General features: G+C 42.0%; 2 protein-coding genes across 14 annotated transcripts; one reads left to right on the plus strand and one right to left on the minus strand.

Annotated features, from left to right (window-relative positions):
• Positions 1-884: 884 nt before the first annotated feature.
• Gsdme (gasdermin E) lies at positions 885-57,968 on the plus strand. The gene is made up of 10 exons (XM_034518808.2): positions 885-1,302; positions 10,131-10,360; positions 15,529-15,721; positions 32,635-32,806; positions 34,682-34,802; positions 39,519-39,683; positions 41,298-41,425; positions 42,991-43,192; positions 45,852-45,925; positions 54,113-57,968. Exons 2-10 carry the CDS (start codon positions 10,150-10,152, stop codon positions 54,386-54,388), a joined length of 1,542 nt encoding a protein of 513 aa, XP_034374699.1. The 5' UTR covers positions 885-1,302; positions 10,131-10,149; the 3' UTR covers positions 54,389-57,968.
• Positions 57,969-63,641: 5,673 nt separating this feature from the next.
• On the minus strand, positions 63,642-144,308 carry Pals2 (protein associated with LIN7 2, MAGUK p55 family member). Of its 13 annotated transcripts, none has more exons than XM_076913348.1 (14): positions 144,090-144,308; positions 115,826-115,961; positions 114,665-114,783; positions 101,028-101,180; positions 97,156-97,308; positions 96,238-96,465; positions 84,197-84,238; positions 82,587-82,718; positions 80,834-80,933; positions 80,451-80,519; positions 77,573-77,734; positions 67,328-67,530; positions 65,424-65,552; positions 63,642-63,862 (listed from the first exon to the last, which is right to left on the minus strand). In XM_076913348.1, the coding sequence occupies exons 3-14, from the start codon at positions 114,779-114,781 to the stop codon at positions 63,686-63,688; spliced, it is 1,665 nt and encodes a 554-aa protein (XP_076769463.1). In that variant the 5' UTR covers positions 114,782-114,783; positions 115,826-115,961; positions 144,090-144,308; the 3' UTR covers positions 63,642-63,685. The 13 variants fall into 13 exon arrangements, with proteins under 13 accessions (XP_076769463.1, XP_034375034.1, XP_076769461.1 ...); XM_034519143.2 differs by having other exon boundaries at positions 144,080-144,308; XM_076913346.1 differs by lacking the exon at positions 144,090-144,308 and adding an exon at positions 143,643-143,839.
• Between the last annotated feature and the right edge of the window lie 144,050 nt (positions 144,309-288,358).

Raw genomic sequence — 288,358 nt, forward strand, 5'->3', positions numbered from 1 at the left:
CACCAAAAAGTCTTCATCCCCTTCCATGGCTTAACTGGCTAGAAAAGAAATCTTGAAACGGGATAACTTATGAAGACTACCTTACAATCCCCATCTGCCCCTTTCGAGGACCAAAAAAAAAGATGGTTCATTTTTCTAAAAGAAAAAAATTTGTTATATACATGTGTGGGCACATATATACTGGTAGGGGTTTAGGTGATAACCTGTATGAGTCAGTTCTTCCATTGTGTGGGTTCTGGGATCCAACTCAGGTGGTCAGACTTGGAGGCAGGCACCTTTATGCACTGGTCATCTCATTTAATGCAAGCATGATTCACTGAGTATCTGCTATGCCGTACGTTTCAAGTTTGGAGCTGGACACAGACAACAAAGCAGACAAAAGTTCCTGTCCTCTGTGAGATGAAGATTTAGGGAAGTACGCGTTATACACAAAGCATGGTGTTGGCTGTTGGAGCAAAGTCGAATCATAAAGTATGAAAGGAACTAGAAGGTCCCTGTGGGCCCTAGCACTGTGGGTAGTTAGGAGAGGTTTGAGGTGAGGTGACCAAAAGCTCTTCCCTACTGGGGCAGCCACAGATTGCTCTATTCTCTGTGAGTGTAAATGGGAGGGTGAGGGCAGAAGGTGGATTTTCTTTTTCTGGTTATTGTACGAGAAAGAACATTCTATAAAAATTGATTCAGAGTGAACATCGGCTTCAATCCTCTGCCTCAGTTTATGAAGAACCCACAGGTGATAGGCTTGGTTCTGCCTTCAGAGAGCTTACCTTTCTGATATAGTTACTCAACACCAAGAGCCAAGCCCCAAGCAAGTCCAAGGCCAAGGCGGAAGTTTCCTGGATGAACTGTAAAGCCACCCTGACAGCTCACACCTTAGGCTGGAGAACCAGGGGTGTGGAGAAGGGGAGGTGGGTGGGATGAGGGATCTATGGCCAATAGGCCACAAAAATCATCTCCACCTTCCTTCTCTAGAGCAGATGGAGAACCAGAGCCTGACTCCGGCGATTAGCAACCTCCCCGGTGTCCCCGGAAGGAAGACAGGCAGTGTTTGGTCAGAAGTAGCCTCTGGTGCTGCCTGGATCTCCTAGACTAGCTCCCTGGACTCGGCTGCCAGGCTCCCGGGCTCCCGGGTTCAGCCCCGCCTCCAGCGCCATCTCTCAGCTTCTGGACGAGCTGAGGCTTCCAGGGGCAGGACGGAGCAAAGGTCCAGGCCCTGCCTCCTCTTCTCCTTGGGTGTCCCGGGAACGCGCTCGCGGGAGAGAGAGAGAAGAAACAGAGCGTGCAGGACGGAGCGGCAGCGCGCGGGTAAGTGGCGGCGGGCGTGAGCTGCAGGCTCTGCTTGTGCTCCTCTCCTCTCCGCTCGCTTGGTGTCCCGGCATGGGGCAAATTGTTGGCTCCCGTTTATCTGGGGGAGATCCCCTCGCATCTTCCGGAGGCCGGCGATTAGGATAGTAACCTCCTTTTCTCTCCCCACCCTCCAGTAGGGGCAGCGGCTCCGCCTTACCCATAGTCCCATTCTCGCCCGGTCTCCATTCCATCCTTGTCCCCTCCCAGCATGTTCACGGCCACTCCTGTGGTCCTGGGATGTGGCAAGTGCAGCTGGTGCTCTCTGGCACCCCTATCTCGCCATGCCTCCACCATATCCCATGCATCCATCCTTTGTCTATTAATCCCTCCCTTGTGTCTGGAAGGATGCAGGCGTGTGCATGTGCAGAAAGAAAGGTCATAGACAGAGACTGGTGTGGGTCCAGCCTGACCTGGGGTAACTGACTGAACCTCCTCACTGTGAGGCCTTTTGCCTCAATCTGGAGTGGCCGTTTGGAGGGGCTCTTCCCACCTGCACCCCTCAGGGAAAGACAATAGGCAGCTCCCAGGTTTTGCTGAAGCCAGAACAAAATGGTCAGTCAGTCACCCACTCACTGGAAGTCTGAATGGGACTTGGAGAGAAGAGTCAGGAAGGATGCTTCAGGACAGCTGGGCCCAGGTGACAGTCAACCCCCAGGCAGAGTTGGGAGTGGAAAGGAAAAGATGAGAGCGGTTGGAGGAACGGAATCTAAACATACAATAAAAATGAATCCTCTTCAACATGCATCACCTAGGTAGGAGTGCTTCTTACAAAGAAAGGCCCGACCCTTGATTAGACTGAGAGAGAAAAGTAACCCAGACTGCCTGCCCACATCCCTGGACTCCAGAATAGTCTGATTCCCGAGGAAGCTGTACATTGACCACAGGGTGTTCTTGCTGTTTTGGAACTCTGGGGGACATTGGAGAGGTCTCATCTTTATGTGTATGAATCTTTTTATTTATTTTTGAGATCGAGTCCTGGGAGCCTGGCCTGCCCTTGAACACTGTGATCCTGGGGCTTCTCCCACAGCTAAGAGGTGGGATTATGGGAATCCCGTAACTGTGTTTATCTTTGAAAATTAATTAAAACATTTTTAATAGATATTATTTTCCTGTGAGGGCCATCCTGGTCTTAGATTTGTAATTCTCCTGCCTCAGCCTTTCTAGCCCTGAATATCCAGATTACAAGCTGTGCCACCATACCTGTCTCCCTCTGATCCTCAAAGCAACAACAGGCTGGCCACTGATATGTCTGTTTCTCAAGATCTTGGGAAAGTTACTTAATGTTTTTGAACTTCAGTTTCCACATCTGCAATATGTTGAAAATGTTTGCTTCAGAGAGTTGTTATGGAGAGTAAATGAGGAAACACATAAACGTATCCCCCTCATGGACTGGCAGACAGAAGGAATCCAACATGTGTTGGTACTGCTCATTATTTGATGTGTTTGGTGTTTGGTGGACTTCCCCCTAGAATCCAGGCTGTGGCAAGGCCCGAGCTCTGAAGAAGAAGAAGTCTATCCTATCTTTGGGAAGCAGAGACAGGAGGTTATGGAGTTCGGGGCTGGCCTCAAACTGACAATAAAAAAAGAAAAAATGAAGAGGAGGAGGAGGGGGAGGAGAAGTATGAGAAAGAGAAGGAGGAGGAAGAGAAGGAGGAGGAAGAAGAAGAGGAAGAAGAGAAGAAGGAGGACAAAGAATCTTAAGTAGGAAGGGAGAAAGAATAGGGTGCCTCAAAACCCAGAGTCAAATGTGTCAGTGAGTGGACCAGACCCACCCACGTGCGAGTGATGGTGGTCTCTCACGCAGCCATCATTGTAGCCATCCCCTTTAAGATTCCCTGTTCTCAGAAGCCAGCAGTCCCAGGTATTCTCTGCTCACTCTGGATGCTGCCTTGCTTTCTTCTTTTCCACGGAGTCAGCCTCTACCCTTAACCACATCCACACAGATTGCTTTTGCTCTAATCTGCTTTGTCTGGGAAACCAGCCAACCAGACAGGTGAATAAAAGCTTACCTGTATACCTCTTAAGCTCCGGGCGAGCATGCAGGCGCTGTCCCATCTATGAAGCTCAGTGACTTTTTACGTGCATAGCCCTGAGTCTACTGCCGTGTGCTTCCAAGCATTATGGGAATTTGAATTTAAAATCTGACTTCTGGTTAGTTGAGACTTACCTGTGTTTCTGTGCATCGGGCAATGTGGGCTCTAGATCCTGGTATCAGGTTCTAGAGCAGCGATTCTCCACCTTCCTAATGCTGTGACCCTTTAATACAGCTCCTCATGTTGCGGTGAACTCCAACTATAAAATTATTTAATTGCGACTTCACAACTGTAATTTTTCTACTGTTAGGAATTGCACTGTAAATATCTGATATGCAGGCTATCTGCCATATAACCCTCAAAGGGGTCAAGACCCACAGGTTGAGAACCCCTGTTCTAGCGTCTTTGCTCAGGTACGACTGGCATGCTAGGTCTTTGTTAACTAGTGGGTTACCTGGGGTGATTGAGATGATGGTGGCAATGTGGTGCCTCCTTGTGTGGCACAAGGTAAACTTGATTGTCGTAGATTTCTAGCCTGTGCTTTGGCTGATCCCTCTGTTTATAGCAAAAGTTTCCAGGCTAGGCATGACAACACACCTCTGTAATTTCAACATTTGGGAGACCAAGACAGAAGGATGGTGAATTTGAGGCCATTCAGAATTGGAACTCATGGAAATCCTGTCTCAAAACCATTAAGAATAAAAAACAAAGCTTCCATGGCTAGGTGTGGTGGCTTATGCTGGTAATGTCAACCCTGGAGAGGTGGAGACAAGAGTATTACTGAGAGCTTGAGGCATGTTCCAAGCTGCCTCAGCTTCAGTGTGAGACCCTGATTGACAAAACAGCAGGCTGAAGAGATGGCTCAGTAGTTAACAGTGCCCAGTGCTCTTCCTGAACGGGTTTGCTTCCCGGGCCCACATCAGGTGACTCACAGTTGCCTGAGGCTCCAGCTCCAGGGGAGTTGAATACCTATGTAGCCTCTATGTAGCCTCCTAGGACTCCTGTACTTGCATCTCACACACACACACACACACACACACACACACACACACACACACCATTAAAAATATTTAAAAAACAAACAAAAAAATCAAACAAAAAATTCCAGACATATACAAAACCCCAGGGGTGGAAAGATAACTTAGCTGATAAGAGGACTGGCTGTTTTCTTCTGAAGGCCTTGGGTTCAATTCCCAGTACCCACATAGCTGCTCACAGCCTTCTGTAACTACAGTTCTAGGGACCCAGTGCCCTCTCCTGGCCTTCCTGGGTACGCATGGTTCACAGTCAGACATGTAGGCAAGACTCCCATAAGGATAAACTAACAAGGACCACTACCATGAAACAATAGAAAAGCCAAGAGCTTTTTAAAGAGAGAGAATTTTTTTCTCAAAGGTTTGTAACAAAGTAACAGATATTTGCTTTTATTTGTATTGAGATGATACACGATGATTCAATTTCTCACCTATGAGACTGGCAGAGATTGTAACGTTTGAGGCCTATCATTGCTAATACAGATACTGTTCATTTTAAGAGATACCTGTAAAAACAGATACATTGTTACTTGGACTGAAGAAGGCAAGAGGCTCTGGTGTAACAAATGTACCTATCTATTGACCAGGCATCTCTTTTCTAGGGCTCTAGCTTCTAAATTCAGTTGCCCATCTATGAAAGAATATTTCATATATTTCATATATTTCATGAAAGAGTATATTTCATGAAAGAGTATTGTTTTTTGTTTGCTTAAATCAGTTTCTCTATAGTCTAGACTGGCCTGAAACTCACTGTTAGCCCAGGCTAGCCTCAAACTCATGACAATCCTCCCATTTTAGCCTTAATAATTCTGGGATTACAAGATTTAGCCACCACATCTGGATGGAAGTATTTTTTAAAATAGCAGGAGTTGAAAGAATAAATCAAGTGATGAACCATATACAACATGGTCATTAGGCAGTTATACCTCCAGGAAAGGAATAGTATGCAACTGTAAATAAGAAAGTACTCGTGTGGCGTAATCTATTGGTTGTATTACTATATAAGAAAAACAAGTGTGGAGGGGTGTACAGACTTTTAATTTATGTTTATATGAGAAAACACAAAGGTAATTATAATAGTAGAAGAGGCACTAAGGGCAAATAGATTGAGAACATGGGCAGGGATGGGTTTCTTTTTTTTTCTTTTTTCTTTTTTTTTTTTTTTTGGAGTATAGATTTTGGTGCCATGTGAATTACACCCACACATAAAACAGAAAAGAAAGTACTGGCCTTAATTTCTCCAGGAGACCATCTTCTTAAAGTCCTGTGATGGGCTAAGCCTAGGTCTAGCAGGATCCTCAGAGCAGTAGGTATCCAGTAACTCCCTAAAGCAACTTACTCTGTCAAAAGGCAGTGGGCCAGGTTTGATGTTAGATGAAACAAAAACAGGGTCCCATTAAAAGTTAATTTGAAGCACCCCTTCTTAAGCCCCTGATCTCCCTGGGAAAGTTGGTGCTGCTCCCAGGGCTGGGCCCTTACAGCAGCTGCTGGGTTCCTTTGGTTTTTATCAGCAAGCCTGACAGTCACCTTCGTAGAAACCCTTTGGATGTGAAGATGAGTTGGTTCAGCTTGTTTCAGGAAAGAGTCTAGAAATGATAAAATAGTGACCAAGGGCAAACTGAAGCAGACCATTCTACCATCCACGTGACTTCACATGCTGAAGGGGAAACCCAGTTTTGTTCAAATTTCTTTGGTTTTGACCCAACAAATCCTGCACCTTGTCCCTCAGATAGCTGTGGCAGTTGCCACCCCAGTCTCCTGAGCCCATCTCTTGGTCACTGGCCAAGCTCTTTTGTTATCTGCCACCTGCCTGAGCTGTCTGGAGAACATCCTAGTGGGGGCTTCCTTCCACACTAGCCACCTAACCAGTCTTCTAGTGACTGCACAAAGCATGCATCTTCCCCCATGAGGATACTGACACTGTTTAGAGCCTCATAGCTTCCCATCTAGTTTTGGTCTGTTTCTCTCCTACCCACTCCCTACTTACATTTATGTATTTGTTTGTGTGTGTGTGTGTGTGTGTGTGTGTGTGTGTGTGTGTGTGTGTGTGTTGTGGTAAATCTTTTGCCCATAGGGAGTCCAGAGAATAACGACACAAGTCAATAAGTATCAAATGAATGCTGCATGCCTAGATTGGGCAGATTTACCATTAAACTACACTATTCCCCGGCTATGAGAGCCGGGGAATATGTTCAAGTCAATCCCAAAGCTTGCTAAGCCTTCTAAGTCTGTCAATGAGGTGGCCACAGAGCACCAACATAGACACCAGAAGCCTTGCTGTCCTGGTCTTTCTTACACCCTGGCCCCTGCTTCTGTAAATGTTCCTCTGCCACAAAAGCCCTAGCTGATTCTTCTTGCCATTGGCTACAAAGTGCAGCCTGGATGCCATGGACTTCATTCCCACCCGGGGGCCCTTGGCTTCTCTCCAGTGGGATGGATGACACTTATTGCTATTTGTTATCTATCATGATCTGCCAATAGCTGCCATAAAGCTCCCCCCTCTCTCTGTGTGTGTAAGAGAGAGAGAGAGAGAGAGAGAGAGAGAGAGAGAGAGAGAGCCTTACTCTCTAGCTTACAACTCACAACTCTCTTGGATTGAGTGTTCGGATTACAAGCATGAGCCACCAGCCACCAAATCCAGCATAAACCTAGTGGGTTTTTTTTTTAAGTGCTTCAACCCAGAGCCTAGCATGCATGCAAGAATTCTTAATGAATGACTCAACTGACAGTTTGACCAGTGAGCCAGTGAGTGTTTCACTGAAGGGAAGATCCTTAGTCACAGTGTTGGCAGCCAGTCACTTCTGAGAGGAACTTTTGCTTCTCCTCAAGTGTCTACTTTTACTCTGAATATACAAGAGCAGGCTGAAGCAGCTGCTGCTTCATAGTGACTGGGGAAAAGGGACTTCGGAGAAATGTGGAAGGCAGATGTTTCTGAAACCCCAGAGAAGATAAAGACTGGGAACCAAACAGAGTAAAGTTCAAGACTCCTCCCAGCTCCTAAACTCTGGGAGTGCTGTGTGACCACATGATTGGCCAGATTCCAGGGCAAGAATGCAGACACTAGCTCTTGTCCATTCAATATTTTTTACTTAATCATAGATAGTCTTAGAATGCCATTTCAGCTAGGCATGGTGGCACAAAAATTAAAACCTCAATACTGCGGAGGCTGAGGTCAGAGGATTATGAGTTTGAGGCTAGCCTAGACTGCTATGTGTGCAGCTTAAAAATAAAGTCTAAACAAAAGCGAAGAAACAAACATAAATAAATAAATAAAATTCCCAAGCAAATAAAAGTGTTATTTCAATGTGCCTTTAGTGTAATATTAAGTATGTGACTTGAAATCTGCATATACATGCATATATTTGACTATGTTTAATTAATGTGTTGTAACTTATAAGGTTTTTTCTTTATATTCAAGTATTTGATTTGTAAAAGTTTGGTTTTAGTGCCTTTTTAAATTTTATAGAAGGGTGTTTTGTTATGTCTGTGCACCAGATACATGCAGTGCTTACGGAGGCCAGAGGAGGGCGCCCAAGCCCCTCAAACCGCAGTTTTGGACAGGTGTAAGCCTCCATGTGGGTGCTAGAAACAAAACAAGTGCTTTTGACTACTGGGCTGTCTCTTCTGCCTCTAAGAGTTGTTTCTACATAATTCTCTTGTCATAAACATTGCAAGTACTTACTCAGGTTGCCATTTATCTGTCTGAATAAAGGTCCTTTTATCCTGTGATTGCAAAAATATTTCTCTGTGCATTCCCTACCATTTTTATGGTTTTATTTTCTTCAAAGAAATTCTGATTTATTGCTAGTTTTCTTTTGTGCTGGTGTGAGGAAGGAATAAGACTGTCCCCTGGGAACGTTAGCCCACTCACGAGCCTATACTTCTTCCGGTAAACATTTCTGTTTTCTTTTTATGTCTTCCTGGGCTTCCTTTTTCCTTCCAGCTGAAGTGTGACTACACTTTTATTTCTGGGTTAAAAATTCATAGCTAGCTAGTATTCATTTCTGAGTAGTAAAGACCATACAATGTAGAGAAAGTCTGTCTTTGACCTTTCACAGAGCTGCAATCCTCCCTAGCTACTACTGAAGAGAGTGTGGGACGGGGAGGGAGCCCGGAGTGAGTGGATGGGGTCCTGAGTGAATTTGTATTGTTGACTTGGCACAACCATGTTAAGGACCCTGATGCCTCATACTTAGTGGAGGAGGAGCTGAGGCTTGGAGGGAGACAGCAAGTGCAAATGCTGACAGTGAGTGCAAACACTATCAACCACAGCCGCCTCCTCCCAGATGACAACAGCCAGAGGTGGCTTCCCCCCAGGACCCTCCTGTCACAATTGTCTAAACCCGTTTTCTTGTTCAGCTATGTACTACAAGCCTGTCTCCTTACTCAGCTGCGCACAATGAAGCAGCCTCCATGATGCAGATTCCACATGTATAAAATAAACACTTGGAGCTTCCAAGTTGCTGTTGCAGTAGGCGCTGTACCACCGGGATGAGCATAGCCCACCTGGCTCCAGATTTCCTGTACACATGTCTGTGTGTCTGTCCTTCATGCCCTCGTTGATCAAGGCAGGTTTTCAGGACCAAGCAGTGCTGGTCTTGACAACATGGACCACCTACCTTAGGCAACCCTCCTCCTACACAATAGTGTAACGTTTTCATACATCCTACACACAGCATCTGGTACACTTAAATCACTTGTACACTATTTATGTTCATACAATCTGCTTATTACAGCATTGTTTTAAGGGGAGTCTGCACATGTTCGATCCAGATGCAATTATTTTTTAATACCTCCAATCTGCTGTTGATTGGATGTTTAGAAGGCATTATGTCAACAAATATCCCAAGGTCTCTGCCTTCCAGGTTCTTAGGAGGATTGTATTATTGACTCTCAGGGTTGGTTAAATCGAGGTTTTGACAAGTCCTGAGTAAATATGCCATCAGTACCTCTTATGCCAGGATGCTTAATCGCTAACGTAAGGCCTTCTAGAATTTTCTTTTATGTTGTATAATGATTGATAATGTTCAAGATGGTGGCTTCCCCTTTGATCCTTTGAATGGCCACAATAAATAAAGCTCTCAGCCGGGTGCTAGTTGACTTACTTCTGTAACCCAAGTGTTTGGGAGGCTGAGGCAGGAAGATTGTTTCGAGTTTGAGGCCAGCCTGCGACATAAAAACAATGAGTTCCTGGCCAGCATGGGCTAAGGATTCTGTCTAAGAAAAAGAAAAAAAGAAAACTTCCAAAAAGAAAAATTAAAAACCAGACCGTTCCTGTTCCATCTGTATTGGCATGCAGTGTAAGCAGCAACTAATGCTCTTTTGAGACAAGATCTAGTTGGCCTGGAATCTACTATATAGACCAGGATGGCCTTGGTTAAATCTCTCGCCTTTGCATCATGGGGTTACAGTCATGCACATTAAGCCCAGCTAGACAAATACGCTTTTATTGCTGTGAGCCACTGGGATCTCAGGGCTACTTGTTTCTGAAGTACAACCCAGCCCACTCCGCCTGAAACCTATCCTCTTTCAAGGTCTCAGTTTGATCTTTCCCTTTCTTCGATCTGATTTCACTGTCATCAAGTGGCCTCACCTTCCTTGGTTGCTTGGAGACAACATGGTCTTTCACACCGACCACAGAAAAACATAATTTTAGAAAAAAAAAAAAAAGATGCAAAGTGACTCCATATTTGACTCCATGGTAACCTTATTCTTTCAGGTAATCTCAGCCAGACAAAATGTTTGCCAAAGCAACTCGGAATTTTCTTAAAGAAGTTGATGCTGGAGGAGACCTGATTTCAGTCTCACACTTGAATGACTCCGACAAGCTGCAACTTCTAAGTCTGGTGACCAAAAAGAAGAGATACTGGTGTTGGCAGAGACCCAAGTACCAGATTTTATCTGCGACCCTGGAAGATGTTCTCACAGAAGGGCACTGTCTCAGTCCAGGTACGTTTTCTTGTGAAGTTCAGCGACTAGTCCCAAGACCAAAAATGACTCTTTTAGGCATCTGGAACGGAAGTGTGCCTTATACAAATTTTTCTTTTTCTTTGGCTGTCTGGTATAAAGGGATGTCCTTCCTAATGAGCACAGTTATACACGCCTGAATGGTGAATGACTGGAATGACATACCTTAGTGTTTTAGAGGTGATAGTCAGTATGGGTCTCAAAGTTCATTGTGCTGACCTTAAATGTTAGAGCCACTCAGCAGAAGTGGGATGGGTGGATCCCCTATACAAAATTTGGTTTTGTATTGAGACTAAAAATACTGCACACTGATCATAAGGTCACGCAGAGTGTCCTTTCTTACCTAATGGTGATTTCTAAGGGGAGCAGAGCAGTCTCCCAAGTTGGTCCAAAAGTAGCTGTAGAGGACTTGCTAAAAAGATTGGTTTGGCATTTATGGTAGCAATTTGTAGTAAGAGTTCTGGAATTTTGGTTTCTTTAAAAAAAACCCACAGAGATATTATAAGAATATGTTTCCATTTTAATCCCTGGTATGGGGATATGGGGCTGTTTTGCAGCAGCTGACTGTGATTTGCCTCATGCTCTAGCAGAGGCAAGGTTTTGACAGCTGGAGATTATTTCTGTGATTGTGTGGCCTTTGGAATTCTGGGAACTTTACAGGGGATATATAAATAAATGCTAGGGCCTCCATGAAGCAAGGTTGGTGGTTGAAGGTCATTCAGGAGGGTTGGTTGCAATTTGTTAGTTGTGCTCAAAGAAAAAACAAGAAAAAAATAAATTAGATTCAAGGATCTCTTTCTCTCTCTCTCTCTCTCTCTCTCTCTCTCTCTCTCTCTCTCTCTCTCCCATCCTCTGTCCTTCTTTCTCTTCTATCTAGTGATAGGGAGTGAAATGTGGGAGGAAGTTAAACAGTAAGAAAAAGAACCCACCTGGGGGGCTGCTCCTATTTTACTGTCTGTCTGTCTCTCTCTCTCTCTCTGTGTGTGTGTGTGTGTGTGTGTGTGTGTGTGAGAGAGAGAGAGAGAGAGAGAGAGAGAGAGAGAGAGAGAGAGAGAGAGAGAGAGAGAGAGCGCACATGCACCAGAGTCATAGCGGGACCAGAGGACAATCTCGGGTGTCAGTCTTCACTACCTTGTCTGAGACTGGGTCTCCAGCTGTTCTCCCACTGAGTGTGCCAGTCTGATGTGGTGTATGGACCAAGAACTTCCGGGGATTCATTCTCCTGTTCCGACTCACTGCAGGCACACTATGTCTAGCTCTACAGGTTCTGCAGATTTGATCTCAGGTCCTTGTGTTTGTGTGGTGAGTGCTTTTACCCACTGAGCCATTTCTTCAGCCACCCAGGCTTCTAATCGGTTTGTACAGATATGCAATAGAGAGAGAAGAGGGGTTGATGATGGGCTGGATGGCCGTCGTTTGTCATTAGAGAGCATGTGGATTGTCCACAGGATCCTCATCTAGTCTGTACCACATAACTTTTGGTCAATGACAGGCTTCATTATTTTGGGGATTCTGTAAGATTGCATTGGCTAGTGATGTCTGAGCCATCTTGGTTTGGATAAGAGCACTCTATAATGTCCCAGCAATGATGAAGTCACCTGAGAATTCATTTTTGACAACTTGGCCCTGTTGCTAAGTAGCACACGGCTATGTTTTACAAACATACAAAGAGACGAAAGAAAAAAGCCATCATAATCAATGGAAATATACCATTATATGTCAATATCCATTAATGTATACATGTGGTAATTTTTATCTGCATCTAATAAAAACATTGTGTGTGTGTGTGAGCGTGCGACATGTACATGTGACAGCTAGTCAGCATTAGGTGTCTTTTATCATTCTCCACTGTATTGTTTTGAGACAGGGCCTCAGTGAACCTGGGTTATACCACGGTCTTTTCTGTGTGTGTGTACTGGGGATCCAAACCCAAGTCCCCATTCCTCTGCAGCAAGCACTTAACCCATCTTCCCAGCCCCACAGCTACATTGTTTTTAAAAACAGGAGTAGAAACATTCTATATACAATTTTAATATACTCTGCATTTATTGTTTATTTAATATTATGTACCTTTTCCCTCCATAGCTTTAGATATTTTTAATTTTATTTCAACAACCCGTACTATCCCTTTGTGCATAATTTGATCAACCATTTTGAGTAACCCTAATTTGATTATTCCAATTTTGTACTTAATAAGTAAGGCTGCGATGAACATTTCTGTCTGTGATTTTTAACTTTACTTTTTAAAAACACTTGCATTAGCATGCTTTCCCAGGCTTGCTGGGCTAGAAGTATGAAACTTTCTGGAACCTCATACTCCTTGCTATCTTTCTGGAACACGGTGATGTGTCACAGTATTGGCAGCTCATAATTATCGGATGAAACAATGTCTAATTTCTCCTTCCGTAGTAGATGTTCAGGTTTTTGTGATTGTTTATCTACTAAAGAAAAGGGAGCTAGAGTCACTCACCTGGATCTGTAGTCTCCGCACTTGCTTTTGGACGAAACTCCGCCCCGCCCCCTCTCAACACTGCCCTCAGCCAATCACGGGAGCTGCCACAGAACAGGAGGATGGATTGATCTGAATTTCACAATGTCTCTGTGCATTAGCTGCTTTTCTCATTCCTGTGACAAACTACCCGACAGGAAGCAACTTAAGGAAGAAATGATCTAGTGTAGCTCACAGTTGTATGGAACACCAGGCGAGGAAGCCACCACGGCTTCTGGAGCTTGGGACACTACTAGCCACACTGCATCCACAACCAGGAAACCGGGAGCCACGGATTGGATTCCAGTGCTTGTCTGGCTTTCTCCTTTTCATTCAGTTCAGACCCTGTCCCATAGAATGCGCCGCCACATTTAGAATGGGCCTTCCCACCTCCAGTTGAGCTAACTTAGACCACACCTCTCGGGCTTGCTTGAAGGCCTGTCTTCTAGGTGATTCTAGAGCCTGTCAAGTTGACAATATCCACCATCACACTCCCTCTCTCTGAAGCCTTATGTACTTGATGACAAAACCCCCTTTTGAGTAGTAAGATAACTAAGTGTAACTTGGAACAAGAGGGACAACATAAACTACACCAAGGGTTGTCTAGTAACAGGAATTTCTCTCTGTGGTGTTACAGTGATAACTTGGTGGTACCCAGAAAAATCCACACAAGTTGGACTGGTGACGTCACTTGCTACCACTAGGATTCCTAAAAAAGACCATCATTTGAGGTCAGAGCTCAGGCTGGATCCTGAGTCCTCCTGAAGTCATGGCTGGGAGGAGCAGATCCAAAAGGCTTCATCCTAGTTCTTTTTTCCTCCCTTGCCGCAACCCCAGTGTGAGTGTTGCCAAGGATAAAGAGGGAGAAGTGGAGATTGGATTGTTGGTGGGTCACTGATAGCCCAATGCTCTCCTCAGCAGGTGACGACTTGATAAAGAACCATGTATTTAGCAGGTGTGGGGGTGACATTTCATGTATATAATCTTGATTTCTCCCTATCTTCTGTGTGGCCAGTTATGGGGACTGTTATGTTTGAATCCAAACATGTTACCCCATAGTCTAATGTTTTGTAGAATTGGTCCCAAGCTTATGGTGTTATTCTGAAGGCAGTGAACCCATGGGAGAAGGGACTGGCTGACAGACATAGTCACTAGGCAGGGGCCTCTGAAGGTTGCACCTGGCCTCTGGTTCCTGTCACACATTCCCTGCTTCTGGTAGTGAGTGAGCAGAAGGAAGTCTGTCAGGCTCAGTGGTTTAGAGTCCCTTCTGAAGATTAGTCAGGAGCCTCAGGGAGAGACTTGGGTGAAGGACATGAGAAAGCAGAGCATGATGTGTGATACCCGCACAGGCTCTTAATGTATCCTTATCAAATGATATTTTTATAGTTGTATCTTGACAGATTAAAATGGGGACAGTGGACTGTGGTATTTGTAGTAGAGTATTTGACTATATATTTGACTATATATGAAACCCTGGATTCAATAGTGAGTACCAAAGAGAGAAAAGAGAAGGTGAGGACGAGAGAGAGAGAGAGAGAGACAGAGAGAGCGCGAGCGAGAGACAGCCAAAGAGAGAGAGAGATATGAACTACCCAGGCTGGTAATTCACGTGTGAGTTCATCAGGTATTATTATTAAGAGTCCACAGCAGAGGGTGAATTCAGAAGCACCCTGGTAGTCCTCACCTGCATGTGGTCAGCTGGAGAGCAAGGGGATAGCTTGGTAGTAGAACATTTGACTGTTGGTGAGGAACCAGGCAATTCCCAGACAACTTGATTGACACTGGAATACCATGTGGTACGGCTGCGTTCCTTAGAGTCTGGAAAATCAGGTGGGAAGTGAGAGAGTCTGGGGGTTTGTGTGCTCTGAGAGGGGGATGGGCATATCTGCTGATGCCTGGCTAGGGGTCAGACATAATATAAGCATTATATTTGCTTTGTGACGTTAAAGAGGACCAGAGAATCGATCCTCATGACTGATGGTGGGAAGGGTGTTCAAGGACTGTCCAGGAGGATCTGCCATGTTAAGTTTCTCCCCCCCTGGGTTTTGTAGCAGCAGTGTGGGCACAGGTGTCACCATCATCTCCATGAGTCCCCTTCTAGCCTTCACCTCAGATGGTGGTCCTCTTGGTTACTTTTGATCCTTGCAGCAGTAAAATACCTGATCCAAACAACTTAAGTGGGGGTTAATTTGGCTCACACTTTGAGGACACAATTTAGGGAAGAAAAGGCCTGAAAGAAGGAGCTGGTCATATCGTGGCCCAGTCAGCTCACCATGTACTGTTCCGGGGCAGCAGCCCACAGAATGGTGACTCTTATATTTAGTGGGGCTTTCCTATCCCACTTAATCTGATCTAGAAACTCCCTCCTAGGCATGCCCAGAGGTCTGTCTCCTGAGTGATTCTAGATGCTTTCAGGGTGACAGTCACTATTAACCATAACAGTGGCTAAAGAGGGGCTAAGCACCCCTAGACTCTGGCCAGTCCAGGACTGGGCTCTGTCAGCATATAGGTGTACAGACTGCATTTTACTAACCCTAGCTGTCCACTTTCTAATTGGATGCTGGTATGGGTTTCCCAAGAGGCTTCTGGGAAGCTGGGCTGCCCATGACACTGAGGTAGCCAATCTGTCTGCCTCTAGATTCATCTATTATTTTCTTTCCAGTGGTTGTGGAGTCAGACTTTGTGAAATACGAAAGCAAGAGTGAGAACCATAAGAGTGGAACTATCGGTACGGTCGTGGGGAAGGTCAGGCTGAATGTTGGTGGCAAAGGCCTGGTGGAGAGTCACTCTTCATTTGGAACCCTGAGGAAGCAGGAGGTGGACGTGCAGCAGCTCATCCAGGATGCCTTTGGGAGGTAAGGGAAATTCTGTTCTGCATGCTGGGCCTTTACACTTCTTACGGCTAAAGGTCACTTGATTGGACCTCTGCCAAAAAGACGGTAGATACACACTTTACCAAACAAACAAACAAAAACCCATGTATTAAATGCCATTAGTCCCAGATGTCCCACCTCTATTTTCTGCCTAAGTCATAGGCCATAGGCTTTTAAATCGACTGGGGATATAATCATACAATACATAAAATATTCTTCCTACAGTGGGCAGATTTAGTCCAGGCTGGACATTAGACTTGGAAGCTAGGCCCCTGTAACTGCCCTGCTTAATGGCCATGAACAAAGCACGGCTGTGTATTTGACACTCCCTGGGTCTTCCTGGGACCCCCCCAGGCCCTTGCTATTGTGTGTCTCATTGGCGGTACTGGGTGGGAGGCACAGACACTCAGTGGTTGATCTTAGTTTCCTTCTGTTGCTCTTTGCACCGTCTTCTCCCTGCAATGGACACTGGGAAGTATGTGTTTATCAGCAATCAAAATGTAAGTGGGCAATCCTTATTTTCTTTGCTAAATCTGGTGGTGTCATGGAGGATGGAGGACAGGAAGGCTGTGAAGGCCCTGGGCCTCTTACTTTTTACCGTCTGAAATCCTCTTTACCCTTTACCGTCCCTTCTTAGCTTCAGTGTCCGGTGTTGTCATTTCAATTTCAGGAACTAAGAGTTAGGCAACGCTCTGCAATCACGTATCCTGTGAGAGGATTTTAAAGGAAGTCTTCATGATTCAGGTGTAAAACCTACTGTGAACAGGAAGCATGGTGTGGATGGGGGAGGGGAGGGCTACCTGTGAGAAAAACCTGTACGTGAGAACAGAGAGAAGAGGAGGACTATCTGGCACCTACTATGTGTCAGGCAATGGGTATTTATCGCCTCATTCTCTCTGCACAGTTGACTGCTCTAGTGATGATGGAATCTCGGCCCAGGAAAGTGGAATCATTTGTTCCCAGAGAGCACTGCAGCTGGCATTCATCTTATTTTCTTGGTCCCAAGCCTCCTTTTGTTTCCTCTAAATCTTGCTTGGATTGGTAGAAATAGAAGCGGTTTGATCTTTGTGATGTGGAGTGCCCCTGAGGGTGTTGCTGGGTGAAGCATGGGATTGGGCCCTGTCTTCAGCAGGGGTTTAGGAGGAGTCAGGGCCTCCTGCCTTGGGTATGCCTGGACAGGCTGAGATCACCATCACGGGGGAAGACAGTTCACTCACCAACTGCAGTTGTGATGGAGAAGGGATGGTCCTGGGAGGAGTAGCTGAGACATGAGGAGCATGCTAAGAAATGCATGTCAGGGTACAGCCAGGGTAGAATGCATCATCAGCACGTGTGGGCCTTCCTTTCTACCCCCAATACTGCAAAACAGAAAAAAAAAAAAAAAAAGATCCGGCACCTAGAACCCCAGGAGGTGCCTTATCACGGGGTCCTCCTACTTGCTGCTCTTTGCAGAGAACTACGTGTGTGCTACATGGGAAGGAAGGAGAGGTACATTCCCACTCTCAAGACAGATGTCACTCGAGCTCCCATTCCCGTGACTTCATACTAGGGTAATAAATCCTTATCGTGTGGTTTGCCTGGCTGTCTTTGGACTCCTGGGACATCATCAGGATTGATAAGGTGCTGTGGATGCAGCTGTGTCCTTGGAAGCATGAAGGAGTGATGCCTCAGTACTGCATGTTCTCACGCAGCCACCCATTTTTATTTCAGTTGTATAGATAAGCTATCATCTGTATACAAGTCTTCTAGGCTCTAAAATCCCGAAGTACTCGAGCTGGTATGTAGTTTGCGATGTCCCTCACTTGCTGAGCTTGCTTGAGGTCCCAGGGTTGATCTAGGGATCACCAGAAGAAAGAAAGAAAAAAAAAAAAAACCCTCCAGGTATTAATTGTGTTGCCTGCTAAATGCTTCCCGTTCTCAAACTCCAGTCTCTCGTTCAAACTATACCCATGTATTTAAAAGATTCATTTGGAATTTGGGGAATCATGCTTATAGGTACTGGGAGCTGATTGCTTTTAAAGAGCCCTGGGTTTAGCTTTAAAATTCCCGATGGATACTATCCTAACCTATCTGACCTAACCTTCAATTTCTTTAAATGGAGACTAACAAATGTATCGAGAATTTTCATAACAATTCAGATTTGTGTTTTAGCCTTCGTATCTAGTGTTATTCCATAACAATTCTCTATAAAGGTTTTGAAATGTCTTCTGTCATCCACCTGCCACTTGTCGCTGTCTCAGCATAACAGCTTTACCTCACACCACCTCCTCCAGCAAGCTCAATACTGTCTCAAACCTCCCAGAATCTGGAGAAGCCCATTCTTGGTAAATAACTTGGGCGGACTTAATAAGTCATGCCAGCCTCTGGCCTTAGTTTTCCCAGGCTCAACAGTCTTTGGGAGCTCCCTCTGAAATGTCTAGACGTGAGTGGACACACTCCGGATCTTTTCCTTCGAGGTTGAGGCTTGCTTCTAGCTGTGGCAGCATAGAGGATTTTGTTTTATTTGTTTGTTTTGTTTTACCTTCCATTTATTTGGCCACACGAGGTTTGAGTTGATAGTGACCCTACGGGCATATCCAACTTTTATTATTTATCTTGTTTCTAAGCAAATTTTGGTAAAGCTGATTACAGTTGTCTAGATATACATGAAAATCTGTTCTTGATGAAGAACTCTCCATTAATTATATAAATTGATACATCATGGATGAGACAATAATAAATCTTCACAATTATGTAGAGTATTTTAGAATAGTCAGCCTAAGTACAAATTTTGTACACATTAAAAAACAACGGAACCCGGATCTAGTGTTTGACCTTCCTCGAGGAGATAAGGGCCTCTCAGGAGCACTGGTTCAGTGCCGACACTTACTTGGCTTAGGTGTTTTCTCAAAGTGGTCATGTCTTGCTTTACAAAAGAAATGTGTGCACAAAATTGGAAGTCAGTTTCTACTGGGTTCATTACCTTGTGGCTCGCAGAGCATGTGCTAGCTGTGAATTTGTTCTGTGCATTCCTCAGCTCGTTCACACTCTTCCTTCATTCTCCCTTTTCTCTGCTTCTCCTTCAGGGAGTGATGGGCTAGGGAAGACTCGGAGGGCTAGAGTGGGTGTGGCCAGCAGAGACACCTTATGCCCTTTTAGTGTTAGCAGCTATTTTTTTTAGACCCATGGTTGGAAGATAAACTAGGTTCAGTGTGTGTGTGTGTGTGTGTGTGTGTGAGAGAGAGAGAGAGAGAGAGAGAGAGAGAGAGAGAGACAGACAGACAGACAGACAGGCAGAGAGACAGAGAGACAGAGAGACAGATAGACACAGAGAGAAGGAGAGGGAGAGAGGGAGAGAGAGGGAGAGGGGGAGGGAAGGGGGAGGAGAGGGAGGACGAGCATTAAGATTTTACTATGTAGTCCAGCTCCCTGCCTCCTAAGTGCTCAGGTTAGAGATGCACACCTTCACATCTAGAAGGTTTATTTTTTTAAGTGAAATAAAATTGTGGAAATTATGGAATAATGGAAATTAAGGAATAATGTAATAAATATATGCCACTTATGGATGGGTCTTATGGAACCGAGTACAATCTCAGGAGTCAGTATTGAGTAAGATCTTCTAGAGCCATTGGCCAGATATTTTGATCGTCACCTAGACTGTTGGTTACCCTCTACAGCTCAGTTGTAAGGCCCATTGCTAAATGCTTGCCTTATTCCACTTAACATTGTGACATGACCTAGATTGTAAGTAATAGCTTCCTCTCTCCTTACTAATTCCATTGTGGTAGAAGACACTCAACAAAACATCTTTTCCTTCCCATCCTCCTTCCCTCCTTTCCCCTTTCCTCCTCTCCCTTCCCCTTCCCTTTTCTACCCTAGACAAGGTTTCTCTGTGTAGTCTTAAGTGTTCTGGAACTTGCTTTGTAGACCAGGGTGGGTTCAAACCCAGGGTGGGTTTGTATTAAAAGCGTGTACCACCATGCCCTGCCTAAAGCATTTTTATTCAGAACCGATACCTAAGAGCCATCTTCCTCTGCCTTCATTGCCTTGAACTTCATTAGCAGAATTGTCTTTGAGCTTTTGTGAAAATTAGATGAGAACACAAACAGAACCTGTGCAGCTGCTTGCTCCTGGCACGTAGCAAGCTCCCTTAATCCCTTCACCATGGTGGTGAGTGGGGTCACTTCTGACACAGTAGAGCCTGGTTACCAAGCCTGGGGAGAGCTGAGAAACTGCGATGGGGAAGGAGCTGTGGTGCTTAGAAGTCAGGAGAGGTGCTGGCCTCAGAGATGCTGATGTGACATTTCTGATCCACCCTCTTGTATCTCTTGTTTCTCTGGGGAAAGTGACAGGTGACGAGCTGGTGTCCATGGCAGAGATGTCTGGGTGGAGTCATGAGCTGGGGTTCAGGTGGCACGTGTGTGCTCACCCCAGCCCCTGCCTGTGCTCTCCAGCATCTGGTATGGTGACAGTACTTGACTTTGTATTTCCTGTATTCTTCTCCAATCCCTCCACAGAGCTTCCTGGTGCAGTGTTCAGATGCTTCCACCAAAAGTTGGGATGGGGTATGGTTCTCTCCTCACCTCCTCTTTCACACCATCTCTTAACTGGTTTTGTGTGTTCTCATCATCCAATCTTCCTGACCCTTTCTTTCGAGCTGTTGTCTACCCACCTCTGGTCCTTTCCATCTCTGCCTCCTCCTCCTCTTGTCACTAGCCTTGCCAGCTTATATTTCAGTGTGTGTTCCCCTCCCCAGGAAGCAGTCTACACTTCCTCTTGGCCACACAGCGGCCACATTTTCTCTGTAGCACCATTGTTCTTCATGTTCCCCTCAACCCTTGGGCCTGTCACCTGACTTCAGTTCCTCAGGGTCAAACACTGGGTGGTCTTCCATTTGGGTCCTATCTAGAGGCTCCTTCACTCTTCCACCCACCCGGCCTTCTCTTCCTGTCACTCCCAGCCAGTTCCTAACTATTCTTCATGTCCTAGCCTAGATCCAATGTCCCCCCCCCCTTTAAAAGCTACATCCTCACCCTCCTGTTGGGGTGCTGGATGTGCTGAGAGCTCATCTGCCCTGAGTTCCTCAGTCTCCACGTGTTCATCCTGCCGTGCACTTCTTGTTCATGAGGGCTCTGGCAGCACGGTGAGCATTGCTCAGATGAGAGAAGGATTGGTTTATCTCCATTTTACATATGAGGACTTGAATTCAGAAATTAATTAGGTCTCTTGGACTCAGGATTTAAGGTCGGACCCACACACCGTATGATTGTTCCAGTCTAGCTGCTATGTGCAGAGCTTGAAAAGGAAGAAAATTTCCCAAGGGGGCGATTCAGGTGTTCACCTCTTCACTCAGCTTCATCCAGCTTCTCATCTTCTTGGCTTGCTGCTCTGCATCACCTGGTGGCAGTTAATTAATTACACAGCCTAAAAGGTTGAGCATCTGTGATTGCTTAGTCATTTTGCCCTTTCAGTCTCTCTGGGTCGTTCTGTGTGACGAGGATAAGATGCTGTAGATGGACGCGTTTGGAGCAGTCGTGGGATGTGTATGGGGGGGAGGGGCAGTCCGGTCACTTGGAGAATCGTGCTGTTAGCTTCATACCTCAGCTTTAAGTCTTGTGACTTACAAACACGGAGCCACCGTCATCTTCACAACTAAGAGAGAGCGAGACAGAAGAGACAGAGAGGAACAGAGACAGGGAGAGACAGAGAGAGACAGAGAGAGGTTTTTCACTACAGCCATCCTTTTTTATCTTCAGAGGACATGGTCTAAGGTTTCCGATGTACGATAAAACAGAATAGTGTCAACCCCCTGTTGACTATCTTTCTGTCATGCACACATGTGTGTACACATGCTCACACATACAGTAAAGCTTGATCTATAAACCAGGCTTAGTAAAAGACAAACGACTAATAGAACGATGAACTGTAACCATGTAACAGTCTGTTAGTAAGCACTGTAATTAAATGTGACTCACTGTAAAGTTATGTGAAAGGCTCTCTTACGGGCTGCACCCATCCTTTGTAGGGTGATGTCCTTGATAGCCGCCTGTGTCATCAGAGGAAGTGAGATGAATAGCTGAGGACTTATCCTTGCCATGACCACAACTTTGTAGTTTGATACTGACAAGGTTACCATTGTTTCTCCTTTACCATTTCCAGGTGAATTTGCCTTACTGTTGGTCTTAGCACATGCTCTTTGTTTTCCTTACTGAGAACTTCCACTTCCCCATCAAAGGAAGCATGTTAAAGCATCTTTTTGGTAGATCCAAATTGTCATCATCAGTCATTGTTAATTAAAATGGAAATTACTTGAGCACAACTGCTGGGGCATCAAAAGTCGATTTGGTAACTGAGGCTGTGTCTGGGTGACTCTTGAGTGAGTAGCTGATACATGATGGATACATTGTATAAAGGATGACTCATAGCCCAGATGTGTCTGTAGGATGGTCCTCATCCTCAGAACAGTGGCAATTTAGTCGTTTTGGATTATGGTTGACTTCAGGTAACTGAAACCATGGAAAGCAGTGATGAGATGACTAAGCATGTTAGAAATGAGCCTTCCAAGTTACAGTAGTTGAAGTTTCTAGAATTTTCTGTCCATTGCTCCAGGTTGTTGTAGTTTGTGTCTAAGTTCACGAGTTAGAGGTAGGCTCCCAGACTGTGATGCTACAAGGGATGATGGGAGTTAGGTTATTGGAAGCACGTCCTCAGGGGCACTTTTTGGGACCTCTGTTCCTCCCGTTCTCACCTAACTTTCTGGCTCCCAGGAGAGGACAGGATTCATCCTCCACATACTAGTTACACTACACCAGTTACACTACACCAGTGATGAGGACAAGCACCCATGGAGTGAAATGGTGGACGTTCTGAGCCAAAACACTACCCTCTAGTCAGAATGTCCCTTCCTTCCCCACTGCATGGAAGCTAATCTATTGCAGGTATCTGTCACAGCAGAGGAAGGCTAACTGATGCAAGGGCCTTTCTTTGGTTTCGGGGACCATCAGTGTGTCCTCAGTGCCCAGTGGATGGCTGCTTCAGGAGGAGCCACTGCCAGTATTCTGGGAGCTCTCACAGGGAGCCAAGCAGAAAGATAAGTTGTTAAGGAGCAAATATGCATTAAGCTGTACATAGTCCAGCTCAGGAGGGAGAGGGAAGATGAGGGCAGAGTTTCAGATTGGGCAATGCTGAGTTGTGCTGAAATCTTATTCTGTCCCAATGACCTGTGGCCCTTGGGTCCTTGACCTGTGAGTTCTCTGCTTTGTACCTCTCTGTGAAATAAGGATGGCAATAACTTCATTAACAGTTAGGGTGTCTTTCTTACCCCACACAAGAAACCATCCTGAGGAAGGAGTTCTGGTTAACAGAGTGGTTAGCTCAGCATTGTATGGACCCCAGTGACATCCCCACCTGATGTTGTCTCAACAGCCCGAGTTTTCTCAGTTGTAAATGTTAGTTTATGTTATAGACAAGAAGGTCCAGGCATAGACAGATGAACTGTTACTTGTGACTCTTTTTAAGAGGGAGAAAAATCTCCCAAATATAGTGTTTCTTGGGTTTTAATGGCCAGAATTGTTCCCCAGGCCTTAAGAAAAATGTAATGACTAAAATTAGCTGAGAGACGAGTCAAAGCTCATGGCAGGAGCAGACCTAGATCACCTCTCTGCACCCTACAGCTCTTCAGCACCTATGCAAAACTGGGGTGTCCTAAGGGTGTGGAAGGTCCTAGTTTGCCATGTGCAGAACACAACACGGTGCCTTGGGAATAGAGGCCTAGGACCCCCTCCCTCCTCTGGCTATCCTGGAACTCACAGACCTTAGGGGATAGAAAGCAGTGTCCTCAGGGAGGGGTAGCAGGCAAATGAGAGGCAGCAGCAGGGCATTCTGGGACTGTAGGAGGCAGTGTCTGAAATAAAAGCTTGGTCATGCTTGGTACTGTGAGCCTAGAAGAGGTTGGCCATCAAAAGATCAGCAGGTTTCCCACTTGTGAAGTGTCAGGAGGCAGCCCCAGGGAGCGTAGAAATGGTGTGAATGGAGTTAACTTTCCTACCTGGCGTGTACCCACACATTTGTCTCTCTTGAACTATAGCTGTAGCTAATAAATCAAAGCCCTCGGGAGGCATGCCCCGACTACCATAGCTTTAATCATCAATATGAATCTATAGTTCTGCGAGCCTGCGACTCTTGCAGTAACCGTGTCTTAGTTTTTGTTGAATAACATTTTTCCTTCCTCATTTGTGTTTTTTTTATTTAAATTAATTTTGAGAATTTGCTACATGTACACTATATTCACATAGGTTCTACTCCCTCCCCCCCAGCTCCTCCTAAGACCTCTGTAATTACTGTTGTTACATACATACATGCGTGTATACATAAACCCAACCCATTGAATCCATTCAGTGTTGCTCATGTGTATATATGTTCAAAGCTGTCCACTTAGTAGGCTCATTTTAATGTCCCCACCTTATTTCTGGGACAATGTCAAACATTAATTCAGTCACTTAGCATTTCTGCACAATAAATTTGTCCTGTTGTTTCTTCCTGGTTTTTTTTTTTTTTTAAATTCTGTCAAGTCAGTGGCCTTTAAAACAGTGTCAGAAGATGGGTGCCCTGATGGTATTGCTGCTATTGCTGTCCCAGACAATCAGGGTTCTGTAACCTACCAGGGTACACACGCTGTCTTTGAACAGATATCACATTGCACCTGGCTGCTCATGACTGTACCCATTCATGCCTATGCAGACATTACCAATTGATCTCTACTGTCTTGCTCCTCACTGTTCCCGCCTACAGTCAGTTTTAGAATCTTTACTCCTGTGCCTAGGCAGTAGTAGATGTTAGATTAAGTAGGGTGTGTTCTCAACCTTACCCAGGGTTTCCTGTGTATATGTGCTCAAACATGTTTGCATGTGTGTGTGTGTGTGTGTGTGTGTGTGTGTGTGTGTGTGTGTTTATGCACATGGAGTCTAGATGTCAATGTCAGAAGTCTTTTCAATCACTTCCATTGATACTGTTGTTGTTTTCCTTGTAGTCTTTAGGTGTAGCTCACCAGTTCAGCTAGGCTGACTGGTCAAAGAGCCCAGAAATATACCTGTGTTCCCCTCCCACCCTGCTGTTACTTCCCCCATTTCTCTGCTCCCCAGGGCAAGGATGACAGACTCAGGTCCTCATGCTTGTACAACTTGACATTAGCTTTGAAAAGCTTTGCAGTTTAGTGGGTTCTGTTCAGGAAACATGGCAGTGTGATGAAGTGGTGATTTCCAAAGGGCCTGGTCGCTTCAGAATCTTGCCGGGTCCTTCAGCCCTTCCTCTCTCCCAGTTATGGGTGGTGGTTCACTTAACTATTCTGATGTGTATGGCCAAGTAAGCATGAGCCCACACCTTAACCCTCCCAGACTAAACCCATCTCCAGTGACCTGATGGGAGGTGACAGCTGGATGAGAATGTTAGGGACAGCTGGCTTCAATGTGTATTCTGACAGGTGGGCATGCTGGTTCTTAACTTTAAACTCTGTCAACTGGGACAAAGCACAGTGGCCTAGGAAGACCCCCGTGTATACACCACCCTATTAAAAACAGGAGTTAAAGATTGAGACATAGTATTTGTGCATCTTTATGAAGTATATTGAAGATATTTAGTACATGTAGCCTAATGGTATGATATGCAAATCAGGGTGACACATACAACTGTTTCTTCAAGCATGAAGCATTGTACACGCTTCTGGTCATTTCTAAGTATGTCAATAGATTGTAGTGTTTTAATAGTCAATCATGTGCTGAAGAAAGTCAGAAGTAATTCCTCTTAGTGTGTGTGTGTGCATGTGTGCCACATGTATGTACACTATGGTGGGTGTCCCTGGATGCCAGGAGAGGTTGTCAGAACTCCTAAAGCTTGAATTGTTGGAAGCTGTGAAGGCCCAACATGGATGCTGGAAACAAAACTCAAATCCTAAGTAAGGGCAGTACGCTGAGCCAGCTCTCCAGCCCTTGGGTTTCTGTCTATCCTCAACCCCCTTCCCAGCTCCCAGTGACTATGACTCTATTCTGTTCTGATGGGGATGACTTAGATTCACCACAAATGAGTGAGAACGTGTAGCATTTGTCTTTCCGGGTCAGGCTAATTTTACTTACTATATTGTCCTCTAGTTAACATATGCTGGTGCAAATGACATGGTTTCATTTTTATAACCAAATACTATTCCAGGTCTTCCATTCGTGGACAGATCTCAGATGCTTTCAATCCTCACCTGTTACAAATGATCTATGCTGGTTTTGCTTCAGTTGACATAAATACTACTGTAATAATCGTGGCAGTACAAGCATCTTCCCCTTCCTTGGATAATGGCGTCATCTGTCTTGGATACCGGCAGAGCTGCTGGATACTAGTTTTATTTGTAGTTTCCCATAATGTCTGTAATAAGTTATATCCCCTCAGCTGTGCATGGGCCTCTTCTTCATCTCAATAGTATTGGCTATGTTTTACCTGACAACGGCCATTTCACTAGGGGTAATGATATCCCATGGAGGTGTCACTTGTGTTTCTCCAGATGAGGGAGGCTGAGCATTTGTTCATAGGTTTGTTGACTTTCTCTCTGCTTGTCTCTACAGTCCATTTTAAAATTAAGTTGTTTCTGCAGTATTCAGCTTTCTGAGCTCCTGTGTATTCTGGATGTGGTTCCCATTGAAAGAATAGCGACAGACGCTCCTCACTCCAGACTGCTTGTCTCCTTGGCTTTATAGATACGTCCTAGTCTGACAGCAGGTTTGACTAACAAAGACACTGTCTTCTTTCTATTGTATATTCTTGGCACCTTTGATGAAAATCAGGCGGCTGTTTGAACATAGATTAATTTCTGTACTCTCTGGTTCATTCCATGGGTCTTTGTGTTGGGTTTTCAGCAAACACCATATACTGTTAGAATACTTTACAGTTAGTGAGTTAGACAGTTAGTTCCTGCATCTGTCTATCCTGGGTCTCATAGGCCAGGCTAGATGTATTATGTAGCTTAGGTAGGCCTCGAACTCACAGTCCTCCTGCCTCAGTTTCCCAAGTGATGGCTTTGCAGGTGTGCACAAACCCCAGTTTTGTAGTGTGTTTGGATGAAAGTGTTTTTTATTTAAGATTTGATTATTTGATAATGTTTGACTCACACAAACATTAGGGTTCCCCCCTCCCCCATTTCTATGAAGAAGGGTCTCTAAGCTGGCTTAGAACTCACTGTGTAGCTCAGGCTGACCTTGAATTTGTGGCACTTTTTCTGTCCTGGCTTCCCATGAGTTGAACTTACAGGTGTGAGCCATCGCCCTTGGCTGGATGGGACTGCTTTCTTGATTTCTGTGTCAGAATGTTCATTATTGTGGTGTAAAAATGGTGCTAGCTTTTGTGTATTGGCTTTTTTTGTCTTGTCATTTTACTAGATTTGTTTGTAAGTTCTAACAGTTTTTTTTTTTTTTTTTGGAATTGATATTTTAGTTCAACATAAAAGTGATGGCCTTCATCTGGCAGCTGCTTGGAAGTCCAGTTTATCTCCACATAAAATCATACCAGCTGCACAAGTGCCTAATTTAACTTGTCTTCTCTTCCTCTTGCTCGGTTGTTCCTGCCAAGACTTCAGTACCGCACTGGATAGGAGGGTGCCATGGGCATCTATGCCTTGCTCCTAATCTCAGAGAAAACTCAGGGAGCTTCTCCCTAGCCAGTGTGACATGACTGTGGGCTTGTCACCTATTTTACTCTCTTGAGGTGTGCTCCATCTATACCCAGTCTGTGGAGAGTTTCTCTTTGCATAAGGGCCGTTGAAGAAGCTTTTGGAGGGACAGTTTTACTTTTTTAAGGCATGGGTAACAAGTTTCATTGGATTGATGCTTTTACATTGGCTGGAGTGCCTTTGTGATTTGGCTAGTTTTGACTGATGTCAGCATGCTTGTTGGGGTTTTAGTAGCAGACTTTATGGGCTCATGGAGGTTCTTCCTATGGAGAACATGAGGTTTCATAAGAACATAAGGACACAAGGTCTGTATCTTCAGGCTCCACAGAGCCAAGCCCTGATGGCACTGGGGATTGTGACGGCTGTTGCCATCTTGGAGGTATGAAATTTGGTTCTCTCAAGATCCCCTAGAGTAAGTGCAGGTGGTTGACACCAATGGCAGTGATGCCTGTAGCCATGACCCCTGTAGGTGACATGGGATTCTCAGGACAGACATGGAATATGCCTCAGTCTGGGGATCTAGCAGTCACATGGTAGTGTGGGGACATCTTCAGCTCTACAGGGTGGGCACCGGTGCTGCTGTATACATTGTATATATTGTATACATTGGTGAGTTTGCTATACTGGAAACTGTGGTTTGAGGTTTTGGAACACAAAGGGGCCTTCCCACGGTCCACTGGGGTGACTGCAGTTGGTGCTCGTGCTTGTGGCACTGGTAGCCATGCTCATGGAGTTTAGGGGCTCGATGCATTGTTCCAGACCCCAGCAGTGGCAATGGCCTTGGCAATGGCACTGTCCCAGTTCCTTTTTCTGAGAAGGCCAGGGATTACAGTGAGATGTTCTTAGCTCTGTTGGTCCATGCACAGGTTACATGTGTGGAAAGACCTTCCCTGGACTCCTTGGATTGAGCAGGCATGGTCCTGGAGCTCATGATTTTGGTATTTGGAACTCACTGGTATTTGAAGGCTGTTTAGCATGTCTGCAGGTCACACAGGGCAAGCTTTGGTGGACATACAGCTTACCACACTGGTAGAGGCAGTGGGAGACAAGGAATGCTGATGGGCTGTCCCAAGGCTTCTCGAGACAAAGCTGGTTTATACCAGAGCTTTTTGCACCAGCAGGTGCTGCCCTCTGGTGAGTACCTTCCCCAGTCCCCACCAGGCAAGTGCAGGCGTGGTCAGGTAGTGACAGGGTCTATGGTCATTGGGACTCAAGTTTCTAGAACCACGGGAAACATCTGGGACCTTTTTCAGCTCCCAGTGCACAGGAGGATGCAGTCCCAAAGTTGTACCATATGGTGGGGGTACCAGGTATAGTTCCTTTGTAGAAACTGGAAGCGGATGTCAGCTTGTTGCTATGGCAGCCACTGCTCCCAAGTGCCTGGACTTCTAAGAGGCTGGACTCCAAGCTGTCTAAGCACCTAGTGTGACAGTTGCAACTTGGATTCTGGAGGCTGTAGGAACACACAGTAGGTACTTTTACTCTTAGATACTCAGCTCCTCACATTGGATACAAAGCTCCTGAAGTGGTGAGAGGGGCCACCAAGTGGGAGGCCGCTGTACTCACTCTCGCCCAGCACTGTTGCTCCTCTCCCTCTCGTCTCCCAATCCTCCCCTGTCTCCTTCCTTTTCTCTTTAGCTTTCTTCTGTTTGTCCTTCTCTATAGCTGAGGCTGGCCTAGAACTCACTAGGAGCCCAAGTTGACCTTAACCCTATAGTAATCCTTCCACCTCAGCTTCCTGGGTGCTGGGAGTACAGGCCTCTGCCCCCATACTGGCACATTCACTCAGCCTTGTTTAGGTCCCCATTGCTTCTTCATTGCCTCTAGAGCCATGCCTCGTGGTTTTTCTCTCAGAGTGCATTGCCCCCTTTAAGTTTGAAAATAATTTCTTTTGACCTCTGTGTGTATGCGTGTGAGCTGGTGTGAGTTCGTGTGCACCATGTGTGTGGGTACTTGCAGGGGCCAGTGGTGGGCATTGCATTCTCCAGACCTGGAGTTGTGAGCTGGCATGTAGGTGCTGCTGGGGACTGAGCCCAGGTCCTCTGTAGGAGCAGCCAGTGCTCCTTGGTACTGAGCCAGCTCTGTAGGTCATTCTTTCCCAGTTTAATGGGTTACATGAGTTAACTTCATTTCTACATCTTCTCAGATGTTTGTACCCTTTGCCTTCTATACTTTGCAGAATTTGGCTTTCTGTTTAAGCATCTTTTCACGGACTTTGTCCAGTTCTGGTCCAGGGATAGTGAATGCCCACAGAGACAGCTATACCGTTGGCTCTCCCCATGCCCTTGGTCAGTGTAGGTGATGTACTTCTTCCTTTAAGTCTGTACTGCTGTGCCAATTTGCTGGCCTTGATAGGATGCTAAAGCACCCCAAACTTCATCATCTTCCAGGTGGGCATGGCTGGAACAAGAACTCTCAGCTCTTAGGAAAGTAGGCATAGTTTTCCCAAAAATGTGGGAAGGGACTGGAAAATGCATTTACCAGCCCTTGCTTCAGTCAGAAGTCATGACTTCATGTTGACCACCCAGTATCTATAAAAGAGGAGAGTCAATAGTCCACTATCATCCTTCCTCTCTCTCTCCATTTTCAACATGGTTTCTTTCCTCTCTCTCCCTCTTTGTCCTCCCTCTCTCTATCCATCTTTTTCTGACACGCCCACCCACCCACACACTTGAGCACTCATACATTAAAGCAAATAGACAAGGAAGAAACAGAATTTACATATTTATTTATGTAAATGAGAGTTCCCTGAGTCTGTTATGGGTGCTCAGTGCCGATCTAGCCCTGAAGTCAGCAGAACATGGTAGGCAGGATCCCCAACTCTCTGGAGCTTCTACTCGAGGCTGACGGTGCTGGTAATGAACGAAGGAAAGAAAGAGCAAGAGAAACAGTGGTGTGGAAGTGAGGTCTCCATCTCAGCTGCAGCACCGCTATCAGAGCATACGGAGCTCAGCTCCCTGAAGTGACAAACATGTCTAAGATAAAGCAGGTGGGGATGAAGTGCCAGGGCTTTGACTGGGCCTTTCATGGCTTCTTGAAGGCATAGAGGAAAGGCTTGAAGGTGAGGTTAGTAGAACAGGAGGTAAGGACATGGTCATGGGGTTGTAGAACCTGGGTGAGCAGTTGAGGCAGGGCCCTTGCAGGCTTTTAAGCAAGTGAGTGAAATAGGAATCTACCCCTGGCCCAGTTAAATGGCCCACAGTTCCCAGGAACTGCACATATAGAGGTTTTGTTCTGTAGACCTCACTGGGAAGTTGGCCAGAATGTTTTATGGAACACCCTTGGTGTGGCTTAAGCTGACAGCTCACTGCCCCTTCAAACAACCCATGTCCAGGGCTTGTTACCAACAGCTATTCATGAAAAAGCCACCATGTGAATTCAAGTGACCTAATTCCCTCCAGGTTGGCCAGGGGGAGGGCAGAACCCAGCTCCCTGTCCATTTCTTCCTGGGATTAGTCTAATGGTTAATTCATCAGTCAATCAATCTATCTACTTTTGTAACTGTAATGCATCCATGTTTGTGTATGCATGTGTGTGGGTGTGCGCACGCATGTGCATGTGCATGTACAGATACACAGACAATGTGGGTGTGTGTGTTGATGGAGACCGGAGGTTGACATCAGGTGTCTTCCATGATCACTTCATGCTGTTTTTGGAAGCAGTATTTTAGTAAACTTGGAGCTCACTGATTTTGCTGAACTGGCTAGCCAGCTAGCTCCAAGGGTCCTCTTGTTCCTGCTTCTCCAGATCTGAGATTACAGACCTGCATCACCATGGGCATTTTACATTGGTGCTGGGCTCCAACTCAGTCATGGTTTCCCAGTACAGCCATCCCCTAGTGCCCTGGCCAGCAGATTCGTTAGTGGTCCATTTTGTCCGACGTGGATATTACAATACTTTTGTGTTGCCCTGCCTAGTGGAAGACTGACCAGTGTTCTGAATGTCTTTCTTTTTACTGTGGGAAAACATAAAATTTGCAAGTCTGCCACTTAAGTTCATGATTTGTTGGCATTAAATACATTCTTTCTGTTGTGTAACCATCAACTCTATCTGTCTCTGGAATTTTCTACCTCCTTTAAATAGAACTGTGTAGCCATTGAGAAATTAATTTTTCCTGATTCTCCCACCTCCCAGCCCCAGCACTCCAGTCTTCAGCATCATTGAGGATTTGTCTATTCCAGACCATCCCTAAATACGAAGTCTTACAGTGTCTTTTGGCGGCTGATTTTGCTTCGTGTGAGGGTTAAGGATTTTTCCATGTTGTAGCATGTGCTAGAGTTGACTCCTTCCACAGTAACCAGTCCCATGTTATGGCTAAGCCACTATGTAACTCTATGTATATGTGTATCATGGGCTGGTTAGTGCCCTGGCCAGTTAGTTTGTTCACTTCAGGGTTGCGTCCAAAAACCTGGGGACCCTAAGTGTACCTAGGATGGACCACCTGCCTCTCTGTGGCCAGGGAGGGGTGCTGAGCCTGCAGGTGACTTAACCTCAGATGTCTGGGAAGCACGGGATGAACCTTTTCTTCCCATGTTGAGTACAGCTGGGATCTGGTGCCTTTCCTGCCCTCCCATAGCCACAGGAGGGTTATGTGATGTTAGCTGAGGTCTTCAGGGATGGGGAACCATGGTCTCAGCTGAGTGGCCTGGGGCAGCCAATAGCAAATGGCTTCCGTCTCTGATAGAAACCCCACTGAGAGGCTATACAGTCTTCCTGTATTATAGTCCCATGAGTTCTAGTCTGATCTCCTGCCACAGCCTGCACTTTAACCTGCACCCCTCCCCTGTAAGAAGCCACTGTGCCTCTCATCAGAATGACCCTGTGCTTCAGAAGAGAGCAAACATCCGCCATGACATCCAACCACCCATCTTCTCAACCCAGTCTCACCCAGAAGACTGGGTGGCAGCTGTCCTGTAGCATGGCTTTCCATTGTTCCTACAGAAACCAGTGTGAACGTTGGGGACTTTGTGATTAAGAATATAATCCCTTGGCACTTCTTCCAGCATCCAGCCTGTCCCTCAGCTGGTCTGATTGTCTGATTGGCCTCAAGAGAGCATGGCAGAAGCCATTTTAGGGAACCTGCCTCTGCTCTCATCACCAGGAAATTAATGAGATCTACTGTTCCCTCTTCTAGCTGCAAGAGGATATTCTGGTCCCTGCCTCAGTCTCCTTGGAGGCACAGGGTTCCTCATGACCAATTTTCTTTTTTCAGAACAGTTAATATGGACAACCTGGTGCTCCAGCAGGTGCTAGAGAGCAGGAACGAGGTCCTGTGTGTGCTGACACAGAAGATCGTGACCACGCAGAAGTGTGTGATTTCTGAGCATGTGCAGTCGGAGGAGACGTGCGGAGGCATGGTGGGGATACAGACCAAGACTATACAGGTGCCTCACCTCAGCATGGAGAACTTTTCCCACAGGTTCCTTTTTAAGTGTCTTCCTCAGTCAAAACTCTTCCTGAAGAGGGTTAGGAACGGGACAGACTCAAGCTGGCTCTAGTAAACAAGACATCCCTGGATCACGTACCTAAGCTCTTTGAGGCATCTGGCCTCAGTCACTGTGGGGCTTGAAGATATTGTGAGCCACCCTCCTTCCCAGAGAGTCAAGGTTTCTTCCTCTTGGGGCTGGTGACTCTAGGCTTTCTTCAGGCTTATTACAACACAGGGAAAGAGTGCTCCTGGTCTGGATCTCACAAGATCATGCCAGTTGTGTCTATCTCTCAATCTGTGGCAATAGAATTCTAGTGGCTACCTGGGTCTGGGCCTGGCACTGTCCTTTATGGAAGTAGAGTGCTTCCTTTAAGGAAGTTTAGTCAGACACTAGCCAGGCCAGGATCAAGAGAGTCTGTCTGTCTGTCTGTCTATTATCTAAGCTTCTTCCAGATTCTAAGCTGATTCGGGAGTGCTCTAAAATGAGAGAAGTAGGCAGCCAATGGCTTACACTGCTTCCCCTCAGCTGGCCACGGGACTTATAATCTTCTTGGTAGTTCCCTTCCTGGTAGCACTGGCTTTTTCTAGAAGACTCAAGAGGGCTGTATTTGGCAGTGTGCTGGGTGAGGTATGGCTGTAAATCTATAGCTGGGGCTGCTGGGTCGGCTGGTGAGCCGGCTGGGCAGCAGAGGGGAAAGGGGGGCCTGATGGAGGTGACTTCAGCTGGCCCTGCTCACACTTCTGCCCATGGCCACCACCTGCTGAAGGTCTGGTCCTGGGAGCTGGGACTCAGCTGCTGCTGCTTCTTCATTCAAATCAAATGCTTGGATCAGGGGCAGATGGCTAAGCTGTGTTGTCTGTCTCCAGTGTTTGGCCAACAAATAGACCTCTAACTTCCTGTCCCTGAGGTACTGCAGGAAAGGCTCTTTCCTGCTTGACACCCCAGCTCTGCCCATCCATTTTCCTCCTGTCTGTTTCCCAGAGCCTTTCCTATGGTCTTGTTATTCCGGCACAGAGCGCCATCCATGAGTGTGTAAACAGCGAGACGAAGGCTTACCAGACCAGCTTTGATCCTGCTGGGATTTTCACTCAGATTTCAAAGTTGTTACTTGAACCAGGAGAAGGAATTGAAAATGGATCTTATTTATCTTATCTGCAGTCGTACATCACTTAGCTGTGCACAGTGTTACACAGCACGTGGTGATATCGCTGGTGGTGATATCACACTGGAGAATAACTTACACAGCCCTTGATGTCTATAGAAATTCATGGTGTACCTGAGGGATGCAGTGAACCTGAGAGGCATGAGGCTACTGCCAGCCTAACTCAACACCGTTTCCTTCCTTCCTTCTTATAAAAATATAATCTAAAATACTGTAAAATGTAATGTTAAAGATCTAGTCTAGTGTACATGAGCCCATGGCATAGTCATTTATAATAATCTGGTATTCCATGCTGACAGTGACTGTAGCTGCACAGGGGCCCTGTTAACAGTGTCACCACAGATATGAGTGATGCCTTCTGCAGTGATGGTAGACTGCACATGATGGCACTAGGAGTTAGGGATATTTTGGTTCCATTAATCACAGTATTGTGGGACCACGGTGGTGTAATATGGTATGCTGTTACCAAAGCATAGTTCTGGTATATAGCTTCCTACCCCGTGCTCTGGCATCTTACCCATGCCACCTGATACCAGTGCCAGCTGTCTCCTCCTTCCTCCTTAGCTCTGTGGCTATTTCTCAGCATTCTTAAGAGGCTGGACATGGAAGTGACAGGAAGAAGCCAGGAGTGCCTGAGTATACAAGCGGGAATATGCTCTTGCCCACAGGTGTCAGCAATGGAGGATGGGACTGTCAGCACGGACACCAATGTAGTGCTGGAGATCCCTGCTGCCACCACCATTGCCTATGGCATCATGGAGCTGTACGTGAAGCAGGACGGCCAGTTTGGTGAGTCCTCATGAGGTATGCCCTGATAGAAAGAGAGAGGATGGCTAGAAGAGGGTGTTAGAGTGTCTAGGATCTGCTCCAGCGGCAAGAGGAGCCACTGGGGCATTGGGTGAGGGGAGCCAGAGGCTTCATGCAGGAGTGACCTCTTTCTCCTCAGGTGTCACTGAACCATGGGAGGAACATGGGAGGAACATGGGCTCGGCAACCACCCAGACCCCGTGTAAAGCTGTTGAGTCTTCCCCAGGTTAAGCCCCACTCCCCGGAGTTACTTTTTTCTTGCCATGATAAAGTACCATGACTAGGCAACTAATAGAGGAAAGAATTTGCTTGGGCTTACATGCCTAGAGGGCTAGAAGGCCGTCACGCTGGGGAAGCAGCAGACAGGACGGCAGGAACAAGATGCTGAGAGCTCGAATCCTTGACTGGAAGCATGAAGTAGAGGGAGCTGATGGTGAAGTAAGCCTTTAAACTCTCAGAGACATCCCACCAACAAGGCCACCTCCTTAAAATCTCCTCACACAACACCACTCACTAAGGAACAAATGTTGAAGACTATGGAGGGCATTTTTCATATAAAGCACCACAGGACACCACAGCTTACAAGGTGAATGAGAGTCCCTCATGGGTCCTGTGTGGAGTTAAGCTAGCTGAGACTAGGAACTGCCCAGGACAGTGGTAACTCATCTACTTCTCTGACCTATCACCACCCCTCCCAACAGGAAACCCATACTGCAACTGGACCTTGCTCTGGGGATCACAGGTGTCGTTGCTATTGGTGGAAGAAAACAAGGGCCGTCCTTTCTTACTTTCTGCTTCCTCTAGATCAATGGTTCTCAACCTGTGGGTTGAGATCCCCTTAAAGGTTGAATGACCCTTTCACAGGGGCTGCCTAAAACCATCAGAAAACACAGATATGTACATAGGATTCATAACAATAGCAAAATTATAGTTATGAAGTAGCAGTGAAAATAATTTTACAGTTGGGGTCACCACAACACGAGGAACTGTATTAAAGGTCACAGCACTAGGGAGTTTAAGAACCACTGCTACAAATGCTCCAGGCCCCTCCCTCTCCTTCCCGACGGGAGTGCTACCTGACTGCTTTGTGGGAGCAAGAATGGGTAAAGGTAACATCACAAGCTCTTGTTAATCTTTCTGGGTTGGATAATGGCTTTGTCCATTAAAAGAGATATATGTTGGACGTTTCTTCTGAAATGTCACAGATGAATAATCTGTTTGTCGTTTGCTTCCAAAATGGCATAAGGGAGTGTATGTGGTGTGGGTGGAGGTAGAGGAGGAAGGCCTGGGTGTGACAGTTGCTGAGACCGGCAGATGAGCAGGTCATTGAAACTGTGCACTCTTGCTAAGAGTGATCTTTGCCCTAGAGAATAGACTATATGTGTATCTGTTTGTCACTCTCCCATTTGTCTTCTTTTTTTTTTTTAAGATTTATTTATTTTATGTATATGAGTACGTTGTTGTTATCTTCAGACACACCAGAAGAGGGCATCAGATCCCATCACAGATGGTTCTGAGCCACCATGTGGTTGCTGGGAATTGAGCTCCTCTAGAAGAGGAGCCAGTACTCTTAACTGCTGAGCCATCTCTCTAGACCCTTCCAAATTATCTTGATGAAGGAGGTAAGGTGAGCTGGTTTCCTGTGAGACCATGCTGGCTCTCGTGAAAGCCCAGGCAACACGCCACAGCGCTGTGTTGCGAAGGTGGGAAGAGGGTCACTAATGCCGCATCCAACTAAGGCACACTTGAGGGTCTGAACAAGCATGGAACAGAACCCTGAGCCTCCCTCACTGGTTTGTCCATCCAGACAAAGAGAAACCTGCACTTTGGGGAGCAGACATGATTTGCTTAAGGAGACAGTAAGAGAATGTGTCAGTTTTAAGAAACTGATCAAGAATGCTAAGTATGGGAAATCTGGGCTGCTCAGAACACAGGGGTGGCTACTGTATCCCTGGCGAATCTAGTTTGCAGGGCGGGGGGGGGGAGCAGAAAGAGTATGTGTCAGAGTCTTATGTGGCCTAGGATGGCATTGGACTGGCCATGTTGATGAGGATGGCCTTGAACTAACTCCTTAGCCCCCTGCCTCTACCTCCAAATACTGGAATCACAGGCTTACGCAACCACCCCAGACACTCTCTGTTACTTTTTGCTCTGACTCCTCCTTTTTCTCTCTCCTTCCCTCCTTCCCTCCTTCCTCTTCCTTTTCCTCTTTCTCTTCTGTTCTCCTCCAAACACACCTGAAGGTGATTGGATTGTTTCTATTGTCAGTGTATGACAAGCAGTGTCAGTGTCACTTGTATGGCTCAGTCCAGGGCAGATGCTTCAGGGGCCTCTCAGGTAGAGTTGACTGAAGGGTCACTGTTACTTTCCCCTGCTTTCTTGAGGCTCAGTTGGTGAACAGTGTAAATATCCAAGAGCACGATACTGTGATGGAATATTGACTGTGATTAATCACCAGCAAACTAACGTACTCATCCACATTTGGGTGGAGGTGAGAGGACAACCTGTAGGAGTCAGGTTTCTCCTTCTACTGTGTGGGTCCTGGGTATCCAACTCATACTGTTAGCCTTGGTGGCAGTCACCTTACCCACTGAGTCAGTCTACTGTCCACACTTGTCGAGCGTTCAGGAACTTCACAGGCTGAAGTCTACCCCTCCGACCCAGCCAAGACTGTGTGCCCTGTCTGCCCTGCCCCGTCCCCACCCCACCCCTTTCTCAGTCACAGAGAACAAAATGGCTGCTCTGCATTCCTTCTGGGAGAGCAGCACCCTTTAGAGTTGGCGTAAGCAAGGGAGCATGGTGTTTGTCTTTCTGTGTCTGACTTATGTTCCCCACACAACATCTCCTGGGTTCGTCCATGTTGTCCTACACAATAAGATTTTATTATTCAGTGGCTAAGTCATATTCCTTTATGTGAATGGGCCATGTTTTCTTGATCTGTTCATCTGTTGTTAAGCATATAGGTTGATTCTAGGTCAGTTATCAACAAAGTATTGCCGCCACTTCGGTTCTCTCTTGGCTTATTTTGTTGTTATTGGTTTTAGATTATTTTATTCTCTGTGTATGTTTGGCCTGTGTGGATGTATATGCAGCACCCGTGTGCCTGGTATCTGAGGCGAGACCATCAGATCCCCTGCCACTAGAGTCAGGGATGGTTGAGAGCAATCCATGTGGGTACTGGGGAACCAAACCCAGGTTCTATAGAAGACGAGCCACTGTTCCTAACCGCTAAGCCAGCTCTCCAGTCTTGAAGGAGTGAATTCAGTCAAGAGACAGAGCACTTGAGCAGATGCTTGTAAGGGTGATATTTAGAAACTGGAGTCTGGTCTGGCTTGTTCCAGGGCATCCGCCATGCTCCTGCTGCTCTTCGGCTCTGACCAGGGCTCTGGCTAGCTAGATGCACAGGCCCTGGCACCCACAAGACACCAGCATGGTACTGGCTCTGCCAGTCTACCACGCTGTCCACAATGCTCAGCTGAGCCCAGACCATGCCCGTGGTACCCAGTAGAATAAAGACTCTTCACGCTTAAAGATTATCCAATATATTTGGAAATGCTCAATTAACAAGATGTCCTCACAATTACAATTGTTGCCCAATTGTCTAACCTAGATATTATAACTACCTCAGATTGCTAGAGACACGTGTATGTCCGCAGCCATCTTCTCTCCTCCTCTGTGACCTTCCCCTCCTCCCCTTCCTCACTCCGCCTACCTTTCATACTACCCTATGAGGGAGCTTTATTGCAAATGTAGCGGGAAAATATCCCACTACAGATGCTCACTTAACAAAACAACAAAAAAGCAGAGCAAAGCAAACCCTGCAGGGGTAGGAGTATGTGTCCCTGGGTGGGGACCCTGTCCAGGGGTGCTGTGGGTGGGCTTTACACACGTTTTTATGAATATTTATTGAGTGGAGTATTTATGAGGTCCCAAATCACAGTGAGCCAGGTCGTCCTCTCAAGTTATTGCTTCCCATAATTCCTACACAGTGTATGTGTGGGGTAGTGCTGTCAAAACTCCTCCAGGGAGAGGCGTCTTCCTTTTGCTCCACAAAAGGTGCCCCTCATCTCAGAAGACAAAGATACAGAGGGGACCCACAGGTTCTCCTAAGCTTGCTGTAGTGTAAGACAATTCTGTCAGCCACTCTATGCCTGATCAGACCTTGTGTAAAAGCCCTCAAGTGAGCAGACATGGTGCCACATGTCTGTAATCCCAGCACTTGTGAGGCCGAGGCAGGAGAATCTGGGGTTAGAGATCAGTAAGACTCCATTAGTTATTTTTCTGTCGCTGTGAGAAAGCACTGTGACCAAAGGCGACTCAAGGAAGAGTTTGATTTGGCTTTCGGTTCCAGGGAGAAAAAAGTCCACCCTGGAGGGGCAGAGGCATGTGAGCAGGAGCAGGAAGCTGAGATCACATAGGATGACAGTAGCTCAAAGGCTGTCACTCAGAGCCCTCCTCCAGTGACTTGCTTCCTTTAGCAGGATGCCACCAAACTGGTAACCAGATACTCAAATGCTGAGTCTGTGGGAGATACTTTTCATTCAGACCACCAGACTTGGTCTCAAATGCATATGCAAAGAAGCAAAAGCCTTTTTTTGTGTGTCTTCTACCACAGTCTGAGGTAGGTAAAGATATTAGTCTGAGGGACAAATGAGCTGTGCTGACCGTGCCTGGCTTGGGCTTTTCTCTCCACTACAGAATTCTGCCTCCTTCAAGGGAAACATGGCGGCTTCGAGCAGGAGAGGAAAGTTGACTCTGTCTACTTGGACCCCCTGGCCTACAGAGAGTTTGCCTTTCTGGACATGCTGGATGGGGGGCAAGAGATCTCTTCACAGGATGGGCCACTACATGGTTTAAAACAAGGTATTGCCTGTGGTTATGGTCAGATGGCGAAGTAGACTTTCTCTCCCAAGTAGTGATGTGGCCTTCAAGATTCCCTTGAATTTTTGGGTGGGCCCAGTCTTGGGTGCTGGGTTTTAGAGAATGGAGACCCTAGGGGTCAAGGTGGAAGGCCAAAAAGTACAGTGGTCAGGGGCCTGACAGTTTTCTTTCCCTGTTTGGAACCTGACTACTGAGAAGGCCAGTGATGAACAGAGTTAGAGACCCCAGGATCTGTTCTCAGCTTTGTTATTTTCCAGGCTTCACTGCACGGCAGGCTGTTCCTCGTCAGCCTGGTAAAAGCCACTGAAGCCCCTACCCACAAGGCAGAGGGCTGCACCTCGGGACTGTCAATGGCATTTTGCTTTGCTCCTCATAGCTTGTTACTTTAGGGTTGGTTTGCTTTGCTAGGTGCAGGAGAGCAGTGTGCAGTAGGGGGACCTGGGCTAGAAAACGGGAGAAGCTTAGGAGAAATCAGGGCCGGCTCAAAATAGGCTGTGCCATGTAAAGCAATTCCTCTCTCGGATTCAGGGAAGCTCTAACCAGAGGATGCTGCTCCTGGCACAGCGTTAGGGGACAGGGAGATGAAGACCCAGGGTTAGGGTAGATCTTTCCTGAAATAAGGGTTAACTAAATTTGGGGCCTCTACTTGAAGCTGGAGTTGTGCTGCAGAAACGGAGGCCGCAGGTCCTTTTCTCAATGTACCACGCTGAGTCAGCCATCCTCATTGGCTAGAGTTCTCTGGGCAGCTGAGGATGGTGGCCAGATGTAGCAGGAGGAGTGGGCTGGTCTTTGAGCCCTCGGGCTAACCAGGACAGCTTCTCTCTTCAGGCAAGGACTGCTGAAGACTGAGTTGTATCCCACAGGAGGTTTTGAAGATGCAGCTCAGAAGTTCTGTGTCCAGCCTGTAGGGTGTTCAACAATTATTTCCTAGACCTCCATCAGCAAGGCTGGGCATTTAGTGTCAGTGCACATCCATCAGTAGGAAAGCACCACCTCAGGCCATCTTTTTTGGTTTAATTTACTAGGAACTTTTGAGTGTCCTCAGGAAAGAGAAGAGGATTACAGGGGATAGGGTGGCAGGGCCCCTGCAGAACACAAGTGGTGCAGCAAAGTACACTCTGAGCTCATCTTGAACAGGAGAGGAAGGTGCAGGGAAGGAAGTAGAAGCCATGTTTGCCAGGAATGCAGAGTGCTGGCCCTTTGAACATGCACTGAAAAAAAAAAAAGCATGCCAAATTGCAGTGCATGTCTGGACAGCACTGGGGAAGATATATTTGGAGACTAGTATGGTTTGTGCTTAGTGATTTAGCCTTGAGAATGCACTTTCATGGACAGTTTGCCAAAGAAGAACCCAAGTAGTTTCCAGGTCAAGCCTAGCACTCCACAGGTAGAAAGAAGGGTGAGGTCTGGGATGTCAAAGTGGACTTCCCTGTCCCCGTTTCCTTTCCTGTAGTTTCCCTGTGTGTTGACTATCACTCAGGGTGCTGTGTATCCCCAAGACCCATAGCGAGTTCTGAACATGGAGTCCTTTGGAAGGATGGTGACCGAGGAGCAGGCTGTGTGCATGGCCTGACTGCATCTGCTCTGTTTTCACAGCAAGCCTGCACTTGGAGAGGAGCTTCCAGCCCTTTGCTGTGTTATCTGCCCAGCAGCAGATGGCGCTGTTCTGTGTCCTGCAGAAAATCCTGTTTGATGAAGAACTCCTTAGGGCCCTGGAGCAAGTGGTAGGTGGGTAGGGCGGTTATGGATTTGGGTTTGTTCCTGGTTGCTCTGAAAATATGCACAGGCTAGACCCATCAGGAAAGGCTTTGGGATAGCTTTTGAAATTAAGTTTCACCACTTCCCTTTAACCCTGAAACTTGAAGCTGCTATCAGGCGGGAATGGATGGGTGATTTTCTTAGAGCTATAAAGATGACCGCAGGCTTGGTGTTTAAGAATATCAGAGGTTAATCTCTTACAGACCTGGAGGGCAGAATCCAGAGTTGACAGTGGCAGCTGGGATATACCCTTCTGAAAGCTCTGGAGGAGAATCCTTGTTGCCTGCAATTTCTGGTGGCTCCTGGCATTCTGTGGCTGGTGGCTTATCTCTGTCATGCCTTCCCTTGTGTGTTGGGGTCTTCTCTAGACACAGAACTCACTCTGGATCACCTTAATGGATATAGAGTTCTTTTACTTGAGACTCTCGCCTTAATTACACCTGCAAAGGCTCATTGCAAATGAGGCTTCATTCTGAGGCTACAGGTGGGCATGTGTTCAGCTCACAGGGAAGGGACTGTGTGGCAGAGCCTGTCAACCTGTCCCCTTTAGAACACAGACAAGGAGATGTTTATTGCTTTGTTTTGCAACAGCCAGACTTTGAGGGACACGCCAGCTGCTCACCCTTCATCAGCTCAGATTTTTTTTTGTACTTAATGAGGCTGAGACTTTGACAATTTTCTTTTCATTGTGATTTTGTTTTTAGTTTTCCTTCTTTCTATACTGCTCAAATGCTTTAGGTGTCATCTTCCCACTTGAAATGAAATTGTGCTGGAGAGCCTAGCAACCAGGGACAGAATTGCAGTTGTCCAAAGGGTCCAGTTTGCCTTCTGGAGGATGCAGGGCTTAATCCTAGGAAAAATATGTTTCAGAATCGCTTGACTTTTATTTCCTAAAATAGCTCCTTCCTAGAGGGAAATGTCAGGTTAGTCCCCTATGGAGAGAGTAACAGCTGCCCTGTCAGATGCTGGCAAAGCATCTGCCTGCTGGTGAGTGTCAGAGAGGACACAGGGTATCTAGGATATGGAACTAGTCCAGGGGCTCAGAACTGGCTCATGGACAGTGCCATCCCACCCATGGGCAACCTTGTTGTGATGGATAGAGCTGCCTGTGGAAGGCTGGGGACATAATAGGTTAAGCATGCTGCTTTTATAGTGTGAGAACCAGGGAGGGATGTTGCTTTTATAATTCCTTTGGCAGTTTGATACATAGCCAGTTGTCTGGTGTCTGGTAAAACTCAATATCCTGGCATAGTCTGGAAGGTTCTGTCTGCCCAACACTTCTTGTATGACTCCTTCCCTTCCTCTGTGGAAGGACAGCACTTGGGCATGGCTCATCTGTGTCCTCAGGAAGAAATCAGGCTCATATATAGCATCAAAGTTTAGAAAAGGGCTCAGTGCTTACTTTACCTGGAGAGGGTAAAGTGCATGGAGAGTGTTGGGAAGGTACGGGTGGGGCAGAGGTTCAGGTGGGTTGCACTTCAATGAGTTCTAGCTTCATCATAGTTTTTCTTCTTCTCTTTCTACATTGTAGTGTGATGATGTGGCTGGTGGCCTCTGGTCCTCACAGGCTATATTGGCAATGGAGGAGCTGACTGACAGTCAGCAGCAGGACCTCACAGCCTTCTTGAAACTGGTGGGATACAGGGTACAGGGAGAGCATCCTGGCCCGCAGGATGAGGTCAGCAACCAGAAGCTCTTTGCAACAGCCTACTTCCTGGTCAGTGCACTAGCAGGTATGAAAACCAAAAAAGAGCAGAGCAATGTTTGTTGGGGCTGGGAAATGGTGTTGCTTTCTGTCTGCTTCTGGACAGAGCAACAGTGAAGGATGAGGAAGGTTTGGGACAGTTCTTTCCTTTTCGGTCCAGTTGGTAAGATGTGGAAGGCCAAGAAAGAATCCTGTCACGCTCAGCCTCCACTGGGAGGACTACCTTCTGGTCCTTTCACTGGAAGTCACTTTCAAAATACAGCAAGTGACCCACAGCAGGGTCCAGATGGTGCTGTGTGGTGGACACTTTCCTTTGGCATCTGTTTGTCCTGATCCTCTCCTTCTTCCTTGTACACTTGTGGCCCACTTCATGGTACTCTCAGGCTTCATGTGCTGTGTGATGCACATGTCCAGGAGGCAGGCTATGGCTGGGCTTCTGCATGGCTCTTGAAATGGCTTCCATGGGGGAGTGGTTTTCGGTTACTGTCAGGAGGAGCCTGCCATGCAGGAAGGCCTGGTGGTACCCCATATGAAGCAGCTGTAGCTACATCTCATCTCTGTAGACCTAGCTTCCCTCCAACACAAGCTACTAAGCACCTGGTTCCTGGTAAAGTGGCTTTCTCTCAACTACAGAGGAAACTTCAGTGTTTAAGAAAAAGAATGAGAAAATATTTCAGTTTGATAGTCTGATGGATATACCTTGTGTGTTGCTCTAAATCACAGATAAAGGCTTTGAATAGTTGAATGGAACCAGATGCAACACATAGGCTCTATGAAATTCTACCTAGAGACTGGGACCAGCATTAACATAAGCATGCTTGAGTATAGACTTTCTGTCAGGCTGCAGGCCAGACTCTGATAGCTTGTGAGAAGCCTTCTCATATATTCTATACTACTTAAAGATTTCTATGTAGAATAGTCCATGGCTGACACGGACTACACCACAGCCCCATTCTTCCTGACCTAGACACAGCTCTGCAGCTGAGCAGAGGTGGCCCCACAAGGGGCTCTAACACAAAACTTATTCCTGTTTGGAAGCTGGATGCAGGAACAGCTTTATGTGTAGTGTCTACATCAGCCCGCCCTTTCCTTCTAAGCTGGTCTCATTACAGCAGCTGCTGCAGAGGATGGCCCATTTAAAGCTCTTTGGGTAGTATCCTGGTGAATCCTAGGGAAAGTGCTGCAGTAGAGAGTGGTCCTTTTGGGCAATGACAGTGGCTTTATCCTGTTTAGCTGCGTCCAGCCCTGCAGTCTCTGGTCTCCTGGAAAGCTTCCTCTGCCCATGTGATGGCAAGCAAATTCCAACTTTCACCATAGAACCTCATTTGTAATTGAACAGCCTTTCCCATACTCACTGGGCAGACTTACACTATCTTTCAGGCAGTTAGTGGAGGGTACAGAATGTCTGGCCCATGACAAGCATCAGGGTGAGAGCTGTCTTTGTGCCATGCTCACAATTCTGGGTAAGCATCTCTCTAGGGATGAGGGATGCAGGAGTAATTGCATGAGGCAAAAGGTACTCTGGAAGGTGAAGGGGTGGAAATGTGGGTGAGATAGTGCTTGGCTGACATGATGTGCCCTTCTCAGCCCTGCTTTCTATTCTCATCTTTTTGAAGTAGGCTGAGGGCCTCCTTCAGAACACAGGAAACTGAGCTTTGTTAGAGGCAGGTGTATGATCACATTGGAAGGCTGTGTTGAGGTTCTCTGCTGGGATTACCTACAAGGCTGCCTCTCCCCTCATGTCCCTTTGTCCTCTCTGGGTCACAGGCTCAATGACATGTCATCTGTAAGATGCTAATAGATGCAGGTGGTCATGAGTTCATGAGTGGTCACTATGCTATGTGACCTAGCAGCTCTAAGAGGAGTGCTGTTTTACACTAGGATATTTAATAGAGGCTTGCATGGCACTGATTCCCATTGCCTCTGGCAGGGCGGGGAACTGGCAGGGCCTCTGGTGTAGCTCCAGCCTCTCACAATGCTGCAGCAGCTTTGTCATGTCACTGACTACTCCTCTTGGAGCTTTCTTTTCCAAAGGGACTGGTGGCATGATGGAGCCCTTCATGTTTGTGCAGTGGCCTGACATGTGCTCCTACATACTCTGTAGTGGTCCAAATGAACAGAACAAACAGGATATAGAGGTACACCCAGAGTATTTTGCGTGTTATCATGCATGCCTATAAATCCCAGTACTGGGGAGAAGCAGAATAATTGCATATTCAAGGCTATTCTGGGTTTCGTAGCAAGAATATGTCCCAGAAAATCAAACACAGCCTGGTTACCTAGAAGGGCTCCAACCACTCCATCATAGATTTTATTTTACTCAAGTATCCTTTCCCAGAATTCATGCCCTTCTTTCTGACTAGCGAATTCAATGTCAACGAATATCCTCTAGTGACTGGATTCCCCGAGATCCCACTGAGAACCAGCACTGCCTTCAAATGTGACTACACTCTTTCTTTTTTACATTTACTTTCCCTAACTGGCAGTAGCAAGCTACTGAAATACACACTAGGCATCAGGGTGTGGCTTCAATGCTTTCCTTGTAACACAAGGGCTCACTGAATAGCTCAGGCTGGTCCTTCTGCCTGACCTCTCAAATGATGAGACTACAAGCATGCACCACTGGGCGTGGCTTCCACAAACTTGTTTTTGACAGTGAAAATGACCAGAATGCATGTCTTCTACAGAAATGCCAGATAATGCCACAGTTTTCCTGGGGACTTGCTGCAAGCTCCACGTTATTCCTTCGCTGTGCCATTTGGTAAGGAACCTTTGAATGGGGCAGTGGGGTGGAAAGGAAAGGGGATGAGGAATAGGCGCTATCCAGCTGGTAAAGCTCTTGTTTCTCAGCTTGAGACAGCGTAAGCAGAGGCTATCACTAACACATGGGTGCTGTGGGAGCTCTGAGGTCCAAGGCAGTGTTTGGTCCAAGGAACTGGCTAGCAAAGAGACTTTGGGCATCAGCTTGGTACAATCAGGCCCAGCAACCTGTTGTTGATCACTGTAGTTCTGTGGAATGATTTGAAGCTGCTTTGTGTCACATTTGCCAGAAAGAACTCAGGGCTGCTTTGACTGGAGGAGACATAGCTTCTTCCATTCTCTCGGAATTTTCTACCAGTATAGCTTGGTGCTCTCTGGAAATGTCACTGCAAGAGCAAGTGATTAGTAATGAGTCTAGCCCCAGAGTGGAATTAAGTTCTCAAGTTAGAGAGAGGGCACTCAGTAGAGGAACCAGCAACAGGCTAGCCTATCACCCAGCTACTCTTGCACAACCTGTGTTTGGGAAAAGGCATATCTGGGTCACTTATTTTAAGGTCTGGTATAGGGCCAGGGCCCACTGCTATCCTATAGAACTAAGCTGGCCATGCCTAGACAGGACCTACTTATGTTCTGCATGTTCTCTGGGAACAGCAACCAAATAGGTCGTCTTGGATGTTGTTCTATATGGAGGAGGTATCAGAAGCTAAGTCCACTAGGTACTGATCACACAGCTGGCCAGATGCCATCCGAACTGACCACAGACTCTGTGTCCTAAGGGACACTCAACTATTTAGAGGCATGCTAGCCTATTTGAGAGCAGCTGAGGGTGGTGGCTGCTAGTTTGATTACAGAAATGATGTAACTGTCCTAACTGTATGCAGGGATGAGCAAAAGCGCTCTGTTCTCTCTAGTGGCAGTGGGTGCTCTGCTCAGTACTTCCAGGCTGTTTCTTGAGTATTTAGGGAACAATGGAAGTTATTCAGGAAGTATATAAAGAAGAAACTTGTGCTAAGGAGCCAGGCCCTAATGAACTCACACTACAGTCAGCTCTGGTACTGACCTTGGCTGCTGTTCCATGACCAGGCAGAAATCAGACTTGGAGTTCCAAAGTGGATGGACAGAGTTCTGCCTTTTTACTAGCAGCCTGCAAATGCATTAGCCTGTCTTTGAAGGCTGCTCAACAAAGACAAATCATGTTTCTTAAAAAGATCTTCCTAGGTGCCCTTAGGCAATCTAGGTAACATGTGTAGACTGCCTGGGGTTCTCCAAAAGAGCTAGGCTCCTGCAGGCACGGAGTATTATATACTTCGAGTGACTGACTTAAAAGAGGATACCCAATCTATCTGCACTTCTGTTTGAAAGCCCAGGTAACTCTGCTTCCTGATGGGTTTTAGGTGAGTCAGATATGCTAACCATTTACTGCGAACTGGTAGAAAAATCAGTAGAAAAATCTAGAAAATATTCCAAGTCAGGAATTGCAAAGGCAAAGGTTCTTGGAGCTGGAAACACAATTAACAAATGACAGTATCTACACTGGAGTTCCTTCAAATATTCAAGAAACTCTAATATTGCTGTTTACATTAATAAGTGAAACAACCCAAGGATGGCCAAATGGTGGTGGTAGTGTGTGTGTGCCTGCCACAGAGCAAAGAAAAAACCTTATGCAGAACTCTTAAAATTAGAAAAAAAAAGTGACTAGAACTCTAAACAATGAGGGAGCCTGTTGTATATACCCTTCACCAAGCCTGACATTACCCTGGGAAAAAGAATAGGAAATGGCAGTAGGCCTCCTCATCTTGTTAAGCCTGTAACTGTAACTGCAGAAGCCAGCGTACTCATAGCTTTATGTCTATTCTAAATAACTAGCTTATGTAAACAGGACTCTAAAGAGAGTGGACACCTGAGTTGGGCCTCCCACAATCAGCAGGACTCTGACCTTGTCAGAAGCTTGGGTCCCGTGCCCACATGAGGTGGCACCTTCAGGCTCAGAAGTACCATAGCCACATGCACGGAGAGGAGCCCCTCCTCACCAGACAGCTCACCTGGAGGCTGTGGGTTGCAGCTGCACTCTAATGCCAGCCTCGCTGGCACCTTTCTATCAGGAGCTGACCAAGTTCCCAGCCGTGTCTTATAATTCCAGGAATCCAGTGATCAGGGATCCCACTGCCAGTGGCATCTGTACCCACCCACAGTGGGAACTTGGAATTTTTCCTGTCTACAGCCTTAGCCCCACTCAGCCTTGTAGTTCAGATCACATCTATAATCTTCAGCTCCATGGCAAATGATGCCACACGTCTTGGCCTCCCCATAGATTACTCTTTGCGTGACCTAGGTGTATTTCCACCTTGTTTGTTTTGTAGCCTCAGACTGCAGACATCAGAGGGCAAACCTATACTATGCATATTAACCTAGTAACACAAAGATAAATTCTCCCCTGTGCCCTGCCCCTCCAAGCATGGAAACCAGAACTACTGAGATAACCCAAGGAACTTGTCTTCCATAGTCCACTGACTGGGTTAGGGCTGTTGGTACAGAGTAAACTTGTGCTTATCTCTTGGACCCTCGGGAAGGTACTGTCCGGATCTCAGACCCCCATAAAAGTAGGTAAACCTCAGCAACCTTAATTATCCCCATGGACTAGGGAAGAGCTCTTTCATGTTTCAATTCCTATGGTTACCAGAAGTGTTTATCTGGCAAGACCCAGGGAATGGGTCTGGTTCTGTCCTGTGGCTCAAGAATTGTGGGTATTGGTGCTATAGACCCAAGCATCTCCCACAACTCTTAGTATGATCTAGGCTTTACTGCACAGACCTAGGGTTAACTCTGCACCTCATACCAACAACTTCATAGCCGCTGGATACGCGCTTGGGAGCCTATGCTTACTGCAAAGCCCTACCTCAAGAAACTACTGTAGACAGGATGAGTGATGTTCTCGTAGACTCTCATGACAGGAGCCAAATAAGGTGCCCCATAGGGCTACTCCTTTGAGCTCATGTGCAGCTGAAACCCAAGAATCTAGTCAACTGACATTTAAACAACAACAAAAAAAAATTCCTACAGAAAATGCCTCAAAATATTGGATATTCCACAGATGTACAGGATACACAAAACAAGCCAGCTCCAAAGAGAATCACTGTTTTCTAAAAATAATCTCTGAGAAGTTTGAAGAGTTCATAGTAATGATCCCAGGGAAACGCAATGTGATTCAAGAGAATAGAAACAAAATAATGCAAAGAAGCAAGAAAGAGCAATTCAGGATATAAATGAGAAATTCCGAGTTAGAAATCTTAGTTAAAAAAACAAAAACTCAAATTCTGGAGCTCACATATCCAGTCAAGGCAATAACATACACAAGGCTGTGACATATGGCTACAAGCAGCCCAAGGACAGCAGAACTTAAGGATAATGTGTCCAGTTACCAGTCAAGGAAGACAAAAGGGCTGGCTAGTTTCATGAAATAATAGCTGAAAATTTCTCAAATCTTTAAAGACCCACAGATATCTACACACAAGAAACTTAAACCCCCAACTAAACTAATTAGTGGAGTGTGTCCTCACCAGACATATTATAGTCAGCACATTAAGATTACAAAGAATCAGAGAAAAGGAAAAGCAAAACAAGTCCCCCAGGAATCCATGGACATGAGGAGACAGCACGATACACTCTAAACACTGAAAGAAGTAATTGTCAACCAGGACATCTCAGCCTTTAAAAAATGAAGAGGATTTGTTCTCCTCACTTTCAGGATGATCTCACACAAGCAGAAACCCAGGGAATTCACGACCACTGGACCAGCCCTTTAAGAAATACTAATGGGAGCAGACACCACCCTAGAAAGATTAGCTGCCATTACCAAAGTATGTGAATATATAAAACCCACTAGCAATAAACATACATTCACACCTCAGCATGACAGGGCATTACCAAACCATGAAAGGAAGTGCTAGGTAAATAAAAACTGTACAAAACAAGAAAAAAGTAATGACTTAAAATGTAAATGAGTTAAATTCATCAACCAATAGACAGACTAGCTGAATGGATTTAAAAAAAAAAAAAAAAACAGTGAAAGAGCTGGGCATGGTGAATACTTGTAATCCTAAGAACTGGGAAGCTACCCAGAAAGCTTCAAGGGCAAGCTGGGCTGCATGAGACTCCACCTTAAAACACAACCGATCAACACACCTACTACACTCAACTATACGCTGCACACACCCAAGATATCCACTTACTAATGTATGTGTACTAAAAGGAGAAAAAAAAAGCACTCAAATGCTCAAATGGAAATCAAAAGTAAGCTGAAAAGTGGACTTTAAATAAAAACAAACTCCAGAGAGAATACAGCCACTATAGATTCACAAATAGATAAGTCCAGGAGCAGATGCAGAAGGGAGGTTATATGGAGATCCAACACTGCCATTTCAACAACCAAAACAACCAGAGACATGAAAGCTGAGGGGGAAGACAGTTAGTTAGGGACCTCCCTTTGTCTACTATGAGCAGCACCATCTAGACACAAAATTGAAGAAATACCCGAGTCTGACTATCTGCATGTGTCAGTTCCAGGCAGCGTCACTGCCAGCAGCAGCGAACTCATTCTCACTAGAGCATGTGCCACTCACCTAGAGCATGTTAGGTCACACATAATCTCAGTGCTTTTCCTTTTCTTTTCTTAAATCTGATGATTAAAAGAGTTGACTTAATATACAAAGAAGTCAAGAAAGAGCAGTTACCCACATTCCATCCATTCCAGCCAAGACACATTAAAACCTACTACATCAAGAATAAGAGAGGACACAAGACAGACTACATAGAGGCTGTGAATTAAAGTCAGTGAAAGGTGCTCCACAGGGCTGCCAGATACTGAGGTATAACTAAACAAACAATTTTGAGGGACAAATAAGATGTTCTTATTTTGTGGGTGAGCTTTTAGGAACAACTGTCTTGAAGAGAAGGAAGTTTGAGGAAGTCTTTCTATCAAGGCCCCACTAGGTCTTCAGAACCTGCCCCACCCTCCGCTAAGGTAAAAGTAGTGTGCTCACAGGCGGCACACTCTTTACAGGTGGTGTGCAGGAGCCTGTCTGTGCACTAACCACGTGCTGCATCACCCATCTGTTCAGTCTCAATTCCAGTAGCCCTCCATTATTGTTCTAAAGTCTGCATCGGTGACCTCCGCACCCCCACCCGATTCATGGGTGAACTTTTCTGCTAGTTTTTCTTTACTTTTTTTTTTTTTTTTAAAATGTGATGAGTGTGTTATCTGTCTGTCTGTCTAGCATATACCTGACTCCCTTGGCAGTCAGATCCTTTGGATCAAAAGCCACCATGTGTGTGCTAGGAACCAAATCTGGTCCTCTTCAAGAACAAAGTGTACTTAACTGCAGAGCCATCTTTCCAGCTCCCCGGGCTAATTTCTCAATAAAGGTCTTAAAGTCAATGACTACAAATGAATCGGTATATACAAGACACTAATAACTGGATCTTTTTGAGCACCTATGTACTGAATAAAGCTTCTGCACATCCACATTTAGCTCTACATTAAATCAAAGGCTCAAAATACTTAATGTCTAACTGAAAACAGAAATCGATGTTCCTGCACTGAAAATCTTTTCTTTACAGCAGTTTAGCCTGGAAGAGATTTCTTTTTTTCTGTCATAAAAACTTGAAAATGATGGAGGTGCTAGCCATTGCCACAATAACTCATAGCTATTACTTTATTGCTTCTATTGAAGAGTTCATTCATACATATTTTGTTCCTTTAAGAAATATTCATTGGAAATCATTACTATTCTTGAAGACAGACACTCTAGTACCCTCTCTTCTTGTAAAAAATAAAGCAACGATCACACTGCTCCTTCCTTCTTGGCTAACCCACCTATGCACACACACTCACCCAATCGTTTCACCAGCTAACCCATGACCTCACAGATTTCCAGACGCTACCACAAAGTCCACTTTTACACAGAAAGAATGAATACTATGTATCTTTTTAGATCATAAGAGAGTAAAACTTTAAAAAGAACCCAGAAATTATAAAAATTCATGTTCCTAGTGACTAACAGGTAACTGGAGAAACCCTAAAAACAAAGGAAAGAAACACATTGAAGCATAATATACCAAAAAGGAGCAGTGGGCGGCAGTTCAGAGCAGTGAACACACACACCAGACAACAGAGGCTGAGCCAACTGACTGCTGCAACTCAAGGATGTAGAAAAAGCAGGGATCACAGCAGAAAAACACACACCTTTAACTGCAGCACTTGGGAAGCAGAGGTAGCCAGATCTCTGTGCTCTTCAGGCTAGCCTAGTCTGTATACTGAGTTCCAGGACAGCCAGGGCTACATAATGAGAGACTCTCAGCAAAACAAACAAACAAACAAACAACCCCACAAAAGATCAACAAAACAACTGGTGTTTTAAAAGGCAAACAAAATTGTCAAAACAAATTATCCTCAGGGTAGGCTGTGTGTATGTCTGTGTATGTGTGTGTCTCTGTGTGTGTGTATGTGGGGGGGTGTGTGGTCGTGGTGGCGGCTGTGGTAGAGGTGCCATTGGTGGTTGGGTAAAGACTTAGACCCAGAGATGAAAGGCGACATTACCTACACCACAGAAACAGGATCACAAGGAATGACTGCAACACCACAATGCTACAAAACTGGTAAACCTACAATAGAACAGATACATTTAGCTAAGCTGACTGAATCAAGAGAAATATGAAATACAAACAGGCCAATAATGAGACAGGAACAATAACTGAAATTCCCATCTAAAGACAGTCCAGGGCTATGGCAGCTTTACAAGAAAAACAATGAATAAAGAACAATTCCAACGCTGCTTCCATTGTTTAGAAATTAAAATGGAAGGACCACCACAAATTCATTATCTGGATACCCAGAGGAAAAACACAAGACAACAGTGGACTCACATACAAAATTCCCAATAAAATAGTACCAACTGAACTCAATAACACATCAAAATATAATACACCACAAAAGTATTTCCAAATAACTTTCAGACAAGGGATTCATCTGGAAAATACTATAAACTCAAAAGGCTATAGACCATAAAAACAATTTAAAATGAGCTAAAAATCTAAATGGATACTTCTTAAAAGACACACAAATGGCAAGCAAGTACATGAAAAAAATGCTCCCTCCCTCTTTCTGATCAACATGGAAACACAAATCAAAATTGCAGTGAAGGAGCATGTCACTCTCATTAAAATAACTATCATCAAGATGATGTAAGAAATGCTAGAGAGGGTGTCGAAAGAGAAAGTCTCACACATTGTTGGAGAGCATGTAATGACTACAGCCATTATAGAAAGCAGAATGGAGGGGCCTCCAGGCATTAAAAATTGGTGAAATTGCTGAAAGTTACTAGGAGAAGAAATTATTACATCAAGAATAGATGTACACTCCAGTGTTTGTTGAGACTATTCACAAAGCTAAAATGTGACAATTACCCAGGTGTTCCTTAGTGGATGAGAGGCAAGGAGCATGCAGATAAATGCACAGTATATACGTGTGAGAAACGAAAGCCTGTTGTTTACTGGCAGAGACATGGCTGGAGCTAGAGTTCATTATTAAATGTAACAGGTCAGAAACAGGACAAATGCTCTTCTGCAGCTCTGGAGATACTAAGTCAATGTCTTGGAAAAGCAGAGTAGAATGATGACCCACCAAACTCCACAAGCAGTGGAGAGGGGAGACGACGCTAAGCAATGGGCTTCAAAACAGGCAGGAGGGAGGACACTGCTGGACCTTCCTTAGCATGGTGGTGACAGTTCAACTACCGCTATTTCAAAATAACTGAGTCCAGAAAGCTCAACACAAAATGGTATGTGCAGACAAAAATTCTTGTTGCCATAATTTATTATAGATTCTATACATGTACTGAATTTCCATAATGTATCCCATAAAAATGTACACGTTTTCAGTGGAGGCAGATAAACCCTTACATGTGGGAGAGGAAAGGCACATGCTGGTCTTACTGGGCTAATAGATCTAGGTGTGTGTGGATTCAGGAACACAGGCAAGGAAGAGAAAACCAGGCCTAAAGTCTGACATGATGGAACATGTATCTTTATGTTCCATCTAATGGTTTTCCTGTTCTATTTGGGAATTTCTTTGAAAGGTATTTAACTTGAGATTTTCTGAGACATTTTGAAGGGAATTTGTTTGTCATTTCAGCTCCATGCTCTGTCTGATGGCAGCGTATGTGATTTTCAAGACCCCACCCTGGCTCCTCTGAGAGACACAGAGAGGTTTGGTATCGTGCGGCGTTTGTTTGCCTCTGCTGACATTGCCCTGGAGAGGATACAGTTTTCTGCGAAAGCCACCATCCTGAAGGACTCTTGCATCCTCCCGCTTATTCTTTACATCACTCTAAGTGGGCTCTGCACTCTAAGCAAAGAGCACGAGGAACATCTCTGTCAGTCAGAAGTACATGCTACTGGCCAAGACTAGCTACTTTTCAGGATTAAGAAAAAACTCTGGGATTTTGGGCCCAAGCAGGTTAAGTCTGTCAGTGAATTCCGATGTACATCAGGGGTGGTGTCTTCTCCACACTGTGAATGGCTGCAAGCACTGTAAATAGGTTTTTCCATCAGAGGCCTACTGTGCTGACAACACCTAAGTTACTGAGGGAAGAACCACCTGCCACTTTATTTCCACTCATGTCTGATATTCAAAACCAGAAGAGTCTCAGATTTTACTTCAAAGTTCATCTGAAGCTGTGACTGCTACAGGGAAGCAATTTCCTTCCTATCCTTCAGTTATGCTGTACACTACTGGGTAACTGGGAAACTAGAAATGCTACCTGAGTATATAAAACAATTATAGTGAGAACATCTAATCTGACCCACCTCAACATGAGAATTTAAGTATATTCCTCTTATTTGACTTTGTTATGCTTTAATGAACATACTATGTCTGGGGGAATTCCAATGCATTCTGGGAATTTGTCACATGTTGCAATTTCTATCAAAAGCAATTCTGAACTGTGCAGTTGGCTGTTCATTAGGTTTTGATGTCCTTCTGCTTCAGCAGGCTTGGACAGTCTCCTCAAGCCTCCTGATTCCACTGAGAGCATCTGTTACTACTGATCAAACCTAATGCCCCTGGGCGGCAGCAGCAGTGAGATGCATGTTAGCATATAGTTTTCACCTCCACTTCATTCATGTGGCACCTTCAGATTATAAGGAAGAGTAACAAAGATAAAGTGAATTATTTCTATTAAAAATGAGATTCAGCTTTATGCAGCTGCCTATTACACAAGTTATAAAGTTAAAAACCAGCAACACTGCTTATGAACTAACCATAAATTAGGAAGGAAAATGCAACATGTGTACTTGTGCTGTTGGTGGTGCCTTATCTTTTGTCTATTAGGCATCAGGCATGAAGAGCAAGCTATGAACAGAACATATAATATGAATCTAGAGGTGGAAAAACATGGGAATGCATGTCAAGATTCAGGAGAAACCCAGCAGTGGCTCAGCATAATTCAGACACTTGGAGATTGGTACAACAGACAAAACATGTCTCCAGTTTTGCATTCTAAATAGAATTTTTTTTACTATCCTTTTAATTGGGGAAAAAAGAACCCTGAAGATGGATCATGTAATATAGAAAATGAATATAAAGGGCCAGGGAGACTGTTGAGTGGGTATGTGCTTGTACAAGCATGAAAACCTGCATTGGGTCTCCAGCACCCATGAAGAACCAAGCAGCATGATCACATCTGCACTGCCAGCACAGGAAGGCAGACACAGGCCAATGTATGGGTTTGCTGGCTTACCAGAAGCCAACCAGAGCTTCAGTTTCAGTCATGCAACTGAAGTCAATACAGTTGCAGTATGGAAACCAAACCAAACCCTGGAAAGCATAAAGGAAGATACCTCTAGCCTCTATGTGTGTGTGTGTGCGCACACAAATAATAAAAATAAACCATTCTCCTGGAAACATCAGAAAGACTCAAGTCTTTCTTTAGTAGCATGTTCCTGAATGTGAGTTATGGAATCCTAAAAACCAGCATGAGAGAATTACAAAGGGCTTCTGCCAAGGCTTCCTGTACACAGAGCCACTTTTTAATGAGTCCCTGCCTTCTCCCTGCAGGCCTAGTATAAAATACAATCAACAGGTCTGCTTGATGGGTCACATGAGAAGTGGCTATAGTGGCTCATGCTGTCTAAACAGTCTCTGTCTCTGGATTTTGTATTTTAATCTTCCCAATTCTGAGAACCTTTACTACAAAAGGCACCAACAAACCTTGGCTGGGATAGAAACAGAAGCATAGGGAAGCCCTATTTAGGTGGAAAAAATTACATCAGGGAATTAAAAAAAATCATTTAAAGCAGTTAATGTGGTATCATGCAGTTTTCTGTCTTAGGTCTACCTATAAACAAAACACTTCAAATTTCTCAACAGCAAATAGTTCTTTTTACATACAAAAGTATTTTACCAGGAATGTGCAGTTTCACAAACTGAACATTGCAATAATTTTAAGCTATATTTGGAAATATGTTCTAAGGTTTATAATGAGTTTCTGAAAAAACAACCCATATTATATTATAGGAAATTAATAGACACAAGGACAGCAGTGCTGATTCTCTTTGCAGAAAGTAGTAATACTGATACTTTGAAGGCAGGCATGCTTAACTTTTATTTTTAAACCTTCTCATCAGAAAGTTACTAGAGCAGCTTGGCCAATTCTGACTTTTATAAGCACGTTGTCTTCTACTGAAAACTCCTCACAGTCACTTCAGAGGGTGTGTGTGTTCCTGTTAGGTCCTAACCATTAGGAAAAAAGAGGTACAACAATGAACTGGGTGGTGGGTATTAAAACTTCCCACAGCAGGTCAGTCACATCAGCTACTACTTGTAGGCAATTCAAAGTAACTTGCAGAAATTTTCACTTGTTGCTGAACACTGTGCTGACTAATTTTATGTCAACTTGGCACAGACATCTGAGGAGGGAACCCCAATGAAGGAAATGCCTCTGGAAGCCTGGGTAGTAGGCAAGCCTGTATAGTATTATCTTAATTACTGACTGATGGAGGAGAACCCAGCCCTTTATGGGAAGTTATTCCCAGGATGCTGGTCCTGGTTTCTAAAAGAAAGTAGGTTGAGCAAGCCATGTAAGACAGTAAGCAGCACTCCCCCACGGCCTCTGCATCAGCGTTGCCTCCAGGTTCTTGCCCTGTTTGAGTTCTTATCCTAGCCAATGATGAACTGTGACGTAGAAATGTAAGTCAAATAAACTCTTTCATTACCAAGTTGCTTTGGTCATGGTGTTTCATCACAGCAATAGCAACTTTAACTATTGCTTATTCTTTTGTAAGAAATCAACGTTAGGGAAGAAAAAGGAACCAGCATCAGTCCTTTTAAGATGACATACAGTGAAATTTGCATTTCATGTTCTGATGTGTATGAGCTGATGTAAGAGAACCATGAAACAACAACCTTAATGTTATAAAGGATTTACTAATAAACTTGCTTAGTAGGTATTAAGTTACACAAAGTCGGACTTAGCTAAGGGAGCAATGCCTCCACAGAACTCGAAAATAAGCAGTGTGCTAACCACGCTTGTTAGAAACAACAGGGAAAAGTTTGTTCCTCAAACACAACTGAGTTTCAGTGTTGAGCCTGTTTACCAAGACTGAGTAGCAGTTAAGCCTATGCCAATATCAGAATACCGTCTCTACGGTGGCTCAAGGGAGTGGTACAGGGTGATAGCTATCCTATAATCCTGATCTGCCAAGAAGTTTCTGTCCTCTTATCAGGGAAAGCATAATTCTGCAAAGTGGACAAGATGACCCTGGGAAACAACCAGCCAACAGATCAACACTGTCGTGTCTTTGCTGTATGAATCTCCCAGCTGCCTCCGTGGCTCTGCAGTCAAGACCTGAAGGACAGTAAAGGATGGCAGCACACGTGGAATGTATAGGCCTAAGGCCTGTATACACTGGTAAAACTTTCTGAGGCTGCTTCCTCTTTGTGATTAATGAGAACCAGACACATGCTATTATTAAAGTTTTTCCTCTATTAATTTTGATGCATTCAGAGTGATTTCTCACTGGAAAGTCACGTTTCTTCTTTAACAGGACAGGATCAAACTGGTTCTGCCTGAAAGACTAAGGTACTTCTCTCTTGGACTATGCTTACTAGCAGTGTTACCACTAACCAGTTCTCTTATATAAGATACAACCATGTCTTAATTGGTAATGGCTTCTGGCTTAATATAGCTGAGACAGGATTTTGTTTCTGAGATGTCGGCATGTGCCTAGGCCTTGTGTACAGCAGGTTTCAGTGCTCCATCTCTAGGTCCCGGCCTCTTCAGCTGAACAATTTCCAATGCTCTTTCCTAGATTTAAGTTTCCCCCAAGTCCTTGGTCCACTTTGACTAGTACAGGAAAGCCAGATTTGAGGTATATCCTATCACATTTATATATTGCCTATTTGTGGTTTGCCTTTGGCTCAATTACAATAGAGACAACTATTTCTGACTTTTGAAATGAAAGCTGGGACCGCTGCTCAGTAATGGGCATGCTTGGCATACGCAAAGCCCGGGCTTAAGCCCAAGGACATCTCTGCTCCATGGTAGTGAGAATATTTATGTCAGGAGATTTAAAAAGCAATAGTTTTATATATAAGAAACATTCAGCTTCCAAGTTATAAGTGGCATTTACCTTAAGTACAGATGTGTTAATTCAGTTTGAATGGAAAGAATGACCATTCTGACCTGTGTCCTGAGGCCGCCTGTTATCCCAACACAGCTTACTAGCCACAAGCCAGTGAGCAATCAGAAAGAGGTATTTTCTAGATTTTGGGGTACACTAATGAAGATAAAGGTGCTTACAAAGCTCCCCACTATGGGTAAAATCAAGGTTTGTGTCAGTTTTAGGTACAAGGATAAAAAAGGAAGCGTCAGAGTGCTAAGATCAGTCCATTCTAATGTAGGTACGCCAGAGGGTTTGAACTGCCTTTGTTTAGTGAGTGGCCTGACTAGCAAGGGACTTGGAACAGGATTCCATTAGGGTTCCTGGATTAGGACCACTGAAGGGCAGACCAGATTGTCTTCCAGACTGCAGCTACATACATCATGGAGCTCTCTTAATGCTGGGGATGGATTCCTGAACAGTTCACCATCTGCTATTTAACCTCAGAATGAGGCGACTTTACAGGGAGGGATTGAAGGAGAGACAACCTCGGGGAGAGAACACATTTAATAAGTAGTCTCAAAGCCTCATTACCACAGCACAATCAGTTACCCCTCAGAGTTAAGATGAAGACAGTATTACCTTACTTAACATGTAGAAGGTAAAGGGAGAGGAAATGTCAGCAGGAGGATCTTAGTCATCAGAAGCAGTACAACTATTTTTACTCTTATCATAAAAGACGAGTTTTTAAGACATTCTTGTCATGTTTCCCCAAGTGGTCCAAACCAACTGTGCTTACCTTAGCAAAGAGAGCATCATGCCCTCACTTTTTTTCCCTTCAAAGACAGGGTTTCTCTGTATAACAGCTCTGGCTACCCCAGAACTTGATCTGTAGACCAAGTTGGCTTTGAACTCAGAGATTCACCTCCTCTGCCTTCCAAGTGCTGGGATTAAAGGTGTGTAACACTAGCACCCGGCCATTCTCTCGTTTTTCAGTCCACTAAAGATGTGTGATTCTTTGAGTTTTTCAAAAGTCCCTCCAGGATTCAAAGTAACGAGATGGAAATATGATAAATATTTTTTAAAAGAATATAACTTTAAAAGCTAAAACAAGAATACAATTTAAAAATAACCTTACCTTAAAAAACTAGAGAATTATCATCTTCTTCAGGTATACCACATATACTTACAAAAAGACCAATATGATGCTGAATTTTTCATTAAATGTATTCGTGAAAAAAATCTGTATATATTCAGTTATATACAATAATCTCATTATTTAAAATACTAAATTTCTTTCAAGAACTCCAAATACATTACAGATGTTATAAGAATTCTCACAGCAAGTCCCTTGGAACAAGAGGAGGGCGGGCACTGTAATCTTTAAGTCTAAATCACAGCACAATTTCACTGGAAAATTTAAGGAAGTATTTCCCAAGAGTCCTCCATGCAAAAATCTGTTTTTTTTTTTTTTTTAAGAAAATTAAATTCTAATAATAAGTGACAATTTTCTGAGCTTAGTTTCTCTAGTTAATAGAATATTCAGAGAGGGGATTAGAGTCAGCTCCAAGGTGGAGCCAAAGCCTTTTAAGAGAACCTTATATAGGGCCAGAATATTTACGAATCTAAAAGTAATTAAAGATCTTAGAACACTAGCTGTAACATGTGGGCAAATATATCTAGCTTTATTACTCATGAATTTTGTAAGAATGTTATATATTATACACATAGCTTTGTGTGTGTGTGTATGGATATATATAGATAGATAGATACACACACGTTTTTACAAAATGAACTATTTATGTACACAAACTTGAGAACTGCCTTTTCCATATTTAATATAAAGATTAGTTACTATGGAGGTAGAACCCTCAACCCTGTAATTCTGTATAATGGAGGACTGTTTCAAACTTTTTACATTTTCAATTTACCCATTTAAAATAATTATAACTAATTCTGTGGCCTTGACAATTAACTTCAATCACTGGATCATGATACTTGATATATAAAATGAGTGTTGTTTTGGAGTTAGGGTCATTTCTCGGGTTGCTGGTATCTCAAATGTGTTAGGTACATACTCTGCCAATTATAGCCCTGGGCCCGTTTTTGTTTTGTTTTTGAGCCGGGGCTTGCTATGTTACCCAGGCTGGATTCCAGCTTGCACTCCTCCTACTTTAGCCTCCTAGGTGCATGCATTACTAGGTCTGGCATAATCATCATTTTGGCTAGATTAGTACTTGGCCATAATCAATGTCCTGCTACTGGATTTTACTGCTATCTTGAGCTATTTTCTAAATAATAACCAAATCACCACTTTAAAGGCAGTGTTTTACAACTTACCATACACTAGCAGACTCTAGGATCTAGGGTTCAGTCCTATGTGGTTTATGATGATTTCTATTTCAGAAAGCTACGGTCAGCAACTGGATCAAGTCAGACAAAACAAACACTTTTGCTGTATTTGACATCAGATATTAACTAAAAAACAGAAATGGAGACTGTACAGTAAAAGCACTGTAATACCGAAGGTGAAAATTCTACTATAGGGTATTAAATATACTCCATTGGCTAAGGGTAAAGGACTTGTTCAGAGACATCATTTCTACAGGCATTTGCACATTTGAATATAAAATAATACATATAACCATTAGTTGTAAAGAAATAACCACGCCCTGAATGCTGAATGTAGACACTCATCTTTTAGTACACTTATGGATACATGTATGTCTTCCCAAAGCACATGCATGTGTGTGTATATATTTTTTTTAACTATTACCAATTATTGAACACCACCTCTGCCCTTTCATCTTCAGTAAAGCTATTATAAATAAGTCTGTATGTTAGGCCCTTCCCATGAGAGAAGTCTACATTTCCTTCATCACAATACCGAGGAACAATCTTTGTGTGAGGCTGATGATTTCTATAGACTCTGATGGGAACTTGAGTTTCAAATTTGGTGATTTTTCACTGAGAAAGAGTTGTTTTTTCTTAATATTCGCATCTATATTATAATGAGCAAAACTATCATTTCATCAGGAGAAATCTACTGGGGCTATGTTGATGAATCACGAGTACCATTTATAACAGAAACAATGTTAAGTACAGATGATACTCCAGACATTATGCATTTTTATATTTAACAAGAGAAAGATATGTAACTATTGTTTCTATTGGACCCAGATGGTAGAAATATTGTATGGACAGAACTGCTTTGCTGATATAATTTTCCCAAAGCAGCTTAGAAAGGCTTTATGAGACAGCATGAAGGTACACTGGGGAATACGGCACATTTTCTGTGAGCAAAGCACTGAACTTTCTCTCCAAACTTATATTACAGTGTGTTGAAACACTAGGTTACAAGGAGCCATGCAAATACAGTGCTGACTCATGTTGCTATGAGAATCCATGAATTTTAGCAAACACATTTAGTTTACAAAGTTATTAAGTGTATGATCCATTTTGTTAACAATTTCCTGCCCCCCCCCCCAAAAAAAAAAGGAAAAAGAATTTTGGCTATGAAATTCTAGAATTAAAATGTAAAAGCCTGCAGATTACTATTATTAACAATACAGTAACTTAGGTGTTTTATTATGAAAGTAATTTAAAACAATGTATAATATTGCTTCTTACCATATATAAGTACCTTTGTGTGCATGTCTGTGTATAGCTACATCAATCTTCATATAGATGGATATATAACTCTGATAAGGGGAAAGCCAAAATCAGAAGTCAGGTGTCTAGAGCCTGTCACCAAAGACACTCATCAATATTTAGGCACCAAACCCTTTAAAGTGTGACTCTTCTGACTGTGAAAAGCTGGCAGCAATATAAACTAAGGTGAACTAAGTCCAGTGATGAGTTGCATCACTAAGTGTCAGTGTTTATGGAAGAACATGTACCATTCAGGAATCCTAGGGGAGGTTATCAACCAAGGTGAACGTGGAAATCAGTACGCTGTGTCAATGCAGCTAAAGGACTTCATTTCTAATCTTTAAAACAGTGTACTTCTTAACAGAAATCTAAAGAGTATAGAACATTATTTAGTATATATTACATAATGAATGCTAGGTGTGTATACATATGAATAGCTGGCAATTATTTCCAAATCTTGTAAACTGTTCAATGGATTTGGTTTTTGACAAAACAGAGAACAAATACCCTAACTTCCTGTTTCAGAAATCACATTTGATGATTAACAAACAGCTTGCAGCTTAGAGACATCTTTAAATACCACAAACATTTGCACAGGCATATTTTTGCTGACTATTCTTAAAAAAAACCAAACTGAAATAATAGGTTTGAAATTTTATATTTGAAAATAAGTAAACTTTCTCTAAGTTAAGTTTTGCAGGATAAGGCACTCTCTGTGCATGACCATGCTTCCACCCGAGCTTCCATAGCTAATATGCAACATTAATCGGCATCAGCACATCATTGCCACAATGAAAAGAATAATCCCATAGAGAGTGCAAGCTATTGCTCTTCACTGTATTCACTAGAGAGAGATGGGGGTGGGGAGCTGAGTTATCTGTACAAATAAGAATGAACAGCCATACTCTGGAATAAGAGGTGGCACTGGACAGATTAAGATAGTAGTGGACTAGCTGTAGCACTGATATTTAAATTCTGCTTCTGTAAGGAGTTTGATGAAGGTCAGTAACTACTATTTTCTTCTAATAAGAGAATAACTGACCCTTCACTAACCACTTATGAGAATGACAGCATTACAAAACTATTTCAAGTATTCATTATCACAGTGAAAATGTGAGATCAATGTTGGAGAGAATGATTTGAAAATTCCTTTGATGAAAAAGATAAGGGTACTAAATCAAAACTTACAAAATGCTTGAACGCATTTCTTTATATGGTATGAATAGAAAGGTTTTATCCATAAAAAGTTAGAAAAATTAAGAGAAATTATATATTAGTACACCTTCCCAACCACAAATATATAAAAATTCCTCCTAGTGCACTGTTATTTCAATCTACACAGTAAAAATGCCTAGATACGGCAGCCACCGTCCACCTCTGCCTGTGCTCTCCCAGCAGAAGGTTTACTTGAGTCACTGTTTTAAAGTTTTATTTAACTGTTAATCTTATTGAATCATCAGTACACCCAGCTAATTGGGACCCACTGTGGCTCCATCCTCAGTTTCTCAATGGCAGTTTGTAGTTTCTCAAAGGCTTTGTCAAGATTGTCATTTACGATGATCAAATCAAAGTAGTGGTTGTATGCTCTCTGAATTCGGGCACTTTCATCCACTGTTTTCTTCAAGTCGGAGTCCTATGAAGGTTGTTAAAAAAAGTTTGCATGTTAATAAACACCGATTTGTTCAGATCTAAAGTGAGTTAAAAAAATAAGGGAATTGGGTATTTGTTGGAATTCAGATGCTAGTTCTTAAAACTATCCTATACAGTACTGAAGGCAGTATTACCAGATATCTGCTCCTGTTGCAATCTTTCCATCTACTTCCATGGCTTATGAGTATTCTGTACATTCTGTTTTGCTGGCAGTAGAGTGAAATTCCTAACACTATTAAGGTGAGTCTAAGACAAGACAGGTAGTTGATTCCCAGCTAAGTTCTATATAATCCTTTCCAAAAGAGTGTTACCTTACATGGCCTGTATAAATCCTGGATCTCAACTTGTACTGGCTGTTCAACTCAAAGCCAATTTACCCCCTGTCACTTCTAAAGACAGATAATCTTAATAGTATGATTTGAAGACTTAGTCTAAGCTGTGCAAATACATCCCCATAGACGATAGCTATGGAATTGCTGTTTGCATCCCGTCAAGTCCCGGTAAGTGGTGTGGAACGGCACAGGGAGCAGAGGACCTAAGGGATGGGTTGTGCGTGAGCACGTAAAGCTTTCCACTCATTCCCACTGCACCTTCACATGTGACTCTCTAAGGATGAACTGGGATGGCATTCGTGTTTGCAATGTTTCAGAATCAGTAGATAACAATATAACAGAAAGGGCTCCTGCTTTTTGGTAGAAAAGATAGATGAAGAACAAATAGCAAATCTGCAATTTGTAGGTACTTTAGAAGAGAACATACCTAGGTACAAAAACTTTTAAAAAGATCTACTTCAGACAGAGTGATTAGAAGATTCTGAGCAAATGACAGTTACATTAAGAAAGAAGGAAGGAAGAAAATCCCAGAAACGCACAGGGTGTAGATGGAAAGACCACAGTGTACACATTCCATCACTGACTCTTTTCATTTCATAAAAGAAAATAGAATTTGTTTTAAATTAACGGACAAAAGGATTACAAAAAACAATACTGTTTAAAATCGTAGACTTCCATCTAGTGTTGGGAGCCGACTTTAGTAGAAAGCGGCTAGATCAACTTTGCAGCCATCTGGAACCATATACCCTGATGAAAGACTTGGTTTTCAAAAGCCTATAACAGCTGAAGCACACTCTGATAAATATATTGTTTATCCCACATAGCTTGTTTTGCTGTTTAGTGACCTCAGCTGTATGGTGCACGTGGTAAAGTGTTTTCACCTGTGTTCTCCTGCTTGTGTATATAAATACCTCAGAATTCCCTTCAATAGGGGAGACTTGAGAAAATAGAAGAGACTGAATCACACCCTGTCTTGTCTCCATTCTTCGCGTCTCTTGCCCCAAGAGCCACACTCTCTCTTGACCAGAGCACTTAGCCCCAAAAGTGTTGAGGCAAAGTGTTGAGGCAGAATGTGGGCCCCAACAATCTAGTAAGCCCATTTTCATTCTGTAGTGCTGTGACATAGAACAGAGGCTTTCTAAGTCTGGTTAGCTTAGGTGGGATTAAGCAAAAGAGGAAATAAAAGGTGTTAACATGGAAAGAGCCTCCTACCGTCAGAAGCTTGGTGGTGATTCCTGCATCCACCACAGCCTTGTGCATGGCACGCAAAGTCTCTAGCTCTGGAGCAGCAATAAATACCACATAAGGCATGAATTCAGAAGTCCTCAACACTTTCAGTGCCTGTGCAAAGAGTAATTATAAACCAGTTTATACAATGTTAGAATGTGAAGTGTGCTAGTCATTAGTGTAAACGGAGGTCTGTCTGTCTTTTCCTAAGGTTATGGAGATAATTTATAGCCTATGCTCCTTGTCCTCACTCCACACAGTTCTTCTCTAAAACGCCAACCCATTTATTTTGTTGTAAAATCAAGTGGTATTGCTTTTTCCTCTTAAAGGAAGGTATAATTGATCCAGATAAATAATCTCTGTTAATTGTAGAATTCTTAGTATTGAATATTCATTCATACTACAAAATTTATGCTGTGCAACACCAACAAATGAAAAAAAAATAACTCCACAGAGAAAGATGGAAAGATTTTAAGAAACATTAAAAGATAAATCAACACAGTATCAAATTGCCTTTTGAATACATATGTTTATAGCAATAGATAAACGCTATTCTTGGCTTTAATCAGAGAAGTGTCTTTTCTGGTGAACAGTGGTGAATACAGATGGAGTCATGGCCATACCAGGTGCTGAGAGTAATAAGTGACAGATGAATGGATGAATGCTTAGCCTTAAGACAGGAGATTTATATACCATCCCCTTCAAGACTCTGGGGATCACTGCAGAAGAAAGGAACAGAATTTAAGAGGCAGAAGACAGTGGGGAGGGCTTTTAAATGCCATCTTCTGAGCAAGACATAGTGATTGCAATCACAGAAAACAACAGCTGTGGATGGCCTGACTGGGTCTGCACAAAATGAGCTCACCTACAGTCAGGGTGGTGGGAGGGCTCAGGACTTCATGCCTCACTACTAAATGATTTGCTACTGATAGATTCAAGGACTAGGGGAATCACTGCCTCTAATTGTGACACCACAATTAGAGCCCTCGTGAATAGTTGTAATCCAATGTTCACACAGATGGCCCTGGTTAAACTAAAGGAGTTGTAAAACTAAGCCAAAAGTCAGAAATCTGGGAATGCTACTACTGGTAGGAATAGGGGGTGGGAAAGATGACGGGGATGGGAGGGAGATAAGAGAGGGCATAGGAGAGAGAGGCAGTCAGAATACTTTATTCACATGTAAGAAACTGTTAAGGGGCAAAATTAATCAATAAAAGTTCAAGAATTGCACTTGGGAGGCAGAGGCAGGTGGGATTTCTGAGTTCAAGGCCAGCCTGGTCTACAGAATGAGTTCCAGGACAGCCAAGACTACAAAGAGAAACTCGGTCTCGAGAAAAAAAAAAAAAAAGAAAAAAAGAAAAAGTTCAAGAATCTATATAAAACTGTTCCATCTATATAAAAAACAACAAAAATAGAACCTTGTGGTATACAAACTTTACTTAAGGCATACTGAAATGACTAAAGAGATATGTACCTATCTCTGAGTAGGAGCGTGCAGTTGGGCTGAGTGTACAGGATGGAAACCTGAGCAAGACAGCCACGAGCAAGAGTGAAACAGATGCTCTGTCCTGTGTCTGGAAAGTGAAAGGGGAATGACTTAACTGTTCCTATCTTATACCCTGAGTTAAGTTTAACATTTCCCAACATAACACTTTGATGCACTTGATCAAGTAAATACTGTACTTCTACAGGTTCAATCACATGGTTTACCCAAGCATTGGTTGTCTGATTGACATTTATTTATGTATCTAGCTATGTACTCGTAATAAAGTTGAGAAAGAGCCACATTTCTACCTTGATAAAGCACACTTCCCACAGCCCACATACAAAGACAAAAACTCCCCAGAGAACTAAAAACTAACACCAACTTTAAGATCCAATCAACTCACTTGTGGATTGACATCCAAAATGCAAGTCCGTCCGGTTTGGACAACTTCGAGAATAGAGTCAATCTTAGTTCCATACAGGTTTCCTTCATATTCCCCATGCTCCAAATACTTTCCAGCTTTAATATCTGCTTCCATTTCTGATCGGGACACAAATTTATATGCTTGTCCATCTTTTTCGTCTTCTCTTGGTTTCCGTGAAGTAACTAGAATGAAATAAGGTTGAAAACTTGCACAAGGCAATTGTTGTAAAGTGTAGACTGAATACACAGGGGTAGCTTGGCGTGGTTCACTTAGTGTATGGTCTGTCTCCTGGTTTTGGAAATGAAGTTTTGGGCCACAGCCATGTCTGTTTGTTTATCCATTGTTGCAGCTTTCTTTTCTGTTAAGATTGTAGTTACGTCACAAACCATATAGCCCTTGAACAGGAATGCTTGTTGATTTCTAATTTAGAAGAATGTTTAAGGGATGGTTCCTAACATAAGCTTTATAACAAAAACGTGATTTTTACTTCACCTTGAAACTTTAAGCATACTCATCTAGAAGTCTTCGTGCTGCCTTTTTCATATGAATGGCAGTCTCCTTTTTCTTGAAGATTCTATTATAGCCCTCCTTTTTGGTTAAACAGCTTTCTTTTCTTTTCTGGCACTTTGAGACAGGGTTTCTCTGTGTAGCCGTGGCTCTCCTGGAACTCACTCTGTAGATCAAGCTGGCCTCAAACTCAGAGATCCACCTGCCTTTGTCTCCTGAGTGCTTGTATTAACGGTGTGTGCCATCACTCTCTGGCCAGCCAAGCATTTCTTCATGATTACCCAGAGGTGAGCAAAGTTCACCCATTCTTAGTTAGATAAAAACGGTTTTCTGCAGTGCGATTCTACCCACAAGTGAGTCCTTAGTTCTCCTCAAGCCCTCTGCTTCCTTTTGATTTCCTGCTTTCTGATGATCTTTAATGTGAAATATTCGATTTTGTAGGCATCATTACGGTAATTAGCCTCTCCACTCTGACCTATGGCTTCTAAATCAGAGTGAATACTCAAACTCCAAATCCAGTGGTAGGTAATCCTTTTATGTGGTAGTTAAATCTATGAATGCTTTCAGGCATGTCATGCTGACAACTTGGTCCACGCTAGGAATGAATTATTCCTACCTTTTACATCTTTGTAAAGATGTAGTCTGCCAAATTTAACAGTAGCTTTGAGGAAGAAAAATAACTTTTGTAGTATTTTAGGGTTAGTGTGAACCTAAGTCGACTGAATTCTACTTTTGTTTAAGTAAATAGAAAATGTGAGCAAATCATTAAGCATGTGAAATTAAAATAAGTGATATAAAGAAAAAATCAACAGACTTTTAAATTATGGGTAGCAAGCATAAGACACCAAGACAACTTTTAGAATAAAACAAAAAGAACTTTAAACTCAAGGCAAAAGTAAAGGTCTAATTTGTAATGAGACCATTATGTACAACAAGGTGTCCTCTGCTAATCTACTCAAGAATCTTCAAGACAGTTTGATGGTTTCTACACTCAACAACAACAAAAAGTCCTGAAACTTGCCTGTTGGTAGAATTTCAAAGGTCATAGGACAAAACGTCCAAGAGAGTTTTAAATCTTCCAAGTAAGTACACACAAGGACTTGGTTCTCTATCTGTAACTTAATTTAAAAGTCACATCTTCTGGTGAAGCTCTGCTTTGAAACTGTCAACTTGATGCTTGAGCTGAACATGTAAATGCGCATGTGTGCACATCACTTCCCAGGACATTCACAGTCCCAGTTTACAGCAAGATGTATACAAGTCATTGTTAACTATAACTCCACTCTCTAATAGACACACCAAAAAGAAGGAAGGGAGAGAAGGAGAGGGAGGGAGGGAGGGAGGCAGAGAGAGGGAGGAAGGAAGGGAGGGAGGGAGGGAGGGAGGGAGAGAGAGAGAGAGAGAGAGAGAGAGAGAGAGAGAGAGAGAGAGAGAGAACTGAAAGCCCCTGCCACACAGCTTCTTTTCATTTTCAGAAGAGAGCAGAATGGCAGCACTTACTCCTTAGACTTATCACAGATTTCATTTCCTACAAGCGAAATTTAAGACTGGCAAGATTCTAAATTTCAGTAGTAAAGACTCAACAAAGAAATACTTCATGTGTTAACCAAGCCCAAGGTCTGGACACTAAGAGCAAAACAAAACAGGGTTTATAGCTTATTTTCCCCAGACAACACTTTTCTTTTTTTCTATAATATACTTAAAAATGATAACAAGTTACCACAATGCATCAACCTCTCCTGACTGTGTATTATAATCTTACAGAAACAATTATGCAATCCCACTCTGTGGCCAAGAGGAACTGTAACCTCCAAGCTCACTGCAGTTTATCTGAAGTACCCAAGGGAGGGACATAAGTGTGCATCAGCAATGAACAACAGATTTTTAAAAATATGGTACTTTAATATATTCATATTCTTATGTAAATAGAAGCTATTGATCACATTAAAAATTTCATCATGGTAAAATATCTACAAAAGTTACTGTTTAGACATTTTGAAGTATACCTACCACTGAATAGGATAAAGTTTATCCAGACTGTTGTGCAACCAGTAAATTAGCACATAATCTATTTCCAGAGTTCATCATTTTAAACTGGATCCCTTAAATAACTCTTCCACCCCATTATGGTAATCCCCCTCCGGATGCCATCTGAAGGATTATGAAGTAGTACACTGTTTCCTCAGTGGTTAATGATGTTGAGCATGTTTTAATGTACTTATTTGTAATTTTCAGTGTCTACTGAAGCCCTTTGCCTGTTTTTGAATTGGGCTTATACAGAGACGTAATGACTTGGTGGGAAAGGCTCATGTTGGTGATTCATTTATCATCAAATACTTACAGGCATCCTGTTACTACAGAACCCTGTTTTAGGTAGTAGGTCAAAGAAGAACAAAATACACACAGATCTGTAACATATACTCTAATATACATAATAAACACAGTAACATATACTCTAATAAGCAGACAGTAGGAACGGAAGCATCTTACTCCAAATGAGAAGTAGAATTCAGGTGCTGTCCCACAAACTCTAGGTAACTGAAGGCGCTACGTTAAGTTCAGTGGTTAGGTAGGGTTTTTGAGAAGGTTCTCCTTGAATAGAGTACACTTCAAGCGTGTGAAAATACAAGAGGTGAGTATTTCAGCAGCCAGACAAGCTAAGCACTGAAGGCATGCGTAACAACCTCGAGGAAAGACTAGAATATCAAGTGGGGAGTAGTATGCAGAGTTGATCTTAACACGGCAACTGTGATTCTTTAAGCACAAAATCAGCATTAGAAACTTTTGAATGTTTTCCTTAAGTGTGTAAACAGAACACTTAATGAAATTTTAACTTTATTCTCAGACTTCACTTGAATCCTAAGCAGATGCTAGAATATTAAGGATGTAGTCTATCTTTTGCAGTTTACCCGACCACAGTCCTCCTGGTCCTGGTCATCTACTAAACACTACTATATTATGTATATCTAAAAAGGAGCCAAATGAGTTGTGAAACATAGGTTAGGGAGGAATGAATTGTTTTTCCTTTCCCACATAGTAAATTTATTTTCCCAGAAAAATGCTTAAGTGAAGTGGCAACTTCTAGTTCTCTGGAAAGTCAGTTATGTCAAGTGACGGTTTGCTAGTGCACACAGGTGAAAGGATGTCTTGCTAAAGCAGAACATGAAAGACCATTTTCCTGAGGCAGTCACAGGTGAAAGGATGTTTTGGATATAGCAAATATGTTAAGGGACTCTTGATGAAGGAATATTAATATGAACCCCACAGACAGTGGGAGACAAGCACTGAGCCTTGGTTTGCTCTGTCTTGCTATACTTCGCTATATGACACACATGTATTGGTTCACCTTACATAGCATTGTTGAGTTTAACTTGTGATAACTCTGACATTGAGAGAAACTCGTCCAAGAACTGCTCATGAGGTTCCTGTGGCAGCTTGCCGTTTCTGTGGCCTCGCCTCAGGCTGGTTGAACTGCACCTGCCTGATGTCTGCTTGCTGAAAGGACTGGACTGCAGCTGCTGATTCTTGCCTGGTGTCTGTCTGCCTAGAGGACTGGTCTGCAGCTGCTGAATCATATTTGATGTTTGCTACAGGACTGAACTGCTTCCCAGGAAGATTGAGCTTACCTCCAAAGAACTATTGCCGAACAGATCCATTTCCCCCATAACCTAATAACTTTTCTCTTCCACTACCTCTGCTGGGTGACAGAAGATAGGAGAGACTGAACCCTTATTAAAAGTAGGTTGCAAAAAATGTATGCCCACACTTAAGGCCTATGGTAGCCAGTCATAGCAGTGGTTTGTATTTCTACTGCTGGCAAAACAAGTAATACTTTTCCTCTAGGCTATTGCATGTTCAAAAGCCAGCCTGCCTCCCAGGACTGTCATGAAAGCGCTTTGCACAGAAAGACAGTAAGAGGAAACACATTATCTGTATCTCTTATCAGCTAACCATGGATGGGAAAATTCAGGAAAAATAAAACCTATCTGTACTGACTATGAACAGATTTTTATCCCTTCTCATTGATCCTTAAGCAATATAGCCTAACAACTATTTATAAACCACTAACATTATATATAGGCATTATTTATGATAATTCATATGACTTAAACATCCACAGAAGGTTTTGCATGGGTTATATGCAAAATTCTGTGGAACTTTTCAGGGGGAAAAAACCTACCAAATGCCACAGTCAATGATCAACATTAGTATCAATTATAGGGCACAAAGACAAGATGCAACTCTCCTGATGCATATTTGAAGGATAAGAAAGTAATTTATATATTTACAATAATGCAGAGCTGAACTTAAAGAGGAAACAGCCAGGCAAATTCAAAGGAAGAGAATGGCACAACAGATTGAAAAACTGATTGAACTATATGCTGTTTATGAAAGAACTCTTACACTTATACATCAGTATATTGGAAGTAAAGGATGGGAAAAACATACATGTAAGCAGTGACCCAGACACAGCTGCATACTCACATCATATCAGACAAACAGGGAGACAAAAGTTACTGCTAAAAACAATGAACAATATTTACAATGACAAAAGGGCCAATTCATCCAGAAATAAGATGCTTACAAATATATAAGTACCTAACAGTAGAATCTCCAAAGACATGAAACAAAACAGAGATGAAGCAAAAGAGAGATAGACAAATCAGCAAAAGAGCAGGAGACCTCAAGGCTTCCAGGGATGGAGAGAACAGAAGGTTACAGAGGAAATGAGGACCTGAGTACTGACACAGAACATATCAATCAATGCAGCAGTCCAGTCAACAAGAGAATACATTTTCCCCAAGTGTCCAAGAACAAGGAACATGTTATATCCGAGGCTATAAAACATTCCTAAGGAGTTAATGTGGCATATGTTCTCTGGACACAGTGAATGGAATTATCATCATTAACAGGAAAATCTGGAAACTAAAATGTGTGAAATTAGATAATACACTCCAAAATGGGTCACGTAAAAAAAAGAAAAAGACTTCGAGAGTGACCATTACTGATGGAGCTGCCAAGAGTCTTCCTGGGTGCTGGGCAGCATAGTCTTGGTCTCTCCTTTGATAGAGTACAGTTCAGCCATCATACTTGTAAAGGATTCTGAAGCCTTAGAAAAGTGTCTTAGCAGAAAAAAATTATTATCACTGTGGAAAGCTTCAAGAAGAAACATTAGATGTCTAACTGAAGCCTACTGAGAGCTTACATGGAAAGACTCAACAAAAATGCACAGGAATATGCAGCAGAGAGAAGGCATCAAAACCAGAGGACTGCTAGTTTTCCTTTCACTTTGACTTTTGACCCAAAATAATCAGTTTCTAGCTCATCCTAGTGACTATTTTCATATATGGTTAGGAAGGAAGAAAGCTGCACGCAGGCAGCGCATAAGATGCCAGTTTTAGCTCCAGCTAAGTGACTCGTGTTGCACAACTGTCCTATTCTCAGATTACATTTTAAGCCTCTGTGGCATCAGTGTGAAGAGAAAGTGCTTCATTACATTTATCTATTTATAGAATTAAAAATGTCTCTGAGATGAATGCAAACAAAAAGTCATAAACCACAACAAAATTACAAGATATAAAAAAAGCAATAGCTCCTGAGAAATTTCTAACATTAATGAGTCTGCTAATGAACAATCTAACTTTCTACTTAGGATAACTGAGAAAAGATCATCCTATTCCCAAGGGGCAAACAAAAAAAGAAATAAGATTAAATTTAAATTAATAAAATATATGATAGAAAAAGCAGAAAATTAATAAAATTACAAAAAATTCTGAAAAGAGCAAAATTGACAAATATTTAGGAAGACTAAGATAAGAAAAAAAAATTACCAAATTCAGGAATGACAGAGGGGGCTATTACTAAGGCCCCTAGAGCAATCCTGTAACAATAGAAATACTTGCACAACTATGTGAACATACTAAAAACAATTCAAAGTAACCAAATTGGGTGAAGAGATTTCATCTGAACGCAGATGGTAAAGTAAAAAGTTTAGAAGCAATAATTAAGTAAAATAAAAAGAGATAGAGATATAGAGCAGACAGGTGAAGGAATGGTGACTACCTCTGGATAGTTGTGCAAATGGAAGCATATTAATGCCATCCTGTTTTCTGAGAATATATCTATTACTGTTACTGTTGAACCAGCTTTTTAATATGACACATATTAACTTTGAAAAGATTAAATAGTTCAGAGGAGAAAAAAATCCATTAAAATCAAAATGAACAAAAAAACTGAAGGTGCTAGGTGGTGGGAAGACTGCTCCTGGACAGGCGGAGCAGCCTGTAAAAATGGTTACAAACCTGAAGGAATACACAGAGTGAGTGTAACCCCATAAAAATTCCAAAAACTAGAAACACAATTCATAGAACTAGAAACACAATTCAGAGAGACAGAAAAGACTCTAGGTGGCCAAAACAATTCTAAGCAGAAAGAACCCAGCTGGAAGAAACATGGATTACTCAACTTTAAACTATAGTAGAGAGCCAATGTTTGAAGACATTATGGTACTGGCATAGCAGCAAAAGAATATACAGCACTGTCCCAGAAATAAACTCCCAGAGCTAGGAACAGTGTGTTAAAACACACACTGGAAAAAAGACAGTAGATGGTGCTTGTAAAAAACTATCTAGCTGTAGAAGAATGAAAAATAATTCGAAGTGGACCAAAGACCTTAACTTAAAACATGAAATGGTGAAATTGCTAAGGAAAACATAATGAACACACTTTGAGATATAGGCATATTCTAGAATGTTCAGAAGGAAAAATCCTATAGTATAATAAGTAGAACCAAAAATTTAAGTGGTTAAAAATATCTTTCTTTTAAAAAACTGTATAACAAAGGAAATTGTCAGGAAAAATAATGGGATAAAGTCATTGCCAGACATACTTCAGATTATACGTAAAAAGAACTGTGAAAATTAAATACCAAAAAAAAAAAAAAAAAAAAAACCCCAATCCAAACTGCCAACCAATAAATGTAATAATGAGGTAGACAATTCTCAAAAGAAGAAATACAAGTGACCAATAAATATTTTAACAAGTGTTCAATATCAGAATAATTCAAAATAGAACTATTTTGAGATTCTATCTTACCCAAGTCTGAATGGCTACCATCAAGAGCAATGACAGCAAATGCTAGTGAGAATTTGAAGGAGGAGGAAACCTTATTCACTGTTGCGAGGTGTGCAAACTGGTGTGATCATATGGACATCAGTGCAAGAAATATTAAGTGGGATGCTGTCAGCTGACAAGGTGCTTGTCAGACGAGTTCGGTTTTTGAACACCCACAAAAGCTGGGCACAAGGCATGGAGAGATGGCTCTGTGATTAAGGGCACTAGCCTCTCTTACAGAGGACCTGGGTTCAATTCCCAGTACCATTATCATGGCTGGAAACCATCTATGTGTGACTCTAGTTCTAGGGAATCTGATACCATCCTCTCTTCTAGCTTCTGTGGACTTCAGGCAAGCATGTGGTACACAGTCACAGATGAAGGCAAATGCCCATGAACAAACAAACAAACACACAGGTGGGGCTTGTCTGAGAGATGTGGTGGGAACAGTATGTTAACCAGCTGGATCCTTAGAGCTCCCTGACCTTCAGCCTATTCAAAACAATGAGCTCCAGGTGCGGTGGGTGACAAAACAAAAAACAAGGGAAGGAGGCAATGGAAGAAGATATGCACCATGAACCTCTGGCCTCTGCATGTCCATCCCCCTCACAAGGAATAAACCCACCCACATAGCACCACTGTAAAAACAGAACCAGCATTTAGAGGTGTGTACCCAAAGGACTCTCTATCAGCAATGCTTATTGTTGTTCTATTCAAATTTACAAGGGAATGAAATCAAACTAGATGGCTAGCAACTGATGAACGGTAATGAAAACGTACACACACTAGAATTTTATTTGGTTCTAAAGAAAAATGAAGTTGGGAAATTTCCAAGAAAATGAGCAGAGTTGGAAAAGATAATAAATGGGGTAGCTCAAGCTAAGAAAGATAAATACCGAATGTTCCTCATTTGCAGACCCTAGTTGTGGTGTGTGTGTTTGAGTGTGTACGTGTGTGTGGGAATGTGTGAGGACAGACATCATGAAACTAGAAAAGGGACATAGTTAAAAAAAACAAAACAAAACAAAACAATTACCCCCCCGCTCCCCCCCCGCCCCCTGCAAAACCCCGAGTAAAGAAGGAAGTGTCGAGCATAGACACACTACTAGGGCAGAGGGTATGAGCACCAAACAGGGACAGGAAGATGGGAAAGTAGCAACCTAAACCAGATAGACATGAAAACACTGAAAGGAAGCCTACTACTGAGGAAAAAAAAAAAAAAAAAAAAAGAAACCATGTTTAAGACTGGAGAAGGCTCAGCAGTTGATCACCAGCTGATCTTGCACAGGATCAGGGGTCAGTGCACAGCATTCACACCAGGCAGCGCACAACTGTCTATAAAGTTCAAATGTGGGTGCTAGGGGGTGTCCTATGCCTCTGGTCTCTGTGGCACCTACACTCACATGTACATACACAATACATACACAGTTATACCTAATTAAAAATAATTTTAAAAAGTATTTAAAAAAAAAGAGTCAAAATAAAGCCAATATAAGCAAAACCAAATCCTAAGACATTCGAAGTCACAGCACATTAAAACCAGCTTTGGGGAGTGTGATTCTGTAGGACTGAAGCGGCCACAAGCTAAGTCGTGCGGTCTGAACATGAACTGACCCAACTGGCAGTGCTAGACTGAAGGCTTGGGGAGTCTTAGGGACCAGCCCTTAAGAGAAAGCTGGTTACTGGGGAATGCCTAGGAAGGTAATTCCTTATCCTGGATCCCTTACTCTCTGCTTCCTGTCTACCATGAAGTGAGGAGCCTCCTGTTGTACACACTCCTGCTACATACTGTCTCATCCTACCATGAGGCCAAATATAAATAAATGAACAATAGCTACAAAAAAAAAAAAACAAAACAAAAACAAAAAACAAAAACCAACAAAAGAGCCGAGAAAAATACATGGATGAAAACAAATCCTCTTCTCTGAAGAGAGAGGCCTGTGAGGCCATTTCCTATGGCTCCTCCAAGAGGTCAAATGTACAGCAGGTATCATAGCATCAGCAATGACCTGAATGCTCTACCTACTCCATTTCTGACATCACTAAGTGTTCTATGTGCACATGCAAAAGCTAGGGGAAACAAAGATTACAAAGTGAAAGTCTGAGCTAGAACCTACACAGGTCTCCTTCTCACATAGTCTCAGGTAGTCTGATAACTGCTGTCTCCTGAAGAACCTGCTTTCAGAGTAGCAGGCTTAGGATCCTGCAGGGCTGAGGCCTGTAATTTAAACCAGACCACCAAATTCACAAAGCTACTGTTGGATTGAGTGTTTGAACATCTAGTAGGCTTTTTTCTTTATACCACACTGGCTGAAAAATACAAATAAATGTTTAATAGTTACATAGAAAACGAACAAATGTAATTTGCCCCGACTCTGAGATGTATGTATTTACCTCTAGCACTTCTGCAGTGCAGAGTTTACAGAGGCAGCCACAGCTGAGCACCAAGCAGGCCACATTCCCTAAGGCAGTGACAACGTGTAGTATCTCAGAACTGCTCATTAGCAAACCAAATCTTATCTGAAATTAGTGTTAATGAATAATAATCCTTTTCTCCATATACCCATCCTCTTTCTGAGCAGCAAATGGAAACTGAAGACTTACATGGCACCGTTGTTCCAAACCTAGCAGGATTCAGTACTATGAACCTGTTCTTCAAGCTCCTTCTGCCCACACCTTGAGCTCCAATCAACACTAATGTTTTCCGTTGGAAGGGTGGCATTTTTGCTACTTCCTCATAGATCTGAATTTCATGACGATCAAACTCTAAATGTGAAAGTAACAGGACATCATATTCAGTTATACTTTGTATATACAAAAACATTCCCTGGTATTCTGTATGCTAATGGTCTTCTTGCCTTGATAGTAACTACCACTGGATTCATGCACATCTGACATAGGCTTGCTTTTACAAATTTTGTAGGGTGCAGAAATTATCATTTTTAAAAATTTTTATTTAACTTTTTTATTGGATATTTTATTTATTTACAATATAGATGTCATCCCCTTTGCCCATTTCCCCTCCCTAGAACCCCCTATCCCATCCCCCCTCCTCCTTTATGCTTTTATACCATTTTGATTACATGTATGTCTTAAGGTCAGTCCTAGGTTGAGGGTCTAGCAATACAATAGATGCAAATAGTCAAGGAACAAGCAATACAATAAACACAAATAGTCAAAGAACAAGCAAGGCAATAAAGCCAATTATGTGAACACTCCCATGATCATTGTTTCTAAGGGCTTATCAGGATGACCAAAGTATCTGAGCCTACTTCCCTGTCCTAGAAATTATCTTATATCTTGATTTAAATGCTTGCCCCGACTTGTTTACCTTAAGATACTCATGTACTGTGCTACAAAATCCCAGAGTTTTATACACATTTATTAACACTCTATACATTAACACAGTGGTACTCGACCTTCTCAATGTTGTGAAGAACCCTTTAATACAGTTCTTCATGTTGTAGTGACCCTCATAAAGGTATTTTCACTGCTATTTCATAACTGTATTTTTGGTACTGATATGAATCGTAATGTAAATATCTGTGTTTTCCAATATTCCTAGTTAACCTCTTTGTATTCGTTGGCTTTGTGTGTCAACTTGACACAAGCTGAAGATATCACAGAGAAAGGAGCCTCCCTTGAAATGCTTCCATGAGATCCAACTGTAAGGCATTTTCTCAATTAGTGATCAAAAGTGGGAGGGCCCATTGTGGGCGGTGCCATCCCTGGGCTGGTGGTCCTGAGTTCTACAAGAAAGCAAGCTGAGCAAGCCAGGGGAAGCAAGCCAGTAAGTAACATCCCTCCATGGCCTCTGCATCAGCTCCTGCTTCCTGACCTGCTTGAGTTCCAGTCCTGACTTCCTTTGGTGATGAACAGCAATGTGGAATAAACTGAATAAACTCTTTCCTCCCCAACTTGCTTCTTGGTCATGGTATTTGTGCAGGAATAGAAATCCTGGGTAAGACACTCTTGTTAAAAGAGTCAGTCAACCCACAAGAGGTCACAACCCCAAAAGGTTGAGAACCACTGCATTAAAGGCTTATTAGCAACTTATCAGTAGAAATAATGACTTTACAGTTTCCATCAACCAAGTTACAGTTTATGTGATTTAAGGTGTATGTGAAGTACAGGGCACAGAGCACCTGCATGGCTGCTGGGCTTGCAGAGGCAGAGTACGTCACTTCTAGCAACAGCACACTCATGTCTAAGTACCAAGATTCTGAAATGTATCCATAAAATAAAATGCTGGATAAAAAAAGTATTTTCAGTAGGTCATAGCCTCAAATTACAAGCCAAGTCAATGAAAAAGTTACAAAACTTGCTAAAAATTTTAAGGATATACATTTAATGAATGATAAAACCAGTGATTCTGAAACACACCACCTATCCTCAGTGCCTGACTCTATCTGCAGTAAGAACACTTCATCCTTACTTTATTATTGCAACAATTCCTTCGGTGTACAATTTCTTCATACCAGATTAAACCAATATTGGAGAGTAAAAACACCACTTCTCCGTCCTGTATGCTTCTTCTTTATACTGTGTTATTACTAGCATAGAGGTAGCTTGAAGTCAAGGAAACAAACCTGGTAGTTTCCACATTTAGCCTCCTTTTTAACAGTTTTTATTACGCCAGGACACATAAGGCCGCTTTCCTGCAGACAAACAATGCATTGTACACAGTTTCCTGTGCCTGGCTACCCTTCTCCTTCACCCCTTGTCTTTCTCTTCCTTCTTTCCTACATGATTTCCCTTCTCCTTTAATGTCAACTGCGCATATATGATTTTGTTTATCTCTATAAAATCTAGGGTCCACAAGTGGGCAAAAACATGTTTGTGTTTCTATGATTGGTTTAGTTTGTTAAACATGATTATCTCTTTTTCTGCAAAAATAAATAAATAAATAAATAAATAAATTAACTTCTTTCTGTGGTGCATATATACCATATTTTATTTCTTCGGTTGACAGTCACTTAGATTAATTACAGAACTTCACTCTCTCTCCTCTCTTTCTCTCTCCGCCTTCCTCCCTCTTTTACCCCCCTCCAAAAAGTCAAACCCTACAAGAGTTGAGAAAGACTTAGAAGATGTCCACTGATTAAATGAGTTAGCTGGCCCAGGGCCATTCCCTCAAAATGAACCTGACATTAGGGCAGCACACAGCTCCCCTTCACGCTAATGCTAACATCTGCACAAAGGCACTCTGCTCCTAAGAAACATGCGGCCATGTCAGAATCCTCTAAATAAGTACTGTCCATTCATCCCTCCTGCACTTAGTACAAGCACAATGCCTAACAACTTCTTCCTGCTGCAAATTATACTCACAAACTGTGACATATCTTATCGTGTGTTCACATGAGATCCAGTAATTGGCACTAATATAAATTAAACTCATTTTAAATTTCATATTCAGAGATTAAAATGTTAACTAATAATAAAGCCATTTATTTAGATCTACCAAAGGGATTTTTAAACGTACCTGCATTCCTGGTTGTGAGGTACATCATCTTTTTCTTTTTTTTGTTGCTTATAGTTCCACAAAAGGGTCCTGGAAGATGACAAGAATTAACTTAGATGATACATTTAGACGTGATCTTAAATTGCCCAGTTATTTTATAAGGAGGTAAGGGAATTACCCTTCCTAGGAAGGGATGAATTTATCACTGATATTTGATACACTACCAGTAGGTGGCAGAAAAGAATAAAAAATTACTTTAGAGAGGAAAAAAGCAGATGAGCAGGAAAAATTAATTCTCCATGTATTTCAAATAAATTCATTTGTGATTTCAGAAAAAAAAAAAAAAAAGAGGCAAAAGGTGAGCCCAGCCCCTCCCTGCCTGTGACCTGTGAGAAGCTCTTCACCTGAATTGTCCCAGTCTCTGCGAACAAATGCCTTTCTCTTCTCTTCCAGGAACTGGCTTGGAATCAGACCAGCACTTCCTCCCTCTTTCACATGGCTAGCCTAGAATCAAATTAATATATCAGTAACCAAAGTTTTAGACAATGTTTTAGTATGTACAAATGATGGTCAGTTAAAGTTAGTTTCCTATGAAAAACACTCTTTTCAATCCATAGAACTGTGTTAAAGCATTTAAACAAAGAAAGCAATTTGTAACTAACACTCATGTATGTCAACTGGTAATGACATGTTGAAACTCCCATTAACAACAATGTACAGGCTCCTCAAATACTACAATGTTTTATGAGGTGGGGAGGGCAAAAAATGTGTATGTGATAAAGTCAAAGAAAGGAAAGAATTCTACTTTATGTAAAGAAGTGTTAAGGAACTACTTATCCATTATCCTTTATGAACCATTTCTACTGACCTCAATCCTAGAATATTATTTCCTGAGTCCAAATCAAAAAGAATTTCCAATACTGAGAATACAAAGCATAAAATTTAACTCATGCTAACAAGAATCTGAATATCCCAAGGTAGTAAGTTTAAAATAGGTAAAACTTTATCTAGTACAAAAAATAGAAACCTTAAAATCAAAGTAAGTAGTTAAAAAATATTTTACTCAAGTGACTTTGGGTCATGTGTGTGTGCATATGAGTGACAGTGCCCAGAGGAGGAGTTGGAGTCCAGAGACTGTGAGCAGTCCAACGTGAGTGCTGGCTGTGTAGGTCCTCCATAAGAGCAGCGAGGGCTCTTAAGCTGAGCCATCTCTGTGCCCCAGAACAAGTGATATTTTTAAATGATAATGATTCACATCACAATGTTATTTTCTTTCTTCTTATAACTGGAATAAAAAAAACCCTGTTTATCAATTTTTAATAATCCTGAAAACTGGAATTAAATAAGATTATCAAAATAAAAAAAAAAAAGGACTTGAATGATAGTGAGAGGATTAGAAAACTAAGAGAGAGCATTTACAGAAAGTAAGACAGAGAAAACCTGGAAGGTCTGTGATCAGCGATAGGAAGTGCTCAGACATTTCTAAAGCCTCCAGTGTTTCCGTGAAGACCTCTTGCAATGATGAACTGTTTGCTGGACTCATTTCCTAGTCGTCTCATCCTGCTGTACTTAGTGCTAAAAGTGTCCTCATTTACAGCAGGCACACGGTGCTCAGGCTGTTCTTCTCCTCTACACCATCTCTCTGTAGAAGTCATTTAATTCACACTGTTAACACCAGTTACCACTAACAGCTAAGTCTGTGTTTGGTACTGGGTCCTGGAGCTTTCTTCTTTTGCCCTGTTCTCTAATGTGGCTAGAGTCATCTCTGAGAGCAGAAAAGATTCTAGGTTTCTTGTCAATTTCTTCAACTTTGAATACTGTGTCAGCTCAAGTAAACACCAAGAAACACTGACAAGCAATGATTACAAAGTTCTTGTCCTACAACATATTTGAAGGCAACTACCCACAGGAAAGAACTGTTTCACTTAATCCTTAAACCAGGGGAGGTACCACAGGCAGGTTATGCCTGCTTCTATTTACACTCATAAATTCTCTCTCAACTTGGTCTTCTGTCCACAAAGCTGGCAGACATAAAGCAGGAGCTGTTCATGCAAGAAAAATCACAGGAACAAATACTTTCTGCACTTTTAGATACTGGGCAGATCAAAGATTGAAAACAGAAAAGCATTTTAGGAATTTTTTGAGAATCATACTAACCTGCCACCAATTTGGGTCTTCTCTGTTTACAATCTGAAGAATTTCTCCTTTAGAAAATTTCAGTCCTGCTTCTTTGCAGGGTATCAGGTTATCATTGAATGGATTATAATCAAAATGACACTTGACAAATACCTAAAAACATAGCACAGTGAAAAAGACTATATGTATATCACTTACTGAATGCTGAAACCAAACCACTGTGATTTAACTATAAATGACACTAAGTATTTTAGATAAGAAACTTATTCTTCTAAATAAAAACAAATTTATTAGATTATTAATATAATGATTTGGTATAGCAGAAAAATAAACATTTTGCTACATTACAATTTTGTTCATTTTTAAAACTCCTGTTTCTTTGTTTTGTGGTGTGGGGATTTAAATCCAGGGCTTTGCATGTGAGTAGGTGCATGTTCTACCACTGATCTGTATTATCCACTCCCCTTAATAGCTAATCTTAAGTGAGGAAGTGTGTAATAATCACTGCATTCTACCCTGCTCCCCTCTCCAATCTTTTCACTTGATTTTCCAACAAACACTGAATAATTTTTAATTTAAATAAATGTCATTTTGCAGTTAAAATCCTGAGATAATGTATGCAGTTAGTTTGAGGCATATATTTCTAATATGTCAGGCCTGACATTGTTCAGACACCTTGAAAGCAAAATTAAACAATGGTCATCTTATATCTGGCAACCTTAAAACGTTAAGAACTTAACCTCTAGTAGAATATTTTAATCAGACAGTTACAAGGGCTAAAACAAATAAGGAAAATACTTTCTTGATCATCATCTTACCATGATTTATATGTTTAAGTTTAAATTAGCATTAAATTAATATGAGACAAAATATTAGAAAGGTCCTGAATGTTTTCCAATTTAAATTCAAACATACAGATTTCTCTTGACTTTGCTTTCCTAATAAAAGTATGCCAGTTAGACGGTTAAGATCTCCAGTGCTTGCAACATATTGCTTATTTACTTTAAATTCTAATTAATCATTTTTAATATTTGATGGCAAGTTTAGATCAACTGTTTTCTTAAAATAGACATACTTCATACATATTTATGGAAATTCAAATTTATCTTCTACAGAAAAGCCTTAGTATCATTCAGCAGATAAAGTTTAATAAGCAGAAAAGCATACAATTAGTCAAATTAACAATGTTACTTTTCTAAGTGTATCACACTTCAACTAGAAACAAATAAAACTTTTCAATAGTACAAGTATATACACTATATTATTAGCATGCTTAAAAACCACCCAGAGTGAAGAATGCATAGGAGATATCTGTAAACACTGGATGCCTGTGGTCTTGATAGGGAGCTGTAGGCCATTTGCAAGAACTCTGCCAAGTCTGAGGATCAATGCCACACAAACCAAGAAGCCACTTTTTCCTGACACATAAATTTAGAAGCATCTAAAAAGCAAGCATGCACACACTATTAAGACTGCTAAACTGTGACAGGTGGCTAACTTGAGTCTGGCATGCAGCTCAAGGCTCCAGCAATGTACAACTCAAGACAATAAAGTTTAATCAAGGTAAATTTAGTCGACTGCTAAGACAGAACAATGGAAATACCAGAGAATGTTTTCACATGATATCATACCTGACGGACGTGGGCTGGATGCCTCTCCATATTGACGTAACTCTAAAAATATATTTTTCAATTGCATAAATAAAGCCAGACTTTTAACTTATAATGTAACAAAACACAAGTAAGCTACTGGCTCATTTTATTACTTCACTCATTGATAAAGCGACTTCCTCCCTAATTAATTGTTCACAGGTTATAATACCTGTAGATTATAAATAATAGAAGCAAAAAGCCACAGACATTTGGCATGAGACAGAGAAGACACTGTGTGAGTATTTGTAAAACTAGCAGTATATTCCTTACTTCTAGAGAAAAGCCCAGTGAACAAAAGGCTTCATGCTACCTACACAAGGGTGTTCAACATTCTTGACTGTAGAAGAAAACTTTGTAAAGTTACAAGTATCTTCCAATTTCAAACATTAGTTACCCTGTTTGGAGATACCAACATCCAACTCAGATGTAAAAGGATTACAAAAAAGAATAATTCTTTGCCTCATTAAACTACTTTTGGAATATTACCCTCGTGCTCAAAAACTCAGATTAAACTTTGGTAAAATTGGTCTGAAAAATCAATTAGCCTAGTCTTCGACCTAGGAGTTTTATAAAATCTTTAAAATCATTGAAGAGTTGACTTGCTGTATTTTATGAACTGCATTACAAAATAGTTTATGAATGCCAACCTTAAGTTACTAAACAACAATTAAAATATTTCAATCCGTATTCTCACCATTAAAAAGAAACTGAGTGACCAATGATTTTAAATAGATGGTAGACAAAGTGAAGTACAAATAGCTTTTTCTTTCTTTTCTCTCTCTCTCTCTCTCTCTCTCTCTCTCTCTCTCTCTTTCTTTTTTTTTTTTTTTTTTTTTTTTTTTTGGTTTTTAGAGACAGGGTTTCTCTGTGTAGACCTGGAACTCACTTTGTAGACCAGGCTGGCCTTGAACTCAGAAATCCGCCTGCCTCTGCCTCCCAAGTGCTGGGATTAAAGATGTGTGCCACCACTGCCGGGCACAAATAGCTTTTTAAACACAGATGTGCAAACTATTCTGAGCAGAAATGAAAATTAAAACATGACGAGGATGACACCTTCTTCATATTAGCTAACTAACAAACAGAAACCCAAATATTTGACATTCTGCAGACAGAATGTTGGCTAATAGGGATTTTCCTAACAGGCTTGTGGAAGAATGCTCCCACCTCTTGAGAGGGCAATTTGGCAATAATTACCAAGATCACAAACACAAAAACCCTCTGACCTAGTAATCCACTTCTGGGAATGGATTCAGCAATTACTCAAGCACATGTGATTCCTATACAATATTAGTAACTTCTGAAGTACTAGGAACTTGTAACTAAAAAGATTAGGAGCAATCTGTTTACCAAAGATGAGTTGCCTAAACAAGACCTGCATAATGATGATATACCAGTTCATATACCAATGACAAGAAGGGAATTTCAAAGTCCCACCCTTATACAAAAAAACTACAGAAAATTAATGGCTGCTGGGAAGAATACAGCCAAGCAGTCATCTCCAGGGTCAGGAGCCCCTGATGTGTTACTGAATCCCACATGGTCAGTTCTAAACACATGTACATAAAAGCTATACTATACGGGATCAGTAAGCCATGTGTGTTGTTTAATATTAATGATCATAGACAAGCAGGTCATATATTTGAGAGTGTGTATGTAGGAAAGAACACAGGAGGTTGTAGAAGAAAGAAAGGTAGAAATAATGCAAAATATATTTTCATATATTCTCAAAAAACTCCAAACAAAACAAACAACAAAACATGAGCAGGCATGCAAATAAGTAGAACAAATAACCTGGAACAGAAAGAAAAGTCAATTAAGAAGAGTCCAGAACATCCAGATGTAGTGGTACACACTATAGTCCCAGCATTTGGGAAATAGTTCAAAGTCCTCCTTAGCTACATAGTAAATAGTGGATGGGAGGTCAGCTTCAACTACAGGATGATGTATCTCAAAAATGAAACCAACAAACCCAGTCAAAGACCCTAAAAGTGTAAAAGTATGTGTGTATCAGAAATAGCAAATATGGAACAATTTAGTAAACAAGACATAGTGCAACTGAATGTGGTAATTTGCACCTATAATCCTAACACTTAGGAGGTAAGGTAGGAGGATTACCAATGACTTGAAGGCCAGCCTGGGCTACACAGTGACAACCTGTATCAGCAACACAGTAAAATAAATGTTTAAAATTTACACATTATACTCTTATTTTTGAGAAACTATAGGAAGAATTCCAATTGTTAAGTGGAGCACAGTACATATAAAAGGAACTCAATTCCATAGCTTGGCATAGAAGTACAAGACTGTAACCCAACACTCAGGAGACTAAGAAAGGATAATCACAAATTTGAAAACTAGATGAAAATCTTGCAAATTACAATGATGAAACATCTGTATCCAGGTGTCTTGGGTTAATACTGGTGTGACGAAACAGCATAACTGAGCACCCTGGGGAGGACAAGGTTTACTACACGGCTTCATACAATCCACTGAGGGAAGCCAATGCAGGAACTCAAACAGGTAGGAACCTGGAAGAAAGCTGATGCAGAAGCCACAGGGAAGTGAGTGCTGTTTACTGGCTTGCTCCACCTACTTTCTTAGAGAACCCAGGACCACCAGCTCAGCAGTAACCCCACTTACAATGGGCTTCCTTTTAACCCTAGTCAATCACTAATTAAGGAAATGCCCTACAGGCTTGCCTTCCTACAGTCTGATCTATTCCTCAACAGGGGTTCCCTCCTCTTTGGAGATTTCAGCTTGGGTCAAGTTGACATAAAATAAGCCAGCACACCAGAATGCTAAAACCAAGTAAGAGAACAGCACAAAGTAGACAAAGACATGTGAACTTGATTGCGTGGGTAAAATCATGGAAAATAAGTACATGAAAAATGTCTAATATTATCATATAATATATATTATATAATTATAATGTCATTAGTGATATGCAAATTAAAATTACAATTAGCTACTAATATATATTATTATATTGACTGAAACTAAAGACTGGCCATACCAAATATAGCCAAGAAGCTGAGTAAAATAAACTTAGGCAATGCTGGTGGCATTGCTACAATTACTTTTTCTCTAAAATTTTAACATACACCTACCAAATGACCAACTCTCAATACCTAGGTATGTATATCCCTAGCTGTTTTAATCTGTAATAGCCCAAATTGGTAATAACAAAAAAGCTGACCAGCCAGTTTATACATGTACATTGGTATGCCCATGCAATGAAATGCTAGATCAATAAAAAGGTACAAACTTACCAACAAAAATAAGCAAAATAGATAAATCATGTATATTTGTGCTGAAAAAATTCAGGTAAAAACTGAAATTCATCTAGTTTCCTAGATTCTAAAGGACCTTCAATTTAGACACACAAATCAAAATCTGACTCTAGGATTCATATATAAGTGAGAACATGAAACCTCTGTCATTCTGGGTCTGAGTTAACTCTAATTTTGTGTATGGCTGGGGAGCACATATACTAAATGAGTATGTATCAAAATGGCTAATAAAATCAAATCACTATCACTACAAATTAGTACAGCTCTTAGACTCAATCAGAATTTTCTCTTGTGTGGGACACAGTGATTAAAGGAGAAACTCATAGTAGGTCAAAATGTAAAGATTAAATGTTTATAGAGTGTTTAGCAACAGATGGGACATCTGTATTATATCCCTTCCCTGCGAGGCTCGGAAAGACTAAGATCTAGAGGCGAGGGAGGAGCAGAGCCTAACAGCATCTTCTGGACATGGCAGAACTGCTGTACTCACAGTAGCTGTGCTAGCCTGTATAAGGCCTGCACAAGATCAAGCCAGTCAGCATTCCAGCATGGAGGGAGAGCCCCTGGAACCTTTATCTGAGCCTCTGACAGCTAAAGCTTTCTGAAAGAGACAGAGACCAGGCCAACACCATGAGTAACTGGGCAGCACAAACTGCACTCAGAGGACACAAAGTCAGGAGAGAGTGAGAGGCAGATCTGGGAGGAGTTAGGAGGAGGAGTATGGGGTAAACAATAAAAACACACTGTATGCACATATAAAATCCTCAGTGAATGAAAATATATTAAAAATCTGAAATCCAAATAAATATAATTCTGCTTATATGACCATATGGGAACGTAGACTAACAGTGACAGAATGCAGAAGAACAGTTGCCTGGAGTGAGGGAGAAAACACAAGAAACAGGAGGGAGAGACACCAACAGTCTCACACAACTCAGGAGTGACCACTAAGTGTATTTTAATTGTGTTAATGATGTCACAGGTCCATTATGAATACCACATCTACAAAACTGTATACTTAAAAATTACAACTTGAAATTCTTCATTTTAAGCCACACTTAAGTTGCTCCTATAAGCTGCATTTATTTAGTAAATTACATAAAAAAGAACTATGGGTTTGCCACCCAAAACGTAAACTCAAAACCTGGTTCTCCTGCTCTCATTTCATCCCAACCCATTATCCTGCCTTCCCCAACAAGATGACCTTTACTTTAGATTGTGTATTCAACCTCCTGCTTTGCCTTCTGGATATAGACTTAATTCTGTCTATTAAAAATAAAAATAGATAATACACATAAAAACAATAGATAATACACATAAGATGTGTACTAATGTTTTAAGATTTACATACTCGTTAATGAATTTCTGACTATATGTAAGAATTGTTCTAGGAAACAACTGGGTTTTAGAACACATGAAGATTCCACTCTAAGAGACATTACTAAACTTCCTTCCCATCAATGTGCTATGCCAACTCTACTTTTATTATCAATAAAGGAGACACTGTAGATTCATGTATGAATTTTGCTGAGTTGTAAAAGAGAGCATCTTATACTGTGATTTTTAGTGTTTTCAGATGTTTACTGACCTGTTTTCACTTGATTTTATATGGAATATGAAACAATGACACAATTATAGATATTATCTTTATGAATATTCAATTTTTTTTTTATTTATTTTTTTTTTTTGGTTTTTTTCGAGACAGGGTTTCTCTGTGTAGCCCTGGCTGTCCTGGAACTCACTCTGTAGACCAGGCCTGCCTCTGCCTCCCAAGTGCTGGGATTAAAGACGTGTACCACCACTGTCCAGCAAATATTCAATTTTCTTTCATTCTCTTATAAACTGAAGTAATACACATGCTTACGTCTCTTTCTGGATTCTCTCTTCCACTGACCATGCTATCCATTCCTATGCAGACAGCATAATATGTAAACCTGCATGTTAATAATTGTGATGGTTATGGTCAGGATGTCTTGTATGAGAAAAAAATAAATAAAAATAAAATAATTGTGATCCCAACCTTCAATTCAATGAAATCTAGAATCACCTAGGAGATAGGCCCCTGGTCTTACAATTGGGGAATTATCTTGATTAGCTTAATTGAGGTATGAAGACCCACTTACTGAGGGTGGCACCATTTTCTGGGCTAGAGTCCTGGACTATAAACATAGAAGGATGCTGGGAACAAGATATTATTGCTCTCTGCTTCCTGACTGGATTCAAGGTGACCAGCTGCTTCAGGCTTCGTTCCTTTTAAACCTCTGTACTATGGTGGACTGTATCCTTGAACTGGGAACCAGAATTACACTTTCTCCTTAAAGCTGCACAGCAACAAGGAAAGGAACTAAGATGCCACCACTCCTACTTTTCTGCCTCCAGTTTCCTGGCCCTTCTTGTCATCAAGATGAAGAAAAACCTTGCTGGAATTTTCAATGACAAATCTCTGAGTCTGTAAGTCAATGTGAAGAAAATAGACATTTCCATAACACTCTATTAATTGAGAACATCTTCATAATTCTTTTGTGTGGAGGACTTGAACTAGTTTGTTAGATTTATTACCAGGCATTAAGGCAACTCTATTGTAAATGATGTCTTATTTATGTTTTTAGTTGCTTGATATGAAAAAAAAGCTGAATCTGATTAAGTACTCTATTATTTCTAGATTTATGGTTTCCTCAGGTGGGTTCCAAGGATAAAAATTATATTAATTGTATATTTATAGTTTTACTTCTTCCTCCGCAGCAATTTTGTCTCTATATTTTTGTCACACCATACTTACTGAATCCTCAAGAAAACACTGGCAGGACGTAATGCTAGTCAGCACCTTTCTCTCTCCTTCCATTTTATTTTTTTAACTTCAATGAGGCAAAAGCTTTATTTATCTTCATTTTAGACTTTACTTCTTGGCTTCTTTGGATTAATCAATAGCAAACAAATAACTGGATATAGGCAATAATTAACTGAAAGTTTCAGTCCGAGAATCTTGAAATTTAAAGTATTAAGAATTTGTTTCATCCTATCCCAAGTGAGATTTTAAAGCAATCAAATCATTGCTATTTTATTCTTAAAGTTGAGTCAGTTCAGTTTACTTTATTGTTTGCAGCTTCATCAATATTCTGAACAGGCTCACCCTCTTCCTCCAGCAGCAAGTTGTGCTTTTCCATTGCATCTGCCAGGGCCCTGTAGTTTGTCAGGGCCAAGCTGGGTTAACATCCTGGGTGGCATTTCTGTCAGCTGCTGTCCTAGTGCCTGGGAATGCTGAAGTGTGTGTGGTGCCAGAAATGTCTGAATGTTAGTAGGTTTCTAGTCCGAAGTTTGCAAACATACTAAACGTTAACACCAGATATTGCTTATTCCTAATGTCTTTAAGGAAAACAAGAGCTTGAAAGTATTTGCTCTAACAGCCATTTGAAGGCATTTCTTTCACCAGGGCATGACTGTGTATGATTCAGTTAGTTTCTTTGGTTTATCATGGGCTCTTTTACTTTGATGGAAATGAGACCTCTTAAGGGACTAGAGTTGGTTGTGGTGAGGTGTCAGGTAGACTAGCTCAGAGTTGGCAGCTCCAAAAGAAACTCAGGACAAATGATTTACTATCTATCCCTGGTGCCTATCCACATATCAAACCCATGCTGACTCCAGGAGCACTCAGTACCTGGAGTTGCTCTTGGCTCTTCTCATCCTGCCTCCCTAGCCTACACTTCTCCAGGTCTTGGACTTTCTTCCCCCGGCTTTTCATTTCCATATAACCCTGCCATTTCAGCCATATGCTCTCTTGGTCCCTGTTCTCCTGGTCCTCTCTTTTGTCTTCCTATCATGACATCCCCTGCACCCTGGCCCATTCCCCTGGGCATGTTGTCTACTACTTTCTCTCCCTCTCTGGCCTCTTCCAGATGCCTTTGGTTGTACTATTCCTCATCTGTATAATAAAAAAGCCCTTCATCCCAACCATACTTCAGAGCAGCCATGCCCTCGATTTATTCAGCAGTCAGACTTTCAGCTTCCTCTTCCTACTTTATTAGTATTTTAAACTATCAACTGTCCTCCAGAAGGGCCTCCCATCCATCTCATGTTTCTGCAGCAAGGGCTCTATCTATCTGTCCCTGTGCTCCATATCCTCTCTTGGGAGTTTGGTTCCCTGTTGGTTTTGGCCACTGAATAGAGTGTAGCACACGACATCTTTTCAGCTTCCCTAGTAGTACATCACCTTGAGTGTCTCTTCATTCACCTGTTTGCTGGGTTTGTTCCCCGTTATCAGTGCCCGCCCATCTTTCTTGCTCACGTTTGAAATCCATCTGTTCTTACTCTTCAGCTGAGTTAAACTAGCCATATTTAGCATCACTCACTTTTCAGACATGATTGTTTTGTAGAGATTTTCTTGAAGTATGTAGCTTTTCTTAGTCCCTTAACTTAATTGCCTTTCACAAGTAGGAACTTTTATTCATAACGGTATCAGTTACAGCTTTCATGGATTACATCTTTGGTTTGTATTTAAAAGCAATACTATGCCTAAAATTATCTAGCTGTTTTTAGGTTTTTTGTTTCTTGTTTTTTTTTTTTCTTTGTAAATCTCTAATCTATACTTTGATAAAACCTACCTACTACAATGTCATCCTTTATTTTATTCAAGTCATTATATAGTGTACATTGTCCATTTCACACAACTAAGAATAAATTACAATAAATTGATGTTTTTTTTAAAGATGAATTCAAGTGGAAGTCTTCACCACTGGTAGAAGTTATTTGTGGCGATTTGAGTGAGAATAATGTCCACAGGCTCATCTATTTATTTCCATGCTGAATTCCCAAGTGACCTGTCTAAAAGGGGTGTGGCCTTGTTGAAGGAGGCATGTCATTGAGGGTAGGCTTTGAACCTTCAAAAGTCCAGGTCTGTGTCTGTCTATGTCTGTCTGTCTATGTCTATCTCTACCTATCTATATTTCTCTTTTTCTCTCCCTCATTCTTCCCCCTCCCTGTCTGTCTGCTTGCCTATGCCTGCCTGTAGATCAGGAATATAAAGTGCTCAGCTCAGCTACTCCTTATTACCATATGTGGAGTTACGTCCTCTTTCACGATGATAATTTAGCAGAGACCCTCTGCAACTGTAAACAAGTCCTCAATTAAATGTTTTCTTTGTTAAAAAAAAAAAGACACATGAATCTAAGCAAAATTTAATCATACCTCTATTGAGGTTTTTCTCTCTTAATTTGTTAATATGATTAGTTATATATATGGATTTTCTTGTAAGAAACTATATTAGCACACTTTCAATAAATTCAACTTGGACAAACTTTATCAACTTTATTTTTTACAGAAAATTAACTTTGATTTGCTATTATTTTGTTGACTAAAATAAAGTTATTATTTTCCTATAGTATTCTTTTTTTTTTTTTTTTTTTTTTTGGTTTTTCGAGACAGGGTTTCTCTGTATAGCCCTGGCTGTCCTGGAACTCACTCTGTAGACCAGGCTGGCCTCGAACTCAGAAATCCGCCTGCCTCTGCCTCCCAAGTGCTGGGATTAAAGGCGTGCGCCACCACCACCCGGCTTCCTATAGTATTCTTAGTGACCAGGTCATACTTGTCTTAAAGGGTAAGCAAAAGAGAACTGCTATCAGTTTGTCTGTGTTATGATTTATATACAGTCTCCTTAGCATCTCATGTGTTGAATTCTTGGACCCCAGATGGCAAATCCAGTCATTGAGGTAGGCTCACTATAGAGGTACCAGCTTCATTAATGGGTCAGATCCACTGAGGAATTCATACTCAACAGTAATTAGAAAGTGAGGCTGCTCGAAAGTAACTGGTCATGAAAGCATGTCTGGAGGATACACACTGCCCTGCTCCTTTCCTATGTCTGTTTTCAGCCCTCCTGTGGTGAGCAACTTGCCCTGTCCTGCCTTTCCACAGACATACTTTGCCACAATAGCCCAAAAATGGGGCTAAGTATCCCTAGACTGAAATTTCTAAAGCCAAAATAAATTGCTCTCTAAACCATTTTTCATAGAGACAAAAACTAGCACAGGCTTTATAAGTACAATTATTTATATCTTTCTGAAACCTAAATCATATATGACTTCCAAAGTAGTTACAACATCTAGCTTACCCAATTCTTAAACTGTAAAATACACATCACATGCCTCAAAGAAGACTTGGGACTGCAAGCCAGCAGCATCCCAAGTGTTTCTGACAAAGAGAATCTACTGTGCTTTGAAAAAACCACGACCCTAGCAGGAGAGCTTCTGGTTTCCCTCTACTCTCACAGCAAGCTACAGAACTACAATAGGCTCCAAGCACAGGAATCCATAGAAGACTTATTCTAAGATGTACAATGGGTGACTAAACTTAAGAAAGTATTAAGCTTTATAACCTACTGTTAACTGCACTTAACACACACTGTGACCAACTGCTTCAGACCATTCAGTCAACTAGCATATTTCTTTTCTTTTACAACTTTGTGTAGAGAGGTCTGTTGTTACCACAGCTCAGTAGTCTTTCTTCTCTTGCTAGGTTGAGAGCTGTTACCACTAAAGCTCTAGAAGTACCCCATGGCTTTTGAGTTGGCATATCTCAATTGTCAGTGCTTATGCTTTATGGTTGAAATGTCAGCAGGAATTACTTGAATACAAGCCGATACACCAGCATATGTGTTCTGCTAACTGAGAAAGCTACTAGGGAGTGGGTACTACATACAATACTCTGAACAACAGGATGGTTCAGGTTCTGGGTGGAACTAAAGTATGAAGAACAAATTCCTCACCATGCACAGAATAATGCACATTTAAAGTATGAGTCATCTCGGGACTTTTCTTAGTATTTTTAGACTTTCCTTGACCATGGGTAACTGAGACTACAGAAAGCAACACAGTAGTTGGGGATGAGGTGGTGGTGGGAGCTAGTGCATTAGATGCTGTAGCTCCTAAGTGAGAAAGCCACTTCTAAGGGCAAATGTCCTTCCTTATCCACAGCATCTCTTAGATGCCCAAGATTTGTTGAGAACAATCTTGGGTTATGCTTACTATTTCAACATAATTATTTTCTGCTCATAAAAAAAAAATCCTAGTCTGAGTACAGCTGGAGGCTTCCCACAATGGTACCTCTTCTTGTTCAGGGTCAGATGAGCCAGAGACCGTTGTGCAGGCCATATGACTACTTCTCTCCACTTCACACTTGAATCCTCTTCCCTAGTAAAGGCTAGATAAAACCCAGAAACCCCATTATAGACTGGGGGAAAGTTTAAGCTTGAACCAAACTTAAATATTCTTAACTGAAGTAAGCTATTCAGTTCACCAAATTTACAAGGAAACAAAGAGGGTTTTACCTGCAAAGTCCACTATATACACATAAACAGTATGATTATTGTCAACTAGACAGGATTAAAAATCACCATGGAAATACACCTGTGAGAGTACCTAGGAAGATATTTCTAGAAAGTTTTAATTGAGAAGAGAAGACCTACAGTAAATGTGAATGGCATTATTCCACGGGCTGGCATCCTGGACTGAAACAAAAAGGAAAAGTGACCTGAACCAGCATTCATCTCTATCTGCTTCCTGACTATGGACACACTGTGACCAGCTGCCCTAAGCTCTTGCTGCCAAGATCTTCCCAGCATTATGAGCTGTTCTGACAAACTGTGAGCCAGAATAAACCCTTTCTTCTTTCAGTTGCTTTCATCAGGCATGTTGTTACAGAATGAGAAAGTAACTAATACACATTGGTGACTTAATTATAAGACTTCTGGTTGGGACCACAGAGGAAAATTCCTATTTCTAATTAATAGTTAATAAAATAACAAATATTCTTCCAACACAATCAGGTTCAAGCAGGTGTCATTTTGTCACAAATGGAAATACACAAATGAGGTGATGGCAGCCCCAGAAGAACAGGCATAGTCTAAATTCTAATGTCTTTTCTTGTATTAATAATTGTTGTCTTTGTAAAGGAAGGTAATATAGTTTTAACTGTCATAGCAACAGAGATGAAACTAAAACAGATATCTACCTTTACTTCAAACAATGTTCACTATTTTCATACATCTAATTTATCTGTAGAAGAAAATCATGATTAAGTAGTATGTCTTACCTTCTAAGGACCAGCTCAAAACCAGAATGCTACCCATCACCATCTTTTCTTTTTTGGGGGGAAGGGGTATCTTAGTATGTATCCCAGGCTAAGGTTCAAACTTGGGGGCCTTCTGTTTCAATCTCCCAAGAACTAGGATTATTTCATGATTAATACGAGAGATCAAAAAATATCATTAGCACATTTTCCTGTTCATTTATTCATTTTACCTAAAATATACATGAAATGTGTGAAAACTAAGTATACCAGATCAACTTTAATCTAACATATAAGACACTGTCTGTCATTTAAAATATTTCAAAGCATTAACCTGGAGGTAATCTGGACTACACCATCTCAAAGGCCCTAGCATAATGTTTGAAAAACAAGGGATGTCAAAAATGTTTTCAACAACAGTAAGTTTTTTAAAAGGCTTTATGATTATTCTGACACCTGCCTGTAGACTGCCCAAATACCAGGGTTCATAATGTTAAAAAATAAATGTCTTATTATTTCCTTTATAGTATTAAGATAACATTATATAAAAATTCTAAACTTTACCAAGACAAACTCTTCAGCAAAACAGTAACAATTAAGCACCTATCTAATAGAGTGACTAAAAAAAAATAATAAAGTATTCTTAATACCATCTAGGAAATTGTCACTAACCTGTTGAGGAGTAATAGTATCTCTATAACTTGGTAAAATTTTTAAGGTGACACTTCCACTAATATTTTTCAATAATTCTTGTAATTCCTTTGGATTGTTTCCAACCTCATGGCCATTGACTTCCTTAATGATGTCTCCCACATGAAGCAGACCTTGTCGGTCTATCATTCCTCCATGAAGGATTCGGGCGATTACCAGATCATTATTTTCAACCCTAAATGTTACACCCTATAAAAATTAAAAACAAAAAACAAAACATGTAAACATCAATGAATACAAACAAAATAATTCTGAAACTATGCTGGTGAATTCTATTCCCATGCTTTTTCCTGTCCAATCCCAATAAAGTACAATTGTGATATCAGAGACCAGCCATGCAACTGGGTTAACCCTTAAAATCTAGTTATATTCCACAGACAGAGGGAGCAACAGAGATTGCTGACTTGTCCTGACTGCCACATCCCTCTTTTTAGGAACCACAAGTAAAAAGTTTAAGAGGAAGTAACTAATTACACTGCTTATACTTTGTACTGTTTAATACTTCAGTATAATTTACTTAGGTATACACTTTAAATTTTATAATTTAAACATATTTAAGTTTATTAAATTTATATACTTTAAAAACATATTTCTTGTTTTGGTGTTATTACTAAGCAAACAGACAATTTCCAAAAGGCTGGGAAGAAATGAACCCGTTTTCCTGTTTCCCACTGGACTATTTATAGCTTCTAAGTCAGTTTAAGGTTTCATTTTGCTTATGTTTCATAGGCTACATGCCTGACAGATGGTCTGCTGTGTATTTCTATGAAGGCCAACAAGACTGACAAAATGAGCATTGGCGGGTGGTTACCAGTGTACCAGGAGCAGCCTGGGCAGCTCCACAATTCAGATCTAAGACACAGTCATTTGTCTACTCACCAATGGCTCTCCAGCTCTTTTGTGAATACCGAGAATACGGATGGCATCTACTGGCAATAACTGATTATTGAGAGAAGGAATATTCATTTCTGGGCTTGAAGGAGGCGAATCATAACACTTTGAAGCCACAATATCATGGGCTTCCAGGAGCGACTGTAGGGAGTCAAAACAGCCTGTGGTTATTAGCTACTGATGGAACAAGTTGCTAAAAATAATTTGTTAGTTCATTATCACTGTAGAATACTAAAATTTTCTAAGAGCACATTATTAAATTCCCAACATGAATTATGTCAAATAAATATATAATCATTTTTTAAAAAGTAAAACAAGATTATTTTATTATCATAAACAATATCATATTCAGGTTTTCAGATTTGAAGAAACTAGTAGAATTTAGTCACATATTTTTATTTTAAAGTATCATGTTCACTGGAAACCAAACCTGGGTTTCTAAACCTGGCAGTAGGAGGTGACAAATTTCCTATCAGCAGGGTCAGCATCCTCTTTGGTCTTTACTACTAATCCCTATCTATAAGGTACAAAAAAAAAAAAAAAAAATTGAGTGATAAAGACTCTAATTTTTATTATGCTGATATATTAATAATATGATATACTTTGGACACTTACAAAAGGTATGCTAAAAAATACCTAAGAGAAAATAGATATCAGCAACTTCCATTACTAGAAGGAACCTGCAAATTACCAATAAGGTTTTAGTCTATAAAAGATAGACTAAAAAAAGAAAAAAAGAATCAGAAATGGTTCTGAATATAATGTCCATTTTGCTTTCTACGTTTATTATGTGTATGCTATTATGGGTGTTTTGAGGCAGTTGTCCAGGAATTTCATTTTTTTATAGTAAATATTTTTTAAAAATTCCTTATCCTAAAGCAGTTAAGTTTTAATTCACTACTTGCAATAACACTAAGTTAAAAAGTTTCTGAGTATGCAGAATACATGTTCAAGCATGACAAATCAAAATAGAAGAGGATGGCAAGTACCAACACATTCAAGAAACAAACCATCTGGGGTTCAGCTTAACTGGCAATTTCTAATAATTTCATAAAATCATTTACAAAGATACTGGAAAATAAATGTAAAAACAGCGTTAGAAAGACAGCTGAGAAGTAAAGTGCTTGACCCCCAAGCCTGAGTACTGTGTGAGAGTCCTAGCATGCACATAAAAAGCTGGGTAGAGTGGTGCATGTCTGTGTCCCAGCTCTGACAAGTGGGCACAGGAGGATTTCTCTGGCCCTTGCTGGCCAACTGGTGATAAACTGTCTCAAAAAGAAACAAAGAGAAGGAGGGAGAAAGGCAGGGAAGGACAGAGGGAGGGAGGAAAGCATACATCAGACTTTGCCCATTAGACTTTGCATGTATGAACACAGGTGAAACACATGCAAACATACATACACACATCAAAAAATTCAAAAAGGAAAGAACTAAGAAATCTCTATGAGAGGTTTTCTTATGAATGTTGGAAGCTATTCAAAGCTCTAACCTGGGCTTCTATTTTGAGGCAGGGTTTTTGTTCCTCTGACTACATCAAACACTACTAATATAATTTTATCTCTCTGGCCAAGAATTTTCAGGAGCTCCAGATTCCTATACAAAAAGGCTGATCACCCCTGGATGTCAGGGTAATTTGAATGCCAAAAGAAAAAAAAAAAATCAAGCAACCAACCCAGGTGCATACAGCTATTTAGCAAAGAAAAAGACTAAAAAGTTCATCTGTTACCAATTAAGGATGATATTTTAAACAACTCTTACTTTAAAAATTGGTAAAGAATAGTACTCCTCATTTTGCTACCTTTTCCAGTAGGAAATGTTACAGGACAGAAGGCCAGCTGAAGATAAACTCTGAGACCACAGAACAATGCCAGCTTACATATACAAAATGAGACAATTTGGAAAATGCTATTTTGTAATCAATCTCTAATAAAAACATTGATTTAGGCAAGGATTATTAATTTGTGTTTATGTATAGCAGTAGTTCTCAACTTTCCTAATGCTGTGACCCTTTAATACAGTTCCTCATGCTGTGGTGACCCCAACCATATAATTATTTTTGTTGATACTTCGTAACTGTAATTTTGCTAGTGTTATGAATCATAACATAAATACATGTTGTTGGGTTTTTTTCTGGGTGGTTGTAGGAGAGCCCTGAAAGGGTCATTAAACTTCTAAAGGGGTCAAGACCCAAAGGTTGAGAACCATTGATCTAGAGGTAGCTGGTTGTAAGAAAATTAACACTAGTATAATGTTGGCCTGCTATGGTGGCACATGCTTATAATGCTTGCCCTCTGGAGGCTGAGGTAGGAGAGAAGAATGGTTAAAGAGGCCAGCTTGTGCTATGTAACCAGACCTCTCCCAGCAAAGAAACAAGTAACACCCTCCTCCATTAGAAAGCATCTGTATAACAACAACAAAAAACCCACCAATACACTAGATTATCTCCCAGTGGAGAGGATTTCAAACAAAGGATAAGATGTCGCAGGGTACCAGTTTCAGCACCAACACTGGTAGAGAACCAGGTATTCTACATCTTTTGATACTCACTTTGCATCATCATTTAAGATGCATTCAAATTCATTCAAATTCAAATTCAAAGTAGTGTGTTTGAGAACTGAGTCATTAATCCTTTAAGAAGAACTTCTAAAAGTAAATAACACACCAGAAAATCAACCAGGTAAAATCAGGAGGTGGGACACTGGGCTTAGTCTCTTCAACTAAGCACTACACGCAGGATGGCAATGGGAATCCCACATAGACTGTTAATTCGTGTGTGTAGTATCCTGGTCCCAAGTTTTCCCAGAACCCTCAAGATAAAAGTCAAATCTTCACACTGCCTTATATAAACTCAATTACTTAGCCTCTTATAATGTGGTTTAAGAAAGCAAAGGAGTGTTACTATCTAATTTTGAGGACAAAGACTGCAGGAAAAACAGTGTCACTTTCTTCTTCTTTGATGGCAAATCTTTTTCTGCTAAAATGCAATGTCTGTCATACAGTGCGTGAGCACACACAGCTGGATGTATTTCTGGGGATTCTATTCGCTTGTTACTCTTCTCCTCTTCTCTACTACCACACACTCTTATTACAGATTTAAAATAAAAACTCCCCGTTGTTTCTGTTCTGAAGTGAATTTTTCTTTGTGAAACTGTTTAACTCACTCACAGGTCAATTGTTTTTTTGAATCTACAGGATGAAGTATGCTATGTAATAGACCCTTATCCCTAGACAAACTTTTCCTGTCATCTTTTCATTATGGGTATCATTGAATTCACTTTGATCTTGAAACAATTTTAAAAATGTTCCATACTAGGCCAAAGGAGGAATGAGAAACAGTGATATTAATGAAGAAAAATGCCCATCAAGATGGTTCAGAGGGTACAGGCTCTTGCCACAAACCCTGATGGCTGGAGCTCAGGCTCAGGGATCCATATGGGAAAGGAGAGAGCAGACTCCCAGGTGTCTCTGACTTCCATATATCTGCCATGCTGATGCCCCTCACCCAGTAACAAAAAAAATAAAAATTAAAATTAAAAAAATAAAAAAGGCCAAACCCAGGCAGTGGCGGGGACACTATCAGAGTGAGGAGAACTTTTCCTAGGATGTGGTCTGATGGTGAGTCATGGTAAACTGATGACACAAAGGAAAAACATTATTTCTTTCTGTGGCAAATACTGTATATTTCTGTGCTGTGTATAGCCATGTATGTGTGTTCCCATTCCTTTAACCTCAGGATATTAGAATACCTAAGCTAGAACTTATGGACCTCTAAAACAGGCCCTAAATAGCAATGAATGACATTAGTGTGCAAGTTAGCTTCTCAAGGAGAAAGCCGTGGGAAGAAGGCATGGACGGGCTACCTGGAAGTGAGGCTCCTTGAGTATGCCAACTAGTTCAGCCACATTTTCATCCACACTTATCAGAGGAGTGATATCTTCAAGAATTTCATTCACTAATTCCAAGTTATTGTCACTGACAGCTTCTAATTTTGAATCTTCAAGTCTCTCGTGAGCCTGAAAAGACAAGACAGGATTAAAGTAATATTGCCGATGTGTTTTGTTCTCGCTGGTATTACACTGGTTCATATATTCTACCAAGACCCCAGAATAAGACCTTGAATGAGGGTGGAAACACGGCAGGTAGAGAGCTCTGTTCCTATCCTGCTTTGTGTATAACAGCAAACAAGAGCCTGGATCCAAACAAAGGAGGAGCATACCAGCTAGAATAGAAATCCCTAAGGAAAAAGAAAAATTTTCAGAGATCATCTACCTATCTAGATGGAGCTCAAATTTCATTAGGTAAGTTGTATCACACAACATCCCAGTGCCACTGCGACAGGAGCTGCAGAATCAGGGCCACACAGATGTCACTCACAACAAAAGGGTATTTGCCTGCCTGCCTTCTTTTCTTCCTTCCTTCCTTCCTTCCTTCCTTCCTTCCTTCCTTCCTTCCTTCCTTCCTTTCTTTCTTTCTTTCTTTCTTTCTTTCTTTCTTTCTTTCTTTCTTTCTCCTTCCTCCCTCCCTCCCTCCCTCCCTTCCTTCCTTCCTTCTTAATTGAGTATTCTACTTATTTACATTTCAAATGTTATCCCCTTCCCCCCACCAGCCAGAAACTCCCTATTCAGTCCCCCCTCCTGCTGCTTCTAAGAGGGTGTGCCCCATCCACCCATTCCCCCTCTCACCCTCGAATTCCCCAACACTGGGGCATCCCGAGTTCACAGGACCAAGAACCTCCACTCCCACCAATGCCTGATAAGGCCATCCTCCTCTACACATACAGCTGGAGACATGGGTCCCTCTATGCATGTTCCCTGGAGGTTTAGACCCTGGGAGCTCTGGTTGGTTGGTACTGTCACTCTTCCCACGGGGCTACAAGCCCCTTTAGCTCCTTCAGTCTTCTTCCTACCTCCTCTATTAGGGACCCCATGATCAGTTCAATGATTAGCTTCGAGCATCTGTTTCTGTATATGTCAGATTCTGGCAGAGCCTCTCAGGAGACAGCTATATCAGGCTCCTGTCAGCATGCACTTCCTGGCATCCACAACAGTGTCTGCCTTTAGTGGCTGCATATGGGATGGATCCCCATGTAGGGCAGTCTCTAGATGGCCCCTCCTTCAGTCTCTGCTTCACACTTTGTCTCTGTATTTGCTCCCTTGAGTATTTTGTTACTCCTAAGAAGGACCGAAACACCCATACTTTGGTTTTCCTTCTTCTTGTGCTTCATGTGGTCTGTGAGTTGTATTTTAGGTATTCTGAGCTTTGGGGCTAAGATCTACTTATCAGTGAGTGCATACCATGTGTGTTCTTTTGTGATTGGGTTACCTCACTCAGGATGATATTTTTTAGTTCCATCCATTTGCCTAAGAATTTCATGAATTCATTGATTTTAATAGCTGAGTAGAACTTCATTGTGGTACTGTACCACATTTTCTGTATCCATTCCTCTATTGAAGGACATCTGGGTTGTTTCTAGCTTCTGGCTATTATAAATAAGGCTGCTATAACATAGTGGAGCATGTGTCCTTGTTATATGTTGGAGCATCTTTTGAGTATATGCCCAGGAATGGTATAACTGGGTCCTCAGGTAATACTATGTCCAATTTTCTGAGGAATGGTTAGACTGATTCCCAGAGTGATTGTACCAGCTTACAATCCCACCAACAATGTGTTTCTCTTTCTCCACATCCTTGTCAGCATCTGCTATTCCCTGAGTTTTTTTTATCTTAGCCATTCTGACTGGTGTGATGTGGAATGTCAGGGTTGTTTTGATTTGCATTTCTTTGATGATTAAAGATGTTGAACATTTCTTTGGGTGCTTTTTGATCATTTGAGTTTCCTTAATTGAGAATTCTTTGTTTAGCTCTGTACCCCATTTTTAATAGGGTTATTTGATTGTCTGGAGTCTAATTTCTTGAGTTCTTTGTATATATTGGATATGAGCCCTCTATCAGATGTAGGATTGGTAAAGATCTTTTTCCAATCTTTTGGTTGCCATTTTGTCCTATTGACAGTGTCCTTTGCCTTACAGAAGCTTTGCAATTTTATGAGGTCCCATTTGTCAATTCTTCATCTTAGGACATAAGCCATTGGTGTCCTGTTCAGGAACTTTTCCCCTGTGCCCATGTGTTCGAGGCTCTTCCCTCACTTTCTCTTCTGTTAGTTTCTGTGTATCTGGTTTTATGTGAAGGTCCTTTATCCACTTGGACTTGAGCTTTCTACAAGGAGTAAAAATGGTTTGATTTTCATTCTTCTACATGCTGACCTCCAGTTGAACCAGCACCATTTGTTGAAAATGTTGTCTTTTTTCCACTGAATGGTTTTAGCTCCTTTGTCAAAGATCAAGTGACCATAGGTGTTGGGGTTCATTTTTTTTCTTTTTAAGAGAAGCAAGGTTGCTTTAAAACCTTTGGTATTCAAGGAAAACCACATAGGTATCTTATATTAGAATTGGAAATAACTTTCTACATATGACACAAAATTAAGGAGCTTCAAGTCACATGCAAAAATGTCTAATTTTATGTAACTAAACATTAAAGCACTTCTCATTAAGAATCAGCAATGTCAAAACAAAAAATCTAGAGTCAATATACAAGCCTTTTACTGGTAAAAGGCTAATTTTTCTTTATATAAAGGCTTTTTACAAACTAACTGACCAACTAATTAAGAATATGAACAAAATAATTCACAGGAAGGGAAATTAAAATTTCCCCTTTTCTAGAAAAATAAAAAGATACATAATTACATGCATAAGAGAAGTACAAACTAAAACTATGCAAAAATAATCCTTTTCTTCTCAGCATTCCTAGTACTAGACCAAGCTGGTGAGCACATAGGGAAAGGGCACTCTCACACATTTTTCTAGTCAAAACACACATGTGAGCAAATTGTAGAATTTAATCAACTCTTACAAAATCAAAAGATTTTTCTAAAAATCTGTTCTAAAGATATAAAAATATGTATGAGACACAGAAAGATTATACAGATAATCGCATAAGTTATAACACAATGGCCATATTAAAAAAAAAATCTACCAGAAACCTGACTTAGAAAAATTCTATGGTATATTCACACAGAGAAACATGACATTAACTTTACACAGAATACGGATGTCTTGAGGTTGTGATACAGAATCATACACAACACAAGCTCACGATTCCGTTATATCTGTTAGTGAGATTAGATTCTGCCCACTGAGACCCAGCAAAGTGGTAGCGCTCTTCTGTTCAGGGTACTGTACTGGGGTGTTATAGTCAGTGAAGTCAAGAAATACAAAATATTCAGAATGGAGGGGAAAAAAGAGCTAAAGCTATTTTGGTTCACATATGTCATGGTCTCATATTAGAAAATCCCAAGGGGGTATGGTACAGTAAAAAACTATTAAGCCAACAACATGTTTAACAAGGTTGCAGATTAGATCACTGTTTCTATATGCTAGGAAAGAAATCTGAAAATGAAATTTAAGAAAACATTCATAAAAGCATCAAAAGTAAAACATTTGAATAAATTTCAAAAAACAGAAAACTTATAAATCTATAAAACATTGTTAAAAGAAACTAAAGAATTCAAATAAATGTAAATCAGACTACAAGTTTTAACATCATTAGATGGTGTATTAGTTAAGGTTAACATTGCTGTGATGAAACACCATGACCAGAAAAAACCTGTAGAGGGAAGGGCTTGCTTTGAATGCACATCCTGAGTCATGGTTTGCCCCTCAGTTGAAAAGGGAAGCAGAGTCTATGGTGGACAGCTGAATTAAGGAGGCAGGGTTAGCTACTGTCAGTAGGACCTGCCTCTACAGGGGATCCGTGTTAGGCTGATGACCATCTTGAGATAAAGTTAGAGTGGGCATTTTCTTCACTCACTATCCACATCTCACTTGGATGTTGCACAAGTTTATAATCCTAGCACTCTATGGGGAGATGGGAAATGGAAACTAGAAATCTCTGTACGCTCATGGATCAGTTAGCCTGACATGTAAGAAAAGAAAACTGGATTTTAAAAGAGAGGGTGTATATGCCACAAGGCTAGTTTTATTCCCAGGACTCTAATAATCCTCTTTGTTCAGGAACCACCTGTCCTGGTGTGGTAGTCTGCATCAGCATGCATAAATATATGCATTCGTATATTGAAATGTTTGGTTCCCAGTTGGAAGAACTGTTTTGGAAGGATTATAGGAGGTATGGCCTTGTTAGAAGAGGTGTATCACTGTGGGTGAACTTTGAGGTTTCAAAAGTCCATCCCATTCCCAGTTAGCGCCCTTTCCCCCTCCCCCCCCTTTCTCTCGTTTGTGGATCAGATGTAAGCTTTCAGGCTGCCGCTTCAGTACCACATCTGCCTGCCTGCTACCATGCTCTCTCCCAGATGGCCAAAGATTCACCCTCATAACTATAAATCCCAATCTACTCTCTCTTCTGTAAGTTGCCTTGGTCATGATGTCTTCAAGGCAACAGAAAAGTAACTAAGAGATATGGGTAAGTCCCTCCTTCCCTTTCTCTGCCCTGCACCCAACCTACCATAGTCTGGCACCCCACAAGTCCCATTGCAGACTACTGCCCAGGAACCCTCACTGTTCCTGAGACACCTCTGCTGGAGAACTCACTTTCTCCCCTTCTCATCTCCTGAACTTTCTTGCCCCTCCACCTGTAGCCATCTCTACACCCAGAGTCTTACTTCTTGATCTGTGGCTTTCAAACCTGCTTTCTGTGAGCCACCTCTGACTGGAGAGCTGCTCCTTCCCTCTGCCTGCTGCCATCTCTGCAGTCACAGGCCTAGCTCCACTTCTGTGCTTTGGGAGCCATCTTTTTTTGGTCAAAATAAACAGCTCATCCAACAGCTTAACTTGGCATCTCTAGCGCTGACCCAATTTAAGGACAGTAAGATTATCAGACCAAACACATGACCAAAGAGAGGAGTCCACATTCCCAGATCAAATAAAAAAAAAAAAAAAAAAAACAACAATAACAACAAAAAACAAGACAGAGTGTCTCTCATCAAACTTGTTAGTCCTTTAACATCAAAATAAACAAACAAACCAGCAACATGATGACCCCAATCAACAAACACATTTCAAAAATAATTTTACATATTATCTACAGAAAACTTAGCTTTAAAGACAAGGCACCACGTTAATGTGAACAGACAGAAAAAGTTATTTCAAACACATGAAATCAAGAAGCAAGCAAGCACTGTCATCCCAATATCTGACAAAATAAGATTTCAAACTAAAACTAAGCAGGAAAAAAAAAAAAAAGGATACTGAATCCTAATCAAGGGATCATTCTTTAAAATATCACAATGCCCAACATACATGTAACAAATTCTGGCACTCCTGATTTCATAAAAAGCACACCAAATGGAATTAAAGATACAGATTAACACAAACCTAATAATTGAATTAAAAAAATAAAGAACCTTAGAATTAAATAACTTATATCAAATGAACCCAAGAGCTATCTACAGGATGTTCCATCTAAATTCCAAATATACAATCTACTCAGATTCACATGGAAGCTCTGAAACAGACCATGTGCTGGGGCATAAAAAAAAAAAAAAAAAAAAAAAAAAAAAAAACCTTAACAGAAAAATAAACATAATTCCACGTATCTTATCCAACCATTATGGAATTAAACTTAAAACTGAAAGCAAACAACATTCCAGTCCGTATATGAACTGATGAAGATGAAGGAACTCATTACTGAATAATGAACGGGTCAAAGAAGAAATCAAGAAAGAAATTCAAACCAAGCTCAAACTCAGCATATTGTAAGAAATAATAAAAATTAAAGCAGAAATTAATGATATAGAAGTAAAGAAAACAAAGAATCAATTAATTCAAGAGCTGATTCTCAGAGAAAATAATCATGAGCACCAGAGACCCTGCCCCAGCTAACCAAAACACAGGAAGAAACTATCCAAATTAACAGAGACCCTGCCCCAGCTAACCAAAGCAAAGGAAGAAACTACCTAAATTAACAGAGACCCTGCCCCAGCTAACCAAAGCAAAGGAAGAAACTATCCAAATTAACAAAACAACAATTAATACAAACTCATTACAACATTCACCCACAACACATATATAATATTATAGGGGAATATGCTAAAAAACTGTACTCCATTAAGTTGAAAAATCTGTTTTTAAAAACTGGAATTTCTTGATTTATCCAAAATACCAAAGTTAAACCAAAGAGACCAACAGGCCTCTAACAGAAGCTATAACAAAGGATCATCTCAATAGAATGAGAAAAGGCCTTTGACAAAGTCCAAGATGCTTTAATGATGAAAAATCCTAGAGAGTAAGACTGGAGGAAACATGTCTCAGCATAATAAAATCTATATATGACAAACCTTCACCAAATATTATAGCCATCCCTTTTCAATATATAATGCCTGAAGCAACAGCCAGGGCAAAAGCATAAGAGAAGGAAATTAAAGGGCTACAAATATAAAAATAAGAAGCCGAATGATACTATTTGCATATGAATGACACTATACATAATAAATGCCCAAAATTCCACCAGAAAACTTCTGGCAACAATTAACAATTTCAGCAATATGGCAGGGTAAAAGTAAACTTATAAAAACCAGTAGCTTTTCTACACCAAAACCAAACACACTGAAGAGGAGATCATAGATACACTCTATAGATACACTCCCATTTACAATCTCAGCAAAACCAATAAAATACCTAGGAATAAACCTGACCAGGAAGGTTAATGGCCTCTATAATGTAAACTTCACATCTCTGAAGAAAGACACAAGAAGATGGAAAGAGAACCCATGCTCATGGAATGGAAGAATTAATGTTATGAAAATAAGCATTCTACCAAAACCTAGTAACAGATTCAATGTAATACCAAACACCCAAAACAGTTTTCACAGAAACAGGAAAAAAAAAAAAAAACTTAACTAAAACTTGCATGAAATCAGAAAGTACCCCATATAGCCAAAGTAGTCCTGAGCAACAGGAATGCTGGAGGGATTGCTACTCCAGGCTTTAAGATACAGGGTAGAGCTACAGCAATACAACTACACGGTACTGGCACACAACATCCATGTGGAGCCTTGGGATAGCATAGAAAACCAACATGAGCTCTCATCACTATAGCCATCTGATATTTGATAATAAGGGCAAAAACCATGCAATGGAAAACAGAAAGCTTCGTCACCAAATGCTGCTGGGGAAGCCAAGTGTCTACATGCCGAAGAAAGAAAGAAGAACCCTATCTATCACCTCGTAAAAATTAGATCCAAGACCTCAATTTGAAACCCGAAACACAAAATCCTATAGGAAAACAGATAGTACCCTATAAAATCTAGGTGTGGGAAAGAACCTTCTGAACAGGTTGCCATTTGCCCAGGAGTAAAGGCCAACAATCAGCAACTGAGATCTCATTAAACTAAACAGTGCAGAGGAAAGAATCAACTGAATGAACAAGAAAACCCATAATATGGGAGAAAATACTTGCCAGATATATATAGGAGAGAGAATTAATATTCAGAGTGTACAAACAACAACCAAAAAAAAAAAAAAAAAAAAAAAAAGAAAGAAAGAAAAAAATCAAGGAAACAAATAGCCAAATATAAATGGGCTAGGAATCTAAACAGAGTTCTCAATAGAAAAAAAAAAAAAAGCCTAAGAAGTATTTGTGTTCATCATCCTTAGCAATTAGGGAAATGCAAATTAAAACGTTGACATTTCATCTCATCTCATCACAGTCAGATGCAAGGAACAACAAAAGAGCTGACAACACCTCCTGAAGATTGTAGGAGTAACCTTCATTCACTCCTGGTAGAACTGCCAAATGGTGCAGCCACTCTGGAAATCAGTATGAAGAAACCTCAGAAGACTAAAAGGAATCTACCATATTAGCCAACTCTAATACCTTGACATCTGCCCAAAGGACTCATCATCCTACTCCCAATACTTGCTTAGCCATGTTTATTGCTGCCCTATTCATAACATCCGGAAAAGGAAAACAATCTAAATGTCCTTCAACAGAGGAATGGATAACGAAAATTTGGTGCACACATATAATGGAATACTATACAACACAAAAATAAAATCATAAAATTTGCTAGAAAAAAATTACACTGAGTGAATTAACCTGTTGGGAGTTGGTCTGTGCACTGTATATTCAATAGTTATTGATTTTTGTGCCCAGAGACCTGGTTACAGTCTGGACACTACCACTGTCCTGATTATCGAACCATCTCCTGGATCAATGTTTCATAAAGAATGTACTGCAATTACCTCTGATTAGTTAATAAAGAGCTGATCAGCCTGTGACTGGGCAGAGAAGGCATGACTTCCAATCCCAGGGCCAGGGGTCCCAGGCAAAGAAAGAAGGACCACAAGAAAAGAGGTAGAGAGACCATGAGGCAGAGGGTCAGCAGGAGATTCAGCATGAGATTGTGATGAGACAGCAGACATGGAGACACATGGAGCAGCGCAAGCCAGGGAAAGACCCAGTTGAAGGTAAAGGACCTGTTGCTAGGAAGTAGATAGCCTACAGGATTAGAACAGACGGATATCTGCCCAGTCATAGTGCTTAGAGCTGGTTAATAAACTTAATTGGTCTCATATCAATTATTTGAGAGCTAGACGGGAACAGATGAAGTTTACATCCTTAAATTACTGCCTACAGTAACCAAGACCCACTAAGGCTATGCTGCATGCTCTTTCATATCTGTGGTTCTTAGCTCCAAACCCTCAGATGTGAATGTATAACATGCAGTAGCCACAGGAATCAGGGAAGTATAAAGTGAATCATCTTGACTTTTAAAAACTAAGACTGTTAGATAATGAGTTACTACTGTTTTTGTCTGTTATAACCACTAAGATTTTCTTAAAAATTTCAAAAGTAGGACAAAAGAGATGGCTCAGCTGTTCAGATCACGGTCTGCTTTTCCAGAGGACCGAGGTTCAATTCCTAGCACCCATACAGCAACTCACAATGTCTATAACTCCACCTCCTGGGGATCCAATACCCTTTTCTGGTCTCCTTGGGCATGAGGCACACATGTGATGCACAGACAAACATGCAGACAAAGCACTCATATACATAAAAGAAAATAAAATACATTTTAAAACAAAAGGAATTCTAAACCTATGTTTGTCAGGAATACAACTCTTGTAGCTTTATCAAAATATCATAACACTAGTGTTTTCTTTCTTTCCCTTTTTCTGGAAGAAATTATGTAAAATTTGGATTATTTCTTCATTAAGTGTTTGGTAGAATTTATGATAAAGAGATCTGGAGCTTCTTTTATACAATAGTTGTAACTTGAAAACTAGATAGAGCTACTCAAGTTATATCTTATATGAGGCTTCTCTTTAACAAATAAGTTTCATTTAAGTTGTTATAGTCATTGTCACCAAATTGTTCACAATTAAAAATAAATGTTTACTTTACATGTCTGGGTAATTTTGTCTGTATGTATTCTGTCCATGTCCCATATGCATGGCTCATGTCCAGGGAGGGCAGAAGAGAGCATCAGACCCCCAGAACTGGATTTACAGAATGCTGTAAGCCACAGGCTGTATGCCCGGCATCAATTCCAGGTCTTTTAGAAGAGTGGTCAGTGCTCTTAACAATCAAGTCATCTTTCCAGCCTTGGATCACACATATTTTATTATCTCTGCAATGATGTCTGTGGCTTTGATGTGCTGTCTTCCCTCTCTACTCAGGCAGTAATTTGTATCTAGTTGGAGGTATTCAGACTGTATCAATATATCATCATACGTTGTATTATTTTCTTCATCTTTTTACACCACACTTTTACTGACACTTTTGTGTATTTTGTGCTCACTTGGGTACCGCTATTCTCTAACATAGGCATGCCTTTGGTTCTGCCTTGCAGCACATGTTTCCTCATGCATTTTCATGTCTTCACTCACTTCAAACTACTCTGCGATTCCTTCCTTCACTCACAGTTGGTTCATTACTAGCTGTCCTTATTAGTTTATTGTCAATTTGAGACAAACTAGAGTCATCTTAGCGGAAGGAACCTCAACTGAAAAATGCCTTCATAAGACTGGCCAGGAGGCAAGCCTGTGGGGCATTCCCTTGACTGATGATTGACAGGGAAGGCCTAGTCCACACTGCATGGTACCCTTGCAGTGCCCTTGGAAAGTGGTCCCGGGTTAAGAAAGAAGGCTGAGAAAGCTAGGAGGAACAAACCTGCAGAGCAGTCTTCCTTCTTCTTCTGCTTCAGTTCTTGCCTCCAGGCTCCTATCCTGAGATCCTTCAGGGATGGACTGTTGCCTGAAGTTGAAGATGAAATAAACCCTTTCCTCCCTAATCACTTTTGGTTAGTGCTTTATTACAGCAATAGAAACCCCAATTAAGGCATGGTATCTAATTTCTAACTATGTGGGGATTTTCCTGAAGCTGACTCTGACTCTGGTTTCTAGGTGTGGGCCAGTCCACCTAAGTCCATCTGTACTTGGGAGCCATTATATTCCCCGACATGTGCAGTACGGTATAAATGCTTATGACAGAACATCATCTTAAAAGCTCATTTTATGTTTATTCACAAACAGTCCCTTTCCTTTGTCATTCTGTCAGTAGAACTTTCTCTTAAACAGTTTTTAGACTAAATAAAGATTGGGGGGGGTGGTTTCTGGAAAAAAAGTATCGTATTTAGTATTTCCAGTTTGTTTTTTCTGAAAGGAATGCAAGGTTGCCGATGTTGCCCTTTTGTTACCTGAAAGGGAATCCCAATCCTCATTAGGAATTTCAGAATTCTTGTTTTATTATTACCCATTTTTTTCTTACTGTCTTTCTTCCCTCTTCTGTTTGCTTTCAAGATTTTACTTGGCATTTAAGTTTCAAGACTTAGATATGTTTGCTTCTTATTTCTCACCTAGTCTCTTGAAGTTGTCAGTTTATGCCATTCAATGAAAACAAGGACTTGACTACTCCAAGGTATGGCTGAGGAGAAGGTGCATTGTAGATATGAAGGAGAAAGCAGCCACGGGCACCTGGAAGGGTCTAGATTGAACTGGGCCAGCAGACTGAACAGGGCCATGAGAGGAGGGGTTGGGGTGGGGAGAGCAAGAGAGGAAGAGAAGAGAGAGCAAGAACAAGAGAGGGGACCAGCAGCTAAGAGAGATAGGAGACCAGGAGACAAAGAGACCAAGAGCCCATGTAGCCAAAATGGCTGAGTTATATAGAAGAAAAGCAGGAAGAGGAGAAGGGAAGCCCGGGGCTGCAAAGGTTCACGGTAGGTGGCAAAGTATGCTAGCTGGAATAATTCTGTAACACATACCTGCAATGCTGAGAGATGCTGGGACAACCTGGTAGCCAGAATATACTTTGCTGTGTTAAACAGACAGCTCAGTAACTCATTTATCCTAGGTTTAACCTAACACTCATTTATTTTCAAGTACTTGTTAGCACATTTAAAACCATTTCTACTTTTTTCCTGTCCTTGTCTGGGATAAAAAGCACACACATATTAGATCTTGTGTGTATCTCATATCTCGGTTCTATATTTTGATTTGACTTTCACTGGGATTTTTCTGTTCATCTATTTTGAAAATTGGCAATTCTCTCCTTCTGTCTTCTAATACTTATATCTATCAAATGAGACAATTTCAAATATTGTATCTGAGTGTTAAAATGTCAATTGGATTTGCTTTTCTTTTCAATGTCTTACTTGTTATGATAGTACCAGATTGCCGTAACTTACCTACTTAGAAGTTCCTTCCTCACCTGGCAATTTCTTTATGCTGTAAGAGTATTTACCACTACTTTTTTATTTATTAAAAATCTGCTTGAATGTTGGATACCATTGATTTTGTTTTTTATCTTTTATGTACCTATACTATGTGTGAAAGAGAGAAAAGATACACAAGAAAAAGAGAGACACCCACTATGCCATAGAGCAGGTATAGAAACCACCTAAGGTATCAAGCCTGGCCTTTCACCTTACTTGAAACAGAGTCTCTCTGGTTTTCACTGCTTCTTATGCCAGAATCATAGACCAACAAGCTTTGAGGATTTCTGTCTTTATTGCCTATCTCTCCACAGAAGCACTGGGAACTAACACACACATGTCACGCACACGCATGTACACACACACACACACACACGCATGTGTACACACACACACACACACACACACACACACACACACACACACACACACACACAAGCTTTAGGTGGGTTCTGAGGATTTGAATTCAAGTTCTCACACTGGCACAGCACTTCACCCTCTTGAGTTATCTGCCCAGTCTTTATTTTTAATCAAAGAGAATACAGTGAGTGCTCCTCGTGTGTTCCTAAGTAAACTAAGCATTTCAACTGCTAAGAGTAGTGTTACGGTGATCTTCTGAAAGCCCATCATGGGTGACACAACCAACTTGTTTTTCACTCACAGAAGTTGTTGAGAATAAATACACATAAATACTAGCACCCTATGTTAAGATACATAGAGCAGGGAAGTTAAAAGACAAGGTTAGAATACCTGTCCTAACCCTTATCTCGGTCATTTACTCTAGTGTATGTTAATGACCTTTGGAAACTACAAGCATGCTGTAAAATGTCTTATATCTTATTAAAATTTCTAAATCTACCTAAAAGCTTTAAACATGAGATGAGGGACAATAAAAAGTAGCAATCGACAGTGTAAGATCAAGGAAGGAGTAAAAGGACTGCTGTTCAACAGGGGCCCACGGTAAACCCTTTATAGATGGGCTTAAATACCCCTCCTTACTTCAACAGGCCCTAAGCTGTACTCAACACAATAAGGGCAAGTTGGAATGTCGAAGTACACACTCGTATCCTGTGTATCTTCAAAATGCAGCAATATCAAGTATATACATTATGAAAATTACTTTTTACCATATGATCTCATCATGTGAAGAATGAGCCACATTAATTCATTTTTACCAGTAGAAAAGGTATGGTTTTAGAAGCCTTAAAACACAAAAAGAGATGAAAAAGAAAGCAAAAGCAAACAAACCCACATAGGTGAGACCAGCATTCTAGCAGTACAAAGCAAAAAGGAGAGGGTGGATCCATATAGCGGAGCGGCTGGGGACCATCAGAACGGCTTTCTGGAAGCAAGAATCACCTAGAGCGAGTCTGAGCATGGGCCAGCAGGTGTGAAACAGGCAATAAATACACTGAGCTTCCTCTATGTTTAAAGCAAATATTATCAAGAAATTATAAATGAAATAAATCAAAACCACAAATATGGTTGTAAAAAGGTGCAAATTAAGTGAGTTAGTAAGTTTGCTCCAGAGTTGATTAAGAAAATACATCTAAAATATAAGGGTTATGCAAGAAAAATCTAAAGTTTAAGGTACTGGGACAAAAGCTAAGAGTCATTTGTTTCCACAGGCAGCAAAGCTTGCATGTGACAAGTGTCATTTGCTAACTACGCAGAAAGGTGTATCAACTAAATTGCAAAATGGTGACCACTAAAAAGATTTCCATAAAAATAATTTTCAAAGTCATTCAGTAATCTTATGCATAAGCTAGTATACCTTAGCAAGTGATTTCACAATAGGATTCTCCATAATCCCCTTGAGGAAAATTAGGTCTATTTCTTCTGCTCCTGTAGATGAGGGCAGCTCTGTAAGGTTTTCCAAAACTTGCTGCATTTCTGATGAGATAAAAACCAGATAAGAAATTAGTGAATATATAAATAAAGGAAAACTCAAATAGAAATCAGGCAATTACACTGCAATTAAAATATGCCAATAAATAGCTGCTTCATTATGAGAATTTCCAGAGTGACTATATATCAGAGCAATAGAGAAAAATCAATACTTTCCCTAAATAGTAGTAATAGCCACTTACAGGTAAAATAAGATGTTCAGACATGAGGAAATTATAAAATTATACTATATAAGTCATTTCAAATATATTGAGGACAAATTTTGTACTAAGAATCACTAATATAAAAAAGACTTTAAAAAATATAAAAAATATTTGTTATAAAATTTACTAAAATAGAAAATGTAGAAAACTAAAAGGTACATTTTTAAAATATATGGTGTTTCCTGAGCTGTCAACCACAAAACACTAGCAAGTATGTAGCACCATTACAGCAACATAAAAATATTTAAACTAAGTTTCTAAATGAAATTCAATACACAAAAAGATGACAGAACATAGCAGATTGATTACTTAACTCTATTACTATTCTTATTCCTTTCAAGATTCCTATTAGAATACCAGTAAAGTATCTGAGTTTAAAAGGTGGCGGAGGAGGAGGAAGAAGAGGAAGAAGAGAAAATGGCTAGGGAGAAAGCATGAGACTAACATAAACACATATAAGCTTGGAAGTGGTAGAAGCAGAAACTTAGACAAAAGAATGAGCCAATTCCACCCCTCAATTATTTCAGTAATCTATCCATTCTTTCCCTTCTACCTGGCAGTAAGTCCTAGCTACAGTAATATCTTGACTAGACTATTACTGCAGCCTATCTATAACTGTCAGCTTCCTCTTACTGTCATGAATACCTGAGACAAGCCACTTAAAAGAAAAAAATGGTTATTTGGCTCATGGTTTTCAAGTTTTCATATCACTGACTGACTCATTGCTTTAGGACAGAAATGGCCCACCACAGCAGAAACCCATGAAAGGGCAGAGCTGTTTACTTCATAGCCAGGACAAGAGAGAAAGAGACCAAGGTACCTACCAGAACTTTTGAGCTCACACCCTCAATAAAAATATTCTCTGTTGCCCTACTTCTTAAAGGTTTTACCACCTCCCAACAGCATCAAGTGTTGGGAACTTTTGGGAGGGGCATTCCAGATCCAAACAGTGCCAATGACCTATAAGGAAGTAATTTAAATGTAAATTTTAAGTCTTTTAAGTCTTTTAATACATTGCTGGATTCAATCTACACCAACCTTTGTAGCTTTGACCACCCAATCCTTTCCTAGCCTTGAGACAAATCCTCTCCTCTTTACCATCATTTATATAAGAACACCTTGATCACCTTTGTACAGCTAATTCACACTTATCTTTCAGAAGCAAATTTTCAACCTCACTGGCTGATCCAATTAGAATTAGTCTCTCTCTCTCTCTCTCTCTCTCTCTCTATATATATATATATATATATATATATATATATATATGTGTGTGTGTGTGTGTGTGTGTGTGTGTGTGTGTGTGTGTGTGTACATATATATGTGTGTATACACACACATCTCACATATATACATACATACACACACACACACATATACACACACACACACACATACACACACACACACAGAGTACTTTATAATTTGGCCAAACACATATAATACTGTGAGTTAATTCAAAATAGTTTCCTGTCAAATTCTGAGAAGTGCAGAAAACATACCTGTCTTGCTCCTAGCTGAATCCCAAAGAATTAAGATGCAGTTTGTTATATCAAAGATTCTCAGTAATATATTTTCAGTCAAAAAATGTAGCATTTCAATGTATCTTAACAACCATAGTTTTCAAACTATATATTTACTCCCATGAATTATTTTACAAGGCTATGAGAGAAGTGGTATGTTTAACTGTTTAGACTGCTGAAGTAGAATAGTTTTTACAGTAATATTTTCTAAGTGTTCTATAACACCATGTAAAACAACTTTAATAAAATGAATGGTACTTAACCACCTATATTATTTTCTAAAAGTTTCACAACAGAATGGTCTTACAGAAGTATTTCTACTCAGTTTTAGAGCTATAAGTAATCAGGTAAGCTATACTAAGTATTCAATTGGGACTAGATTCCAACTTAATATTTAAATTTCTTTTGTTACCATATTTGATGCTATGTTCACACCCATTTAATTCAACAAACTGAATTTCCCAAATAAAAATATGACACCTTATACATTAAATCAAGATGTTAAAATTATTAATTTATATTTTAAACATTAAATAACCACATACTTGATATTGACACCTTCTTGCCTAATTTATAAAATCCATGAAATGCTATATAAAAATCTCAGTACTTATTTGGAAAAAGTATCCAAAAGTTATTTAGATAATTTTCATGTGCCTGTACTAGAACAGCAAAATTCTTTTATGAAATACAATTTCAAGAATAACAAAAAGAATTCAATTGGGACATTTCCTTAAGATCAAAATTTGAAAGAATGCTGATCATTATGGGGTAGGTGGGGCCAAAGGTCCAGAGTGTGTAACAAAGGAATGCTATGCTCTTGTCCCCTGCCAGGGTCGTGCTTGGCAAGGCTAGCAATGATCTACCACCAGGGCTCCAGGAGGCCTGAGGCCAGGACCTTGGGCTTAGCAGTTTCCAGGTAAAGTTGTGGTCAAATATCTCAGATGCTGAGGTGTGAAGTAAATGCTTTGCTTACTAGAGGGACTCTTGAGCTCCCTTAACTCTCTCTGATGCTCTTTCCTGGCTTGTTCTCTGCTTGCCCATCCGAGAAATATATAAAGAGCTAACATACTGATAACCTCGCTGCCTTAGATCATCAGCCTTTGTAGCCCTCCTGACCCCAGCCTTTGACTGCTTTTTTTTTTCTTCTTCATCTCCTGTCTTCCACTCTGAGTCCCAACATAAAACCAGAAAGAACTGTTGGTCTAGTTCAGATCTTGAGAGCTATGGTCACAAAATATTGTCTAAGTCAATGAAAAGATAAACAGTATTTTATAAAATGACAATATACTGTTAAGATCCTAGCTCTCAGTGAGATTCTCATTTAACTATATTGAACCAAAGAGAGAAAAAGTAGACATTTAAATATGCACAGTGTATTTTCAGTATCTACTCAAACCTTTATAAATGCCTATCATATGGTTAGATTAAAAAAATAGAGACATTCAACTCAGTAAAAAGTATGTGTGTGATATGCAGAAATTTAAGTGAACAGTATTTTGAAATAGCTACGAGACTCTACTGAGCAATTTCTCTAGTTCTAAAAACCTAGGTACATGACTTAGCCTTCCCAAGCCTTCCATGTGTTAAATGTGGAGGGCCAGAAGGCTGCCATTGCTAAATGGTAATTGTAATCCCAATTCCACAGTCAAGGCGGCAGCAACAGGAAGCCTTCTGGGGCTTGCTAGACAATCAGCCCAGGCTACTACACAGACTGTTATCGAGTCCACTAAAGAGTCCATCACAGAAACAGGCAGACAGTTCCTCAAAAGAGTCTCCTAAGATTGAACTCTGATATCTAGAAATGCACACACGTGTGTTCCTGTGTGTGTTTCTGCACAGGAAAAAATTAAAAGGAAAAAAAATAATCTGAAACATAGCAATTTACTTCTAAGGTTTCTGCAACTTTCAAGAAAAAAAACTTCAGCAGTGGGGATCTCTGCTGATGAAAAATTTGGAAAGAGCACACTCCATTTCTTAATGGACCTGTTCAATCGTCCCAACTATAGACCAACCACCTTTTCATTTTCACAGAGACTAGTAGTATGACTTCCTGGCACTTCTTGTTAAAGACATAGTTTCATGGAGTCTAGACTGACTTGAATTTCTGATCTTCCTGCCTCTCCCTAAATTCTGGGATTACACACAAATGCCAGCACCCCAACTTCAAATTTGTTCTTAGTTACAATTCTAGGATACACCATGTATTCAGAAAGCTGTCCTCTCAAACAGAAAGAAACAGATTTCATACAAGAAAGTTTTAAATGAATATATTCCAAACAGACACAACAACACTTGTTGGTAACTCTAGCACTTGGAGGCAATTAAGATCAAAATTCTGAGTTCAGCCTAGGCTACATAGAAAATTCCAGGTCAGCACTGGCTACAGAGTAAGACATTGCTCGGGAAACATCACTGACCTCCATCCCCACTCCTGCCTACAACAAAGAGTAGCATGATAATGACAATGGAAGGTTCCATTTGAATGACTAGAAACATTAAAATGTAACATCAGAAGCCCCAAATGTAAAGACTGAATTTAAATTCACTTTGAATACCTTTAGCCCTTCTGCTATCTTCTATAAATATTTTGTTATTAAAGAAAAATTTGCATTTTTCCCTAAAGAGAGACAAAGATGAGGCAGCCACACAGTCTTGCACAGTATAAATCTCATGGCAGTCACCATGCTTCCCATTCCATGAACCCCTCAAGCTGTTGTGTTTAATCTCTAACTAACTTAGTAGTTTTGTGTGAAGGTCTTGAGATCTTTTCATAGAGTTCTTCCTGAATGTTATGTGCCTTGCGCTACTGTAAAAAAGATTTCCTAAATTTTAGTTTTGACTGATTTTTGGTGCAGCAATCTTAATTCTTTTACTGATGTTAATGCCTTAAGATACAGCTGGATTGTCTACATGCATCAGAACATAAAGGTTATCTTCTACCAGGGATGCTAACTAAGTAACTTTATGAAACAATTTTGAATTGAAGATTTACTTTCTCTTCAAGACATAGGAATAATTTTCTTCCTTGTAACACCTTAACAACTTTGTGTTCATTTAGAGAAATTTTTAAACTTGTACTGGCATAAAATTATTTTTATTTGATAAATAAATTCTTATATATCAACTGAATAGAAACATCTAGATATCATCACCTCTAATTTTTATCATTTAACTATTTTAGTCAGACTTAACAATATGTTTAGTTTAGTAATAGTTTTTCCTTGTAGATATGGTCAATCATTAATTATTCTTTATATAAGAAAACATGATAGTACATTAAATCAACTAGCAAAAGTTAAGAATGTTCACAATTAAGTGGATAAAGATTAAAAAACAAAACAAAGAAAAACTCCTCATGTCAGTTCAAGTAAGTTTTGCCAGTAGTAAGTAATGAAAAGTAGCTTCTGTGGCCATTTAAAATTGTGGACTGACATCCCTTTCAGGTACTTCTCTCTCTCCTAAGAACACAGAAGTCACTCTATGTACCACAGCATCTCTGCTTCTCTGTGTACAGCATAGTGCTTGAGGCACAGCATCACTGGATACCCTTCACTGATCACCACGTATCCTGCAGGGCTTAAGTAGCAACACACATACTTCAGTTTTTAAAAGATGTATTTATTGTATATGTATCAATGTCTCCCTCTGTGGATATATGTACAGTACGTAAATATCTGGTGCCTGCTGAGGTTAGAAGGCAGCAATGGATCCTTAGAATTGAGAGTTATGGATAGTTGTGAGCCACCAAGTAGGTGCTGGGAACTCATTCCTCTGCAAGAGCAACTGGTGTCCTGAAACAACAGGTTACTTCTTCAGCCCCTATACTGTATTTTTACAGAGCCGCTAAGAATTTCTGCATGCGTGAAGAAATACTTTCTGAAGATCATCTAACATACTATTTAACCAATTTCTATGAAACATTTATGTTGTTTCCAATTATTTATGTTATTATGATTGTTGTGTGGTTTTATGAGTATTCCATAGGTAAAATTTCTGGACATGGGATTTTTATATCAGAGACTATTTTTATCAGTATGGTTATAAACTTGTATTTTTGAGAAATAATACCAACTTACAATGTGCTTTCACAGTCATTTATCTTTTAAAGCTCTCTAAATTTTAAGTGTACTACATATACAAAATATATACTTTGATAGAATATATATGTATATATACTACAAGACTATAAGATTATTAAGATAGTGAAAATATTCATCTTTCAGATAAAACAGGATGACCCCTTTTTGATGCTTCCTGCCTTGCCCCCTTGCATCTCTTTCCCCAGTGTACAAAAGCCTCCACCGCTGTACACTATTTACAAGTTTGCTTACTTTAAAATTCTGATATATTCTAGTACTCGACAATGAATATTCACTAATTATAAGGATTCAAAACCCACCACATATCTAATAAGATCTACCTGGTGATTTAAGTTTAATCTTCTAGCCCCTCACCTGCCCAGCTGACCTACTTTGTATTCCACATGGTTTATTAAAGCCCTTTGCTATTACTGTACATTTGATGTCATTTCCTTGCCTCTCCTGTAACTGTTTCATAAAGGTGGTTGACACATCAATTAGTATGTTATCCTGTATGAAAAGATGTCCCTTTTCATTTTCTCTTTCTTTTGGGTGGGGGATGGGTTTAGGGGGTGCTTTTTGTTTATTTTAAACAGTTGTAACCTGAACATTGCTATCTACCCAAGAATGGTCTTCAACTCTTGATTCCTCAGCCTCTGTCTGAGTGCTGGGATCATAAGCATGTGGCATCACACCCAGCTCCTCCTTTTCTATTTCTGATCTTAGGAACTCAGTGCTTTACTTTACCAAGTATCAGTGCCCTAGCCCTGCCCTCGCCTCTACATACCTTACCTGTTTCCTTTCAGTAGTGCTTTACCTTTAACTGTCCCAGGGAATTGTTTTTAGATAAGCTCTATTACATACAACATACTTTATGTAGTGAGACTTTTGTTCTTATTGATAAATTGAAAATATTTTCTTTCAAAAATTACTACTCCCATTCAGGTCTATAATTATTATTGTTGTGTTTTGTGACATTTATTATAATTCCTTCTGAGATATATTCCTGCTTGTTTATTAAAGCTGCTTCTATTTAGGAGTCTGTGACTGTGCCCTGATATTTGCTTGTATAATAGATCTTCCCACATATGCCCTTACTTTTTTTTTCTTTAAACTATTTACTGTATTGGTTACCAGGACCTTTAAATAACAACCATTAACACCCATCTATACAACAAGCTCTTATTTTTCCCTGTCTCTTCTCTCATTTTTGTTTCTAACTTTTCATGTTTATTTATACTTCTGCTTGTGAACATAAACTGTATGTCTGCCAAGTAAATAATGAAAGAGTAACACTGCTATATTTTGCACCATGAGAAATTACTAAGTTCTTCAAAATGTTCACAATGCCATTTACTACAAATATGCTACCCACTGGCCAGTAAAGGACTTAAGTCGTGGTCCACCTGTATACACTTCAGTACACAGCATCTTAGAAAGGATGTGTGTGATGGATTTTAAAGGATTCCTTCCAGATCTCCAGAGCTTTACTCCTTCCATTGTGACATGTATTTATGTATTTCCTACAACCAGACTCCTGTTCAAGCAGTGAGACAACACAGACAAACAAAATGTCTTGAGGTTTGCCCCATCCTCTTGGAAAGAGTTTCTCCAAATGAAGACAAAAGACCCTTCTTTCCTTTGGAGTTTTAAGCTTTAGGAATTGTATAACCATGTTAACATCGTTGCTAAAGGTTCCCTGAGGACTGGAGAACGAGAAATCACCAAAAGGTGATAAAGAGGAGGAAGGGTGAGAATGTGAAGAAGTTGGGGAAGAAGGAAAGATGGGAGGGATAGAAGCAAGGAGAGAGAGAGTCCTTCACTGCTGCTGAGGATTAGAATAAAAGCTATTTGGTTGTTAAAGCTATTTGGTTGTTTTTGCAAAGCTATAACCAAAATCCTTGGGGAAAATAGGTTAAAGGGAAGGATTAATTTCATTCATGGTCTAAGAGGGCCCATTGTTGCATGTGGCAGAAGAGGTATCTATCTATCTCATGTCCTCCTGATAGACAGAAAATAACAGACTGGAAGGACTCAAGAGCAGGTACTACCTTCAAAAGCAGGCCCCCAGTGACCTACTTCCTCTAGCTAGGTCCAACCTCCTAAAATTTATACTAAATTTTTATACACTACTACCAACACAGGAACAAGCTTTCAAACATATGAGCCCAAGGGAGGCACGGCATTCTACTCTTGGTTTTCCATCTCATAATGCAAAATGCATTCAATTCATCACCAAGAGTCTCTCATAGTCTCAACCGTTCAAATAATGCTAAAATGTTTGCTGAAGTCTCTTTTGAGACTCAAGACAAACTCTGAACTGTGAGCTCCCATTACAAAAAGGGAGGCTGGAAGAAGAGCTGGGAATGATCAGACCAAAGAAGACTAAAGTACAGCAGGCAGACTCTTCCTGGAATCTATGTCCAGCATCACGCAGGAGTTCTAAGTTGCATGGGAGGCCCAGCCTCTATGGCTTCACTTGCTTGCAGTCCACACCACCTCTCTTCTGGCTGGTAACACTTGTTACCCAAGGCTTTTGCCAGAAGTTCCATGTTTCAGAATCTAAAACATCTTGAGAACTCCACTGCAGCTTAAACATCATCTCTACAAGTTCACATACTGCCTCTCTGGGCTGCCTCTCCCAGGTCTTCCTTTGAAGTCTGGATGGAAGCCTTCTGTAACTCATGCAGTCAGCACTGAGTAAACCAGCATCACATGAACAATGTCAAGGTCTGGTGCCAGCCTGCCCAGTAGCTGGTTTCTTTGGACAAGAACTGCATCAGGTTTGCAATGCCTGGGCAGCTAAACCCACAAAAGCACCTCCCCAGGTGACCCTATATGAGCTCTTGAAACCTTTACACCCTAATAGTTCAAGGGATAAGATCTGGCCAGTTCCCGAGAAGTCACAGGCTTTTTTAGACATTGTTTAATTGCTTAACTTCCTTTTAAGCTAATCACTTAAGAAATGATGACTTCTTAGCCATAACTTTACAATGACTTTTCTGCCAAACCTGGAAGTTTTTTTCTATCTTTGAGCTGTGCTTCCTGCTTCAATTCTCACTATAAGGTCAGCAAAGAAGCCAGAAATCACCATGCAACAGACTACTACTTTGTCCTGAAATTTCCTCCAAATTTTAATTATTAACTAGTCTTTTAAATCCTACTTCAAAGTCTTAGAACATGGATAACATACAAAGTATTTGTTTCAGCAAGTAATATGAATGGTTTCTACCTCAATTCTTGGTGGTGTCCCTATTACTATAATCTTATGAGGCAGCCTTTCTTATCTGTATTTTTATCTGCACTCTGGCTTCTGACAGGCTCTACCCAGAATTGTCCACTATGTTCAGATTATAGCATTCTAGACTGTCTCTAAACTGACTTTCTCCCCTAAAACAGATTAAGAAGTAAGACACTACATGATGACACCAACAACCTAACCTCTCTGGTACTAATTTCCTGTTTAAGTTATCTTGGGAAATTTAGCTGTGACCAAAATAAATAAGGGGACAGTCCCTGAAAGGAATCACTTATTTGGTCTTACAGTTTCAGAGGGTTCAGTTAGTCTGTTGGCTTAGTTACCTTTGGCCTTAAAGTAAGTGTGACCAGCAAGGCAAAAGGAGTGTGTTTGTCTCATGGCAGAAAGAATCCAGAGACACTCAAAGGACTGAAGAGCAGGCACAACCTTCAAAGACATGCCCTCCAATGACCTCCAACCACATCCTACCTCCTCAAGAATCCAGTACCTCCTAAAACAGTGCCACCTGATAAGGACCACTGCTTCAACACAGGGCCCTGTGAGGAACAGTTCTGATTAAAATCCTTTCAATCCCTTTCCTGTTTTTCAAGTCAGAGCTTAAGTATTTTCTTCAGGCATTCCAATGATGATTACCTGGCTTGGTTTTGAGCTGTTCTGAGTTCAGGGGAAGGATGTTAACCTCACCTCCACACACAGGTGAACAACTCAAGTCAGCACTGATTCAGTGCCTTTCTAGTTACCTCTGAGAGTCTGCAAACAACTGTGCCATGGATTCTGTCCTGCTTTTATAGGTTGCTCACTATGGGAGAAACAGGACCCACTGTGCTCCATTTCTTTTACAGGAACCCTCTGTGAATTCCTTGACCAAAATACTAGTGCTACACTTCCTCAAGCACTTTTTTCTGGCCCTTTTTTCCATCACTGGAATTTCTATCTCATGTCAAACTGGAATGTTAACACTGTCCCATGAGCTTCTGAAGCTCTTGCTCTTAGCCATTTTATCCTCTCTACAGGAATAAAGGAATTTTATTGATCTTCATGTTTATTCTGTCCCCTCACATTGACTACTGAACTTAATCAATTCACCTGCCATTTCAGATATAGTACTTTTCCAATCTAAACTTTACATTTGGTTCTTCTAGCCTCTCTTTGTTGAGTCCTTACTTTCTTTCAGTATTATTAAAATAGCCAATTTAATGCTCCTGTCAGACCTAACACCATGCCTAGTTAATTTCTATTGACTGTTTTACAGATTATAACTTAGATTATTCTAGGTTACTGTTTGTTTTGCACTCATTATGGCAGTTTTTCAGGAGCACCGAACTCTTACTATATTGTGGTAATAAATGGGGTTTAGTTTATTTTTCCAGTAATCTGTCTTAATCTACCAAAATCTAAACCCTTCAAAGGGAGACAGGCAGGACATGTCTCAGTCTAGTTTAGCCTTGGGACTCTGCAGAGGTCTCCGCAGCTTAATGATCAGCCAATGACATGGACAAAGGTCATACTCACACACCTTGAGCCTGCCTATGTGTGTTTAGGTTTGGAAATCCAAGTCCCTTAGCTTTCACTTTTGCCAAACACTTTTGGCTCTTCCTGTGTAGAAAACATACCTCAGCTCTCCTTTCTAAGATTTATCAATTAAATTTCTGTTCACAAAAAACAAATCTCTAGCCTTAAGCTAAAAAAGCAGTAGGTTTTCTCTGTTTCCCAGCAAATTCACCACTTTCAGCAGCAAAATAATAGGTTTTTGTGTTCCTCATAACTCCTTCGAAGCGTGCTTTAAAGCCACTCCAACTTACAGGTAGCTGTACATCACATAACTCAAAAACATCTATTATAATAATTGTTTCCCCAGCTTAAACTGCTGTAACAAAGTACAGGAGCCGCTCCTCCATAGGGTGTACACTGCAAGATGCCTAGCATATGCTCAAAACCAGATAGGACTGAGATCTATACATTCTACAATACCTGTCTATGATGAAGCTTATAAATTAGGCACAGCAACAGATTGAGAGTGATTAATAACACAACACAATAAAATGTCATCTGTCATTCGACTATGCTATTTTCAGATGGCAGTTGATCCCAAGCAACTGAAACCACAGAATATTCAACTGCTGGTAAAAGGTAGCTTCTATACCTTAGCCTTTTGTTTCCTATAGTTAGGAGGTTGAGTGATAACAGAAGGGTACCAATGTGGTTTAGTGCATCTTTTTGAAGTGGCAGTCTGCTGATTTCTCATTGCTCTCATAGTATACAAAGAGGCTGAGAGCTATCTTGGGTCCCCTTCATAAAGGCATTAATCGTATTCATGAAGCTCCATACCCATGGGGTTTATTTCCTTAACAGATCACGTTTGGGTTAGCACGTCAACATTTGAGCTCCAGATAGTCATATTTAGTCCATAATAATGATTACTAAATGAAGCCATGATCCAAACTGAATCCATATAGTGAAATAGATTTCCTGTTTCCCCAACTGTTTTAAATAAAAATACTTGAACAGATAAAGAGAAAGTATGGTTTTCTATCACTTACTACAGTTTTACATCACTCCTGGCTCCCCCTCATCATAGTCTGTAACCTACATGCCAAAGAAACCTTTCCTCCACAAGTCACTTGTGGTCATGGTATTTTATCAGTAGATAAAATTTTAATATTTTATCAGCAGTAGAAACCTAACTAAGACACTGCTGCTGGAATCCCTAACAATTTCATTCTTCTCAAGAGTCCTTATTTACTTCTGGGGTTTCAAGCAGTATCAATCTGCTGACTTCCAAACCCCAGTTTCTGGACGGAGCTCTCCGACTGCCTCTTAATGTACTCCACCTGGGAGTCACAAAGACGGTTATCATTTTTAAAACTATTCACCCACCTTATCAAGCTGGGTCCTCCTACTATAGAGCCAACCTTTCATATGTATATTATGATGTCATTATCTGTCCATTCTCTTTATAACTTCACTCTTGGGCTGGAGAGATGGCTCAGCGGTTAAGAGCACTGTCTACTCTTCAATTCCCAGCACCCACATGGCTGGTCACAACTGTTTATAACTCCAGTTCCAGAGGATCTGATATTCTCTTCTGGCCTCCATAGGCACAGACAAACAAATCCATGCAAGCAAAACATCCACACACTCGGGGATAATCAATCAATCAATCAATCAATTAATTATAAAAAAACCTCATGTTTTCTCTTCTCTAAAATGTCTCTACTGGCCGACCAGGCCCACTGCCTGCTGATGTAGAGTGAAAAATTATAAAGACCATTTTGTGAAATATATGCAGGCTTTTTCTTTGCCCTTAGACCTGAGCAAAAAGAGTGCAGGTTCCAGAAAGCGGAACTGGATGTAAGATTTCAGGCCTTCACTGCCCCGGGATACATTCAGGGAAGAGCAACATTCCTCAAGCCTCAGGTTGGGGAGGGCGCAAAGCAAGAAGATACATTCCTGACCACAGAGAAAGATGCAAGTCATCTGGGTGGTTCCAAGAACTAGCTAACTTTCCACTGTTCTTGGTTAACCCTCCCCCACTTGAGGTCTTCCCAGTGTTACAGCCTGCTGATGTTCAAAATTTGTAAAACAACCAATCATGTGTAACCATGCAAAAATTCGTCCCTTTCCCCACCCCGTGCTAAAAAAAAAAAAAAAAAAAAAAAAAAAAAAAGCCCCTCAGCTTGCTGGCCTTTTGTCAAATTTTGTTCCTGCATGGACAAGCAGTTTGACCGTTGGCTAGCCAACTCTCCCCAATAAACCTCTGCTGATTGCATCTAGGTACGGTGTCTTGTGATTTTTGGATGGCCGTGATTTCCTGAGACTTGAGTAAGGGTCTCCCGAGTTTGGGGGTCTTTACCACAGCGTCTGCTTGAACCTCTCTGAGTTCATTTCCTAGATCTCCTTGCCCTGTGTCTGCTACCCTCTGTTCCTATAAATGTGTTCCATCCATTTTCTGTCTTTCACTTACCATCTTTTCCACTTCCTACTATCGCATTTGAAATGACCCTCCTAGAGATTCTGTGAATCTCCCTTCCTCCCTCCCTCCCTCCCTCCCTCCCTCCCTTCCTCCCTTCCTCCCTCCCTCCCTTCCTTCCTTCCTTCTTTCTTTTTAAACACAGGATTTCTCTGTGTAGCTTTGGTTGTCTTGCAGTTTGCTCTGTAGACCAAGCTGGTCTCAAACTCACATGGATCCACCTGGCTCTGCCTCGAGTACTAGGATTAACAGCGTGCAGCAACACTGCCCAGCAATCCCATTAATCTTTTATTTTCTTCAATCACTTAACGTAGTTGTCTCCTCCTCGGGAAATAAACCCAAAATACTCCCTCTACCTAAGAGCACGCAACCTGTCCCTCACTCATCCAGACCTATCTTTGCTCATGTTGGTGTCAGCTCAGAATCACTCGCTCACAGCCTGTTCCCTCTGGTTCTTAAGACACTGCCCTGATACACAACTGGCACTCAGGTACTTCTCAGTGTCTAATGTCTCTGAAAGCTGTATCTTCTAGGCTTTGCGCTCAATATTTCCCATAAAATGTTCCAAGGACACCAAGTTTGCAAACCTCACCATAGTAACACCTAAATCTGTTCTGTGCCATCTCCCTCCCCTGTATTCCCTCTTACTTAATGCTAGCAAGTGTAACTATTCAGACTCGCTTATGCATCCATCACAAAGACCTTCGAAATTCAGAATTCTGCATGTTTCTCAATCATATCCCCTTTCGTTATTCCACTGTCACCTTAGTTTGTAACTTACTACCTCTCATATCAAAATCTAAAACCAATTTACTTTACCTCCTTCATCTTAGTTTATTTTTGTGTTGCTGTGGTAAAATACTCTGACAAAAGCAACTTACAGGAGGTTTGCTCTGACTCACCGATCAAAGGTACAGTCTATCAAGACAGGGAGGTCAAGGAGGAAGAAACAACAAATGTATGCTATTACTTAGCTCCCTTCCCCACTTACATAGGCCAAGATCCCAGCCAGGGAATGATGACACTCAGTACACAGGCCCTCTCACTTCAACTACTGAAACCAAAATACCCACAAACAGGCACCACCCCCTAGAGGTCTCTCAGGTGACTCTAGATCCTGCCAAGTGGATAATTAACAGTAACCACCACATCTTGCTATGATTTGAGTACCGTTTCACTCATCTGAAACTCAAATTGGTGTTTAATCTCTATTGAGAAATAGAGAGAAGGAAATGTAACCTGACTACAGTACTGATAGGCTAGGGCTTTGGAGTGTATTAGAATTCACATCTTACAAGAGGGCGGGAAATAAAGGATTGACATGCTTCCTGACACTCTACCAACAACAAGGCCACTGGCAGATGTGGCCATTAAACCTTCCAGAACTTTGAGCCAAATAACCTCTTTTCCTTAATTTATCTCGTCTGTGATACTGTTATTACTAACCTTAAAATGAATAAGACAATGCTAATAGCACCCTTTAAATGAACACAAATATGCTTCTCCCCTGGGAAGACCACTGATTTACTAGCTCACCATCAAGTACAAAACCCACTTTCTTTCTGTGTTCTGCCCTAACATCCTATTCAACTGCCCAGTCCAAACTCCCTCTCTTATTCTTCCTTACAGGGATTTACTCAGTCTCCTCTAAAGGATTCAAAGATCAAGCATACCCACCTGGTTCAGAAACTGAGCAGAAAAGTTACAGTAAAAGCCTTAGTAAGTATCTGGAGGAATGTGCCCCAATCAGGCTACATGGAATTACCTTGAATAAAAACCCAGCCAAGCAAGAGCACACAGTTCAAAATCCCTAAACACTTAGGGGAAAAAGAAGTAACTGTAAACACAATAGAAAGGAAGGCTGCTGAAGACGAAAGCAGGTAACACTGAGTAATCCTGCACTGTAGATGTCGGAGGTGTACACAGCTTGTCCCAAGATTTTCTCTGGGCCTCCCTTGAGAATGTGTAAATACTAATATTTTTCCTTTATAGGACAGACAGTCAATAGCTGCTGTGTAACATTGAAAACACATGTTTTCTAAGACATACGGTTGGTTTCTTTTTAAACATAACAGTGCTACTCCTCCACTGAGAGGGCACTTGGAAAGGTGCTGGAGCATTATTCTGTGCCAAGGACCAGTGTAGCATTAAGGGTGATTCTGCACCAAGGATCTGGCCAAAAATGCTTGTCACTGGCTGCTGGGAAATATTACTAGTGTAACAACTCTGAAACTGTAGCAGTGAAAAAAGACTAGGGAGACAAACTTTTAGCTCAGGCTGGCCTCAAACTGATATATCCACCTGCCCCTGCCTCAGGAATACTGGAATTAAAAACTTGTCATTGTTTATCTTATATCTTAGTTAACTATTCTAATGCTATGAAGGCACACCGTAGCCAAGGCAACTTACAGAAGAAAACATTTAATTGGAGGCATGCTTACAGTTTCAGAGGGTTGATCCATGACCATCATGGTGGGGACATTGTGGAAGGCAGATGTAGTACTGGAGAAATAGCTGAGCTGAGCTGAGCTGAGCTGAGCTGAGGTAAGCTTTACATCCTGATCTGCTGGAAGCAGGCAAGGACAGACAGACACTGGGTGTCTGTCATGGGCTTCTGAAACCTCAAAGCCCACTTCCAGAGACAGATTTTTTTTTTCCAACAAGGTCATATCTACTCCAATAAGGTCATACCTCCTAAGCCTTCTCAAACAGTTCCTCTCCTTGGTGACTAAGCCCCTCAAATATATACACCTATGGGGGACCATTCTCACTCAAACCACCACTTCATGTAACTATTTCTTTTAAATTTTCATTTAAAGTAAATGTTTTTATAAATAAGTAATGACTCTGGGTTTGGTGGGACACACCTTTAATTTCTACACTCAGGAGGCAGAGGCTGGCAAGTCTGTAAGTTCAAGGCCAGTCCTGTCTACATGGTGAGTTTCCAGCAAGCCAGGACCACAAAGTAAGACTATCTCAAAAACTCTAAGTAAATAAATAAGTAATGGGACTGGGACTGGTTAACTCCCTCCCTCAAAATATGTTGGGCTGTTCAAAGCATCAGGGTCAGAACAACCCAATCAATTACCCTGGAAATTACTGGGCTCCTAAGAGCAGTGTCTTCAAATATTTTAGCTAAAATATCTCAGGCATTCAAAGAGGTTTACAAATGCTCCCGGTGTGGGGGTGCTCATGCAGTAAGGTAGAGACTCTGCTGTTTGAAGCAGCTTCACATCAATGTTACCTAAGAAAGCCCTTGGGAGGTGTCAAGAGTCAAACAATAACCACAAGAGTTTGCAGTACAGACTGGGATGGTCTGAGGAATAACACTGAATAAATTAGCAAAGCCTCAGTTACTGACAGGCTTAGCAAGGAATCACATGATTTAGATTTGATAAGAGCCCAAACTTCCCTGGATGAAAATGGAAGATAAATATATAATCAATGCATATAAGAAGCAGACAGGAAATGGCTACTGAAAGACAACATCCACTTAACTTGAGTAGGAATGCGTCTGAACAACAAATTCTGTATACATACTTGCCAAGGACCAATCCAAGAACCTTAGAAAGGGGTTCTTAAGAAGGGGTGTCTGGGAACAAACGACTTGAGGTCAAATCTTGAGTCTAAATTAGTGGCCTATGTTCTGCTAGAGACAGCTTTCCATCTCTGGAGGTCACCAGGCAGCATTCTCTCTAGACAGCTTTCTCATGCTATTCTCTGCTCTAGAGAGATCTTCAAACAGTTCTCTTTTGCTATTCTAAAACATTAACTGGATAGCTCAGCTCTAGCCAATCATAAGCCCAGTCTTTTATTTTACATATCAATCCAGTCATTTACTTCAGGTTTCCTTTTGATTATCCTATGAATCAGCATCCCTTGACCCCAGCCCCTTAATTTTAGGAAACTGTAAGCACACCTTTTCTTTTAAAATTGCAAAAGAATTCAGACATCCATCTGCCTCTGTTATGCACAGAGGCACAACACACTGATAAACTAGTTGGGTGGACCCCCCATCCTGAAATTATGTTTTCTACCACACCTGGGGGCTAACCTTGCTCTGTCTGAGGCTGACCCAGAACTCAGGTCTGTCTGCCTTTGTTAGTATAAACAAAAGAAACTTGGCTGGGTAGGATCACCACTCTCTAAATCTCTTCCTTGGTGTCTTTCTGACAAGTTGGCTCAGAGTCCAGCTGCTTTTAATCCTTTAGATTTGTGAAGCCCCTCATAATTGCATCCTTATATTTTATGGAGTTGAGGAATTATGTATTTTGACCCCATGTTTTCAGAGTTCTTGTCCACAGCCTTAAGGGCTGTCCTGAAGGTCCCAGCATTTACCATTTTGCTACAACTTCACCTCTCACACTCGTGCTCTCTGATTATCATGGAGTCATTACATTAAAAGGGAGGGAATTCCTTGAAAGAGGAAGTAAAATACGTGCACTGTTATACAAACAAGCCTTACACCGATAGCAGCCACCTACACTGCAGAGAGCCACACTTGCTGGCCCTGTCCTAGGGGCAGGAAGGCAAACACATTGAGCTAACAAGCATTAGTGATAATTTAACCTAAAAATGAAATGTCATGTTCACTTAGTAAATACCCTACAATAATTTGGCATTAAAGACAATCGGACTGTAAAAGACATATGCTATGTTGTTCTTTTATGCAATCAAGAAAAAAACATCAAAGCTGATCAATGTTAAAAACCCCTTAATATCAAATACTAAAATACACATCATGTCTATGGCTTTTAAACTTTGTTTTTAATATTCTGTGATCAATATTATCATATCCTTACTACCATTAATATTTTTATGGGGGGACTTAGTGGGGAGAAAGATAGAGGGACTGAAGCAGGGCCTCTTTCTGTAGCACAGGCTACTCTGAGCCTAAAACTTGGAATCCTCCTGCTTCTCCCTCCTGAGAGCCAGGATTATAAATATAACTCAACAAGATCAGCTTGGTACCTTAATTTTCTAAATTTTGTCATTTCTGTAATTCTTCTGTACCTTCTGTGACAGAACCCATACAGCTCATACATGCATCACAGTTAGTATCCTTTCACTGAGATTAGCAGTGCGGCATGCAGAGATATATGAAATCCTACTTAGCAGTTTATACCTAAGTAGATGGTCTCAAACGAATTTTTTCATTTTTAATTAAACAATCATATACAGTTAAGCATACTAAAACTTAGGAAATATAAGGACTTATTTTTTTTTAAAGAGGACAAGGGCAGAGGGTGTAAATCAGTGGTGGACAACAAGTCCAGCATGTGTGAGGTCCTGCATCTGTTCCCCCAATGAATACACACAACCTAAAATAACTATAAAACCAGATCAGGGCTTATCTGAAGAAAAAGACAAGTTCTTGGGAGATCTCAAACCTGAAGACTCAGACACAGACTGCACAGGAATCCCTGGAAACATTCAAAATGTGTACCCTGAGCCATTTGGTTTGTTATGGTGTGTTCACAGCATCCCTGAATTTATTCCTTACCCTTGACTCTGGCACCACTGTCTTTCAGCCGCTTCAGTTCACTTTTAACTTGCAACTAGTAACTTCTTTCTGACTGCAACAAGGCTATCACACAACTCATTTGGAAATAGTTTAATGGTCCTGCTGCTGGAGAAAACCTCTGCTTTTCTGTCTTTGGAAATGTTTGCATTCCTTCTGATAATCTAGCCTTTTCTCTATGCAACCCAACTTCTTCTTTAACATACAGAGCTGTTCTAACCTCCTTGCCCTTTTACATCCTATCTGCACAACTGCACACCTCATTCCTAAATTCACTCATGTTTCTCATTCCATGGAAGACCTTTTCCCCTCCATTATCAATTTCTAATCAATTTATGGTCACCTCCTAATTGGATGCAATCAGTTTTATAGTCTTCAAACTTATCTCAAGGTTAATGCAACCAACCAGAGGGCAAGTTTCTACCCATAGGGAAAATTTCTTTTTTTTTAAATGTTATTTTTAAATAATTAAAATTTTATTTATTTATTAGGGCTGGATATATGGATGTCAGAGGACAACTTATCAGAATCGGTTCTTTCCTTCCACCTTGTGGGTCTCAGGGATAGTCAGGCAGGTGTTTTACTAGCTGGCTGTTCTAGATTGACTTCCTGCTGTGGTAATAAAAAACTGGTCAAAATTAACTTGAGGAAGAAAAATATATTTCATTTTACAACTTCCAGGTCCCAATCCATTGCTAAGGGAAGTTGAGGTAAAAACTGAAGGCAGGAAAGGAAGCAGAAGCAGTGGAGGACTGCTGATAGCCTGTTTGCTTTCCAAGGCTTGCCCAAGAGCAGCACCACTCCCTGTGGGCTGGACCTCCCACATCAATCACTAATCAAGAAAATGCCCCACTGACTTGACCACAGGCCAGTCTGATGGAGGCAGCTCTGCAATTTAGGTTCCCTCTTCCTAGATGATTCTAACTTCTGCCAAGTTGACAGGAAAACAACCATACTGTCCCCCAGAATCATTTTGTAACTTACAATGTTATTCCTAGTAACAATGCTACTTATTTGCTAAACTTTCCTAATACATTTTTTAGAAATTATGAGTCTTCTCCTAGCTGCCTTAGATCCAGATATAGAACTCCCAGCTGCTTCTCCAGCACCAGGTCTGCCTGGATGCTGCCATGCTTCCTTCCATGATGATAATGGATTAAACCTTTGAACCTGTAAGCCATCCTCAATTAAACATTGTCCCTTATAAGAAAAAAAATAAATTATAAGCATAGAATCATAATAATCATGAAACCATGCTTGGCTGGAGAAAACAAAGTTTATTTCCTCAAACTACATACTAGAATCTTGTATTATATATATTTGAAGTTTCCAGAATATTTATATTCAGATTTATTTTCAGTGAAAATTTCTACTGAAAAGAGTATAAATCGCTTCTAGCACAGATAAGAGACAAACATAAAAGATAAGAAACAAACGTAGCAGAATAGGAAGAGAAAACACTGGCGTGCACACTCAGGAGACACAGAAGCAAAGACAGAGCGAGGAAGATGTTTACTGCTGCCTTCTTACTGACACTGGCATGAAATTGTGAGTGGAAGCATAACAGGAATACCTGCTAGGCTACAGCAAGCTGAACAAGAGAACAAGTTGCTAAAAGCTTGCCCTGCCTCAAACATTCTATGTACTATCTGTGAAACAGTAGATTAAGTCAGTAACTTTTAAGAGAAAATAAGAACATTTCCACATAGCTCAAAAGTTTCTCTCAAGTAAGCAGTGGCTAAGTGCTAAAGCGATTAATTGTATATTATCTTGACTTTCCAAATTAAGTAGCAGAAACTGCTGAAAACATGTTCTATTAATACTCTCACTGGGAGACCATCAGAATGCACGAAGGACTTTTATGAGTTCATTCACAGCTTTAGGCTCCTTAACCTTATTTACCCTATGAAGTCAAATCCCATCAAAAAAAAAAAAAAAAAAGAAAAGAAAAGAAAAGAAAAGAAAATGAATCTGTTTTGAGGTTTTCAAGAACTCAAACCTGACGATTTGTGAAGGCAGGTTAAAACTAGGTTGCCCAAAATAGTTCAACCATCTTAAATGGTTTAATTTCGTTTTTCATTTATTCTCATTCCAGAAGAGTACTGGCTTAAAAAAGAAAATAAAAATTATTTAAATATATTAGTATAAAAATAAGGATGATTATTTATTTCCAAAATAGGTAACTTCAATGCTTTAAACTTTACTCAATTACCCTAAGATCCTTAGACCAAAATGCCAGCTAGAATCACTAAAAGATGAACAATTTTCCTTTAAAAAAAAAAAAAGTTGAAATGTCCACAAAATAATATGTGCATGTGGCCAGACATAATAAATTCATTTGAAGATGATCATACTCCTTTGAGATGCTAAAGGTACTCATTATATGATAATGAATTACTATGGATCTATTAGAAGTATATATATTGCTTCATTCAGAACAAGATGACACCTCATTGAATACTGCTTGTACTCCACAGACTTTTAGCAGAAAAATACAAGAAAAAAAATGGGGACTGTGTCAGTATTATAAAACCTTCAGGTTCGAAGAAATTTAGCTGACCTATTCCACTTCTCAGTCAATATTTGATTGATCTTTGAAAACACACTGAACGGTCAGATGAAAGTAGGCAGTAACTAGTCAACAGATCATAATTTAAAATAAAAATTATTTTTAAAGTATTTACTTAAACCTATATTGTGGGAAGGGAAATAAACTATAAATCAAGCAAAGGGAACTTAACTTAAAAATCTATCAGGTATTAGATTCTGTGCATACCACACCGCACCATACAATAAGAGAAAAAAGCTCCTGAATTATATTTACTGAACGTCTAAAATGTTATAGTTTATTTATATTAACCAATTAAAATCATAGCCAGTATGGCAGTGCACACCTATAATCCAAGCTGAGGCAGGATGATTGCAAAGTCAACACCGGTTTGGGGTTACAGAGAAAGACCCTTCCTCCAAACGACGATCTGAAACGTTCTCACAGCAAATGTACTGTTCTGACTGAATAGAACTCCATAATCTGAACACTATAAAAGAGCAACAGAAAAGCTGAGGCTAGACCCAGAATGAACTCCCTTATCATGTTGAGAAAGAATATGTGAAATGAAAAGGAGAAAATAATTTTTTGAATAATATTTTTTATTAATTTTAAGTTTAAATTAGAAACTTTAAGGTTTCTAATTTAAACTTATAATGAAAGTTTAAATTTTTAAAAGTTTAAAAATTTAAAATTTAAATTAAAAAATAAATTTATTTTTAAACATTTAAATAATATTTGTTTAATAAAAATAAGTGGTTTTAGCATAAAAATGAAGTATGAAGCAGATGTTAATAAATCATAATAGAAGATAAATCATATTAATATTTTATAATTTATAAATTCTATCATTGTATTATTGTTATAGTTAGATTCAGTTGTCTACTTGACACAAACTTAAAGTCACCTATGTAGAAGGCACCACAACTGAAGAATAGATTAGATTGTACTGTACCCTGGCTGTATGTCTTGTTCTTAACTATGAATTGATGTAGGAAGGCCTGGCCTACCCATCTCTAGGCAGGTAAGGACAGCCTAAGAAAGCTAGCTGAGCAAGCCAAAGGGAGCACTCTGTGTCAGCTGCTCCCCTCCAGTTTCTGCTTCGAGCTCCTACTGAACTAACTATGTTTGATGATGAAATCTAAACTACAAGCCTAAAATGAACCCTTTCCTTCCCAAATTGCTTTTGGTCACATTGTTTATTACAACAATAGAAAGCCAATTAGGATAAGATTAAACAAAATTTCCTGAAACACCAATTATGTCTAAAGAAGTATGGCACCAGCCAGTCATCTCACTCGGTTAAGAGCTATGAAAATAAGTGGTATCTGAAAACAAGATCTCAAAACAAACTTCCTCGTGTATTTCCTACTTTATTTGATTCAGACTATGGTACTATAGGTACCAAGCTCAATGACTTGGAACGACTGAAAGACACTAAATGGACAAAACAAGATTAACTACTATAATCATTAACAAAAATGTATATTTTAAGTACCAACAGTTACTTATTAGTTATGTTACTGATGAATCATTTTTGGTAACTCAAATTAATGAAAACACACACACACACACACACACACACACACACACACACACGATTTATCACTAAATAACCCTGCCTGGACTAATTGTTATATAGCTTAGTAAGCGTCAAACCTGTCGATTTCCTGCTCCTGCATCCTCAGTACTGAAATTCCAGGCATGTGTCAGCACATGTTTATCAACCCCAGTGCTACTGACATAACGGGTGACTGTTGCTTTCTTTCCAGAGCTGTCCTGGGCACTCTTTGCAGCACCCCTCACTTAGAATCCAGTCACCAATAGCAACGCCTCTCATCTGTGACTATGAAATACTCCTGAAGACAGAGTGTCAGCAAAATTATCCCTTGTTAAGAAAAACTACTTTACAGAATGAGAATGGGGTAGAAAGACATTTCTTCGCCATTCTCCTTTTTCTAAACAAACTAAATATACTCTTCTGAGAGGCTAAACAACGGTCTCCTCAAAGCAATCCGTCCTAACCTCTGGAGACTGAGCACTGCCTTAGCAGGAAGACATTTGAAGACTGAGATTGTGTTCAATAAGGATCTTTTGAGGGAAGATGAAAGCGGGAGACAGAAAAGTGCAGAAATGGGGAGGACAGGGCTGAGAGGTTTGAAAGGTGGACTTCAGGTGAGAGTAACGCAGCCACAAGCTAAGGAATGCACATGCGCCATGGAAGAAGCAACTCAACAACTCTCTAGATCCCCACAGGCAGCCTTCTGAGAGCCTAATCTGGGCCCAGTACTATTGATTCAGGCATCTGGCTTTCAGGACAGGGAGAAATTTACTAATGTTTGCTCAAGTCAGTACGTGTGGCAATTTGTTGCAACAGCTAAGAAAAACTAAGACCCTGGAAGGATTTCATTTAGATTTTTTAAATCTGATGTTAAATCTGCAATTAGTAAGTGAAATCATGTATAGTGAACATTTAACACAGTTCCTGAACCCTACTCAGCAAGTGGGGTGGGGGGAGGAGAAGATTCACGGTTCTTAAGAATGAAAATCCATAAACCATCATTCACATAATGAACGTTACACAAGTTACGTGTTATAATTTGTCTTGAATGAAAAGAAAAATGGTGGATGAGGTCAACCAATGACAGTGTCTTGAGGAAGAAAAGCCCAAACCCTTATCATTAGAGACTGAGAAAAAGAAATGATCATGAGCAAAGCAAGGGGCCAGTCAGAACCTGCTGTGGTGTGGACCTGCTAGCTTAAGACAGCAGCCGAGTGCAATGTTAAATAATCGAAACAACTCAGAGCCTCCAAAAAACTTTTTAATGATTTGGTAGTAAACGGAATATTCCACGGGATGTATTAATTTATACTCAAGCTGTGAGTCCTAGGGGCTTTTATCAATATGAACATGCTAGAGTTCAAATCCTTTACCATAGGGTAACTACAAAGGACAGTTACTTACACAAAGAACACACTGTACCAGTCACTCTACAGCAAAAGTACCTGTAAAACCTCAAAAGGCAAATACTCTTAAACATTTAACTAAATTTACTTATATTTCCCAAAGCCAATACTCCTCCCAAGCTGGAGGCCCTCTGAACTCGCCCATGTCTCTAAGCCTGTTCTCCTCACTTCTTTCCTAAGCATACAGCCCGTTACCCAGTCATTCTCCTCACACTCTGACTTCCTAAATAGTTTACGCATCTCCAGCTGTCCAGCCACCTTTTAGTAACATCTCTCCTATTCAGCTATTACCTATGTGCTACAGAACAAAGTAAGCACAAAAACATCCAATTCCCACACAATATAATGAACATAAACTTATTTTCTTGAAACTGTTTTGTTCCTCACTTGTTTTTTGTTGTTGTTTTTGGTTTTACTTTGGTTTTGGTTTTTGAGAGAGGGTTTCTTTGTGTAGCTCTAGCTGTCCTGGAACTCACTCTGTAGACCAGGCTGGCCTCAAACTCAGAGATCTGCCTGCCTCTGCCTCATTAAAGGCGTGCACCATCACCGCCCAAAATGTCTTAAGTACATTTTCAAGGGACAAAAAGTTTATATAAGCCGGGCAGTGGTGGCACACGCCTTTAATCCCAGCACTTGGGAGGCAGAGGCAGGTAGATTTCTGAGATGGAGGCCAGCCTGGTCTACAGAGTGAGTTCCAGGACAGCCAGGGATACACAGAGAAACCCTGTCTCAAAAAACCAAAAAAAAAAAAAAAAAAAAAAAAAAAAAAAAAAAAAAAGTTTGTATAAGATTTCTTCCAAAGGAACAAAATTACTTTCTGTTCTTTTATAAAGGTAATAAGCTTAGTTCCTTCCACTCAGTCTTCTAGGCATCGGGATAAGAGATTACGATCTGAGCAAGTAAGAAGGTACTTACTCGTCGTGACCACCTGTTTTTTGAAGAGTAGAAGAGAAGACCAGTTTCTTTATCGTCACGAGGTAAGCCAGACGGCAGCATCACAAGTTAGTGTTCAGATAAATAAGCCGCATGTTAGCTCTTTAGCCTCTGTCGACTTATGCATATTTCTAGCCTTTCCTTAATTTCCAGCAGTCACCTTAATGTTTTTTAGCATTTCATCTGCATCTGATTTGAGTACTCTGTACTTCCACAACAATGTGAGAAAACTTGATAGCTTCATTCTCTTTAAACATTAGCAGAACTTCTCTGATCTGTCAATCTAAAATGGTACAGAATACGATTTTTTGTTTTGTTTTGGTTAGTTTTGTAAGCAGGGTCTCACCACATAGCTTGTGTTGCCTCGGTTTCCTGAGTGCTAAATTTACAGAGTGTGTTTCTATACCAATACTCAGTTTTAATTTATATTTGTATTATATATGAGTTTTAAAGTCTTAACATATGCATAAAATAATTTGGATTTCTTGTTTTCAGATTCTACCCAAGACCTTTGCCTACTTGGCATTAATTTTTTGTTTGTTGGTTAGTAAATATTCTTTACATATTAAGGAAGTCTTTTGTCTTCCGTAGAAATCCCAAATATTTCCCCAGTTTCTTCATTATCATCATTTTTATTATTTCATGATATACTGATTCTTTCACATATATATCGTTCTTAAACAAATTGCAAATTCTTCTCATTAAGTGCAATTCTTTTGTATATCCCTAGTGGAATGCTTTTCAGATATTTAGAACTGAAGATCAAATTAAACAGTAAAGATAAAACTGCTTTTGGAATGACTGAGCACAGATCTTATCATAGGGTGTCTACTGGGATTATACATGGTTATATAAGTACAACCAAGTTCTGGTAATGTAAGCTAGTCTGCCAAAGGGAAGAAAAAGGAAATCAGTATTGATTGCTGTCTCTGGTTGTCTGAGCAGGTATTGTAAAAATACAGAAGCTGACGGTGGGCATATTTCTACTAGGAGGAACACAAAGTGCTCCTCTGTAGCCAGAGAAGAGCAGCAACAGAAGCCACAGCAGCGAGGGTAAGGAATCTATCAAGTGATAGAGAGCCTTAAAAAAAGGAGGAATATAACAAGCTGAGTAAGAGTCAGGCAGGCCACATGCAGAAGAGAGCAAATGATGGGGAAAAAATCTGAAAATCAGCTAAACAGTGAAGCAAAACCACAAAACAAACAAAAGCCTACTCACTGTATCATCTTCTATTTCAATTTTCATTCTACCTTAAATCTGTGATAACTTCAAAGCGTAGGCCTCTTGAAATTACCATCCCCAAGTATTTAAAACAATACTCGAGTGTCAGTGGAAGGCAGCAACAAATGAATGTTTTTCACACAACTAATATTTGTGTACATTAAGCAAGTACTAAAACCTGCATTGTTTCTAAGATTAATACCAGTAAAATCGGATCTCTGAAAGCTCCATAGTGCACTCATGAAATCCGAGGTTTCATGGTTAGTTGGCCCATGTAACTAGCAGTAGTCTAAAAAGTGCACTGTTAATAAGTCTACGAGGAGAGATACTTTGTGAGTGGAGTGGAGTGTGAGGTACAGGAAAAGTCATCACACACACTGAGATCAAGACTCAATGCATCCTCCTTAGCACACTCTCCAGCAGTTTGGCAAAGTGCCCAGGATGATTAGCAGCCAGAACACGCAGAGCAGGGATCCTGTTGAGACGAACTGCAAAGGCTCCCCCAAGTGGTCACAGATAAATAACAGCCAAGTCTGGGCTAATCACAACCCCTGCTTTGACTCCAACCAAAAATAATCTAAGTAAAGCTGATGCCTATAATTAGAGAAAAATGTAATCAAATACTAGTACCACACCGGAAAGTAGAGAGAGCTTCCTGATTTAAGATTCTAAGTCTATGAACAGAGAACTATTTTGGAAGGAAAAAACTAACAGTAAAACAAAACTACAATTATTTTTTTCTCTATAGATTTGTCTAGGGATGGTAGCTCTCAAATAGACGAGTATTTTTCAAATCTGTTTGACCATCCCTAAATATTAGCATATCCTTTGTGAATAACTACATTTACTTGAAGATAAGTTCTGATACAAATTTAGTTACATATTAAACGAAATACATTGAAGACCAGAATCTATCAGAGTCACTACATACCTGACTTACAATTTACAAAAGTCCCCTTTAAGTTACTAGCAATCTGCATTGACTGTAAATGACATAAACAATACAAGTGGGTCTTCCTACCTTCTTCTGTATTTATTTTCTTAGTGTATTAATTGTCTGAGTCTTGGACTAGCTTGAGACCTACATTGTTTGCAAGTCCCTCAGCAGTGATCTGCTGATACTACCTACTGTTGAGAAAGCTCAGATGTCCAAAATGTGAAAAGCATTTAATTAAAACATCTGTTCTTCTCATAATCATCCATCACTCAGTGGTAAAACTTATATAGGTATGGTAAATATTCAAACAAGCAACACAATTGTAAAACATTATAAAATAGCTAGCAACCCAGGGTCTCATGACTTTCTTTCTCTTTTTGTGTTTTTAATCTCAAGTTTAAAGGAAAAGGAGAGAGAAGCAGCCTGGGTAGCCTTCTGACACAATCACAGTTTCAGGAAAAAATGAGCTTCAGGGAAGAAAGCAAACTGTTCCTTCAAAAAAAATTATATATATATATATATATATATATATATATATATATATATATATATTCATTCCAACAGTTTTTCCCGAAGAGGAGAAAAAGGGTTGTCTTATATAGAGCTATCAAACTGAACTCCAACAGCTTGATATTTTTACCTCAAAACTTTGTGTGTGGGTGTGTATGTGTGTTTCAATATTCCAAGGTGGAAATGAGATTCACTGGAATAATTTACGACACACACACACACACACACACACACACACACACACGATCCTGTGCTCCTACCTAGCCTGTATTCTCCATAGGACAAAATAGAGCAACTCAACGTGTTACCATTTGTGCATTATGTAACCCTAATTTGAAATAAAAGAAGCATGAGCCTTATAGAGCAATGTATGTATTTAAACAATAATTTAATAATTTAAATATATGAAAGATCTAAGAAACAAATGACCTCAAAGTGAAACAATCCCCCAAAGTTATTTGTTTACAGAGCAATAAGGCCTCTCACCACAAAACTATAACCAGGCCTAGTAGTTTATCATAACTACTCAGCCAATATCTGGTGCCTTGTTTGACCAGTGTACCAAAACTATCTCAGCCTTGGTAAGGGTGAATTACCTCACCTAATACATGAGGCGTATGTAAGTTTCCAAAAGAAATAATGATCTGAAACACTACAAGGGAAGAAATGGCTGCTAAACCCTATTCCAAGTGAAGACCAATTTAACGCATCCCAAATGCTGACAGCTATATTACAAGGAACCCCATTCAGGAGGGATAAAGTAAAATTCCAAGAATTCCCAGAGGCGTAGGAAAAGAGTAAAAGCATGGCTAGCCTGACCTTAACCGGCTGCTTTTTGAGTAATGCGGAGAATTTTCTGAGCCTTGCCTACTGTCTCTTCCTCACCCTCCTCCTCCCCACCTACACAAATACTCACCCCAGAAAAGGGGAGTTTAATGAATGTTATCTCGAGCTGCGATCCCAGGAACTGGTACCTTGTGAATAAACTACCAATAAAGTGTTTTTTTTTTAAAAAAAAAAACAAACAAACAAAAACCAAGAGTCCCCCCGCAAGAAAAATAACCAAATACACCCCAACCAATCCACAAGCTGTCACCGCGCTGTCCGATCTTCCATCTACTCCTCTCCGGCCTGCCGCCTGGCCAAAATAGAAGGGAAGAGAAGGCAGGCACCTTTCTGCTTTCAGACAAATGTGTCCTGGCTCCGAGAGCACGCGCTGAGCAACGACCGCCCCCGCAGAGGCGTGTGCTCGCCCACGGCCACTTTAGCCAAACAACTGGAACCTCGTGGCTCGGAAGTGGCAGCAGGAGTTGCAGCAAGCCGCCTCCCCGGGATCTCTGAGCCCCCAAAGGTGTCAGTCCCAGACGCCAGCCCGCCCGCTCGCCCGCCCGCTCGCCCGCTCGGGTCCACGCCGAGGCACCCACACTGCAGAGGGAGGCGGCCGGCCCCGCCCGGAAGGGGCGGCCCGCGGGGGACGCGTGGGGCGAGGGGCGCGCGAGGGACAAGCCGCGGCTCCCGCGCCCAGGTGGCAGGGGCGGGGCCCGCGTGGCGCCGCCGGGCTGTGGCGCCAGAGCCGGCCGTTACCGCACCGCGTGGGGCCGCCACTCACCGGCTCGCACCTCGGCCGCCTCCGCGCCGCCGCTCCTCTCTTCAGCCGCGGGCGCCGCGCAGCCCCATCTACCGACTCAGGGGCTCGCGGTCGGGCGGGCGGCTCCCGCCGTCCCCGCCGGCCTCGCCCTCCGCCCGGCTCCGGGCGCTGCCGCTGCCCGCCAGCCCGCGCGGCCAGCCTCTCTCAGCCGCTCCGCTCCCGCCGCCGCCGCCGCCGCCGCCGGGGCGCGCTCCTCCCGGCCTCGCGCGTGCGCCGGACGCGGCGGAGCGCGCGGACTCGTGCGCGCGGAGGTTTACCCCCCACCCCGCCCCCGCCCAGCCCGGCCCCGCCCCTCGGTTGTGGCCTGGCCGCCAGGTGCTGCCACCAGAGGGCCCCGCGGGCGGGTCCCTTAGGGTCGCCCTTTCCCTGCACGCGTCCTCAGCGTTCAGTGGGAGAGGAGCGGGAACCGACCGAGAACGGCTTATAGCACAAAGGAGACGCGAGAGTCCTGGAGCCCGCGCCCGCCACTCTTTTACACCCCTGACTCGGAGGTGGACTTGAAGAGGGACTGAATTTTCTCCCAAAGGCCCAACCGGAGGCTGTGGTTCCACACCCGACAAATGAAAGGACACTAGCTTCTTTCATAGTGCCAGGGCTCGGGTGGGATCCTGGAGCGGGCTTAGCCTGACCCTCCCAAACATCTGCCCTTCCCAGACCTGGAAGGAGGCGGAGTACGGTGCCTCCAGCCGCGCCCCTGCCCCGAGTGGGATGACTGCTGATGGGCGCCCTCTCAAAAAGTGTCTTTTTGACAGGCCTGTAGCTTTAATTTTTCAGCTAAGGGGAACTGAGCAGTGCAATGTAGCAGACACTTCTGGCTAGAACTACAGCAAGGCAGTGCGAGAGCTTCCAATCCCCTCCAAGATCTCTCTGCGAGCTCTCAGACATGTGCTCTGGGCTCTCGAAGATGCTGTCATAGTCTCCCCTAAAATTGAAGCAAGTAGTACATGTTCTTTAAGTGGAACAACATGTCTCCTCAGTAGATGTAGAAAATGCAAGTAAAACTTCTCCTGTGACCATCTATCTGGTGGCTTCCTCTGCGTAGCCTCTCCTGGCTTCTGAGCAGCTAGCACAGCCCCTCCACAAACCGGCAACAAGATTCCGAGATGGACTTCCGAGATGTAATGCACTGCCTCCTCTGTGGATGTAGCAGGCATGGAAGGGAGGAGGGAGGATACTGGTTCGGTGTCTTAAGAGGGCCCCAGTGAGTTTTGTCTTTAGCGTCAACCAAGCATCAAAGATTAATTTGCTCTGCCATGAGGATCATTAATTTTGCAAACCAACATGTAGGGGGACTTTGTAGAGCGTTAATTTAGAACCCTCTTTCCCGGAACAGAAAACCCGAGAAAAGGAAATTGGAAGCAATTAAGAAAAGTGGTATGTGCCAAGGAGCACGGAGTAACTTTGGGTAGGTATTGTGGCAGCTCCCTATAGCCAAGTCTGCCTGTTGAAATGACACCGAGTGGGCTCCAAGCCCAAAGGTGAGGTAAAGGCGGGTGGTATCATGATTTGACCTCTGATGGTGTGGACTCTGGTTTTTCTTACTTTTCTGGATACTCAGTGTCTGCTTCCTATGGCACTCCACCCCAGACCTGTAAACGTTTATACAGTCGCCTTTCCGATTCCCACTTCACCACAGACTTTTCAAGCCAGTATTGTAGCTACTCTGTAGAGGGACAGGAAGTGAATGTCATTTCTGGATATGCCGCTACCGTTATTTTCTCAAAGGTCTAGTGAAAACAGTGTACTACCCTGCCACACTCTACTCGGTCCCTACGAACAGGATGGAATCAGCCGAGGGAGGTTTGCGGAGCGAGTGGAGACTCTCTACCTGTCAAATCGCAATATGTAGACCTCTATGACCAGCCCTAGCCAACACTCCTCCTGTCCCTGTGTATCTGAACCAGCATGTAAGAACAGGAATAAGTATATTTTATTTGTAGTTCCAAATCGTTTCTCCAAACACCAACAGAGGTTATAGGTAGAGAGGCTGATCATGTTGTAAGCTCACCCTCTGGATCAGAGAAATGATTTCACTTCAATAACTGTCTTCAGTCACTTCTTCCCTGGGAGCACTTGACAATGAAGTTTTCTGTCAGTGTCTATGTTTTCTCAAACACTCCTGTACCAGTTATGCTATGAAGCAGTACTTCCTATTATAAATAATAGCTCACCTTGTGACATTCTGCCCTTTTTCTAAACTTTAAAAGTGGGACATGCCAGAGTCAATTGAAAATGATCTGACGTGAACATTGAAACCCCTGCCCTTGCTTGCTTGCCAGCTCACCTTTTTGAGAGACTCTTATTCCTGAAACACCATCCATCCATTTCCCACACCTGTTACAAAGCTTCATTCTAGGGAAGGAGACACTTATGATCAAAAATGACATTGAATCTTTCTCTTCAGTGTTCTTAATGGCCTGACTTTCCTCTTCCTTCAAGGTTAATCTCAACTTTAAAGTCTAAATGGATCATAATTTCACTACAACCTAGCTGTAACTCAACCAAAAAAAAAATCAGAATTTTTAAAAATCCCAACAACTATGGTTAGCTTTTATTTTCCTCCCTCAAATATAAATATGTTGAGATTGGAAAGATAGCTCAGTGATTAAGAGAAATTCTTGCTGCTATTTCATAAGACCTGGGTTGGAATCCCAGCCCCCACATGGCAGCTCACTATCATCTGTAACTGCAATTCCAGGTGATCTGAGACCCTTTTCTGGTCTCTGAAAGCATCAGGAATGCAAGTGACACTCATATATAAAAATGTAGGCAAGATACCCATAAAATATATAAAAATAAAATAAGAATATTTAAGTGTATTAGTAAAACTTTATATGATGATGTTGCCTCCTTTGACCAAATGTGCTATTACAGAAACAGAGAATTTTGCTAACAGCAAGACCTCCCCCTCCCCCGCCCAAATGCTAGCAAGAAAAAAAAAATCACATCCTCTTTGCTCATTTTTCAAGTGATCCATCATAAGAACTACAGTGTTCTTAGAAGATAGCTTTGTGAAAAATTGCAACCGACAAGCATCACCCAGCCTGAGCAAGGCTCCCTCCAGAATAGTTTACTTTCAGTCTTTTATCTCTGTACACAACGCTAGGTCGGACTCCCCAGTTCCAGCCTTCTTGCTAACCTTTCTAGTTCTGGCCTTTCCAATACCTGCTTACAGTTCACCCTGCACTCCGAGAAATTTATCCTGCATGCCATTTTGACTATCAGAATCACCCTAAGAACTTAACAATGAGAAGACCAAACACAAAATACCACTCATGCCTGGGTCCCTCCCTGTATTGACCTAGGGTACAGCCTGGTTAACAGTGTTTCTCCAGGTAGTTACACTGTGCAGCAGAGGTAGGAACTGGAGAGATGAGTCATCTTCCAGGAAACATTTACATGGTCTTTTCACAACACTGGGGTAGCTCCAAATTATCTCAAGTAATCAAATTAAAATACCTAATCCTATGCTGTAAGACTCTTTGCCAACTGACTAGAATAGTCTCCTTTCAAAACAGCTTAAATTTATCTCTTTTCTAAAGCTCCCCCAGATTAGTCTCACCTGGCTGCCTGCAGATGTCCAGGTTCCCAAATCTCTGAACATTCCAACAGCACTGCTTTACAAAGCCTAGGCCCACAGCTGACTGTGAATAATATTGTTTTAACCTTGCTTTCATAGATAGCTGTCAGGGTCCTTTTTTTTTTTTTTTTTTTTTTTTGTAATTTTAACCTCCCTGAAGTCTCACTGGCCAACAGACAATCCAAAATAAACAAACTGTGTTCTTAGCAGAGTCTTCTCCTAAACTAGCTATCTAAAGAACACAATAGTTCATTTAAAAAAAAAATTACGATTAAAGCCATCAACTTTAAGAACTGAATAGCTTCTTTTTCTTATAAAAGAATGTATTGTATACACAATACATATATGTGTGTCATTCATGTATTTTAGACATTGAAATTAGGTTTCTACACCCACCTCTCTACTGACACTACTCTTTACCTCCTCACCATTGACAATTTCGTCCATATACGTGGTTACTTATTCACATATTCATTGGTGGAAAGTGCTGGGGATAAAATATCATCAGCTTCTACCTGACGATGCAGAATACTATGCTATAAAAAAAAAAAATCACATAACGGGTCCGTGAGACATCTTAATAGAAGATAGTGGGGTTCTGTAGGCATTAGGTCTTTGCTTAAGTAGTGTTCATTCAGTCGGCCTCTCCGCAGTGTTTATGGGTTGCTCCTACCCCTTTTTGAGGCTCTTTGAGCCTCTCTCTTCCTCCACCTTCAGTGATTCTGTAAACCCGGGCAAGCCTATGCTTCTGTTGTGTCTCCGAGAGCTCCAGGCATTCTCTTCTCCCACTCTGTAATCACACTTGTTTTCGGAGAGCAGGAATGCTTTCTGAGGGGAAGATGGGAAGCCTGGGATGCTAGAGTCTGTGCTCCCAGGCTTCCATCCGTCTCCTCTCCTTGCAGGCTTGTTTTCCACTCCATATTGAGATTTGAGTATCTCCATCTGGATAAGCCAATCACTGTTCCAATTAACATGACTAAAATAAATTTGCTACGTCTTGCCACCCCCATTTCTCCCCTTTCGTGGTGCCCCTGCCCTGCATTTCCCTCATAGCCTCCCACAGGCTCCCCTATCAGGAACACAGTTAGGCTGCCCCAGTCCTCCTGAAGCCCACATTCAAGCTATAGGAAAGGAGTCTTGTCCATCTCCTCTGACTCCTAACTCTTTCCTGCCTCAAGGGCTTCTTGGCCCTAAATTACCTGTACACTTTACCATGGAGATCAGTCATTTCATCCCTGTCTGTTTACTCCCTACGAGACCTACCTCATGCCTAAAGCCAGTGGCAATGGCCAAGGTCCCATCTGCATGTTAGTCACTCCAGCCCTGCAGTACTGTATTTCTGACCCATGCATTTTGTCTTCCTCTGTCTCCGCTGGCTGAAATCCAGACTTTTATGACTGCCTCTGCGCCTCTTCTCTGAAATCTCTTTGCATCACCACAGAGGTAACGGCCCTCCTTTGAGTTTCTGCAAGACTTTGATTGCCTCTTGTAGCCCCCCTTTCTAGCCTGCTTTATAAAAGCACCACATTGTGTTCTAATATTTACCTCCACTTTTTCTCCTCTATTATCCAGGCTCCAACCCTATCTTGCTTAAAGATAAGAGTTCAGGATGCTGAGCACAAGAAGGCCGGCAGCATTTGCCACATGCTGTATATAGTACATAGTCATTTATTGGAACAAAGTTGTTAGGTGGTGGACAACAAAGTAAGAATATTAAAAGAGAAGTTGCTACTTATACTTGATACTTACTCCTGAATGTGTAAGGCACAGCTGAAGAGCTCGCACAGGGCCAGTCAGACTTAAGATGGGAGCCTAACAAAGCTGCTTGACTTTATCCTGCAACAGCATGGACATCTAATTAACCGTTTCAAGTGAGTTCTCTTTTCAAGATGGCCTTTAAGTCCCACGCCGCCCATTTATCTATGAACTGTATAAGAGGGACATATCTATCCTACTTGGGTATAAAAAAGATTTTTAACTGACATGAAAATTAAAAAAGATACAAAAGCCTGTAAGCATCAACGGGTATGTATGTAGTGTTCTGACCCCATTGAAGAAATCTAGAGACATGGAGTCCTGTAGGGCAGAGGAGGTCCCGGAAAGAATTAGACATGGGCAACAAAAAGTCTTAATAGTGGTAAAGCAGCAAAGTACACGGTCACACTGTGGAGCTGATGTGCTCTTCCAGAGAGTCGGGTGGGGGCAGGGCACCAGGAGGGTGAAAGTGGTCTTGAAGAAGCATAGTAGATATTAAAGGTATTTAATAACTGATGTCAGGATTAGGGGATAGAAACAAAGGTGGAAGAGTGTGTGTGTGTGTGTGTGTGTGTGTGTGTGCGCGCGCACGCGAGTGCATGCGTGCGTGCGTGCGTGCGTGCATGCATGCACAGTAGTAGTAGTAGGATGTGGCCAGAACAAACTGTTTTGGCTGTTCAAAATCCCGAAAGCTCATGGCCCATTCTAGAGAGATGCTGCTACCGCGGCAGGATACAGGGCGCTTAGTCCCTCTTTAAAATATCAAGGCTGTTTACAACTATGGAAGACCTACTTTGGTAATAATACTGAATAACTCTGCCAGTGAGTTCACACTTACACACCAGGCATGGTCTTAGGCTTCTCAGAGCGATCCTTCTGATTCGGGTGTCACATGGCTAAATTACAAGCACTTAGGAAGCCAATACGGGAAAACCTCTAGTTTTTTTTCTGTCTAGCCTCAACTACCCACTGAGCCCCCCAGCAAACTTGGGTTACACAGTGGTGGGACCTCACCTCAGCAAAACAAAAAACGAAGCAGCAGGTGGGAACACCCTGTTGTTCCCCTGATGGTCATTATACTCCTTGGTTTACAGTGAGGAGAAGGAAGAGGAGTTAGGTTCACCTGCACGGGTTCTAGCCCAAGGCAGTGTTGGAAGACGGGGCTGGGGAAGCCCCTGCTCCACCTCACATCAAAAGTACAGAGCACTCTGTAAATCTCAGGCCAACCCAACTAGAATGAATTATAGTATAAGTCACACGATGACAGGCTCTTTGTAACATGTTATTTAAGTCAGATTCATCACCATGCTCTGCACACTTATCCCGTGCATGTATTTTAGGGATGGAGAGTCTGGGTAAAGTCACTTGGGTTTTGGTGCTGCAGTAGAACGACGTGATACCAAAGTGCAAATTTTTCTAAACCGTTCTTTTCAAAAATAAAAAGAATTAAAATGAACAATTTTAAATAATAATAAAAATGATTTTCGTTTTTATTTTTTTAAATTGAAGTGTTGGGGACTGAAGCCAGGACCCTGAGTATATGGGGCTTTACTTCTATGTGCTGTGTACCCCCATCCTCAAATATGTGTTTGCAGGCACATGCCAAGGCAAGTGGTGGAGGCAGAGGACAACTTGGTGGAGTTTCTCTCCTTCCACCTTTCTGGAACTCAGATCAACTTCATTCACGGCAAGCACTTTTGACTGCTGGACCATCTTGCTGCTCTCCCAAACCAGAATTTTTCAAAGTTTCTGTTACTCAGTAGTATATCGACAGTGTTTAAGGGCCAATACATTGTACTAAAGATAGTCTTGTACCACACTAACATAGCAACCATCCAGTAACAACTGACTTTGTTCTTCAGGGCTTCTTTATCATGGATAGTCCCTTCTGCCCACATCTGTCCACTCCTGGCTCCTTCCTTCCACTGGTATCCATTCAAGGCCGCTTACTAATATACAACCCAGCAATCTATCTTAGCATCATGTGCCCAGAGAAGCTGGCAGGTAGAGAAATGTACCCCTTTTGATTCAACCTTTTCTCTGTCTTAGGGAGGAAACAGAATTATCAGCATAGTACAATTGTTCTAGGGAGATTTGTGGCTAACTAGATCTATGTAATTATTTGTTATATAATCTCTATGTTTTTGTTTATGCATCATTTGAATGTCTTCTATATGAATAGATGTTCACTTTACAGGTCCCTGAGGAATTCAACAAGGAAGAAAAATTGCTGACTCAGAACAGGAAGCCTGTGTTAGCCCCTTTGGGCAGCCCTATCTAAGGCATTTTAGGTTAAGTCATTTATAAGCAGATATTTCTTTTCTCACATTTCTGGAAGCTGGAAAGTTCAATATAAATCAGTCTACTCTTTGATTTGGTGTCTAGAAATGACTCTTCACTTCTTAGATGACACCTTGTCACCATGTTCTCACACAGAAGAGAAAACCAAGGACTTCCTCCAGCCTTTTACAAGGTGGCTAATCCCATTCACATGGGCTCCATTCTCAGCTCCTAATTACTTTTTGTTACGGACACACCTCCAGGCCACGCTGGGGTAGGTTTCCCCAGGAACTTTGCAGTAACACATACATTTAAATAGTAAAGAGTTTGTAGCACGTAATGGACAGCTATGCTTCTTTTATTTAGTAGATATTAAGTTCTTTTTGTTGAGACAGTTGTAACCTGTCTTGTCCTGTGGAGGAATGTTTCTTATCACTCATAAGAGTCTGCCTGGGGTGCTAATGACAATATCCTTTTCCTTAAATCATTGGAGTGACCATTTGACCCATGTCTGGCCAGTCAGAACACTGGATCACGGATCACCCTGTGCCACAGAGAATTCGGTATGTAACCTAAATCAAGGACATTTTAGGTTTTTACGTCTGATAGAGAAAAGAGATAGAGGGGAGGGAGAAGGAAGGGAAGGGTAGAGAAAAGTAGCCTCTTATGTGTATGCTTGTGTTCTCTTTCCTTGAATATGTGGAGAAATTCACACACACACACACACAGTTTTCTTTGGGGATTTTTCTGGTTTTATAAAGTCATGGAATCCTTTAAAAACTAAACGAATTTGAGCTGAAAATTCAAGTCATTTTTCTGCAACCCAGTCTTAAGAACTGTTGATTTGGTTAAGTTATACATTTAGGAAATGTTGCAATATAGTCAATATGTGATTGCATAATAAAGTTAGGTAAATAACTATAAGGCACTGACATTTTAAAGATGAATATTTGTTTGGTTCATTCCAATTTTTTAAATTAGGAAATAATGATTATAATTCATCTCACTCTAAGTCAATATACAATTCTAACATATTGAATAGTTACTCAAGGAGTATTAAAGTGTATAACTGCAACTGTACACCAGCTGTCTAATCAAATATATGCATTTACAACGACCATCATCAAACCATTATAGCATGTATAGGCAGGTAACAGTAGAAGAAAAGAAAAGTTCAGAATCAGCAAGTTCTGGGTTCCACTCTGGAAACACCACTTGTGGCCTGAGAATGTTTTTCAATGAAAAAAAATCTTTTCTTTCCCATACTACCTTAGATATTTTAAGGGTTAGAAATTGATTCTGTAAGATTCCTAGTACTGTTACTTTCTACAAGAAGAGGTTAGCCAGTATTCTCCTAGCAGCCTTTAGATGAAGATGAAGGATTCTCAGCTCCTCCTGCACCATGCTTACCTGGATGCTGCCATGCTCCTGCCTTGATGATACTGACCTGAAACTTTGAACCTGTAAGCCAGCCCCAATTAAGTGTTGTCCTTAGAAGAGTTGCCTTGGTCATGGTGTCTGTTTACACAAGTAAAACCCTAACTAAGACAAACTCTAAAACTTGTGACTCCACGAAGTCTTTGGTAAAAAGAAAGATAACATAAATAATTAGAAAACCAAACCACAAATTTAGAAGTAAAACAGAAATCTGTGACAGAATGTTGAGTCACATATTTTGAATATATTAAAATCAGAATAAATAACTAAAATTAAACTTTAAAGGGACAGATGTAAGCTTGGCAGAATCAATCATTGTTCATCAGGATTCACCCTTTGCACTTGATGGCTCATGGTGATTAGTGTCAACAAAACAATAATGGATGCTTGAATTTAAATTTGAAACTTAAAACATCAGAAACTTTTTATTTTAAGAAGGGATTTATTTGAGTGAAGTGATTTCCAAAATATGGGAATTGTCCTTGTTTTAATTAAACTTCTTTGCACGGCACCTAGCAGGGTACTGCACACAGATGGGTGTTTAATAGTGATGATGTCCCTACAGAACTGCTCACACAGCATGTGAAAGAGTTTATGATCATGGGCTCCTTTATGACAGCAAACGTGACTGATTAGATCAATATCATTTGCATGGCATTATGGGTCTGATGTTTTCTATTCTCTTCTTACATCTTAATCACATCTTTGTAAGCTAAGAGAATATTAGCAAAATTATGGAAACTTTCTCATGCTCTATCTTTTGTGGGATTCTACAGATGGACAAAGTCATAAGGTCTGGTAAGATATTATGTAGCTAATCTTATGATACATTGCTTACGAAATCTATGATTCTTTAATTCCAACTGGTGTGTAGGCTACTTGTTGATAAAATTCTTTATTTCTCTTTTTTTCCTGGTATAGTCAGCTATACCAGGTGGGTGCCTACTGAACTCACCAGTTCCATTAATATTCTTTTAAGCAACTAATAAATGTATCAGATAGTATGCTGGGAACTAAAGTAATTAAGATAGATATAATTTTGACCTGGAGGAATCTATAGTCTAGATGTGGAGTCGAGGAAGCTAGCGTGTTAGATTCAAGCAGGCATCGCCCAAAGTCGCTTCAGCAGCTGTCAGAGCAGCTCACTGAAGGAACAGGTTCACCCTTGGTATCCCAGCCCCAGGCAAGCATTTTCAACCCCTAATAAAGCACTCAAAGTTTATTTTTAGAAATGACTGTGCTCCAAGTACCGAGGTAGACACTTTGTAGATCTTGAGAAATACAGAATTATCTCATTTATGAGAGAGGAAGCTGCCAGGGTGTTTAATGATAACTAAGTGTTGCATAACAGTTAAGACATGGACTTAAGGTCAGACAGCCTGGTGAATCTTGGCTATGCTGTGGATTTACTGAGTGAACAATTTCCTTCATACCCTCAAGCATTAGGGGTTTCTACCTATAAAAACAGACATAAAAGCAGACAAGTTGCTGCACGCATTTGCAACAGAAAAGGAAGTAAGTTCAATTACGTAAATCACTCCGAGGAAACTGCTCAGTGTCACAGTGCTTAAGGCAGGACTCCTTAGGACTTAGGAGTAAGGAAAAGGTGCTGTTTGTTAGATAAGATTGGGGAACTGGAAGAAGGTCTGAGATATACACAGGAAGTTGGGAAGACTTGATTCAGTGTGGTGCAGAGTGCAGGAAGCAGCTAGAAGATGTGATAAAGGCAGCCTTGTCAAATGACTTCGTCCTGTGACCAATGGAAAAGTGTACTTTTTAAAATGGATTTCTGATATAGAAAGGCTACTCTGGTAGTCATGTAGATGTTTGACTAGAGACCAGGCAACTTGTTAGGAGACAATTGTCAAAACAAAACAAAAGAACACAAAAACAAACAAACAACCCAACAACAACAAAAACCAAACCTGTCGTCAAAACAAAAGAGTAGGGGAAACCACCAATGACCGATGTTTGTGGAGACAGGATGTGGAAGACTTCTATTGCCTGAGTATGAGACAGGAAGGACTCCTTCTTTAAAGAGAAATTAGGCTCGGAAATACCAAGTTACTGTTTCCAAGGCTAGTTAGCTAAGCAACAAATGGAATCCATGCACAGTCTGATACCAGAGCAAATCTGCATTTTTCCCACAGCATTCTGCATTTCCAGGAGATAAGCCAGGGGTGCTGGAATTGAGGCAATGGCGATCATGATCAAAAACCCAAAATAACATGGTCTCCTACGTTTGATGTCTGAGTGTAGAGAATGGAGAAGAGGTCTGGATGGCGCTGACAGAGGAAAGCACCAATGATTACAGAGGTACTTTCATGCAGTAGAACAAGGGATTTCAAAATGTCCTGGGGAAGAAAAGTGGTCTTTGGGTACACAGGACAGTGTGTCTTTGGAGCAGTTCACACTTAGACAAAGATGAGGACTTAGAAGGTCTCAGTCGCTCTCTTTCCTTGTTTATAAAACAGATACAGACCTCAGGAGTGAGATTTGGGTTGATATTTTAATAAAAGAACTGCTTCCTGGCTCAGGGCGGGGCTTGCATCTGTGTATAACTAGAGGTTATCTAGAGTAGGAATAACAAAGCTGCAAAGACTGGGTCTTCTCTCAGCACTCAGCCCGGCCCACAGCTGGCCACTGGCTTCAGGAGCAGCTCAGGTCTTGTGGAGACCTGGGCGACACTTAGTGCCTCAACAATGATGTCCCTGCTTTGGTGAGCTTTGCGCGCTCACTATTAAGAAGGGATAAGTATACCAGAGAATATCTGTGCAGGCTGTTTAGGCTTCCAAAACCAAATCAGGGGCTGGGTGTAGTGGCACACATGCCTTTAAGCCTAGCCCTCAGAAGGCAGAGACAGATAGATCACTGAATTCCAGGCTAGCCTGGTCTTTAGAGCAAGTTTGAGGACAGCCAGGGCTATACAGAGAAACTATAAAAACAACCACAGCAAAAACTTACATCAAACCAGAGAAAGCTATTAAGTCAGAAAAAGATAAACTTGACTGTCACATTAAAGACCTCTGGCAACATCTACTGTGAAAATGTAGCCTTGGGCTTCACCTTGAAACTTGTTAGAAGGAAAATTTCTTGGGCTCTACTAGTGACAACTAGCTAGTAACCTGTCCCTGTCTGAGAAGAAAAATCTGGTAATATCTACAAATCAAATTGCTTTCTACCTTCAGTCTCTGTCTCTTTGTCTATCTCTGCCCTGCTCTGTTCCTGCATACCACCCCAATTGCCTCCATTCCTTCTGAAAACTAAAGGGACACATTGCTTCTCTCAAACCTAGAGACACTCAGAATGTGTCTGACATGTTTTTGTGATGTGCGCCTTCAGAATTAGGATCAAAAGTCAGGAATAAATGGTAGAGGACTCTCAAAGCTCCAAACCAGAACAGGAATTATAAAATGAAATTATTGATAAATGTGGCTGAAGAAAACACTATCCTCAAGAACTAAATAAAGTAGCAAGCTACAGGATATGAAAAATCGCTGACTCAGACAAGGCAGATTAAAAAGCCACTCTGAGGTTTATCTTTTAACCTGTTCAAATAGGGGAAGGAAAGATAAGTGCAACAATAGAAAAATGACCAAGACATAGACATGAAAAGACAAGGGAAGAGATGAACTCCAGACACCCGTGAATGTCTTCCCTCACAGGAGACCACAAAGGCATATTAAAACAAGAAATCGATTTGCACCTACAAATTGGCTTAAACTATCTAATAACAGGTGCCTAGTGCTGTTGGGTTATGGAAAAAATAAACATTATCATATGCATTTGAAAATATTAGCCAGTATAAATACGTCTGGGATTCAATTCAACAATGCTTCAAAAGTCTTAGAATATGCATGTCCTGCGACCCAAAAAGAGGAATCTATTGATTTCAAAGTATTCCATCTGAAGGCAGTAACTAAAGACATGCATAAAACCTGCCTGTAAAAATATTCATCTTAGAACCCTTATAAGAATGAAAAATTAAAACAACCTAAATCTCTAGATAATATATGCCACGTCTCTCAAATAAATTATTATTCAGGTTTTAACATTTATGACGTAGATAAAATATAATAAAAATGTTTGTAACAACCTATTACTATAAAAGTAACCTAATTAAAACTAGATATAATGATATCAAAATCTTATAAAATGTATATGAATAATGTGTGTGTGTGTGTGTGTGCACGTGAGCACAAGTGCAGGCATAAACATTTGCAAGAATGAAAAACTGGAATGTCTTTACAGGCAAAGATTTTCGCTCTCTAGCTCATGGGCTAGCCCCAAAGTTTTCACACATGTGGCAAGATAATTGTATATGTGATTGACAAGTTTAATGAAATTGATTTTTTCTGTTTCTCCAGTTTAAAAAGTTCTACATAAGTTTGAATTCTACCTCTTTAGTTAGAGTAAGAGATTAATTCTAATTTTGAAAGAAAATGCTAGTGAACGAAATTGACTACTACAGACAGAACCCAGGGGTGAATTGTCAACATGGGGCTCATGAACTTGAACTAGCAATTCAATCAAAGGAGAAGTGGAAGCATTCAGGAAATTAAGCAAATACACTATCACTCCAGAACCTTGGGCTTACCTCCGCAGCTATTTTGTGTCATCCTATGTGACAGCACAATGATTTTAAAGCTTTTCTACCTAAAAGAGAGCTCTCGAGATATCATTCCACGTGTGAAATTTCTTTCAGGTTTATCCTTTAATGTCTGTTGGAGTTTTTCATTTGTGTTTCATAAGAAGACGATTTAATTTCATATGAACTTCCTTGAGTTTGTTTGCTATTAAGTTCCATTGACTCTTTGGAAAGTGTTCCATTGTGTGTGCTCGCTGTCACTCATCGAGGACCTTTTGGAGCATGCTTAGTCACAGATGGAGCCAAGCAGGAATAGTGCAGCCTGGGAAAAGGGAGTCCAATTGAGAATTAGCTCCAGTGAGTTCGGAAGGGGAGTGGGCCGACTAATTGTCATCAATATGCCATCTGCTTGGCAGATTGAGAGCTCTGTAAGAGAAAAGCTATCAAGGGGCAAGGATTAAATCAGATACGATGCACTGAGCATTGCCTAGTGCCATCATGCTTTAAATCATGGACACCAGTGCAAGTCAACCTGAATTGACTGAATTGGCAGCTATTCATCTTTCCTGGAGTTCTAAAGAAAAATTTAATATATGTTTCTCTAGCCTAACCTGTAAGTGCCTGCTAAGTTCTGACCTCAGAGATATCCATAAACTTACAGTGAACGAGATACTGTTTTGCTCTATGAAATATCTCATTTATCCAGCAGATATTTGTGTGTCAGGTGCTGTTCTCTAGGCCGCCAATGTTGTAGCCTGCCTCCACATCTGAACAGGACTAACCTGTGTGCATTCTGAGTGGGACTAAGGTCCTTGCACTTAGTTCTCAGGACGTGTGTGAGCCAATATCTAAAGGACTAATAAGTGCCTTCTTGTCAATCACAGGTGAACTCTCTAATATGGTTTTGTTTTCAGATTTGATTTTTTGTGTGTGTGTGAACAGGAGAAAATAATCTTTGGATTCATATTGTTCTAGGTTAGTTAGGGTTAGGGTTGGGTTATAGCTAGGCCTTGGGGAGCAGTAGGGTGACGTCTTTCTCCTGCTCCTTTGTTGCCTCATGAGAAGCATCATGTCTTCATTTGTGACCTCATAATAAGAATTGGGTGAAGACTGAATCGAATAAAAATATTGTAAGCTTTTAAAAAGTGTTTTATGAAGCAGCCAATAACGTCTCCTTCTGATGCAGCATGCACCTCAGTAGGTGGTGATCTGCTCTTTAGTTCACTCACTGGATTCTTCTCTAGTCAGTCACATGTGAGGATGAGGCACGATGGCATTTAGCCCAGCACATCCCAGGGGAGCACAGCATACATAGTACAGCATCATGCCAAGTGCTTCATGTACCTTACGATGTGACTTTTAAAAGACTCGAAGTCTTCTTTCCAACTTATCAATGAGGAAACCAAGTCACAATGAAATTAAGGAACACAGCCAAACTCACCGCATTTAATTTGCAGAGTCACATTTGAACTCTCTAGTTAGAAGAATACTCAAAGCTCTGACCCTATGGTGAGGTGGTGTAGGATACATCGCAGGTTAAAATTTCCCACATATAAAACCCAAACTTCTGTGTAACCTGTGACAGTATGCTTTTTCCAAGAACCAAAGACAAAGACTCCAGAAGTCTCATTATCTTTCACCTTCTACCAGTTTAGGGACGTTTGGGTAACACGGGGACATTCAATAGTTGGAAGAGGAAGCACAGCTTCATAATAAAAAACCTGTGTGAATTCTCTGCCTGTCCTTTTCACCCCCGTGCTGCGTTGTTGTGTTGTGGTCAATGAGAAACATACTAAATAACTGACTAAGCTAAAGGCCGAGCTGGTCGGGATCCATCTGAGCATTTAGTCACTGCTAGGCTCAGAGAGCTGCCCGCACGGATGTAACAGCTTCCCAGACAGTTTTGGGATTCCAGCAAGGCTTTTAGGTTAGCACATGCCTAACCATGCTACATCTGCTTGCCTTGGATAGTAATGAGTGCTTTTCCAGCTGTGCAGTTTTCTACCTTCCTTCCTTTGTTTCCCTGGGGCCAGAGCATTAACTTTCCCGATTTTTTTTTAAGCTGTTAAACTGAATCCAGAAATATAATTGTAGCATTTCAGGGGATCTGGCCTTTATCGTTTTCAGACTTTATGTTAAGCCCTAAAAATACATATGCATTTACATATACATATGATCACACACACACACACACACACACACACACACACACACACACACACACACACACATCTCTCTCTTGGAATTTAACACCTGGGAAAATAGCTAAGATTATTTCCATCTGATGTACGCATACATGTTTTTCCTTTTTATTGTGTTTATGTTTTTGCATCCGTAAAACAAACACTCAATTCTGAACTTGAACCGATACAGAAACCTAGATTCAGAGAAAGCTTGCTCTCCAGTCCGTTCTCTGTACTCTGCTTTCTCCTGCTTTGAGATATAGTGATTTGAAGGTTTTGTAAACATTTTTTAAAAAGCACAATATAGGCTCAGTGACACATTCACCTCAGAAGCATGCTGCATGATGATTTCTCGTAGCCTTCCACCAGGTGCACAAACGGAATCCCACCAGCACTCAGGAGACAGACCTTGTGCCCTTCCAGTCTCTGCCACCCCAGAGGCAGCCTCTGTCCTGCAGCCTGGCTGTGCCAGATGTTGGACCAGGAATGGAACAGCACAGCACGTCGTGCTTCTTATTCAACAATATTTTGACAAGCTCCCTCCAGGCTGTGTGTAGTGGGATATTACTTCTTCTCCATCTGTTAGTGCATTGGATCATACTGCCTATACACTGGACCACAATGTAATCATTTTGTTGGTGGTAGATGTCAGTGTCTAGTTTAGAATTTCAATCCAAACTAGTTTTTTAAAATATATATTAAGTTAGCGACTATTTAAAAATTATTTTTAAGTTAGTACACAAATGGATGGTATTTTCATACGAATGTGTCGTCATACTTTGTTCTAATGCATTCCCCATCCCCACTATGCTCTGTCTCCTCCATGCTGGTCCCACTGTCATACTTCCTTCTGCTTTTATGCCACCTGTATTCCATTGCTCCTTCGTTCCCCCCATGCACCCCTCCTTTAATATCTCTTTATCTTTCATGGTTACTCTTTTACTTTCATCACAGACACATATGTGCATGAGAACACACACACACATACGCACATGTGCAAGAAGACACACACAATGCACACGCATACACACATGAGCATGAGCACACACACATGTGCTCAAGAACTCGAACATATGTGAACGAGTACACACACATGTACATACACATACATAGTCCACATAAAGAGTAAACATGCAGTATTTGTCTTAGTGAGTTTGGCTTTTTACACTTGACATTTCTTCTAAGAATATGATGATGTTTTATGCAAAGAGAAATAATTTGATGACTTTCTCATTTGTATCTCTTTGATTTATTTTTATGGCTTACTAAGATTTGAGCACTTTGTTGATTAAGACTAGGGTGCCCTAATCTTAATCCTGATTTTAGAAGAAGTGAGTTCAGTTTTCCCTGGTTTCATTGAATCATTACATGATTTATACAATGCTTATGGACTTGCCATATGCAGCCTTCACTTTGTTGAGGTGTGCTTCTTCTGTTCCTAGTTCCTTCTGAGTTTGTACTAGGAAGGAAAGTTGAGCTTTTCAAAGCCTTCTCTGTCAGTTGCGCTGCTCATGGGTCGATTCCTGTTGTGCTTTTGTGTGTCTTTTGACACGTGTGTCTAGTGGCTATGTTGTGAAGAATAGAATTGCTGTGTCGGCAGGCTTTCATAGACAGTGTCGTTTCCAGAAGTGGCTGTTCCGATTACTACCATCAGCAGTGGTGTGTGTTCTGTTAGCTTCTCACATTTACCAACACTCAATAATTCTCTCCTGTTACTCTGTCCCTATTCTAAGTATCTCCTGTATACTTGACTTACTTTTCTCTTGTTTGTATCAGTTTGGGTCTGACATTTCCACTATTTATTCATGCAAAATAAATATACACATGTATACTCTTCTATCACACGAAAGACAACCCTTTCTATATAGTTCTTTGCCTTGCACATTTGTTTCTTTGTTTTAAATTTCAGCAATGTAGCCAAAGACTTCTGTATAATTTGGCATGCCTTATTTCGTTTCACAGCTACATAGTATCTGACTGCCTGGATGTACTTTGCTTTTTCCCATCACTCTTCTATCAGTGGGCACTTGGACTCTTTCCCAACACTTCCTATTGTAAATGTGCTGTCATTAGAATTATGCACAGATCCTTTCATAACTTTGCTACTGTGTCTTTGTATTTTTAGAACTGGTATTCGTAGGACCCAGACAAATGTATCTTTTAGTTGTACATTGATAAATTTCACTTTTCTTTCATTGAGACTATTTTATATTCCTACAAGTGATCTGTGATGCATATGTGTACATACTTCATAAAATAAAAAGTTATTTTAGAATATTATATAGCCAGGTAATTAAGACATTAACACTCTTTTTAAATGAAAAAAATTCAAAAGTTAAGTATTTCATTTTCTATAATATAGCTTAATATACTACTTTAATATTCCTTATACATATATGAGTTTAAAATATACTTCATGTAGAATATGTCTTTAAAACTTTTTTATTGTGTGGTTAAGGAAAAAGTAAATTATTCATAGATTCATGTAACTGGGAAACCAAAGGTGAAGACTTACTTTACCTTTGCTTACTTTAGATACAATAGGATCTTGGCTTGGTCTTCTGCCTGCCTTCTTTCTCCCTCCCTCCCTCCCTCCCTCCTTCCCTCCCTCCCTGCCCCCCTCTCTCCCTTTTTTCTCAAGGGAGGAAGCTTTGTGTTCTACCTATGCTAGGCAAATACTCTACCACTGGCTTCACCCCAACCTCAGTGTGGTTTCTATACTGTCAGGCTTGCTGCCTGGCTTTCATTGCCTTTACAAGCTGCAGAGGCAGAGGTCAGGGGTCAGGGGTCAGGGGTCAGGGGGCAGGGGGCAGGGGGCAGGGGGCAGAAGGCAGGAGGCTGCCCTTGGTTGTGGATATATAGCTATCCCCACAGACACAGGGCTCCTGCCCTGACTAAGGTGCTCAGAGAGGAAGCCTTGGATCAGCCCTAAATATATATTGTTTTTAAACCGAAAACTGTCTTGTTTGGTGCACTGGAATCAATTTAACTCCTCACTGGTCTCCATTTGCACATGGAGAGTATTTTCAGGTTTTATTGCATACTGACAGAATTATTTATATTATTATTTTACTGTTACATGTCTTTTATATTTTACATGTTAATATGTTTACCTATGCTTATGTATGCAAGATTACTAGGTGAAAGAGTATGAATTTTTATAGATGGAGTAAAAATCTTCCCAGTGTATTTTGAATGGCACACAATCTCAGCAGCCATTGTCAATACTGCTGAGTATTGAGAACATACCATGAGGAGTATCATGAATTTTAATTTGATAAAGGTTATCCCATTGTTTCACGATTACTTTACATCAGAGTATATCTGTTCTGCTTACAGTAAATATTCAACATATAGCTCAGCACTTGATGAGTATTTCCTACTTTCCTATATTCTTTTCTAAATATTTATACTTTCTCCTGTTTTGAAAAGAAAAATTATACAATAAAAGAAGAATGCTAAGGGCAAGGGTGTTGTCTTCGTATTTTCCCACTTATATTAAGGACTTACCCAGTACCCTGAGCAGTTGGGAGGGGGTTGAGAGTCAGCTTGCCGTGTGGGAGGGGACTGACAGTTTTGCAGCTCTTCTATTTCTTAGGTCAACTGGCAAGGCAGGTCCCCGTGTGCTTCTTCCAACCAGAGTTTCTGGAAATGCCCCTGCTTTATCTATCCAGTGATCCTCAGGATCTTAGTTCAGGATGACCTGAGAGCTGGTTGGAAATTCAAACTCTCAGGCCCAGACTCAGATCTACTACATCAGCATCTCTGGGCACCCGACCTGGCCATCTCTCTGTGTGTCTGTTTCATTGTAGCAAAGTGTGTAAAGAATAAAAGTTACCATCATAAATGCTTGTAAGTCTGTAATTCACCTTAGAAAAACCTACCTCTCAAATTTTTTGTCTTTAAAATGTATCCGTGTTGTAGCATGTATCAGCATTGCCTTCCTTTTAAGGACTGAGTAATATTCCCGTATACCGTTTTTTAGTTTACTCAGCCATTCCATGAATGTTGACACTGGACTGCCTCCCCTAACAGTTTGCATTTCCCTATGCCTATCAGGTGATTCACATGAGTGTTTAAGTTTCAAAATTTCTGGGTACAAGGGATGAACTGTAGTAACTGATTCTCATTGAAAGAGGAACAAACACTCCTCCATTGCTGGTGAGATTGCAAACTGGTACAACCACTCTGGAAATCAGTCTGACGTTCCTCAGAAAATTGAACATAGGACTACTTGAGGACCCAGCTACATCACTCACTCCTGGGCATATACCCAGAAGATGCTCCAACATATAACAAGGACACATGCTCCACTATGTTATAGCAGCCTTATTTATAATAGTCAGAAGCTGGAAACAACCCAGATGTCCTTCAAAAGAGGAATGGATACAGAAAATGTAGTACATTATCACAATGAAGTTCTACTCAGCTATTAAAATCAATGAATTCATGAAATTCTTAGGCAAATAGAACTAAAAAATATCATCCTGAGTGAGGTAACCCAGTCACAAAAGAACACACATGGTATGCACTCACTGATAATTGGATATTAGCCCCAAAGCTCAGAATATCTAAAATACAACTCACAGACCACATGAAGCTCAAGAAGAAGAAAGACCAAAGGGTGGATGCTTCAGTGCTTCTTAGAAGGGGGAACAAAATACTCATGGGAGGAAATACGGAGACAAAGCGTGGAGCAGAAACTGAAGGAAAGGTCATCCAGAGACTGGCCCACCTGAGGATCTATACATATACAGATACCAAGCCCAGACACTATTGCGGATGCCAAGAAGTGCTTGCTGACAGGAGCCTGATATAGCTGTCTCCTGAGAGGCTTTGCCAGACCCTGACAAATACAGAGGTGGATGCACGGGTCCCCAATGAAGGAGTTAAAGAAAAGACTAAAGGAGCTGAAGGGGTTTGCAATCCCATAGGAAGAACAACAATATCAACCAAACAGACCCCCTCCCCACAGAGCTCTCAGGGACTAAACCACCAACCAAAGAGTACACATGGAGCGATCCATGGCTCCTGCTGCATATGTAGGAGAGGATGAACCTGTCATCAGTGGGCTTGGTCCTGTGAAGGCTCCATGCCCCAGTGTAGGGGAATTCCAGAGCAGGGAGGTGGGAGTGAGTGGGTGGGTTGGGGAGCACTCTTATGGAAGTAAGGCGAGGGGGGATGGGATAGGGGGTTTCCAGAGGAGAAACCGGGAAAGAGGATAACATTTGAAATGTAAATAAATAAAATAGCCAATAAAAATAAAAGGATGTTTTGAACTGTACTTGACATAGCTAGTTAACCCGAATGCTTCAATAAGATGGGAGGAAGTGTCACATCTGTTTCTAGGGAATCCCACAAGGATGTAGTGTCGAGTACCGCAATGCCAGATCAGAGGTAGATAGTCATGTCTGAAATAAAAACTGTTCAACCAAGCAAGAATACAGATGCTGATAGAGTGCCTTTCACTGAGATACTAGGCTAATCCCGTCTTCAGTGCTGGAGTTGCATTAAAACCTTCTAAGTCAAAAGCTGAAGAGGATGAGAGAAAAAAGTGGAGGCAGCAAAGGGCAGATGCCTTAAAAGAATGTTCAGCTAAACAGAGCAGCCTGCAGGATGCTCACCTCAGACTCAGTGAGCTGGCCCTGGAGCTGACAGGTAGAGCTATTTTGAATGAGTTCTCTTTCAGTTACCAGGGAACATTTGCGGTTACATAAACTGCCATAACAAGGGCACTCAGGTCTCATGGAACAGAGCGTTAACTGACAGCCCGAGGTGTCAGCCACTGAGGGCCTGAGGTGATGTGCAGCTGTGTGAAAGGAGCTTTGAGTTGGGGAGACTCAGTTTTCCCAAAGATCCCAAGCCATAGCATTCTGCTGGAGGCAAAAGGCAATAGAGACAGGCAATAATATGATATGATTAGATATAAAGTTATTAGTTCTTGCTAAAGAAATGAACGCACATATTTGACATGAATGCATTTTATTTGAAAAGAGCAAATCATCCAAATGATGGTATCCCTGAGGCCTGGCACAATATATATTTAGATGAATTAAATCTGAGTGAATAAATGTCATAACAAATGAGTTGATTTTAATCCTATTTATTTAGCACGTATCCTATGCAGGCCAAAGGGAAAGTCCATAACAACATCTTTGTCAAAGACCTGCCTTGTTGTATGTGAAGGTGATTATCTAAGATTGTAATGGAATTGAAATATTCCTAATCTTAATGACAGTATAGCAGGTACCATGTCCTAGCACAACAAATGACTCATACTTGTCTGTGGTGATGCTACAAGGGCCGAGCCCACTGTGCTGTCAGCTGCATACGTATATAGGACATAGAATCTCATGCGGCATGCAATGCTTGGTAAGGATCACGAGTGATTATGCTACTGCTTTTGTTATACTGTAATCTACTTTAAAAATCGTTACTCTAGTGTATTCTTCTGCTTGTGAGAACAGCTTGCTGTGAAACAGTGTGTTGGCTACTGTCTGCTGCAGCCTCACACATCTGGTCCTTACTGCTTCTCTTCCTCAAATCCTTTGCTTTAGTGTTTCAGTTAATCTGTTGTTTGATCCATCGCGGCACCAGGAGCAATAAGTAGGCTGTGTCACAGCATCTAAGCGTGCAGTAGTCAGTGCCATCCGTGTGTGTGTGTGTGTGTGTGTGTGTGTGTGTGTGTGTGAGTGTATGTAAGTTTACAATGTTCACACCGTGAACTGCCCTAACACAATATGTTCCTGTAGTTACATGACCCAAGGCTATATAAATGGGCCATCATACTCTGCAGAGAGTGAATAAATGAACAATGTTGTTGCTATTCATGTAGCATCTCTAGTTCTCATACTAGGCTAGTATATGACCTTGAACAACTTATTTAACCTCCCTGGTTTTCAGCTTACCAATCTCTACAGCAGGGTAGATGTGAGGCTCTGTATTACTTATTGTCTTACTGCTGTGAACAGACACCATGACCAAGGCAACTCTTATAAGGACAACATTTAATTGGGGCTGGCTTACAGGTTCAGAGGTTCAGTCCATTATCATCAAAGCAGGAACATGGCAGTGTCCAGGCAGGCATGGTGCAGGAGGAGCTGAGAGTTCTACATCTTCATCTGAAGGCTGCTAGCAGAATACTGACTTCCAGGCAGCCAGGATGAGAGTCCTAAAGCCCACACCCATAGTGACACACCTACTTCAACAAGGCTATACCCCCTAATAAGTGCCACTCCCTGGGCCTAGCATATACAAACCATCACAGACTCCAAGATAAATAACCCTTCAGTTTTCTGATTCTGTTTCTTATGTTTTATTGGGGAAGGAGGCAGAACTCTCATTTACTTGTTCATTCGGCAATATTTGAAAGAGCATGTAAGGCATTGTGTTACAGTTTTCCCGTAACTTATTAATTGCTTTCCTTCATCATCCCGATAAAACAGTTCTGCTAAATGTCAAGAACAACAACAAAAATCTCCATAAACAGATCACTATCAAATTCATCCTAAAATAGCAAGCACTCTGCCTCCCAGCACAGCTCCCACCAGGAGTCAGCATCCCTCCTGGCTGCTACCCTATCCTGCTGCCTTCCTGTTCTCCTGGCCTCTGCTTCATAGAGATCTCAGGGCCACTCCACAAGTCAGTAGTACTGGTCAACAGTTTTGCTTTAAGAAAGCCATTTCAGAGGCATTTAGTTATTTAAAGATTCGAGTCATCACAAACACATCCATCCCATGTGACAGAGACTAGCAGATGTTGCCTGGTTTTTTGTTTTACCTTGGGATTTCATGGTATCTGTTTTTAAATTTCTAACTAACTATTAAAATGCTTGTAGAATTCAAGCGTGTTTAATTAAGCTTTAAAATGTATTTAAACTTCAGAACAGCCTAGATAATTCAAAAATAGGAACAACCGGAGCAGGCCTGCCAGGTCAGGTTTGAACTGGAGTGTAATATATTCTGAGTGATCTGAGCAATGGTAAGCACAGGTCTGGTGGTCTCTAAGTAAGAAATGTCAAATTCTTGACTTTTTCAGGGCTGTCTTTACACAAATAAGGCTATTACATTCTATTTCTGTCTCCTATCATTTTAAAATTAGTCCAGTTCCTGGGGCCGAAGTAGGGGAGGAAAGGGGGCTTAAAAACTACAAATGGATGCCAACTCAGTGGCCACACACCGGGCCACATCTTTATTACAGCAGCTGACTACCCAGACAGCCACCATAAACATATGGTGAAAATTTACCTTTAAGTACCTTGCTTGAGCAGCCCCAGTGCCTTCTGGGTTTAGGGGTTACTGCTCTGCCACCTGAAATATTATTGAACCCAGAAGTTTTAACTCAGTCCAAAGAGTAAAATTGACCACGTATTGTTTGTGGTACCAAGGGATGTCTACAAACTAGAGTTAGGGGTCGAAGAAAATGCGGCTACATGACTGTCTCCATCACTGGTCTTCCTCTGAGATAATGGGAGTGGTATTTAGGATAGCAGGCAGATTGACTATGCAAAGTGCAGTCATTCCTCTTTAAGGATCAAGTGTTCCAAACAATGTCTTTTTTAAAATTATTATTTATTTTAAGGTGGGAAGTAATTTTATATTCTATACAATAAAGGTAACTATATCAGACATTCAGGAATGTGTTCTGGAGCCCAATTTGATGCGCTCTTTCCACCTTTCTTGCCTCTTGGAAAAAGGCAGGCTCTGAAAGTCAGGGCCTCGTTCATCTCTGATTTCTTTTTTCTTTATACAGGTGCAGAGTCCTGCTGGCCTCCACCAGCTGAGTAATTACCCCAACTTTCTGAAAACACGTCTGATACTTGTCTCTGTTGCTCCCACTCCTTTGTCCTCTCCTCTCCACTGCCTTTCTCCACTGCTCATGCCTTAGTCTACTGGTGACTCCCCTGCCCCAGGAACTCTCCAGGTCTGATCCATGCTTCATTCACCAGCCTTTCCAGACCTGCAAAAATCTGGCCAAACCACAAGTCAACCTGAAATCCAGAGTGGTTACTGTCCCACTTAGGACACATTCTAAAGGACCCTTTCCTCTTCTTCCTCCTCCTCTTCTTTATCCTCCTCTTCCTCTTCCTCCTCTTCTTCCTCCTCCCCCTACTCCTCCTCTTCTTTCTCTTCCTCCTCCTCTACTCCTCCTTTTCTTCCTCCTCTTCTCCTTACTCCTCCTCCTCTTCTTTTTCCTCCTCCCCCTCCTCTTCTCCCTCCTCCTCTTCCTCCTCCTCCTTTTCCTTGTCTTCCTCTTCCTCACCACCATCACCTGACCTCTGCTGCCCACCTAGCTTCATCTGCTACCACTTAGTTCCTCTTCTTTCCTTTGGTCTTCCTGGAACCACAGTTCTGTCTTTTCTGGAGTATAATTCTCTGTAGAGAGAATCTCTTGTACTGTATGGAAGAATCACCTGTCAATAAAAGTGCTGTTGGTCTATAGCTTAGGCAGGAAGTACGAATGTGGAAGTTTGAGTATAGAAAGGGCATTCTCAGGAAGAGACAGGTTGGTAGATGGGGTGGAGGGGGGAACAGGGGAGATTCCTCCCCGGACACATAGGAAGATGGTCCCATGTAACTGAGGACCAGGTAACTAGCCATGTGGCAGAACTTGGAATAGAATAACAGGATGATTAAGTTATGAGCTAGTCAGGGAATGCTCCAAAGCATTTATTTTGGTAAAAGGCATTTAACCAAATGGCATATTTGAGTCTTAGAGCCTATTCTAGGAGCTTGGGCCAGGAGGAAAAACACAAGCTTACAGAAAACTCTACACTTCTCCAGCTTCTTTGCCTGACTGATGCAAATAAATCCTTCCCTTCTGATGGGTGGGAGGACCACTGATGCTATGGCCCACTTAGATACCTTTTCTCCCAGTGACCTGTGCTTAGTACAACATGCACCACACCTACTTCTTCATGTTCTCTTTGTTTCTCTGTGAGATGGTAAGCCTGTCACACCTGTAGCCTATCCATTAAAATTCTCCCCTTTATTATTCTGTGTGTCACACAGTAGTCTTTGATGTGCAGTAGTTTCTTAATAGCTGGTGTGACAGAATGACTCCTCTCGCTCACGCATTCCCATTCTGGTCAACGTTATTTACATTGAAGCTCGTTACCAAGTGATTGTTTATGTTAGCACTTTAAGGCATCTTTCTCCATAGTTTGTTTTATATTTTTTGCGATTAGCCTGCAATACCATCTGCAGATAACACACAGCAAAGCAGTGTAGGCCAAAATACCATGATGAGAACAGATCTGGACCCTTCAGTAAATAGTTAAGAAAGCCCTTCCATACACTTAACTTTCGTACAGAGGCTCTGATGTTCTGCGTTGTGGAATATCAGGCAATCAAAGAGCCATGGGAATTCGACTTAACCTATACTGTGCTATGTAATGGTTACATCAGGGCTGGTAATATGGCTCAGTGGACAAAGGCACTTGCTGCAGGAGTCTGGAAACCTGAGTTTGTTTGATCTCTAGAAACGAAAAAGTGGATGGAGAGAACCAACTCCACACAATTGTCCTCTGACTTCTACAGATGCACTGTGGCATAGGTCCTTAAAGAATGCACAATTTTTAAAAACAGTTCCATGAAATATTTGTTCATGTATTTACAGAAATGAAAGTATTTTTTCTCAGCGAATTGTACTATATTGTATTTACATGAGCATGTTCATAGTATGAGCTTGTGTGCAAAGCGGGAAAGTTACTGGACATGGGACTATAAACGTCAGCTTTGAATCTGGGGCCTCTGCAGTTATAAAAACAGATCTGTTAGTGTGCAAATCAGCTATGGCCAAGGTTTTTGTTTTTGAATTTCTTGTTGTCTACACAGTGATTCAGAGCTTTTATGGCAGAACAGTGGCTCCTAGCTCGGGCATTTTTTAACATGTGGCCATGCCTAGAGGCATAGTTGGTTGTTATTGGGAGAAAGTTGTGTGTGACCACAGCATTTAACAGTTCATAGGAACTGGCCACAGATGCTGCTACTCCTCTTACAATGCACACAGCTCAGACCCCACCACAATGATCTGGCCCCAAAGTGTAACCGGAAATGGGAAGTGAGGATTTGTGATGGCCATGTGAAGGGGAAACTTACGGGTTCTTTGGAAAGTCGGTTGGATGGTGTTTTGCTGGGGCACACACTCGAAGGAACATTTTGTTAAAGTGGACACAGGTGTGAAAGGCTAAGGCCAACTCATGAAGGAAGGTTTCACTGAAGCAGACACAGGAGAGAGGATGTTCTGCTAAAGCAAACACATGAAAGGACACGTGATGAAGAATTCTTTAGTAACAACACACATGTATTGGTCTGTCTTACATTGTGTAGTTGAGCTGCATTTGTCAGGACTCCACTGAGAGAAATGCACCAAAAAACTTCTGGTGGTATGCTGCAGTTTGTTGCTGCTTCCAACGACTCAGGCTGATTACATGCACGTGCTGAGGCAAGGCACGTGGACGACACGTGATGTTTGGAGGGTAAAAATAGGACTCACAGAGTGACAGAGACCGAGTTTGGCTTGCTGGCACAGCTAGCTTTGCAATGCTTGTGGATCTATCTTTGCTTGCCTGAGAGAGGCACAGCTGAGAACTTCTCCTGATGTTCCTGTTGGTCCCTCCTGCTGACTTGAGCTGAAGCTGAGGTCTGGCTGTCTCTGTTAGGGGGTGTCACTGCTGTTGCTAACCCAACTCTACCAAACTAGACTGCTGGTGTATCCTTGAAGTGTTGCAAGTGGGTCGACCTGCCACTGCTAACCTGTGAACTGAACTGTTGATTTCCAGACAACACTGATGGGAGTTGCTCCAAAGAACCTTCTAAACAGGTCCCCTCCCCCTGTATCTTTTCTTTCCCACTGCCTCTGGTAGGTGGTGGGCTACAAGGGAGGTCAAAGCACTTACGAACCATCATTAAAAATAGGGTTTGAAAAAATTAAAGTTACAGCCATGCTTAAATTTTCTTCCTTGTCATGTTTTTCCTTTAGAGACTTCTCCAGGCATTGTGTGCGACCCGCACTAGGCAGCTCACAGGAAGGTCCTTTGCTTCTTTAAACCCACCATATTTTTGCTTGCTCTGCTCTGCTACAGCTGAGTCTCATACAATGTAATGTAGACATGGGAAAGATGCCCACCACCTTCGCTGCATTGAGCAATTGCAGCATGAGATTCTACCTGCACTCAGGTTTTATTCAAAATGTGAACAGCAGTAAGCAGGGATCACAAGGCCTGCCCTCTAGCATTACTCTGCACACCATGTGGTTGTCTGGCTGGTAGGTGTGGTGTTTCATGCTGGGTCCAGCTGGTTAATCCAAGGCATGTTCATCCCTGTAGAAGAGACTGGGAGATGGATGGAGTAGCTATTCTCTCTGATGGTCATCTACAGTCATCATGTGATGACATCACGACGATGTCATGTATGGTGATGGAGATATGCAGAGATGCCCAGCTAGCCCCAGTTCTCTAGGTCTTCTTTGTTTTGTGTCCAGTTCTTTGCCTCAACTGCAGATCCATAGCTGGCCTAGGCCTTTCCCAGAAGGTGACTGAAGATCTGCACAGACAATAACGGCAAAGGCAAGGACCACTCACCTCCCTCTGGTCATGTCTTTCTGTGGCCAGCCATCTTGTCTTCTCAGATGAATCACTTAGCAATTCCAATAGCATCTCTACGATTTAATTTCCTCTGATGTTGGTGTAAGGTCGTTTTCTCCAAGGAGTCCCACCATCCATAACTCTCAGGGGACTGTGGATCCCTGACCCCAACCAATACAGACAACATTCCCTGTGATAATCAGGAGATTCACACAAATCCTGCATCTGTGTTCTAGGTAGACTAGACTAGTGAAAGCCAATTTCACAGAGAACTCACCAGAATGTGGGACCTGAGTTTTGTTTACTGATGTTTTGGTTGGGAATTGTGGTTGTACCCTACAAATATTATTTTCATAAATAATGAATTATATGTGTCTGGTTTTGGTACTTTATACATGCATAGATGTGTGCCCATAATATATATATATTATATATATATAATTATATATATATTATATATATATATTATATATATAATTATATATATATATATATATATATATGCACATGCATATATGTGCCTTATATTTCATTCTAAATAGCTCATTCATGTGATTTCCCCCTCATTTTTAGCATTTAAAACTGTTAATATCTAATGACACAGCTGAATGCTTTCCTATTCAGACTGTCCTTTAGGGAAGGCAGAGCAATGCCTGGCTGAGTACTCATGCCAAAGGAGAAGTCCCATTTGCTTGCACTGGCATCCCTCTGAAGACACTGTGCATCTCCTCTCAGTCCCTGTGGTGCGAGCATCTGTCTGTCCCCTCTTGGCTCTTTGTTCTCAACTCTTCTCACATCGGATGTTCAGTATCTCTGTCCTTAATGGACAATAAAGCACTGTACTCATTATGCCCTGTACAGTTTAAAATTTTTTCATGTAAATATATGTTCTTTAAATCAGTTGATTTATTAGAAGTTTAAAGTAATCGTTTCCTGTTCATATTTAGTATTACCTCCATTCCTTATACAGATCTTTTCTTGTTTATAAGTTACTAAGACGCATCACACCAATGGAGACCCCAGGCACTAAAGGTGACAATGAGCCGAGTGCAGTGGTCTACCCTGCCTTTCCCAAAGGATGTTCTGAATAGAAAAAAAAAATTGTCCAGGGGTAAGGTCAACAACAAAGGTATCTTAAATGACAAGAGTGAACAGGAAGAGAGCCTAACATTTGTGTTCAAATAAATATATCGACTTATAGAGACAAGAGGAGTAAAGGGAGGAACAATGCCTTGGTGCCCAACGATAGAGTGCCCAACCAGCTTATACCAGCCTCCCCGAGTTCCATCATCAGCACTGCAAAAGTCAGAGCAACAGATAGAAAAAAATCTAACAATAGAAGTGTGTTTCTAGATCTTTAATGATATGCATCCTGTGTGATAAGAAAGCATTAGCATGGAACCAAGGAGACAGAACACGCACAGTACCTTCTTATAATGCATATTCCCCATCTGGGGAAGAAATTCCCTTTTGTAATTAGTATTTTGTTACTTAAAACAATAAAGTAATAAACAGACAAAGATGTATTGTCTCCAAACTTTGCTACTGAGCTGTTCCTTCTAACCAGGACAAGTCCGTGTTTGAGGCAGTGATCCTGGTCACACTTTATCCTTGGGATGTGCTCATTAGGACAATAAAATCTTGAGGGATAATAAGAAAGATCACTTTGGCAAAGGGAGGTGCAAGTCCTAGCATGCACTGCACCTGCAGGATCAGAACAGCATGCAGGAGTACCTAGGTCCAAGGGAACCAGGGAAGGACTTACAGCCTCCCCTCTCCCACCCTCTAGAACTCAGAACACAGAGGAGGTTGCAGAAACCAGTGGCTCATACACACGGCACCACACAGAGCCTACGGGGCCAGGGCTATCTGAGAATCCCACCTTTCAAGTCAGCATAGCTGTGCCAGCAATCCACTCCATAAATACCCTTGCATTTCTTAATCTCTAATCTCCACTCCTGCGTTTATGTCTTGTGGAGGTCTTTTCTTTGTTTGTGTGCTTCTCAGGCAGGCTTTCGGACTGTGGCTTGTGCTTCTACACCCAGTTTACTATAAAGCACTCGTTACCACACTTTCCTTGAATGTCACATTTACTCTCCTTCTTCTTCTTACGTCTCCTTTCTCTCGTTCTTTCCTCTCTTTCCTTCTTAATTGTATCCTGCCATACATATAATACTTTTTATACAATGTATGTCATTTTTACTATCATTTTTTCTTTTTTTAATTTGATATTTTATTTATTTACGTTTCAGATGTCATCTCCTTTCCCCGTTTCCCCTCTCTAGACCCTTCTATCCCACTCCCACTCCTCCATTTTGCTTTTATACCATTTTAATTACATGCAAGTATTTGAGGTTGGAAATTATATAATTTCCCCCTTTCCTTATCTTCTTTCAATGCCCACTTACTCTCTCAAATTCATTGCCACCTTTTCTTTCTCTCTCTCTCTCTCTCTCTGTGTGTGTGTGTGTGTGTGTGTGTGTGTGTAACTAAATACACCCCGCTCAGTCTGTATGTTTCTTGGGCACATATTGTATTATTCAGGGCTGACCATTTGGTATTGGATAACTAATTGATGTGTTCCTACCTGGAAAGATGATTTCTCCAGCTCTCACTATCCTTTATCTGCCTGTAGTTATTTGTTTAGGGCTGAAGACCTCTGAGCTTTTTCACGTCTGTGTTAGCCTATCTGTTGGTGCTGTCATCGTTGAGGTCTTCTTTAGGCTGCCATGTTGATGAGTCTCCATAGAATGGCTTCTCTCACATTTCCAGGAGACATACTCTCATAGCTAACTTCATGTTCCTCTGGCTCTCACAATTTTTCAACTCTTTCTATTGCAATAATTCCTGAGCCCTCGGTGCAGGAGCTGTGCTGTAAATGTATTAGTTGGGACTGGTCTCTACAACTCTGCATTCTGATTGGTTGTTGTTTTCTGCCATGGTATCCAGCTGTTGCAAAGAGAAGTTTTCTTGATGAGAGGTAAAGCACTATGCTCATCTGTATGTATACTTAGAAGGTAGTTAGGGAGTATGCTGGTTTAGTAAACTGGTGGTTCTAAGTTCTCCATTCTAGATCTCAAGCTATATTACAGAGCTGTAGTAATAAAAATTACATGGTACTGGCACAAAACATGACAGACGTGTAGGCCAATGAAACAAAACTGAAGATACAAACATGGGTGCATGTAACTTTGACTATTTAATATTTGACAAAGTTGCAAAAACACAAAGTGGAGAAAAGAAATCATCTTCAATAAGTGGCTGTAGGAACACTGGCTATCCACTTGTAGAAGAATGAAGCTAGGCCCATATCCATCCATCACCATGCACAGCTTCTAAACTCTATGACCCTAACTATTCCAACCTTCCCTTTCCATCTACTTTACTCACCTCAGCAGCTTTTCTTTTTAAAGTTTTGATCTAACACTTAATCCTTATTTTTATCCCCTGACTTTCCCTCCACTCCTGACCTAATTATCTAAAATCTGAGTGTACCCCATACTGTCCTTGGTTGTTTATCCTCCAATAGTTATTAAAGTTAATGGGACCACTGTGTTAGTAATTAGTATGAAATTTCATAATGGTAAGCTCAGTAGCCATGGTTATTTTCCTAGTTAATATTTAACTTAGGAAATAATACGAAGTTCATACCAGGCACCCTCAGATGTGGAACCGAGGAATTACTTTTTGGACTACACACTCAACTCTACCATATTCAAGTCTCACTTCAACATTTAAAACACTTCAGCTGAAAGACTATAGCTGGTTAAAAATAAAGTAAAACAAGCAACACAATAATGGCAGATGTATAAATCCCAGGACAATGACCCCAGGGAACAGGAAAAATCAGACAACAACATACCCCCTGAGTCACAAATTGTTAACCCTATAGCAATAGTGTCTTATAAGAGTGAATGTTATGGTTACATTTTTGTTCATTTGTTTTTGTTTTTGGTGTGTGTGTGTGTGTGTGTGTGTGTGTGTGTGTGTGTGTGAACTTGGTACAAGCTAGAATTATTTGAGAAAATGGAACCTCAAAAGAGAAAATGACTCCCTAAGATTGCTCTGTAGGCAAGCCCGTGGGTCACTTTCTTATTTAGTGGTTGATATGGGAGGGCCCAGCCCACTGTGGGTGGTGCCATTCCTTGGCAGGTGGTACTGGGGTATATAAGAAAGCAGGCTGAACAAGCCATGTAAACTAAGCCATAAGCAGAATTCTTCCATGGCCTCTGCATTAGTTTCTGCTTCTAGGTTCCTGACTTGAGTTCTTGCCCTGATTTCTCTAGATGATGAACTACAAACTATAAGATGAAATAAACCCTTTTCTTCCCAAGCTGTGTTTAGTCATGGTGTTTTATCACAGCCAAAGTAACCATAAGTAATATAGTGAGTCAGAGGAAATCCCAGACAGAGAACCCAAATAGTAATAGGTGTCTTCATAGATACAAACAAAAGCTGAATGCATAGGGAAAGTGATGGATGATATGAAAAAGGAATTTATTAAAGAGATAAATATACTGTAGAAAAACTTATCTGAAATGCTACAGATAGGAAGCATAGTAAGTCAAATTAAAGCCACACCCAAACCAGAAAAGCCCTCTGTGGAATGTCTTGACTATTGAATGGGTATGAAGACAGGTTGGAGAAATTAGAAAATCCAACAAAACCAAGATAAATTAATAAAAAATTACCAGTAAAAATCCCAAGATATATGCAACACTCTAAAAGACCAAATCTATAGGTTATAGGCATAGAAGAGGGAGGAAAAGCTTGTTTTAAAGCCATAGACAACTCTCTCAAAGAATCATAAGAGAAAACATCTCAGAATTAGGGAAAGAGATGCCATTCTAGATACAAGAAGCATTTAGAACACCAAAAAGACATGACCAGAAAAAACAAAACAGAACAAAACAAAACCCTCATCATATTATAACTAACACACTAAATATATAGAACAAAGATAATATATTGAAAATGATAAGAAACACCAAGTTACTATAAAGGCAGACCCTTCAGAATCACAGAAGGTCATTCAAGTGAAACTTTAAAAAAAAAAAAGCCAGAAGGGCTTAGAATGATGTATTTAAAGTTCTAAACAATAACTGCTGACCCATACATTCATACTCAACAAATTTATTCTGTCATGATTGAAAAAAGTACTCCCCATGATAAAAATAGACTAAAAGATTTTATGACCACTCTAAGCCAGCTATACGAATGATATTTAAAGAAATCCTTCAGAATTCAAAGAAAAACGTATCTACCTACAAGACCACAAGAAAGAATAAACCACATTATAATAAAAGTTCAGCAAGAGAGAATGGAATGGGGGGACCTCAACCTCTACAAGACCATTAAAATGATGAGAACCAACATATACACTTCAAAAATAACTCTGAATAACAGTGGTGTCATTTCACTGATCAAAAGGCATAGACTAGAAAGTAGAGGGGACTAAAAAGTAGGTAATTTATATTTGTTACCCCCAAGAAGTACACCTCACCACAAGACAGATACTCCTTAGGAAAAAAGCACAGGAAAAAAAAAGAAGTATTTCAAGCAAAGAGACCTAGGAAACAAGTAGATGTGACTGTGAAGTAGAACTTGAACCAAAACTAGGGAGAAAAGACCAAGGTCACTTAAGAGAACCATCCATCAAGAGGACATTACAATTTTCATTATAAGACAAAGTCTTAGAGAAACTTTGTAGCTAATATACTTTGTGTTTTTTTTTTTTTTTTTTTTTTTTTTTTTTAATAGAGTTTGAACAAAGGCTTGTTGAAGAGATGGGCCATTAAATAAAAGTGTCAGGGTCAGATATGGGGTACCTCTTTACATGCTTTTTCATCAAGGAGGCACCAAAGCACCACAACCATCACACGTTATTGCCCTTGCTCTTTAGTGACCCCCACAACTGCACCTTGAAACACTATTGCTGCTGCAGGACATGGAGAAATCAATCTGGAACTGACATAGGAACTCCCCTCTACTGGCTTGCTTTCATAGTGCTAAAAAGTGCTATGGGAGAGACGGCATCCATGGCCTTACCCAACACTGAACCATGTATGCTGCAATATCAACCTATCAAGATGTGCCTCCTGGTACAACAGTGGCTATGAAGGTAACCAGCACTTTCTGATTGGACATGAGGCCTGTACTACAGAAGGGTCTCTCATTCCTGGCACTGTAAACCTAATCCAAAGGGAGACTAGAGTCCCAGATGGCGGGTGGTTGGGACATGAGCTTACTGTTGCTTTACTTAATGATCATGCCGTCAAACAGCATTGTGAATACCCATAGATTTGCACTGTTCTAAACCTTCGTCAAATAAACTTTTCTTTGTGGTTATGAGCAGGGGTTGATGCAAAGACTTATAACTAGTTGAATTGCTGAAACATGTAATAGCTATACGACACCACCCCCACCCCCACCCCTGCACACACACACACACACACACACACACACACACACAAACACACAGGGCCTAAGAAACATTGTAGAAGAAGGAGCAGAAAAAAATGTAAGAACAAAAGGATTAGAAAGAATGCTGTGAAATGCTGTCCTCTGGACATGACATGGCTGTTGCATGTAGGAAATCACAGTAAGTATGATTACTTGCATAAGATGTACACAAGATCAAGCCAGCTAAAATTCCAGTGTGGATATGGGAGGGATTCACAAGGTTCAATGACTCCCATATCTGAGGAGTTATTAGAAGCCCATGGCTGTTACAGAATCGTCTTTTTCTTTGGGTCTTTGGCCACTTGTAGGTTGCCCATGCCCCAGTGGATGGCCCCACACCCATGAGCATGTGGGCAGCAGTATTTGAAATCGAAAGGAGGCCATGTGGGGAAGTCGAAGAAGCTGGAGCTGGATAATGGAGGGAAATAAAAAATATTTTACACATGTATGAAATTCTTAACGAATAAATGTGAAAATTCCATTGAGAAATGGAAACCAACCCAAAAATATAAAGACCAGGCATTTTATGGAGGTCATAGGATTCATATTAACTAATCTATTTTCCTTTCAGCAGATTTGACTTTTTTTTTTTTTTTATGAAGGTGTACATTTTTTGAAGATTAAAACACTATACAACACTTTATAAGACAGTGTCAACACCATTCTACCTGTTCCCTGGGGCGGGGGACACAATTAAAACTGAAAGGATACAATTAAACTCTCCTTTCCAAAATGATAAAGAGAAACACTTGGAGTAATTTAAGAAAAAGAGTATGTAACTTACACCTAGAAGCCAGTAAACACTAAACGAACTGGAAGAAACCCTGGTAAGGATTGAGCTAGATCATGCAGAAGTGTTCTAAAATGTTCCCTGGTGATATTTGCTCTGCTCTGTTAATGTAAGCAAAATAAAACACACCAGAAAACCTGTGGTTGGTATGCTTTAAATAGACGAATTTGCTAGTGTGTGAATTATATGTCAATAAAACTGTTACTTTATATAAAGATATGTGTAGTTTGCTTACATAAAATATTGCTACGTTTTTATAGTAAAAAATAACAGTAAGTATATTTGAAATGTTCCCCTAACATTTCTAGTGTAAGTACATGGGTAGAAGGAGCGAAGGTCCCACCCTTTCTGGTCCCTGAGGGTCTGGAGTTCATTGGGTAGATTTATCTCTTCCCTGTGGAGCCATGGAAATTCATAACCAACATATAGACCAGTGTCTGTCTTCCCATGAGACCTCAGGCTCCTGCTAAAGGCAAATCCGCTCCAGAGTGCATGCTGAAGTGTCCTACTTCCTGCCTTCTTTATTCTCCACATATTGAAATAACTTTAAAAAAAAGACTAAAAAGCAATGCTGAACTCTCAGGCTCTTCACTCAGTATGTATAAAAAGAAACACTTTTTGTTTCTCTCTTTCTTTCTTTCTTTCTTTCTTTCTTTCTTTCTTTCTTTCTTTCTTTCTTCCTGTCTTTCTTAAAGAGAGAAGTGTTTTGTTTTGGCTTGCTTTCTTCACAGCCAAAGGCCTGTAGTCCTTTCAGGCCATCTTGACTTTGGGCCTTAAGGGAAGGTCAGTAGAAAACCTTGTGTTTGTTCACTATTTAACTACAGATTATAAAATGGATGTTGCATCCAAAGCCCTGCAGTCTCTGCCGTTGCTTGTAATGCTATCATGCACCATTCATTGGTGCAGTGTTGTATGCTCCATGCTGTGTTTGAGCCGTAGGTCCATTACTTACTGCCAGGTTGGGTGCTGGCCCCATCTTTAAAGGACAGTAAGAGAGGAAGACAGAAACAATCACGGAAGGGAAATTCTATGCAAGCAGTAATGTGTGGAAACTAAACGCGTCCATTGAGTGAGCTTTCTTCTGAAATGTGAGCTTGAGCCCTCAGCCAGGAGAGGGCGTGGAAGGGTGAGAGAGGTAGCTCAGGAGGAGGTGGATGGGGAAGGTGGGATAGGGCTGGGAATGAGCCCTGGATGTGGGGGCTGAGGATGAGATGAGACCCTGAGTTAGACACATGTAGGACAGGCAAGAGTTAAAGGCTGTGGTGTGTGTGAGGTCCAGACTTTGTTGAGGGTCAGCGGGAAAGTACTGAAGGCTTTGAGCGTGAAGAACTGTGATCAGATTATTAAAAAGGCCCCTGAGGATGCTGGGTGAAAAACTTCAAATTTGCATATTGTGAGAGGAAAAAATGCTTAGAGGAAATTAAATTACATGTCTTAAATTTTTTCCACGACTTTTAAATCCCAGATGAAACTTAAGATTTCTTTATAAGAAACAACTTGTAAAATGCCATACCCCACTATCCCAGCTAACCTCTTGGTTATTCAGGGACAAAGTATAGACAGTTTACTTTTTCAACAACGTGTTTCTTCATTCCAGACATTTGAATTCTGAATCCAATAAAAACATGAACAAAGATGCTTTTTAACTTCAAGAACAAGTGCCGCAAAAATAAATACATGAAGCACCGAGGCGATATTTGAGAAGTGGTTTGTGAGGTGGATGGTGGGTGGCAATTTGTGGGTGCTGGTATGCTGAAAAGGCAAGCATTCTCTTGACTTTGGTGAAACTCGAGCAGGCCTTCAATCCAAGTCCCAAAAAGGCTGGACCATATCTCCAAGAATCACAAATTCTAGGAAAAGGCAAAGTTATATTGTCATTAGTGAAAGAGAAAAGGAAGGGTCAGTACTTCCATGGCTTCTACTTCTCCATGGCTTAAAGAGACTGTTCTTCCTTTTTAGCCTCGAGAGCACTTCCTGACATCTGTTTTGTGTATGGGATGGGCAGATAAATGAGTAGCAATGGCCATTCATAGACAGTTCATTTTTTTTTTCTACAAGTACCATTTTTAATCATAGAATATTCCCATGCTTTGCTTACAGAATGTACTAAAATAGATCCAATCTCATTCCTTTGGACAAAGCAGTATTCCTCACATGTTATTCAAAAGAATTAGCCTGGCTCTCCAGTAGCCATGCTTTCAAAAGTTGGGAGACACAACATTGACATGAAACATATATTAATAAAATAATAGAACAAGACTTAAAAAAAAAAAACAGTGGTGCACAGAGATCTTAGGATGCTCTGTCATTTACAGGTATACTGTAGGGCCAGGCCTCTGTCATTAGCACTACAAAAGCCCATTGTGATTCTGGAAAGGCAGAGGTGACTATGAGACCACATGGACTTGATACACACGGCATCCATCAGTCATCTGAAAGCTTCCTGATTTCGTGAAGTCACAGCACACACACCCTATGTGTCACTGGACAAGTGTTCACTTTATCACAATTTATACCATTATCCAGACTTCACTGTCATGTCTTTGGAGAAGGTTGGCTCCGTTCACGTTTGCTGTCAATCAAACTCTCTTCCCTTTGCCCCTCTTTCACGTCTGAACCACAGCAGAGGAAACAGACAAGAATAAAATGACCTTTGGCAGACATTATGATCATGTACTTAATTAAAAAAAAAAACCAAGACCTATAATTAGAACTGACAAATGCCAATATAATCTTGACATTTGAATATTTTTCTCATACAAAGAAAATTTAGCAAGACAGTTGAAATCGATTATGATTCCTAAGGCTGAGTGCAGAATAAGTTCTTAAGATAGTGACTAAGAGTCAAGCTATCAGCTCTTTTTGAAGCATCTGTTTATATTTTGCTGGTTTTTAAAAAAATAATCCAAGCCCTCAGTACCATCCTCACTTTCAGGAGGTTTTGTTGGTTTAATTCCTGACATACATGCTTATTTTCAAAGAAAACTTGGATTTTCAGTAGATTAGGATATTAACGCTAATTCTGGTTTTCTTGGAGGTTAGGCTTTCAGGTTCAAAAGGACAATTTTCTTCTGAGGCTCATTAGACACAATTAGCTCAGTGGTTCTCAACTTTCTTAATGCTGCGACCCTTTAATACAGTTCCTCATGTTGTGGTGAACCCCGATCATAAAATTATTTTCATTATAAATCACAAAAGTATCTGTGTTTTCCAATCATCTTAGGTGAACCCTGTGAAAGGGTCGTCTGACCCCCAAAGTTTCCCCACAAGTTGAGAACTGGTGATATAGCAGATGTGTATTAGATATCAAGTGTGGTGTTGGAGTCTGAAGTACAAAAACATTAAATCAGAATTTTCTATGTGAATACACACACACACACACACACACACACACATGCTTGCATACATACATACTTAAACACATTTTAGCACACATACACACAGGGATATGCACTCATACATACATGCATGCACATACACACATGTACACACATATACACACATGCACACATGCATGCATACACATGTGTACACACGCACACATACAATCACACACACACACACACACACACACACACACACACACACACACACATCCTGAATGTGATAACAGATGAGAGATGACTCTCAAAGGCAGTGAGCCTGAAACTCGAAGCATACTGTACTGCTTATCCAGCAAATGTTGCTTTGTGAATGAGGAGGGGTGAGACAGGGAGCCGCATGTGACAGCTTCATGAAAGACTCCAGTACTTCCAAATGTGAACTTTAGGGACACACACATATTGAAATGATAGCAGATAACACTGGAGAGAGCATTGGAGCAGTCTACATATTCTTAAACACTTAGACTCTAGATTTGTGAAAGAAAAGATGTGTTGAGTCATTCTCTATGGTATCCGAAAAGACCAGAAACCATTAAATGTCTAACAGTCGGAAAAAGTGAAGTCTCTACTGTGCAATAAGATATTTTAAGGCTGGTAGACACTGGGTAGTTTATTATTTCTTTGATTATTTAATGTGTTAGAGTGTGAATGTATGTGTAAGTGTGTGTGTGTGTGTGTGTGTGTGTGTGTGTGTGTATCTCTTGGGTTGAACTTCTCTCTTAGACTTTTAAGAAGAAAAGAGAATCTGGTTGAGAGAGACCCAGAGAAAAGGTCATTTTTGTTATAACGTCTAGTCTTTCCTCTTTGTTTTCAAAGCCACATAACAGCCTGCCAGACTGTCACCTCTTTTCTCAGAAGCTGGTCCCAGTGTCACTGCCAGAAAGACATCTCCCAGCTCTGTGCAGTTGTATGAGTCCAAATGGCCTCACCCGCAGAGCAAAGCTCTCATGTTTCTGAAATATCTAAGTTCCATAATGTGGTCAAATTCTTTAATTTGAGGGAACACATGTTTTGTGTTAATTTTTGTGTGTTGGGGAGCAAAGACACATACCATAAAATTTACTACTGCAACCATTTTTAGAACGTGTCTTCGAGGCATGCCATCCATTGGCCGTGTTGTATGCTCTACCACAGCACCACCATCTAGGGCCAGGGATCTTCCTCTGCTGTGATACTGAGGTGAGATGCGTGGCTGGTCATGGGAGAGGGGTTTTAGGGAATCTGCAATTCTTTGCCTCTAAGATAGATTTTCTTTTCTCTTTTAAATCAGTTGCAACTTTCAGGAATAACCCACCCACCCCGCCAACTGCAGCTGCTCTGCACCAGAAACTCGAGTCAATTAGACAAAATTATTCTAAAAGAAACTGTGAAAATATCTGGTCCAAATGTAAAGCCTCCACAAAATATTGAATTCAACCCAGCAAATACGTTGCACACACTCATACTTTGTTTTCTTTTGTATTGATAGGCTGTCATCTAGATACTTTATTGAACATTCATATTTGAAAGCAAACAGCTAAGCAAAGCTGTTGAAGCCCTATCTGGAAAAGCACCTGCCACCTCCCCCATTCTCACTAGCCAAGACCGGAAATCCGGTGATACGCCCACTCAGCCTAATCTCAGTATTGACAGAGTATTCAGTACGTGTCCTACTGCTGTCCACATGTTGCTCAAGATACATTGAATCAAGGATCGCACACAAGAGGACTCCTCCCTCCCACCCCGTGTTCAATTATTTTACCCTTTGACAATTAAGGTTCAAGTGTAATCACTGTGTCCACCCAAAACTCAAGCACAGTCTCTACTACGGTTTACAATATTTACCCCAAGTTCAGATGAAACCTAGATACCTGTCTTCTTCATTCACTTACTCAGAGTAGAAAGGTCAGGTGATACTAGGAGCAGGGTTGTGCTGGATGATGGGGTACTGTACATGGGAGAGAGGTGTGAAGAAGCTCAGTCTAGCAGGAAAGGTTGCTGTTGAAGCATAACGAGAGGAATCGTTCAGGCTCAATAGGAGAGCCCGAGGGTGGGGTGGGGTGGGGCAGGGTGGGGTGAGGTGGGGTGGAGGAGCATGTGTGCACATGTGCAGGGGAGAGCCAGAGACCTTTTCAAAAGGGTGGTAAAGGATCACATTTCTAAGAAGGTGTTGGTTAGGTGTAAATGGTAATTAAAGGCATGAACGAACAGTTAAGAGTCCTTTGTTCTGGAGTTACCAAGAATGAGAGCTTGGTGCCTTGGAGGAAATGAAAAATACCAAGAGTAGTATAGAACAAGGAAATAAAGGCATTGTTAAAACTCGTTTTATTCTTCAGACCAGACTGAGCAAAAATTTGTGAACCACTGTGTTGTAATGAAAAGAGCACGCCAAAGCAACATGATGCCAAAAGCATCATCTAAGCAGAAAAGCGGCCTGGTCTGAATGTATTTTTAATTGACTCATGGAAACCTGCCTAGGGGTGTCAAGGGGAATTCAGAATGACAGACAGACACACAGAAAAGCTGAGGTCAGGTGCAGTGGGGACTGGGATGGAGAAGCTTCAGTACCCTGGGAGCTCAGAATACTTACTACAATACAGTTCAACAGAGAGGTGAGTTTGTAGTATTCATCTGAACAGGGGGACAGGGTTAGCTAATCTCAGCAGGAGCAGTCTCAGTAGGGGAGCAGTCTTCAGGCTGTAGACCTCCAGAGGAGGAGGAGATATGGTGGCCATTTTCTGCACACATTGTCCACATCCACACACAGATCAGAAGAGAATAGATTTTCATTTTCCTCTGAACACTAACCCTGGGTCTTGCCGTTCCTCCATGGGTCCTGAGACCAGAGGGTCCCTGACGTGTCAACAATACACATTCACACAGGACTTCACTCAAGGCTTCTTCTGTGCCCTACCTTCTACAGTCTATCTCCCATTTCCACATTTCCTTATTAAACTGGGTGGCAGCTCACTCAGTGTCCTTTCCCCTTGTTGTGCATCTTCCTCTTAGAGAGAGAGCCTTGCTTCCACCCCAGTGCTACAGGTCTTGGCTACATGATAACACACTTTTCCATCTCTTCAAGACAGAACCAAGGCTTCTCCTCAGTGTCACCACAGTATCCTGTCCTTACTCCAGGGCAGTGCCTTTCAGCTCTCACATGGTCTTTCCTAGTGTCCTGGAAGCTCTTTGAGATCACAGATTTGTCTGTGTCTGAGTCACAGTATAGAGCACAAGGTTGTTTGAATTAACACTGAATGAGAGAGTGGCGAGTGAACAGTGGAACACATTGAAGACCTAGTCTAATAGTCAAGCATGAAATGTTAGCTTTGGCAACCTTCTTTTGACAATGTGGAGAATCTCAAGGTCAAAACGAACCCAGTGAAGAACAGATGAGTTTCCAGGCAATTATATTATAAATATAATCTGTAAGTCCAATATTGATGATCTTCACAGTGATTTAGGATATTCTGCATGAAGTGTCCAACATCAGATCAAATGAACATTTTTTTGGGGGGGGGGAGGGACAGGAGGGCCTTATTGTAGACTGCTTTTGGAGCTATGTAGCCCAGGCTGGGTTTAGATTTGTGGTCTTACTGCCTCTGCTTTCAGAAGGCTGGGGAACAAATAATTAGAAAGGTTAAAAGTTTTAAATAAATACTGCCTTTATAACAAAGCAGTAAAGTTGTGTAGTGATTGAGCATGTCCCCTTGCTGGTAGAACCTTTCTGTTAATACGGAGTTGAAACAAAAGATAAAGCACACATGGGACGTGGGACAAAGAAACTACATGGCCTATGGCAGCTTTGGTAAACAGTTACACATGCCTCAGACTTTACAGATTTTACAATTTTAGTTTTTATATCTCATTGGAAATGACACTTGGTTCATTTTATGTGAAATGCCAGTGTATTGGATCAATGCCTTTTAGACAGACGTTGGCTAATATTTTCTCCATTCTCTGGCAGATCCCTCCCATCTCAGTGAGTTGCCATAGCAAGGGAACCGCCTGGTGCCAGAACACAGCAGAGGGCAGTGCCCACTCACTTAGGTCAATGGCCTTTTAGTTTCGTTATGGCCAATTTTCACCATGTAGTCCAGGCTGGCCTCAGACTCTCCAGCTCCTTCTGTTTCTGCCTCCTCATTTTTGGTCCTCAGCCACCCCTCATCCAACAAGAATTCTGTTGGCCCTGACTTCAGAGCATATACAGAAGACTCTAGACACTTCTTTTCTACTTTGCCATTATCACCAACATCTAAGTCTCCATAATCTCTCTTGGATATGGACACTGCTTCATCTTGCTGTTCCTGTTTCCACTCTTGCCACTTACTTGCTAGGGTGGATACCCAGCACTGCACTCAAAACGCTTTAAAACAAGACAAACCATGATACCTGTTGCTATAGACTCCCAGTGGCTCATATTTGTATGAGTCAGGGCTCTTTAGGGGAACAGAACTGATGGGATCTGTCTATCTTTTCTATCTGTCTTATCTATCTTTATCTATCTATCTATCTATCTATCTATCTATCTATCTATCTATCTATCTTTCTAACTATCCATCCATCCATTGGAATCTATCAAGTCATCTTTAAGCTGTGACAGCATGAGTCACCTCTGAGAGGTGACAGCCCAATAATTATGCAGTCCTTGAGGCTTGCTGCTTCAGAAGTCCAAGTGGTCCCTCAGTAGTTGTCTCTCACTAGAGGAGGGGTACAATAACAACCCCTATTTGCTCAGCCCACAAGCCCAGGGCCCTCAACCATTCTAATTTGGCACTGGAAGCCCAGCAGTTTTCTGGAGAACTGTTAGTCTGTGGTTTATGATGACAGCTTGGGTCCATTCGTTCTGATATCGGTGGAAGGTAAATGAACTCAGAGTCAGGAGGGAAAGTCAAGTGACGGAAAAGCAGGGATGACCTTCCTTCTGCCACACCTTTTTTTTTCTTTCTTCAATCTAGATTGCAACTGCAAAGTGCTGTCCGAAGTTGGGGCAGGTCTTTCCACCACAGTCAAAGCAATGAGGACCATTCTTCAGGTGATTCTAATTTGTGACAAGTTGACATTAAAAACAGCCATAATACCATTCCACTTAGAAAAAACCTGACACCCTCACACTTGTGTGGGATGTAGTAGCTGGTGCCAACATGGCTTCCAGAAAGCCTCCCTTTGTGTGGTTCATGACTGTAGAGATGTTTTCATGCAGATTCAGGACTCAGTGTGTGACTTCCAAAGTTATATCATGAAAAGCATTGCTGAGTCTGCCCCAGTTTCTTGGATTTGCTTTCCCTGAAGATACCAGTGATAATTCTTAAAGATCTCCAGGGAGAGAAGCCCTGAAGAGGAACTGACTTCTCTTACAAGTTGCCAGCTGTATGACAGACTCTCCCCAGGGCTATCCAGTCCTCTGATGACTGTGGCTCGGGTTCAGCTAACACTGGACTGAACCACACGGCAGGAACTCCAAGCCAGCACTGCCCAGCTGTCACTCCCGAACCCTCACACACACACACACACAAGCTGCAGAGGAAAGGACTAGGTGGTGGTGTTTGAAGCCACAGAATTTGGAACCATTTGCTCTGCAATAAACGATGCTAGTACAAGTAGGCATTTTGTACGTGACTGTAATCCCTCAACCCAAGAGGCTGAGGCAGGAGGTTGTCAGTTTAAGGCCAGCCTGGGTTACACAGCAAGGCCTTTTCTTAGAAGCCAAAATGAACCCAAAAGCTAGTTTCATCTTCTCAGGTTTGGCCCTGCTCCAAGGTTGGTTTCAGCCACATGGGGACAAGTCTGCTTCCTTGAGCTGCTTCTTTTCTCTCAGACCTGTCTTCCCATTCAAAGTTCCAGCAGCTCACTCCCAATGTCCTCTGAGGCCCTGTTCAAATGGTCCAGTGCTCTGAGGGTTTCTTCTTTGCCTCTTTGCCCTACCTATTTTTCCCCAGCATCTAGCATTTGACACACTGTGTGCTTGCTTGTTTATGTGTGTGTATTAGCCATCTTCTAGGGGACAGGAGCTCTTTATATCTGACTCAGTGTTAAGTCCCTAGTGCCTATGGTGTCTGCTATTTCAAGACTCTCAACAAATATTTACTGGAAGTACTGAATGAGACAAGAAATCGGAGAAATGTCACCACTGCAGACGAGCATTAGAGGGCACGCCAACGGCCAACACGGATGGAGGGTATGGAAGGATTGCCCTATGTGTGTTTCCCAGGGACAATTTAAATAATCACTCACACTCTGTGTTTATATTTTGATACAGATGTCCTATAGGGAATTCTTATGGATAACAAAACTTTTTTAGCTTCACCTGAATCCTTACTGTATGACTTAGATATACTTAGGCCAGGTGCCTAGATTTTCAAGTTAAAAAAAAAAAAAAAGGCAGCTTGTTAGCAGAATTGTAACAATACTCTTAAAATTATTTCAAAACATGGTTTGCATAAGGAGTTCTGTGGCTGAGTAAGCCTTAGAAACACTATATTTCTCTTCCTCCAGAGGATTCTTAGCATGCCTGGCATACATAAAGGAAAGAAATACATCCTTATTTCTCACGTTTACTTACCTAAAGGATGTTTTCTTCTTTGCTGGAATTCTCATTGCTGGAATACTGTTATCCAGTGAGGTCTCCACATGGCAGGCTCAGTAGCTATCCTATCTCATCACTACCTGAAGTAACTAGTCACCATTGCTCTACTTCAAACACGAGGGATGCTGAGATGCCTAGAGAGAGTAAATAAACTGCCTGAGGTTACATGGTAGCTTAAACAACAATGGCGGATTTGCTCCCAGTGAATGTCAACCCAACCACCACTACAAATGAGAAGCCTTGGCTCCTTAATTGATACCATGAGCTTGAAAGTTCACTGTTTTTATTAGCACTAATAGTAACTGTTTATTTACTTTCGGGGAAACACAACTTGGTATGTTTACTCTGAAAGGAGGCATTTGAACCACTCCCTGTACTAATTACTTTTCTTATTTCTGTGATAAAGATACCATGACTAATGCAACTTAGAGAAGGAGGGGTTTGTTTGGGCTTACAGTCCCCTGGGTTAAAGTCCCTGATGGTGGAGTAGAGGTGGTTGACATGGTGGCCGGAAGCACACAGCTTAAACTGCAAACCGGAATCTGAGAAAGAGACAGGGAATGACAATTGTCTTTAAAACCTCAAAGCCCATCCCCCAGTGTCATACTTCCTCCAACAAGGTCTCTTCTTCTAAACCTACACAAACATCTGAGCCTATGGGGAGGGGGGACATTCTTATTCAAACCATTACCCTCCCCCATCAGTCTGGTTCTCAAATGCTTTGATTACTCACAAGAGCCTAAGTTATTATAAATGTGTCTGTGTTTTGTGCATGTATACATACATGTTTACATAGTATACATATATATTTGATTGCATGTGCACATGTGTGCATTTGTGTGGAGAGAGTAACTTACCACTAGCTCTTCCCTGACTGTTCTTCATCTTAGATATTTAGACAGGGCCTCTTACTGAATCTAGAGCTTACTGATTGGCTAGATTGGCTGTCCAGTAAGCCCCAGGGATCTTCTCATGTCTACCTCTGAGGCACTGGAATTGCAGAGGTCTGCTACCCCGTCTGGGGATTTTCAGTCAAGCATGCGCTTGTGTGGCAAGCACTTCATTCACTGAGCGTCTTCTTGATCCATGTCTGTGGTTTAACAAGAAGAAAGTCTGTGTTTGGAAGAACTTTATCCAGTGGTGGAGAATATCATCTAATGGCAGAATATAGATCTTGGGCTTTGGGGTTAGATTTCATATGTAGTACTGAGTGATTCTCGGTGAAGTCTCTGACCCCCATCTACCCGCCCACCTACCGCCACCACTATTGTTATAACCACCAAGATATTTGGCGAATAGAGACTCTTGGCTTTAATCTCTAGCTTATGGAATCAGAAACTCTGTGTTTGTGGTCTAGCTATAGTGGGTTAGCAAAGACTGTAGGCAGTTCTGATGGACCCTTGAATCTGAAGTGGTTCTTTAGTGCACCTGAGCGCAATTTATCCCTGTTCTTAGGAGTCTACCAAAGACAAGGTCAGCATGATCTCAAGTTCTCGGTGCGTCGGAATATACTAATTGGTGAATTCAATTCTATGGTGTCTTTAACACATATTTTAGTTGTCCATCAAGCCGATTTTTCTTAAATAATTCACTCAGGTGGCAAAGCAGAAAGCTTTGGAATGTCCTTGGTTTTTAAACAGAGCTGATTTAAGAACATGAGGGGCCTTCTTTAGGCTGCAGCAGGAATGTATTTAATTCACAGCCTCATTTTATTACAGCTAATAAGCTAGTTATGCTTCCCTTGTCTGGCAGGTGATAATTGCCTTTTAATATTTTGCTTTCTCGTGTTGTGAAACATGCAGAAGAATACTCACAGTATAATCTGCAGTACTGGAGCTGACGTGCTTGCTAGCCCGAGCTGACTGTGCACAACTACCAGCTCCCTTTCACAGAGCGGGGCTTTATGTCACAGAAATTGGCAAAATGTTAAAAATTGGAGCTACTTGTTTTATTTCAAAGACTCCACTACTGTGTGTTTACCGGACAAGCTGAAACTGTGAGGAAGGATGCTCACTGAAGAACTTACAGGAGAGATTATTGTTGATTATCTCTAGGGGAAGGCTGAGTGCCAGAGAGAACTGCAGCTACGTGGCCGGGTATATCCCCAAAGGAGATTACTTTTCAGTGAGAAAATTTTCTAGAATAATAAGTACGATTCTATTTTTGTAAAACTTACTACGTAAAACACATATGTGCATGTGTGCGCACTTGCATACACACACACACTCATATATAATAAAAGGGTATAATGCATATGCCATGCATGATAAGATATCTCATATTCTGTTAATGGTTATGGCCACTGTGAGAGTACAGCAAAGCAGAAAAGCAAGGATCTCTCTCTCTCTCTCTCTCTCTCTCTCTCTCTCGCTCTCTTTTTCTCTCTTTCTCTCTCTCTCTCTCTCTCTGTATGTGTACATGTGTGTGCCTGTCTCTGTCCCTCTGTGTATACATGTATTTATTTATTTAAATTATTTATTTATTGTAGGAACACACATGCATTCATGTGTAGTCATAGGATAACTTCTGAGAATTGGTTCTCTCTTTTTATCATTTGGTCCTGGAGCTCGAGCTCAGGTTATTAGGTTTGCCAACCTTAGCATCTGGATTTTTAAAGAATATGCATGCATTTTGATAAGAGCTTATGTTTGTGTGCTTGATTTTTAGATTTCCCCCTTTCTAGTTGAGTCATTGTTGTTTGTAAATACTTTCTTTCTGATCTCTTACTGGAGGGCACATTGCTTAAGGACAGGATCTTATTTTCATTTCTTCCCGCTTCCCATAGCCAGTGAATATACTAAAGGAATCCCATAGATGCAAACACTCAGTGGAAAAATAAACAGATCTCCCATGGCTTCAATAGCTGTTTTTGTTGTCCCTGACACAGCAGAAGGAATAGTCAGGGTCTGTGTAGCTCAGTAACAGCTGGGATATGATTCAGAAGGATGTTTCCCCCTGAAAAGGGAAATCGTGCAGACATACCATCAGAGAGGTCCCTAGCACACCATGGACTTGCTATACTGGGCAAGAGAGGACTGCAGAATGTTTCTGAATAGCATAGGGGATCATCTCTCATCTGAATCTCCTCTGAATGACAGAAGAAATTGCTAAATTGTGAAGTGCCAAGGGCTGGGAGGTCTGGAGGTCAGAGGATGGGCTGAGGTATAGCACCTGTGCCAATATTGTTGAGAGTGGTGGATATGTAGAACAAGATGCTGGCTTTCGTTCACTCTGCCTGTGTAGACGTAAAAAGGTAAAAATTTTATGAATTTTTGGAGAGGAAAAAAAAGGCCATAAAGACTAAGGAAGGAAGAAGAGGAGGAGGAAGAGGAGGAAGGAAGGAAGAAGAGGAGGAGAAGGAGGAGGAGGAGAAGGAAGAAGAAGAAGAAGAAGAAGAAGAAGAAGAAGAAGAAGAAGAAGAAGAAGAAGAAGAAGAAGAAGAAGAAGAAGAAGAAGAAGAAGAAGAAGAAGACTAAAGTTTGGGACCTGGGAATCTGAGCAATGCTAAGAAATATAGCAGTTGAAATGGGATACCATCTTGGAAGATAGCACAAACACGATGCTGAGAGGCAATGCGCTGCAGACAAGTTATGGCTTGCAGGAGGGCCAATACCCGGGAACATTGAAAATCAAGGTTGTAGATTAGGTCAGAGACCACAAATGTTAATTTCTAAACTAACAACGGATGTGATTCGCCCAGGAGGGAGTGACACTAAATTGGGAGAAAGACTGGGGAGGATGGAAAGTGATACCAAAAGAGTTGCCCAGGAATCGTGAGAGGACTGGGAAACATCTCAAGAAGCAACAGTGTCACAGAAAATCCAATTTCAAAGAATGAGTGGACTGCCATGCCAGACTCTGCAGAGGGGTGGAGGAAGACAAGCACTTCAGCAGGAGGCCAGTTTCAACTGCTCTGAGAATCTTTTCGTGCGGGTGTGTTAGTGATGGGGTGGAGTAAAAGGCTTAAAGCATGTCAGTTATCCACGGATAAACACAGGGATGGATAGACTGAGTGTGGGAGGAAGTTCGAAGAGGGAAATAGAAGGCTTCAGGAGATCCCAAGATATGCTGAGCCCTCTCACACATGAGGAGAATGAAAATTATTTAAAGGTTAAAGGAAAGGACCAAGTGAATGAGAATTAGAACTGGCAGACAAATAGGGGAGAGTTGCCAGTAGCAGACAGGCAAGAGCATCCCAGAAGATGGTTCATTTCCTCTGGTGACATAGAGGAGTTAGGAAGGATGCTGATATGTACCATGGTGAAGGTGTGAACACACATGAAGGTCTCGACACAGCAGTGTAGGTCTTTCTGTGATGCAGGAGGCCATGGTCTCTCAATTCTAATGTCATAAAGACAATGAATGGGGTGTAGACATGAGGAAGGATCTGGAAAACAGATAGTATCACATATACATTAGGACTATAGATGCCCCCCCCCAATCCCCTGACCAGGACCAAATACATCCTGGACCACAAACTGCACCACAGACTGAGGACTGTGATTTTGCATTGTGCAGTGAGAGAAATGCAGGCTCACAAAGAGATAAACCAGAGACACCTCAGTAGCATAGACCTGGTCAAGTTTTTGCATCCTGTGGGTCACGATTTCCTCAGTTGTGATGTGCAGATCAGGCTTCACTCCTTAAGGTGATTATGGAAGTTAAATTAGAAGGTTAGAATATTAGTGATTTGTCCTATTCATAGTGGCAAGGGACACATGCAATAGGTATAGTCTTGGATGGATGGCCTGTGCAAGGACATGGCAGGACAAGGGTCAGTGTTCAAGGAGAAGGAAATGTCAGGTAGTAGTCATTTATATACTATAGATTTCAGAGGATAAAAATGAATAAATTATGGACCTTGAGAATTTTAGGTTTGGAGGGACACAGGGAAAGTAGATGTATGGACTAGAGAAACAGGGTTTCACAGGGTGACATAGCTTAAGGACTTATGATTTAAGGGCTGATATTTTACCCTGATAGCCTAGAAATTAGATTTCATTAAGGATCTCAGAGTCCAACAGATCCTGAGGATGGGTCACTGGCTAGGTCAAGAGTTAGAGGACTTTGGTTATTGTTATCACTAATAATCCAATTTAGAATTGTTTGAAAAGGCAATGTGTAGTGAAAAGGTTCTGGCTGACAGAAAGCATTGTTTTGCCTGCCTGGTATCCTTTCTAGTCCCCTTCAGCATGTAACTGCCCTGTAGATGGAGGGTGTGGGCAGGTTTTGAGGGTACATTCTCATAGTTAAACCAACCATGCACCCTTCTCTGCTACCCTTAATAGGGATGGTGCAGGGGTGGCCAAACTTAAATCAGTCTGATTGAATGCCACAGTGGAAAGAAAGATTCAACATTGCCTTTCAGAGATAGGACCAGTGAAATCCAATCTCTTCTACTACATCTGAAAGAGGAAGTGGGTAGCTCCGATAGTGGTGTTAACCAGCCTGACTTTTTGCTACTTTATTGGGTTCTTTTCCCTAACACCTTTCTCCACCCTTCTAACCCCCTGACACTACATAGGAGAGAAAGGTCAGAGGGGAAAGGGGAAGCTGATATCATCAGACTACTGCCTGCTGATTAGGGGTGTCAAGTTCCTTAGGGGCAAGTCTGCTCTTTGTTGTTAGAATATCTCCAACCAGCAACCAGCAGCAGCAGCAGCAGCAGCAGCAGCAGCAGCAGCAGGAGCAGGAGAAGGTGGTGGTGGTGGTGGTGGTAGAGGAAGAGGAGGAAGAAGAGGAGCAGCAGGAGCAGCAGCAGCAGCGACAATAGCAGCTGCCACCTCTCTCAGGGCTCTGGCATTTATATACCCTCTGAAGAGTCCCCAGAACATAAACTATCTTCAGTTGGCAAAATCACATCCCTGCCGGAGCATGAGACAAATCATAGTCAGCTGCTGTGGACCATCTGAAGAAGCCCACAGCTGGGATTAAAACAAAACAAAACATATTCACATAACATTTTTGTGTTTATAAAGAAAACAGGATTCTAATTACAAGCCAGAGGGCCTCAGTTTGGGATGAGCACTGTGGGCAGTTATACATAAAAGGACCGAACTCCCCTCCTGGTGAGGCCAGGCTCTGACCCCGGAGGCCCTTCTTCCACTGGGGTTTGTATTCTCTGAGGCATATGTTTCCTTGGGCACTGAGGCAGTAGACTCTCTGTTGCTTGGTACTAAACTTATCTTGTTCAGTAGGGACAGTTCAGACTTGGTTGATCCAGGCTCTTGTTCATGTCCTTTTGGGTGGTCCTGGCCCTGCTCCTTCAGTGTATCTCTTGTTCTCAGAGTAACTTACCTGATGGTAGCTATACTAGTCAGAGTACTTCAGGGGGAGAGAACAGATTGGAATGGGGCACTGAGATTGAAAGAATCCATCTCCACAATCTTAGGAGAGCCCTGGAGGAGCAGCTGTTATAGCCCTGCATGGAGGCAGTCTGCAGGAAACATCATGTCTTTAGGCAGTCTTCTTCTCTCTCCATATGCAGAGAAATTTGCATTATTCTAACTCTTCCAATTCAAAAATTATGTAGATATTTAAAAAAAACCCTACAGCAACATTTCTACCTGAGCATGATATAGTCTTGTCGGTCTAATGCATAGAATTAACCATCCATCTGGTAGCAAACTGACTTCCTTTACTCCCAGGAAGTACATGCTTCCTTCTTCATTGTCAGGAGTGGGAGTCACCTCGGTTCTAGTGTTCTAAATGCTATTATTCTTGGATTTGACTGAAATTAGAGAGGACAGATCGTGGTGAGGTGTGATGATTGACTTAGAGCAGTTAGGACCTAGCTGAAGCTGAAAGTGGGGCGGGCCAGCCAAAAGCATACAGGATTTATGGTAAGGGGAGAGGTAAGAGACTGGAAATTTGTACTGATGGGAAGCAGAGGAGAAGGATGCTGGGTAAACAACCACAAGTGTCAGAGATCAATATGACAATCACAATGACAACTACATAACTTACAGGAGAAACTGAAGTGCCAATTAGAGTTGGACTTTTTGTTTCAGTCAGTCAGAACGGCTATGCTCATAGAAAAAAAAATTTAAGGGCTGGAGAAGATGGCTTAGTGGGAAAAGAGTTTGCCATGTACACAGGAGTGCCTGGGAACAGATCTCCACACAAAGATAAGCATGGCAGCATGTGTCTGTGGTCTAGGAACTTCGAGGTGGAGAGAGAATTCCAGGGTTTCTCTGGTCAGAAAGCCTTTCTGAATTGACAAGTAAGGTCCAGTGTCAGTGAAAGACCCTGTCTCAGAAAGTAGGGATGAAGAGAGGCAGAGGACAGATGTCTGCTGCTATGATAAACACCATGGCCAGAGACCTTATTACATCTTACAGGACACAGCCCCTTGATGAAGGAAATCAGGCAGGAGCTCAAGGAAGGAACTGAGGCAGGGACCACAGAGCCTTATTGTTCACTGGCTTTCTCAGCTTGCTTTGTAATATAGCTCTCTATCCACAGTAGACTGGGATCCCCACATTAATCATTGATTTAAAAAAAATGTTCCTGAAGACAGGCCACAGTTCAATCTGTTGGAGGCGATTTCTCAGCTGAGGTTCCTCCTCCCAGATATGTTTGTCTAGGTTTGTGACAAATTGACAAAAACTACCCAGCATGAGGAAGACATGTGATGTTGACCTTGGGGTTGCACAATGTGCCTGTGGGTGTTTGCACCTGCACAAACACACCACACACACACACACACACACACACACACACACACACACACACACACGCACACACACACCAGAAAACAAAACTCACAAGAAGCTCCCTTATGATCGGAAGTTGTTTGGTGAGCATGGAATCAAATTTAATCCAACTCACTGTAAACAAATGTTTACTCAAAGTTCACCAAGTGAACTCAAGTGCTGGTATTAAGTTATAGCAGACAAAACTCACATACTCCGTGAGTCTGTACCAAGACTGTTGGTAGTGAGGACTCGCGGCTAAATGTTCTTTCTGGCTGCTCCTACTGTTTAGCTCCAGGCTGACATGCTCTTGTAATGTGGTTTTACTTCAGACTCACTGTAACAAGACTGAACCGATTTCAATGGCTGAGTTTGCAATCACCTTTTAAAGCAGTGCTTTTTGAGACGTGATCTTACTCTGAAGTACCACTCTGGGTGGCCTCCATCTCAGTATGCTGCCCAAGCCGGCCTTGAATTCTTGTTCTTCCTGCCTCTGTTTCCCAGATGACAAGGGTGGGCCACAATGCCTGGCTTGCAATCCTTTTTCGTGATCTGGATTTTGAGGACCCAAGAGTCCCTCACACATTTCAAAACCCTGATATCTAAATGCTGGGGCAACTTGTTACTGTGAAGAAGGTTCTTCCCTGTGACTACCTCAGACATCCGGTTCCCAGTTCATCCTGTGCACAACATGCAGAGGGACTATTTCCCCCTCCCCCTAAAAACTCTTTGAAAACTATCAGGTGATTGTTACCTTTAAAAAGAATCCCACATACAATTAGGCTTGGGCCTTGAACCACTGCCACAATCAAAACAGTGAAACATCTCTACCCACCTCCCAAACTGTCACATGGGATGAGTGTTAGCATGAGCTCGCCCCTCTGCACACGTGTTTAAAAGTGTTGCTTAAGGCATAGTGAAGTGAGGTACAGATGCCAAATGGCACAAAGCCACTCCTCAGCTCCTACTGCCCCATCTTCCAACCTCTACTTCTATATTTCGATATCTTATCTCATTTGAGAGCCCCAAGTGGTATTTTGCTCATTATACTTAGCGCAGTGGCCTCCAGGTTAATACATGGTATTAAATATACAGAATTTCAGTTGTCACTCATTTTTAAAGGTTTTTTGTTGTTGTTGTTGAGATAAAGGTTGTGTAGCTCAGCCTGGCTTAGCGCTTGCTCTGTAGCTCAGGCTGGCCTCAATCCCACTATCTTCCTGTCTCAGCCCACCAAGTTTGGCTGACTCTCCTGGGTTTTAAGACTCAATAATATCCTGTCAGGTGTTTGTACCACATCTTACAATTACCCACCCACCCATAGGTATTTGGGTTGCTTCTGCTTTGGAGCCACTGTGACTAATGCTTCAATGGTCATAGGAGTGTCATTGTTTCTTGTTTCTTCATGGTATTGAGCCCAGCTCCTACGGACATACTTTCTGATGTGAGATTGCCAGAGCACGTGGCAGTTCTTTTGCCTTTTCCTGAAGACCCCTTCACTGTCCCACAGTTCTGTGCCATCGCACGCTCTCACCAACAGTGCACGGCTGATCTTAAGCATTTCATTTTCCTGGCCAGAGGAAGGATTGATATACAAGGTTAGATCTCACTGCAGTTTTGCCTAAAGCTGTTTAGTGGCTTCTGAGATCCTTATTACACTACTCTTCCAAATACATGGCTTGTATGTGTTAAGAGGTGTACTGGCTGGTTTTGTGTCAACTTGACACAAGGAGTTTTCACAGAGAGAGGAGCCTCCCTTGAGGAAATGCCTCCATGAGATCCAGCTGTAAGGAATTTTCTCAATTAGTGATCAAGGGGGGAGGGCCCATTGTAGATGGTATCATCCCTGGGCTGGTAGTCTTGGATTCTATAAAAAAGCAAGCTGAGCAAGCCAGGGGAAGCTATCTAGTAAGTAACATCCCTCCATGGCCTCTGCATCAGCTCCTGCTTCCTGACCTGCTTGAGTTCCGGTCCTGACTTCCTTTTGTGATGAACAGCAATGTGAAAGTGGAAGCTGAATAAACCCTTTCCTCCCCAACTTGCTTCTTGGTCATGATATTTATGCAGGAATAGAAACCCTGACTAAGACAGGAGGACCATCCTTTCCTGCACCTGGCCCCACATTTGAGTTCTGGCCTCAGACGCAAGTTACTTTCTCATCTCTTGGACTTACCATTGTTACATGGTCCCTGACCTAGAACACACCTTTCTCAGCTCTTCCTCATCTGCTAGATGTTCCAGTTTGCCCCTGTTTTTAGGAATCCTCTGCCCAAGGGTGCCCCAGGTCTGTCCCCCTTGGTCCTTGTTCTAGGCATCTTCCTGACACACCCTTTGTTTTATTTAGACTGTAGGTCTCCTGAGCTAGAGCCATGTCTCTATTGTTCACCTCACATACCTATTGTCCACCTTGACATCCCCAGAAAGATTCGAGCTGGGTGTGGTGAGTCATACCTGTGATCCCAGAACTCAGGAAGGTAAGGCAGGATGGTCAAGAGTTTGAAGTCAGCCTGAATGGCATAGAGAAGTTCTGTTTCCAAACAAACAAGCAGACATCTCCTAAAAATCAATAAATATCTATGAGACCACAATAGAGAGTGACTGTAGGGACAAGTGACTTCTCACCACTGTTATACTTATTAAGTAAGCACTTGTTGTTGGGGAGGGTGTTGTGCTTGGTTACCAGGATTCAGAAGTATTGGATTTGCTTGGCTTAGATAACCTAGTTAGCAAAGTGGGGTGTCAGGCACAATAGGTCAGCAGTGTTAAACACTGTCAGATGTACGTGGGAATCTCTCGGCCATAGGGCTGTGGGCACTTGGGGCTGTCTAATGCCTTCTGGCAAAAGGCGGCCACTGAACTGCATTGATATTCAGCACCATCCCTGTCCCCTCCCTTCTAGATGTCATTAGCACCACTCCACCTTTAGCTGTGACTAGATGTCTCTGGACATTCCCAATGCACTCCCCTGACCCCGCCACCTGCGTGCACCGGCAGCAGACTTGCCCCTATTTGAGAAGCACTGATGTATACATTGATAAATTCTGGACTGAAGTGAGAATGGAGACCCCAGAGTTAAGACAGGGATTTGAGACTTATGTCCAGGGATTGGCTCTGTAGGCTGGTTTGTGCCTTGTTAAGAATGTAAAGCAAGCAAATAAAGGCTGAAGAAATGGCTCAGACAGTGAAGTATTTGCAAGCCTGAGAACTTGAGTTTGATATCCATATCCAATGTATGACAAGCCAGGTGTACTGGCATGTGCTTGTAATCCCAGCACTTGGAGGAGACAGGTGGACACAAGGGTCCTTCCTGCTGGACAATCAGTTTAGCTGAATCTTCAAGACTCAGGTCTCAGGGAGTCCCAGTAGTCTTCTGAGGGTCACAGATGCCAGGAGGGAGGAAGCTGTGCAGAGATACTTTCTGTTCCTCGTCCTAGGTATCTGGGGGGAATAGCTGGGATCTCAGGTCTCACAAAGGCTCCAAAGCCATCAGCACACACAGTGCCTCCCAGAAGGCAGCACTGTAAATGTTTGCTGAATTGAATTGAATTGCCTTAATGAACTTCAAACAAGGTTTCAGGTGACTTTGAATTAAACCAAGCCTGTTCCCTCAACCTCTTGTGGCCCATCACCAATGGAAGAGAACACATTTCACATCTGCTCGAAAACAAAAAAGCCTGCTGGCTCAGATGCAAGTCCTGTTTTGTGCCTCAGTAACAAGTTAAAAACCCATCTCTCAACAGTCCGGTGATTCATGTGCCTGGCTGTGTCTGGCAAATGAATTTTGCTGTTATGGTGTGTATTGCTGTCTGTGTTATTTCAAAGGTAGAACAAAGAATGTTGCCAGGTGACTAACTACAGGAAGAAACCAAGAATTAAAAAAAATAAATATCAAATAAATACAACCCCAGAAGCTCGGAAATGATGAGCCAAGTTTTGGGATAGATCTTAACCACCGGTGAAGCCCACTCCTGAGTAAGAAAGCCCTATACCCCCAGCTGAGATTTTCTTCACAGCATTTTCTGAATCAATAGGAGATCTTCAATGAGTCAGCAGGTTTCTATTATGGGCTTTCACAAAATATGTAATACAGTCATGTAAATAATGAGGCTTTAAAAACTTTCTTTTTATTCTAAAAAGTAAATAGCCACACTTGATTGACTGCTAACTGCCTTATGGAGGTTGGAGAATTTCCTGTCTGTGGAATTCCCCAAGGTCTTTCACCCTTACAGCTGTTATTTTCCAGCAGAAAAGGACAACTGTATGTAATAGGTAATGTTTCCCCTTGGTTTTCTACCTTGATTCTTGATTTGACTGTCTCGTAGCCAAAAAGCAAATCTAGAGAGTAAATGGCCATATTTTTTTTTAAAAATCTTTGTCTTGAAGTAAAAAGTTCTCTTTCTGTTCTTAATTTTAAAAATTAAATTTTAATGAAAATTTCTGTCTGAAAGTAATAATTGTAAGTTTGAAAGACTTTGAGAAATCTAAGAGTGGGATTGTTTTTTCTCCAGTAGCCGATCATGGCCTTGATCCCCTGCTCTCTCTGTCTGTCTGTCAAGTGCTGGGATTTCTGGGCTAACACACCTGGATTTAGGATCATCCCCATAAGGAGTTGACCCCACACTAGGTGTGAGGGTTAATATTGATCATCAACCTGACTGGATCTAGAATCACTCAGGAGATGCATCTTTGGGCCTGTCCATGAAAAATTATCTAGATTAGGTTAATGAGGCAGGAGGATCCATCCTAATCGTGAGTGGTGTCATTTCATTGGCTAGACTCCTGCGCTGAATCAAAGGGAGAAAGCAAGCAAAGCCTAAGTCTTTGTCTCTCTCTGTTTCCTGACTGTAGATGCAATGTGACCAGCTGCCTCGGGCTCCTGCCGCCATGCCTTCCCCCACCATGATGGACAGAACCCTTGAACTGTGAACCAGGCAAACACCCTCTCCCTTAGCTTGGTTCTGTCACTATTTTGTCATAGCAGTGAGGACAGTAACACACTAGGGATGTTGACTCCTTTGCTCTATGACCATCCAAGGACATTTGCTCTGTCTTCAACAGCAACTCTCAACAGTAAGAGAAGAGATAGGGGGATTTCAGACATATCCAGAACAAACAGCTAGAGACAGATTGCAATATGCAGCTGTAGGATGCTTTGCCACTGAGATCTGTACATGATTAGGCTCTAATGTACTAAGAAAGGCTAGGAATTCCACGCAAGATGCTTTGGGTAAGATGTAAGGCTCCAGTCTTCTTCTGTGTCCTAGAGGAAGAAGCTTCTCATTTGAACATGTCAGTCTGCCAAGAAAAAAAAATCTGAAAGCTAGAAGGCAGGCGACTTTGATGTATTTAGTAGAATGATATCATTGACTGCAGTGAACATTCCGATGGGACAGGTGTAAGGAACACAGAAGCACTCGGTATTTGTAGAGCAAATGAACAAGTGAAGGAGTAGACTAGTGAATAAATTGTCTTAGTTAGGCTTTCCATTGCTGTAAAGAAACACCATGACCAAGGTCATTCTCATAAAGGACAATATTTAATTGGGGCTGGCTTACAGTTTCAGAGGTTCAGTCTATTATCATCATGGTGGGAAGCAAGGCAGCATCCAGGCAGGCATGGTGCTGGAGAAAGAGCTGAGAGTTCTACATCTTGTTCTGACAGCAGCCTGGATAGACTGTCGCCCAGGTAGCTAGGAGGAGGGTCTCAAAGCCCAGTCCCACAGTGACACACTTCATCCAACAAGGCCACACCTCCTAATAGTGCCATTCCCTGGGGGGGGGGGAGGGTCAAACATATTCAAACCACCATAATAAGTGAGTGCTAAACTAGGCACTGGCAAAAGTCATCCGGCTTGACTGCTTTTAACTGCTGTGTCAAGGCCCTGTGGTGAGGTGAGTTATGAAATGCAGAACTAGGTCATAATTATAAAAATATCGGGACTCAGAATTTTTGTCTTTTCTTTTCCCTTTAAAGAAACATGGGGCAGATCCCAGACAGGTCTATAATGATGTTGCTTTTCCCCTTTGCATTTTGCTATGATTTATTTTGATGGTTACTGATATGCTGTAATAGTTGTGATTGCAGATGACTGTGCAACTTGTGATGATAGCTATTTCCGTTTATTTTTTAATTTTACCCATGAATAAATTTTTAACAAGCTAGAAGGCAAGGGTAGATGAAGGGTGTATGTAAAGCACATCTGTGTGGTATTTCAAGAGAGCAAAGATGAAGCTATATACATGTCTGTCCATAATAACACCAGACACAGGACCACCCAGCCAAAGCACAGTTGTCATACCAGTAGAATTTATAACTGTATGTATGCATCTTAAAGGCATTATCATTTTTATTTATTTTTAAAAGTAGAACATGGTGGCAGTTTGTGCTTTATTGGTATTAGCTGACTTTATTAATACTAACTTTGAGTAGAAGCCTGGAAGAACTTGAGTATTAAAATGTTCAATTAAATACTCACATCAGTCATATACATTATGAGAAGTGTTTAAAGGATAAAACTGACTGCACTTACAAAGGGACTTTAATAGATCACATGCTGCAAAAATAATTTCGTGACACTATTTGCTTTATTTTTCAAAAAAAAAAAAAAAATCAGATGGAAGTGTCAGAATCGAGGACCTATGTGTTTATATACATGCTTTTCTAGATTACCACATCACATTTTCCAAAGTAAAACAACAACAACAAAACATGATTAAAAATCTCTGCGAGGAAGGGAAAGCCGGACATTAACAGCCCAGATTTAGGTTTTATTGACGGACTGAATGGATTTAAATTCTGCCTTTGTCCCTTGCTGGCTCCTTGACAGGGACACTGTCCACCTCTCTGTTCCTTAGTGTCTAATTCTTTAAAATGTGGTCATATATAAATCAGCACAGTGTGCCCAGAACACACACAGCTGGCAGCAGGCAACCAGTAAATGCCAATCATTGCTCAGACCTCTATCTGACTGACACTCATCCACTCACCTTTCTTATGATCTCTTTGTTGCCTTCATCCTTCTTTCTCTGAAGCCTTTACTAAAACATGAAGTAAAAATTATTTGTATTTCAAGGGTTGGTGATGAGATGGTTCAACAGTGGGTAAAGGCTTTGTGCCAAGCCTTTGTGTCGAGTCCTTGCTGGGAGAAGAGAGTCCCATCAGTTGTCCTCTATATGGCCATCCATGTGCCCCAAGGCCCCAAATAAATAGATAAATGAATAAATAATAATAATAACAATTAATATCCTCATTTCTAATGAGGATACTATTGTGTAGGCCTCTTGCTTGCTGTGTAGGACATGAATACCTACATAGTCTCACAGGAGTATTCGCTGTTGCTAACACAGAGAATGGTTTGGGGGTTGTGAAGAACCACTGGAATACTTCACTCCAGGAGTCTTTTCTGCTTTGGTCTGAATCAGGGTTTCAGAATTTTAAAAAGGAACAAACAATGTCGACACTTTCCCCTTAAAGCCTCTCCGAATGTCTCCCTTTCATCCCTGCAGGAGCATCAAATTCCTGACAAATTAAGAAAAAAAGAATTATGTTCACGGCTCTTTATTATCTAGCCAAATCGGTTTTAATTTTCGGTTGGCAAGGGTAGTGATCACAGGAGCCTTCAAAACTTGCTGAGTTTGAACTGGATCCAGAAGAGGGAGGGGGTTCGTTTTCATCATGAAGGTTTTAGCACTCAGGGACATCACTCTGAGAGCACAAACAAGTCATTTGTCTTGGCACTCACAGTGTTTGGTATTGGGGGGAAAACTACCACTGGAGAAAACCCCCAAAGCCTAATGGAGATGAGGTCACACAAATAGACCTGCAGGCCACAGGTGTCAGCCTCTGCTGGCTGAGGTGGCTCCCTGCCAGGCTGAGCCTCTGGCCCTCGGAGCAACAGGACCAGGGTGTAGACGCTTATTGCCCATCCTAAACTGCCACATCCTGCTTGAGCCTGTTTCGATGGCCATTTGCAGACTAAAACATCTTACCCAGAAGGAGATTTTTATGCTGTTTGTTTCTTTAGTTACCAGAATTGCATGGTATAACTACCACCCCTCCCCCCAAAAATTGATCTTCAGTGAGCTGAGCTGTGTAATAACCTAAAGGCGTGAAGGATGCTGCCAACACCTCCTTCCTGGGGCTGGTGTCGGAGCCGGGCTCTAACTAGTCACTCCTCGGCTCCACATCAACATTCTGTGTTATCTCTCCCACTGCCATCCCGAGAAGGTGTGCTCTGCACACCAGATGCTGCTGGCATGCACACAGGTAGGCACCTCTGTGGTGCGGGGCTGCTCCTTCCAAGGAAAACGCCCATAACTGCTGGCTGGAACCAGGCAGAAATGCAAAGGGAGACTTCATTTTGAAGTGTATCTGATGGTCCTTTGTCAGTGCTGTCACCAGAGGGTCCATTTTCGAGCTCCTTCTTTGAAAGGCACAGCAGCTTCCCAGTTTTAGCCTTTGTCCCTGTCTTACCCCTTGAGACTGAAGAAAAAAACAAAAAAACAAAAAAACGTTCTGGAACTTGTTACACGATTTCCCCAGCACACAGCCCCCCGGTGGGCTGTGAACGGAATTGCTGCCTCTTCCCTGGCTAATTTACAAACATCTTGTGATTCTCTGCCTGTGGTCTTGTTTTTATTGGAACTTTCAGAAACCTACATTGTTAGCATCCAAGACTACAGGTTCCTGTATAGTAAGAATGTCTTCATTTTCCCCTCTGACTATGAAACCGCTTTCCAAAGCGGAATAAGACCCGAAGCTGTTTCAGAACATAGTTATTTAATTTTCAAGCTTTGAAATAGAAAAGCAGGCAGGAACTTGACCCCAGAATGTCCCTGGGTAGAGAGAAGCGCTCAGCTGGGAAGCCAGGCCGCCTGCTGGGTAGAAAAGCAAAGAAGACTCCCCAGGCTTTAAACTGCTGCTCTCTTTCAGCACAATATTTAGTTTATCTGCCAACATATCTTGGCAACTATAAAGAAGGTAGTTTCAATCAGTACATTCCAAAAATCATTAAAATTTTCGCCTCTGAAAAAATGCATGCGTTAAGGGGCTTGGCATCGTGGCTGAGACCTGCCATCCAACGCCAAATTGCAAAGAAATTGTGTACTTTCAGCTTGGCTGTCAGGTGACTTTCCTAGATATTTTGCATGTCTTGGGTCTCCAGTAGTTTCCAGAGGACTTAGTAGGAAATAAATGTGGCACAGTTTCCAATGAAGAAACACTGGTTCTGGTCTATATGCAAATCTCCGCTAACATCACTCAGAGTTACAGGTATAAGTCGATTTGGTATGAAATGGAACATCTCCCCAAAATAGTACGACTGAAGGCATAAAAAGCCAAAACCTTGCTTGCCCATCAATGTCCTTTTGAATGATGCACCAGGCTAGACCAACTGAAGACCTATTTCTAAAGTCTAAGCAATGTCTTGTGAGCTGCCTAGTCAGAGTGCATTCAGCCGACATGAGAACATCAGGCTTGAGTTTCGTGGTTTCTTTTTCTTTTTCTTTTTTTTCTTTTTTTCTTTTTCTTTCTTTTTTTTTTTTTTTTTTTTTTTTTTTTTTTTTTTTTTTTTTTTTTTTTTTTTTTTTTTTTTTTTTTGACATATCATGTTTTAAAGAGCAGATGGTTTTACTGAAAGTTGTTTTGAATCCTGGCTGGGCTGGAGAAGCAGCCTCAGGACTGAGACATCAGACATCCAATCTTTTAACAGAAAAACAGCCTTCGAAAGGTGAGCTGTTTGTAAGTGTCACTTAAAGCTTGTAGGAAACCTAAGGTATGCTAGCTAGCGTGTTTGTGGGGCAAGTGGACTGTGTCACCAGACAGAACTTGTAAGGCTGAGCTAGCCCAACCCCCCGAGGAATCTCAGAATCTAGAACTGTAGGTATGGAGCCAGCTCCCTACCAAGCTCTACTTGATCTGGAACAAGTAACCATGACATGCTCCTGAAAGGAGCATGACATGTAGCATAAAAACCTGCAGTTTGCCATGCTAATGAGGTGTCTAGATAGGGCTTCCTGCAAAGGGTATTTAATCCCGGGTTCACATCAGCCATCAAAAAAAGCAGTTTGGACAAGCAAGGACTGTTTCAGTCATCAAGAATCACTGCGGGAGGTGGGGGAGGTTGGGGAGTGATGGGGGAGGCCTTCGAAATCTCCCGGGGAAGGCCTTCTCCTTTCCAGCACCTTTGCACGCTCTACACTCATTCTGAACCAAACTGAATTCCACCCTTATCCTGGACTCAACAATTCCCTTCCTGTCTGGCGCACAGGGAAAGCTTGGACCCACGGACCCCCGTTCCCAACTCCTGGAGGTCCCCAGGGGTGTCTGGGTACACAGGAGGCCAGGAACCATACCGTCCATCCCAGATCTCATTGCTTCTCACCCGGGAAAACATGGGCTGGGACCCCTATCACGGACTGTGTTCTGCCTCCGCTGAATGACTTGTCAGTGGAGCTCCGACACCCTGGAGGCAAGGCAGACATGCAGCCCGACACGTGTTGTTGTCTTTCCCCTTTTCCTTCTTTTTCTTTTCCCTCTGTGTCCCACTGACACCTTGAACAACACAGAGGCATACACAACTAGGCAGGAGGGTGGGAGGCAGCCACTTACCTTTGTTCTCTTGCCTCAGGTGCTATCTAAAAGAACTTTCTATAGTCAGCCTTCTGATGTCAAGGTGGGTTCCAAATAAGGTCAGTTGTCTTGGGTCATAGACGTCACCCTCTGGAAAGTAATACATGCTCTCCTTTTAACAGCACTGCTGCAAGCTGCAACCCCAGGGGACTTTCAGGACCTTGAAAGGAAGGATGAGTCGAGAACAAAGTCCTTCAGAGAGAGGCTACAAACCAGTGAGGGCCCAGATTCAGAGTCCTGCGTTGTGATTCTGGCTCTGACAGTGACTTCTAGGCAGATGGATTCTGTTACCTCTCCTACAGAGAGGCAAAGGCTAAGTTGGTGAGAGGTTCCATCAAATAGTGTGTGAATGTGTCTGTGTGGTGCCGCAGTGTGTGGTGGTGGGACCTGCACTGAAACCATCCCATGTCTGGCCAGGTTTAATGGTAAGGGGAGGAGACTCGAGGCAAACGCCCAGCAATACTTGAGGAGAAAACAGTCTAAGTGCGAAGCAAACACGGTGTTCATGGGGGTGGGGGTGGGGTTGCTAGCCGCACATAGGCCATCCAGGTGAATCAGAATGTCATGCAATGACAGTGTTTTAAAGGTGCCCAAAATATTTCATGGGATATACTTATTCCAGGAAAGTACTGTTTATTTACCTAGAATTGAATTCTTACTGGGACTCTTATATTATCATTTGCTAAATCTGTCAAACCTGCTGTGGAACAGGGGGTTTTGGGGAGATCTTAGTACTGGGGGGTGAGGTGGGGCACTCAAACCAAGAACTGTTCTGCATAGAAGAGTCCTAAATTGTCTTGGAGACAAAGTCTCGGAATAATTAGGCCAGTTTAGGTCTTCCACACCCTGACCCCCACACATACCTTCTAACAGTGCTCCAGAGACAGCTGAAGGGATTCTTCCTTCTCAGGGGAACGGATTATTATTTCAGTCATCATCCTAAAACTATTCCATGTGCAGCCATTGTACACTGAATGGAATTCAGATTCTGCAGAGCAGGAAAGGGTGGGTAGAGCCTCTGCCTCCGTGAGGCACCCACTCAGGGAGTAAGAAGCATCTGACACGAGAGCTGTCACTCTGTCTCCTGGATTCAATAGCACAATCTGCCTCCCTTTCCCCTCCAAGTTCCCTTGTAGTTTGGTACCCATGAGGTACAACTTAGTTTCTACCAGCACAAGAGAAATAGAAAAGTAGGACATGCCAGGAGCTTTCGATAGAGACACAAGACCCTTCTGTCACCATCTATAACAGAAGGCAAAATCTGTCAAGAATAGTAAAAGGCATGACGTAGAGGAGGCGGTTCTCGTGGAAGACCCATTATGTGAGTTTGGTGTTCAGAAGGGCACTTTCTTCGTGAATCCAAGATGATCTTGAGCCATACAGAGATAGTCAGCCCCCCAGCCCTCTGGGCTTAAATCATATAATCACGTTCTCCCATAAATGGAAGCAGCGTCCCTCAGATGTCTTGGCTTTATTTGAATTCTTCTCCAATCTTCCTAAGATGGCTGTTCCATTGTCCTAAAGTGAATAGCTGGCAGCCACAGTTTTTAAAAACTAACCTACTACGTTCCTCTTACTCCTCACATTGGTTCTGGATCTGCTACTTGTCCTAATTAGTCCTTCAACCAAACACGGTATGAAGATATGGAATAGAAGCTTGTTTATTAATCTCCGAAGGGACGTATATAAGATCAAAAGTGAATAAATACCATTGTGACGTAACACATCTGGAGATCACCAGCTGAGATGACACAACAATACAGGTAAAAGGCTGCATTTAGACTACAGAAGAGTGAGGCTCAGCAGGCATTGCTGTGGAAGCAACTCAAGAGTTTAAATTAATCCTTAACCTCCTGTGAGGGCACGGGGTGATCGCTGAAGCTGCTACTAACCGCGACCATGCAGCTTGCCCAGTACCTGCCTCAATTTGACAAGTAATTGATGCATATAGCCTGCCTCAGTTGGATTACATTGATATACTATGTTCAACTTTGAATACTACATGTTTTCTTGTTAGGTAGGCCAGACTGGCCTTAGACTCATGACCCTCCTGCCTCTGCTTTCCAAGTGCGGGGATTACAGACGTCTACCACTCTGGCTGCCTGCCACTTCCTAAAAGACAGGTACTTGGTAAGAGGGGTATGTTAGTTGCTTTTCTCTTTACTGTGACAGAAAAGCAGTCTGAGGGAGCAACGGTTTATTTTGGCTGGAAAACCATGGTAGTGGCAGCAATACATTCAGGGTGGGCATGGGCTAAGCTGGACTTGCATGGGAGGGGGTGGCTTGCATTGCCCCTCCTCCACTTAGGTTGTATAGACAACAGATAGGACCTTACAATACATCTAGTTTAGAGGAAGAGATGCTCTTGAGTGGGGGTGACTTCAAACACGGAGCTTAATTGTCTGCATCTCCTCTCCTACCTCTCCTTTTTAATTTAAGAAGAAATATGTAAAGTGTCTAGTACTGAGCCTGAGATGACGGGTTTAATGTTAATTATTTCCCTCTAATTTTCTTTTTTCCCTTACTTTCCATCAATAACTACAGATATTGGCAGGCTTCAGAAGTCTCACCCTGACCCTGATCTAAGCTTTGAAATCCTATTCAAAAAAGAGCGTCTGTGTTTGGCCTTGATTCTAAGCCTCTTGTTCCATTTTTTTTTCTCCCACATCTTTTAAAAATAAGGACTTCCTTGCTATGGATAACCACCAATGTTTCTACAAAGAGGAACCTATTCTTATTTAAGTTTGGGCGTGGGTGGGTGTGTCGTTTTATCTCCTCAAAACTTTCACCCTTTTGGAGACTTTTTATTTATTTTATTTCCTTAAAGTCTCAAGCCCTAGATTTCATTATAAAACGCACTACCAACCTTTCACATCTGTCTTTTCTTCAGCCATTTTGAAAACAATCAAACCATCTATGCCCATCTCGGAGGAGTCGCTAGTGTTTCTTTGTATCAAGGTTCTTTTACTTTCATTATTCGAAACAGACTCTGAAGTAAGCAAAAATAGTTTAGTGAAAGGATACTTGCATGGGTGTGTGGGGCGCTGCTTACAGACTTAAGTACATATATGCCAGGTTTAAGAAGAGCAGGCCTCAGGCTGGCTCTGAGAATTCTGTGTAAGGCTTGGACTGTGAAGTGGTTCAGTCCCCACTGTCTCCCTCTGAGCGAGCCTCTGCTCAGTGTGCTGCCTATAGGAGTGAGACTCTTGATTGGCCATGTGATCAAGAGGAGTGAAGACCTGTGATTGGCAGCCCCAGTAGAACTAATTGGGTACGGTCAGGACAGGTCTCTAAGGAAGGAAGTGCCAAGAAGAAAAACCCCACACACATCCATCACATTTTCTCTCTGCAACCTCTGAGGTTAGTGCTGAGGTCTTCCTCATTTCCATATTGTCAATCTGTTCAGACTGAAGCCTAGGAAAACGCGTGTCTTTCAAGACAGCCTGCTGTCTTTTTTAAAAACATCTCTCTGACTGCTTGAATATTCCTTGAGGAAAGGAATAGGAAAAAAGGTAGAAAAGCAGCTTTGCCACAGGGTGGGGCTAGGAAAACTTGTGGGTTTGGTTCAGGGTCTGTTATTTAAAGTGTCTTTATGCAGACAGGAAGGGCTGTCCAATGCTCAACTGGAAAGATGGATCTTGAACTCTCAAAAAGAAACAAGAGCTCAGAGCATATATCTGGAAGGCTGCTAAAACTAGTCAATCACTTAAGTGGACTGCCGAGAGCAAATATTAAATACCTTCTGCATGATAGACACTGTATCAAGGCTAAGACCAGCATTACCAAGTTAGATAAGTCCAGGGGGCAGCTTTGAGGAAACAGTATAACTATAGGGTATAATGAAGAAATACATACATGATCCCAAAAGGGATCTCAAGGTAAGGTAGCCCGAGACCCCTCCCACTTCAGATGTCACATGCATTAACAGATTGTCTTCACAGTCCTGCCTCTGCTTAGCTCTCATCATCAAAATTTGTCCCTGTCTTAAACAACTCCTCCCCCATCCGTAGTCCCTGCCCAGTCAGGCACATTGTCTAGTCTGTACCAGTATTTTCTTTTGTTTTCAGATTCTCACTATGTAGTCCAGGCTTGGATTCATGATCCACCTGCCTCAGCTTTGGAGTGTTGAGATTATGGACATGTGACCCCCATGCTCCACTGGGCCTTGGTGATTCTGTAGTTTCTTATAGTTTTGGCACTGGCAACAGGGTATCTAGGAGAGATTTTGACTACTGATGAACAATGGGTGGTAATAAAGATATTCCATTAAAATGTATTAGGACTCCGTAGACAACCCTAAAAACCTCTTTTAGAAAGGGCATATTGTTTTTGATACTTCTCAGTATTCCTTAGTCAACACCTTCCTTTTCACTCAATTAACTACTCTGATACAAAGATAAGTACATTAAAAAAAAAAAAAAAACACCAAAAACTTCCCTCTAGTCAAAGAACTAAAAATTACAATTTCAGTGGCACTATTTAACTTCATTAAGGTCCTGGAACAGATGACCTGAAATAGAAGTAATTCCAAGTCTATTTTCCCTTTGCTCTGCTACCAAATCTCTTTGAATGCATAGTTGTTCATCAGTTTTAAACACTTGTTCTGAGCACCGAGCACTCTGCAGTTTTTTTGCAGAGAGTACTACACTCTTTTTAGCTTGAATGCTTAATCTGCATTATTTTTCCTTTTAATTACATTGTATAAAATTTCTTCTTCATGAGTCTTAAAAGGTGTTGATGGGTATTTTATAATACTTTGCCGTTTCCAATTACATAAAGTACCCCTTTCTTGGCCATAATACGTTATTATCTTTTAGCAGAATACTTGATGTTTTGAAAAGGTATTTAAGTATTTGTGTATAAAAGCTTATTTATCAGCCTTGCAGAAAAATTTTCCATCTCAGAGCTCATGTACCATCTCCAAATTAAGATGTTAAAGTTAAGCTAGCAACTTTAAATGGAATTTTTAACTTCCTGTCTCCCCAAATCTATTTCCAAGGAGTCTTGGCAGTGATATGGGGAAAGAATCAGGTATCACATTGGCTGGGCCACTGTTAGTCCATGTCAACCTCTGTGAGTCTCTGGAAGAATGAGCCAGGCTGGCTTCTGTTCAGGCATCACCACAATAGGCTGAGGCAGAACAGATCCTGGAGACTGTAGCTTGGGTACTCAGCAAAGCACTAGAATACAGAGTTGGAGAATACTGTTCTGGAGGTCACTGGTCCCTCTGTAACTCAGATGCTCTTCTAGGGACTTTCAGTGTCTGTGCACTCCCCAGGTGCCAACTCCATCTCGGTTCATTGCTGTCTTCCATGATCCCAAGACACTTCATTTACATAACATCTTCCTTCCTTTCTATCATGCCTGTTCTTCCAAACGCTTTGCTGAGCTGGACTTATTCTTTTAAGAGTTTTAATTTTTAATTAGGAAAATAAACACCATGTAAATTCACCAGCCCATTTTAAAGTACATAGCTTAGTAAGGTTGAGTGCATCTACAGTGTTATATAACCAATCCTCAAGAGCTTTTTTTTCTTTCATTTTTTTTTAATCTTGCAAAACTGAAACCAGTACCCATGAGAACCCCGCCTTCAAATTAACTCCCTCCCTCCCTTCCCCCACCCCCTTTCCTTCTGCTCCTGGCAGCCACCATTCTTTCTTCCGTTTGTTAGCTTTAGTATCCAGAGCAGCTATATAGTGTATCTCATGATAGCATGTGTCAGAGTTTGTTGGAAGGGCCAGATGAAGCGACCCCGTTTTGTCCATCCAGTCACTGGGTGATGGGCGTGTGTTGCTTCCATCTTTGGCTTTCTGTGAAAGACATTGCTATGAACATGGGTGTAACCAGATTCATTCTTCCCGATGACACACACTTACCTATTTTTAAAACAGCTCTTGTCATGGAAAATTTTTTCCGACATGAAAAAAGAAGAAAGAACATCTAATGAACTCCAGAACACCTGTCAGTCAGCTCCAACGGCTTCATGGTGTAGCCTGTGGTCACGCCTCACCTCTGTCTCTACTGATAATTCTGATCTGGATTATTCTGAAGCAAATCCCTCACATCACACAGTTTTACCCACTGATGTCTTACAAGTATCTTTAAAAAAAATAAGATATTTTGAAAGGTAAAGTATAAAAGTACTTTTACATTAAAAAAAAAACCCTGAAACTTTCCATTGTCATTAGTATCTACTCAATAGTCACTGTATCCTAATTATCTTAAATTTTAATTTAAATTTATCTTTGTAGATATCTTAAAACAGTATATATGCATATATTATATATATAGTGTTACACGTGATATTTGGTACCTGTATACATCATGACATGCTAAAATCAAGTTGAATTTATATATCTTGTTAAACACTTATCATTTCTTAAGACTGAAACCATTCAAACTCCTTGGAACTTTATGGCTCATACTATTATCTATAGCCACATTATCAAGATATGGCCCCAGCTCCACCATCTAGAATAATGTGTGAGGCCCCGAGTTCCCTCCCCAGAACCTGAAAACCAAACCCAAAACCAACCCATGCATTCTTAGAGTTGCCCTACTGTGCAATAGCACACGATGGCTTCTTCTTTCTTTCCAACAGCGAAACGACCTACTGAGACGTTTCTAATCTGGATTATTTGGAAGCAAATCTCGAAGAGCACACAATTTTATCTGCTAATATCTCACAATGTATTTTTTAAAGCATAAGAATTTTTTTTAAAGGTAAAGTATAAAAGCACTTTCACATAAAACCAAACCAAACCCAACCCACTCGTCATCAATGCCTGTTTCACTGACTGTTTTTCTGGGTGACTGTGTCCCTTCGTTTGGTAAGTTTCTCATCTAACTTCCTTCTCTTTTCCTGAAATTTTTCTTCAATTTTTTTTGTCTGATTCTTTAGAATTTCCACAACGTTGGGTTTTGCTTCTGCTTCCCTGTAGTACATTTAACACTGGCCTTTTCCTGAATTTTTTATAAACTGTTAATTGGGTTTAGGTGCTTGGTCAGATTTAGAGTCTTTCTCTTTACAAGATAAACATAAAAACAGAACTATGTTCTAATACTAAGGGGCACAGAAAAGCATACTTACCTTCCCTTTCCTTCTCCTTCTCCCTCTCCCTCTCCCCCTCCTTCCATCTGTCCCTCCCCCCTCTTTCTCTGTCTCTTCCTCACTCTTCCTGTACTCCCTCCCCTCATCATTACTACAGACTAGGCCATTTGACATTGCAAAGCACAGCTAGTGACTTCTGTTTCCTCTCTGTTTATTAACTAAAGTCCTTCTCTGCTCTGACAGCAGACTCCAGGCTCATCCCTTGCCTTCCCATTTCAGGCTTTTCCTGAGTGGTGAAACAGCAAGGACGAGTGTGTGATGAGTGACTACCCCTCTCCTCAGCAGTACTCAAGGCAGTGTGTTGGCTTCCTGACATCTTCTAAAGGTAGCCGGTAAGATTTTTCTTATAGCCAAATTTGAACTCAATGATTTTGGATCTTTAGAGTTTACTTTTTATTTTTGAAATTTGTGTGAGCGTGAGTGTATGCCAGGTATGTACAGGTGTCTGGGGAGGCCAAAAGACAGTGTTGAAGTTACCGGTGGTTATTAGCTGCCCAGTGTGAGTACTGGGACCTGAACTTGGGTCCACTGGAAGAGTACAGTGCTTGTAACCACTAAGTTGTCTCTCCCCTCAGTTCAGTGATTTTTTTTTTAAAGAACATACCTCATTTTGCATTGATTTTCCTTATTAAACTTGGTTCCTTATAAGATGACATTGTCATTGAAAGACACCCAGCTCTCCGCTCTGACAGAGTACTCCAGGCTCATCTCTTGCTTTTCCATTTCAGGCTGACAACTACCCATTTCTTAGAGATCTTTGGCTCCTGTATCAGAAGGCTGTCTTTAGCAGCCACTCACTGAATCCCTGAGGACTTGATACCACTGGATTTATGGTTGCAACTAAGCCTTTTCAGTGGACAAACACAGGTGAGATGTTTCTCATTTTAAAGAGTAAATGTATCATGACTTTCTACTCATGCTTGCATTTTGGTTTTAGAATGATAAATCTTACATCTGTGTCTGTTTTCATTTTTTAAAAAAAATTTTAAATTTTTAATTTTTTTTTAAATTGCTAATCATTTTCATTCATTTACATCTCAAACGATATTCCTGGTTACCCCTCTGCCAACCCCCATCCCACATCTGTTTCCACCCTCCCTTTTGTCTGTGTGAGAGTCCTCCCAGACTCTCCTGCCCCACCGTTCTAGCATCCCCCTACTCTCTGATTTCATTTAATGACAACAATATTTGCTTTACAATATACAAATTTTAAACACTCATTATTTCTTGTTTTTTCTTCCTTCCTTCCTTTCTTTTGTTTTTTCAGTACTGAGGTTTGAACTTAGGGCTTTGTGCACGGCAGCCAGGCACCCTCTCATTGAATTATATCTCTAGGCTGTTTAGCTTTCATGTTGGGACATTTTGTCTCGGAACTCCCTCAGTAGGACCTAGAATTTGTGATCCTCCTGCCTCAGCTTCCTCAGTAGCTGGGGTTACAGACTTGAGTCACCAGCAGGTCAGCTTTCCCCATTTTAATGTGTGTGCAATACACTATCTGTACAACCACCTCAGAATACACACCCACCATAACTGATCATAAAACTGGAAGCAGCCTCTAGGATTTCTTTCCTGTAATAGTTGATGATTGCATAAGTTACACTAGGGACACACTCCATGAAACTAACTACTGTGTTTAATACTGTTTGGAGAATTTTACTGTATGTGGTTATTTTATTTTTATGTACAGAAATTATTTTCAAAATGGTTTTGTAACTACATCTGGTTTAAAGAACTGAACCAATAAGACTAATATTGTTGAAAGCCCATCTTTCTCCTTAAGTTTCCTATAGATGTTCATTTTCCAATAACTTAGTTAAAAACTAATCTTTATTAGTTTATTGATTGAACACATTCTATTTCTACCAATAAAATATAAAACAGTACTGTTCCTAAATGTTAGATATTTAGTATTTGAGCCTTTGGCACTAGGAAGTCCTAGGATACAATTCTAACAGTATCTGTGAGAGAGAGAGAGACAGGCACCTGTGGATTCGAGGAGTGAGCCAGTAGGAGGGTGGGTTGAGCTGAGTTTAATGGGGCGAGATTTTATGAGAGATCTCAGCTGCCATCCATTAAACTTAGATTATTACATTGCTGGGAGCCCATTTGAGGCCAGACTTGTGAGGGTAGAAAACTCTGGCTACAGACTGAAGCTGCTTAGAGTCAAGTGTAGACGAAATTGACTTTGTTCCACACTCATCAACAGCAAGTCAGGCCTATCGGATTATCTCTGGGTAACTGAGAGCTGGTGAGAAGATGGACTCACGGGATAAACAAGGCCAACTGTTATAATCACGCCATGCCCATGGGCAAAGATGACACGAGGACAGATGAACCCAGCAGCCTTGCTGAGCAATGAGAGCTGTCACTCATCATCTCTGTGCCTGCTTTCACCATGTCCACCCATCAATGGATTCAGGATGCTACATGGAGAGGGGTGTGGACACCATGGTACTCGTTCTCTCCATTCTGCCATCTCCTAGGATATTAGAGATTAGAGATAGCCAGTGTACAGACATTTTCTCAGTCGTGGATTAGTAGCAATGTTTAATTCAAGTCTGTGAATAACAGATTCTCATCAACTTGTACTGGAATCGCTCAGTTCACTCTAACACATATCAAACATTTGCCAGGAGCCAGAAACTATTCTGAACTCAGGATATAAAGATGCACAGAGTACAGGCTCTGTTCTTAAGGAGTGACTGGTGAATGGAGGCTGGCAAAAAAAATCCTCTCTGAATGATGTGGTGAGTTCTAGAGCGGGAAGGTCATTCTTTGTGAGGTGTTGAGTCCTGGATTCCAGCATGACATTTGGAAGTGGTCATATCTGTCACCCTGTCACCGTCAGGCCACCTGGTTTGTCACTACAGTGCTTTTGCTGATGATTTTTTGGCTACTGTTTCATTCCTACCCCACTTTGTTCTTAGTCTGTGTCATTCTGCATAGACTGCAAGGCCAGAGGATCCTCAGTAACCTGGAGCTGGGGGATTAAGAAGTAGTCTGGACAGGGACAGTGCCACAGGAGTGAATAGCCTTTACATAGTAGACTGAACACTACCACCTTTAACCTTTGCACAAAACTGGGAGTGGTTGAAGGCTAGACCAGCCTGTAAGTTGATGGTTCTCAACATGTGGGTCGCGACCCCCTTAAGGTTGAATGATCCTTTCGTAGAAGCTGCCTAGGACCACTGGAAAACATAGACATTTACATTATGATTCATAACAATAACAAAATTATGTTTTTTATGTTATGAAATAGCAACAAAAATAACCTTATGGTTGGGGGTTCACCAGACCATGAAGAACTGTATTAAAGGGTCTCACCAAAGCAAGGTTGAGAACCACTGTTGTAAGTTAGAGAAGCCCTCCCTAGAGAGGCTTTTTTCTCCTTTATTAAAAATGGATATTTTTTCATATTATATATCTGGATTATGGCTTCCCCTCCTCTATTCCTTCTAGTTCTTTCTTATCTCCTCTCCCATTCCCTTTTGTGTCTCATTAGAAAACAAACATGCTTCTAAGAGATAAGAGTAAAATTAAATATAATAAGATAAAACACAAAACAATACACTTGAATAAGACAAAACAAACGAAAGGAAAAGATTTCAACAAAGACACAAGAAAGAGATACAGACTCAGAGACCCATTCATCCACACACTCAGAAATCCCATAAGAACATAAAACAAGGGAAAAGAACCCTGTAGGATTAAAATAGGAAGGGATAGTTGAAGATGCTTTTATTTTTTCACTGTGTATTTCTGGCCTCTTTATTAAAATATCAGGTGTCTATAGGTGTGTGGATTTATGTCTGGGTCTTTAACTTGATTTCATTGATTCATCAATGTGTCTATTCTGTTCAATGCCATGCTGTTTTTATTACTATAGCTCTATAGTACAATTTGAGGTTGGGAATAGTGAGACCTTCTACAGTTCTTTTATTGTTCACATTTTATATATATATATATATATATCCTGGGTGTTTCCTATTTCCATATGAAGCTGAAAATAATTGTCCTTTCAAGATCTCTGAAGAATTGTGTTGGAATTTTGATGGGTATTGCACTGAATTTGTAGATGGCTTTTGGTGGCCTCCTAGTTAGGGATTCCATTGCTATGAAGAGACACTATGGCCGAGGCAATTCTTATAAGGGACAACATAGTGTTGGTGCTGGCTTTCAGCTTCAGAGGTTCAGTTCATTATCATCATAGCAGGAAGCATGTGGTAGCATCTAGGCAGATGTGAGGCTGGAGGAGCTGAAAGTTCTACATCTTGATCCAAAGGCAGCTAGAAGACTGTCTTCCAGGCAGCTAAGAAGACAGTCTCAAAGCCCACCCCTACAGTGACACACTTCCTCCAAGAAGGTCACAACTACTCCAACAAGGCTACACCTCTGAATATTGCCACTCCTGGGGCCAAGCATATTCAAATCATCACAGGTAGGATGGCCATTTTTACTATATTAATACTAATGATCCATGACCATGTGAGATCTTTCTATCTTCTGATGTGTTGTTCAATTTCCTTTTTCAATGTCTTAAAGTTTTTTTTAATCATACAAAATTTTCACTTTCTTGGTTAGAGTTACCCCAAGATATACTATTTGAGGCTGTTGTGAAAGGTGTTGTTTCCTTGTTTTCTTTCTCAGTCCTTGTCATTTGTATAAAGGAGGGATAGTGAAGAAGAAATGTTTTTATCTAATCATTTACCTGTTAATAAGTACATTTTACAAGGTTTATTATTGATGTGAAGGTGTACGTGCCTGCATGAGTCTTTGGATATTATGTGTGTGTTGGTGGCTGCAGAGGTGAGAGGGGATGCTGGATTCCCTGAATCTGGAGTTACAAGGGTTGTGAGCAGCCTAATGTGGGTGCTGGGAACTGAACTTGTGTCCTCTGGAAGAGTAACAGTTCTCTTAACCCATAAGCTTTTTCTCCAGAACCCCCACTAATAGATATTTTGAACTTCTCAAATTTCTTTCTTTTTAAGTTTTAAAAACAAAGTAGCGCATAACACACATACTTTAAAGTTGAAACAAATTTATGGATATATACAGAAAACAAGATCTCGTCCTGTTCTTTCACTCCTGATCTCTCTCTCTCTCTCTCTCTCTCTCTTAGCTTAATCCTTTTTCTTTCCTCCCTCCCTTCCTCCTTCCTTCCCTCCCTCCCTCCCTCCTTCCCTCCTTCCCTTTCTCTTTCTGTGTTTCTTTCCCTCTCTCTTTCCCTCTTCTTTTCCCTGTATGTCCTTTTGTGTGTGAATATTTGTATGTGTGTGCATGTGTGCACATGTGAGGGCCAGAATTTAACTCTAGGGGTCATTCTTCAGATAGTGTTAACCTCTGTTTTTTGAAACATGGCTTCTCATTGGTTTAGAACTTGCCAAGTAAGCTAGGTTGATCGGACAGTGAACCCCAGAGTTCATCTATCTTTCTGCCCAGCACTGAGATTACAGGCATGTGCCACCATGTCTGGCTTTGTTTACATGGGTTCTAGAAATGGAACGCAGCTCCTTATGCCTGTGTGGAAAACTATCCTCACTAATTATCTCCTGAGCCCTTTCTTTAAGTGCTTTCTTTTTTAGACGCTATTTATTCATAATCTTAATATCAGAAATGGGGATTCCTTTCTCGCAGATATCCCATTTCCTTATGGATTATATTATAATTTCCTTTAGTCCAGTTTTCTAGTATGGCTATATTTATGTTTTCAACTAAATCCATGCATAATTCAATATTGAGGACATTAAAATTATGGAAATATTAGGCTGAGCCATGAAGGTGTGACTATATTTCCTATGCATCTCTCTATATATATAAATACACACACACACACACATAAATGTGTATGTGTGTGTGTGCTTTTTATGCCTATGCATCAGCCTCCAATCCATCCCAAACCCTTTGCAGACTGTGTAAACATCGCTCCCATCAGTATGCCCAAACACACTGTCTGTTCTAGAAGTCTATCCCTTTGGCAACATTTCCCAAGAGCCTTCCATCATCCCGGTTGCTTGCCTTGGATGAGTTCCGGCCTGGGCTGGTTGAGCAGCCGTTACCTTGGACTTCTTTCCTGTCATCCTGGGAATCCCCTTTGCCTCCCTCTTATTTTGGGGCTTCTGTAACCCAGTTATCTCATCATCTTCCTTTCTTTGGTTTAGTCCCTTGCTTTGGTGTAGTGCATGACATATCCTTTCAAGGCACGGGTGCTGGACCCTTGACTAGTGGTGGTGAGGAAATGAAGAAATGATAGACACTGAAGAATCAATGGACAGAGGAACACATAATACGAGAAAGGGGAGGCAGTCTGGCTTCTTGGATGGAGAAGCGTAACCCCTCCCACCCGAGCCCTCCCACCCACATCCCCCCAAGTGCAGTATGCTTATTATGTACAGTTGAACAGAGAGTTGGGGTTGTTGCACACTGCTGAACAATAGGGTGGGTTTATACTATAAAGCAAAACAAGGAGGCAGGTTTAGCTAGTCTGAGCAGGAGCCATCTCTGTAGGGGAGCAAGCTTTAGGATAGAAACATCCTGGGCGAGAAGGCTGTGGATACATTCTTGGGAGATTGTTGATATTTGGACCTTGACCTAAGGAAGGCTTTTTTTTTTTTCATCCCTCTGAGTCTGCCCCAGGGACGGTTTTACCATTCCCATGGGGACGAGATATTGGTCCTTAACATGGGTGTGTCCGTGTCAATAATACACATTCATTCAGGACCTCACTGCCTCCCTACAGGCACAGCCATCAGTAGTTTCTGAAAAAGCCTTAAAGCAGGTATTCAATCTTTAGGTCATACATTTCACAGACTCAGAGAGTTGTCAGATACAGTAAGCACTTCTCTGTTCCTGTGATAAGAGTAGCAAGACCAAAAGTAACTTAGAAAACAAAGGGTTTATTTTGGTTCCAGAAGGATGCAGTTCTCTATGGCAGAGAAGACATGGCAACTGGGGGAGAAGGGATGGCTGCAGCAGGAACAGGAAGCCAGTTGCTGACTCGCTCCTCCACATACAGGAAGCAGAGAGGGAACAGTAGGTAAGTGAGGCTATTAACCCCCAAAGCCCACTCGAGTGACCTATTTCCTCCAGCAAGGCTCCACCTCCCAAATGTCCCATAACCTGTCCAGTCAGCACCACCAACTGGGGATCAAGTGTTCAAACACATGCGCCCTTGAAAAATATTTCTCAAACTGCCACATTGGACATCGAGTAACATGAGAGACTAGAATGACAATGAAGCATGAAGCCTCTAAGTGGGAGGGCTTGCAAGGATTTCAGAAGGGCTAAGGACTGAGTCAGGATAACAAGATGGGGCAGCAGCTAGCATATATCTGTCTGAATTCCGGGAGAGCCATCACTACAGAAAACCCAAATGGACAGTTGTCCTGGATGAGAGCAAAGGAGACTAGTTGACTGAAACTGTGGGAGGACGAGAATACTAAGCAAAGGGCAAAGTCCGGTGTTCAGATGTGTTTTCCCGGTAAGCCAAGAAAATGGTGCCATGATGAAGTCTGGGAGACTCTGGTTATCCCAGAAAGGTGGTATAACCAGGAGAAAGTAGAAGCAATGGGCAAGAGACAGATATTATTCAAATGTATAATTTATAAGATAAGTTTAAGGAATGGTCGCATTAAAACCATGGCAAAATGGGAAAGAAAGATAAATGCATAAACATGTCCACTGCAACCTTCATAACAGCAAAAGTAGAGACAAAGTGTTCCCCCACTCTCCAGGGACCTTGTTACATAAGCGGTGACATACAAAGGTGTCAGGATGCACCCCAGTCAGTCATGCAGGCCCATGCTTACTGCCATTTATGCATATTGTTCAGGAAGGGCAATGCAGTTACTTTTTAAAAAAATGAGTATTTCGTGATCTAATTTATGTAAATCCCTGTGCACACAGAGCCAGCCGTCTGCTTGAGCATGTACGCAGAGATACGCAGAAGGATGTTCACCAGTGTGGATAGCGATTATCTTTGGAAGAGGAGATTGAGCCTCTACTTGCTTCTTTGCATTTTAAGTACTGTTTCAAGTTTTGTTTTTATAATAATAACCACATAATCAAAGATCTCGATTTTACAGGCTGCGGTGTTGATAGTAAACATTGCAGAGTCTGGGTTGGTAACTACTGAGTCGTGAGAGGAGGCAGGAGCACAGGCTGAGGGGCGCAGAGGGTGTGAAGATAATAAAACACTGAAGACCCATTCTAGAGATGTGAGTCAGTGAGGCTGGGGGAGAGATAAAGCACCAGGTGGGAGATTAGTGAGGTAACTCTTCTTTATCCACCTCTGACACGCCCCTCCCTTTCCTTAGTTCATTTCAAACACTGTTTCCGGGTAAAATCCCCATATGTCACTTTGTATATCACCACTCTCAAGCTAGACTTCAACGGCTGTCATCCAAGGAAGCTGAAATGGTCGTCCATTTGCCTGTCTGAAGCTTCTGCAACTGGTCCCTTTAGAGGACATTTCAAGGTGTACTGACTGAGCATGTGCATAGGAGGAGCTCAAAATCCGTGCGCACGTGTGGGAGCTACAGACTCTTCTGTCATCATGATTGCAAAACCAGGAGGTAGAAACACAAATAGTTAATAACGACTCAAGAAAGGGGCTGTGGCTGACTGATGCGACATTTGTTTAGGCGCCTGTACAGGCCCCGGGGGTGGACTGCACTGGGACCTGTCATTGTCTCTATACTACACCTCCCTTCTCATTCTTTCCAAACCCTTCAGCCCTCCTAACCTCTCAGACCACAGGCCAGGTCAAGCTGTGGCATCTTTCCTTTTACGACATGCACAGCACACTGACTTCTCAACGATTCTTTTATGTTTTTAATAGCATGATACCTACTATTGCTAGTCAACCGCTGCTGTGTACGAGCTGCCTTTTCTCCCTCACCGTAGGCTTTGAAAGCGGTCTTGACGACACCTAGCACAGAATTCAAGCATATAGCAAGTGTACAATAAAGAACTGCTGGAAATTATCAGGAAACTTTCCAGCAAAATTGTTTCACAGCTTAAAGTAAATTCAATTAATTTAAGGCAGCACACTTGAAAGCATTACAATACAATATAGAGGTGACAGCGATTCTGAGGGGTGCAGGCTCAGAAATCTGGGGTGATGGGATCACAGTGTTTTGTGAGCCTTCAGAAAGGTTGAATTTAAAACAATGGGCGGGGGAAATTAGAGTTATATCTCACCCCCCACCCCCCACCTGAGCCTCTCACAGAATCTAACCAAGATTGCATTTGTAGCAAATTAATCCCAAACTGAATTGTTACTCAGAGCAGGAAGTGAAAGCTTGATTATTATGCAAGGCTGTAACAGCACAGGTGTGTTTTGAGAATGAGGTGGCAGCTTTGAGCCTTTGGCAGGAGATAACTGGAATGGTGGGTATGTAAACAGAAGTGTGAGCTCACAAAGACTGGGGTACAAGATCCTACTAGGGACTCACATCTGCCTTTTATTTTAATGGTTAAAAGGGAATAAGAAAATATCTTGGAGTCCTGTCTCCACAACGTCATCTCATTTTGTATTAGGTTGTCAGGATACTGAGGGGGTGTTCTGTTGTTAAAGAGGGCTAAAGGAACCGAGGGACATTGTTTAATAATCCTGACTTATCTGGTTAGAAGGCATGAGGGCCATATGAACAGAGCTTAGAAGAGGAACTTTCTCTTGAGAGTGTGGCAAAGCTGAGGGCTGCGCCAGGGTGGTGAGCTGTAAGAGGGTTACTTAAGCCTGGCGCATCCTCCACTTCATCTCTATAAAGTCAGAAATCGACACGCTGGAGCAACAGAGTGATGGGTTAGGAATGGACTCCTTGGTGAGGTGTGAGGGAAATACTAAATCATTATTGTGGGAGAACATATCATCTTCAACACTGGACAAATGATAGGAAAGACAGAAAGCCGTTTACGAATGATTTATGTGCTTGGCTTTCTGGGCTGCCAGGCAGGTGACCCTTAGAATTTATTTCTCACTAGGATTCCACGAGTCCAGTATTCTGGACCCAGGGTGTGGGCTGTAACTGTCGGAAGTTGTGGTTCCAGCTCTGTCAACAGTGTGCCACTTGCACGGTGACCATCATGATTTCTTATCCTGTCCTTCAAGGCTTCCCTGAGGATTCACAACGCTATGTTAGCAAGGTGCTTAGAAAGTGTGAGAAGGACACTGAATATATATTAATAGGCTGGATGATGTGAAATTGCTGGCACTTGGTCATTTGTGACCTATAAAAACGGCAATTTTGTATGACCTAACTTAATGAAATCCATCATTCATTGCATCTGCTAGGTGGCAGGCATGGCTGCTTCTGGGGCCTTGGACAGATTCAAACATCATCCCAGCCGTCAGGGAGCTCTCAGCCCGGTGAGGGAAGCAAGCACTTCCATAAAACACTATAGCACAATAGGACAACTGCTGTAGTGTAGCTGTTTCAAGATGCTATGGATAAAAGAGAAAAAACCAGTGAATCTGCCGGGCTGGCAAGGAAAGGCTGTGGAGAGGCAAACGAATGATTTTGTGAAGGGCAGGACATCGATTTAGGATAGATTCTGAAGAAGAGTGATTCACCAGGTGGGAAGGACCACATCAGACAGAGGAAACAGCTGTGCAGAAACAAAGAGACAGGAGAGAGTCTATCTGGAGGGGGACAAAATTCATTTAAATATGAAACAATAGCAACATGAAGAGGCATTAATCAAAGCCTGTGTGAATCACTCTTGTTACAGTGCTCTCCCATTTACTGGTTTCTAGTTACCATATTTTGCTCAGGTTTGGTAAGGCTTGAACAGGCTTTTCAGGATGGCTTAAGCCACTGATTTTATGATTTCGGGACAGGATGGAAATGCAGCCTATCCAACTGTGGGGATCGGATTACAGGGAGCCTCATTTCACAAGAGGGGCCCATGTTCTGTACGTGATGCATGGCACCAGGGAATTTTAGGTAGTGCTGATATGCTCATGCTTGTCTTTTGGAAAAGATGGCCGCCGACAGGTGCTAGTGGAGACAAAGACAGCAGCAGAGCATAAAAGAGCAGAGAAAAGTGGATCTGGGAAGCGGCCAGCCTCCGAGGGAGGTGGGAGCAGTGCAGATGGGCTCCCCAGTGCCCAGGGAGAAGTGGCTCCCAGTGAAGTAATTTGAGAGAGAATAAACATGGAAGCCATTCCTGTGAGTATCCAAGTTGGTCCCAGGTGATCTTAGCCAGTGTAGTTCCAGTGAAGCAGCCGAGGTCAGGTATCCCCACAAGTGACAGGCAAGGAGCTGGCAGCAAGGGGCGTGCACCGCAATTAAAGATGGTTCACTGGAAAGGGAAGAACACGGACAATTTGAGGCTGCTGAAGCACTGAAGGAAGCCCTGGGGATACTATGAGCGAAGCCGAGGAACGGAAGCCAGGGCCACCGGAGGGACAAGGTTGTTAGAGAGATGATAAAGTGGGAAATAGACCGCAGCTTTTACAGTGTCAAACAAGTAAAGGTCCCTTCTTCCTTCCTGACCAGGGGAAACAGGAGAGGTAGAGGCAGATGCAGACAAGTTTGATGGTGAGGCTTAGAAGAAGGACTGATATCGTCTCAGCTTCGTTCTTTGAGGTAGTTAGCTTGCGGGGAACAGGAAGAAAAGGAGGCTTGGGATGAGGATGGAATAAGGGAGCTTGCTGCTGGGTGATGACCGAAGCAAGGAACATTTGCTTTCTAGTTTGCTTAGAGTAACTAAGTTGCATCGAGAATCATGCTGTTGCTGAGATAAACACCATGACCAGCAGCAGCTCTGGGAGGAGAGGGTCCATTCCATGTGATACTTCCAGGTTCATCACTGAGGGAAGTCAAGGCAGGAACTCAAGCAGAAACCATGGTGGAAGGATACTCACTGGTTTGCTTCCTCTGGCTTAAGCTCGGTTATCGTTCTTATGTGATTCAGGACTACTTACTTATTCAGGGGTGGCACTACCCACAGTGGATTACAAAAAGCAATTAGCAAGCAAGCACAAGTCCCACAGACATGCCCATAGGCCAATCTGATGGAGGCAATTCCTCAACTGAGGTTCCTTCTTCCCAGGTGACTCAGTTTGTGTTAAGCTGACAAAAAGAGATGAACTGGCTGATTCTTTTACCCAGCAGCCCCAAGAGCCTAGCGGGAGCTGGAGACCATTGTGGCACATGTGACTTCTTTGAGATTTGTGTTCGCTCACACTCCCACTTTGGACACAAGAGTTGGTGAAGCAGAGATAGAAGGGAGAAGGGCAGACACTAGCAGGCAGGGGCATGAGATGGAGTCTTGGCAAACATGTTTCCTTGCCTAAGACAGCAGGAGAGTCAGAGCTGGTGGCACGGATTCTGAATCAAGTGGCAAATTGTTCTTCCCAGTGTCTCTGAGGAAAGTGTCTGTCAGTGGGTTTGATGTGCTGTAGCCTCCTCCTAAAAAAATGTGCTTTTGTTCCTTACTGGAGGATCAGGGTTGACTCCTGTTCCTTGATGGAACTCTGGCTTGCTTTTCCTTTTTTCCTCAAGCTTCCTTCTGTTTTCCCTGCCATTTGCTGCCTTCCCAGGCTGCAGGATAGCTCATTAACAACCGCCTTCTGCTCTCGCCAATCCTGTTTACCTGCCTGCAAGGCTGATTCCGATAGTTTTGAGACCTCAGACATTTATTCTCATATATGAGTGACATTTCTCCTTTCCCAGCATCCTTCACCTCCCTGGGCTCCACATGACGCATGAGAATTATTTGTTTGTCAACCCATTCAGCTTCACTCAAAAAAAAAATTGACGAATTCAATACTAACAGTTTGCAATTGATTTGCTAGCTATGTGATGTGAACGCCTCATTTCCACACAGGAATAGTTCGGCTCTCCATCTTTACTTTATCGGCAGTGATCTCCCAGCCGTGAGCCTCCTGAGCTCCCCTGTGCACAAGTGCCAAACATTGCCACTTTAACTCCACTGTCTGTCACAGCCCTGCCCACAATGCAAACCACAAAGCTGCATCAAGTTCAAAGTTAGGGGGACTTCAGCAAAGCTTCCTTTCCTTTTTTTTTTTTTTTTTTTTTTTTCTTTCCTTGCTTCCTTTCTGCCAAGAACAGGGCCTCTTCAGAAGCATTTCTGGCCTTCTCAATGTTCCTGTGCAAGTGAGCCAGAATGTCTCTGTGACTGCTGACTCCCCAAGGGTTTTTGAAGCATCAAGGGAGCTATAGTTTGTCCAAAGTCACCCTGCAGGATTGTGGCAGGCTACAATCAGATCCAGAACTTGTTTCTACTAGGCAAGACCCCTTGAACCTACTGAGGCAGTTATATTGGTACAGGACCTGTGCTTCTATCTTTAAACAGTCAGCTGGCAGCAAGGGTTTGAAGTCCCTTTGTGGGAATGAGTTCAGGCCCTTGTGTGAAGTTCAGACTGCTGTTTGAAGGGATTCTGACCGTGTCTGCCAAACAGAACACTTAGAGCTAGGAGTGAGAAAAGTGATCTAATAGACAAGGGTACAGAGCAGAGGCTACACACTCACTTCATTCCTTTGCTTTCAGCAGGCAGTTGTACCCCACACTCTTCACGTCCCCTTCTGGAAAATTCTAAGTCAAAAGTCTTTTATGTTTTTCCTTGAAGCAATTAGTTTTTATTTCTCAGTGAAAGTTTATTTGTGAGCACTGCTAGGGTTTGTTTGCAGGAAGTCCCTCTGCCCAGACATAGGGCCAGGGGAGAAGGGTGGTTTCACATTAATAACAGTCTAAATTTATCGTGCATTTTCTTGGCCTCTTTGCCTTGAACATAACTTTGAAAAGACAGGAATCCGATATAACTGATGTGTTTTTGTGTTGTATACAGCTTGCCATCTTGCTACATGTAAAATATTGTAGCCCTCATTCAGTAATAATTGATCATAAAGTCATCAATAGTAACCATCAAGAGCAAACACAGAGAAGTATCTTAGCAATTCAAAAGTTTAGGAAAGACTTTGGTCATAATCGGAACCCGCCACCTTCTTGTCTTCTTTTAGTGAGAGATCTGCCTCAGCAGCCCTTGGCTTTTGCTGCAGATGAGAAGCATTCTGCAGAAGCTGTAAAGAAAGCCCCCAGGGTCTGGACTCCACTCTAAATCAATTAAGAATTTCTGGGAGTGTGACTGAGATATTGGCACTTCCTACAACCTCCCAGGGCTTGCCATGTACAGTCAAGTTCTGACCAGCAATCTGTCTTTTCTGTAGCTGAACCCTGGAGTGGAGTCTGTTTTTAGGGGCTGGAGTTGGTTTGGCTGTTCATAGTGGATAGCTCTTCTTGTCAGAATGAATACCTCAAGAAAACTCATGGAACCAAAGGGCACTTTCACTGGGTAATCCTTTGGGCATTTGAAGAGAGTATACAATTTACAAAGCACTAGATTATTTCAGATGTACAGTGTGGTCAGTGAAAACGCACCTCTTGTCCTGTGGCTTTGGCTCCACTCTTACCACTTTCAATGTTTTGGTTCTTGGATGAAACAACTGGGAATACTATAGAGAAAGGAGTCAATTTTGCTTGAAATAGAATCCAATAGATTTGTGTGTATTAGGTTAATGTGTGTGTGTACATGAACACACATGCACATGCATGTGTGTTCATGTGCATGTGTAGGTCAAAGGACAACCTTGGGTGTCATTCCTCAAATACCATCCATTATTTTTTTGAGATAACATCTTTCATTGGCATAGGACTTGCTAAGCTGGCTGGCCCTTGAGCCTTGGGGATCTTCTTGTCACTGTCTCCCCAATGGGTAATCCCAAACTGGGATTACAAGCATGTGCCACCATATCCAGTTATTTTTTATGTGGATTCTAAGGATTGAACTCAGGTCTTCCTGGTTCTTCACAAGGAAGCACTTTACCGACTGAGCCATCTTCTCAGTCCAGGCAAAAGGTTTCTAAGAAGCTTGCATGACCTATGAGGTAGGCTCTTCTCTTTTCTTCTGGCTGGCTGTTTCTAGCAGCCTGCATTCCAGACATGTGACTTCTCTGCTGGGCTCTTGACACCGTTTATCCATGTTTACCTTCAAACCTGACTACAGAACAGCAGCCAAGGGAAGAGGACAAAACCAGAAGGGTGGGTTTTCCTCAGCACATCCCAATATAAAAAGCCTCCTGCTGAATTTCTGGAGACCTGATCCAGCACCACTTACTAAGAAGCCAAATTCTGGGGTTAAGATTTGGATCTTGGCTCACTTGTGCTTCAAGGGGGCAGCATTGGGCAAGACCTTCACTAATTTTAGCCCCAGTTTCTTTATTCGTTATCAAGAAGTGACCATTGTAGCCAATCTCTATGAAATTACAAAGACTTTGTGTGATGTATCTGGTAAACTATAAGGTGTAGCTAGTGCCTAATAAAACTCAGCTATTACTGCATAATCATTATCCCAGCCCCGCCTTCCTCTGCTACCCCACACTACCAAGCGGTCCTGGAGCTACAGGCCACTTGTCCTCTCTCGCCTCCTAATTTAAGTTCCAGTGTGGTCTGAACACAGCACTATTGACAAGGTTCCTGACAGTCTCTTCTTTTGTTTTCAGTGCTTAGCTTGGATTTTGCAGGTCAAGCTCCTGGCAGTTCTGCATCCCCCTTCAGGTCACCTCGCCTCCCAAAGGCACTGAAGGAGGAACAAGTCACTTCATCTTCTTGCTCTGCTGCTGCACACAGGTTGGAAGGGAAAACCTGCCAGACAATCTTGCTCCTGAGGAGAACCTTTTTTCAGTCTCATTTTCTCAAAAGTCCACATGAAATTGAACTTGGAGCTATGATTTGCTCTTCTTTTAACGCATGCCAGCGAAATCATTAAGTTTTTAGCAGACACTGGAGGATAGGCTCTTACTTCCTTTCCCATTTAACAAACATTGCATTTCTGACCAGGGTTTCTTGAATATGGCCATTATTTTCCGGTCTTCTTCATTGGATTCTATCCATTCTGCTACATGCAATTCTGGGGATGTGATCTGCTCAACGTTATCCCCACCAGTCTGCTTTTAAAGGGTATGACAGACAGAAGGTTGTTGAACCACTGGAACAGTGTTTCCAGTGTGTGTCACTGGCCAAGTAAATGCTTCCTTGCGGGAGTTTTTGCTCCCTGTGTTGGGTAAATGGATGGCTTTCCAGGGACACTGCATAGAAGAATGATTAAAAAGAATGGCTGAAGGCAGCTATAATATAGAGTCTTTAACCCACTATATGTTTCTTGCTGTTTAAAAATAAGTTTAAATTGAATCCTTTTATTATCCAGACAGATCCCCTGAAGGCTGTGAGGAAGCCATTCACTAATGAAGGAAAAGATGGAGGAATACAATGTGTTGCAAACCATTCTCATATACCCGACACTGTCAGAATAGTTCTACATGGGCGGGGTCATAATTGTATCCACTACTTGACTATCACTATGGGATTAAGGAGACTCCAAAAGAAGATGGGTGGGGAGGAGAGAGGAAGTAAAAAATGAAAGAGCCACTAGCAAATGAGAAAATAATGCTTGGCTCCAAGAACTCAAAAGCAGAATAAATAAAACAAACACCTATGTCACTGTCACTCCAGCTTATAGGTTCTGGAGGTTTCGGTAAAAGTTTTATCTGCTTGATTCTTGTGGGAGGATGGTTCCTATTCAGAGAGTGGCTTTTCATTCTTTTGTGCAGAGACCTGAATTTACCTCAATCAGCAAGCCATGTGGACACATATCTTCATGTCTCCTTGCAGTCAGAGCTGCAGAAAGCAATGTGGCTTTAGTTTGTATGATATGTGTGAATTCCATATGCCCCTTCTTATTTCCTACAATGGTGATAGGTGAGCCACTGATGCACTGCAAGGTGGATACCTGCATACGAAATGGTTTTGTAATACTAAATTTGTAACCCTATTCAGAAATCAACTGAGCTGACTGTTTTATGATAATTAAAACACACACACACACACACACACACACACACACACACACACACACTTTAATGTTGCCCTGAAATAGACATGATGTCATTCCCTCTTACTCGAGTCCTTTATTCATTTGTTCACAGAACATGTGTTAACTCATTCATTACTAAGACAGGCTTGAGAGTCGGAGTAGCACATTTACTGTTTCAAAAATTCATGTGCAGAGTCTCCCTTGTCCTTGAGTTATATGGATACCAGGGTAGAACAAAATCAATATTTGTCCTATTCATCCTGCATAAATATTTTCTCAGACAAGTAGCTATTTACCATATTGAGTCAACACAGACTGCAAAAATATAAGAAGGTTGTCTGGAAGATTCTCTTTCCCTAAGGATCTGGTAACACAGCCAGCAGGAGGGTAACAGCCATTGATTGTGTGCCCATCACGAGTCACAATGCCAAGGTTTACATACATTACAGATGTCATCCTCATAAACGCCCCAGCAGAGATTCTCCTGTTCACCTTACCTTACCAATGAAAGTACTGGGATCTTGAAAGGCCCAACATTTCTAAATGTTCTGTTTCCCCATGCCAATGGACAAAGCATCTTCATCTCCTATGACTTCTCAGCATCTTTTAGTCTCCCTTCCCCCTTGGCCTTTCTTTTTCTGTATCATTGTATTGGATACTGTCTCCTCCAATCCTCATGATCTCATTTAGGGTGATGGCTTTCAATATTGCCCTTATACCCAGGACTCTCCCAAGTACACATCCAGCCAATCTTCTCCCATTATCACCAACTCCTGTGTCCAGCTATTTAGTTGAAATTCACTCTTAGGCGATGGGTGGGCACTTCCATTGAAAGAGCAATTATGTTTTGCCCAAATGTGAACCAAAGCTGAGAATCAAAGCTCCATCTGCATTGTTGGTGTAGATTTTACACATACACTTAGTATGTCCACATTGGTGATCTTCATAATATTTTTCTTCTTCTGACATTTTTTTTCTTGAATTTGTAGCACTTAGTATATTCACTGTTCACTTGAGTGCTCATACAAAAAGCATATCATTTTTAAGTATGTCTAAATTCATAACAGAAACATAATTGACATAGTCTGAGACAGCCAAAGTAGCACAGGTTGTTGTCATTGTCCTTGGTTGTTGTTAAAGATGTCATTCACCTTTGAAAGCCTCACATAAGAAAATCAGCCGCAAGCTGACCATGTAACCTTTTCTATGCTGGCTAGATTATAGAGAACCAGAGGGTGCTGTGGAAGCTGCCAGGAGAAGACAGCAATAGTCTTGCCCAGCACTAGACCCTGTACACTATAAAACTGACCTGATGGCAAAATGCACCCACTGGCGCAAGAGTGGAATGGTAGCTACAGGGCAACCAGGAGTTTTCTATTTGGACATAAGTCATACTTCACAGGAGGGATTTCATGGTGTAAACCAATGACTGGGAGGATGAGTATGTGGTCAACTGGCACCATTGCTTTTAGGTCTGTGGTGAGGCAGCAGTATCATGGAGGAAGGACACAGCAAAGATGTTCTGGTTCGCTTCAAGGCAGCCAGGGAGCAGAAAGAGCCAAGAAGGGGTCAGGAATGAGATACACCCTTCAAAGCCTTACCTCCAGTAACCTATTTCTTTCAACCAGGCCACATTGCCTAATGGCCCATCCATTGAGGAATATGAATTCATCAACACATCCACTGAATGGGCATTCTTGCTATTCAGTTGCCTCTCAGTAGTACAACTGGTTGGAGACCAATTAGTTATTCAACACATGAGCCTTTGGGGGAATTTTATACCCAAACTCTAACATGTACCATGAATGTTTCTGGGCGTACACACATAAAACACATGCCAGTTGGGGAAAAGCAAGTGATGTTGAGATACACCAACACACAGAACAAATGCCATTGCCTCTGTGAGAGAAAGAAGAATAGCCACCATAACAATTAAGCAAATTATATAGTGTGTAAGAATAGAGGTGGTGTGTACTTACGGGTAGGGGCCATAGCAGGGTAAGTTTGATTATATGTGAGGGATGCCATTTAAAGTAGCATGGTCAGAATGACCTCAATGAGAAGGGTGACATTTGAGGGAGGATGTGGAGAACCTGGATGATAATGGACACAGTATAAAGAAGTTACATTCCGGGGATATTTTGAACAGAAGAATCAACAGAGTTTACTGATGATTTGGCTGTAGAGTACGAGACTAAAAGGAATCAAACATGATTCCCAGAGCGTTGTTTCCATAACTGGCAGGATGGAGTTGCTATTAGTCTAGCTGAGAAGGGCTGAATGCAAAGCAACTTTCTGTTGGGAGATAGACACCAGTCTTAGCAATGATTTGGAGACATCTGTCACATGCCTGAGAGGAGATGATTCGGAGGAAGCAGTTGAACATTCGGTCAGCACATCTGCACAGTCCTGGTTTTTTGGTGGGACCAAAAGCCATGAGGATTATGTGAGGTCACCAAGCTGGCTAATGTGGGTGGGGTAGCAAGAGAGGACAGGGCCTAGAACTTATGCATTGCATCATCAAGAAGTCAGAGAGAAGAGGACTCAGAGATGACAAAGATCGAGACAAGCTGGAAGCCAGGTAAAGACTCAGTGCTAAGGAGAGGGGCTATTGTGACTAATTTTCAAGTGAGACAAGGATTGAAATAAACCATTGGAGTTAACGACACTGAGGCCATTGAAGGCGAGCTTCCCTGAGCCTTTTGGGGGAGTAAACCCTTTAAAGTGGGTTTGGAGAGGTTAGGAGAACACTAATGGAAACATTGGTGTGAGAAATTTATTGCAAAAGTGAGAAAGATTAGAGTGCTTCTTGGGAATTTTTTAAAGGTGAGGAAATAAGAACATGTTTATGTAATGACTGGAATAATCAAGTAGAGATGTGAAGATGGATGGTGTAGGAGGAATGGAGCAAAGTGGCCAGAGCAATGGATACCCTTGAGCACAAGAAGGTTTGCTAAACTAGTGCGGGTCTTGAAATACATCTACAAATACTTCGGCGTTCCTCTGTCCCAAACACTATGTTTAATTTTCTTCCTTCTGAGTATGGGCTAGACTTTCTGAACTGCTTTTTATCAAATATGAAAGAGGGGAAGGACTTTCGGTGGATGGCTCACCTCTGCCAAGGTTGAGGGCCCTCATGCAGCCCTCCAGCTGAGCCCACGTGATAAGAACCTGAGGCCTTAGCAGTGCAGGCACATGCATGCCCATCTTAGAAGCTGGTACCCCACAACCACTGGAGCCTCCCATAACTAAAGCCCACACTGACACCTTCATTGTGACCTTGTGAGACTTGGACTAGAACCCACACCACTGTTTAATTCCTGACACACAGAAGATAAGATAACAAAAATCTATTGCTTTAAGCTACAAAATTTGGGACAATTTGTTATGTAGCAAAAAGCTGATGGAGGGAAGCCTAAGATAGCTTATGTGCAGCAACATGCAAGAAGATACATTACGGGTTGTGTCCATATTCTTAGTGAAATGGGAAGAAAACAAACTAATTAGAACCTGGACAAACTCCGAGCAGCTCTACCTAAGAGCTGTAAGACCCTGGATACCATATCTAGTATGCCTGTGTCTTTTTCCTTGTCTCCAAAATAGTCACATGATAGTCACCTCCTTGACAAAGTTGTCATAAGGATTATGACACACACTTATGACACACATGTAGCTCACGTAGGCAAATTAAAATAGTACCTGGAACATAATAAAGCCCCTGTACATTGATCTAAAAAGTGTCCACTACTTACTCTCTATCTGATTAGTTCTCAAAATCCAACCCCTGGACTATCAATATCTTCATTACCTAGGGACTTCTGAGATGTACAAATTGTCTCTCTCTCTCTCTCTCTCCTCCCCTTTCCTCCCTCCCTCTTCCCCGCCCCCCCCCCCCCCCTCCCCGAACGAACATTCCAACAAACCTTCCAGCAATGACTTATGTGGCTACTTAGGTCTGCTATTCTCTGGCTTATCTCATCTTCTTATTTACTTCCCTAATTTCACTCTCACAGGTGACAATTACCCTGTTTGTTTACATGATTAATGCCTCTCTAGCCTACTAGAGAGAAGCACTCCAGGAGTGCAGACTTGATCTTGTTCCTTCCGCATCCCCAACTGTTAGCAGGCAAGCAAGCAAGCAGAAAATAGAAATGGATAGACAGATGAATTGAAAGACCTCAGACAATGTTACTTATTTATAGACAGGGTCTCATGTTTCCCAGAGTGGCTTTGAACTCATCCTCACATCTGAAGATGACACTGAACTTCTGGTATCCCTGTCTCTACTTCCCCAATGATGGAATGACAAGCATGTGCCACCACTCCTGGTTTTTACCTTAGTAAAGACAGAACCCAGGTCTTAGTGGATGCTAGGCAGGTAGTTTACCAACAGAGCTATGTTCCCAGCCCCAGTGTCACGTATTTGTTGGCTCTATGAGGTTACAAGCTCTGACACACTCGGAATTAATGGCGGTCTGATCTGTAGTCTTTACTCAACAGTCACAAACTCCTCACAGAGCACTGTGAGGAGCCTGAATTCCAAGTTGTATTGTATTGCCAGTCATTGTATCTCACTCCTGTAATCCCAGCACTTAGGAAGTCATTACAGCAGGATTGCCATGAGCTTGCATGGTGAATTCCAAGACTATCTGAGTTACAGAGTAAGACTCTGTCTCAATAAACAAGCAAATGAACATTGATTTGACTTAATTTAGTAATTATATTTCGTTACCAAGAGAGAAGGCTTGGGAGTCAGGGCTCAGCTCTAGATCCGACTTCAACTTCCCAGGATTTCTAAGTTCGTTTCTTTTCTTTTCTTTCCTTTCCTTTCCTTTCCTTTCCTTTCCTTTCCTTTCCTTTCCTTTCCTTTTTTTTTTTCAGGTGTGCCAGCATTCTCTTTTTTTTCTTTCTTTTTTTTTTCATTTTTTATTGGATATTTTATTTACACTTCAGATGCCATCCCCTTTCCCATCCCCCCCCCTTAGAAAGCCCCTATCCCATGCCCCCTTTTCCTTTTTGAATTTATACACTTTTTTAAAAAAATGTTAATCAAGGGCTTTATAAGTTTGGTAATGCTCAATCAGAGGTGTAACCCACTACCCAACCTAGGTATATCAACTATCTTTGACTGGTGGAGACTCGTGAATATCTGCCTCTCTGTCTCCCCCCTCTTTCTCTCTCTCATCACCTAGCTTATCCTCTCCTTCTTCTCTTCCTTTCCTTACTCCTTCTCTTCCTCTCAGTACTCCTCCCACCTTAGCTCCTCCTACATATCACCCTTCTTGTTAAAATAAAACTTTTCTCTCTAAATACAATTAGAGCATGATTATGCCAATTTGTACCAGTGAGGTACAAGATAGTCCTAATACCCAGTCTATCATTTTGTTGACTAACCAGAACCTCTGTCATCTATCCTAACTAAAACACTTAGTTCTGAACCTGGGTGAACACTGAGTGGGGGGGGGGGGATCTGAGGGTGGGTAGGGGGAGTGGAGGGTAGGGGTTGTACACCCTCATAGAAGCAGGAGGAGGGGGGATGGGATAAGGGGTTCCCGGGTGGTGGGGGGAATGTGGTAAGGGGATAAAATTTGAAATGTAAATATTATATCCAATAAAAGAGGGGAAAAAAAAAGAAAAGCGGTTAGAACCAACATCCTTAATAAAATGTCAGCCCTCTTAAAAAATTATCTTGATACTAAAATTTGTTTTGAGAATTGTATATTGCAGAATAATCAGCCTTGGTGTATCTACTCATCAAGCAAGCTGGGCAGACCTGCTCAAACCTCTGAGGTCCTGGAATTCCATCTGGATGCAGTGAAGACACAGCATCAGCGGCTTATCAATTTACTCTTCCCCCCACTCCTCTTCTAAGTTCTTTTCAAGACCAGAGAGGAAGCAAGAAAGAAGTTGGGAGGAAGTTTTATTGCTGAGCATAAGTAGACACTCAGCAGAATTGTTCAGCCCTCCCACAGCCTCGGGACATCAGCTAAGCATCAGATGGACAAACGTTAATGGAGAAAAGTCAACTAATGGCTTACCGTGGTGGCTGGAGCCTGGCTTTAAGAATGGGTCTGGATTTTTCCAGAGTATACTTTACATTCTCCTTCCAGCCTTGCATGGGTTATTTTTGAGGGGCAGGGGGTGTCATGATGGCAGATTCATGATGTTTTTCCTCTTAGGCATGTCTCAACTTATAATGTAAGTATGCCTACAGCGGAGCTGGTTCTCGGATCCAGTGGTACCTGCTCCTCCTTTTGCTCCATGTTGGCTAGGTCATTACTTTTCTTGGAATTGTCGGTGCACTGCTTTCCCATGCTCTATGGCTGGGTGCTCTGTGGCTGGGAAGGAATCATCATTCTCTCAGAGGCTCCTCCCATCTTTACATCAGAGTTCAGAACTCAGAACACTCAGTGCCCTGGACCCAGCTTCTTTCCATGACCCTGGTCTCCCTTGGCTTCTTCTCAGCCGCTCCAAAGTCTACCTTCTCCAGTTTCTCACGGTTGCAACTTTAGCAGCCCTCAGGCCTTGACAGTTCTCCATTTCACAGCAGTACTTCCCTTTCAAACCTATTTAGCATTTCAGAGGAACCTCCATGCAATGTGAGCTAGTGTGTGCAAGGCAAGCACTCTACAGACTGAGCCATATTCCCAGCCCTTAAATAATTTTTGAAGGTCAAATGATCCCCAACTCCATCACTTTTTTACAGGCCTCTTTCTACAGAGCATGGCACAAACCCGTTATCCAGCAGATTGGACACTTCATTAGCAATCTAAACATCTTGATCTTTGTATCTTGCTTCACATCCTAGACTTATGGACTTAATCACACTCTCTTCCCCCAATCACTTATTCGTATGTTGAAATCTAAACTTCCCTGTGGTAGAATTTGAACAAGGGGATTTTGGGGGATGATGAAGTCATGAGGGCATGGCCTTTGCTAATGGGATTACTTTTCCTATAAGAAGGCCTTCATTCTTGAGCCTCGGAAAAGTTCTCTCACCAGCAGCCAAATCAACTGGCACTGAGCTTTCAGAAGAACTGTCAGAAAAAGAGTTCTGTCGCTCAGTGCCCCCCTAAAAACCTGTAGAATATTGTGAATGCAGCCCAAGTGGCCAAAGTACTCCCCAACCTTCGTAATGACTCCAGCAGTTGTTAAAAGGCATTTTCAACTGTTCTGCTTCCTTAACAGGTAGAAATTAACATGCTCTTAAGGCCATCAGTGTTGGTCCGGGATTGCCACCGTAACAGTTCCAAATTGGAATAATAGACAGGATGCTCTTACTATTTGATCAGTGTGTGAGGACTGCATATTAGCATCTGCTCTGCCCTGGGTTGTTGTACTTGGCTCTGCAGCCTGAGATGCAGGCTGGAGGGGCAGCTGCTGCTAGGACAGGCTCTTTATGGACAGGAGAAAGGAATGACTAAGAAGCCTCTGTGAAACACAGGCTACACTAAAACTGCAGCTCACCTGTGGTGTGCCACAACAAATCCTGTAGCCAAGCCTTTCATGTGGGATTCGGTGAGGGCTTGGGAAACAGGCAGTCTGTAGCACACCCGACTCGTGGGTTTTCACTACTGAGGTGGAGGGGGGGTGTGGGGGAATGCATGACTGATTGAGGCAATAATCAAAGATGGAGACTGCAGGATGACCCCTAAGTTTGTTGGAGAAGGTATGTTCCATGTCTGTTACACTTGGATCTGGACTTGGAACAGCTGATGGAGCTGCCATTTTTAACCCAACAACAGTGCTGCTTGAGTTCTCTTCTGGAAAAGGGATAGCCTATAATGTCCAGATTAACAGGTTACTGTGATCTCAAATCTTTTTCAAGTCTTAAACAAACACTAGTGGTTTTATAGTTGACTATTTTCAGAGGCTATCATTAAAGAAAACCAATTAAGCTGTAAAATACAGAAAGCCATGTGATCTCAAAATCAAAGCAGAAGTGAATAGATAGACAAGAGCAGATATTTTTAATTTAGTGAGTCTTCTATGCTCTGAAATTACAAACTGTCAATCAGGTACCTATGTGTCCTGTCTCTAAAGCATGCTATAGCTCACTGTCAGCTTCTGGAAAGTTCACAAGTCACAAAGAATTAAATAATCTCATTATAACAAAGCCAATATTAGAGGAAACACGATTCTCAGATGATGAAAATTGTTTATTGAATATTCACTTTGTGCTTGTCAACAGTCCATGTGCTTTTATGGATATTGCCATCTAATGGGTATTTTCATTAACATAATGGACAGGATTTAATGGTTGAATGGGATTTGGAAAATGTCTACCAGTTAGGTGAGGTGCTACGACTTCCCCTTGGAATCAAAATAAATTGAAACACGTTTTAATTTCTAGATGAGGAGACTCATGTTTAGAGAACTTAACTTGTGTAAGTTGTGCAACTTATGCATCTAGCTAGTAGCAATGAGAGATGCTCCAAGGCTGCCCCCTTAGCTACTCCACTGTATTTTCTTTAGTCCTTACTTTATCCTCTCTTTTTCTTAATCATGTGGTCCACACACAGCTTTCTGATTCTGCTCTGTGATATCACACACTGCTCAGCTTTCAGGCTCTGGCAGGCCAGCATCATTTGTGTGGCATAATTATAACTGAGGATGTAACTAGACCCTTGGATCTCCTTTCACCATAAGCAATCCTCCTAATGGGGTTGCCTGGGTCTGGGGAGGGAGGGAGTTCGTGCACCTCACCTAACTGGCAGGCATTTTTCAAGTCCTGTTCAACCATTAAATCCTGCTCATTACGTTAATGAAAAACAAATCTGTGATGCCTCTAATAAATCCGCTAATAAACGCATTCCAACAGTGATAAATCTGTGAAATGTGTTTGTCGGTTCTTGAGTAAGTAGCTGCAATTTGCCAGAAATAGTCTTTTGTGCTATGGAAATTCTCGTGCTGCAGCTAGTGCAGCCCAATCTCCAGAGATCTTTCTGAGAGACATTTAGATGAGAGCTTTGAATGGATTGTGCCAGGTGCAGTGGGTGGCTGGCCATATCACCTGTGCACTTGAGTGACTTCTGGGTTTATGGTCTCCCTGAACTTAGTATCGAGCCAGCATGAAGATCTTTAGCTGGAGAGCCAGCTTCACCCATACCTTTCATCTCTGAGTGCTCACTGGACACATTTAGCATTTACATTTATTTGCAAAGAGCCTTGCCTCTTAAATGTCACTAAGGATGCAGGGTGCACTCTCTGATTGCTACTTCAAAGATGGAGAGATGGATGGGAATGTAGGCAGTAGGGGGGTTTAATCTGTGTGCTGGCATTTCTTGAAGCTGTCACAGTGGTTGGTCCTCTGACATTACAGTCCTCACATGTTTCTTTTGTTTGTTCCCTCCACCTTTCGTTCTGTTTCTCACCTTTTATGCTTTCCAATTATGCTCTACAAACACAACTGGAATTACAGGAGGTAGCATACGGCATTGTGCTTAAGAGAAGGGGACCATGGCCTCAGACAGGCTTTAGCCAGCAAAAAAATGACCTTGGGAAATTCACTCAGCTCCCTTGAATTCCCTCTGTAAAGTGAGGTTAATGTGATGCCACTTACAGAATTGCTACACATATTTTAATTTGGTTAGAGCACATTTGACATATCTACTTAGAGAACACTTGTATTTTGTGGCTAATATCAGCAACAATAGTCAAGGGTGCTGCAAAGGATACCATAATTTTGATAAGCAGACTAGAAGGGGAGAAAGGTGGTTTCACATGCCTGAAAATTCTTTGTCACATGCTCCACAAGTTAGAGTCGAATCTCTGCTCTGAATGTGCACTGTTGTTGATGCTTCCACTGAGTAGAATATGGTAGAAATGAGCCTGGGGGACTTCTGATACTAGATTATAAAATGAGATATACAGCTTGCTGGTCCATCTACCCATTCATCATCCATCCTTTCTCCATCGTCTACCTACACACATATCTGTTGAAAATGGTCCAAGTATGGAATTGTGCAAGGGAATTCTGAGCGCCTGTGAGAAAACTTCCAGAAGACAAGAGTCTTTTGACCCCAGTTCCTTCAAAATCACAGAATTGTTCTTGGAATGTGCTTTCATGCCCCTCCCAGGTGTAGTGGATATGTGTGAGTTTGCTTTAGAGTATTCTTTACAGTTGTTGGCTATTGTTACATGTTTATGTGAATCTATGGAAAAACATGTTTTTGCCATGTGTGTGGCTTGTTCACCACATATGACTTATCTTTGTAACTAGACACTTTACTCATGAGACTCTTCTTAGCCCTCAGACTATAAATTGTCCGATGCTCCGAATAAAACTGGCTATGCACGAGACTTTAGTCTGGCTCATTCTTAGGATTCACTCTCCCAGGCTCACACCAACTAAAGCAGCAAATACCTATTTACATATCTGTATCTGAGTGATTGATGGCTTTATCTAGCTACCGAGATCTTCCTTCCCATCTTCTCCTTCCTTTGTGTCTTGGTTTCTTATATCAGTCAGGATTCTCTAAAGGAACAAAACTGATAGTGTGTGTATGCATATAATTTAGTTTTTAATGAGTTGTTTATTAGAGTGGCTTACAGACTGTAGTCTGGCTAGCCCATCAGTGGCTCTCTTGATGGAAAGGCCAAGAATCCCATTTGTTCAATTCAGAGGCTGGATGTCTCAGCAGTTCTGATCTGGTGCTGGAGTTCCAGAGGATTCTTAGAGAGGTACTGGTCTTCAGTCTGTTGGAATCCTGAAGAAATAGGTTCTAATATCAGCTAAAAAATACCTTGGCAACAGAATAGATGAACTTGTTGGCAAGAGTGAGGGCAAGCAGTCAAAAGACAAAAGCTCCCCCTTCCATGTCCTTTTATGTAGACTGGCACCAGAAGCTGTGATCCAGACTTAGGATCCAGACTTAGTTGATCCCAGGTGCTATCAGACTGACAACCAAGACTGGTCACTACACCAGTCTACTTTGTATAAGATTCGGCTACTGTCTAAAACAACCATGGGATCATGTGGAGAGAGTGTGTACTTAGGTTTAGAGAAACATACCTAGGCAGCCACAGCTGCTCAGACCCAGCTCTTTCATCTTCCCAGTTTTCATCGGACACTTGAGAAACCTCCAGAGAGCCCCCGGAGTCCAGTAACTGTGTGAGAGCTGCCTTATTGAATCCAGTCACCCACAAGAACGCTGAGACGTGGCACTAAACTGTCGTTAGGCCATGAAATTTGAGGGTGATTCTTTACTCGGCCACAGTGAATGGAACAATCACCAAAGGCACTCTAGTGCCTAAACCAAAGCAAATCCACAAATGCAGTAATAGAACCACAAACAGTAGCATTCAGTTTACACAGGTGAGGTTATTTTAATAGATGATGCTCTATAGGATCCCAGCTGATGCTGACATCAACGTGATATTACAGGGCTTGCCTTTGGGAAATTGACTTTCACATACTGTGTGTTAACGTGCTTCCCTGGCAATTCTGATTCCAGTTCAGCTAGCAGGAAACCTGCACTGTGCAGGTACAGAGATATCTGGCTGGCATGCAGGACACAGAGCCATAGCACCATGGCATTCTGTCCTTTTCCTATCAGCTATAGCCATGGGAGCTGTTCTCATTGGCTGTAGTAGAATCTCCCACAGGATCCCAACACTGAAGTCAGTTGTCACATTCAGTTGTCAGGGGCTGGCCAAAGAGCCCTGAGTTAAAAATAAATATATTCAACTCCATTTATGTTAGCTTGAAAATGAAAACAAAACCCCAAAGTCCTTATATGGGATTATCAAGCACTCAGAAAGCTCAGGGTGCTTGGTGGCCTGGAAGGAGTGGTACCTCCAGGTCCTTGTAAGTGAAAGTTGAGATGAGCTAGAGTTCAGTTGGGCCACAACAGACCGTTCTGAAGGCCACCATCTTGAGTCTGAACTTGTAAGTGCAGCTGTTACTGTTTCTTGGATGTTGGTGTGGTGGTGACAGGAGGGAATCCATCTCACAGGCATGTGCATAACAAAGTTTACAAAGGCGAGGCTGCGTTCAGGAAGACGAGCCAATGATCTGTCCTACCAACACCAGCTCTTTGCTCTGCAAGCATGTGTCATCACCATGTCAATTAAAATTGAAAGAAAAATTAAAAGCAAAAGGTCAGTGTTCACTAAGTTCTTATAGAACATGTGACTCTACGGTGAGCTTTTTGAAAACTACAGCGTAGACAGTCAACTCAATGGACTCAGGACTCAGAGATTTACGGATCTCTTCCCTCCACTTCTGCCTGTCATTGATAAATGGTGCAGCCTTGGCCAAACCATCCATGTCCCAGCACCTTGGAGCCTTCATTTATCAGGCAAGGAATAATGATATATACATCCTCCCCATGTTATAAATATTAAATATATGTGTCCTAAATCTTTGAGAAGCTTCAAGCCTTCACAAAGTAGAATGAGTTTATATCCTGTAGAGGACACTTCAGTGTTAGATCCTACTTATCAGGAAACATTTAAACTGTTGCCAGAAGAGTTTTTTTTTTTTTTTTTTTTTTTTTTTTTTTCAGAAAGTATATTGTAACAGCATTGATACAAATTTCAAAAATGAAAATAAAGTCCTCGGATTTCTGTGGGTACCAAATGTCAGTGTTTTATTTTTCATGGTTCTTGCATGCGTGCGTTTGTGTGTGTGTGTGTGTATGCATGCACGCACACGTATGCCCACACTCACAATGCCTAATGTAAATGTACTGTGGTATTTTAATGTAAACATTAGGACTTTCATGTCATCCTATGCTGCTTATAATGATAATCTTATAACCATCCATTAAACACTGAGCGAAATTGATTAGTTAATTTCTACACCAGAGCACATCTATGTGTGACGTCTCCCTCTCTCTCCTCTCACCCCTCCCTTCTTTTATTCTTGGGAAAGGAAAGGCAGTTTATGAAGCACCAAGGATGGCATTATTGAGGCAAAGAGAATGAATATTTTAAAGAAACCATTTATTGAACTCCCCATCAAACTTGGAAGGCATTGTTGTGTTTTAGAAAAGTAAGACTCTGGGCTATATTGAAAACTCAACATCAATGGGATTGATTAATAGATCCTTCACTTAAAATTCTTAATTTTTCAGCCCTTTTCCTCTGTGAGATGGAAGAAGGCAGATGTTACTTCTGCATCCACTCTGAAGAATCTGGTGAGAATAATTCCTTGTGATTACCAGCAGGCTGCTGTGGGCACAAGAGGTTGCTGATTGAGTTAAGCCAGCAGTGATGGATGGAGCCCCGACAGACGTGCACTTTGGCATTAAGTACAGACTTAACCCAACAATGATGTCAGACAGAAAATCTGCACCTCCGTCAAATGAGGTAAAGCTCCCAGATTAATCCGCGTGTTAGCTGTTGTATTCAGGCTTGATCAGAGGTCTGTCTCCTACATGCATCAGTTACTGGGGACAGCTGCTGGCCACACAACAATTGCACAGGACACCAGTCCTCCCAATAGCCAGGCAACAAGGTCACCAGCTGCCCAGAAAGACATTCAAGCTGGAGGAATATTATCCAGTCCCTCCACAGGTCACATCATTGGAGATTAATGAACTGTGATCTGGACCTTGGAGTCAGAAAGTTTGATAATCCCAAATACTTAAATCAGGGCATCCAGAGGGAGGCTACACCTGGGAACAGAGACAAGACTATGATACAGCAAGTTTCCCCAGGTGGCACCATGCCAGCCTTATTTAACTGTGCTGTATATAGTGTAAATATGAACTGCCATTATGTGTCAAGCTTTGGTTAGGGAATTCCGAACAGTCACTGAAAGCATATCCAGCACGTGACTGATTAAAAGATTCCAGCTTTGTTCTTTGCCTTTGGTGAATATTTGGAAAACCTGCTTCAGGGGGCAATGGTTAGGTACCTCAGTTCTCCAATACATCGTCACTCATGACCCTGATATACAGACAGCCAGGTCCTGTCCATATCTACTGCGTTGGAAATTTCCATGCTGTGTGGACTGACTGGGGTGGAGAGGCTTCTGGAATGTTTGATTTTGGATCACAGCTGAGGAGCACTGGTTCTCTACTATTGCAAACGTCTTTGGAACCTGGAGTCACAAGTAACGACTGCTGGCCATTTCCTCTGAGTGCATGTTCCTGTGTGCTCTGTACAATGAGTATGGTGTTCACCTGGCCCCTCCCTTCCCCCTCAGGCCTAGCTCCTTATCTGCAATGCTCAGCGATTACTTCTCAACTCTCTTCCAAACCACAGTGTAAATTTAGGCAGGCACCACCACCTCCAATGTCTTCTAGAGCAGGAGCCGAAGTGTCATTAAATAACTAGGAGAGTTCTGACTCCTCTTGGAGAGAGAGAAAGGTATACTCTGCCAAAAGTGGATGCAAAACCTGGAGCTAACTCAGCCAAAGAGGCTGGAGGGACTCCAAGAGAAGCCGACAGAAAGATGTAGAAAAGCAAAGCTGAATGTTCCAGCCAACAACCACAGACCTAAATTGTGAGGAGCCATAATAAACCTTTCATCTTTTTAAAGGTGATTGTCCAAGGTATTTTGTTACAGTGATGGAAAGCCAACTAACATATAGCACAACGTCCAGGGTACATTTTGAGCACAGAGAGGGAGTGAAATCCATTCTTTGAGGAAGGGATGGATAGAGAAGATGGCTGAGGGTCCTGATAGGCCTGGAAAAAAGATGAAAGTTTGTCAGATAGGAAAGAAGGTTGGGAGACAGGTTACTGTAAGAAAAAGAAAGTTGGAGTACACAGGGGCTTCAGGGGATCATCGAGACAGTCCTTATATTAGATCCATATATTAGAATATAAGCAGCAGGCAGGAGGCAGGAGGCTGTGCAGCCTCTAGGAGAGCTCATAGGTCATGCAAGGTCTTTTGTGCATTGGGAAGGCATTGAAGAGTCTTAATTCCATAAGAGATGTGATCAAATTTATTCTTCAGGTTGGCCTGAAGAATACCTTGAATAGCTCTTGGCTATTTTCACTACCACCCATGACCTCACACATGTGAGAGTCTCCCAAGAGTAGTTATAGCCACTAACTGGACTATTATTTTCCACGTACTCAAGAAAGCACATTGGGAAACAGAGGACTTTGGACCACACAGGGGGGTGGATAACGACATGGTCACCATACTCCACATATCCCATCTCCACTAAGCTTCCTTGCTGCTCTGCTTTCAACTTGTGGACTTATTTTTCCTCTTTCAATACAGTCTTACGCTATACCTTATTTTGGTTGTTAGAATCCAGGGGCGGGTTTTGGGGGACAGTGACAGCATGTCTGCCCCAGACTTCAAGAATAACACACACCTTTGCTCTCTCTTTTTCTCTCCTGGACTCCTGACTCTCCCATTTGAACAAGTCTGCTCACTTACTCCGGGATGAGAGCTTGTGCAAATGAGCCTCAAGCCAGTTCTGCCATCCAAAGACAGTCCTGGGCATGAGAGAAAGAACTGAGTCACCCCGTATGAGCACAGCAGAGCCCAGCCCAAGATTCCAGTCCACTGTGAGCTAAAGAAATGGTGAGTCTTTTAGGAAGCTGATTGATTATCCTAACTAGCAGTTGGGATAATTTAGTCGGAAAACTAACCAGTCGATGGAATAAAGATGAGGTAATTCTGACCGTTATAATCAGTCACGGAGCCAGTCACTCACTGCTGTTAACTCTTTCACAATTACAAGTAACAAGTTCCTTGGAACACATTGGGCTGTTGTAGCATGTTGAAGAGTGGGTCTCAGAGTAGTCCTTCAAAGTCCTTGGGGAAATTGGAGATCTATGGGCATCATCCCATACTCTTCTAAATACTACTGAAAACTCTGAATTTTTTACCTGAAGACTTGGGAGGGTAGAGAGAATGCCCAGCAGCTATGGAGCCTGGGCTTAGAGAACAAGCTACTACATGGTGACCATCCTCCTCTTGTCAAAAGTCACTGGAAGCACTGTGGTTCTCTGCTCCAGCCACTACTCCCAAAGGCAGTTTGAGAGTCTGGACTTCTGCCCTGGAGTAGGGGGATGAGGGAGGTGGAGGTGAGTCAATGTTCCCATGGGGGTGAGACAAGGAAACAGGTCAGAGAGGACTGGGAGTAGCAGGGGACTTTCCTTCCTGCCAGCTGGTCATAAGCTGCTCCCTACCCACTCTATGACAGTGGGGACCATCTGGGGGCGGGTAGACTTCCATCCTGTCTCCTGCAGCAGCAAGGAGTCCTCCTTCCTCCCTTGGGAATGATGTCATAGGAGGCCGAGTGGAAAGGCAGGACCATCACTGCTGCCAGCAGTAAAGAGGCCACCCAACTAAGGCTGGCAGCAAAATCCCCATGAAGAGCCAGGGCTCCCTACCATCTCATAGAAATGACAGAACCCTCTTTGGCAAACAGTTGTGGCTGGATGGAGAATGTGGCCTCTACGCTCACATGGCAGGAATGATACAGCATCCTTCATCCCTTTCCACTGGGGGTGGACTGAGCGCCACAACAGAAGGTTAAATAAGACCCGTCATCTTGTGACATACTATGAACATGACTAAGTGTCAATAGCAAGTCACTCATCATAGCAACAGTTGGCAAGCTCAACACAGTGACTAAGACTCAAGGTTAACAGAAACAACAGGATCATGTCATGAAGATTTCTGACCAGCTATGGGAGGAACATCCCCATCAGCAAGTATGAATGACCATGGCTGGCACAAACAGGAAGGCAGAAAGCCTCAGCAATGAGTCGAGAGTAGAAAGAAGAGTTGAGCCAGGTGTGGTACCTTATACCTGTAAGCCTAACCCTCGGGAGGACAAGCAAGAGAATTGTCATGGGTTCAAGACCAGCCTGGCTGCAGGGTAAAATTCTGTCTCAAAAATCAAACCAAACCATCATCATCATCATCATCATCAACAACAACAACAACAAATCAAAAGCAACTTTTAGAATTGAGCAATATAGTCACAAAATAATTTCAGTGAATAATGGGGATAGAGAGAAAGAGTATTCTACTGTTAAATGGAGTAACAAAAATGACTTCCTAAACAGCAAAAAGGAAATTATCTGACAGCAAAGGACAGGACCCTAGGGACCAGAGGACTACAGGAAAGGTAGAATATTGACTTATCAGAGTGTCTGAAGCAGAGGGGCTACTTAGATTGTAAGCTTGATGCTTGCCCTTGGAATGTGGCCCTGCCTGGAGCCTGAGAGACTTGGCTGTCCTCCAGCTAGGGTGATGGCTTTGGGCAGCTCAGTAGACCAGAGGTCTATATACCACTGTGGCCAGTTTTATGGACTAGGTCAGTGAATGGCTGTGCTTCCTTCTAAGGTCACCCAGAGGCATCCTGTCTGTTCCTTGCCTTGCCAGCAATAAAGATGTTTCCAGGCAGTTAGAGTGAGGGATGGCATAGGTGAAAAATACTCAGAAATAATGGCAGAAACTTTCTAACTGGGCAAGAGGTATAAACCAAACATCTGAATGCTGAGTAATTCCTAAAGGATAACCACCCCCAAATTCACAAAATCTATAACGTTTAAGTTATTAGAAACTAAAGAAGATAAAGCACTTGTCTCTTCACTGAAGAGCAGAGAATCCTTCTCTATATGGCACAAATAATTTGGATATCAGGGGCCATGATGTCCAGAAAGGTGTCTCTCTGTTTACCAGATGCTGAAATGGAACTGCCTGCCATTCAGTCTTAAATGTAGGAACACTATGATGGGTACATTAGATGTTATCAGAATTAAAAACTTCTGTTCTATGAAAGACTGTTAAGTATATTAAATAAAAGCTACATGGTGAGAAAACATAAGTATAAGCTTCATATCTCTCTGACAAAGATACAACTGTGAACCTATGTATTCTGTGATCTAAAATTGATAAATAACTCTTAAATTCAAGGTAAGCAAAAGTTAATAATACAGTTAGAACACGAGCAAAAGATACAAAGAAGCATCAAGCTGATGAAAGCAAGCAGATGTTCAACATCAGCCGCTGGCAAACGGAAATTCAAACAGCAGTGAAGTATCACACTCACGCCAATTACTCTCTAACATAAAAGACAGGGCCAGCTTCTCATGCTTGCAGAGGTTCGATCAGTCATGTATTGCTGTGGGTCTATAAAATGTACAGCAGCTCTGGAATAAAATGTCTTACAGAGAGGCTGGTGGGCATAGCTGTAAACAAGCATGAGGACTCTTGTGATGAAGTGTTGTGTGTCTGACTGTGTCCGTGCTTCTGTCCTGGCTGTGTGGCTGTGTGACGCTCTTTCAGTGTTACCACAGGGAACTGGATGTGTGGTTGTGTTTCCTGCTCCTTTCCTTCTTCCTTCTTCGCTGTTTTCTCTTCTCTCCTCTTTCTCTCATTTCCGGGACAGGGTCTTTCTGTGGATCATGAGCTGACCTAAAATTCACCAGTACTCCCTCCAGAGTACTGGGATTGCAGCTATGCACGGCCCAGCCTGCCTCTGTTTCTTTCTCTGTGCATTCTTTTTTTTTTTTTTCAATTACATATGAATTATATAATTACCCCATAATAAAATTGAATTTAAAGACAGGTTTATCTTTGAAGTGACTATACCATCTAGTTAATGGTTCTCTATGAAAGTCATTTTTATGATTAATCATGTTTGGCAACAAGAGGACAATCAAAGCTGGCCAGCTTTCTTTAAGACTGGGCTCCTCAGCGGCTGCATCTGCAAGTTCTGCTGTAGGTTCTGTGATCTTCTGTGGAGGGCTTCCCACAAGGCGGCTGTAAGAATGAAAGGTGATGATTCCTGGCAGGCTGCTCACTTCCTGACACAGACAAGAAAGGCCTCATCCCTGTTACCTCATTCCCTATTTACAATGAGTCTGTCACTAGAGCCTGGCCATAAGTTGAAAATAATAAAGCCGAAGCTTAGAGACGTTTTACGATTTGAAAGGGCACAGCTGGTAAAAATCAGAGGCAGGGTTTGGTCTCAGATCAGTTTCCTGGTATCTACTATGAAGTTTGATCCAATCCTTTCCCAAAAGGTTGATTAAAAAAAATCCAAAAGTGAAAATTAAAAGATAAGGTGCAAAGCAGGAGAGTATTGCAGCTGCATCATTTACAGGGTTTTCTTTATTACTATATAAACAGCCTTCAGAAACCAATATTCAAACTTGCCAATACAATAACAGATGTAATATCAACACAGCAGTTCATGACAATGGACAAAAAGTCTCTAAAACTGTTCAAATTCAAATACACACATGTACACACACACACTCATAGCTACCAACTATTAATGTTTTTTTTTTTATCAACTTGGGGAAAATAGAGAGAAATAGCATTTGTATATTTGATTTGGAATCATATACATATATATGTACAGTGCTATAGTATTCAAGTCAGCATGATACTAGCATGAAAGCAGCCACACTGATCAATAGAATAGAATAGAGGATCCTGATATTTGTACACACACACACACACACACACACACACACACACACACACACACACACATACAAAACCTACCTGGGGGGAGTGCCTAAAAATGAACACCAAGAAAAGATAGAACTACAACAAAGGGTGCCTGGGAACAAGGATTTCAACTTGCTGAAAAGTGAAACTGGACCCTGACCTCTCACTCTATGACACTCCAGCTGCAATGGGTCAAAGAACTCAACAGAACCCGATACTCTGAAAGTGCTCCAGAATAAAGTAGGGAGATGCTTCAACTTGCAGGTATCGATTGGCAAGGACTTTCTGGATAGTACAGGGAGGGAGACTAATGAGCAACCAACAGGATCTCATGAAGTTAAAATGCCTCTGCTCAAGCAAAGGGAACCACCAAAAGAGGAACCGGAAGCTGGGAGGAAAGCTTTGTCTGTCACACATCTGACAAGGCGTTAATGTCTGAAATAGCTAAAGAACCTTCAAATCTCAACATCAAGAAAGAATCAGCCTCGTTAATAATGGGCTACGGAAGTTATCAAAACAATAGCCACCAATGGCTACTGTGGTACTTTGAATGAGGCATGTCCGCTGTGGGCTCATGAATTTAAACATGTGATCCCCAGTGAGTGGCACCATTTGAAAAGGCAGTGGAACTCGTAGAAGGTGCAGCCTTGCTGAAAGAAATACATCACTGGGGGTGAGCTTTGAGTAAGTATGGTGTGGCCACACTGCCTCTTTGATCTCTCTGCCTCCTGCAGCCATTCCTTCAATCCATGATGGACTCCATCCCCTTGGATGTAAACTAAAATCAGTCTTTTCTTCCCTAACTTGTTCTTGCTCGTACTGCTTTATTAAAGCAACAATAACCAACACATTAAAAAGTGCCCAACATCTTCAGTTATCGGGAAAATGCAGATGAAAACTGCCTTAAGATTCCATCCTGCCCGAGTCAGAAAGGCCAAGATCAGGAATACAAATGACAACCAACGCTGGTATGGACGTGGGGAAAGTGGGACCCTTATATGTTGGGTAAGAATATAAACTAGTGTAGCCACTGTAGATATCCTAAAAGTAGAAGCAGAGCCACCATATGACACATGTATACCAACCCCAGTCATATACGCAAAGACTTCATATCCTAATTACAGAGATACTCGTGCGTCATGTTCATATGACTCAAGTCACAAGAGATGGGAGATGGAATCCACCAAGATGCTCATCACCTGATGAATGGATAGGGAAAATGTGGTGTGTATATACAACAGAATGGAACATGACTTGGCTGTAAAGAAAAATGAAATCCTCCGGTAAATGGATAGAGAAAAAAAAATTATACAGAGAAGCCCAGTTTTGTGCCCGTGTCCCTAGCTGAGTGGACTGCAACCACTATCTTTGAATCGTCTCCATCCCACCCAAGGTCAGCATGGCCCTTGAGCGGTGGCTCCCACTGGCAGCAGAAGAGCATTGTGCGGAGAGCCAGAAAGAACTCACCAAACCTGAGTGCCACACCATGGGATTTTAGTTGTTAAGAGGTGGGTCTAAAAAGCAGCCAGAGCTGAGAACCTCATCTCCACTGACGAGAGCAGTGGGAGCCACACGTGGGGTCTACAGCATCCCTCCTGGTGCAAAGGGCCACTCAGCAGTCCCTGGAAAGGAAGCAGAGTTTAATGCATTCTACGCCAGCACTGATGGCTTTCGTTTGGTATTATCAGATGATAACTTTTGAAATTGCACTAGAATTATTTGGTTATTTATGAAGGGAGGTTTTAATCTCTCATCTCATGGAGAGACTGGAATTCATTGCTATGGCTTGGGGCCAACAAGGGGCACTAATTATTTTGTTAGAAACAATATTGCTTAGTAACTGGGAAAGCAGGCTCTAGAGTCCAACAGACCTGGGTTAAGGTCCCAGCTTGGCCACTTTTTCAATCTGTCAACGAGAAATGAGATTAATAGCAGCAGCTATCTATCTGATGAGGTCTTTGAAAAGATTAAGGAGGCTTCTATATGTAAAGCAGATTGCCTGGTAACTGGCTCAATTAATAAAAACTCTGCCCCCTCCAACAGCAGCCGAGCTATTTTTTCTTAGCTAAAACCTTTCTTTAAAGATCACAGCTTGTTTTTTTTGATGTTCACACTACCCTTTAGGTTATTTTCTATAAACTTTCAGAACATTCTTTTGTGTTAATTGGGGTTCCTTTGGTCACAAAGAACAGCAAAACCAACTCCAGCTCATTAAAGGGGAGAAAAGGTAACTTACCGGGAAAGCTATATCATACCGGAACGGCAGAACTGTGTTAAAGTCACTCACACTGGTTCTAAATAGGAAAAAATATATGTAATTGGATGGGAGGTTTTCCAGCCTTGTGTCTCTTCCAGAATTTATGTATCTGTCGTCTGATTGTTTGACGAGGAGCCTGCAGGAATAGTCACCAAGGGGATGCATTTGTATTCCGTCACCATGTGACACATTGTGTTAGCTATATTTCCTACCCCTGCGATAAGTACCTAATCCAAAAGCAACTTAAGAGAAGTGGGTTTGTTTTGGGACAGAGTTTATGAGTACAGTCCATCGTGGTGGGGGAAGGCATGGAGGCAGCTGGTCACATCACACCCACAGTCAGGAAGCAGAGAGAGGGACATTGGGGCTCAGCTCACTTTCTAGTTTCCATCCAGTCTGGGACTGCAGCCTACAGCTAGGGTCTTTTCACCTCAATTCAATAATCTAGACAGCCCCTCCCAGACACGCCCAGAGGTTTGTTTTAATGGTAGCTCTAAATGCTGTCGATTGGCAGTTAAGATTAACTACCACATAAATCATTACAAACTCAGCAGCATTTCTATGATAAAATCACACCACGCACAGGAACCTGGGTATGGTTACCTGAGTCCCATGCTCAGGCTCTCATCTGGCTGGGTTCTTATCTGGAGCCTTTGGGGGGAAAAAAGTCCATTTTCAAGCTCATCCAGGTTGTTGCGAGCATGCAGTTCCATGTGGTTGTAAGAATAAGTTTCTGTTTGGTCATTGGCTTTTAGCTGGGGTCATTCTTAGCTCCCCAAGTTTATCCTCAGGTCCCAGCCATGTGGACCTCTCAAACAGAGTAGTGTCCTTGTTCAAAGCCAACGGGTGTCGATCTCTTCTGCCTGCTGTGACCTAACAGGAACACAGAGAGACATCCATCCCGTCTGCCCTTGATGTCATGCTTTGCACAGGGCATGGACACTAGAAGGTGGGGATGTTGAGTCACTGCACTGGGTTGAATTGTGTTGCCCCTAAGTCCATGGCTTTGTGAAGGCAGTGAATGTGGCCCTATTTGGAAATTGACTCTTTGCTCATCTGACAGAGCTAAGATGAAGTCATACTAGATTGAAGGTGGGATCAAACCTGATACCTTTTACTTATAGAGTTGTGTGGAAAAGATCCACACATCTTTTCAAGCTCAAAGATGTGTGGATGAGGGCTACAGAAAGATCTAGGAGAAGCTGGAGGTGTGCGGCCAGGAGCCAAGAATGTGGGCAACTGTCAGAGGCAGAGGAATTAAGGAGGGAATCTACCTGACATTGGAGGAATCTTGTCTTTGTTGGGACTTCGATGTCACACGTCTAGCCTTTAATACTATGGGAAGACATTTGTGCTGTTTTAAGCCCCCAGTTTGCATCAGTTCACTATGGGAATACTGGGAAATGAATCCATCACCTGTTTAGAATTCTTCCCATGCCTGTGACACTGGGTGAGTAAGTAGCTGCTATAAAAGAGGCACTCAGAACAGGCAATCACGTGTTGAGTGTGACAGGGCATGGAATAGATTCCTTCCACCTTCCAAAATATTTTTACATATTTTTTTATTTAAGGAAAAGAATCGTATTTCCCCAGCGATGACAGGAGGAGTACCATGACTCCTGACCCAATTCACAGAGACATATCAACATTTGTCCATTTGATTTTTGTATTGTTTTCGGTCTGAAACCATGGACTGGCTAAAGCACTGAGTGAGAAATGTATGACTAGAGTTAAAGCATTCACCATCCCTGGCTTTGTGATTTGATAAATGTTATTTTTAAATCCCTTGAGCTTCTGTTTAATCATGTGCAAAATAAGACTAGCGATGCCCTTTCCTGGAGCAAGTTGGCATCAGATAAGGAAGCAGTGGAAAGCGGCAGTCGCAAGCCTTCATGCACGGGGCTTTTCAGTGCTTCTGTGGGTTCCTGGGATTTTTACAGTGAAACTTTTATTGGTTCCCTTCCCTTTATTAGGACATCTCTCTCTGGACTCTTCTATCGTCATGGCAAGTATCTTTAGGTTGCAGCTGTCTCTCAAGATGAAGGGGGTGGGTTTCCCACTGAGACTCTGGGCTGGCCTTTGTGTGTCTACTTTCTCACACAGTACCTCCTGTGTCTTGACATGCCAACCCCACTTCCCAATTACAGGTGGGGTCCCTGGAAGGTGTCTTTCATGAGTCTTATGGCCACATGAGCAGCAATGCTCTCCTCTATGGCCCTTGTACCCTCTCCTTTCACATTGTCCTATAGCCACCAGACATGTCACCAATCTGGAATGTTCCAATGACCACATGCAAAGTCACTCAGGTCTGATAATTGGGTGGAGACCAAAAACCCAACTTCTTGTCTTAATGCCTAGCCATGTGTGATCTTCAGATTTTGTCTGAGTCTCAGGAGAAGAAAACTAAGACATGCGACTTTTGATAGCCTAACCATGTGTGCCTAGCACTTGGTATGCTACCAAAAATCTCATGTCTTAGTTTTCTTCTCCTGAGACTCAGACAAGGTCTGAAGATGTGGCTATGGGTGGGGTGAGTCCAACAGTAGCTATTCTCTTGTTTTAGCAGTCCTGTCATCATGCTGGTGGCTAACTGAAGGCTGGAGTGTATAGACACTTTTCTCTTTTTCCAGTATGTTAATGTTTAATTAAAATTCAAAGCAAATGAAACACGCCTGATACAAGAGGATATGTGCTATGCAACTGCACTTATAAGAAATTCGAGATGAGCTGCAGTGATCGCTCGTAGTGTGGGGAGGAGCAAGACTGGGTTGGGAAAGGCTGGAACGAACTGACTAAAGAGACGGGACCTGTTTTTCTTAGGATAAGCATGTCTAAATGAATGGGCTCTTCAACCTACTTCTCCTCCTGGGTTCCCATATGCTCTCTCTCCTGTCCTCCAGAAGTACCCAGATGTTTCTGAGTCCCAGCAATGACCAGACCTGGAGCTATTTCCAGGAGGCTCCTTAGTAACCATGACAACCAACCTCCATAAGTCTTCCTGTCCCCTTGGGGTCAAACCCTACAGTGAGCAGAGGCTTAAGTCAGAATCAACATTGAAGCATCATTTATTTCCCTTCCTGTTTCTCACTGATCATGTGTCCTCCTTTTATTTCCTGTATCTCCATCAGAATTTTAATCTGAAGGGCACATCCTTCTGAATGTTCTTTTAACAAAGGAAGAAATCCAGAAAAGCGAAACAGGGAAACCGACCAAACAATGTATTCACTTCAGTTGAATTTATCAACTTGGCACTAATAAGAAATATTATGCTTGAATAGGAACAAATGGAGAAACACAGTTTTCCTCCCCATAGTTTACAATTTGTGGCAGCACAGGCACTCTGTCTACCATGTGAAATGTCCCACGTGGGATACACTCAAAGCCTAAATCTCCACCAGCAATGTAATTCAGTACTTAAGAAAAATAACCATGTGACAGGCACTCCTGCTGGAGAAATGTTCTGAAAAGGAGAGTCATGTCCACGGAAAACAGCCACTTCAACCACACTGACTCTGGAAGGCTCCAGTTCATGGCTCGTTGTTAGTGGTTTTCTCTGGGGTAGCCTTCAGGTTCTAAGACTTAAGAGGCAGACAATTAGAGTCAGTCTTTCCATCTTTTTTTCAAACTTCTAAAAATATCTTTCAAAAAATACGGTTTAAGTTGACATCCAAAAGAAAATTCATCATTTTAATTCACTGATGAACTATTCTGTGCCACTTGCATGATAATCTGAAACGAGGCTTTCTTCAGTGAGGGACTTTTAAATTATTCACATGGAAGAAAGCTAATTAACTGGCACTATTCAAAACTGGGATTTTTTTATCGCATATTGTAGTATTATTAGTGTAGATTTATCCTTATGTACACCTTTAGTCTGTAAATTGAGGTCGAATCTAGTTACTCTTAAGCAAAGAACGCTGTGTGGCGGTTGTTATTTAAATCCCACCTAAAATCTGCCAAGAAAAAAAGCATATGGGATCTGACAGCATGAAGAGCATGTGTGTGCTCAGTGCGCATGCTCCTCAGAAGGTCCGTGGGAGCCTGGTGAAAGCTAGGGAAAGAGCAGAAACAATGATTAACTGACACAGGCTGCGAATCAATTATCTGCTTTCAACAGATCCAGTATCAAAGCCAGCCGATCTCACTCTGTCAGAACTACAGCCCAGAAACAGATGACGGCCCCATGACCAGCTTCCTCTCCCAGTGTTCCACTTGAGGGCAGAGAAGCGATTGAAAGACGCTTCGGGACTCAGGTGCTGGCGCCCAGCTCCGGGTGCTCCCTCTTCCCGTGTCCAGCAGACACTTCTGATTTCAAATGCGCCTTGGCAATGCAATGCCCAACAAGCAAATTTAATCTAAAGTTGTGTCCCTCTGTCCCAGCCACACAGAAATGCTCAAATGTGGCTTTTTAATTATCTAGCAATATGTTGTTTAGTAGCAGATGAAAACCCAGAAATCTTTGGAAGGAGAGATGTTTACAGGACTACGAGGCTAAATTGGAAAAATGCAAATTGGTTATGATTGAGTAAGTATCTCTGCCGGGGCTTTTGTTTTTCCAAAGCAACCTTGTCTTTCCTCTGTGAGGGAGAAAGACATAAAGACATAAACATCCCTCTTTATCTAAGTAGCTTGTCTTTTAAAGTAGGAAACAGGCTATACATCATTTCAACAAAGACTTCGTTTGTCTGGAAAGTACCTACTTTGTGTCTGCCAGGTACACTGTGGCCAGCTTTCTCTGTTGGTATGAAGTCTGTAGAGTCCAATTTTGTGATCTGTGCTTTGGCATAACAAGGGGAAAAGGATGATGGTAAGACAAGCTGTGAGGTTCAAAGATTCCATCTACAGTGGGGGATGTGTTGTGTGCGCTTGCATGTGTGCATGCTTGTGCGCATGCGCGTACGTGCGTGCATATGTGTCTGTGTGTGCACATGCGTGCACGTGTGTGCATGTGTGTGTGTGTGTGTGTGCGCACGTGCGTGCGCGTGGTCATCTCTGAAATCCTGGCATGTTGGTACAGAGAGGGAGGGTCAATTTTAAAGTCTCTACTTAATTTTTCACAGTCTCTACTTAATTTTTCAAAGGATAAAGCAGCAAGATTAAGATTATGTTGGGTCTACTTCTTGTAACTGAAGCTATCTTGTATGGTTATTCTGGGTCAGGTGAAAGCAGGGTGTGTGTGTGTGTGTGTGTGTGTGTGTGTGTGTGTGTGTGTGTGTTATGTGAAGGAGAGAGAAGATACCTCTGGGACATGTCATTCTAAGTGATCCTTAGTGTCTGGTCCACTAATTTGAAGATGCTAGGCATTCAATAAATATTTGAGTCAGTTTCTGTTTGTTTGTCCCCCCACCCGCGCCCCAGCTTCTAGGGAACCTAAGGAACTTATCACAACGAATCTTGGAGAAGCAATGAGGCAATTTATAGCTGTTATGCTGGGAGTGTCTCACAAGGAAGAAATTGGGGCTACCAAGTTTAGAGATTGGATTAGTCAGTATTTATTCTGGAGTGCTTCACAGTCAGAGGCTCTGGGGTTGAAGAGCTGGGTCAGTGGTAGAGAGGTCTTGCTGTTCTTTCAGAAGCCCCAGGTTCGGTTCTCAGCACACATATGGCAGTACATAGCAACCTGAAAATTTACTTCTAAGAGCTCTGGCATCCTCTTTTGGTTCCCAGGAGCACTGGACATGCATGTGATATGCACACACACAAGCAAACATTCATGTACATAAAAAGAAAACAAATAAATCTTAAAAAAAAACCAAACCAAAAAATTTCAGAGACTCAACACAACAGGATACACAGATGGCATGCAGGTGTGCCTAGTCAGGCTGTTCTTTGGGTGACTGTGATGCAGGATGTGACCCAGGCAGGTCAGCATATTTCCACTCTTTTAATTCTCTGTCTTGTAATTTTCTTATACTCCATACTTTCCAAACAGCTAAACAGAGAAGAGTGTGTTTTGAATTTTTAATTCTAGAAGGTGTGCATCACTTCCTGGGTCAAAGGTGTCCCATTAAGAACCATTCACGTGTCTCCAGAAGATATGAGAGGACTAGGAAATGCAGAAGATCTCATTGAGAGAGATAAAAAGGTTCAGTGAGTATCTAGTCAAGTTTTGTCATGATAGAAACCTGATAAAAATATAATAAGGCGAATACACAGACAGTTAATGACTGGAGAAGCCTGGGCTACAGTGCTATGTGTTAGCGGTCATAAACAAAACCCAGAGAGATGGATGAAGGCCAGTCAGCCAGGCTGACATGCGGCAGATGAGTAGAAGCTAGGCTAGCTGGATGATGGAAAATGAAGGCCAGGGCCAGATGTCTTCAGGGAACATTGATTGTACTGTATGTATTGTTAGGAAAAGGAAGTTACTGAGGAGGCTGGGGTGTGGGAAGGTATCCTTGAGAGGACCAGATATGTAGACTGCCTTCATAGTTAGCCGTTTAGTAGCTAGAATCTCAGAATTTCAGACAGATGGGATTTGTTAGGTATGAATCACTTAAGCTTAATGCTACGTATGTACATAAACATGCTAGTATCTTTCATTGATCAAACACCAAATATTTGCCAGATACTGCACACAGACAACCACACACACAAGCACACACACACATACACATACACACAATCACAGACACACACACAAGCACACACACAAGCACACACACACACACCTCTTATCCTTCTAATATTCAGTCTACTAGTTTTCTTTACTTGCCATAAAAAACCAAAATTTAGAGAGGTTGTCATGCCACACATTCTGAGTGATAAAGCTAGGATCTGAGCACATTAAAACCAACTCTTTATCCCAAGGCACAATACAGTCCCATCTATGCCCACACACCCTGAAAAACACATGCATATGTAAAAGGAATATTTAATAACACAGTGCATCAAATAGCTGTTGTTACATAACAAACCTCCCCAAAATATAGTGCTTTAAAAACAATTCGTCATTATTTTCCACAAAGCTGTGGGTTGGCTGGGCAGTTCTGTTGATGTGGGCTAAAGTTGGCTGGCTTGGGATACTGTCTTTCTTGTGTCTATGGGCAGCCAGCAAGTTGACCGAGGGACTGCCTGGTCCAGCATGGGCCCAGTTGGGTGATCTGGCTTAGCTCCTCCGAGTTTCTTCTCCACTAGAGTTTTAGCCTTATGCTATTATTCACATGGTGGTTGCAAACTTTAAGGAGAGACTAGAAGTACTCCAGGCCCCTTGTGGAGCAGGCTTCAAACTGGCACACCACCGTGCTTGCCTTGTTGGCTCAAGAAGCCCACAAGACCAGTCCTTATTCAAAAGTAGTTCAGAATAATCCATTTTTTTAAAAAAAAGGTACTGAAAAGTCTCTTTCCCAAAGGCCTGAGTAGAAAGAGGAGAGAATGGGGTCATTTTTTTTTTCAGTCAGCTTACTGAATCTAATATCTTTAGAAATTTTTCTCATAAAAATAAAAGAAAAAGCAGACGGTAGAACAGAGTGCTATCCTAAGGTATGGCTGCAATGGTTAATCGGCTGTCCACTTGGCTGGCTTTAGACACACCTCTGAGTGTGTCTGTGATGGCGGTTCCAGAGAGAATTAACTGAGGAGTGAAGACCAATTTAAAAGGACTTGGTGCTGTCCCAGTGGCTGGGATCCCAGAGTGAACCAAAGAAGAAAACCGAGCACAGAGGATAAGTGCCACAGAACCATGCTTATCTCTCGGCTTCCTGATGTGTGGGACCCAAGAGCCACCATGTCAGCACCTGGTCCCTCAAGCTGTGCCTTCCATACCTTGATGGATGCTATCCACCCCCTACACACACACACACACACACACACACACACACACACGCACGCACGCACGCACGCACGCACGCACGCACACACGCACACAGGCACGCATGTCCTTTTGTGCTTATGTTGCTTTTGGTCACGTATTTGATCCCAGCGACAAGAAAAGTAACCAACACAATGGCTTTCCTGACTCATGCAATAGCACCAGAATCTTGTTCCTTCCCATTGGCCTAAGAAGTGTAGAAACAGACAATGTGTTAACCGGATAAACAGCTCTTTTATTTAGGGAGGCAGGGCATGAAAATAACTGGGCACATAAAATAGCTTTGAAGTAGAAGAAATTTAAAAAGCAAAACAACAAAACTGAAAATTTGACTTCCTGTGTGCCCTGCAGAGAAAAGAGGGGGTGGGGTGAAGGAAGAAGCTGGAGGAGCTGTGAATGTGTGATGAGCAGCTGGCTTTTATTTTTAAACACATATTATTGCTATACAGATTTTTTTTTTTTTGAGAGGGGGACTTACTAAGGGCTTCTAACAAGCAGGAATACCATTTCAAGTGAGTGCTAACGAGACTGACTATATTTTCAGAATAAAGTGAGGCTTTGCTTTGTAACCTTTTCATTTTCCTTCAGTACATAAAACTGAGAAAAGAAACACAAGACGTGCTGAGGCTCACGGCATCCTTTAGGTGGTCAAGGACTATTTAGAACCCAAGTCAGGCTTTATTCACTCTGGACACACATTGGTCTACACTAAGACCTACATGGGATGCTGTGTGAGCCTTCTGCTCAGGACCCTGCTAACACCGAAGACTTCTCAGAGGGAAAAAGCAAGGCCATTGTGGGAACTGGGGTGTTGCTGGAATACTACTTTGAGCCACACAAGTCTGAGCAGAGTAAAAGTATAACAGTCACAAAATCTCAGAGAGTAGGGACCAAAGGCTCCCTGTTCTTCATCACCACCTAGTAATAAAGTTGGAAACGGTAAGGCAGTTGACTCATAATCAAATTGTTTTGTAGAGGTTTTGCTGTTGTTTGTTCTTTCATTCTGGTGGAGATGGGAAGTGGACTGAATGTCAGGTCCTGTGCACACTGAGCAAGTGCTCCACCTCTGAGCCACCTCCCTGGCCCATCCTGGTTTCCCAGTGACTAGCAGAACTAACTCTTATAGCTCTCACTAAAGCTGAATGGGAAAAGTGTCCGTGAAGATGAGGGAGGAGACACCAAGCAGGGAAGGAGAATCTAAAAGAGTAACCTGGCAACAGAGAGCTAAATCTAAAGAGAATTGAATACAATTGAGGGTGGGGGAGGGACCAAGCCAAGGGCGGGGGAGGGACCTGTGCAAACCAAGCCAAGACTGGGAGAGGAACCAGTGTAAGCCAAGCAAGCCTTTGGGTTAGCCCAGACTGATGGTGCTGATTCATGACCTCTGCTCCGCCACCTGTGTGCTGTCACCAAAAATCTAACCATTCCTAACCATGGCTACTCCTCTCCCAAATCAGCACAAAGGGTCAAGAGAATTTTTTTTTCCTAATTACAATTTTTACTCTTCCTTCTGGAAAACAAAAGTTAAAAATAATATTGCAAAATTATGTGTCAATTTCAAGAAGCCTGTGAATATGATTGTCAACACTGAGATGTTAGTTACCCTGGGACTTTTCTGTGGCTGAGCACACACACACCAGGAAAGCGAAATACATTCTTATAGGTGAGAAAGATTTGGAAGTCTCTGGAAACATGAGATTTAGACAAAAAGGTTATTGTCTTTTGAGTTGTGTAGGTAAGACTTAAATAATACAATTGTGAAGACAGACTAGAGCAGGAGACCACGGTAGTTCAGCTTTTGTACACTGATGACAGAAATGACAGAGAACAAATCCACACCAGTTTACCTGTCCCCCTGTAGAGTAAGTGTGAAGAAACCCTCCATTTTTCTCACTTAGAAATCACCGAAAACATGGCTATGTTCTTTTTGATTCACTCCCCGACCCCATGGCATGTATTGATTTCTACGGAGCTACCAGAGAAACAGCAATTCTTATTTGTTCATTCAACTGTTTTCTTGAGAAAGGACCTCACTCTCTTTTTATGTGGCTTGGACTGGCCTGTAGTTTACAATGTCTGCTGCAGACTCTCAAGGCCTGGTGTTACAGGTGTGAACCCTATCCCCGGTGACCCAGAATTTTGGGATGTTGTCTATGAAATCATAACTGGAAATGACCTCTCAAGGATTGAGTATCGGGTACGATTAGGCCACTCATCTCCATTTTTGCTCATCTCGTTGGTGCTAACCTTTGACGTCCATGTCACAAGCATGCTCTCTGCTTTGACTCTTGAAGGTCTTTGAAGGAAGTCTCCAGCCAGGGTCAGCCACGGCATGGACAAGGCAATGGCCTCAGAAATCAGCTCATCGTGTGTTCAAGATTTCCACTCTCCTCTTACCGATGCCACCAACTGATCGCTGACTCATTTTGACTCAGATTATTTTAGGTCAGTGTGGCTTCCCCAGACTGCATCTAGCAATGTAAAGTAAATGATAAATGGTATGCAATAGGAGGGACCTTGTAGGGTGGGTTGTTTCTGGCTTCTTTTGGGGATAGTCCCGAAAAAGACCACTTCCATTTTCGATGCTCATGCACACACGTGCTTGTGCACACACATAGCAGTCAAACAATCATCTTGCTATTTAGTCTTTCAGAAAAGATCAAAGGGACGGAGGTGGGACATTGTATTGCCCTGCAAAACCTCCTTGTCTGGCCTTTGCCTCTGTCTTGCCCATAGGCAGCAGCGGTGACTCTAGTCTATCCCCTAGTCTCTGCTTCTCACTACAGAACCCTTCCCCAATATGAACTGACTCGGTGTCTCCCACATGTTGGTGGATGACTATCTGTTTTCTCTTCCATCTCTGCCTTCCTCTCACACCTGCAATAGCTCACTCGCCTTTCCTCTCCAGCCTCTATCTGCACCTCAGAGCCCTGATTTAAACTCCTCAGAGTGTAATCTAATCTCTTCCACCAACTGGTTTTCTTGGGAAAATCTGCCTATTGCCCCGGTTCTGAGAAAAGGTTAAGTCTAGGTCTTGACAACCAGAGAGCAAGGACCTCACTTCTTGAGGGGCAGAGAAAGCTGAGAAAGCCAGTGTGACCAGTAATCCTTTCTAATTGCCATGCCTGCAGGGCTGCATCTTGTCCTGTGTGCCTCCCTGTGGAAACATATAGCCACATGCAAGCCCTGCATGCCACTAGAATGCAATCCTTCTCAGACACAGCACTGGTGCTGTCTGCTGACTTGCATGTATGTTCCAATGAGAATTTGATGATGGGAAAATGCAAGATCATGCTCCAGAAACAGTCAACTGGTTGAAGCTTCACCTCACTTTCTCCCCACATAAGAAAGAAACAAGCCAATTATGAGATGATACTGGGTCTTCAAGTGGAGAGAAAACTAATTGTGAATTAATTATGAGAATGTCCGTCTGTTGTAACCTGTCCTGATGATTCATAAACTAACTTCAAAGAACAAGCAATCTAGTGGGTCATGAATGAGGACAGGGCTGAGCTAGGTAGTCTTCTGCCATCTGGCTTTATCTGAGGGACATCAGTTGAGTTCAGTGGGTAGCTGCTCCTCCTGAGAGGACCAATGACCATGTCATTCCCATGCCTGCTCCCTAGTGGTAATGGCTCCACTATGCCTCTCTCCTCTGCACATGCTCTCAGTTCCTCTCTCCTTAATCTCTCCACAGTCTTCAGACTTTTCACATGGCACTTCAGCAGTTCAAGACTGGGTATTGTAAAAGACAGAGGAGGAATCTGAATATCTTGAGGGCTTAGGCAGAGTAGACACAACACCTTTTGCATCATGCTCCTTTGACGATAACCAACAAAACCACAAAAATCTATGAAGGTACAACTCACATTCTTTTTTAATTTCCATAGCAGGAGTTGGCAAATTGTAGCTTTCAGATCAAAGCTGGCCTTGCATCCATCACTACTGATACAGATATTTGAAAACAGTTGAAATTATTAGTTATGTGCTATCTATGACTGTCTTCACATTATTGTAGCGGCTATGGAAATCACATAGATCATGAAGTCCAAAATATTTACAATATGGCCCTGTTAAAAAAATTAGTAATTTACTGATCACTATTCTATAGCAGATTTTCACGGAGAAGTTCTTTGTGGCCCCAGTAAACTGCCTAGCAGGGGGCAGAGAGGACAGGAGGAGAGAAAAGAGGGCACCATGGACATATAATTCTCCACCCTAGGGTAGGTAAATGGCTTGTTCATCTGATAGTCCTAGTGGTCCTGGTAGCGGAGAAGACAAGTAAAGTCCTGTAAACAACCTAGACTCAGACACTGCCAATATGGCAAGGTGTGACACTGCAGATAGTCTGAGCTAGACATCTTTGTGAGGAGCCCACAAGGGGTTGTTAGGCCCTTCTAGCTTCAGCACAGTGTACATAGAGGGAGACACCCCTGGAAACAGCTTGGAAAGTTTGCAATATGAAGAAAGGTCTGAAACAAGATATATACCTGTGGTGGACATCCAGGGACCAGATTGGAAGTTGAGCTTGCAACAGAGCATGGGGAGTCTGAGGCTTCCCTTTTGCACACAGGCCCTTTCACTGTATGTGGATGTTCTTTCCACAAAGGGCAGGAAGAGGAGAAAGTTGAGGCCATAAATTGTGTCAGATTCATTTTTTAAAAATATGAGCCCCACCTCCACCCTCTGCAACTCATCAGTCAAATGGGTCCAAGAAATATCAGACTGCATATAGGAAGCAGACTTCATTATTGTACTTTGCACGCCTGCGTGTAGAATATAAGCCTAATGCCCTGGTACAGTGAGATGCTATGAGTTTCTTACATTCCTTCAGGTAAGTCTACGCTGAAAAGGTCATCATTGCCAAGCTTTAACTTCAGTTTCCTGAATAGACCTGAATGAGCCTCATCTGGGGGAGGGGAGGGAGCCCATTCCTGTGGTTGGTCATGAAGGGCAGTTTGGGAGCACCTTGGCCCAGATCCACTGTAGTTTGGATGGGTAATGACCTTGGGCACTGCTATTTAGTATTGATGTTGAAAGGAAGCCATTAAGGCTGGGCTCCTACCAAGAAAATAACAGTGGGGTTAATTCAAATGACTCTCCAGACTTCTGGCCTCCATCCCAACCACAGGATCACTCTGTTTTACTAGTTAAAAGTTGCAAGACCACTTTTCTCCTTTGCTAAAGAGCAGATCACTGAGTGCCTGAGAACAAAGCAGGGACAGAGGTTTTTGGCTGGCTTGTTCAAGTGCAGAACATGGGGGCCATGTCCCTTTTCTCCAGTGGGCCTAGCATGTCTGGCAGTAATTACCGGAAGACCTGGGAAGGGAGGGCCAAATTTTAAGGCAGGTTGTCTACTACTGTGTATCAGACAAACCTCAAATCTTAGTGCTTTGATCAGTTTTCTTCATGGTCACCATGCCTTAGGGTTGACTGAATTCAGCTGGGAAGTTCTCAGTCATATTGAGCAACAGGCCTCTGTGGCTCACCTGATTTTGGAAAATGGAAGATGGTGCTAGAGCTGGCGGGGGAGCTTGTGATGAGAGCACTGGATATCTCTCATCTTCTTAGTAACCATGAGGCCAGGCTTTCTCAAAGCATGGTAGCTGGACTCTAAGAGGAAGGAAGCAGGAGTTATAGTCCTCCAAAAGCCCGGACTTACAGGATGTTCTATCTGCCATATGCCTCTGGTCAAAGCAATCGTAGGCCCAACACACACTCAAGAGGAAGGGGAACAGGCCACTGCTACTATAGATTGCGCCCAGGGCTTCATGCATGCCAGGCATGTCTTTCTTTCTTTTTTTTTTTTCTTTTGTTGTGTTTTTTTTTTTAAGGTAGGAATTTCCCAGTCCATAGAAGGAGAGAGCAGTACCTGTCTGGGAGGAGGGAAAACCGTGAAATTTTAGTAGGTGAAACTGGGTTGGTGCTCGAAGAAGCTTTATGGTAAAGACTTCTGCCTGTGTTCATGTGGCAGCATGGTTACCCTTGAGGGCTGGGTAGAAAAAATGGCTGTAACTTGCCTTTCTTCCTTTCCACTCAGCACCCGGCTTTGCGTACAGAGAGGTAGATCCACCTTAGCAAGCTGTTAAGGCTTTCCTACTTTATACACTTTGCCCAAAGGATGTCCTCTTGTTTGAACTTTCTTTCTTTCCGGGAAAGGTTATTTAAACACAGAGCTTTGTGTATGCATGCACATATATACAGAGACATTCCCTTCAATAGTCCTTCAATAGGTAGCTCAAGAAAAAGAACTCTTGAGCAGAACCATAAACATTATCTCAGTATCCAGACAACAGTGGCATGCAGTGAAACCTCAGAGGAAAGAGGAAAGGTGAGGCATCGAGGGAAGGTTGAGTGCTCGCTGTGTAAGCACGAGCATCTGAGTTCAGATCCCCAGCACCCAGGTAAAAAGCTAGGTGTAGCTCACGCCTGTAATTTTAGTGCTGGGGAAGCAGAGACAAGTGGATGCCTGGAGCTCACTGTTTGACCAGACATGCTAAACTGGTGAGCTACAGGTTTGTTCAATAGGAGACTTTGTCTCAAAAAGTAAGGTGGAAAGTGACAGAGCAGACATCCAACATGGAGCTCTAGCCTCCATCCACATGTACATGTATGTATGTATGTATGTATGTATGTATACACACACATATATGATCACAAATACCACACACACACACACAAACATGCTCATGCCCACACAAATAACTATGCGTGGGCATATCCACAAATATATATGTAAGTACATACAAAGTGTTCTAGAAGGATAACTATCTAATATAACCATGGCTATACTGAGGAGGGTGTTGGATAGAGAACAGGACATTTTATATTTTGTTCTATGTATTTATATCCTTCTTGTATCTTATACCAAGCAAGATCACATTTGTTTCTTCAACTTGAAACCTTGTGAAGTAGGCGTGTGTTAACTTATAGTTAGGGCTGCTGTACTATGGGCCATACTCTGAATGCCTTAAAGAACAGTGATTCGTTAGCTCACTTATCTGGAGTTCAAGATCTAAGCACCAGCAGAACAATGGTCTAATCACTCTGCACCTGTGAAGTGGAAAACGTGTGCTTTTATTTCTCTAGGAAGTGTGACGCAGCACAAACCGTATGAGGTAGGTAGAGGGCTTTATCCTGAACAGAGGCCTTGGTCAAGGCCAGGTAGCTACACTCTGTGAGAATGTGGGGTCCAGCACCAGGAACTCACACCTGGAACAGAGAAGAGAGGAGACAGGTGTGTTTAGTCCTTGTGACCAAGAGGTGATAGTGTCACATCTAGCCTCTCTTTAGAACTGTAAGGTGTTATCATCCCTGAGCCTGAATAAAATCTGTAAGTTTTAAGGTTTTAATTCGGTGAACAGGAAGACTATTCTCCTTTGAGCAGATCTTTAGTTATTTTCTGTGTGCCAAAGCATGATGTAGGGGAGACCTAACAGCTGAGGGGAAGCAGATTTGTGACCTTGGCTTAGAGCAATCCTTCTTGGCCTTAATGAGTTTTTGTGTAAACTCTTTGTAGAATCTGATTTTAAAAAATAAAACATAGATGATTACTTCAGAAAAGGCACCTAGAAAAATTTGCATATCATTTCCAGTCATACACCTTCCCCTCAGAAGCTGCCTTCATATTCAGAAAAGGAGCCCGAGGCTGAGGGAAACCCTTGACCTCTGGGCTGTCATCTTTCTTTTCTTGTTTTGTTTTGTTTGGGGGTTGACTAAGACGTCAGGCTGGATTTGAACTCGCTCTGTAGCCTAGATGGGCCTTGATCTTGTGATTTTCCCATCTTAGTCTTCAGTGTAACTGAGATTGCAGACTGGGCCAACACATCTGGGCATTTGAATAATCTTTGGCATTTGAATAAGGCATTTGCAGTCATTGACAGCTTCAGAAAAGAAGCAGTTTAGTAAAAGCCAGACTTATTTTCAATAAATAAAACAACAACAAACAACAACCAAACAACAACAACAACAACAAAAGCCTCCCCAACCTCCCCAAACTATTACCTTCATTTGCAGTAAAATAATTGTAAAGGCTTTTTAGGTATCCTATTGGTGCATAATGTACTTTGGGGGATGAGGTGTCTGTGGACATGGGAGTTGAGATTTCCTTAGCATTCCTTGTAGATGACACTCAGTTCAACCTTGAGGATGCATTGCGTGTGGAAACAGTGACATTCTCACATTGGCTTTTCTCTCAGCAAAGAGGTAAAGTTGCACCATCAGTCTCTGAGTGGTGGAAGTGGGAGAGCGTGGGATGCACCTGGCATACAGCATTGTTGCTCTGCAGGGCAAGAGCACTTAGAAATCGGAGTCCACAGGATAACAGGGCTGCAGCCTCAATCCCAGTGCTTCTACTGAGAACTGTGTGCCTCCTACCATGGTTGGCATGGTGGCCCAGGAGGGATAAAAGGTCACTCACAGTGCTTTCTCCCGTGGAGATGGCCTGAAGCCATCTTGGTCCTTGAGAGCCTAGAAAGATAAAGGAAGAGCCCAGGGTGATCAGGACCTGCAAGGGCTGAGAAGGAACAGACTGTGCCAATCATGTGACTGACAATCAAGCGTCAGAGAGACATTGACAGTGTCTCCAAGGGCAGGATGTAAGATGACTGCAGGAGACCTTGGCACTGTGACACCTTTCCCCTCATGATTTCCACCTCCCAGCTCTGAGGCTCGCTTTCGTATAGTGAAGGACTTGGCTGAGTAGGGACGTTAAAGGCAAGCAGAATTAAGCTCTTATATGCAGGAGAAACCATTTCCCATACCTTCACTTAATACCTCTGACATCAGGTGTCTGCAGCAGAAGTTGCTGAAGAGCTGGAGACAGATGACAACATGCAGAGAACAACTTACAGTGAGACTGGCTCCTCTGAGATGCCATGAGCATTCCAGCTCCGGGAACTTCCGCTGACCCTTGATTTCTCCCTCCCTCTTCCTGCCTCCTTAGGTTATCCCGGGTGACCTGGTAGGACTTCTTTTCTCTCCACTCCAGGCTGCTGAGCCATGCAGTCCTTTATCTGTTCTGCTTTCTTTTTCATTATTTAATCAGGACAGCCTTCTTTTTCATATTCGAATGGGCCGCTGGCTGCAACACCCGCTCTCCCTAAGAAAGTCTCCATCTTCAGCACTTGAAACTCTACTGTGTGTCTCTGATGCTCTAATCCTTCTCTAGGGAGAATGACCAGGCAGGGGCTCTGCCCTGCTATGGGGTAGGTGTTCCATTATGTCATCCAAAGCGAACGAGCTTTTCCCCAGCTGTCACCTGCTTCCTGTGCAATTGTGAGGGCCCGAGTGAGCAGCATGACAGCACAGCCATCGTGTTCATCTTGCTCATGTCTTATCGATCCAGAGGTTGTAGATCAATCAGGTTTATAGAAACCCGGAGTCATTGTTAAGACAACCAAAGCAAACAGCAGCTAACACAACCAGGGCCTTTCACACGCTCAGCCCATGTCCTTCTGTGGGGAGAAATTCGTGGTGCCGGTGCTTCTTTACTGGGGAAGTGAAAAGAAGAAAACCAACAACTCAATAACAACAACAAACCACCATCACAACAAACTACCACAACAAACTACCACAAGTGCTGAGCAGAGAAACCCCAGGTAAATAAAATAAGCTGGGAAAAGCAGCCATGCAGAGCGGTAGAGCTGTCTAGAATACGAAAGCAGAGCACAAGTCAGCAATAATTACCACCACAGAGGTTAGCTTTATTTTCTTCTCAGTTCCACATTGTATATACTGTATATACTGCACACCAGAGGTCTGACTTAGAAGGAATTTATGTAGATTATATTGAATATGTTGTTAACTGGAAAATCATGTGGTTTGTCTTACTAATGCTTGCACTCTGAAGCAGCCAGGATTCAAGGAGCTACCCTACCCTCAGCTAGAGCTCACCTGTGGGCCGAATGCCTCAGTGAAGGAAGTGCCTCAGGTAACTCCTGCATCAGGACCTGGGACTCTCCCCATCACCATGGTATCAGTCTCCTTTGCAGAAATCCCTGCAATGTCTTCACTTACAGAAGGTGCATTTTAAAAACATTAGTGAGCCACGGATGGAAGCAGGAGGTTTGCGAGTTCGAAGTCTGCGTGGGATATTAAGGGAGTTCAAGACCAGTCTGGGACATGTACTAAGCAAGATACATTCTCAAATTTAAAAATACAAAAAGGGCTATAGATATATACTTCAGTGGTAGGACACTTGCCCAACCCGAGTAAGGTCCTACATCAATCCCAGTGGAAGGAAGGAAGGAGAAAATACCATTTTACTTCCTTTGGGATGCCTCCAAAATAGGACCACCTACACAAAAACACATTTCTATCTCTTGGGATTTAACAGCTGAGAAGGAGAGCAGTGTTTGGGCACATGGAGGAAGCAGAGGAAAGGTGCACTCAAATACAGGAGCTGGGTTAGCCTTCACAGAGTCCCCTCTAACTCATGGTGTAACCCACGGGCACAGACGGGAATGAAGTCCTTCATAGCATTGGCAGGGAAGTAGCTGCAGAATATAATGACAAATTAAAAACCACCACCAACACAACAAATCCATTTATGTGGCATGCATAAATGAGAGTGAGAACGAGGATAAAAGTGAGAATGTATCTGTATTTATACATGATTTCATTTGCATAAGGACACACTGGAATCACAGACCCAACATTAATAAAAATGGTAATTTACAGAGGGCAAGAACGGCTTATCATGGGAAGAGGAACAGGTATAGGTAATGTCTCAGTGTCTGTCTTGCTGTAGTATTCTGATTTCTTTCACCCATGTGACGTAAAAATATGTAAATTATTTGAAGGAAAGAAAATAGTAACTGAGCCAACGCCCACTCCTCACTTACTATGTCCAGTCTTTTTTGTCCTTGAAGGCACACGTTACCACATTGATTTACTCATCAATAAACATGATTATGTGCTGTGTGCTCTGTGTTCTGACCAGCACCTGCAGGTGGGGCATGCATACCCCCGCTGCATGCACACGCTGACCACTTGTCAAGCTGCTGGCAACTGAGCAGTAGCAGAGGAAGGGCTCATCTGATCCCAACCCCATGTCCCCCAACGCTGTCCCCTGCATTCAACCTCTCTTTAGGCACCTCTAGTATCCTGGTCGTTTGCTAAGTAGTTCCTATAAGCTCAGAGCTCTCACAGGGTCACAGGTGGCTCTTGCTGGCCAGCTCCTTATACACAGTGAACACCCAATGACTACAGTTTAAACGAATGAATCAATGAACTCCTCCAAGGCTGTCCAGCCTGGGAGCAGAGGCAGCGGAGGGGCTACGAGGAAGCAGAGTGGTCTCTTACTGATGAGAAGTGACTTCTAAAGGCATGGAACAGGTGGAGAGTGTGAACCCTATGTTTTTGGTTTTTTTTTCCTTTTTCATTAGGTCTGAACAGTAGTGAGTCACCCACAAGTCTCTGCCCAAGGGCTGGGTCCCTATACAAAACTCAGAGCCACTGGCTTAGAAATGATGAGACGTTGTACCTAGGATTCTAGCCCTGTGGAATTTAAAAAGAAATTACCTATGTGTCTCCCAAGGTGGTGAATCCTGATAGATTCTCCACTTATCTTTTGTCACCGAGGCCATTAAACAGTAAATACAAATGAGGTCATGTCCACTTCACACGGGGCCATGAGAAGCTGACACCCACGCCAGGAGATAGCAGGGCTGTTATCTGTCTTGGAGATTTACTTGCCTCGATCTGCCCGGACTGATCCTTAACTTGATCCGTTTCAATCCTAATCCCTAGTTTTTCAAATGTGGCAACTTAAATCTTGTTGTGGAAGGCACACATTTCTTTAAGCTTTGTGTCTTTTTAAAATATGGATCACCCTCTGGGGTCGATCTTCATGAACATTTATGACAAGCTGGATTCTGGCTTCCCCTCCCAGTACCACAGGTCAGGTAGACAATTCTCCCAGCCTTGGCCATCAAAGCAGAGCCAGTGACAAGGTGTTTCTGTCCAGTAAGCATTCATTTATGTGATTTTCACCTGCCATGCTGATTCACTGGGGAAGGCTAGCCAGTGAGAACAGGTCTCCCTCCAGCTTTAATCCTTAGGCCTAAAGATGAATGACCGTCCTTGGGGAGTAACCACAAAGGACCAGGGTCACAAAGGGAAATGGCTGAGCTGTCAGCTTCACCTGTGGACCGGATAAGCTTTGGGGTGAGTTGCAAAGCAAGCCACTCAGCTTGGTCAGCAGCCGAGGGCCGCCGCATCAGCAATAAGCTAATGAGACAGAGACAAATTAAAACTGTTTTCAGAATCAACAGCTGTCCTTGGGCCTCTTGCTCATAACTGGCTTTCTGTTTTCCCAGGGCTACAGCAGGTACAGATCTGAGAGGTGAGGGAAAATGAGATCTGACTGCCAGCAAGGGCCCTGGGTGGGGCAGCTGCCTCCCTGCTCCCTCCCGCATGCTACATGAGAGCAGGAGGGCACACGAGCACATTGGTAACAGGGAAAGGGAGAATTGGTTCAATTGAACCAGGAGTAAACCAAATAACCAGGAAAGGAAGCTTCACAATGGATAGAAAACAAAGACAAGGCAACATTTAAGAGTGACCCTGATAGAAATAAACCAAACAGCATGAGAAGCCGGGGGAGGACGGATATGATAACACCGATGCAAACTCATAGAGCTTCAGAATGGGGACTTCAGAACGGATGCAGAATTAGCCAAAAGCAGAGACACACAGAAGACACTGCAAAACCCTAAGGCAAGAGAGAAGTAAGTAATGGATAGAAGACAAGAAGGATAAATATGCAAAGTAGGACATTAAAATGTTCTGCAATGTTTACTTTTGGGCCACTTTTCCAAAATACCCACCAGTCCCAGCTCAAAGAATCTTCCTCAAGAGCAGCCTGACTGATTTGCCCTCCTACAGGTAAATGAACAGATATTACCAGAGGGAGGCAGGGGTGAGGAGACTGAACCTTCAGGAGAACAGCAGGAAGCATGCTGATAGGGAGATGTGGCAGGGTTGCTGGGGACCCTTGTGAGCCTCGGGGTCAGAATAGATGGAGAGTCAGTTCCCCAGAAGTGATGTAGAATAACCTGGAAGGTCACTGCCTGGCCTCCACTTCTTTCAGGGGACTGTTCTATGGGGTGTTCCTCAGAAACTCAAAGGGGCCCTATAGGACTCAGCCCCAACTGCTCAGAATGAAAATCTGCTTATTAATGTATGTTTTCTATAATGTATTTCAATAGTCTCTTTTCTACATACAGGCTATATGCTTTGTTCTTATCCACTCTTCTTCCACTATCTTCTTATCCTTCCACCCCTTCTTGCTGGCCCTTTTCTGAAGCAAGCAAGTGTAGGAAATCTTTTAACCTGGGACCCTATTTGGCCTTGGTATCTTAGTAAGGGTTTCTGATGCTGTGAAGAGGCACCATGACCATAGCAACTCTTAAAGAGAAAAACATTTAACTGGAGCTGGCTTAACAGTTCAGAGGTTTAGTCCATTATCATCATGGAGGAAAGCATGGCAGCATCCAGGCAGGTATGGTACTAGAGAGGTAGTTGAGAGGTCTATGTCTGGACACACACACACACACACACACACACACACACACTGGGGGAGAGAGAGAGAGAGAGAGAGAGAGAGAGAGAGAGAGAGAGAGAGAGAGAGAATATGAGAATATTGGGTCTGCCTTGAGTATCTGAAACCTGCAAGCTCATATACCAGTGACACACTCCAACAAGGCCACACCTATTCCAACAAGGCTATACCTCCTAATAGTGCTACTCCTTATGGGACTATGAGAGCCATTTTTATCCAAATCTTTATGTGCATTATCCCTGTATTGTGTGACAGTATTCCTGGGGACATGTGGCATCTTCACACCTCAAGCAGAGAACTGATAACAGACCAAAGTAAAGATGCCACCAAAGTCCGACTTAATGAACCAATGAATTTTGGGGCGTTACTTACAGGAGTGCCAGTGAGGGGTCACTTACAAGAGCAGAAATGACTCAAAGACAGCAGCATCCCCAAAGCCCACACCAGCATGAGCGACAGCTCATGAAAGCTGAACTTGGAGGATACTACATAGCCTTCAGGCATCCCAACAGATTGGAGAATGTCCTTTCCAGATGGCTCAGTTGGTCTGAGCCCCTTCCAGATAGCTCAGCTGGTTTCTGACTCTTTCAGGTAATTGGTAGTCTTTGCTTCAGATCAGCTTAGCTGGTTGGTCTCTGCTTCTTCCAGGTGGCTCTGCTAGTCTTAGTGTCTCTCAGTAGTCCTTACTGCTAAAACATACTTTGATCTTGAGGAGGGAGGGACCTAGTGAATCTGGTCAGTTTTAGGGTCTTTCTGAAGCCTTTGAGTTGTTTACCTCCAGAACTTAATGAGTTTCCCTGAAGGATAGAATGTTGTACTTTCCCTTAGAGCATCCTGTTGTTTCACTTCACTTTAACATCTTTTATCTTCACCAGCTTCCCTCTAAGACAGAAGGTTTTAATCCTGGAAGAAGCTGCTACTCAACTTGGTCTTGTAATAATGCACACGGCAGCCTGGCTCCTTCATCTGCATGCACTACGCACACACCCCTCTCCCAACGATGCACCTGGCAACACCCCCATCCCCAAACCCTTTCTGCATCTGGATACATGTATGCCCATTGGACTGCACATGATAAAAAATCAGATGCATTGTGGGAAGAGACATGCACGGTAGAAAAAAATATGATTCTAATCTATCAACCAAAATAGTCATCTAAATTCTTCCCCTTGGTGACCAACCCCTTCTTTCCTTAGATCCCATTAAAAGGCATCTCAGGCTGTGGCTGGGGTACTATTTACAATAGTCAAGAGGCCAATAATCTGAAAACACCTACCAGACTCCAGCCATTGACACATCCTTCCCTGAGGCTGCTCCACTTCCGATTTCATGTCACAAACATCCCATGGCTCTCCCTCTTCCTCCTGATGCATACAGATCACTTCTCTCTCCCTCTCTTATTTCCAGAGCAAAAAATAAAGCAAAACAAGACTGAGTACAAATCCATGGTTCAGGGTCTGGGGAGGAAAAAACTCAAGCTGAGGGATGACGTAAGCCAGCAACAGTGGGATCGGGAACGCAGGAGGACTCAGTGACACATGTAGGGCATGATTTGTCTATTAAAGAGGCAAGAAGAAGGAGCGAAGAAGGGTCCATCAAGGTGACTGATGTTTCTGCCTTTTACAACTAGTTAACTGTTAATTAAGTTGGCTAATTATGGTAATCAATGCAGTGGGTTTCCCCCATTCTGGGGAATGGGCTTAGGAACAGATGGTGGCCTTAATTTTGGCTACTTTGAGATACACTTAGGGTCTTCAACTAGGCATGCTATGGCATTTTCCAAACTGGAGGTTTGTGGATTATACCTCTTGAGATAAATATATATATATATATATATATATATATATATATATATATATATATATATATATTTAAGAGAGAGAGAGACAGAGACAGAGAGATTGAGCCTGCCTTGTGCATCTGAAACCTACAAGTCCATATACCAGTGACACACTCTAACAAGGCCACACCCATTTCAACATGGCCATACTTCTTAATAGTGCCACTCCTCATTGCCCTATGAGAGCCATATACATATATATAATCATACTATTATCATATTGCATATGATATTATCATGATTAATGTAATATTATCTATATTACAAGCCCTGTAAAGTCCCTCAGAAATGCAAATTGTTTAATTTCCTGCAGCCTCTTTGGCCCCAGCACTTATTTCTATGACATATGTGTTTGGAGAAAATTCCATGCTTTCAATTCTTCCTAACTGACTTGGAAAGAGTGTGAATTTCATATGTGGTCAGGGCGCAGTGAGAATGGCCCATTTTTCCAGCAACTGAAGCTGCTGCACTTCCTGACAGCCCTGCTCCTACTGAGGGTAGCTCTATACTCACTGTGTGGGGAAAGAGCTAATGTGTAGTGACAGTTCATGTATTTGAGAATCTGTGACAGTCTTGGGGCACATCACTTGAGACAACAGGTTTTTTTTTATTGGATATTATATTTACATTTTAGATTTTATCCCCTTACCCCTTCCCCCCCAGGAACTTCCTGTTCCATCCCCCCCTCGTCCTGCTTCTATAAGGATGTACCCCCACCTATCCCCCACTTCCACCTCCCCACCCTTGAATTTCCCCCCACTTGGTGTTTAGCCTTCATGGGACCAAGGATCTCCTCTCCCACCTATGCCCAAAAAGACCATTGTCCCCTACATAAACAGCTGGAGTCATGGGTCCCTCCCTATGTGCTCCCAGGCAGTTGTTTTAGACCCTGGGAGCTCTGATTTGTTGGTATTGTTGCTCTCCTCATGGGGCCACAACCCCTTTCAGCTCCTTCAGTCTTCTCTCTAACAGTTCCATTAGGAACCCCTTGATCAGTTCAATGGTTAGCTGTGAGCATCCTGTTCTGAATATGTCAGACTCTGGCAGACCTCTAAGGACACAGCTATATCAGGCTCTTGTCAGCATGCACTTCCTGACATCCACATCAGTCTACCTTTGGTGACTGCACATGGGATGAATACCCAGGTGGAATGGTCTCTAGATGGCCCCTCCTTCAGTTTTTGTTCCACACTTGAGACAACAATTTCTAACACCAAACACTTAGTAGCTGAAAACACGGCTGAAGAGCCTAATACCTGGCATGCAGAGTTAAAGGCGGGCTGGGAAAGGACAGTGATGTCTCTTTTAATCTCCTTTTACAACCTGAACATTCTCGTGTATCTTTAAATACACAGGTTATTTTTTTTCATTCTCTGTAAAATATAAAGCAAAACCAATTAATTTTCATGGAAAACCCAAAGCAATGCAGAGGTAGATAAGGCAAGCTTAAGTTCTGAATAAAAACGAGGAGGCTGGATGGTGTAATAGGCCTCAGAAAGGGAGGAGGAGGGTGCGTCCAAGCGTGGCTTTGGTGTAAGCAGGGGAGTGCTGGTTCCCTTGGTCAGGTCATCTTAGGATGCTGCAGCTTCATTCAAGTTGAGGGCAGTGTTTAAGTAAGCCTTGACTGTCCACTTTGGCTTCCTTTCATGCATATCGTTTTGATATTTTTTTATGGTGGTGCACTGTCCACATCTGAGACCAGACATGCATTTTCAGAGGCACCCAACAGTAATTTTTAAAACATTAGATATGTGGGTGGATTTTCAAACTCGGTGGAACTGCCAAGGTTAGAACCTTTTTTTGAAGATGGTCTGTAAAGGTCGCTGCAAAGCCAGAACCAAATGAAAGGGCTCTCATGCTTTTCCTAACCATAAATAATATTTTCTCTGGCTCAGAGCCCAAGCAGAATTTCAGCCCCTAATTACTAAATTTCTCCATTATGGGCTCTTAACTCTATGCTAGCCACACTGTAACATGCAGGACTAATCAGTCAAAGGACTCAGAGAGACTGCCAGACGCTATAAACCTTCATGCCATGACTGCATGCGGTGTTCTTACACACATGGAAGTCCCTAACCCCTATAGATTAACAATCCCAATTGTCTCAGACACCTCATGTTTTACGTCCTAGATAATTTCTTTTACACCTTAAAAACTTACTTATTTTCTATTTTATTTGTTTATTTATTTTGTGGAAAATAAAACAAATATACACTATCAAGCTGTTTGGTTTTGGTAATTTTTTTGTTTCAGAATTTCATATAGCATTTATATCATTTACACCCTACCTTTTGTGTATCCCATTTCTAATTATTGAGCTCTTCTTCAATTATCATTGTTTCGTATGCACACATACATACATATTACACACACACATACATACATATATACACACATACATACATATATGCATACATAGTACGTATATACAAAGAAACACACATACACATAAATATAGATACAACCAGCTGAGGTTAGTGTTGTTTGTATGACCACTTGTGATTGGATAACCTTTTGGAGGGCTCATCCCTGCAGATGACTGTGTCTTCCTTCTCCACAGCAGTTCATTGCCTGTAGCTCTTCATCAGATGGGCCTTGTGAGATTTCCTCCATATATGTTTGCATGTCACGTTGACTGATGTTGTCCTTATGCAGGTCTTGAGATTTCGTGGGTGCAACTTTGATGTCATATCTAGAAGACACAGTCTTGCAGCAGACATCCTGGTCCCCTGGCTCTTACATTCTGCCCCCTTTTCTATGATGTTGCTTTAGCCTTAGGTGTAGGGGTTTGGTTGTAGACGTATCAGACCAAGGTTAGGTACCCCATGGTCTATTGCTTTCTGCATTTTGTGAATTGAATGGTCTCCATCTGCTATAAAAAGAAGACTCTTTGATGAGAGATGAGGGCTACTCTTTGAGTATAAGGATGGATATTTTGATTGTAGTTAGGAATTATACTTGCTTAGGAAAGAGGCAGTTGGATCTCCCCTATGGTTCATGACAAATAATATGTATATATACAATATATGCATATGTTGTATATTTATTTTATGTAAACATAAAATAATGTTTCCCTATGGCTCTTTCAAACATTATTAGTGTTAGTTATCCCCTTCTTTCCTTCCCCCTCTGTATTACATCGTCTTCCCTCTTTCCCCTTTCTCTAATGTCCTAGAATTTAAAAGTACCTTCTTTCATATCCCTTTAGCACCCAGGTCTCAATTTTTTATTTTACTCTTTAATGGACTGATGTACAAGTTTGGAATAGACAAGTCACCCGAGTCTTTATTTGGCAGGTCTTTAGAGACACTTCCATATCTCAGAAGGCCCTATAGAGTAATTTGGGCTACTTAACTGTACATGGTAGAATGGTCTTAGAATACACAGATAATCTCCTCCATTTTCCTTCCTTAAAGAAGGCTCCTAACTCCCCACTATGAGCTTTGGATTTCCTAGCTGACAGAGAACACTGAATCTCTAATCCCAAGACCAAATTATTACCCTGAAAGGAATTATGTCTGGATTCACCTTAACTCTAGGACACATAGCTCTTTATTTTGATTCTTTCCAAGCCATGTAGGCCCTTGAAGTTCCTAGCACTAGAAAATATCTTAAACCTTTGGAAGGTTAACAGGTTACTGTTGGCTTTGAATTTCTGGGCTAAGCCTTTATGTAAGTCCTTAAAAAGGCTTAATGACCAAATTGTCCTTTCTTGGGAACAAGAACAGAAAGCTTTTGATAAATTAAAAGTTCCTTTGTTCAGGACTTCAATTTGAAGGGTTTCCACAGCTCAACAGACCTTTTAAATTGTATGTTACTGAACACCGCTGTGCAACACTCAGAGTTCCCACCCAGACTCTGGGTCAAATCTATGACCCAGGGGATATTTATCAAAAGAGCTTTGGAACTAGATCTTGAGATGTTTGTGATGAAATTACTTAGACCTATTATAATCTTGGTAGTGTCATCCTTTGGGCTTTCGGTGTCTAACTGAAGCCTTCATTCTCTCTCCACTCACTCTTGGACAATCCTGTGGCTATCTAACCTCACGTGTCTTGGTTTCCTTGATTTGATCTCAAGGCTGAAAGTCAGCAATAGCCGGGACCTTAAATCTCTCTACACTCCATCTCAGGTATGAGTAACCAGAGTAGCTTGATCATTTTAAAATCACAGCTCTGGAGGGAAAGGATTAGGTAGCTAGGTAGATCTGAATAGGTGTGACTGTCATTGGGAATGGACCTTTCTCCATATTCAGTCTTGAGTAGAACCAAATACTGAAACTATAGGGCTCTGGTTACTGGTAAAATGAACGCAATCTGAATTACATCTCTGGCCATGAGTGGAGACATACTGTTCAGAAATGCCTGTGAAGTCATACAGAGCTATGGCTCTAACCCTCCGAAGATTACTATCTAGCTGGAGACTTTCTGGTTAAGAACTAAAAATTCCCATTTGTTCCTTTCTGGAAAATTTAATCCTAATGGGCCTATCATCTGGTCAGGAAACTGTCTCTCGGTTAAAGCTACCTGTTCTGGTGACTTTAGAAATACCGTAAGGTCTGCTTAGATAGTAGCTTGGCAAGATGGTCCCTTTAGCCAGTGTCCACTCATAACCCTTGAAAATACTCCATTTTACTCTGTAATAAACTTGTGTGTGTGTGTGTGTGTGTGCATGTGCGTGCACACACACACATGCATACACACTGATCTCTGAAGACATATTTGTATGAGACTGTCCAAATATTTTGACCAGTGTTTGGGAATGAGAGCGTAGACTTATCTAGGGTATTTTTCTTGAAACACAGTATTTCTTTGGATAAATAAAATTTGGCTCAATTCTTTAAAAAAAATAAAGAAAGAAAATAGCTTGCAGCATTACTGGATAATTCTGCTCTTAGGGTGGATAAAGGAATGGAAGATGCAGTTGTGAAATGAATGAACTCCTATTCCAGACTCTGGGTACAGAAAAGATAAATTGAGTGTACATCAAAGAGCACAAGAGGATTAAAAGCAGGGATCAGAGAACAGGAGCCCAGCCACCTGCAGTGTGCAGGATAAGAGGCGGACAGAGATGAGGGATGGGCAAGGCAAAGGGAAGGTAAGAACGAGATGGGGAGCAAAGTGGTGAGGAGAAAATCTTACATGGGTAATTAGAAACGTTCATTTTATGGGCAAGGAAATGAGGAAATGGAGAGGAATATTAATAAAATTAATCATGGCAACTCTAGCCATGGGAAAGTCGATAATTGATGAGTCAATAAGTAGAAAGAATGGATGAGGGGTGGAAAGACTGAACAAAAGATTGCAAGAAACCATGGAAATGAAATAGGGGGAAAGCGGCATATCTGAAGATGGAAATGACATTCGATTGGGACTGAAGGGGCCTGGGATAAGAAATGCCGGAGGGATGAGACAGATATCTGCTCTGAGGAGATGGAAGGAAAGGAATGGAGACTGCACTCTAAGCTGATCAGGACCCATGTCAAGTTCCAGTGCTTTCTTCTGGGGCTGTCTGCTACATCTCCCTCTATCCTGACAGCTGAAGAAGCCTGGGAAGTGGGGACCAGCAATTCTGGAGTCAGAGAGGAGGCATGCAGTGACAGACAAGAACACCAACTGTGACATGTAGTCAAAGCCAGTCTCTACTTACAATCTCCAAGGAAGAGGAAAATCCTAAGCCTTACATTTTGCTATGCCAGTTTCATTTCCATTTGTCTGGTTATTTTCCAATTGACTTTCATTCTAATCTTCATCTGTTCTTTACAGAACCAAAGAGGATAAATGAATCTTATTATTAGAAGTTCTGAAAACAAAACTCTTATACTGTCCCCTCAAACCTTTTTGGCTTGGCATGGACTCATGACAGTTTGGAAGTACATTTCCCAGCCTCCTTTGGTACTAGGTGTGGCTATGCAACTGTATCAATAGGCTGTGAGCACAATCAAACCCATCAAGACCAGGTATAGTTCTTAGTGGGATTGTCTATGCATTGGTGTTTGTTTCTGTACGATCCTGAAGATGGTGATGGTGAGAGTAGCCATCACTTGTGTTGGGGTCCGAGCTGTCCCATGTTAGGCGCCAAAAATGTCAAGAACTGCTCTGCCCCACGCTTGGGGGCCAGAATGTTTCAGACCACTCTGTCAATGTTGGAACCCACACTGCCAAAAGCCTTGGGGGCTAAATTGTTCTGGCTCGTACTACCCCAAGCAGCTCAGGTCTGCAGGTTGGGGTTCAGCAAGAGAGAGAGTGAGGATGGACACCAGACAGAGTGTGATTCGATCCCGTTTATTCTTCAGGCTCTCTTCCCAGTCCAAGTCCCAAGTCTTAAGTTCCTAGTCCCTAGTGCCTCCAAGTTCCAAGATTCTTTCCAAGTGCTAAGTGCCTAATCCTAGTTGCCCATTTCAAGTGCCTACTACAAGTGCCTAATACTTAATAATAATTTCTTCTGTCTGCCTCGTGCCTTTTATATGTCTCACTTCTAAGTCACACCTTTAAGTCATGCCTTTAAGTCATGCCCTTAGGTCTTCTCTCTAAATCTGATCTTTAAGTCACGCCCTTAAGTCACACACCTTTAAGTCTCACACACCCAAGGGAAAATCCTGGGTATCTAAAACAAGATGTTATCAGAGTGTGCTCAGCTGTTGTAGGCTGTTGTAATCAAGTCTCTTGTCAGGGTATATGGCTCAATATGGCTGCAAGGATGATAGCCACCTTCTGTTAGCTCCCCACACACTTGAGCTCAGCAGTGTCATTAGGCCCCATGACAAAAAAGCAGAGCCTTCCTCCAGACCTGTCAAAAATACATCTGGATCTTGCTATAAGACAGAAATTCTCTTAGGTGACTGCATTTTAAAGTCTTAATGTCAGCTTAACCCATGCTCTAAGTGTGCATTAACTGATCTTAAATTTAAGATACAACTGAATTCTCTTAGCACAATGTTGTGTATTTATAAATATAGATCACTGGAATATGAATATATATATATCCATATATATCCATATATATTCATATATGTGTGTGTATGGGGGGAGGGAGAGAGAGAAAATTAGTTTTTAACTAGTTTAGCACATTCAGAAAGACTCCTCCAGACTTCAAGTAAGTATTCTTGGCTCCACACTCAAATCGTTGCAAACACTCACCCTGAGTGTGAATTGTCTTGAGTGAGATGGCGGGGTGTGAGAGAGTTTGTTCAAGAGTTATGAGCAGAGATTCCAGAAACGGCTTGGGATTGTCAGCCAAGCAGAGTAGCCTTGGAGAACCTACTTTCCTAGGCCTGGTGTGTCTTCTTGCAGAGAAGGATGAATGAAAACACCGCCCCTCTTGTGTTGTGGTACGAATAGTCCAAGTTGGGAATATAAAGTGCTCAGGCTGGGGCCCGGGACATGACAAGCATAAAAGTACTTGCTACGATTACTTTCAATTATTAATTATTATTAACATGCCACCATTTGCAGCATGGTCTACACACCACCAGTAAGATCCCCATTTAATGGAAGAAAATGAGTGACTTGAGAAACCTCTCCTGAGTTCTTAGAAAACCTCTCAGGCCTGAGGTTCCCACAGAATCTTCTTTATTGTTAGTTTGTCCCCTCTTCTTTCTCTTCTTTTCCTCCCCCTCTCTCATTTCTGGGACTTGAGGACTTACAGACTCAATGCCGAGCAAGCCCTGGACCATTGAGCCAGATTCCTAGCCATTGTAATTTCTTTAATCTTATTTTGGGAGTTCTCATGAAGCCACTCAGAATGCATTTGAGCTTGAAATACCTCTGCCTTAGCTTCTTCAGTGGAGATGAACATCCATGCACGAGGCCCGACTAGAAGTTGCCCTCCCTGTAAGGTTTTACCTTTAAAAATATCTTTGAGTCACTAAGATAGAGAAAGTTATATAACCTCCAAAGACCAAACTGCAAGTCTCATTATCAGTAAGTATTTGTTAAGAGCCTGAAACAGAAATACAATTAAGTTAGCTCAAATAACGTATGAAAAAAATTTACTATGCCTTCCCCAAGGTGACCTAGGGTAAGAAGCTGAGGTGTCAGCTTGACACCATTCTAGAAACATTCCCCCAACTCTTAATTCCGGATGCTTTGCTTTGTTACCATGCTCACAGGTTACTTTCCATTTGAGCTTGCCCTGCCTGAGGCTTAGCCCTGCTATGGCTAAAATATCAGGGTAGGAACTGTGTTGGTCCTGGCTGGGTCTAGCCCTGATTCTACCAGCTGTAGCCAAAGGCCTGGGTGTCTTGATATAGCTGAGCTTTACAGGCCTCTCTGTGGGTAGAGGCTGTGAAGGGAAGTAGTTTCTAGAAGACAGAGCCCTCACCACAGAGCTACTTGAACACCTAACTTCTAAAGGAGAGGCTCTCAACCTTCCTAGTGCGGCAGTCCTTTAATACAGTTTCTTCCCCATGTTGTAGTGATCCCCCAACCGTAAAATCACTTCATTGCTACTTTGTAACTATAGTTTTGCTACTGTATGAATTATCGTGTAAGTGTCTGATATGCAGGATGTATGATGTGCAGTCCCCACAGGGGTCACGGCCCACAGGTTAAGAACAGCTGTTCTGATCTGTGCCAAAGGCCCTGTGATTTGTAACTAGATGAGAAAGCAAGCTGACAAATTCACAGGGACAGATCTGGGAGAGATGAAGTTAGCTACCATACTCTAAAGGCAAGTTTGTGGACCATGTTGAGCCTCCCATGTGTCTTAACTGTACAATATCCCCTCAAGAGTTTCCGAACATGATGTTTTCCATTTCAGTCTTCAATTACTTTGACTTATTTATTCTTTGGTGCTATTTTTTTTTTTTTTTTTTTTTTTTTTTTTTTTTTTTTTTTTTTTTTTTTTTTTTTTTTTTTTTTTTTACATTTGTTGAAGGTTTCCAGAGACAGATCATGATTCTGGCTAGCCATTCTTTTTTTTTTTTTTTTTTTTTTTTTTTTTTTTTTTTTATGAAGTCTTGACAGGATATGAGGGAGAGTGTGGACTGGCAGGCTTTACTTTTAATATGATTAAAAATAAAACAGGGACTTAGTCTGAAGTGTCGATAATAGCAGACTTCAGAAGTCTCTGCCTTGTAGCCATTCATCTCTGTTGAGAACTGCATTCCAATTAGTTCGAGGTGGAGCAGATTGCATAAGAGTGTGCTTGCCCTGAATTGAATCTGGAGTTTTACTATGAAGCCTTCTGTCTTTTCTCTTTTTAAAAGATATGCAATCCTGGTTCTCAAGGACACATAAGATATAGAATTAGAATTGCTTTTCTTTTGCTTCAGAGAGTTCAGTAGAGATACAAAAGCCATGACACTCATTTTAAAATATACTTTCAATTGTAGATGTTCAGATGGCGTTTCCTGGTATCACACCCAGAGATCTCCATTCCTAAGTTTTTACTTCAGCATGATACTCTCGCCACAACTAAGGAGACAGCCTGGTGTAGCTTTGGTAAGTACAGCTTGGTGTAGCTGGTGTCAGTAAGTACAGCCTGGTGTAGTTGGTGTCAGTAAGTACAGCCTGGTATAGCTGGTGTCAGTAAGTACAGCCTGGTGTAGCTAGTGTCAGTAAGTACAGCCTGGTGTAGCTGGTGTCAGTAAGTACAGCTTGGTGTAGCTGGTGTCAGTAAGTACAGCCTGGTGTAGCTGGTGTCAGTAAGTACAGCCTGGTATAGCTGGTGTCAGTAAGTACAGCCTGGTGTAGCTAGCATCAGTAAGTACAGCCTGGGCTCTGCTCAGGCTCCCTTGATTTGTTCTCCATCTCCCCTTGTTTTAGGGTCCCATGGGTCACTTAGCATCATTGCTCTGAGGTTCCTTTTGGCCACGTAGCTTCCTCAGGGTTTCTTTACTTCTGATGACCTGGAGGTGTTCTGGTGAGATCTTTTTTCAATGTTCCTCAACTCTGGCTGGTGTACAACTGGTGTACAACTCTGGCTGGTCCTCAACTCCTTGGACTCTAGATTTGGGAAGCAAAAAGGTAAAGTGTCCTTATCTCTACATCGTGCCCAGGTCAGGCCGGCACAGTATTTGCCTGTGTCTGTGCTCTGACGTTAGTTTCCTTTTTTTCTTGTGCTTTTTGGAAGGGACTCATCACATGCAGTCTCCTCTGAAGGTGTAGGAACTTCTGCTTCACCCCTGTTGAGTGTGGAGTACCTACATCAACCATTTGGGATTCTTTCTACACAAAACATACTTTTAAAAGACTAACTATGCTATTGCAAACTTTGATTCAAATGTTCCAAAGATTTCTCAGCATGAATGAAATCCAAACTTATCACCATGGATATCACTTATGCTACCTGGTCCTCACTTACCACGATCCCTATAAAGCATAGTCTTATGTCATTTGCATTTACTGAGAAGCTGTTGATTAGGCCTCAGGCCTAGAATGTTCTGTCAGGATCTTCCTTCTGGGCTCAAGCTCACCCCACTTGCCTCCACCACACTCTGCTCACAATGACCTAAGTTCTATTTCTTTAAAAACACAGGGCACATTCTCTACTAACTTCCTCTTGCTTGTTTGCTTTTAGTTTTTGTTTATTTCAGAGCTAGTTTTGTGTACTTGAGGAAATGCCTAACTGAATAAGTCATGCCTGACTCCAGTTCACTCTGTGCATGTTGCTCTTGACAACTCCAGGTCCATACTTTGCTTACTGTGCCTCTCTACCCATTTAGAGTGTTTAATACTCTGAGAATTGTCTTCCCAAGCCTTGCCCACTATTCTAAGCTATGCACTCAGAACTTCACCAGACACCATCACAGTGAGACAGATACTAGGAGAGGACAGAGCAGTACGGGCAGTCCACCATCTTGAATCAGAGAAGTGGAGGAAAGGCGAAAACTGATCTCCACTGACACTCTAGCAAAGAAAAGCAACATGGAACGCACATGTTAAAAGAAACATGTCAACCCAGCACTGTGCTCTCTAGAACCTGGTTTTTCAGTGGATTGAACCCTAACTAGGCTGTGAGCTTCCTGATTATTATCTTACAATATTACCTTTTAAACATGTGTGTATGTGTGTATACACACACAAATATATGTGTATATATATATATATATATATATATATATATATATTCATTTTATGGCCTTGGAACAAGTTTTAGGCTGGGAATGAGCGAAATACATATCTTTACTTCCTCCTCAGTTACTCATAGCAGAAAAGCTTTCAGCACCCGAATAGGATATTTCTGCCTTGGACTACCACTGAGCCTTACCACGGGCTCACTCTTCTGTTTCAGGGATAAAGCTAGAGGGGTTGGAGAGATGGGTATGTGGTTGAGAGGAGGACCCAAGTGGGATTCCCTGCACCCACAAGGCAGCTTAGAAGTGTCTGTAACTGGAATTCTGGGGAAGCTTCTGGCTTCCACTGACAATGCAGGCATGTGATAGTCATATACACACATAAAACATTCACACATATAAACTTTAAAAATTATAAAATTGTAGGTGGATAT

Source organism: Arvicanthis niloticus, chromosome 15 (assembly GCF_011762505.2).
Source record: "Arvicanthis niloticus isolate mArvNil1 chromosome 15, mArvNil1.pat.X, whole genome shotgun sequence".
Lineage (NCBI taxonomy): Eukaryota > Metazoa > Chordata > Mammalia > Rodentia > Muridae > Arvicanthis > Arvicanthis niloticus.

Excerpts from the sequence above, each read along its gene's own strand:
- Gsdme (XM_034518808.2), top strand. The coding sequence starts at position 10,150 with ATGTTTGCCAAAGCAACTCGGAATTTTCTTAAAGAAGTTGATGCTGGA. Across the intron at positions 15,722-32,634 it reads ATCCAGGATGCCTTTGGGAG|AACAGTTAATATGGACAACC; the intron begins GTAAGGGAAATT and ends TTCTTTTTTCAG. Across the intron at positions 39,684-41,297 it reads ACTACATGGTTTAAAACAAG|CAAGCCTGCACTTGGAGAGG; the intron begins GTATTGCCTGTG and ends CTGTTTTCACAG.
- Pals2 (XM_076913349.1), bottom strand. The coding sequence starts at position 114,781 with ATGCAGCAAGTTTTGGAAAACCTTACAGAGCTGCCCTCATCTACAGGA. Across the intron at positions 84,239-96,237 it reads ATACTATTACTCCTCAACAG|AGTTACGTCAATATGGAGAG; the intron begins GTTAGTGACAAT and ends ATATATTTTTAG. Across the intron at positions 65,553-67,327 it reads TTTTGGATGTCAATCCACAA|GCACTGAAAGTGTTGAGGAC; the intron begins GTGAGTTGATTG and ends CTCTTTGCACAG.